This window comes from Rhinolophus hipposideros (assembly GCF_964194185.1).
Source record: "Rhinolophus hipposideros genome assembly, chromosome: 12".
Lineage (NCBI taxonomy): Eukaryota > Metazoa > Chordata > Mammalia > Chiroptera > Rhinolophidae > Rhinolophus > Rhinolophus hipposideros.
Window position 1 is genome coordinate 27,264,636 of NC_138058.1, and position 206,577 is coordinate 27,471,212.

General features: G+C 39.4%; 4 protein-coding genes across 9 annotated transcripts; all 4 read right to left on the reverse strand.

The window, feature by feature from the left end:
• Positions 1-16,652: 16,652 nt before the first annotated feature.
• On the reverse strand, positions 16,653-40,053 carry MXD1 (MAX dimerization protein 1). Of its 2 annotated transcripts, XR_013994592.1 has the most exons (7): positions 39,739-40,049; positions 38,905-39,004; positions 34,303-34,332; positions 21,443-21,557; positions 19,466-19,625; positions 18,961-19,206; positions 18,019-18,100 (listed from the first exon to the last, which is right to left on the reverse strand). XR_013994592.1 is itself a non-coding variant. In XM_081068063.1 (6 exons), exons 1-6 carry the CDS (start codon positions 39,809-39,811, stop codon positions 19,019-19,021), a joined length of 666 nt encoding a protein of 221 aa, XP_080924189.1. In that variant the 5' UTR covers positions 39,812-40,053; the 3' UTR covers positions 16,653-19,018. The 2 variants fall into 2 exon arrangements, 1 of the variants encoding a protein (XP_080924189.1); XM_081068063.1 differs by having other exon boundaries at positions 16,653-19,206; positions 39,739-40,053.
• A 564-nt stretch (positions 40,054-40,617) lies between these two features.
• Positions 40,618-56,017, reverse strand: SNRNP27 (small nuclear ribonucleoprotein U4/U6.U5 subunit 27). 3 transcript variants are annotated; one of them, XR_013994593.1, is made up of 7 exons: positions 55,783-55,880; positions 54,655-54,778; positions 53,846-53,958; positions 52,719-52,798; positions 49,138-49,202; positions 47,957-48,127; positions 40,618-40,844 (listed from the first exon to the last, which is right to left on the reverse strand). XR_013994593.1 is itself a non-coding variant. In XM_081068064.1 (6 exons), the coding sequence occupies exons 1-6, from the start codon at positions 55,814-55,816 to the stop codon at positions 48,073-48,075; spliced, it is 471 nt and encodes a 156-aa protein (XP_080924190.1). In that variant the 5' UTR covers positions 55,817-56,017; the 3' UTR covers positions 47,077-48,072. The 3 variants fall into 3 exon arrangements, 1 of the variants encoding a protein (XP_080924190.1); XR_013994594.1 differs by lacking the exon at positions 40,618-40,844 and adding an exon at positions 47,077-47,869; XM_081068064.1 differs by lacking the exon at positions 40,618-40,844 and having other exon boundaries at positions 47,077-48,127; positions 55,783-56,017.
• A 3,468-nt stretch (positions 56,018-59,485) lies between these two features.
• GMCL1 (germ cell-less 1, spermatogenesis associated) lies at positions 59,486-98,881 on the reverse strand. The gene is made up of 14 exons (XM_081069283.1): positions 98,365-98,881; positions 92,788-92,911; positions 90,622-90,718; positions 89,443-89,540; positions 87,194-87,306; positions 86,506-86,571; positions 84,477-84,561; positions 82,211-82,301; positions 77,835-77,972; positions 74,208-74,277; positions 72,788-72,863; positions 68,765-68,910; positions 66,727-66,814; positions 59,486-61,589 (listed from the first exon to the last, which is right to left on the reverse strand). The coding sequence occupies exons 1-14, from the start codon at positions 98,622-98,624 to the stop codon at positions 61,461-61,463; spliced, it is 1,581 nt and encodes a 526-aa protein (XP_080925409.1). The 5' UTR covers positions 98,625-98,881; the 3' UTR covers positions 59,486-61,460.
• A 2,169-nt stretch (positions 98,882-101,050) lies between these two features.
• Positions 101,051-156,920, reverse strand: ANXA4 (annexin A4). 3 transcript variants are annotated; one of them, XM_081068409.1, is made up of 13 exons: positions 156,551-156,920; positions 130,966-131,019; positions 125,580-125,667; positions 121,988-122,082; positions 119,764-119,877; positions 118,812-118,902; positions 117,188-117,267; positions 115,274-115,330; positions 112,047-112,140; positions 108,660-108,755; positions 108,037-108,095; positions 106,747-106,869; positions 101,051-102,795 (listed from the first exon to the last, which is right to left on the reverse strand). In XM_081068409.1, the coding sequence occupies exons 2-13, from the start codon at positions 130,972-130,974 to the stop codon at positions 102,736-102,738; spliced, it is 966 nt and encodes a 321-aa protein (XP_080924535.1). In that variant the 5' UTR covers positions 130,975-131,019; positions 156,551-156,920; the 3' UTR covers positions 101,051-102,735. The 3 variants fall into 3 exon arrangements, with proteins under 3 accessions (XP_080924535.1, XP_080924536.1, XP_080924537.1); XM_081068410.1 differs by having other exon boundaries at positions 101,383-102,795; positions 130,966-131,016; positions 156,551-156,614; XM_081068411.1 differs by lacking the exon at positions 130,966-131,019 and having other exon boundaries at positions 101,383-102,795; positions 156,551-156,889.
• Positions 156,921-206,577: the final 49,657 nt, after the last annotated feature.

Below are 206,577 nucleotides of genomic sequence, written 5' to 3' on the forward strand. Positions count from 1 at the left end.
TTTCCCGGAGGTTTCTACCTGGACATCCCTGAGAGAGAAACGAACAACCTGTCCGGGAGCCAGAGGTAGGCATGAGGCTTCTTCCTAAGAAGCCTCTGGATCTCTCAGAGCTGATCTGAGCTGAGAACTGCTGCTCCTCCCTCAAATTCCAGCTGTGATTTCCCTGGGAACTGAGACACCTGTTCTGCCCCTTGGCCTCCTAATTACTGAAGCCCCAGCCCTGGGCAGCCAAACATCTTCACAGGAATTAGCTCATCAAGCCTCAAGAAACTTTGCGTGATGGGAGGAAATCTTTTCCCAAGAAAGTGTGGCCTGGAGAAGGGGTGGGCCCCTCATGATGCCTCGAAGTGGAGGTAGGGGAACCAGGGAAAGAGGTGGTCTCCTCTTGTCCCCCAAGTCCTGCATCCCTCTTCTCAAATTTAGGTTCCAACCTCTAACAAAAGCTGCTTCTTTCCTAGGTCAATCCCTCCCCTGAGGGGAAAATCCAGGTGGCACCTCCCTTTGACCTATTTCCTTCAGCACATAGGCCCAAGCTGGGCTGAAGCAGGTAGGGTGAGAAGTGGGTGGGTGGGGAGGAGGGTGGGGGAATGGGGGATCGCTGGGGCAGCACCCACGTTGTTCCCTCCCTGCCCTTCTCCAAGCGTGGCCAGCTGGTGAACAAGAATGGGTGACCAGCATCTCGGCTGCAGTTTTTTCCTCTGTGTTCTGAGGGAGGAGAGCCTCTCTGAGCCACCAGGCTCTCGGCCAGCTCTCTCTCCTGGAGGAAAGTGAGCACCCAGGGTGGGCCCTGTGATAGGAGGGGCCTGTGACATTTGCAGTACAGGCCCCCATGGAGGAAGGAACTAAGCGGTGGTTCTTACCTGGAGCACCTTAAATCTTTCTTTAAGTCTCACTGACTGATAGGTACTAGTGTGCAACCGGGTGAAACCGGGGCTGCAGGGTGGTGCACGCTGCTCTCCTGGGAGCCCCATATCAAGGGGGTGCCCTGGAGAGCAGCCAGGGAGTGGGCTGGCCCACCGCAGAGGGCTTGATGCCTGGGGAGGAGCTTGTGCTTGACTTGCATGCAAGTGTTTGAACAGCTGAGGGCCTGAATGGTTAGTCTGGCTTTTAGGTGTAGGGTGCAGTAAAGCAGCACAAAAAATCCAGCTTGGAAGCCACGGCTTAGGGTTGAGTTTCAGATGATGGAAAGGAGACAGGTAGGCGCCCATGTAAAGGTCGAATCCTGGATGCGCATTGGAATCACCTGGGAAGATCAATTAAAGCTGGTTCTTCCAGTGGCCCTAAGGAGCAGCCAGGCTGAGAACCCCTGGTGTAAATCCCAGCTGCACCTACCCCTTTGTGACCTCAAAGGTGATCCCCCGACCAGCAGAAGGGCAGCGTGAGCATTAGCTGGGAGCAGTAGTGCAGAATCTCATTCCCACCCGGACCGGTACTGGGACCTGCAGGTGATTCTTATGCACACGAATGTTTGAAAAACCCTGGCCTAGAACATTCTGATGGCTCTAGTTAACGGGCTACTCATGGCCCCCTTGAGACCCCTCTTCTCTAATAATGACACTACACAGCGAGGGCCTACCAATTCCCCTGACAGTGCTAGATAAATTCTCATGCATTTATCCAGCAAACATTTATTTTTAAACTTTTGTTTTGAAATCATTTCAGACTTACAGAAAAGTTGCAAGAATAGTGCAAAAAATTTCCATATGCTTTACCTAGTTTCCCCAAATATTAACATTTTACCAATTCATGTTATCATTTAATCTCACTCATTCTCTTTCTCTGTATCTATGTGTCTATGAACTGTTTGAAAATTGCAAATGTAATATAAATTTACTCCTCAATACTTTAGTGTTTATTTCCTAAAAACCAAGGAATTCTCTTATGTAAGCAAGCACAATACAATGATCAAAATCAGGAAATTAACATTAGAATACTATTATTATTATCTAGTCTGCAGACCGTATTACATTTTTCCAATTATCCCATTAATGATCTTTATAGCAAAAGAAAACAATTGTCTTCTGGTCCAGGATCCAATCCAGCTACTCATTGCCTTTAGTTATGTCTCTTTAGTCTCCTTTGATCTGAACAAATCCTCAGTCTGTCTTTGTCTTTCATGACCTTGACATTTATGAAGAGACCTGGCCACTGATTGTATAGAATGTGAATCTACATTTGGGTAACTCTGATGTTTCCTCATGATCAGACTCAGGTTATGCATTTTGGGCAGGAATGTCCAGAAATGATGTGTTCTCAGTGCATCGTATCAGGAAGCCCGGGATGCCTGTGGGTCCATGACTGGTGAGCTTTAATCAGTTGGTCAAACTGGTGTCTGCCAGGTATCTCCACTGTAAACTATTTTTCCCTGTGTAATTAATGAGTGTCTTCTGGGTTGATACTATAAAAAATATAGTATATATTCCATATGATATATAAATGACCTGTTTCTCATCAGAGTGTCACCCACGAGATTCTTGCCTGCAAAGGTGATCTTCTAATCCTACCTCTCTATGTTTATTAGCCGGCGCTCAACTCTAAAGAAACATCCCTTCCTGTTTATTTCTTTATTATTTCCTTATATCATTGTAGACTCAGACTCTTATTTTAGTCAATCAGTTATATACTTTGATGCTTAAATTGTTTTAGATTTGGTCTCAGGATCCTCTTCAAACTGGCTCCTGTCTTCTTGGGACAGGTCCCCATTATAATCTGAGCCCTTCCTTATTTTCTGTCACAAGATGTTCCAGGATCATCTCATATCTTCCTTGCACCAGCCCTGGAATCAGTCGTTTCTCCAAGGAGCCCTGGTTCCTTCTAGTGGAGTCTGGTACGCAGGACCCAGCAGCTGGGTGTTAGACGTGCTCATTGTGACCAGGGGGGTCATGACTTCTAGGTCCTCTTAGTGATCAGAGCTAAGGCAAAAACATACAGTACATCTGTATATATTTTTATATCCATTGCTCTCTATATTAAAATTTTGAGTTCACATTGATCCCTCCAATTCCAACCCAGCATCCTAGGGTTTATTCTAACCTTTCTTTTTTCCATATTCGTAACTTTTTTTCTTCAACAATGAGAAACCTGGCTCCAGGATACTCATTTGCTCAATCCTAGAATACCCAGAAAGTAATTTCAGAATTGCTAACCCATATATATATATGAAAAACAAACCTAGAAGCAACCAGTCATTAATTACCTACTCGGTGCCAAGCCTGGGTGGTTCTTGACAACAAATAAGAAAGACAAATTATGACATCAGACTGTAGTCATCTTAAGAAGAACTAAGGCTTTCCGTGCCAGTTTGAAGGTATTACTTTATCTTGAGGAAATAATGTGTCCCTCAGGAGGGCGGCTGGAGTCAGAGTCCTCTCGTGGTGAGGACTGGCCACGAGGGAGTGGCCACCTCCGTGCCCCAGAGAGGTGACCTGGCCTGCCCACCTGGTCCTCAGCCACTGAAGACACTGAGGCAGCTGTCAGAACTTACACTGTCACACATTCCAGTCCCATTAGTCACTGTCCTATCCAGAATCCCCTGTTGCCAAGCAACCCTGGGTAATAAATGCGGCTTCCCTGTCTGGGCTGCAAGAAGGGCAAATTCTGGTCAGGCCACTCTGACAGAACTCCACCCCGTGGAGTTCCTCATTGTGGGGTCATAAATTGGTTCTCCAGTTCTGCCTGCTCAGATGTTGTCAGCCAGCCTTGCCCAAGCCTGGACTGGGGTGAGTTCTCCAAGGCTCACATTGCCTATAGGACTCGCCTGGGGCCAGCCTTGCCCTGCTGGGCGTCTCTGAGCTCCTGTTAGAGTATTTTCCTGCTTGTGAAGTGGGCCCTGCCCTCTAGGGATTTACAGTCAGAAGAGGGAGGCAGCCAGGCCTGGGGCTGTGTCCTTTCCCATCTGTACAAGGGCACAGGGAAGGTCAGGTGGTGGGTCAGTAAGGGCTCCACAGAGAGTTTTAAGCTGAGCCTTGACAGACAAGTGGCCATTTCCCAAAAGAGGTGGGAGAGAGGAAGGAAAGGGGTGGGGGTTTGGGAGACAGAGGGCCAGGTGTGGAGGATTCTGTATGATCTTTGAGGACACTCCAGAAGGCTAGGAATAGCTGATGCTGCATTTCTTCAGCTCTAATATGCTCTCAATTAAAACGTACATTACACGTTTAATATTATTTTTTGCAGAAAGTAAAACCCTGTAATATAAATGTATGTACCAATGGTATATCCTGATTTAAGAAGCATTAAAACGTGTGTGTGGGGTTGGTAGTGGATGTGGGTCCTAAAGTAGAGAAAAATACATGACTTCAGTTCAAGTACCAAGTCAGATCCATGTAGCTGCCTGGGGGGTGGTGCTGTGAAGGATTCAGGGACTGTGTTCAGAAACAGCCAGAAAGACGCCCTGATTGATGAACGATGTCTGTCCTGGAAGCAAGTGTGGAGAGTGAGCGCCTGCTGTGTGTAACCAGGGCCTCCATCCTTAAGTAATGAGGAGCCTGGAAGGGTTATAGGCAGGGAAGTGACATGGTGACATCTGCATTTTTAATACATCGGAGCCTCAGTTCACAAACTCAAAGAGATGTGAGAAATATCATTTTAAAATATTTTTTCTGAAATTAAAGCTAATTATGTCCAACTCTGAGCCGGCATTCAGCCAGCCTGTTGAGACAGTCAGTCACTCTGTCACTTTGGAGGCACTCCCTGTTCTGGATTAGAGAAAGGTCCCAGAATCACATGCAGCATTGAAGCAGGGGGGTGGGGGGGTTGGGGGGGTGTGTGAGTCACGGATGCCCAGGGCACTGTCACACGGGGACACCCATCTCCCTGTCCACAGGATCCCTTTAGACCACGTGGCTGTACTGCTTTTGGTGTGGGAAGCATTAGAAGACTGGATGTCAGGTCCTGCTTTCCTAGGGACACCAGGAAGCCCCTCCCTTGATGTCTTGCCGCTGGCGCAGGGTGCGGCCAGTGAGTGATATGTGGGTGCCTGTTCCCCGCAGGACTGACTACCATCCATCCCATCCAGCAGATCGGTCCTCCTCGTCTCCGCTTACACATCCCAAGGCCACCCCACACCTCCCTGTCCAGGTCACTCGAACAGATTCTCATCCATGGGGCAAGGCAGGTACAAAAGATGGGGAAGAAAGGTGTCGTGTTTTATAGGCGATACTGGCTTTTGGCCCGGTAATATAAGATAGCCCTAAAAGGCCAGGCTACTTACTGAGATGGAAGAATTGGGAGCAAAAGCACACATTAGTTTTGCCCTGTCCCACAGTCCAGGGACGGGGAACAGGGAATCAGACTGGATGGAGGGAGGTTGTCTGGTGGGGATTCTGCGCTGGTCCAGGTGCAGGCTGAAGTGGCTCCATGGGGAAGAGGGATTGACTCCCAAGATAACTGGAAGGGGAACCAACAGGGCCTGGGGGTATTGTTATGAGATGTGGGAGCCCAGTCTAAGGCAGTGGTTCTCACGGGGGGCAGCTTTGCCTTCTGGGCACATTTGGTGATGTCTGGAGAGATTTGTGGTTGTTACACTTGTGGGGGGTGCAGTACGACTCATCTAGAGCTGACCCTCCCAAAATGCACAGGATGTCCCCCCACCACAGAATTCTCCAGCCCCAAATAGCAATCGTGCTGAGGCTGAGAACTTGGCCCGAGGTGACTCACAGGCTGCTGATTTGGCAATTTCTTTTTAAGTCTCACAAAACCCCTGCAGTGTTGGTTTTATCTCCATTTAACAGATGAGGAAACTGAAACTGGGGGCAGGTTTGTCTGCCCAACGGTCAATGGCTCAAAAGTTCAATGCAGAACTGAGGTTGGAGTTTAAGCTGGCCTGACTTAGGCTGTTCACTTTAGTCCGCTGGAACAGTCTGGACAAAGATTTGATCAAAATGAATTTAGGTTATTTTCATCTATTATAAACAGAGTAAGGCAAGACAAAGTAAGTGGAAGTGAATTTGAAAGGCTGAAGTGTCCAACAAATAGGTCTTGGTTAACTAAGTTGTGTAAAGTATTTGCAAAGCTCATGAACATGGATACATTCATTGTTGTTGTTGTTTTTGTAATCAATGTAAAATAAAAAAATTCATAAAAATCGCCAAACAAGTAGAGGAGACATAATTGGCTGAAAATAAACTGGGAGAAACTCCCCCCTACCAAAAAAAAAAAAAAACCCGCCAACTTCCTCAAAATTCCAGATCCTTTTCTTTGATTGTTACTTATTATTGCTTGGTTAAGTTTTTAAACATTTAAATTCCTTTTAGTATTTTTTCATTTTGTTTTTTTCTACAGAAGCAATGAATGCTCATAGGAAAATCAGAAAATGACGTCAATCCAAAAATATATAAAGAAATATCATGAAGAACCTTGTACCCACTCACCCTCCTTAGGTCACACATGTCATATTTTTCCAGACTTTTCTTTTTAGACATTCATATGGATGTATTTTCCTTCCTTCTTTCTTTCTTTCTTTCTCTTTCTCTCATTCTCATTTTTTCTTTCTTCCTTTTTAGCAAACATAGGATTATATAGTACTTTGTTTTGTAAACACCCATACTTGATTGAACCAATCCCCTATTTTTGGACATTCAGATTGTTCCCACCATTTGCTTTTAGAAACCTCACAGCACAATAATAAAAAAGGAGTGTTCTGCAGCCACGTATAGCATACACAAATCTCACAGCTGTGTTGAGTGAAAGTAGCCAGACACAGACATGCACAGTGTGGTTCCATTTATATAATATTCTAAAACAGACACGCAAAACGAAACTACAGTGCGTAGAAACGCAAGCTCAGGAGACAAAATTATAAAGGCAAGAAGGGGTGTGATTATGGCAGAAGCCAGGCCAGGCAGCTGAGGTGAATATCAGGAAGGACATTTGGGGACACCTGGGGACCAGCAGTGTCTTCATTCTCGACTGGTGTTTATGGGGGTGTTTACGTTATAATTCACCAAGTAGTATATTAACGTTTTGTGCACTTTTATCTATATGCATAATGTTTCACAATAAATTTTAAGAAATGAACAGAATTAAAATTGTTGGCTGAAATATTAAACTAGAAATTTAAAGCAAACGGTAAAACTATTTTGAAATTTAATCAAAATACTTGAAAAGACACAAAAAAGATGTAGTTCACCTCCATACTACATCAAAATCCCAATTTTTGAAAAATAATGTAAAGTATGCTTTTAGACCAAATTGTCCTTCGGGCTGAATTGTTTGCCTCCCAACTTGTTCTTTCCAGATTGTTTCCCATCAAATTTCTTTTGTTTATGCTAAAGCCCAGTCATTTTATGTGGCCCTCACCATGCTGCCTTTGTACATCGCTGATGGTGATGAAGTTCTTAATTTGCAATAAAAACCTCCCTCCCTGTGTCTCACCGTCTGCCCTTGGGGTGTGTGACATTAGAGACTATTGTCAGGCCTCAGTTCTGAGCCTGAAGTTTGTCTTTCATGTATCCACCCATCCATCCATCTACCCACACACCCATCCACCCCCCCATCCACGCATCCACCCATCCACCCATCCACCCATCCACCCATCCATCCATCCATCCATCCATCCATCCATCCATCCATCCATCCATCCATCCATATATGTCACTGAGCACCCACTGTATACCAGGCAATGTTCTATGTGCTGGGACAGAGCCGAAAAGGAGAGTTTAGTCTCTGAGCTGGCACAGCCCCATTTTTGCATCAGACAGACAAAAAACATGTCATATGGTGGTAATGAGGTAGGAATATTTCTCTGTGAGTCCCCAGACGATGTAGGGGACTTTTGAGTGAGTGCCAGGATTGTGTCTCTGAGACTGAAGAATGGAAACACGGACCCAGGAGAAGCAAAGAGTTTTAAAAAGAGGATAGTTTATTGAAAGCAAAGAGTCAGAGCTCCCGAGTGTGGGGGGGACCCGAATGGGGGTGCCCCGTGACTGAGGCAAAAACTCTAACTTTTATACCTTCCCTTTGCCTATTTGGGGAAAGGGAGCTATTTGAAGAAGGGAACTGGCACCTTCTAATGAAATTTGTCTACCAGGTTTGTTCTGCTTGCCCATCCTGACTGAATTAGCAAAATAACCCACTCTTATCTATCAGATCTGTTCAGTACGTCAGGCCAAAAGGAATTTTATGATTAACTTCAAGGCTTTGTTACATTTTGTCCTGGAGCAAAGGAGTGATTTCGAAACCTGGAGTTTTAGGATATGGCTGTCTTTGTTTATTCCACCAGGGACCTCCCTGTCTACCTAACGACATGCTAAGTAACCTGTCTCAGTAAGAAGAAATGAATCAGGACAAGGTGGGTAGTGGATAGAAAGTGATGAGGGAGTTGTGGGGGCCTCGTGGATAAGGTGACATTTGTGCAGAGACCCAAGTGAAGTGAGAGAACAAGCCGTGAAGGTGTCAAGGTGTCGGAAAGGGCATTCCGTGTGGAAGGAGTAACAAGTGCAAAGACGCTGGGTGTTCCAAGAACAGCCCACAGGCCAGAGTGGGTGGGGAGAGTGCGTGAGGGGTAGGTGATTGGACAGGACATCACAGAGGGTGGCCAGGGCCGGATCAGGTGTGGACTCGCCACTGAAGACACTTGGAAGTCCAGCCGAGTGGGATGGAGTTCCAGAGGACGGTTTTGCATCCAGGGAGCCTGGGACCTGATGTCTGTTTTGAAAAGATCTTGGAGGCTGTGGGGACAGCCTTGGGAGTGGGGAGCAGAGCCGGGAGGAAGCCGCGACACCAGCTCAGGCCTTGCTAAGGCCTGGTGCTGCCCTGTCTCCTCTGGCGGCCCCTCCTTCCTTCTGGTTTGCCCTTTGGCCTCTTCATGTGACTGAGGGCCTTCACTCTGTGTTGGTCCCTTCACTCTGCAGACTGGGCACTGAGGCCCCTTTTCCCTTTGATCCGCTGGCGGTAAACGGCACTCACCTCCTTGACTGGCACATTCATGGCCAAGTACAGGAGCTCGCACTTCTCTCTTAAAATGCATTTTGTCCAAGACACCCTCTCACTTCAGCCCGTCAAACACAGTTTGGGTCCTGATTCTGTCAGGCGACCTGGGTGCTACAGTGCTACCTCGAGGTCACTCCAGATGTGGGGAATGTACCATCCATAACTGACTCCAAATTATTGTATTCAGGTTGAATGAGACAGGCTGGGGACAGGGTTCCATTCACGACATTGGACACCTTTTTGCAGGTCAAACTGCGTCTGCTAATTTAATTGTGGTGGGGCCGCGAGTAATTTGTTAATAAAATGAATGTGAAAGTCATTTTCTTTTTAAAAATATGCAACAGTGCAGAGTCCAGGCCACTCCTGCAAAAAAGATTATTGTCATCTATTTGCAATCCAGTGAACTTTTTTAGTTGGGGAGAAAAGGTGGTGTTCTTTCCACTTCTGACAGGTGACTCAGAGCCAGGTCAACTCTGCCGCTGCCTCTGGCATCTGTGGAAAACCCCAGAGAGCCCTGGTTCCCCTAGATCAGTCAGCATTACCTTCAGCTCTGAGGCAGCTCCCTTCTATTCTTTGATGTTTGTTTCCAGTACTTAAGGAAAATCCCACACTCACTTTCCCACTCAACATTCTCAATTCCAATAACCTTATTCTTGTTTAGTCAACCTCACTATCTTTTGCTTGCAAAAAAAAAGACCAGATCATTTTTTATTGTACACATATAAAACCACGTGGCTCTTATACAACCATGTCTTCTTTGTTCTCTACAAAGGTGGATTTGTAATTGACTTCCAAAATTACATGTAAAATAGGAAAAATTTTAAATAAATATCAAGGTCAGAGAAAAGACTAAGGAAAGTTTAGGACACAAATATAAAAGTCACATAATTAGTAAAGGTGAGGTGTGAATTTGGCTCTGAGCTTCCTGGAAGCCAAAGCAAGAAGAGAAAGATGATCCATTTAATGATTCACTGAGGAAACACACACCCATTCTTCAGGGAAAGCAATGGGATTCCTGGACTGAGTTCTGAAAGGTTGTTTTGCCCAAGATTAGAGGATCTAAGTGTGGTGGAGAGAAAGCAGGACCCAAGTGCTGTCCTGATGCCTCTTCTGGACCCCATGCTGTTCCACGTCTTGTTGGTCTTCACTTGGCTGGCAGCTGCTTTGACCAAAGCTTTTAACTGCAAAGTTGCAGAGACTTGTCAAAACCTCTGTAGTTACTCAGAATTTACACTTGAAGTGTGGTGTCTTTGTTGATTGTGTCACTAGAGCTCTAGGTGCTATTGCTCTGAATTTCCTTTCTGTTGGAAAGAAGCATACAAATTATGGGACATTAGGCATCTCCCACACTTCTGATGAGATTCTTGCAAAATGTAGGCATTTTAGCAAGGGCCTCTCTCTCTCTCTCTCTCTGAACCACCCCCTCACTGCCTTGTTTCTCTTTGAGAGTCTCTGAGCTGCCCTGCAGGGCTGGAGGGGTTTTAGGGTTTGACTTTCTGAACAGCACCTAGATGACATACCACCTGAAAAACACCCCATCCCCGCTGTTGGCCACATTCTGTCCCTGAGTCACCCTGTTCTCTGCACCCCCCTTTCAGTTTAACCACTTCCTGCCTACTATTTGTTGTCTAAATAGCACAGTCAGAATGACATATTTGAACACTCCCCTATGATCTAATGGAGTTTTCCCTTCCAAACTGATTACTTTTCTCAATGTCAAAAATTTGTTTTCTGAAAATCTAAGTTACATTCCTGACAGTGCTCCAGCTTTTCTCCTTATTAGCAAAATAATCATAATTGCTCATATGTATTGACTGCTTCCTGAATGTCAGGCACTGGGCTAGGCTCTTTTTAATACCCTATCTCACTTAACCCCACCCCAAAGGCCCAAGAAGTAAGCATAGTTAGCTGTCCGATCCATGGGTTTTATACCTGTGAATTTAACCAACCGATATAAGAAAAGTCTAAAAGCAAAATCCCACAAAGTTCTAAAAAACAAAATTAAACTTGCCACACGCTAAGCATTACACTGAATCCACACGAAGGAAGTAATGTGTAGGCATATCCTGTTGTAGTCTATATGCAAAGATAGGTTATATGCAAATACTACTCATTTTGTATAAAGGACTTGAGCATTCTTGGATTTTGGTATCAGAGTGGGGAGTGTCCTGGAACCAACCCCCCTCAGGTACTGAGGGACCACTGTGCTCTCCTCATTTTACAGACTGGGAAAATAGAGCCCGAGATCCTTGACCAGGTCACCCAGAGTGTAAAGGGTGGAGTTGGCATTGGTCCTTGGACCCATCTGACCCGAGTCTGTGAGCTTCATCTCCACCCAGACCCCCCTCCCTGGTATGTGACGGGCATGGCAGCCATGCTGTCTTCACCCCATTCTTCTTGGGCAGCTTGTTCATCTCTGCAGATCAGCATTAGCTCCAGTGGTTTATGATAATAGCATCTGCTACCTTCGGAGTGATGGGAATGTCAGCAAGACGAGTTTGTCAGACACTGTTTTTAACTAACTGAACTTTCTAGCAGATGGATGTTGGGTCTCCCGTCCCCAAGGATTGGTCAGGCTGACATGTTTCTCCCTTTCCTCTGTCCCCTAGGCCCTCCCAGGTGTCTTCTCACCCAGGCACATGGGTTCCTTGAAAATGGATATATTCCTGACCCAGAGCTCCCTACCTTGCCCGTCATTGCTCACCTCTGCCCCCAGGCACGGCCAAGAACAGCCTATAAAAGTCTCCTCCCTCTTCAGCCCCCAGACACCCTGCTCTGTCTTGGCCATGGGGCCATATCCTTTGCTTCTGCGCTGGCTCTTGCCTCAGTGGTCCCACTATCTTCACCGGAGATGCTGCCTTGTGCACATTGAGGGAGGGCTCAGAAGCTCCCGTCTGGCAGAGCCTGCCCTTCCGTCACTATTTCCCACCATGTAGCTTCCTTTTCCTCGGGACAGTATGCTTGCCCCTCGTCAGCAGGCAGCAGCCCCATCCACCTTGTGAGTCCTCCACAAACATGCGCTGAGAATTCCACACAGGACAGGGTGGGCAGGGAGCTCCCTCCCAATCAGCGCTGAGCCCAGAACAATGTGGAGTCCCTGCCTGTGGGGCCCTCGGCCACTGGGAGCCGACTGTTCCTAATGGATGGGAAGGCCTAAGAGAGTCATGGGAGCAAGGAGTTGTTCCAGAGTCTCTTGGCAGAGAGCCGTGGCATGTCCTTCCTTGTGTGGGCAAGTCCTTCCTTACAGTGACATCGAAGTGGTAAACCAAAGTGGTTTAGTTGATAATGGGAACTCCAAGGCCTCGGAGGAAGTCGTATAGTAAATCCTGGTGGAATAAGTAAAGTAATGCCACGGGGTCCACAACCAAAAAGATGTGGTGTAGAAGTAATGTCTTCTTCACCTCCCGCACAGGAGGTCTTCCTCCAGGAGCACACTGGGTGATTGCCACAAGCCCCCCAGGATGTTCAGGAGTCTCGGCTATTCCTCACAGTAGGCCGAGAGGGAAGTAAAGATGGAGGGCAGCGCCATGACTTAGTAATGACAGCCCACAGTTGTCTTGTGTGTTCCCAATTTCTGCCCCAGTAACTGGAATCTAAGACCCCTCCACAGCAAATGGGCAGCTGCATTCAAAGGCTTCAAAGAAAAAAGTTGCTCTACCTGGACAGATTGATTATAGTCGGACACAGCTCTTGCAAACATGGAGGCAGAGCTCACTAGCTCTGTGGGCTTTGAGCAAAATGCCTCCCCTCTCTCTTCCTACTTCCTCATCTGTGAAGTAAGGATCATGCAGACACCCACCCCCCAGGGCTGAGGGCTGATGTGAGAGGTCGTGGAGGCAACTTTGCAGCCGGGTACTCAAAGGTCACTGAGTACATGTGAGTTGACCGTAATTGTGACAAGGACCCGTACAGCATAACGAAGGACACTTTCCATCAGGCTACTGTGGACAAAGTCAGGAAACCTTGGAAATACGTTTTGTCATCTTGTGGGGGAGATTATCTTTATGTGAGTGCTGTCTTCGTAACTATCTGTGGTTCAAAGCTTCCTCCCTCAGCCACAGTAAGCGGAGACCCTGACGCCGCAGTTGGATGTCACTTCATTGTTGCTGACAATTCGCTCTCTGGGAGGTTTTGTTTGGAGCCTGTCCACAGAGCTGGATCGGAGAATCACAAATTCTAGACAGGCCTAGCATCCTGCCCCCTGCTTTTTGGAGAAAGCTGATGAGCTAGGCCACTTCTCCCAAGTGGAAGTTCCAGAAAGATCCTTTTTTTTAAGACCTGCAGCCTGCGTGCCATCATAGTTAGCATTGAGGGCACCATGAAAACCTTTTATAAAATTTTAGGCAGTTTTTAGAATAAGAAGTCACTGATCAAGGTGAAAAAAACCCTTTCGCTTCCTCTTGACTCTGAACAAATGCTGTCTGCGGGGAGAGAGTGTCAGGTCAGGATGGCGTGTTTGGCTCAGCGAACTTGCCAGGCCCAGGACTGGTGCTCCAAAGGCAGTCACACTAGAAAGGCAGCTCCAGAGGGCAGGGTTTTGTGCGTTTTGTTCATTGGTGTGTCTTCAGCTCTATGACACAGCCTGACACAGAGCAGGTGCTCAATCCCTGTTTGTTAAATGAATAAATGTCAATTAACCAAAGGGGTTAATATGTAGAAGCACCAACCTCATACACCAGGTGCCTTTCCTCCTCTGTGACTTGTGCAATACACGAGGTCTTTCACAACGCGGTGTCCTCTGGAACATGTGCCTCACCTGCCACGTGCTCCTGGCCTCCGGGCCATATCCGAGCCCACGGAGCTGGTCCCTTCCCCGCACCTGCCTCACTGCACCGGATGCCCTCTTTCCCTGCAGTTGCTCCTTTCTTAGCAAACACCACTCTTTTTTCAGCGCCCAGCTTAAATGCCACTACCTCTGTGATTTCTCATAGCACATCCGTGTACAACTTTATTCCACAACTAATTACAGTGGTGTTATCTTTCCCACCAGACCATGGCTGCTGCAAAGACGGGAAGTCTTTTGTTGTGCAGCCCCCGCACGCCAGAGATGTCGCAGTAAAGAGGGAGCCAAGAGCCAGTGCACAAGTGGGTGAAATGGGTAAGTGGACCTGCCGGTGCTGCTATGAATTCTGACAAACAAACGGGCTAAACTGGAGCCACATGATCAAAACTCTTGTCACAGGCTCCAAGGACTGAAAACTTTTGGCTAGTAAAAATTTCCACGAAATTAAAAGAAAAAAGGAATCCGGTTAACTCAGTTCTGTAAGTAAAAACCATGAGAGGTTCAACTGGGGTATAAAACATCAATTAAGACCAAGATTTCTTTAATAATGAAATAATTTATTATTTGTTAAACGGTTGAACAATACAGAAGTTTACATGTACACAGCAAAGATTCTCTAAAACATGTGGTTGTTCTAAAAATGCATGTGCTAACTGTAGTAAAAAGCACCATTCTCTATGTCTTGACACAGGGTTTACATTGGCGTCGTATTTACATAAAGAAACATCTGGAAACAGAATTGCATACTCTCTCATCTGCTGCTCCCTGTGTAGGCTGTTTACCAGTAGGATGAGGGTCCCCAACACTGATGGTTAACGCAACATTCCCAGAGCACCAGTTCTAGAGACGGGGTAAAGGCAAGTCTGGTTCTCAGGGAAAAGCTAAAATGAAGAATGCCCCCTCACCCCTCCTGCCCAGACCCCCCAAATGAGAATAAGAAATTAAAATTTAAAAATCTGGATAAGTCTTGGAATTGCCTTACTAATTCTCATTTTATGATTTTTTGAGAGAAGACAAAGATACTCAATTTCTTCAGCCATTCAATAGCTGACTCTAGCAGTGCCAGACAATTCTTTCTTCTTTCAGAAGAATATAGTATAAGAAAATCACCCATGTAAAATTAATGAAAGTCATGATAAATCACATATTGCACTCCCTCCTCTCATCCCCAGGCATCTTCAAAACAAAGAGATCTGATCATGTAGAATGAGAAATAATATCACCTCATCTACAGGCTCTTTGGGTCATCTTCTCCCAGGAAGGATTTTTAAAATCAGTAGTAGCCAGCTACCGAAACGTAACACCTCCTTAGACATAGAAAAACAAGAGATTGCCATGCAGGAAACTGCCTTGCAGCCTTTGGCTTCCTGGTTCTCTACACACAGAGCCAGTAAAGGGGGAAGACAAAGAAACTTGGGGAAACAAAGACCGAGATGCAGGGAAATAGATTAGAAAGCACAATGAAAGTGGTATTCTTGCTAATACAGTACAGTATAAAAACCTAAATAATAATGTGTATGTATAGACTTTGCAAAAATAAGTTTTCTCTTTTAAGGATGGGGGAGAGGCAAGCAAAAGCCCACAAAATCCTTTAGCAAGCCCCCAAGATATTGCTAGACAATTCTTTTGAGCATCACAATTCTACCTAGTTTATACTAGTTTTTTTTCACACCCTAGGATTTGCTCTTGGCTACTTCAGGGATGGACAAGTGAGGCCCCATTGGGAACCCAGGTAAGGTCTCCTGTTTCTTTGGAAACAAGTAAAGGTTAAAGGAAAATGCCCATCTTAAAGAAACCCAAACCACTCCAGGGGCCCGTGGCAGGGTCGGGGCCTACTTACTGCCCTTGTTTTAGTCGTGGGCTGACAGAAGAATCGACATCCTGCTCAAAGATGTGATGCTCTTTGAATCACTAACTAGCATTCGATGTCTGTGACTAGAGAAAGGTAGCAGCAGCAGTCGCTATCAGCACCTTGATGAATTCACGATCTCTGTTTTGCAAGGGAAAACCCAAACGAAAACTTGGGTGCTCAGTCTGCCGTTCTAAGCCAACAGCAACAGCTATGTTTTCTGGGATGTTACCAGAAGCACACATATACCGTATTTCCCCGAAAATAAGACCGGGTCTTATGTTAATTTTTGCTCCCAAAGACGCATTAGGGCCTATTTTCAGGGGATGTCCTATTTTTTCATGTACAACCATCTACATTTATTCAAGTACAGTCATGCCATCTTCTTCTGGAACATCGTCATAACGTACTATATGTGTCCGTCTGGCTGACGATCTTAACTGGGGCTTATTTTCAGGGTAGGTCTTATTTTCGGGGAAACACGGTATATTTTCTCACTGCATACAGTTAAATTAAACTACATACTCTTATTTTTCCATTTGCATTGCAATGGTATCAATAAGAGTGTAGTTTAGATTACTTTTTAGTTCTTTAAAATCAATTTTCACATAAAAATATGCATGTGCCTATATTTATACACATCTCTCTATTTACGTACAATTGTCAAAGTCTTAAAGGCTGGGGTTTATCTTTGCCCATCCCCTCCCCCCAACAACCCTAATAGAAAGGTTTTTCATCTTGCTTTAAAAAAACAAAACAAACAAAAAACAAACCCAAAACAACCAAAAAAGACTGTATAGCTCATAAGTCAGGCTGGTGGCTCAGTGAATGAAAGGACAGATTGGCGAATCAGGGCTGCTGATTAGTCAGCCGCGTGGGGAGGTGGGATTAGCTGCCTTGGGCTGAGTTTGCTGGTCCTAAAGATTACAGTTTTGGTCAGAGAGAGGCCCATCTAGCATGCTGATTCAGTTTACCTTGAACTTTGAAAGTAATGTCTAACCCTGGTGTCAGTTTATCACAAGCGCATTAAAAATATAGCGATCTATCAAGTTCCACATTTCTATGCAAATTGAAAAGGACCAGACAAACAGTGCAAAGGTCAAATAATTACTGTTTTATATTGGGACAGTACATTTCATATTTCAACCAAAAGACAAAAATGCAGTTTAACTCAAAGGCACAACAATTAAAACACAGAAAATGGCAGCACCTCTCAGATGCCTTATTTCTAAATTAAACAAACAAATACACAGATTTTGTTCCCTTCCCTCCCCCAATGCAAGCCCACAAGCTTTTTCCCAAAGTCTTGAGTTCGATGCCATCCAGCATCTAGCATCATGAACTTGTGAGGCGCTTGAACGTAGCAATTAAACAAAATGCTCGAGAGGTCTAGAGAATGGCATTCGAAAGGGACCTCAAAGTGCAGATTTATCTTTTTCAAAAATGTTACAGGCTGAGCTGGCTCTTTGAACACTATCACTCTGCTTAAATTCAGGAAGCAGGCTTTAAAAATGCAAAAGGCATACAAGTTGTATTTCAGTGCAAATCTTCAGCTGGTAATTGGAAAAGATTCCAACAATAAAAAAATCCTTTGTGTCACCTGCCCCTCTCCCCGACCCAAAGCTGAAATGAAGGAAAAAATAAAAAACAGGACAAAACAAAAACAGAAGAATTATACCATATGACTCTGGGATCATTTAGTAATCCACTACTTCCAATTAAAATTTTTTTTTAATGCATTAAAGAATCATGAAAAAGAGAAACACACAAAAGCAATCTTGCTTTGTTTACACTGCTCCTCACATCTAGGATGAGCTTCCGTGTAGAGTGCATTTGAACATCTGGTTGTGTGGAAGGTGGGGTGTTGGAGGCGTGGTGAGGCCGTGGGGTGCTAGAGACCTCAGGCCAGAGGGGAGCACAGGGAGGCCGCCCGCTACTGGTTCAGCCGTTGAGCCCTTAGGTTGCAGTGCGTCTGTGGGTTTTAGGAATGTTCTCATCACTCTGTGACATACACTGTTTCAGCGTCACAGACTTTACAAATGGTTCAAATGCAATGAAAAAGATTTGCCAGAGGCTGAAGACACCAAGACCTCAAAAATATTAAGGGGAATGAACCAATTTGGTAGATACCTACATACAAAGTTTCTAGAACATCTATAAAAGCACAAAGTCATAAGAATTTGTTTTCCATTACATTAGTTTATATAAAATGAATAAATAGTATTTATAGATTTAATGTGTCTTATGTACATATACATGTGCTCTGTTTTAGCTTAAATAAAAATGCTACAAAGTGGGAGACCACTTAAGGGAGAAATCATAACCCAAAAGAAACATCAGCCTTTCACACTATCTACTATCTACCCAAAAGCCTCCATAAAGAAGTTTCTGGGTGTGTCCAAAAATAATCAGTAAGGAGAGGAATTCTAGTAACACTGTACCATCCCCTCCTGTTCACCTGCAACACAGAGTAGAAATGTGGACTTTTCCTTTCACTGGTGATGGACACTAGCTCAACTAGTGCCAAAGCTCAGTTATTGCTGAAAGTTCAATAGGAAAATAGATTAGAATTGGACCAAATGTCACTTATTCCGGGGGGGGGGGGGGAAGAGGCATAATCACTTTGTGTTAAGTGGGAAATGGAGATCTCATTTATCTCTGAGGTAGGAAAAAAAAAATGTTCCAGAGACAAGTAGCATAACAAACTTTGAGGGGCAATGGCCTTGGGGGTAGCCGTACACAGCGTGGTCCCAAGCACGTCGCACAAAAATAGATTGTACCGTTTTGTTTGTAAGAACAAACAATATTGGAACTTTTATCAGCTGTGCAACCCCAAAGACCTGCTCTCCAGGTGTCCATTTTAGAGTGAGAAATACTGCTCCCATCCACACGCAGGGAGGGGAAGGAGCTGGGGTGTGTGTTTGCTGGAGGTATTCTCGACTCCTCACGGGGGTGAGGTCCACGGTTAAGTGCTCTTAAATGCCGCTTTCAAGGCTTACTTTGGAGTTCTGAGACCGGGATCTCAGCTTTAGAAGTTTGTTTCCTTCAGTTTCCTAAGCACAAGACACACTCGTACATTTCTGCTAGGTGAGGAACACAGTAAGCCAGAGAACTTTAAGAAAGGTTTGGTAGGCTACATGGGGACAGTAAATAAGGGGGGGAAATTGCTGAGATGTGAAAGTTGCTTATTCGGTCTAAGAATTCTTGGGTGTTTCAAATTGATCGGAATGTACAGTCTCTCAGAGACAAATTTTTATGGAGAGAAAGAGAAACTAGTGGATGCAATCAGAAACCCACAATCCTAAGCACTTCCTTGAAAACGTTTACAAAGCTGATTTTGGTTAAGGTGGTACACTGAAGTTTACGTGCAAGGGAATTGTGGGCAGGTCCAATACACTACCTAATCAGATCCGACAGGGAGAACCATCCGGGGGGGCAGCCGAAGTGACCACTCTCTCTTATAGACCAAGACACGTCTTGTGATTGTCCTGGAGCTTGATTCTCTTGATGCTGGCGCTGGAGTAGCCCTCGTCACTGCCGAGGCTCTGCGTGCTACCCCGCTCGTCAGAATCACTCACGCTGCTGCTGCTCCAGTCCAACTCACCCGTGAGATAGTCTGTGCTTTCAACGTCCACATCGATTTCTTCTGTGGGAAGACAAGAGAGACGGTGGTGAAGGCACGCTTTAGAAAACTCAGGCTGAAAATCAAGGCCATTCCCGTGAAGCCCTGCTTTGGTGGCGGCTGCCTAACGGCTACCAGGAAAGAGAGCCTCGTTCCTGGAGGTCACACGACTCGACTTCTCTAAATCACAAGCAGGTTCTTAGTTCCCTCTCTGCTCTGCCGCTGGCAGGTGGGAGAGCAAAAGGGACGGGGCGGGTGGGGAAGGCGCAGGGAGAGGGCTCACCCCTGTCGGAGTCTGAGCGCTCGGAGGACACCGTGGAGCCGATGCTGTCCATCCGTATCCTCTCAATGCCCAGTTTCTCCAGCTGCCGCTTCAGGTGTCGCTGTTCTCGCTGAAGCTGGTCTATTTGGTGAATGGCTTTTCTGTCACAGTCTTCAAGTTTCTGCAAGTCAAAGGGGCAGTTAGTTGTTGGAGCTCACAGGCAGATTTCAAAATTGACAATGACCCGGCATCTTCCTCTCTAGCAGGGAAATGGGCCACTTTTCCTTAGAAGCCATCTGGGGTGTCACTTGTCTAGCTTCTCGCAGAGACAGGAAGCTGACTGGCCAGTGACTCCTGTCTTCGTCTAACGTTTTCAGCAGCCACAGGCTGTAAGTAGATGGACTGTCACAGGAATTCTAGGGTGAGCTGACACGCCAGCATCCTAGTACCCCTCAACTTTGATACTGAAAAGACTGCAGGCAGGAAGCCCCAACCTGGTCTCCTCGTCTGCAGTGATACCTGAATACCTGATCTCTGAAGTAGAGCGTGGCATGTGATGGGAGCTTAAGGAACAGACGTCCATTAGAGGCGTGCTGATTCACGTCCATGTCCCAATTACATAGGCACTTTTTTGTGTCATGCCAAATGTCAATTAACTTCTGTTTGTTAGCAGGAAATAACAATCCCTTTTGACGTCTGGATTCCAAATTGTTCAACATAAGAGCTTAGAAGACACATTTCCATAGATCACTTGATTTTACAAATCTGTCCTCTAGCTTCTCATATTCTTCAAATCATTAAGAAGTTTAATTTTGATTGTTTTGCTCTACACAGAGGTTTCTTCCCCTCCCCCCCGAGTTGTCATGTATTCAGGCTACTAACCATAATTAAAGTGACATTTGTCCAGTCATGACTATAAAAACATGCTGCACAGTGACTGGGGCCGTGGTTCTGAGGAGTCTGAATGTAACTCACTCACCCTCTGCCACCCCAGCTTTGTACTGACGCCAACTCTCTACCAGACCCTTGGAGGGGAGAGGCTGGAGACACAGGTGCGTACAAAAACCTGGTCCCCTCCCTCCCGGAGTCTACATTGTAAGAATGGAGACAACCAAGTAATCACATAAACCACTGTCAGATGTCAATTGTGACAAGTGGGGACAGGTGGGTAGAGAGGGAGGGAGGGGGAGAGAGAGAGAGATGGACCGACCCAGTAATAGCACCATCTGCAGCAGGAAGGAGGTCCCCAGGTCATGGCAGGTTTCCCTGAGCTAGTGACATCTGTGCTGAGCTCTGTAGGCTGGCAAGCAGTTAAGTAGGTGAAGAAAGGAGGGGAAAGCAGACCAACCAGCGGGAACACCATGTACAAAGGCCTGTGGTCAGAGAGCACAACTAGTGCTAGCGACGGTAAAAAGGGCTGGGGCAGAGAAGGCGGTGTAACAGCCCGAGGTGACGCTGTACACAGCTGAGGGCCAGGTCAGGCGGAGCCTGGGGCAGGCCTGGTGACAGGGAATGTCCTGCGCCTGAGCCACAGAGGAGTTCTAAGTAGGGTGCCACGTTGATTTGAGCTTTGGAGTGTTCTTGGGAAGCATGGCAATCAGCTCAGAGGCAGGCCTTGAGGAGTTTGTTATAGTAAATGATGGGGTGAAAATGGAAGGAGACAAGGCTGTGAAATATTTTGAAATATTTATGTCTCGGAGACGACTTAGACGTAGATGGCTGAGGAGCAAGAGCGAGCAAGGACAAGCCTTGTAACAAGAATGAGTTTCTGGCTTACACAGTCAGATGGACAGTTGGATGGAACACTTAACTTCTGGTGCCCGGGGGTAAGAGATACCCAGCTGGGGCTGGACGTGCTGGCTTTGGGACGCCCGTGATTCAGGACGGAGAGCTCAGAGGGAGGAGCATGCTGCAGATACACATTTGCTGTCGTCATAGCAGCAAACAAACCCGTACTGGACGAATAAAGATAAAAAGGCAGCGCAAGGGTACACTTACCTTTATGTGCAATTTGGCTTTTGTTAATAAACTCAGTGTAGTGTGTCGATTTGATTCGGGACCAAGTGGCACGAGCCCCTTCAACTTCTCCAGGCACAAGCGAAGATGGGCCCGTCTACAGAAACAAAATCACAGCAGCATTTGAGAATTTTACAGTGGGCCAGAGGGCACCCCTAAAGAACAAGTTCTAAAAGAGTTTGAAATTCTCCAGGTCCAGTGATGGCAGATGCCACCAATGACCTCTTGCCAAATAAACATCTTTTGAAACCAGACAACACTGATGAAAACCAAGCAGAAGCAAAATCCAGGATTCTCTACAGTTAAGTCTATTTATAAAACAGGTGTCAGGGTAGGGACTAATATCTGCTATTATTGGGCACATTTCTCAGGTTATCTCCAGGTTTCTGGGGAACGATGCAACCAAAGAGAACACATCCAAATTCAGAAAATAACCACATGCCGGGGGGAGGATCCGTTGAACACCACACTTCTCTTTCCCCATTCAGGACCACTAAATCACTATGACTGTTTCATTACTATAGATAGTATTTACACATATGAGTGACGTATGGGTATGGTTATTCATTACAGCTTTATTTGAAATAGCAAAAACTGAAATAACCCAACTGACCATCAGTAGGGAACTGGTTGAATAAATTGTGGTACCTCCATACAGTGGAGCACTGTGCAGCTATGAAAAGGAAATGAGAATGTGCTATGACGGAAGAACTCTCAGATACATTAAGTGGAGAAAAGCAAGATATCAAACTGTGCATATAACATGCTCTCTTTGGGTAAAACATGGAGGAAAAATTACCTGTATGCGTGTTTTTTGTATGGACATGACATGCAGAATGATACATAAGAAACTAGTCAGAATGCCTGGGTAGAGAGAAGTCTGGGAATAGTCTGCCTGGGACAAGGAAAGAGGGATAATTTTTACTAAATAATTTGTGATACTTTTTGGTTTTTCAACCATGTAAACTATTGCTATTCAAAAAGTTAAATGTATTTTTTTTAATTATGAAAAAGTACATCCTTGGTATTGCTACACTAACGAGCATGCTGAACAGCTGGAGATGATCCCACGCATGTTTAGAGGGCGGCAGAATGGCATGGTGGAAGGGAGAGTGGAGAGGGGCAAGGCTAGATGGGGCAGAAGCCACAGTGACCCACTGGAGAGACAGCCATTCATCACAGACTGACCAGAAGCACAAGAGGTCCTAATATTTTGGAAATTGAATAACACTGAAACCTTGGCTTTACTCCAGAACCTGGCAGATTCTATGAATGTGAGAAACAGCCAAGACTCCATGTGCTTGTTCCAGCCTACCACCTCCCGAAAGCCTCCACGGGCCATTCCAGCCGTGCTGACTCCTCCACGTTCTGAGGACTTGTCTGTCTACACTGTTCACCCGGAAGTTCACTGTTCGGCCCGAATCGTTGGGCAGTGTTACTCAGCCACTCACTGCAAACTCCTTAGCAGGCTGGGACTGCAGCTTCATCATTGCCGCGCTGCCAGAGCCTTCCCCTCCCACGTGCTTCACGCGCGCTGAATGGATGATGCCGTCTGGTCAACTAGACTTTAAGCTCCTCAAGGACAGAGTCCATCTCTACCATCTTTGCACCTTCAGCAGTACGCGGGGCCCTGCGCTTTTAGACACCCGGCCACCACCCACACACAATGACCTGGTGCACAGCTCCTGAAAGCCTGGGAGGCTACTGACGGCTGAACTGGGAGAAAACCTTACAGCTCAGTTTGTCCTTTTCCTCCCTGTTAAAAATTTTACTGTATTAACAAAAGTTGGGAACGCATACCAAAAGAAGAAAACTGCTTCCAGAAGCTTGAAGACAGGCCAATGTGTGTGGTACTGACCAAGGAAGTCAATTCACACCCTTCATATCAAGACTTCGGGGACGCTCTCCCCAAGGTGCATCTGACATGACACCCTCTGAGCTCCTGCCTCATCTGCTGCTGGGCCTCCTTTCTGGTCTGGGTCTTGACGGAGCTGCCTCCAAGGGCCCTTTAAATCCTGACAAGCTTGAGAGCAGCATTCAGTCCTGACCCAGGAAGATGTAATGGTACAAATGCCTTTCTATTTTATAAGACTTCACTCGCTCTGAAAACCTGTCCATGTGTTACGGTCACAGGCAAAGACTCGCATTAAAGGTTTGTTCCTCCCACTACTGCATGGCGGGGGTGGCGCGGGGTGGGGAGAAAAGGAGAGCTTGTGTGTAAGGTGTACTTGTTCACCTTGGATGATGATAATCTTCAAAGACAGTGATGGAAACAGGTCATGTTACTAAGCACACCATCAGAAAATACACCCAGTCACTTGTACAGTTATCCAACTTATTCCTTACTACAAAGTTTAGACTAGTTGTCAAGTTAGAAAACAAGCTCAGAAATTAAAATAAGATTTAGACATTTTTCAGCCTACTTATTATTTGCAAAGACGGCATGATTCAGAACAGTGTCCTATTAGTCTTTTTACTATGTGGGTTTATCTACAGATATGAGTATGTACATTTTTTAGGAAGTTTGTCTACTGGTAAAAATATAATAATAAAGTCATCTTTCCACGTATCGTCATTTCTAGTGACACAGGGAGTCCACCCCAGAAAGTATGATTTTCACTACCCAAATGTGGGTTTCCAAAGAACACTCCCAGTTGTGAAACTAGAAATAACCAATTTGACTACTAATATAACCAATAAATACTAAATAACTACTAAATGACTACTAATTCGATCTGAGGATAATACATGTTCCTTCAGTATTTTCTGGCCCCGTTCTATGAAAACAGGACTGAAGCTCTTTCTGGATTTCTGTAGCTTCCAGAGCCGCCTCTGTCCTTGGCAGTGCTTGCCTGACCTCCTCCAGCCTGATGGCTGCCCTGCCCACCTGCGCCCACCTGTCACCCGCCTGCAGACACCCCCGGGGCGGTGCCTGGGCCAACCACAGGGAGGGATGAGGTATATGGAGCAGGCTCAGTTCCATCACATAGTAGTGAAATTCAATTTCTGAACAGGATAACAAAGCAAACAGACCTCTATAGCGGCTCCCACTGAGGCCCGTCCCCCTGACACACACACACTTTCTGCCCCTGGCATCTGGGCTCCTCCAGCCAGGCCCGAGCACCCATGGCTCCCAGACCCCAAACAAGCACTTGTCTCAGTTCTCTCTCCTCAGTCCTGACCAGCCTCTTGCCACTGGCTCTGGTCTTCTAGGAGGGGCTGAGTGTCCCATTTTGAACCAGGTCTAGCTCCCCTTTGGGGAACTAGCAGGGCTTTGCCACAGATCTTCAACAGGAAGCCACTCAATACCTCCACCTGACGTCTCTGTGGGTCTCCTCCCCTTCCTATCGTCTTCAGACAGTCCCCCTGCCGCTGCCAAGAGCTGCCTTCCAGCTCCCCACCCCCAGAAAAGAGTTGTGCCAAATCCTGGCTCCCTCCTGCCCCCAACTGCCTCTTCTTTTTGCCCTGATCCAACTGCTTTGTACCTAGCTCATGAACTTTGACAATCTTCACCTGCTGACTCTTCAGAAATATCATTCATTATTCTGAATGGACTGATATACCTTTGGTCTACAGTAGCATAAAGAAACCAATCTTTGATCTGAGCTATAATCACTAATGCTCAGAATCAAGTGTGGCTGTAACTAAATTAGATAAACTATAGCTTCTCTTCAGTAAGTTTCTTTTTTAGTATCTCAAATTTTATTTTTGTTTTTCATACTTTTTCATTCTGAACCTGTCAATCACTATCCAACCAAATATTAGTATAGTGATTACTGACTAAGAGTAAAGGTTTAGGTTCCTGGCTTTGCCACTTACTCCCTGTGTGACCTTGAGCAAAATTTCTTTACTCCATGTAGTATCCATTTCCTCAGCAGCAGGAGGAGGGTGACAATACCTGGCTGAGAGGGCCACTGTGAGTATGAACTAAAACAAGGGAGGGAAGCCCCTGGGCCGGGTGAAGGCTCCATATATGGTAGCAGCTTTTCTGTTAGGCCTCGCTTCCTCTATAGAAGGATAATTACTGGGAGCAAACAGAGAACTATGGCACTGTAATATTCCTTTTAAATCAGTAGGGAACTCTGAGTGCCTCACTAGGTAAATAGAGGTTGTCTGAGAAAATCTAATTCACTAAACTCTTCCTTTAAAAACACACAAAACACTAGGTGTCTTTTGTCATTAAAAAAATTTCATGGAGAAATCCCACCTGAGGACAGAAGCTTCAACTCCTGCCCAGGAATTCCAGCCTGCCCTACGGATTTCAGATATGTCCAGCCATTCCTCAGTTATGTAAGCAAATTTCTTATAATAAATCTCTTTATATATATAAAAATTTTCATGGAAAATCTAATCCATATTCTATGGAGATACAGATCTTGCTTGTGCTAAAGGTACTATTTTTTACAATAAAAAATTAGCAAGGATTTTATAAAGTTATTGCATGCAAAAGGAGAGACTCCATGGCCATCCATATATGAGTACACAAGAGGGGACGAAGGGACTTCAGGGTTGGGAGTGTCTGAAATGCTCTGGGCCTTCCTTCTACATCTCTACTGCGATGGCCAAAGGAAAATAAAAACGGGCAGAAAGTATTGATCTTGGAAACCCAAGCTCATCTCTAGATGTCTATCCATATCCAGAGACCCTAAAATATCTCACGTTCAATAGTAAGAAAAAAGGATAGCACACTTACGAACAAACCTAAAACAGTTTGGGAAGGCTCTCTGAGAAGAAAATTACAAAATTACGCTGAGAGACGTACGAAAATTTGAGTAAACGGAAACAAAGCACTTTCCTAGATATGAACTCTCAAAGTAAAGATGTCAATGTTACCAAGCTTGTCTACACATTTAACATAATTCCAAGGGGGGAAAAAAATCCCAACAACTAATTTTAATGCTGGCAAATTAGCCTGAACTTCATCTAGAAGAATACATGTGTGAGAGACTGCCACATGTTTTTGAAAAAGAAGAATGAGGAGGAATGTGCTGTATTAGATATTAAATATGTTATAAAGATTCAATAATTAAAAACAGTATATATTAATAATAGCAATAGACAGACAAATCAAGTGGACAGAATAAAAAAACTCCCAGGAATTTAGCATATAAGGGAGATAACTGCAAATTCTTGGGGAAAAGAATGGATTACTCAGACAATGGCAGGGAAGTGGGGAGATTAACATTAAAAGAAATTCTAAATATAATAAAGATTGAAATATAGAATATATTTGGATGCCACGCAGTTCTGTTGTTACTTTTCCTTAACTCTAGTCAGCCACGAAGCGCAGAAAACTAAACATGCGAGTGAAGGAAGCCAGGAATGAAGAGGCTCGGGGCTGTGTGAGGCGCTGCCTGCCAGGGCTCTGGCACCGACGGGAGGCACCCAGGCCAACCGGCGTGTTCTCAGACAATTCCGAATGCTGCTCTTTCCATTTCTGCCTCCAGACTCAAGCTTCCTTGAATCTATCCATGTCTCTCAGGCCAGCAGGTTTATAGGTTGCGGAACAGATGCAATGCAGAGTAAGACGGTAGGTAGGCTGTACTATCTGCAGACAGTGCCCCTGAATTTACTGTGTTGCCCTTTAAGTTCTTCCTGACTTCGGTGTAGTCAAGACCGGGAAGGGTATCAAATCAGGTGTGCGCATGTGTGTGTCTGTGTTGTGAGGGAGGCATTGTTAACAGAGATTACCCTTCTTTATTGAAGGGGTGACCGAATGCTCTCCTCAGATTTTCCAAGTGAAAAAAAGACACAAAAAAGAATTACCAGATCAGGGCAGAGTGAACAGGATGGCAGCCAGTGAAGAGGGTAGATAAGTAATTAGGTTCACAGGTGGAAATCTTGAAACATATACTTGGCTCATTCATTTATTCCGCTAACATCTCTCAAAGGATTACTATGCACTGCTACCTTCCTACCTACGTGCAGGGGATGTAATGTTGAGTAAGACCAAGTCCCTGCCTTGGGGGTACTTAACATCCAGTTGGAGTAATCAAACATGTAAGCAAATTATTGCAGAATTATTTATCTGAGCGATCTTCAGACCATTACAAATATCAACTCCCACCGAAAGTTCCAGAATGAGCTCCCCTTTGCCCTCTAACAAACATATTCCTTCATTTCCCTCACCCACATCTTGTTTGACTTACCTTCTCCATAAAGGCTGTCAAGCTTTCATAGTCGCTCATAAGCTTTTTTCTTTTTCAAATAGATCACATTTATGTATTCATGCATTCGTGTGCTGCAATTCTCCTATGTACCTAATTGTTCTGTTTCTTTCATTACCAAATAATAGAAGACACCAAGTCTTCTATTTTATGTTAACCCATTAGCCTAAAAACAATAATGCATCTGCAGATGCTGACCTAGGAATAGAATCTGGTATCTTTTGTAATTTATTCCTTCTCTTTGAGGAAAACCCTACTTAACGAACATGACACACTGGACCTCACCGTGTACTAGTTTTCTTTAAAATTGGGACTAAGATTATTAACCAAAGAAGAATCTATCTTTGTGTGGACACAGACTTAGCCAATTATATAGCTTCATAAATCCTATAGCATAACTGGAGGTGAATAAAAATAATTTCAGATATGGGTTTGTGTGAAATGTATAGTGAGAAAAAGAAGTTATTTAGTACAAAGTTAAGAAGAAACAAATCTTAAGGGGTCAAAAATTACTTCCTAAAAGTGATTATAGGTCACAAGAGAGTCTAACCTTCTCTAGATTTTGGGTTGAGGACAAAGCCTTACTGGGTTAAACAAAAAATCCAGATGAGGGCTACAAGTCATGCTTTGGGTGGAAAAAGTACTCTCCTCCTTTTTGTAAAATGACCCCTCTATAAAAAATTGTCAAATGCATTATTATTACCAACTTAATTAAAATTTGGGGAGGTTTTAAGGAGTTCTCAAAATTGTGATTAGTAATCTCTGTAAAAAACATGAAGGTCGTTCCATACTCGTATGCTAGCTGCATGGGAATATGGCCGTCAGTGAACAAGGCAGCAATTCCTTGTGGCTACCTTTTGAAGTTATAAAATCACTTCTCTATTAAAAGGATGAAATATATATCTCACTAAGATTTTCCTTCTAGAGTCCCATTTAAAAAAATACAAAATATATATGATAATTAGTACTTGCTAGCTCTGTCTCACCCTTAGACTATTACTGTTATGACAAAAAATCAGGGAGTGCTCCCAATGCTCCAGGTGGGGGATTGGGAATTGGTCGAATAACCAGCATAATCTTTTCTCCAAGTTTTTCCAAGGGCAAATGCCATCTACCCAAGAGGTATATAGTTTAGGAAAGCTGGATTCTAGTGGTGCAAGTCGAGTGCTGCTCTACCCCATGAAGACAGACCAGATTTGCACACTGATACTTGTGTCCTTCCTTTGTAATACCCAGCCCTCATGTGGCAACAAAGCCATGTGGGTTTGTTACAACATCCTACAGTGAAATCTGAATGTGGTCAAGGGAGTTCAGAAGCAGTAAGTGTGGTGCAATGCATAGCACAACAGGCTCTATGCAAAAGTCAGGCCCCTACCCCTTTGATATAAGGAGCTTGGCCATTTGAAAAGCCAAAAACCCAAAAGAGAGAACTATAGGAACCTGCAACAAATTAGAATATCCTGCCAGAAGAGAGATCTGACTAAAATGGTTTCACGTGCCGGACCAGATGCCACCGAAATACTGTGTCATATCCTCAGAGGGGAGTCCTGATGAACACCAATTATTCAGAATCTCTAAAGTGCCACCAAATGAAAATAACAGCTTAGATCAGGGGGCTGAGACCTCCTCACAAAGCCCACACAAAAATCTTTTGTCATGGTGTTCAGAAGACTCTGGCAGAGGTCATCTCTCTAGACCAGCTGTCTAATTCCAGGAAGACCTGCACATAAGCCATTTCAGAAAAATGAGTGGCTGCTATTAAAGGAGATACTAGAGCCTTCTTTTGAAAGAAGAGTCCATTCTAGCACCTGACCCCTGACGCACTGGCTGCAGTTTCTACGCATCCACTCATCTCCATTTGCTGAAGGGCTTATTGAAAGGCATTCAAACCAGAGGAATTCCATCTAAGAGAAGGCAACAGAATTATCACCAATAAAGGGCATACAACAAAAACAAAAGATTTCCTATGTTCCAATAATAATAACTTAGTAATTAACAATGAGAAACCAGTGGTAATTAAAAATATATAAACCCAAGAATACCTTTTACAATAAATGTGCAAGATCTACATGGAAACACTACAAGACAGAAAGAGCTGAATGAAGACACACACCAAATCCTGGATGGAAAGATCTAATATATAAATAGAAACTTTTTAAGGTTAATTTATATTGGAATTATTTAATTTTGATTTTGAAAATCCCCAAAAAACTTTGGGGATGGGGAATTGGATTGATTACAAAAATCATCAGGAAACATAAATTGATGAAAGTAGCTAAGACCATGGTAAAATGAGAAAAGTAGGGTGGAAGAGTAGAGATTTGCTTTACTAGATCCTGAAGTGCATGATAAAACGTAACTGATTAAAAGAGGAAGACTAGATGGATTGGCGAAAAAGAACAAGTCTAGAAACAGACTCAGCCATAAACAAGAATTTAGTATACAATAGATGCAGCATCTTCAGTGAGAGAAGACTGATTCTGTAAAGATAAATGATAAATTTAACAAGTTATGTGATACACAAAGGGTCAATCTCTTTCCTATACTATATCCTTTGTATTATAGAATCTTTTCAAAAGAAAGAAAAAGATAGTAGAAAACTGGGCAAAGTTTTAACAGGCAACTGTCTCTCACACACACCAAGATATGAAAATTGTTAAACTGTACTAGTAAGAAATACAAATCAAAACAAGTTGTCTCTGTGTTTTTGTTTTTTACTTATCGAATTCATAAAAGTCTTAAATTATAAACTTGTGAAGGTACAAGGAAAATATAGCCTATAACCTGCCTTGTGGGTCAATATCAAAACCCAAAACAAGGTGTATACCATTAATTCCACAACTATAAATTTACCTTAAAGAAATAATTATGATGTTGGACAGAGATTTATCTCCAAGGTAGATTAAGTTCATATTAGCGAAATACTGGGGAGAACCTAAAACAGGGTATTGGTTGTATGAGTTATGGCACATCCCTATGATGTAATACTGGCCATTCACTAACAGTAATGTTAGAAAAGGAGATTTAATGATACTGGAAAACATTCATAATGTAGCTTAAAAAGAAGATGCAAATTATTTACTATATGATCCCATATTGATTTTTAAAAAGTCTTCACAAAAGTCTAGGTGGCTATAGAACTTAGGACTGTTAGCAGTTGTTCCTGCTGCAAGGTCTTTTACAGGTGATTTTTATATTCCTTGTGCTTTTCTGAACTTTCCAATTTTCTACACTAAACTATATTTTTAAAGTTGTTTTCCAAAAATAATTGGAAAGAGACAATTCAAAATTCCATTGGCTTCCTCTGGCTGCTAAAATTATGGATGATTTATTTTTTGTATGATTTTCTGTATTTCTCAAAATTTTCTACAAGATTAGTTTTTTAAAAAAGAAATACACCACACACACACCAAGGGTGTTTCCATAGGAGGCTAGACCCATAAAATTAGTTAAAATGCAGAGAAGCCTAGGCCAATGGCTGACTCTGATATCGACGGTGATACTACACCCAGCCACCCCAGGGGCCAGGTCATTATTGGGCTCTGTACTACCAGCACCCACTACATGCATCGTGGGTGGTCACGGAGACCAAGTCTACTAAATGGAAAATACCACTGCCGCCACCAGCACCTCCCACTTCCACCATTCTCGAAGTCTTTTCTCTTCCCACCAATGCCAAGATTATTTAAACGGTGGAGTCCCATGAACATCAATTATTCAGAATCTCTAAAATGCCACAGAAGAGGTTTCTGTGTAAAAAAAGTATAATCAACTTCGCAATATCAAAGAGAAAAAAAAATTCCCACTGTTAGAACTTCTTTTCCTAAGTTGCTACTTTTTGTTTTTTTTTTGAGAGCCATGCCAATCTTTTTTACGTGATGTTAAGGTGAAAAATGGCTAAGATGGAGTAGCATTTAGCAAAGCAGTATTGTTTTATGGCATTCAGGTCCTAAAACCAGGGAGACTACAAGAGCAGCTGTTCAACTGACCTCAAAACCCTAAAATCTTAAGTACCCACACTAATAATGGAGAAGAACCTGACAACTTTAATTTCCTCCCCTGAATGGTAGCAACCAATGCTTTGTTAAATGAAGTAAATTTGAGTCCTTACTTCCTTCTCTTCTGTTCACATGCTGTAGACTAGAGAAAGAATTATCAAGACCTTAGAAGACCAAATTCCAAACAACAAAGGACAATAAGGAAACTAGATAAGTTAACCCTTCAACAAGCAAAACTTGACTAGTCATACAGAAGCAGTCGGAGTTATAAGCAGCTTGCCCAGTGGCGACTTCAAGTCCAGTTTTCTACAATCGTGGCCTCCAGAGCCCCTGTGCCTCCCACAGTCTCAGAGGTTAGTATGTTCACTGAAACTGTCTCTGTGCCTTTCTCACTAGACAAACTGTATTTCTCTAAGATGGGCTCCACGCTGATTGGATACCCCAGTGTGAACTCATTGAATACCTAGTGCTGAGCCAAGGTCTCAGGACACTGTGGGAAGAAAATAAACATCTTTGAACTGCTCCAATAAATGATAAAATCGACATTCTGCGGCATTCCCTCAGAGGTGAAAGGCACAAACCTGTGGTAAGCCTAAGAGCCCTCACCTGAAAGGACGACATTTTAATAATGAAAATAAACGCCTAAGTCAATGTTAGAGGGGAGAAGGAGAACTAGAAGACTTTTCAGCAGAAAAATTCCCAGTGTACCCAGTTTACCCCAAACGCAGGAAGATGGGAGAGGGTCTAAACATGAAAAAGAGAAGCCACATCTTGCTCCCTTTCCACCGTAAGGAGAGATACTTCTGAGTTTCCAGTTCATGATATATACATTCCTAAAGCATACTGGAAGCTCCGACTTCACACAGACAGTCACCATCACAGAGAAATTAAAAGGGAAGAGGAGATGGGGAGAAGCACGCGTGCAGGGAGGCACACTCACTGTCTCACTGTCTCTGTCTCTGTCTCTCATTCAATCAATTCCACGGTGGAGGAATGCTGCCTGGTCACCTACTTCTAAGATTCACCTTCCTAGGAAGGGTCTGGTCTGCCCTTTCACTGACAGGTCCTGCAGATCGTGACTCGCAGAGGAGGGCTTGCATGGTACAACCACATATATTTACAGGGCCATATTACACATCATCTTCTCGTTCATGCAGGGCACCAAGAAAGCCATTCAATCTGGATGGCAGCCCGTATTTCAAACTGAAGGGAGTTCAGAGACCAGAATGAGGCTTGTTCAGTAGCTTTCAGCCCTGGCTGCACGTGAGACTCACCTGGGGAGATTTAAAAAAAAAAGGGGGGGGCCAGCCCGGTGGATCAGGCGGTTGGAGCTCTGTGCTCCTAACACTGAAGGCTTCTGGTTCGATTCCCACATGGGTGAGTGGGCTCTCAACCACAAGGTTGCTGGTTCGACTCCCACAAGGGATGGTGGGCTGCGCCCCCTACAACTAATAATGGCAACTGGAGCTGAGCTGCGCCCTACATAACTAAGATTGAAAGGACAACACTATAAAGTCCTGTTCCCCTTCCCCAATAAGATCTTTAAAATAAAAAAATTAAATAAAAAATTAAAAAAATTCTAGGGCAGAATCTCAACCCAAACCAATTAGATCAGAATTGCTAGGGGTGAGGTGCGGGTATTGTGTGTGTGTGTGTGTGTGTGTGTGTGTGTGTGTGTGTGTGTTTAATGCTCCACAAAGAATTATCATTATTTTTGTTTTCAGCATGGTAAAAGCAAGTGGTTATGTTTTTTGGGGGGTACAAAGTCTTTACTAGAGATAGATTTGCTTTAAAATATTCCATGGAGCGAGGTGGTTTTAATTATAATTATACAAGATTGGCAAATGTTGATAATCGTTGAAGCTGGGTGATGGATACATAGGATATGATTACATTATTCACTCTACTTTTGTATATTTGAAAAAATTCTATAATAAAAAGTTATTTTATAAAATCAGCAGAAATAAAATTTGTTCTCTTCTTCCTGAATGTATTAATGTATACATATAATGTATTTACCGTTAAAAATATTTTTAAATAACATTACAATAAAAACTTTGCAAGTAATTCTAATGTGCAACCAGAGTTGAGAACCACCACAGGCTACATCATTGAAGGTGGGGCAAACTTGATTTGGAAAATAAAACTTTAAATAAGCAGCAAGAGGCAATCCAGGTGAGAGAAGTCAGCCAGCTCAGGCTTGCAACAAGATGGAGCCCAGTGAGGATGGCAGGCCCATTTCTGCTATGCATATATTTGCCTGAATTTTGAGAATCTTTATTCACAAGTAAATTGTAAACATACACACAGGTATGTGTATGTCTATATATCTGTGTACGTACGTGATTTAAGACAGCACTGCCAATTATATTCAGTAGCATGTAATTTTTTTAAAACACCATTTGTGGAAACACTAGCTAGGCCCTTATATGCTCTGGCTTGTGGAATGGTCACACTGAAAGGGATTCCCTCAGGCTACAGGGGTGAGGCTGGGGGAGTGGTCTTTGGAACTGGTCAGCCCCTCATCTACCTAAGTGATTTCCGCTTAGAGGGCCCAGAGTGAACTCTTAAATCAGGTGCTACTTGTGGGAGGAATCAAGAGGAACAAAAGTCTCATCTTAAAGAATAGAAAATGTATCAAAGCTCCCCCATTACAGCCCCCAAATCCCCAACTCACCTATTCTTCTCCATTTCATTGTGAGTTGATCTGAAAGAGGGAACAATATGAAAAAAGATTATTTTCATTTTTGTCTTAAAGGACTACTTCAACATCAACAAAATTATTTTAACTTCTTTATTTCCAAAGTTGGTAGGAGAGAAGACAGAGAAAGAGAAAAAAAAAAAAACCTCAGTGGGCTCTACTAAAGAAATTAGTCCCTTTAGGGAGTTACATAAATGTAAATATCTAAAATAGAGTTCAAGGAGAAGTGACAAACTCAGAGGCATGCATTCCCTAGTGGAAAATCCATTTTAAGAAAGGAAGTAAAAGGGGTCTATTTATACAAAGAGAAAAACAGCTGCACAGTGCGATGTGAATTTGGGTTATATAATTCCACAAAGCTTTCTTTAGGCTGAGGGTACAACAATGCAGGTGGCACCCCCACCCCAGCTCTGCAGCTTTTTCTAGGTGCAGTAGCCACCTAAATTGTATGCTAAGTTGTTTGACTACAGGATTCTTTTAAATGGATGAAAATAACCCCTCAATCTTTCTACTCCCTGAAGTAACAAATTTATCATGTACAACCTCCTGAAAGATGCTACTATTGAATAGCTACCCAACGATTTTAGGAAGGGGCTTCAAAACTCAGCTTAGCATAAAGATGATAGACTGGTTAAAGCAGCAGTTACGGTGAAATTGAAGTCCAGCTTTGCCAGCTGGAGTCCAGCTGGTACTGTGGAAGAAATAAAATTTTGTACCATCCTGTCCTTGGTTAACCCCTCTGTAAAATGGGAATAAAACTTATTGCCAATTATCTTCTCAACAAGCGTGGATCAATGAGGTGATCAATGAGGTAGCAACTGTAAAAGTGATTAGAGAGCCTTGGATGAAAGCTGTGGTGGACGTGAAATCATATTAGTGTGTTTATAGCTGTCCTTGAATATAAAGTCTGGTCTCAGAATTTATGAACAGGTTTCCACAAAAGTCACAAGAAGTCAGTTAATGTGGCCACGTCAGTGTCTTCCTCACATAATACTTCCCTGACTAGTTATAAACTTGAGGACCCCCTAGTGTCCCCAATGTTATAAAGAAACTGAATCTTGACCTTATGGAGATTCTCTGCAGTCTAACCAGTTCAGGAGATTTTGCCCATTCAGGCTATGAATTCTGTGGGGCCGTAATCAGAATCTACTGGGCCCTGGAGATAAACGGAGGATCAGTACTTCCATGAATGCTCAGCCACTCAGTTTCATCTGAGGGGCAACCACCAAGTTCACTCACACCAGAGATTAGAGGCGGGTGAGTGAGATTTCCCACTCTGGCACTAAAACTACTCTTCCCCGAGGCTCTTGGGATACCAAGTTTTATTCATGAGGAAAAACAAGAAAATAATAACAATATTTTCAGTTTTAGAATATTTGTTTCCTAGATGAAGGATATGTGAACCTTCAAATAGGTTAACTTAAAAGCTTTAAGTTGATTCACTTGCTTATCCCTCAGCATTCTCCAGTCATGTTTTTCTGAAGGTTTACTTCCTTCAGTGGCTAGCAGGATATCACAGGTAACAAGATTCTGGTCTGCAAGTGCAAACCTTTGGCTTTAAAGCACGTGGCATTTCAGTTTTAACAGGGAATAACAAGTTCAAAGTCTGACAGATTTTTTAAATGGATGAAAGTATACGACAACAGCTGGTCACGATTTCCCTGTAGACAAGGACCATCCTCAGAAGGTGGAGGAGGAGAGGAGGGTGGATATTTGAAAAGAACATGGTCGCTGATTAGAGAAAATAACAGCACACAGGGCACTCTTACCAAAAATTTTTGCATTCTTTGAAAATACATGTAAAAAATTTCTGAGTCTTCAAGATAAACTTTTAAACAAATTCCATAGGAAGCACAACTCCTTCCTAGCTTTGAACAGAATTCTAGAAACTTCAGATCTTATTTGATTACTTAAGGGTATTGAACACATGGTGATTTTTACAAGGGGACTTGTAACTAATGGCTTGGGCATTACCGAGGTGCATTTGGTTTACTGAAACTGAGTTTGTGTTTAATAAAAAGCAGACCTTTCAAAAGCAGACTGATCATTTCGAAAAACGATCAGTTCAGAGACTTCCTGCCAACTCTGTTGATGGGTCAACATTTATATTTTTAATTAAAGCATTACAAAAATCCATAGATACCTTTTGTCAAAATTATTTTCCATGTGACTACTGAAAAGATTTGATAATTCTGCAATCACTAATGAAGGTCAAATGTCACAATTTAAAATATATATTCTAACTAAAAGATAACAAGCCAAACTGCAGAGTATCTGAGAATGGGTTCAAAAAGACTCCCCATGTCAGGTCACCTATATAGCCACTGTCTCAGAAAAGAAATGGGTGGCAAGTCCTGAACTTCCTCTTTCACATGAGTGCCAAAGCCTGCTTTAACAAGCTAACGGAACATAATTTTTAAAACTCTGGATTTTAATTCTAAATATTTAGTAACTGATTTCAAAAATCAGTAGGAAAGAGAAAAAAAGATTCCATCTCCTTGTATTCCAGTTGTTCTGTGGATGATTCCAAACCAACCAATGTTCACAATTTCATTTGTTTTTGTTGTTTTTTTTAAACAAGCAACTAGAAAAATTTAAGACCTGCATTTCCAGTTCCAAGGAAGTTTGATATTATGGCTAAACTTTATTTTTTATTGTCCAAGGAAAAGTACCCTCCGGACTCTATATGCAAAGAGAACAGCATTTCCACCTGAATTAACAAGAATAAACTGTTATCCAATGGTTACGTAAACCAGCAGCAATCCTGACCATACATAGCCTTAGACATAAGTCTAATTCAAATCAAGGGATCTTACTGCATTCCCTGGGGAGATGTCTCATTGCTCAGGTAGGGGTCATTCCAAACAGGTCATAAAGGATGTGATCACATTTAAACAAAACAACCGGTTCTTGCTTCAAATGATTGCTTGGTGCCAACTCCAGGTTTAATCATGGTCTCTTAAGAAAATGGTCTGACTGAAAATATTATACTAATTCATTATTAGTCAAGAATATGGACAACTGTGACAGCCTCTTGTTTCAAACCATGGAAAGCACACCAAACCCATTAACAGAATAGAGCTTTTCAAAAAAACAGGAGATGCAGCCATTTTTTTTCAGGAATAATGCTTCGTATTAAACAGAAGAGAAAGAATATGTTTCTTGGCTTATAATTCTCAACTACCATTATTTTTCTTTCTTAATCACCTTCTGAGACCAAGCCACTCACTTCTCTTCAACAACATCCTCTTTTTTTCCTTTCCCTACCACTGAACACCTCCGAACAACTTTCCTGTGAAACTTAGGAAAAAACAAAGTGCTAAGGATTAAGCCTGGTCTATTAATGAGGACAATTCCTCTCAAATCATGAGTGAACAAGAATAAAAGCAATAAATGGACTACACTTTTTCAGAAAAATAAACCAAAAGGCTTCAAAGTTCTTCCAAACAAAATTTTAAAAATTAATTCTGAAACAAAATGCAACACAGCTAAATTGTTTTATACTATTGCATAATCCAAGTCAGTATAAACATCATTCTTAAAGGCTCATAGTACCAATGCACAGGTCTATTGGAACCACCTCAGGTAATGCTAAAGATGGGAGGGAATGGAAAAACCACCAGGAAATTAATTACCAGGTTCATTCTTCAGGTGCCTTCCTATTCAAGAGCTCAGCACATGTGTGCTCCTTACATCCTGTGGTTCTAACAACACTAAGGACAACAGAGTGAATCAAAGAAGAGGCAGCAAGAACAAGTGAGTGGTAGGTTTAAGTAGTAGCCTTCTGGTTTTTAGTGGTCTGTATTACACCCCAGAGACTAACCAAATGCAGTTACTTGCAGGCTGTTATTCATAAGGATGGGAAAGGGATAAGGATTCTAAGTCAGTGATGAAAATGTCAATAATTTTTATTGGAATGAAAGGTATAATTGAATGGATCTAATAAAACAGATTTCCTAGCTAACTTACATTTTAAGAGAAAAGAGGGGGAAAAAGGGCAACGGCATTAATGGAGGAGTCATATGTACCAGGAACTATGTTCAGGGCGTTAATATATGATTTCACTGACCATTAACCAAATAAAACCTGTGAACCTTACCAGGAAGTAAGAACTGTAAGGTTAACATAAAAGAGTTGTGACATATTAATATTTTAATATTACATGTTCCTCCATCACCAAAAGGGCAGATTTTAACCTGGCTCATTCCTCTTTGCCATTATAAATAGATATGACAAATTAGATGATCAAACCACTATATTTAATTTACATGTCAAATATGAAATCCTACCACCTATGCCAAGTCAAATACTTTAACATGTTTATACAATTTTCACTATGAAAAGTAAAAGAAATGGATATTATCCATTTCTGGATAATATCCATTTCTCTTCTTTTCAATCTCCTTAACCAAATCAGAAGGGCTGCCTCCTCCAGTGGCTTAGAACCTTGTGTGCATTACTGAATCATGATCGCTCCTTAATTTACTGGGTTATAATCACAACAGGTAACTCTCATTCTGCAGTTTGTGTCATCTGCAGTATAATCAAAAAGGGAAAGAGAAATGTTTACCAAATTACCTGCTACTGCTGTTATTCTTCTTGGATTTGTTCCTCCGTTTTAAGGCACCTCTGTCCTTGTTGTTGTATGGTAACATGGAGGCATAACCATGTTCAGCTTCTAGAAAACCGGAGGATCCAGTTAATGAATGAGCCTAGGACATCCAATACTCTCTCCCCTCCACAGTATTTCCTTTTAAAAATTTACTTATTTTTCATTAAAAGACTATTGTGGAAATAATTAAATGGAGCAAGGTGGAATTCTTAGAACAATAATTGTTTTTTAAATTGTGTGAACACCCTCAGTTCGGAGCAGGTGGAAGGAGCATTCCAGCTGCTCATTGTTGAGAAACACCCAGCAAGTGGCTCAGCGCAAGGAGCCTGGGTTTCCCATTGGCAACGTCCAGCAGGTGTGTTAAGTGGGAGCAGCCTCAGGCCAAGATGCGGGGCAAACACCGTGAGCGGGGGGTGGGAGGACAGGGAGGCGCTGCTCCTCTGGCTGGGAGACCGGGCGCCAGGCCCACCTGGGGGCCGGATGGGACCAGCCCGGTGAGGTAAACCAGGGGCCTGGTTGAGGGGGCCCCGGGCACCCCTCTCGACGCATTGGGGTGGGGGCGACACTCGGGACCCCGGGGTGCAGCGGCCCCCTTTCTACCTCCATTCATTGCCTTTGGGGCAGCGGGCGGCCTCCCTTCGGACCCCGCGTGGGGAGAGCTGGAGGGGTTGGGAGCGCTCGCGGTCCCGCTCTCCGCGCCTCCAACCACCCCCGGAGCGGCCGGGAGATCGGACCCGCAGCGGGGCCCCTGAGAGACCCCCGGCCCCTGCTCGGGTCGGACTCCTCCCGTCCCCGTGCACCTCTCTCCCGCCGCTCCAGGTAGTCGGCCGCCTCCAGCAGCATCTGGATGTTCATCCGAACCGCCGCCGCCATTCTGCACCGGGGGCCGGAGCCACGGGACCAACCCCCACTGCCCACGGGCTCGCCGCCGCCGCCGGACACCCGCGCCCCGCTGTGGACCCGGCAGAACAGGGTTGAGACAGCTTCTCTGGCGATCACGCTCGCAGGAAGGGGGAGGGGGCTGGTGAGCTGGGCACCGTCAACACCGTGACAGAACCCAGAGAAGAGCAGCAGCCACCACCGCCGCGGAGTGTTTATCCCGACTCACCATCCCCCCGCCCCCAGTCCCTTCTCTTGACAGGCCCGTTTCGGCTGCGTTCCTCATTGGACACCCCAAAGACTGCCCCGCCCCTGGCCTTGTCCGATTGGGGAGGGCATTACGGCCCCGCCCCCTGGAGTCCGCTCCTCTCGCTGGTAGGTCGAGCTTGACAAGGCCCAGGCTCCACCTCCCCTTTCCAATTGGTGACAGAATTCGCAACTCCGCCTCGTGCTCCTTCCCTGTTTTCCATTGGTTCTATACCGACAACCGGGCCCCCTTTTGCTTTGTTAGTATTGGCCAAGAGCTACAGAAAGCAAGCCACTTCGCCAGTCTCCCATTGGTGAAGCATTCCGAAACCTCCCAGCTACGATGACATCACCCTTCTCCAGGCCCAGCGATCTCTGAGTGGCTGGTGGTCAGCAGCCAGGCTACTCCTCCCGGGAGCTGGCTTCAGCTGGCAGGGCGACCCCGGCGCCCGGCTGCGCTGATTCACCGGCCGTCGCGGAGCTCGACTCCACCCGGCCCCTCCCCGCCTCGGACCTGTTGCCGGGACCTGTCCCCCGGGAAAAGTTCCGGGTACCTGCCGGGCGTCCCTCGAGTGTAAGGCTGAAACCGCGCCTCGCCTATGCAGTCTGCCCCGCTTGGGTTCGGGGCCGGAGATCTGGATCTGGCGGCCGCGGCTCCGGAGGTTCCAAAGCCTCCCGGGATCCAGGCGGCTGAGGGCCCCGCAGCGAATCCCTCTGAAGGGAGAGCGATGCAACCCGGCAAGTGACCGGTGGGCTCCTGGCTCAGGCATGCGCCACGTGGCTGTAGGGTTTGAGGGAAAAAGCCTGGCTTTTAATCATGTTAAATGCTCGCTTCCCAGCGTTGCGTTTTTTCTTCTCTCAGAAAACGCTAGAATCGGGCTGTATACTGCCCTGAGCTCCTCTTCAAATACACTCCTAATTACCATCACGCGAGTGGGTTTTAAAAGCTGAGAAACTTCCTATACCTACAGAATGACGTTGAATCCTGAGCTTCTTTGATCCGAATCTGTTTTAGGGTCTTTCCTTTCAATTCTAGATGAAAACATTCAAAAGAATACTCCCTTTTCAAGACGGCTATAAATGGCGTGTTTATGTGTGTGTTTGTGGGGGTGGGGGTGGTACCAATGTAAATGTGTATAGAACTAAAAAGTTTATTTAAGGATTGTTCCCCAAGGCTGTCAAGATTTCTGAGATAAAAGGTATCTCGAGACTCAAGTTCCACTGTTAATATACTTGTATCTCCATTTTAAAAAGTAGAAATAAACTTGGTTTAAGTTGAGAGTCCTGAATACAGAAATGAATAAAGCATGAACACATCTGGGGTGCCAAAAATGTATACACATGACTTATATTCATCTTTGGTTATCAGTATATACTGAGTATTACAATTTTAATACAGTCTTTTCCTTTCTTAAAATGTGTATACACATTTTGTTGGCACCTTCTATTTCACAAAGGTTTTAAAAAGCTTATTGTTGCAAATATATGAAAATAGCTTACTTTTGTAATTTACATACATTATCTCTATTCCTCAATATAACCCCAGTAGGTAGGTTAATTATCTACATTTTGCACATAAGGAAACTGAGGCCCACAGATGGAAGTGAACCTAGATCTGTTTCACCTACAGCCTATGCTACCAATGCTCCCATTGGCAGTTTTAAAAGACAAGATAGTTAAGAAATAGATTTCTAAACTGCGTCATAAACACGGGAAAAAGAAAATAATTTAAAGGTAATTGTGCTTGGAAATTTTAAAAGGGTCTTTTTAATGGATGACAAACCCATTAAAATTAAATAAACTCGACAGAATTGATAAGTAGAATAAACACAGTAAATCATACCTGACATATAGGAAACACTTTCTGGTTTTAATGATTAATTGGATGTAAAAGCTGATTCTTTGAAAACATTAGTAAATATACTAAAGGTAAGGTTTTCAAGAAAGCACAAAAAATTAGAAATGAGAATGGGGATATAACAATTTTAAGGAATGTTTTTAAACTGCAAGTTATTTGTAAAACATTTGAAAATCATAATGAAATGAATATCATTCTACTAAAGTATCAAAACTGAATAGTGAAAATGCTTTGATTTCATTATCTTAATTTTGGATTTTGTATACTTTCATTATTTTCTCTTTGATTTTATTATGAACACACAACGTATCTCTTTATTCTTTCTCTCTTACCCTCAACTCTTTTTTTTGAAACCCAGTCTTATTTCAATCTCATGATTCTCCCCCTAGGATCATACTGAGTGAAAAATCACACTTATAAAAAATTAAAAAAGGAGAAAAGGTTGAAATCTGAGTCAGAAATAGCAAATTAATAATTTAAACAGGTATATCTTAAACTCCAAACAAAAACACAAAGTTATATAACAATCAGAGAATTAGACCAAAGAATGGACCCTTACTGTTCCCTGGTGGTGGTGGAAGAAATGATCCATTAGCTAGCAACACCAACTAGGAATTCGTATCATGAAGATGTATTATTAAAGGGTATTTGGTGCCATCTACTGGAAATCAAGCAGTAAGTATGAATAAAAGGTTTTGTCTTTTTCTAGATATTATTTTACACAATGTATACGACAAGTAAAATAAGATCATCTGAACTTACAGGTTTTGAAGAAAGAATTGAAAATCCTAAAACAAAGTAGAAGTGGTGACCCTCAGCACCTTGCCCCTCAAAGACATTATATAAACATCGACTGACAGGAACAACCCCAAAAATAAAAACTGGGAATTCCAGAATGTTTGAACCTGAATTTTACATAAAGAGCTATCTATAATAGGATTAACATGGGATGACAATAGTTTATATATATCCAAGCAAGCATCAAGATAACCTAATAGAATTGGGAAAGAAAATGTTGAAAATGGGAAAGCAAAAAGACATAAGTAAGGTATTGTATCAGTCAGATAATCTTTACTACATCTTTTAGAAAGCTAAGATTCAGTCTGCTGCCTTCAAGGGGCTTATACTCCGGGTAGGTATAATGTAGTATGTAAATGCCAATGCTGAGTGAGCAGCAGGTTCATTAAATGCTACGGAGGTTCTGATGGACGTTCTGACAGATGCCTCTTCAGTACTTTAGAGTGTCACGGCAAAGGTGTATTATAATCCTTAAATTTCTAAAGAGTTCCCAAACTGGAATTAAAAAACCTTATTTATAACTGATTTTGACATCTCTTAACCATTATGACATTAAAATGAATTTTGTTTTATTAAGTTCTTGAGGAAATGACTTTGTTCTTTGAAGTGGAAAAATCAGGACTGGAATTTTCTGCTTCAATAATATCAATCCCCTTCTTTGTAGCTACTTTGGACACTCCAATATCATGATATCCAATATCATATTAAGTTTTAAAAACACTGCTCTGCAAAAATTAGTTACTCCACAAATATTTGTGATTGTAAAAACAGCAATAAACAAATAGTGGAATAAACAAATAGACAGCAATAAACAATAGATAAAACAACAGCAATAAACAAATAGACTGTAAAAACAGCTAAACAAATAGTGGTATATATATTACACAAAACGCTATGTATCGGTTTAAAAAAAGGGAGAGGTACATATACTGGTATGGAAAGATATCAAAGGCAGTGTTGAGTAAATAATTAGTTGTAAAATGATCCCTACATTATCCAGAGAAATCTAAGACGCTAATTTGAAAAAATATATGCATCCCTATGTTTACTGCAGCGCTATTCACAATAGCCAAGACAGAAACAACCGAAATGCCCATCAGTAGACGACTGGATTAAGAAACTGTGGTACATTTGTACAATGGAGTATTACTCAGCTGTAAAGGAGAATGAAATCTTACCATTTGCAACAATATGGATGGACCTAGAGAACATTATGCTAAGTGAAATAAGTCAGTCTGAGAAAGACAAATACCTACCATATAATCTCACTTATATGTGGAATCTAAAGAACTGAATAAATAAGCCAAGTAAACAGAAATAGTCTCAGAGATATAGAGAAAAAAACTGAGGGTTGCTAGAAGGGAGGGGATGGGGATGAGGGAGAAGGGGAAGGGATTAGACAGCATAAATTGGTTACTACAATATTGCCACGGGGAAATGAAAGACAGTTTGGGGAATATAATCAATAATGTTGTAAAGATTTTGTAGGAAGACCATTTCATGGTTGGTATAGATGCTTGACCACTGCACTGTACACCTAAAGGTGAAGCTGAATAATATTGTCTATCAACTATAATATACATATATAGTCATGGGATATGGAGTACAGCATAGGGAATAGTCAATGGAATTGTAATAGATATATACGATGTCAGAGGGGCAACAGATTGGGGGAAGGGGGTTATCATTTTGTGAGGAGTGAAATGGGCTAACTATTGCAGTTTTGTACACCTGAGACTAATTTAAAAAAAAAAAATCACTACAGCATATTGTGTAAAAAAAAAGCCCAAAGTATTCTCATTTCCAACTCTTACATGCATGCATAGACAAAAGTTTGGAAGGATACAGTGCGAAGCATTCTCAGTGAAGAAGGGACAATAGGACCAGGATTATGGGGTACTTTTCAAAAGGGCTTTGTCATAATGTTTTAAAATTTTTACAGGAAAAAAATGTGTCCGACTATTACTTGGATAACTAAAGGTTAACATAAAAATCAAGGGGGGGTTATCACTGTGTGAGGGATATAAATGATAAATGTTTAACTATTACATTGTTTTGTACACCTGAAACTATTAAAAAAAAAAACCTGCCAAAAAAAAATATATCAAGGAAAGCAGCTAAGTGAAAAAAGCTCACTGAACTGTATTTACAAATTCAACAGATATTTATTGAGTGCTTTACTCTGTGCCAGAAGCTCCGTTTCTTCCTTTCTAGTGGAAAAACCAGAAAGTAATAAATGAATATAGAGTGTATCAGGCAGTGATAAGCTATAGGAGAAAGGAAACTGCAGAGAAGGTGGAAAAACTGGAACCCTCAAACATTGCTGATGGGAATGTAAAACAGTGCAGCTGCTTTGGAAAACAGTTTGACAGTATTTCAAAAAGTTGAAGACAAAGCTACTATATGACCCTGGAATTCCACTCCTAGTTATATACCCAAGAGAATTAAAAACATGTTCATACAAAAACTTGTATTCGAATGTTCATACCAGAATTATTCATAATAGCCAAAAAGTGGAATACCCCAAATGTCCATCAACTGATGAATTACAAATAAAAACATCCATATCTATAGAATAGAAAGAATATAATTCAGGCCATAAGAAAGAATGAAGTACTGATATATATTACAATATGGATGAACCTTGAAAACATTATGCTAAGTGCAACAAGCCAGACACAAAAGCCCACACCTATGTATGATTCCACTTATATGAAATGTTCATTTATATGAAATTGTCCAGAATAGACACAGTTTTAGAGACAAAGTACATTACTGGTTTCTGAGGAGTGATTGTAAAGGGGTAAAGAGTTTTGTTTTGGGATGATGAAAATGTTTTGGAATTAGATAGTGGTGATGGGTGCTAGCGTCCAGACTGTTGAAACTTGTGGACCACAGTAACGACAGGACTTCATTCTAAATAACAGAAAACCACCACAGCCAGGAACAAGGTGACCTGATGCACATTTTAAAAGATTGACTTCTGCTGCTGGATGGAGAATAAATAGGCAGCAAGAGAAGGAAAGAGACCTATTAGGAGGCCACTGCAGTAGTCCAGGCAAGAGCAATTATATAGTGATAGGTTAGAATAAGTGGTGAAAGTGGTCAGATTCAACATATATTAAATCACTATGATGTACACTTGAAATATCTTACAATTTTATGTCAATTATACTTCAATAAATCTGTACAACAAAAAAAGTGGATTCAAAATATACTATCAGATTAGAGCCAAAAGAATTTGCTATTGAGTATGAATCAGATATTGGGCATGGGAGAAAGAGAGGAGTCAAGGATGACCCTAATGATTTTGGTTTGAGCAAAGGAGTAAGTGGAGGGGCCATTTACTGAGATGGGGAAGCCTCAAGAAGAAGATGGGGCAGGGAAATGATTAAATGAACCAAGGTGCTCTGTACCCTGTATTACACAATGCAGTCATACTACTATTATTTTCTTTATCGGGAATAACTTGCCAGGAAAGCTTTTAAAGAACTATAAAATAGGTGGTCAAATTTCAGATGCAATAAAGGATTTAAGACACTTATAAAATGATGTATATACAAGGATAGTGATTATAGAATTTTTAAAAATAATAAAAGATTAAAAATAACTTCAATGTCCATCAATAGGGGATCAGTTAAAAATAAATCATAGTCTATCCTATAATGGACTATAATTGCTGCTCTTAGGGAAAAAAAAGAGGCAATATTACATGTACTGATAAGAAACAACCTTAAGATGTACAAGTGAAAAAAAGGATAGGTGCAAAATAGTGTGTAAAGTTTGATTACATTAGAACAATAAAATAAGATATATATGTTTGTGTACATATGGAATATCTCTGAAAGGATACATTGTATACCCTTTGTGCTATATGAATTGTGTTCCATGTGTTTGTATTAGTTACTTAAAAAACAAACAAACCCCCATTTAAAAATCTAACCACAGAGCGTCAAATATCAGTGAGAAGTGAAACAGAATGGGTAATGGTTATTATCTTCAATATAAAAAAAGCTTCCTTCAAATAAGGAAAAGCTTACAAAAAGACAACAAATGGATCTAAGATTTGGAATTAGCATTTCACAAAAGAAATAAATACATATGGCTAACACGTTTTTTAAATGTTCATCCTTCCTAGAAATTAAATAAATTAAAACAAAATACCATTATTTTACCCATTAGATTGGAAGCTTTAAAAAATGATGACACCAAAATATTGGTGCATGTGTATGAAATGGGAATGCTGGTGAGAGTCAGTGGTTACCTTTCTAGCCATATACATATACATATACACATACACATATACATACATACATACATACATATATATATATATATATATATATTTTTTTTTTTTCCTATCTCAAAAGCCTTCAAACATGCACACACAGCCCTTTATCTCACCCAGCAATGCCACATCTAAGAACTGAACCTGAGGAAACAATGCTACTAAAAAGATAAATGTAACGGGGGTACTACTCACAGCAAGTCAAAGCCAATGTTCACCAATAAAGGATGCTAATAAATTATGGTGCAACCAAGTACCTACTAAAAGCTGTTTCCAAAGAATATTAAAAATATATTCACAGCACATGGGAAAAAAAGGATTAGCAAAAAAGAACAGCATATATATTCTGATTTCATGGGTGGGAGTGAGAAATAGATACCCATAGGAACCTTGAAAGACATATGCCGAAATATTAACATTAATTATTTCTGGGGGTAGACTGCAAGTGATTTTAGCTTTTCTTTTCCTTTTTGGTTTCTCTCAAGTTTTTTTGTTTTTTTTAATAATAAGCATGTATTGTTTTTAAAATGGGAAGAAAGTCATAAGTTGTATTGAAAAAAAAAACCCACCAGAATATATAAAAAACCAGTTAAACTTTTTCATTCTAATTTTTAAACTAAGAGTCACGATATCTAAATCTATGTATGAAAAAAGAAAATGTGTAGGGAGATACTTTATACAGTAATAAAATATTTACCAAATACAAAGGGGTAGAAATATTGCTTTATTTGAGAAACTCACATCCAAATTACTTTTATGTGTTTTAAAAAGTCTTAATGAGCATCCAAGAAGAAAACACCTACAGCTTCCACAGGAATAAAGACAAAAAAATGGGGTTGATGATTGCCCCAAATGATATTTCCTAAAAGAAAAAAATGTAACATTTAACCTTTTTTTCTTTTGAGGAAAGGTAAGTGAACTGCACGTATCATAAATAAAATTTTCTTACTTTACAAGGAGGAAGGACTGTGATCCTGTTTTTGATGCATATGAAATACAAAATACAAAATCCACTCTTCTGACTAAGATGAGGGAAAAGAACATCATTCTTCAACATTTCAATTCTCATGCAATGAAATCCAAAGGTCTGTTGAATCCCCCTTTTCGATTCATGTACTGCCTATGATAAGAATAAAAAATTCAATGTTTATTAAGAATAAATTCCATATTCATAAAAATATAATTACATGCTTTAGAGATTAAATCTATAAATCACCATTAAAATGGCAAAGTCTAGGGTAAGAAGTATTCAAGGTTATTTAACCTTGAATTAAAAGAGATTATTTCACTTTCAAGATAATCTAAAATCTTTTAGGTTTCTTTAAAATCCAAACAGAAGTATAGAAATATACTTTTAAAATGATTTGGGACGATTCTACACACTTAAAAAAAAAAATCAACATAACATCCATTTTTATTTTAGGTAACACTAAACACATAGTTTAAGAAAACAGAGAAGAGTTCCAAAATAGATACCCATCAAGTAAATCTGATTGCACACTGTACTAAGTTTCCCCCATAAAACCTTATTTGATGGTAATCTTATAAAGGACTGTCAATGATTCTGGTTCTTTAACTCACAGGATTCTCAAATCACATTATTCATATTCTAAATTAATTGGAATATTAGTCTTTTATCAGTGATAACGGGAGAAAAAGGCAATGTTTGAAGATGTCTTGACTTTTCTGTTCATTAGGAATTCAGTGAGATTTCATGTATGAATTGGTTTGTCCTGTGGTATTAATAAAATATGCCTATAATTAACAGAAGAATATATTTACAGTAGAAATCCTTACATAATCTAGGTAAGTCATTCAGGAGGGATCTATTTTAAAATTATAATTATACTGAAATTAAAGTCTAAAGAAAATTGTTTTGAAGAAAGAACTATCTATACAGTCCTAAAACATTTAAGCCAACTAACTACCCTTCTCTATAACAGTTATTAGTTCGCAGATAAATTGGAAATTGTTTTAACATACCAGAATATAGGCAAGGAAGATTAAAACAAGGGACTGCAACGGACAACTGCTACATTTCCTACAAACATGATTATCCCATAAAAAATTCTTTCCCAAGCATATAATTTATATCATTGGTTCAAATGTAATAATGGGGGTTATGCATACCTGTACTTCCTCTTCTGAGACACATTTATGGCATAAGCATTTACAGAGCCATCCACCTTTTTCCCCTGGAGAAAAGCAATAAACAAATATAAAAAACAGGAAGGATACATGCATGTGGGAACAGGGAAGGTATCGGTGAAGAAAGCATTTATCAAAGAGCTGAATCCTACAGACAAACATAAATGGCAAGACCCATATAAGAATGCCGTAGCCCAATGAAAGAAAGAAATTTCAGATCCTGATGATAGTCCATGAACTCCCAAGTATTACCACTTTCTGTTCACACATAGCAGTTAATACAATACTCAAACCAACAAACATACATGGTTTATATATTATGTACAAGACATGCAGGGAAACGGTAGCAGATCCTAACTTTTCTTGGTCAAAGAATTTCTTGAAACCACAAACAATTTATGAATATTTTATTCAGAAAAATTCACATTCACACAAAATTTAACTTATGACCTTAGCTCACAGTATTCTCAAATCATGACTGGAACAGTTGCCATCCATATAAATCCCATTTCTTGCACAGGCCTTGCAATTTTGATTTTTAAATCAAGAATCAGAACACAGAACACAGATGCTAATATTAAGTGTCACTTATATCTTGGCCTTTCTTAGGCGGCATCTAACCTCTTTATCATTAATTGCTTTATGGGTCTTTTGATTCAGCCAAGTTAACTCACCACTTACTATTCCTTATGCCTCAATTGCCTTCCCAACTCCCATCCCATCTTCAACTATTTGGTTCTTATCTCTCATCCAAGGCCCAATTTAAATGATCCAGCTCGCAGGAAGCGCCCTCTTCTCTAACTCCCATAGAATGTTAACTGTGTTTTCCTCACAATACCCTCCATGTTCCAACCTGCATTATTATGATGTATATACTTGATGTTATTTCCCCTATGAGACTGCAAGCTTCTTGATGGAGAGATATGACTGAGTCATCTTTGCATTTTCACATCCTAGACCTCTGCACTTCAGGTGCTCAGAAAATGACTGTTAAATGTATGAACATTACCCATTAATGTCATTATCTCTCTCTCATTCTCTCTCTCTCTCTCTCTCTCTCTCTCTCTCTCTCTCTCACACACACACACACACACACACACACACACACACACACAACACATGACCCTCAACCTCCCCCCAATTATTACTCATGGGAGTGTTCTCTGTGTAGCGTACTTATTAGATATTCGAGTTGGGGGAAAAAAAAGGATTCTTATTCTCTGGTCTAAAGGCATGTACAGGTGAGGTACATATTTAAAGAGGAGCTAAAACAAATGTGTTTGGTCTTACATTTCTATCGCTGTTTGACTACATTTTGGGTGAGGGGAGAATACTGGGTAAATTACTTGAGTTGTATGATTCTGACCTCTCAAGAATAAAAGGTAGGCATGACTTGGAAAGACTGGCTTGGAAAAAAAGTAAATAATGCTAACCTTTTTACTAAGTTCAATTCCTAAAGGCTTATCGATTTTTGAAAACTATTTACAGAGTTGTATATTATTAGCCCTATTTTCATTTACATGCTGGACTAGAAAACTATCCATTAATAAACATAACTACACTTTGAATTTTTTTAAATGTAAAAATGGAAGGGAAAAATAAGTGACTATATTGGCATATGAAAAGGTCCTATCGTAGATCAATGATCAAATATCACAAGACACACTTGATGGAAAAACACAAGTGAGCTGAGAGACTATAACTGATAGTCATGAAGTTAACTGCCTACAAACTAAATTAATACCCTTGTAGAGGCCATAAAAAAAAACACACATTATTTATTCTAGTGGTACTCCACAATTTTTATGGGATCTATGAATTCTCACCTAATTTTTCCTTTATAAACATCATCTTCATACAGACTACATTTAAAAGCAAAGTGAGACTTCATCTTTATATTTGACTCTCAGGAAATTTCAAACATAACATTGGGCAACAGTAACCCCACTCCCCCCAAAAGAAAATTCTCGTAAGTTCCCTCTCTATTCTTCTAAAAACAGTAAAATTGTAGTTGCTTTACTTTGGAGATATTTTTATTCACCCTAAATATACATTAATAAATCATTTCACTTATAAACTACTCTTTGGACAACAAAGATTTGGTATATTCAAGGAAAAAAGCTGACTCAAAAATTGCATTAAATTTCAAAATGGGGTTCACATAACCATTTGTGAGAATAAGAGCTCATCTTAATTTTCTCACCTCAAAACAGTCATGCTGCAGTACTTAGTTTACACATTGTCATTAAACAAAAAAAACCAAAAAAACCCACAAAAAAGTGAACCCTATACAGTCACATCAGTTACAAACTTTTAACAGAATCTTAAATTTCTCCACTCCATTCACAACAAGATTAGGGGAAGTGGATTATTTTTTCTCAAAAATCTTAATTTCCATGTACAAAAACTAAATGGATTTAAAATTCCAGAAAAGAAAGTGTTTAAAATATATTCTTTCTCCACACACTCTCCGTGTCTTTCCTTACTAGCTCCCTCCATCCCCCTCTTTTCATTTCCTCTCTCCAACTCCCCTCTCTCCTATTTCTCTTCCTTCTTCCCTCTCCTTCCCTATAATCCCTGCCTTCATCTCTCCCTCCAAACTCCCTCCCAACTTCTGACTTCTTTATTTTCTCCAGTATTATGATCAAGGCTAGACAGCATTCATTTTCCAACCCACACCTCTTTTGAGCTGTGAGATATACTATGCATGTAGCTACTCAGTGTCATCTGTATCTGGCAGCTGAATTTCTTTCTTCTGTTTCACAGCACTTCCCCTTCCCAAAACCCTTTCTTGGTTAACTCTACCACCCAGTCTTTCAGCCTGTCCCCTCAGAGTCATCACTGAGTAGTCATCACTCTGAGTAGAGTCATCACTCTACTCATTCCCACTCCCACCATCACCAGCACTAACTCTGACAGCTACATGGTTCTCAATATTCCTCTCAGTTCAGGCCTTCATCAGCTTTCACTTGCATGACTCAGCAGTTCTCTCTGCCTCTAATCCAACCTGCCTTCCACCTGCTCTGGGTCATCTTCCTAAAACACACATATAATCCTGTCATTCTTTTTCTTAAAAATTGTAGCTTCCTCTCCTCAACACCTAAAGAATCAACTTTAGATTCCTTAGCATGGCTAAGGATATTAAAAGCCCTCTGTGACTTCCCTCCTACCTCTATTTCTAGTCATCAGCATCTTTTTACGTTACTGAAATTTGAAATTCGCACAATACACTATGCTCCTTCATGCCTCCATGGCACTTTCCTGAGCTCTTCACTCCACTTCAAATGATCTTCCTCTTCTTCTTTGTCTGATCACCTCTACTGGCCCTTCAAGATCTAACTCAAACATCACCCTAGGCAAACACTCCCTGGATTCCAATGGCACCTCAGTGCTTCCTTCTCTGTGCTCGCAAAGCCCTTCACACAGATAGTTATTGTCTTCTAATGGAATAAGCTTGTATTAACGGAAGAAATTGCACCAGTGATAGTAAAAGAATATGAAAATGGGAGTCATAATGGATTAATTCAAACTAGAATGCTTAACTGGCTATGTGCTTTACTTACTTTTGTGGAGTCAAAGGAAGCAAATCCCATTAACTTCATCATTTCTATTTCTTCCTCTGTTTTGCCCTCTAAGTCTTCCTCTACAAAAATAAGTGATAATATTTAAACTCTATCAGTATATATATACATATATATGTATACATATAGATATATAAAGAGGTGCCAATAAATTAAGTCAGCAGAGAACATACAAAACAATTAGCTAAAGACTTGAGTCTAACGAAAAAAATTCATGTTCAATTGGACAGAATGTAACTTAAGGTGCAAGAAAGGAATGTGCTCTCCACCCTCCATTGGAAGAGACTGCTTAAAAGGACATGCTTGGAGCTTTTAGGCTAGACCACCTTCAACCTTTCTGCTCTGACATTCGTCTATAGTCGAGTGATATTTCCATGCCTCTGACCTGTGGTGTTTAACTTGACCCCATGAGCTCAGTGTTCCAGAAAGGAAGTTTAGGAAAGCAGATATACATTTTTCTATATTTTTGTGTTTTTCAAGAATGAATAACAATAGGAAATTTTTATACTTTAATCAACTATTTTAATAAAATGTGGCACCTTAACTCTATTTACTTAAAAATACAAATTCTGTAAGTACTTTCTGTGGGTTTTGACATATTTTGGAGAACAAACTTGAAATTAATTAACGCAGTGAACTAATACAGTTAGTATCAGACATCATGATACTAGTTTTTAAGGTACTTCATAGGCGGCCAGATGCTCAGTTGGTTAGAGCGCGAGCTCTCAACAAGGTTGCGGGTTCAATTCCCGCATGGGATGCGGGGCCCTCCACAACTAGATTGAAGGACAACGATGACTTGGAGCAGACAGGCCCTGGAGAAACACACTGTTCCCCAATATTCCCCAATAAAATTTGAAAAAAAAAGGTACTTTCAAAACAGAATATGCTCATGTTTTTAACTGTCCTCCCTATATCAGGAGCACCAGAGAGAACCAGGAACTCATAAAGGTACAATTAAAACAAAAATCTCAAAACCATATGCAATGAACACTGTAAAAAACAATGCATTTCAATGTTCAAAAATTATACTTTTATAATCTTATCATGAATGAAATTATCTAAACAAGGCTGTACTTTTCCTAGAGTTATTTATCTGACAACATTACCAGTAATCTGACGCTCTTTGCTCTTCGTTTCTTTTGCTTCTTTCTTTTCCTCATCTCTTCTCTCTTTCAGTCGAGAAGGGGAAGGAGATGTGGATCTGTGTCGTCTTGGGGATCTAATATTTAATAAGTAAGATGTCAGGAGAGACATACCCGGCTACTGTGTTGATCAGCAAGGATATATATAAGTGCCTGAAACGTAAAGGCTGAACAAGAGCCAGGCTCCAGAGAACCAAGAGTCCATTCCCTCTAGAAGAATGAGTTAGAAGGTTCTGCCTAAGCCCTAATGTAACACAAAAACAAAAAACACAGTTTACTGCTTAAGCATCAGTCTCACTCAGTATAGCTAGGGCTAAAAAAAATTTTTTAAGGCAAAAAAATATAACCAGCTTTTAACAATTACAAACACAAAAAGTTGACTTAAACAGTGGATACTTATTCAGAATCAAGAGTCCCTTCGAAACTTCCAAGATCTTATATTCTTGATTATATACTTGAATAAACTGTTATCACCAAAAAATTAATGAAAAACAAAGCAATAATACAGGACGTATTTCTTCTTCTTGCCAAGCACCATGTTAAGTGCTTTTCATGTATTATTTCTCATTTACTCCTTAGGGCAACTCTCGGAATAGAAGCTATTATTAACCTTATTTACCAATGGAAATGTTAAGTTTAGAATAAGGTGGACTTAAGTTCCCCTTATTTAATGCAATCGTAAATCCCCTTATAAGTGACAAGAACAAAGTTAAGGGTAACGACTAGTTTCTTTGGGACTTGTGGTAAAACCTGTGCTTATTCTCTGCACTCACCTGGAGCGTCTTCTGTGAGGGGATCGCGAGCGGCTCCTTCTCCGATCTCTCTCGCGGGACCGGGGGGACCTTTCCCGGCGCCTGCGTTCTCTCTCCCGGGAAGCGGACCGGGACCGCCGACGCTCTAATGCAACAAACACACAGAATTGCAAAGCCGAAAATTACCTCCAACGTCTAGAGCTGCGCCGTCCCACAGAAATATAATGAGGGTCATGGTTAGTCGTGACATTAAGAAAGTCAAAAGAAACCGGTGTAATTACTTTTAACAGCATATGTTATTTGGCCCAATATATGTCCAAACTATTATCATTTAGACAGGACGTCAATATAAAAAATTACTGAGATTTTTACTTTTTCCCCCCGGACTAAATCAAGGAAATCCGGTGTGTATTCTACAGTTAAACAAAACGTCTTAATGGACTGAGCACTTCTTAAGTGCTCAGTAGCCACGGGTGGATTGCAGCCTCATTTAACTTTTAAGACAATCAAGCCCTGACTAGTTGAAGGTCGTAAAAACTACTACCTAAGGGGCATAACCGAGGGTCTGTGGTAGATGTTTTTTCACATCGCACCGCCTCACTGATGGGCGCGGGGGCCAGAAGACGTTACGAGGTGCGCGTCCTGGACGCAAGATTCTAAATATCGATTTCCCTATTGTACACTCGGGAGGAAACTAATATTGAACATTTCAGGATCAGTCAGTGCCGCATGCTGAGGGTTATGGAACGTGACAGTACTTCTCCTATCAGTGTTTAAAGGTAGGTGATGCTACCCCCCATTCAGACCCAGAGAGGTCGGACGACTCGCGCATGGTCCCCCAGATAATAAGCGAGGGAACCGTCGTCTGATTCTAAATGTCACAGCCACAAGGATAACGAAAGTTACTGTGGGAGGCTGACAAAGAGAGAAACCCTAATTTAGAAGATTAAAAACCAACAACAACAAAAACTGCCTTCAAACCGGAGGCCCCGGTCTGCGTCCCCCATCCACTCCCGCCCCCCGCCCCCCTCGCTCTTGTGCTCAGGAGTAAATGGCCCGCCTCTCCGCCCCCCTCGTACTGGAAACACAACAACAAAAAGACGCGCCTCGCACGGAACCCCGAACTCTCGGAAATGCTTCTGGACTCACCCCTCCGTGGGGAGCGGCTGCGGCTGCGACCCATTCGGGGTGCTCCTCCACCTCACACCGCCCCGGAAGCGACTCTGCAACAACTTCTGGGACGGCCGGGAACTGACTGAGCTTATACCGCCGACTGGGAAACGTCGAAACGACTCATGAGGGTTCCGGCATCTAAAGAAGTGAAGTTGCGCTAAGCCAGCCCCGAGTCACCCAGCCCGGTGCTGACGCCGCCACTTCTGAGCCCAGAGATTCGGGTGAGAACCAAGTTGTGATCTCCGCAATTCCAGTCCCCGCCCCTCCCCGTTTTTTGCGTTGGTTTCCCCGTCGTTTGTGTCCATCGTGGGCATTAAAGTGTGCTACTTGATGTTATTATAGAAATCTGAAAAAATCCGTACCACCCTAACACAGTTCTCATTTTCACCATTTTTCTTTCCAGTGCTTGTCCACATGCACAAAATATTTCATATCAAACCAATGCTAAAGACAGCATTTGCAAGCAGTTTAAGTCCACACGAGGAAGCACCAGGGTGGGTCGGGAGGCAGAGGGAGCGAGGGGAAAGCATTGGTAAGAGACCTCATCTTGGTTTTTGGAGGAGGGAAGAGCAGAGGCAGAGTCAGGTTTAAGATTGGCGAATTTGAATAATTTCAGCGGGTTTGGGGATGCAGAGATTGTTCAGAGTTGTTTGGTACCTGGTCAGAGTCATTAGGGCAGAGGAATATTGCCTGGCTTGTGAAAGTTTGGTAAAGAAAGTAGTGGAGAGTATAGGCTGGTTGTGCATGTAACAGGCTGGTGTGCATGTAAAGGCCAAACATTTGCTATCTGTAGGAATTAGCTAGCCCTGGGAAAGGCAGTCACAGCAATGCCGCGGGTGTCAAAACATGAAAATAAAGAGGCATGATTAGTACAATTATGCACACAAACATTTATCACACACCCACGGTATGTACCAGAGGATTAATCAGTGAAAAAAGACATACCTGCTCTTGAATAGATTGCTGGCCACTGAAGGGTACACAGTATGAAAGTGCATCCATAGGGGAAGAACATTATGAGGGCACATAAGACTGGTACCTAACTGGTTTTGAGGGCAAAGGTTGTCAAGAAAAGTTTCCAGGAGGAAATGATGTCCAAACTGGACCTGAAAGATGAGTAGAAATTAGGTGAAATGGGGCTTGTTGTGGGGAGAGGTGGGAAGAGATTGTTGAGGCTGAGGAGGCTGCATGTGCAAGGGTAAGAGGCAAGGGAGAAGATAGGCTTTGTAGAGAACTAAACGTGTGGCGGCTATTCCGGGAGCAAAGAGTGGAAATGTAAAGACAAGGCTAGAATAGACTTGGAAGCTACGCAAGAGTTGTCCTGAGGCAAAGGCAATAGGGAGCCTTTGAAGGGTTTAAGGATGGGAGGGAATCGTATTTGGGTTTATTCAGAGAACACTTTGGGTAATGAGTCTTGACTAGAGAGGGAATATAATAGGAGGCTGATACAATAATTTAGATTGGAAATTATGGTGGCTCGTAGGATGGTATCAGTAGGTATTGTGGAAAGTGCTTGAATTGGAGAAGTAGTTGGTGAAACTGGAAAAACTTAGTGATTTTTTGATACAGCGGATTCAAGGATGACATCCACGTTTCCGGTCTGTGAAACTAAGTGGATGGTAGCATTATTTGCTAAAATAGGGCATATAAAAGAAGATATGTTCAGATTTGGGCATGCTAATTTGAGGTGCCATGTTTAACACTCAAGAGGAGATGCCAACTAGATGTGTATCTGGAGCTCGGAAGAGAGAGGGCTAGACTGGAACTGCAGAATAAATCATCATCAGAATACAGATGTTCACTTGACGCCATTAGAGTGCATGAAATCAGCTGGTGCAGGCTCAGGCCAGAAAAGTGCCAGGAGACAGCCAGAAGAACCCCAACAGGAGGTGAAGGAGTGTCCAGAGAAACAGAAGGAAAACTGGGTGAGTTGGACATCAGAGAAGTTTGAGAAAAGGCTGCTTTTTAAGAACAAGGTAGTTAATTTATAATGTTAGTTAAAAGGAATGAAAAAAAAAAAAAACAAAACACCTGGAACCTATTGGATTGAGCAACAAAGTGCTGACTCAGGAAGTTTTAGTGTAGTTATGAATGGCTTTTGAAGTAGAGGAAGAATTTGGAGAACCTTTGCAGTTTGGCTGAGGCAGGGCAAAATATGGCACTGGATGGAGGTAAATGTGAAAAGATGGGAGAAACTTAAGCCCATTTAAATACTGGTGTGAATGAATCAGTATAGAGAAACAAAGTAAAGATCCAGAATAAAAGGGGGAAAAAAACAAAGGATTAATTTCCTTAAAGATACATCAACTTTAGCCAGGAGAAGAAATGGTGTCTCCAAATGTCTCCTCCCCTTTAACATGTGCAATAAAAATTGGTTGTGCTAGGGCTTTGTTATTTACTTGCTGTTCAAGTTGCTCTCTCTCAGGATGTAGATTATCCCGGACCATATATCTTCAGCATTGCATCTGGAAGAAAATCCTGTTTCCAATACATTCTAAGTTGAAGTTCTCTCATTCTAAAGGCCATTTAGATAGAATTTGAGTGGAGAGGGTGGAGTAAGGTCAACACTTGTGATTACATTTGCTTATGTTTCTTCCCCAACCAGTTATTTTCAATAAAAGCAAACTGTATTTAAAGTATGTGTGTATTTTATGTAATAATCAACATTAACCATCAGTGATTCTCTGCAAATGTTCTATCTCTAGCTTGGTTAAATTTCGTTTTAACTTTGCTAGTCCTATTTCATATAAAATCACCAGCCTTTACAAAAGTATCCTATTTTATCATTATATATGGATGCATGCTATTGACTCAGTAATTTCCCCCCCCCCCCAGTTAGATGTAATCTGACCACTAGTTAACAGTGAGTGATGTTTGAGGCTTTTTGCTTTTACACCCCTGTAAGTTGGATCTTGGGAAGAATTTCAGACTTTTGTTTTGTAATGCAGTCAAGCGATTAGATCCACACTGCTTCATATTGTGAGTCAACATATCATTTCAGGTGACTGACAAGTTATCACTTGCACTCTTGGCTCTCTTATTTTTTCTGTTCTTTACGCAGTTTAATCTTAAAGGGAATACAATTTTTGACATAGTTTCAACATTGATAGTCCAATACTCTAGACCAAATCTATTTGATAGTGCTTTCTGCAATGATGGAAATATTCCATATATGCACTAATATGGTAGCCACTAGTTACATGTAATTACTAGGCACTTACAATGTGCCAACTGTCTCTGAGGAAGTAAATGTTAAGTTGTATTTAATTTTAATTAACTTAAATTTAGATAGCCACAGTGACTCTTTACAACCCTCTTTTTGCATGTGATATTGAAAATTGTTCATTAATGATGGTAATACTATTCAAAGCCTTGAAATGTGATAAAATGTTGGCTGCTAAACACATGGTAAAAAAGCTAGTGACTACCACTGTTCATTTAACTTTGCCTTGTTAAGTTTCAAGCCAAATACATACATGTGTATTTTAAAAGGAAAGGTACATTCATCTCTCCTTAGTAATTTAGCATGAGACTCGGGAACATTTTCTCTTAGGGATCTCTTCTTTACTGATAGCCAAGCTAACATAATTATTGCTGGGTATTGTTTTCTAGCCCCAGCAGCTTAAGAAAAAGAGTTGGCAAAGGCTATAAGGCAAAAGTTGACAAACACGAAAGCTTTCATATATAGTACTTTATATGCCAGCTGACACTATTAATACTTTATTGAAAATATGTCTATTGAAAAAGTTAAAAGTATTTAGTAAGAAAACAAAAGCAGATCTTTGCTATTAGTGTGAAGTATTAGCAGACAATTATCAATTTCTTAAATGACAACAAATCCTACTTGTGACTGAAGAAATTATGGTTTTGTTTGTGGATGACACAAGCAATTTGGCCAGGAAAGAACCAATGGAGAAGAAACATATATAATTCCAATTTGGTTAGTTTATATAAGTGAAATGAAATAATTTTACTCACTAATATACTCAAAATTTTATCTTTACTCCCAAGATTTGTAAAAATTCAACTATTAAAATAACTCAAGATTGGTATTTATATTTTTTAATATATAAAAGGCAAGGAAGCCCTGATGCTATAAGATAAAATAAAAGCCTCTTACGAGATATAATTATAGCCAAATATAAAAATAAGAAATGTAGCCTCTTGATGCAGCCAAATTATTGTATTAGAAACATTTAAACTACAATTCTGGGGGCAGAGATGGGGAGAGGCATTTAAAAGCTTCCTTTAATCAGGAGGATGTATTTGAAAGGACAGAAGCCATTTATAAATGTATGGACATATTACTGGGGAAGAAACACTATCAATAAATCCCAAAAGTTAAATCTAATTAGAAAATATCTAACTTGAGAGAAAAAAAATTCTGGTTTCAACTAATTATTTTTTTGGTCCATTTTATGTAAGAGCTTATTTATTCTTTTTCCAAATGGGTATTCATTGTTTGTACAGATACAGATAAAAGTGATTCCCATTTTTTAAAACATACTAAAAAATATACATTAACCACAAAAAGTATTCACTCTGAATGGAAAGACAATGAGCATGGCTATTTTCAAAATAGCAGTAAACACAAGAAGCCAACATATATAAATCATGACAAGTGTACATCTCATTTTTGACAAAAATAATTTCTATTTTTACATTAATGCTTTATTACCAGCTTCTATATGACATTCTCCGACCTTATTTACATTTACTATGAAATTTCTATTAGCATGTGTAACTCAAAGGCACTCAATTCAGAGGTTATAAAGTCCTGAGCTTAAGTAGGAAATAGGATTCCCAACTAAAATTTGAACATAAATAATTCTAAAGAGCAGAGAATATGAAAATGTTTAAAGTGTAATATTTGGTACATAAGTAATCTTATGACCTAATAAAGTTGTACAGAATGTCAAAGAAAAGACCATGTAAGGCAAAGGAATATACTCAGAATCAAACTCATTTTCTCCCCCCATTCAAGTTCTTTTGGAAGTCTAAAGCTGAATTTTTTGTTGTTAAAATCTTAGGAAAGCTAAATTAAAAGCAAAATAAAATAGCATAAGAATGCTTAAGTTAATAAACTTTCCTCAGCTTAGTCTCCAAAGCCACAAAAAAAGTATTTAATGATAAAAAAACAACTACATATTGGAAGGATATTAGGAGGAGGAATCATAAAGAGCAGTTGAAAAAAATTAAAGAACAGCCTTAAATGCACCAATTGAAAGAGCATTTATAAATGGCCTTTCAAATTACTCTTTCAGCATTCTTTTAGACAAATAAATTTACAGATCAATAATGAAGATTCATTAACATTAGGCAGGACCAAAGTTTAAGCTAAAAATTAAATCTATATTTGGTTGCAGAGAAATGTGAAATTTACCTACAGCGAGTTTCTACTGATGCTAAATTCAAAGCATGAATTGACATCTTTCTAACAGAGATGGTTTGACAGATATTTTCTTGGCTTCAAAATTTGTTTCCATATATGCATAGAAATGTGATGAGGATAAGAATAGTCTTCTGAATTATCTGTACAGTTCATAAGGCCTTTGTCATTGTTAGTCACCTTAGATGTGAACACCACAGGGCCATTAAATTAAAGCTGGCCAAAAAAGTTTTCAAAGTGCTAATGTTTCCAACTGATGAGATCCTCAGTTTTCTGGATTTTCTGGATGACGATTATTTTCAGTTCTTTTTTCTGGTGATATATACAGGAAATTACAGCAGATATATAAAGGGAAGATCAGAAGCCTGCTGTCCAAGTTCATCACTACTTGTTCCTGTAAACAAATTGGTTGCTTTAATGAGAAGTAGATAGTAATATTAAAAAAACAAACAGAAAACCAAACTGTTGAACTGAATGAACTGAAGGAGAGGGTATAGTGGTTAAAAGCTTGCATCTGGAGTCTGAGAGTTACTGCTCAAACCTCAAAACTCCCACCCACTAGCTGTGTGACCTTGGGCAAGTCATTGACCTTGTCAGCTGCAGCTTCCTCACTGTAAAATGGGGACAAGAATACCTATATCATAGGATTACACGAGACGATGCACATAGAGGGCTCAGCAAAGCCAGACATATATGAAGTACTCAATTATGGTAGTTATTTTCATTACTGAAAAATTTCTTATCAAGTACCTACATATTTTATGAATAGATAGAGTCCAGAAATATGTAGAGTTTTCATTTGGCTTCAATTTCTGATGGCTCTTATGTATAGCAAATAATTGGGATGAAGGTTGGGGGTCAGTATTATTACCAACAAACATGGTTCCCACTCTTGTCTAAGATTTCCCACTGCCTCTAATACAGACATGTTATTTGCCTGTTGGAACATAAAGTATCATGTGAAATCAATTTCAGGTTCAGTTCCCTTGATACACGTGACAATGCCTTGAAATCCCACAGAGACAGGAGATGATACTACATCAGAGAGCCACAAATCACTCATGCTACAGACCTGTTTGGAACCCTTTACTAGCAGCATTTGGTAAACAAAATACATCATCAGAGTAAAAGCAGCAGTATTGAAATGATAACTTCTACTTTTTGAATATATGGATACAGTCTCTGCAATAATATGCATTAGTTTCACCTTATTTTATACATTTTAGAGAAAATAATACTAAACACTGTTTAAATTTAGAGTTTTTAATTTTTTACTGAGGCATGTGCTCCTAATATGAAGAGGGAATAAAACTGGAACATTTGCATGACTGATGTAGGCTCAACTGGACATAGCTTCTGTGTTGGAGGAGCAATAAGATAAATTTGGATAAAGAAGGTAGGGAATACAAATGTCCCTCATATACACACGTTATTTCTATGTATAAATAATAATCTCTCTCTCCCTCTCTCCCTCCCTCCGTCCCTCCCTCCGTCCCTTCTTCCCTCCCTCCCTCCCTCCCTCCCTCCCTCCCTCCCTCCCTCCCTCCCTCCCTCTTTCTCTCTCTCTCTCTATATATATATTATAAATAAACATTCTCCAAAACAGGAAATGTGAATAAGATGGGTAAGATGAAGTGTCAGGTGAGGCAATCACCTGAGCCGCTGGTGCTAATAGGGTTAGCAGAGATGAATGATATCAAAGTATAGGTGGCCTTTAGATGCTTGAGTCACCCTGGCCTAGTCAAAGTTTGTAGCAATAACCTGGGTGAAGGCATATTTATTAACTTGACTCCCCATCCTAGCTCCTGAATGTCTCACCAGGTGACTTTTTTTGTCCACCCTATAAATACCAGTGTTTCCTAGGTTTCCATCCTATCATATTCTCTACACATTTCCTGTAGTTTATGTCATCCAATCATTATTTCTAACTCAGGCCTTGCTTGTAACTTCCAGACCCATTTACCCACTAGCCTATCAAATTTTCACCTTAATGCCCTCAAATTAAATATGCCTTAAACCGAATTCCTCGTGTCCTCATCTTTAAGTCATGTTCATTTTCCTTCCTATAATTCAAATCTCAGGAAAAACTACTATTATAAATCAAAATCAAGTTGCCCAACTCAGAAAATCAGGAACTATCTTTGACTACTTTCTTTCTCATCCTTGCACACAATTATTTCTAGAATCCATCAATATTTCTTTCTTTTTTAAAAAAATTTATTTATTGGGGTGACAATTGTTAATGAAATTACATTATTTCAGGTGTACAATTCTGTATTACATCATCTATAAATCCCATTGTGTGTTCACCACCCAGAGTCAGTTCTCCTTCCATCACCATATATTTGATCCCCCTTCCCCTCATCTCCCTCCCGATATTTCTTTATTTCTAGAACCTGTCAAATTTCTTCATCCCCATTGCTACCTTCCTTAAATTAAAGTATTAAGGTTCTCATCATTTCTTATATGTTATCAAAAATTATTAGAAAAAAAGAGATTCATTTCATATTAGCAATTAAAATATAAAATACTAAGCATTGTATTTCCAGGAAATATACAGGAGTAACATAGGGGAAAATGATAAATTCTAGCGACATAAGAGAAAACCTAGATAAATGTAGAAAATACCATATTCTAGAGGAAGATATCAATTTTCCACAAATTATATGTTTAACAAATGTAAATCAAAAGTCTTCATAGGAATTTTTCAAAGGAAACTTGACAAAATGATTCTATACCCCATGCAGAAGAATAATTATACATAAAGAACCCAGAGATTTTTGAAAAGAGAACAATGAAGGTGGGTTTGTATTACTAGAATTAGAATTAATTTTAGTTAGTCTAGTTAAAACAATATATTGTTGCTTCCACAACAAAGACATCAATAAAACATAACATAAAGTTTAGAAATGAAACCAAGTATATAAGGATTTAGTACATGACAAAAATGGCATTTCAAATATAATGATACATCTGATACACTTCAGATATATCATAAAAATATTCCAATGTAAAAAATAAAGAGTAGAAAAAAGTACAGTGACTATTTATATAATCCTAATAATTAGGACTAAGCATCACACCAAAAGAAATCATTCAAGGGATAGACTACATGAAGTTTGAGAGACAAATAACAAAAACATTTGTTACTTATAGGGAAAGTAACTTGTTATAGGGAATTTGTATAATTTGTTATAGGGAAATTTGTTATAGGGAAAACTACAGCATATCACAAAATGTTACTTTTAATATATAAAAGCTGTTAGAAATTAAGAAAACAAACCTTAAAAATTTAAACATAATACAAACTGTCAATTTACACAATATATACAATAAGCATACAAAAAAAAAACAACTATACCAGTAATCAAGGGAATGAAAATTAAAACAAATATAATTTGTTTCTACTTTTTATATTGGGGAAAAGATTAGAAAGAATAATAATATACTATGTTGGGTATACTCTCCTATACTGCTGGAGGGAATATAATTTGGATAGTATTTCTGGAGGGCAATTTGCCTATTAGAAAATGTATACACTATCTGATAACAATTCTACTTCTTGGAATTTGTCCTTTAAAAAAAAAATCACAAAAATATATGAAGATATACGTAAATTTATTACAATAGTGAAAAAACCCAAGAAAAACCAAAAAGGAAGAATTATGGTATATTCAAAGTAACTAATATCATGTAGTATGTAATAAAAATGATGTTGTGGATGTGTATTTATTGACAGGAAAAGCTATGTACAACAAAGTGGGGAAAAAGCAGGTTACAAAATACAGAGGGTGCCAAAAAAACGTGTACACATTTTAAGAAAGGAAAAAACTATATTAAACTTGTAATGCTCAATTTTTTCGGTAACAAAAGATGAATACAAGTCACGTTTGACTTCTGTAATTACAAGAGGTGCTCAAAGTGGTTACCTTCAGCGTAATTTTAATAGTTTGTTCCTTGCTTAAAATGTGTATACATGTTTTTGGCACCCTCTGTAGTTAACAGTAAGATCTAATTTTGGTATCATCTCTAAGTGGGATATGTATGATTTTTATTTCCACTTATTTATATTTTCTATTTTTTTCACATCTATAACCTATGTGAAACACACACATATACAACTCCCCGACTAAAATCCTTCCGTAACTCTACAGATCTCAGGAAGAAGTCTAAACTCCATCCACAACCTATCACGCCTTAGCAATAGTCCTACCGAACTCTTCCAAACCTTTTAGCTCCTTGAACGACACACATGCTTCCCTCCCTCCATCTTACTCATCATTTGAGGCTTAGTTCAGGTGTCCATTCACTTTCCAACTTTTCCAAGAGAGGAGGTTTTCCTCGAGCTGTCTTCTGTTCTCCTTCTCCCCCAATAACCACACCAGCCCCCAACCCCCTAGTAAGAGTTAAAGACTTCTCCCTCTGTCACACAATACTCTGAGCTCTAGCATGTGGTAGGGACACAAATGTTTGCTGAATGAACAAATCAAGGAATACTTGGAATATAACTATTATGCTGGCCTAGTGCTTTTTAAGTCTCTGGCTGCTTTGAGCCACGACAGTATTTTCATATGAAGTTCCAGGAAGAAGGTAAAGATACCCATTTTCTATGCAGCTCCAAAGGGCACAAGAGCGACCAATAGAGAATTCCAACAGAGGCAGATCTGAACTTTCATATTATATACCTACCTCCTCAAATCCTACCTACCGCATTGTTACCAGAGTTCCAACAATGGGTGGAGGACACTCTGGAAGAATGCAGTTCAAGGAGTTCTCTCAGAGTATGTGAGGCTAGAACGATTACTTCCAGGTTTCCTTGCAATGCTAAATTCAGATGTTCTATGACAGTCTCTTCAGTCTGAAGAAACTTGCTAATTTCTAATAATTTATGTGAACTATAGGCTCTGAACTTTAATAAAACAGTATGTACTTTGGCATGGTGGTTAGTTTTAATAGAAATACGTAAAATTCATCAATATTTTATACTTTTTGGAAATGGTTTACTTTCTCATCATGACATTTTGAAACTTCTACATGCATGTGAAATATGAAGAAACAAGTATCTTTAGAGAGAATATAGGAACATTATAGATGTCTGTCATTTTAGAAACTTATTGTGCTAGAGGATAACATTCTCTTAATATGCAGCAGCTATGGAGAATACTAGATTGTCTTCAAGGTGCTGCTATTAATGTATAAATAATTGCATTTATGAACACAATGGATAAAACAATTAAAATTCATTACTTTTTGAAATGATATTTAGGATAAACAATCATTTCCTTATTATAAGCTTTTCTCTGCCCTTTAAATCAAATTGTGTGTGTTTTTGTCTTAGTTTTACACTTAGAGTTGAATGAGGTAAATTATGCAGAAGTGAACAGGTGCTTCCATCTTCACCTTTAAAATATCTTTCAAACCAATCTTTAAATCAAATGTTAATTCTACTTAAGAATTTTAATTCTAATTAAGAAAAGAGGATTCAAAAGACAAATACTATAATGAAACAACAGAAAAGCAAATAAACATACCTGGTCCTTTTCAAGTGTAAGTATCTGATAGCCAGTTGTTCTACTACATATTAGCTTCCCACTACTATCAAAAGAGGCCAAACGTAATCTAGGATACAAAAACCACAAATAAAAAAACAAAGGATTTTTTAAAACTACAGATTAAACAAGCCCCCTCTCATTTTAATATTAATTTTTCTTTCATAGTTTCTGTTAAGTCTTTTATGTTTGATGAAAGACTTTAAAGTCTTTTCAAACTATAAACTGATTCCATTTAGATTTACAAGCTTGTGCTGTTATACACATGAGATATTAAAATAATTTATAAATGTCTTTTTATTGTGGTACTATATACATAAAATTTACCATTTTAACCATTTTTAAGTGTACAGTTCTTGGCATTAAATATATTCACATTGTTCTGTAATTATTATCACCATCCATCTCCAGAACTTTTTCATCTGCCCCACCTGACACTCTACTCAGTAAACACGAATTCTCCATTTCCCCCGAGCTCAACCACTGACACCACCATCCGACTTTCTTGTCTACTCTGGGTACCTCGTGTACAAATCATATAGTATTTGTACTTTTGTGACTGGCTTATTTCACTTATCATAATGTCCTCAAGGTTCATGTTGTAGTATTTGTCAAGATCTCCTTCCACTTTAATGCTGAATAATATTCCATTGTAGACAGATACCACATTTTGCTTATCCATTCCACCTTTTGGCTATTGTGCATAACGCTGTTATAAAAATGAGTGTACAAAATATCTATCTGTTCAAGTTCCTGCTTTCAAATCTTTTGGGTAAATAACCAGAAGAGGAATTGCTGGATCATATGTTTAATTTTTGAGGAAATGCCATATTATTTTCCACAAGAGATGCCTCATTTTACATTCCCACCAGCAATGCTCAAAGGTCCAGTTTCTCCACATCCTCACAAACACTTGTCTTGTTTTTGATAGTAGCCATCATAATGGATGTGAGGTGGTATCTCCTTGTGTTTCTGACTTGCATTCCCTGATGATTAGTGATATTGAGCATCTTCTCATGTGCTTATTGACCTTTTGTATATCTTCTGTGGAGAAATGTTTAAGACCTTCGCCCACTTTTTAATCTGGTGGGGTGTTTTTGTTGGTGGTGTTGTTCGTGGAGTTTTAGGAAATTTCTATATATTTTGGGTATTAATTCCTTATCAGATATATGGTTAGCATATATTTTTTCCCGTTCTGTGGGTTGCTTTTTTGTTGATAATGTCCTTTGATGAAGAGTTTTTAATTTTGATGAAATCCAATTTATCTTTTTCTTTTTCTGCCTGTGCTCTGGTGTCATATTTTAGAAATCACTGCCAAATCCAATGTCAAGAAGCTTTCCCCATATATGTTTTCTTCCAACAGTTATTTTATAGTTTTAGTTCTTATGTTTAGGTCTTTGGTCTATTTTGTATTAATTTTTGTATGCAGTATAAAGTATAAATATGACTTTAAAAAACATGTTTTATTAGGTTTTCCAATTTGTCAGCACCCTTTCCGGAAAAATACTGCCAGCTCAACTATTAGGCAAAGTTAGACATAAATTCTACAGAAAGTGAAGGATAATAAATACCAGACGTGTTTTCCTGGAAATGTACCTCGCTGTATTTCCAGTTTGGACCTTTGACTTGCTAAGAATAACAGCAAGACAACAGCTTCAAGCCCAGTATCAATCCTGCATCACTCACATTCCAGCCTATTCTTTCTCCCTGACAGAACTACATCTAGATCTTATGGTTTTCATTAACACATTCCATGAGAATGGAGCCCTATCATTTCCTTGCAAGACCATATATACATATGGTCTTGATATATATATATATATGTGTATCTATATATATATATATATACACACACACACATACATACACACACACACATATATACACATACATACATACATATATACATACGTATATGTATATGGTATCTTAACAAAGTTCTATTGTTGATGTAAATTATCCAGGGTTTTATTTCACTTCTTCTGGAGTGAGTGGAATGGGATGGGGAAACTCAACCTACCTAAATGCTATGCTCCTTCGAGGTTGTAAACTGACAGATCCACTACATGGCTGATTCAGTGTATTGCGTTTGAAAATGATGTATCGATTGGTGTAAGTTACAAGCAGGTCAAAGCCAAAGTTAAAACCTGTCCATCTCCAGCAGTACTAAGAAATACAAAAGAGAAAGATTTACTTCAGTTTATTATGCTAACAAATCAAAGATCAAACAAATGTCTTTTTTCCCTTTAACTCATTCCATATATTTCTCTCACATGAGTCCCTACTTTTTGTCAGTGCTTTTCCCTTAAAGCTTACCACACAGAACATCTGTGAATATATATACATAAAGGTTTACCACACAGGAATAGTATACATCAAAGCCAGAATAGCAGCCTTTATGATCATTATTCCTTAAGATACTTTCCTACTATTGCCTCTTTATGATCTGTTTCATTATATATTCACACTGTACTTCTATAATAAGTAATATGGCTTTTCACTGCCACTCTAAGTAGGTATATCTTAGGGAATTAGGAGACTAGATGGAGGTAATTAAGAACCCATTAAAAATATACCTTGCTTCAAAAAGACTCTAAAATATCTTAAGTAACTAACCAACAGATACACAACTGAGGTATTTTAAGTACCATCACGAGGTTCACAAGTTTGTTGATTCTATCACCTAATAGTGAGAGACTATTAGATGGTGTGGTACAGTGAAGTCAAGTTAGGGCTTCAAGTGTTTGGTTGGCACTCTGAATTACAACGCTAATTCAGTAGTTCATTGATATGTATTGAGCACATATTAAGTGCCAGATACGCTCTAGGCATTGAAAAAATAGCAGTAATTAAGTTTCTGCCCTAGGAGATTGTGTATTTTAATATGTGTACATGTTTGTGTGAAAAGGAGATGAATAATACACATGGAATGGACTGAAAGAGCAGGGAACAGAACAGAACTCCAAGAGAGGGGGAACAGGGTAGAGCAGTGGCGGCTAGCAGGGGGGGAGCCTGCTTGTTCAGACAGGTGGTCAGGGAAAGTCTAAGGAGATGCTAGGGGAGTGGAGTCCTGAGTCAACTAAGGAGTGGACCGGGTGGCTATCTGGGGAAGAGTGACTTAGACCAAGAGAACAGCAAGTTCAAGGCTCTGGAGGTAAAAACACGCTTAACATACCTGAGGAACAGAAAGAAGGGCTACGTGGCTAGGGCAATAACTGAGGGGGACAGAAGCTGGAGATGAGCTCAGAGAATCAGGGCACAGAAAATGCAGGGCCTAGTAGTCCATAGTAAGGAAAAGTCTGGATTTCTTCTAAGTGTGGGATGAGGTTAATGGGAACGTTTAGTGAAGGAAGTGACATGATCTAACTAGTGTTTTAAAAAGATGACTTTGGCTGTTGTGCAGAAAATAGAATGTAAAGGAGCAAGAATGAAAATCGGGGGAGCAGTTATGAGGCTACTACAAAAGCCCAAGCAAGAGGTAATGGTGGCTTGGACTTGGGTGTTAGTGGTAGACATGTGAAGAATATATTTTGAAGGTAGTGCCTGGAGGAATTTCTTGTGGATACCAGGTACAGTATGAAAGAAAGAAGAATCCAAAGTTTGGAACTCACGCAATGGATGAACAGAGGAGCCATTTATGGGTTGGAGAATATTTGGGAAGGAGGAAGTTCGAGGATGAAAAATCAGAGTTCAGCTTGGGACTTTTATATTTGAGATACTATTAGGATCCTAAGAAAGATGTCAAGACTGTAGGTAGATATATGAATCTGGAGTTAGGAGTCATTAGTGTAAAGTTATGGGACTACGTGAGATCACTTAGCAGTGAGCATACAGAGGGAAGAAGTCCAAGTACTGAGCCCTTAGTCACACCAACATTTGTCAAGAAAGGGGAGAAGGATCTAGCAAAGATTTAGAAGGAACAGCCAATGAAGTAGGAAGAAAATTAGCACAGTATGCTGTCCTGGAAGTCAAAAGGAAAATATCTCCAAGGAGTGAGTGAACAGATATGTCATGTTGCCAAGAGCTTTCTGAAGACTAAAGACTACTTGCTTTGGCAATGTGGAAATCACTGGTGACAGTGGCACAGCAGTTTCGCTGGAATTTGCTGGGGTTAAATGAACTGGAGTGGATTCAAGAAAGCATCAGAAAACAGGATGTATAGACAACAAATACAGGCAACTTTTTCAGTAAGTTTTACTTCAAAGGGGTGCAGAGAAATGGAATGGTAGTTAGAGAGGAATGTGGGGTCAGGGAATAGTTTAAGATGGATGATGCGTGCTGTATCATGTTATACGCTAAATAAGAATGATCTATTAGAGGAGAAAAACTGAGGACGCAGGAGAGAGAGGGGATAACTGTAGGAACCAAGCTTTTGAACAGGTGAGAAGGGATGGAGTCCACAAGGGGATGGACTGGGATAGAAGCAGACAATTCATCCATTCCAGTAAGAGGAAAAGCACAGCACACAGTTCCACATGCAGAGAGATTGGCAGAAGTGTTGATGGAAGGATGTACAGATTCCCTTCCTATTGCTTTTATTTTCCAAATGAAGAAAGAAGCAAGACCATCATATAAGAATGAGGGTGGTAGCATTGCCCTTTTGAGAAGGTATGAGAGTTACTCAAAGAGTGAGAAGATACATTCACTAGGGAAATGTAGGAGGATCGCCATGCAACACTAAAGACCTGCTTACAGTTAACAGTTACGAATACGACGAAATCATCTTGGGTATGGTGTTTTCTTTAGTCACATTCATCTGTTTGGAAACAGGCATGGAGTGCCTGGAAAGTTGGGATTTAACAAGAATTGGGATTTAACCAGGTAAGTTTGACAAGAGTGAAAAAAGGAGAAAGGGAAGTTAAGAGTGTAAGCCAGAGTCCAATTTTAAGATGGAACACAGAATACGTCAAGTAAAGAAAGGAGTAGGGATATAGTAAGAGGGTGATGGGGAAAAAAGTAATATGAACAATGTACTATACATTCCAGTGGAGTTAATAAGCTTTTGGAGCCAGGAGAGTGCTAGAAAGATAATAGGAGGTAAAGTCTGAAAATGGTATGCTTGAATGGAGATTTTGAAAGGGGTGTATTAATGTGATGCAAAAATTGAGGATATACTCATAAGAAATGGGTGCCTGAGGGTAGAGCATGAGATCAAAAGGGAAGAAAGGTCAGGGAACAGAGATACTGAAATCACCAAGACGATAACAAGAGTAGTGATGAGACAGTGAGTTCAGTGAACGACAGCCACAGTGAGGGTAGTGAGTGGTGTCATAGAAGTATGTGCTTCACAAGAGCTGCGGGTCAGTTACGCTCGGGGGAGGGACAAGGTATGGGAGCAGCAACAAGGAGGAAGAACATCTGTCATAATGATGAAAGCAAACATAAAATAATTAACTTTTAAAAATTAAAAATTTGAAATGAGGGAAAATTTGGGAGAAAAATAACTAAATGGTTATCTACATTAGGCCTAATTTTTTTTAAAGATGATAAGTATAATTAGTTAGGGTGGAGTTTTTAAAAATGTAGTTCATGTTCTATTAGTGGTTTGTGAAATCAATTTAATGAGTCACAATCAGCTTTTTAAAAAAATTAAATAGAAAATAGAATCTTTGGACACAGCAGCAGTATTGATTATAATACTTTTGTTTCACATTTATATTGGGTGGTAATGAAAAAACAATTCTTAATATGGGTAGCAATCAAAGGGTTTCAATGTCTTTGACTTAGGGTAATTGTAAAATAGAAAAAATTACTTTTAAGATTATGCAATAGCTCCTATATAACTTATCTTAATTTCAGGATTGCTGAGGGGATACCCTTCTCATATCACTTAAAGGGACCCAAAAAGTTCACCACTTTAATGCAAGGCTGAATAATCAATCAACACTGAGCATGTAACTCCTTGTCCAGGAGATCATGGTACAGTAACTGTATCAAAAAAGCTCTTCTGAGGTAGGACAGGTGTCATGATTGTAACTGCAAGTGTATTTTGCACCAATAGTACAATTGTATGAGAATATTAAGCGTCACAAGCCATACTTACTTCACCATCTTTGGCAAGCTTTCTACCACACCTCATGCTATTTCCCTCTACTTCTTCTTTATTGATTTCCTGAGGCCTAGAAATATACATAAAACATGAAATCTCATAGAAAATAGGAAACTATTAATTGAAAAAGAATTGAGTTAAAAAGAACAGAAAGACATGCTACTAGATTTAAAACTAAACTTTTTGTGGTATAGATAAAAATAAGATCACATTGATTAAATACAGACCTCACTTTAGTAGCCCTGCAGGAGTGAGCAGTTGTTTACTAACTATGGATAGGGCATTTCAGTAGGGGTAATATGATTACATACTACTGAAAACAAGAAAACCACGTATTCTAACTCAGTCTCTTAGGTGAGACTCTATATTAAACTCAATAAGGATACAGATGAGAATTAAAAAATGAAGAACATCCAACATTTAAAAACTGAATATACACAAGAAGTAGGATGACTAATAAAATGCATTATACACTACAAAATGCTTCAAATATGAATTCCGTTAATTAACTTTCATTTTTAAGTTTTTGATTTATTATTTCTGTTTCAACCATCTTACTGTATTTCTACACAGTAAGTATGCTGTGAATGTATTTAGAAAAAGATGGGATATACATTATAAATAAAGTGAAACTAAGAACCCTGGATAATTTCATAATCATTATCATGAGTTTTCAGCATTTTCCTACAATCACTGGAATAAACACAACTAGGCAGTTTTTTAGGGAGTTGTTTGGTATATGAAAATGGTTAAAAGAGATCAGGGGCAATAAAATTAAACTTCTTAAGGTCTCTTCTATATCTCAGATGGATTACCTCTAAATGCTGCCTATACCAAGGAGCTAGCATCAAGATAAAATAATAAATGTGGAAGTATTTCTACAAGAAAGAACAGATCATTTTCTTTCCCTTAAAATGAAGGAGGTACATAAATATATTACAGGGCTTCCATATGCTTTTGGGGACGGCATCTGTAACCAGATGCTGTTAATTCATTTTAGACTCAAAAGTCTTCAAAAAAACCTATTAATCAGAATTTGACACTACTACCACAAATAAGAAAATTAGTTTTACCTATACATAAAATGGAAATCATACTTTATGAAAGCATTATTCCAAGTAATATTTTAATACATTAAAAGAAAATCCTAACACTAGGTGAAACAATATGCATTACTCAATTTCACTAATATAGCAAATGACAATTCAAACATGCCATTATAATTATACCAATTGATCAGAAAAATAAATATCTACAAGATTGATAATGTTATAGAAATATAAAAATTAAGGCTGATCACACGATCTTCTCTACTTCAACAGCTTTTGATTTTTCAATATAATGGATGCATTTAAAAAATTCATACCAAAGGTTTCTTTTTTTCCTAATGAACAATATGATGTAACATACTTACCCCATCTCACTGTCTTGTTCTGCCCGGAGCATAGCAAGCCACTGCTGTTTATACACGGAAAACAGCCATTCTAAAATGTAAAAATAAATATAATAAGAATAATCATAAGAAACACGGAATATAAAGGATTTCAAATTTTTAAGATGATATGATAAAATTGTTACTATTTCTAAATTCAAGTTTAAAATAGCAATAAAGCCAGTAGTTTATATTTTACAAATATACTGTAACAATATAGCTTAATGATTTTCAAAATGGTAAATATCATCTTGCTTTGCCTTAAGATAGATTCTACTTAGATTATATACATTTAAATTAGAATTTAAATCTTTAGTTAAAAGTATATTCTTGCACTAATAGTTTCCCTTTCATAATTCACATTAATTTTCATTTGTGAGAAACATACCTAAATATTTCAGTTTTTACAAAAACTTTAACAGAAAACTGACTAATAGATTATTCCTTTATTAAATCATCTAAAAATAACTAATTAATGGGAAATAAACCATCTCTAAATTGTCAGATGAATTATGCACACTCATTTTGGCATACTGGATTAAGATGATTATTATTAAAGAGAAAAGAATTTAATTTAAATTATTCTAAATGGAATAAAAATTATAATTATACATATTTTCCTTTAATAATAAGCATAATTTTTCCACAAAACAAGTCTGTGTAAGCTGAAATTTTAATTATTTTAGATAAAAACATATATATAAAAAATATAAGCAGAATCGGCTTAGTGCCGTATTTCTTTTCCTGTTCTGATTCCCAACCAAAATGATAGTTTTTCCAGTTTTTAAGTGATCAATCTTTACCTAAAGGAAGGGGGAAACCCTCGTGTAATTAAAATCTGGTTTTCACTTCATAAGTCTCTATGTAATAAAGGTATACAGATGACTTGCACCGACTTATTGGTATCTTTCCTCAAAACCTATAAATACATCTTGACTGTTCCTTTCCTCCAACATAATATTCTTGCTATTATAAGGAATAACTGCCAAATATATTTGTCTTCAGTAGGTAAAAACTAGTAGCAAAGTTTATGTGACTCAGTTGACATACTACATATTGTGTCTCTTATTTGCAAATCATTCAGATTTTTTAAATTCTGTTTTATTATATGTATATATACTTTTAAAAAGCGGATCCATTTCATTAAAACTATTTCTCAATTCACTAATGGTTACGCTTGCAGTTTGAAATTCACTGAGCTAGATAGAATATCGCTTTTCACGATTCATTTATAAAATTGGAATGAAAGGTTTACACACATATATTCTCAAATATCATCTATGATAATATCCCATGAAAATGATTTAAAATTTAAGTTCCAAAACTGAATAATCTCCTTTAAAACCAAAAGTATTTTAACAAGTTAAAAACATGGGTACATATTTTTGTCCCTCTTTTCCTGCCTTAATCTAAAAGAGTAAAAAGTTATACTACAAATCTTTCTGGTCACTGGTAGTTCAGTCAGTAGCAGCAGCCCAAAAATAAGTCAACAGAACACTAGTTCAAAAGCAATGTTGATGCTGACAGCTAATACATAGGGGGGGAAAAAGATCCTACTCCTATACTGGGCAGGGTGTTTTAACTGATGAAAAGCTCTCTAGAGAGAGAAAAAAAATAGTATCTTCTAGGCGAGCTAAATAAATGGAAGGAAGAAATGAAGTTATGAGAGTTTGCTGACCCTGGTTCCCGAGCACATACAGAAAAGTGTGGGAGGAATGGGACAAGACAGGTCAGAGGTTATCAAGGGGGAGGGAAGTATAACTGAGAGTATGGAATAAAGTAGACTTAATGATCTGACCTAAGAGAACTCTAATTCCTTGACATAATGGAGTGCAACTGTGCTTAACACAACTGAATCCTAAAATAGAATGTTTCTATACAAAGTCCTGATTTAACTTGGAATTAAACATATTTCTAAAATTTTTGACATCAAAATGGATGTACTAAAACTCCCCAGAATGCATAACTTTGAATAATGTTTATATATGACTGGCACTATTTCTAAAAAAAATGATCATTGTATTTTAGCTAAGTAATCAAAATTATTTTAATTTATTTCAAATTTAGGATACATTGCTATTGAGAGCACACACCAATCTATCTTGATCATGAGTTATGTGGCCACTTTTTGCCACCCTCCCAAACAGCCTGGGAAATAATTTTAATTTATATTCTGCTTTTGAAACTATAACTTTTACTTGGATATATAGCAAAACCTATTTATCCATTTATATGTGTAACATGGGATATACTAACATAAAAAAAAGCCGTCTCTGTAATTTTAAGTTAGAAAAAAAAACAGCTGAAATCTGGTCAGCTATAGGATCTAAATTCTTTTCAATTTTATACTGAATACTAAAATGTTTCAGACTAAAAATGCTTCTATCCATCTCTCATTACAAAAATACAAAAGCTTATCCACTTGAATCACAGACACACCTAAAGTACTTCAGAATAGACTTTTTTAAACCTCTTTCAAAATTCATTTCTAAAGAGTCTTAAAAAGTATGATTAGAATGTAATTGGCCTTGGCACCTAATATCACACCATTGCTAGGGCCTGGTGTATAACACATACTAAAACTACTGTAGAACTGCTATATTATAGGGAATATAATCCTCAGAGAAATTGTGTCTTTAAAAAATAAACTCACAACCATGCAAATATAATACAAATCCTCTCATCTTGGCTCTCTAAAATTAATAGTATAAAAATGATTTATATAAAATTAACAGAAAAATAGTGCCTATAAACCTGCTAAAGTGATTTTGTAAAAATGCGTTACTTTCAAATATACCAGAAATGTTAATTCTAGGTTTGCTTTCAATTCAATACCTTTCTAAATAAGTACACAGATTACAAGAACAATTTAAATCTATAAACACACAACTATATTAAAAATTGAGGTATCAAAATAATTACAACTTTTCAGATAAATCGATAACTCTAATTACTATTTACAAATTTACAAATAAATCTTCAAACAGAATTCTATTTTATATTTCTTATAAGCATATATAGTACTAAACTGAATCTTATACAAGCACTAGAAATTTAACTTAGAAAAATTAAATTAGTAATTATTTAAAAAATTTTAAATTATAACTAGCGAAGATATTACATTTGCTTTGACATGGGGTTTAAGAGTAGAGTAAGAAAAAAGAAAAGTAAATTTAAGGAGTATTAATTGAAAAAGCAGCTATAACCTTTAAATAATACTATAAAAGTCATTTTTAAAAGTCTGGTCCAAAATAGTGTACTGGTTAATCAAATTAAAGAACACCCATATTACAGAAAACTACATAGCTATTTAAATATAGAGAATATTTAATGATATGGGCAAATGCCCAAAATATATAATGTGAACACAGAAAATTACCTATACAGTATGACTTATTAGGTTGGTGCAAAAGTAATTGTGGTTTTTGTAATTATTTTTGACCTTTTAAACTGCAATTACTTTTGCACCAACCTAATATCTTTGGTATAGAAATGTATACCTTCTTGGGATTAAGGATAATTTCTATTTATTAATCTTTTCTATGATGTATATTCTATGATAATCAGAAAGATATTACTTAAAATCATAATCTCATCATGTTCTCTTACCTGAAGGTACTAGAGAATCTTGTTCAATAATTCTTGCAGAGGCCAAATCACTGATAATATACTGTAACCTTAAATGTCTGAATACCGACACAAATGGTTTTCCTTGCTCAGTTTCAAGGAAGGTCACACCTTCAAAATCTGTAAAAAATAGTTTAAATTAAATAGCCATTCTTTTCAAATCTATTAATTTATTTTATTCTTAAATGTTTTTATGGGCAGGGATACACACACATACACACACACCCCTATTAGAATACAAATAAGCTAATTTCAAAGTTTTCAAGGATTTTATCAACCTTAGTTGTGTTAGTTGTGTGGATAAAAACTTGGGGAGATTTAGAAAAAAGCCCTAGGAGATTAACTTTGGAGCTTACAGTGCAGCAAGGTGGGAAAGGAATGCTTGAGGAGGATAGTTAGGATTATGGTGTCTCTCCAGAATCCCCTCTCCAAGGCAATGAATGAACACTCCAGTGGAACTCAAGAGCCCAAATGCCTCACTCAAGGGTCTTTGCAAGACACACAGGTCATAGAATGTCTCTTGGGATTCTTCGAACTTATGTTTCAGTTACATGTGATGAACACTTGCCAATTCATTAATTCTCTATTAAAATACTTTAAAGACATTGTAGCCATGGATTTGCAACACATAGGTAGTATTTATTATTAAAATAATTCACGTTTAAGAAGTATATAAATTTTTTCTTTTAGGGAGAATTTAAGGTTATTTCTATAGATACTTACTCCCAGTTGCATTCCAGTGTGCCTTCATGAGTGGGAGGGAAAGGTCTAGAGTTAACTGCTGTCAAACAGGGCCTCATGCATAAGCCCTAGTCTGTTTCTATTAAACCAGACCCATCCATGGGAGTGTACTAAGCCCTGTTGCAATTAAGGACTGGGAGAAACAAGCTGTGCGTTGCGATGGAAGACTATCGTGTCTCAAACTATGCTATGGAACACAGGTTTGCTGTGAACCAGAAAGGAGGTGTTCCCCACTAAAATAATTTTTTCTTGAAAACTGCAAAAAGACAGTCAAGTTAATGACAAGAATTTTCACAATTTTCAAATTTTTATCCCAAACATTTTTTGTATTCCTTTGGCACCTGCCGGCAAACAAAGGAAGAAAGTAGTAAACTCATTTTAAAAATTAATAATTAACTTTGTTTACTTATATAACAGGCATGGAACTGTGGATTTACATGTCTTACCGTTTTTTGTTTTTTTTTTTTTAGTGATAACGTTAGTTCTACTTCATATGTTGAATTAAATGTGCCAACTTCATGGGGATGTACTAGGAATACCATTATGTTCTTATCATAGGTGCTTAGGTGCTTATCTTAGGTACTCCATCACATGAACTCAAGTTATAAAAATCTAATTCTAGATTGTCTCATAGAAATCTGGAAATTATCCCATGAAGCCTTTTTTTCAAGGGCATAGAAGAGATTGATTAATTTACTTTGGTAAGGATTCATGGAATTTTAAAAAATGCATTTTAAAGATTCTAGCTGACCAAAATGTGGCCATACTAATTGCACTGGCCAAATTCAATAGCAATCTATACATAAGATTGCAAAAAAATGTCTAAATTTCTATTTTTTCTTGTAGTCCTGATCCATATATATCTGAAAAGTCTAATAATTAAGAAAACCTAAGAGAAATAAACCAAAATATAATGGATGAGGGGACCATAAGTGATTTTTCTGTCCTATTTCTTGAGTATGCATTATCTTTATAATTTTAAAGCTATGGGAAATGACCTCAAAAGAAGAGCATTAGACATATATTTTGCTTTCTGCAATAAATGTCTCCCTGAAAAGTTATCTTAAACTGTATACTTTTACACTAATAAGGCCGGGGAAGAGAGCCTACAATGAGAAAACCAGAAGTGGACCAACAGCTTCTTCTCTGTTTCTGCCACTTAGGCTACAGAATCATTTCTCTCTTGATGGATTCCTGTGGTACGCATCACTCTGGAGCTCAAAAAAGCATAAGTTAATGTCAACGTTTACCTAACATCTACTGTTTCTGTTGAGTCCCTTTGTCTTTTTAGCTTCTCCACCTACCTTTATCTCTTTCAGATTTTATCTCTCTCCTTCTGCTTGTTTAAATTTTCTTCTCTGATCCCTAATTTCTCTGACCCCTCTTTAATTACCATAATGTAACACTAAAACATAATTTAAAACATAAGTTTAGTATTTTGTTCCTTTAGTAAATCAAGTTAGATTTATTGATATGGTCCTTTACATGTTTTTGATTCATGAACTTGATAGAAAAATAATTTATCTGGCTCTAAGCTAAGAAATCTCATTACATAAAATAATTCTACAAAATTTATTTAAACAAGACACAAAGAGCACACTAAATTTAAAATATATATTCATTAAAAGACACCTTTAAGGGGCCGGCCCGGTGGCTCAGGCGGTTAGAGCTCAATGCTCCTAACTCCAAAGGCTGCGGGTTCGATTCCCACATGGGCCAGTGGGCTCTCAACCACAAGGTTGCCCATTCAACTCCTCGAGTCCCGCAAGGGATGGTGGGCAGCGCCCCGTGCAACTAAGATTGAGCAGGGCACCTTGAGCTGAGCTGCCTCCCGGATGGCTCAATTGGTTGGAGCACCAGCTCTCAACCACAAGGTTGCCCATTCAACAACTTGAGTCCCGCAAGGGATGGTGGGCAGCGCCCTCTGCAACTAAGATTGAACATGGCACCTTGAGCTGAGCTGCCGCTGAGCTCCCAGATGGCTCAGTTGGTTGGAGCGCATCCTCTCAACCACAAGGTTGCGGGTTCAACTCCCCCAAGGGATGGTGGGCTGCGCCCCCTGCAACTAGCAACGACAATAGCAACTGGACCTGGAGCTGAGCTGCGCCCTCCACAACTAAGACTGAAAGGACAATAAATTGACTTGGAAAAAACGCCTGGAAGTATACACTGTTCCCCAATAAGGTACTGTTCCCCTTAAACAAAAGAGACACTTTTAAGAAAGTAAAAAAAGATAACGTACAAACTGAAGATAAGTGCCACACATTTATGACAAAGGATTGGTTCTCAAGAATATATAAAGAATGCCTACAAATCACTAAGAAAAGACAAATACACTATTAAAATAGGAAAATGATCTGAACAGACATTTCACAGAAGAGGAACTATATGGCCAATAAACATAAAGAGCTGTTCAATCATTTTTATCTTAAGGAAATGAAAATCAAGACCACAATATGAAATACTTCAATAACAATTAAAGCAAAATGATACACTCTCCAGGGGTGTGCTGAAGCTGGCTAGAACTGGTTCACAGGAGTTAATGGTATGTTTTCTTCCCAACTCTGCATTTAGTGATATCATCTTGGTAGCTTGAAATCAGCCATGTTGGGAGAATTTGTAAAATGGAAATTTAAAAAAATGCTACAAACCAGGGATTATTTTTTCAGAGATCCAGTTTACCAGCACACCCCTTACATTAAGGGGTATGTCAAGACATACAAGCACAATGCAATAACATTATTTTTTTTAAAACAAGGAAATAATAAATTCAAAATTCAAGACAGTGGTTGGAGAAAGAAGGACACAAAAGAAAAGAAGCACACGAGTAGACTGAAGTTATTAATGATCTAGTACTTGAAGATTAATTTCTGGAGGTTCAATGTATTATTAAAAATAAACAAAAAAGGTAGCCAAGCATGGACCAAAAATGACAGTTAACTAGGAAAATCATGAACTAAGGATTGTGATTTATCTACTTCCTTGCACTTGAGGGGCATTAAAACTTTTTTCTGTATCTGTTTTAGCAAAGTAAAAACATAAATATATTGCATGCTCCACCTTTGTCTAGTAAGAAAGATCTATGGCAGTTGATCTTAACCAATTTTAGATCAGACTTTCCTGGGAATCTCATGAAAGGTATGGAAGCTCCCTCCTAGTACCCTCAAATGCAACACACACAGACACAAAATTTTGCATACACTTTTAGGGGTTAGTGACACACCAAAGCCTGTTCATAGCTCCCCCAAACCCCCATGTTAAGAACTGCTGCCTGAAACACAGGGTTTAATTTGTTGGAGGAAAATTCAGTGTTGTCTAACAAAAGACAAATGCTATCACTAAGATCTGTCAGATAAAAATGGGAAAAATAGTAATTTGGGGGATCAATATATAGTGTTCGTTCAAGGAATAATAATTCAGTAAATACTAAGCAAGGCATTTTTCTTATCTAGCCTCAATTTTCTTAGTGTAAATGAGGAGCTGAATTAGATAATTTCTAAGGTACTCTCCAGCTCTAAAATTCTCTAGGTCTATAAATAAGTCAGGGCCTGATTTTAATAAATTTCAATTAAAAAAAAAACAAATGAACAAGTTCTCAATAAAATTTTCAGGCATACCTTTTCTCTTCTTAGAAAACCAAACATCTGTTTCAGTCAAAAGCTGTTTTAAAGATCCATTCCAAGAAGGCACAAGTTGAAGGAACATCCACTAGGTTAAAAAGTAAATAAGGAAAAAAACACACCAAGATTATATCTTATTATGATTTTACATTTTCAAACTGCTGCCACCTTAAAACAAAATACCTAAATAACTTAATTTTCATTACAAGCAATTGAAAGAAGTAGAACTATTAAATGACATGCTTACAAGATTTAAATTAATCATGGCATTAATTGTTGTTCAATGATAAAAACTAGGTGACCATGTGATAAGGAATAAACTAATCCTTGAAAGTATTTATGGTCTCAAACACACTGTAGTTACACTATTAAAAGGTAAAGGTTTAATATGTATACATAGCAATTTTATACTAATTTATTCTACTCACCAGTGAACTCAATTTCACTATACACTATGTGAGATTATAAAAGGAAGAAATTAAATAAGGGAAAAAGGAGTTCCTTACTGTCTTATTGCTGTTGAGCCAGTATAGAGAGAAGTATAGAGAGCCAGTATAGATAAGAAGAAGAGCACGGACTTTTAAATCCTGACCCTGCTACTTAATAGCTAGGCAAATTACCTGATTTCTCTGGGCCTTAATTTCGTCCTTTGTTTAAGGAGCATGATAATGTCTACCTCATATGGTAGGAGTAAAACAATATGTGTAATGTACTTTGAATAGTGCTTGGCACACACTAAGCATTTATCATTGCTGGCATAAAAGCAGTTCCAACAATAGAAAACAATGAATGCTACCAGTGGCTCAGAGCTAGTAATGAGCTGCCTACTACTCCTTTAATGATCAGATAAGCCAGTTACTAAACTTCCTTGAAGAAAAATAGTACGAGAATCACATCTTACCATAAAAACAAACAACTACAATGATACACTAGAAGGTGTCTCAATCTCAGGTTTCACTACTGTGTTAAATGCAGACTCCATGCTGGGTAGAAAAAGTTAAAGGCAAAATTATGAAGTGGGAAAAGCAAGAGATTAGGACTGATAATACCTGGGTTGTGCCCAAGTCTGCCACTTAGTAACTGTAAGAATGTTAAGTCTTAGTATCTATAGAATAATAATAATTACTATTATTAAAAAGTTAAAAATGACAAAAAAAGAGTAGTAGTCATTTTGTCTCTTCAGAGAGTTGTTAAAATTACATTTAAAATGTTGAAACCTTTTAAAAGGATGACATAAAACATATGCCTGAAGTGCACATAAAGTTTTTAAAAGAAGAATTTCAACGTTTTCTAGAAAAAGTACATGTGAAAATTTCCTCCGATAGCCATGAATTCAACTAAAGTTCAACTTTGAAAAACATTTATTTATTTTTCAATAACAGTTGACATTCAATGTTATTTTATATTAATTAGTTTCAGGTGTACAGCGTAGTGGTTACATTGATATAATTAATAAAGTGATACCTGTCCCTCAATTAGTCTAGTACCCACTTGGCACTATACAGTTACTACAATATTACTGACTATATTCCCTATGCTGTACTTTACATCCCCATGACTATTTTGTAACTACCAATTTGTATTTCTTAATCCCTTCTCCCTTTTCACCCTGAAAACATTTCTGAAAACCATATATTACTGACCCTTGAACAACATGGGTTTGAACTGTGCAGTTCTACTTATACATGGACTTCTTTCAGTAAGTATTGTAAATGTTATTTTTTCTTCCTTATGATTTTCTTCACATTTTTTCTCTAGATTACTTCACTATAAGAATACAGAATTCACGTAACATACAACATGCGTGTTAATTGACTGCATGTTATCAGTCAGGTGTCTGGTCAACAGTAGGCTATTAGTAGTTACTAGGAGTTAAGTTTTTATGGAGTCCAATTTTTAACTGAGGGGGTGGTTTCTGTGCCTCTAACCCCTGAGTTGTTCAAGAGTCAACTGTAAAACATTTAACATTTCTGATTATGTAAATAACATAACATGTTTGTTGTTGAAAACAAATCTGGGGAAAAACAGAAATGTATTCCTAGGAAAGAACAATATTAAAGAATAATATTAAAATCACTCATGATACCAAATGACTAAATGTAAAGACTACTTAACATTTTGGCATATTTCCTTTTACTTTTCTTATATTTATAATCATTCCCTTATCACTGGACACTAGCTCTTTCCAGTTTTTCACTATTGTAATCAATACTGAGGTGATATCCTTACACACATGTTATGTCATGTTATGTTATGTCAATACCTTTTTAAGAGCTGTGTATACATCCATCTCCACTTGCATCACAAATAAGTTAGATGAACCAATGAGCTGTTTCATAACATTTATACTAGAAAAAATAAAATAGAGGTAGTGAGTTTATCTTCATGCACAGGCTAAAAGAGTCTGGTGGAACTGAAAACTGTATCTTTCTTATCCAAAGAAATGTGGAATTAAAAATTACATCAGTCTTTTTGCCCAAGACAAAGAATCTTAGAATACAACTTATTTGAACACATGGATCATTTAGATAGTGTGTTATGAAAGGTCTTTTTTTGTACTGATAGGAAAACGAAGAGCTTCGACCTGCTAATTAATCAAGTTAAAGCAAGGTCCCCAAATAAGATAACGTTTAGTATTCTCTGATAAAATGGCAGCCTTCCCTTTTCCTTCCTCCTCATTCAATGTTTAAAAAAAAAAAAACTTGTCAAAATTCATTGAAATAGCTGTATATTCAAAGTAACCTTTCAACTCTAGACTTAAGAGAACTGCTTAGTCATAAAATGTGTTTTTATTATTATTAAAGAGAGTAAGATCAAGAAATACGTGTTAGGTTAAATTTGGAGTAAAAATGTACCAACAGTTGTTTTCCTCCCCGCCTCCCTTTTTCTTTCTTTCCTTTAAGTCAAAAAAAGCCAGAAGAGCATCTGCATTTTAAAGATGACCAGTATGATCTATCTTCCTTTTGAAAAAGCTCAATGAAAAATTATAAAAGAAAAAAATTAAAGTGTTTCTAATGATTTTCAAACCACATATACTGCAGAGCTTTGTTTATGCTATGACATCACTAAGTAATGATTTTTTTGGTAGAATAATGCCTCTCAAACTTTCCTACCAAAGAACCTCTTAAGGGCAGAGAAAAGGAAAGATCCAGGAATCCAGGAGGTGGTCCAGCCATAAAAATAACATTTATATTAATTCTTGTATGTTATTTTGAAAGGTCAAAAAAATTTGAAATTTCTCTATTCCATAATGTATTTAAACGTACATGTGTTTAACTCTCTCAGTTCCCATGCCACCCTATCTCCCGAACCCCAATCAGTAAAAATTGACATCCCCGGAAGCTATGCAACATAAACTCTTTGGCTTTGTACATTTCCATTGGAATGTCACTTACTACTAGGGACATTTGTACCCTTGTCTCAGAAGCACCACTGTCAAGGAAATGCAAGTCTGAAAATGACTGTAAAGCTTACTGGCCTCTGAAAGATCATCCAACCCTGAATTTCTCAGACTCCCCCATTACTACAAATAAGCTCCTTGAGGGCAGATACCATGACATAATCATCTCTGAATCCTTCATGGTCCCTATCAGAGAACCTTTATATATAGTGGACATTCTGGAAGGATTTACAGAAGGAAGGAAGGAATAATAAGCAGACTTAATTCAAAAGGCCAACCTAATTGTGAATTTAATTTCATTAGGCTTTTCAAAAAGTTTACAACATTGGGACAGCCAGTTAGCTCAGTTAGAACACGGTGCTCTTAACAACAAGGTTGCCGGTTCGATCCCCACATGGGCCACTGTGAGCTGCGCCCTCCACAACTAGACTGAAACAACTACTTCTTGGAGCTGACGGATCCTGAAAAAAACACACTTGAAACAAATAAAAGTAAAAAAAAAATTCCATCCATTAAAAAAAAAAGTTTACAACAGTTTCCTCAAACTTCTCAATTGTAAAGATGGTTTTTAAATTAAACTTTTAGATTCTCTAAGAGCCCAACAAAAGTGAGGTAGCACTTGAGACTTTTCTAAAAGTTTATAGCAGCACTGAATTTTTCTATTAAAATTGGGTAAAACAGTTGACATAATATATATTATATCATTTACAACGAAGAAATTTGAGTAGCATTTCTTCAGTTCATGGATGCAGTCAAGATATCTTTCATTAAATTGTTCACTTTTTCATAAGCAATATATTTTTGTTTTACACAAATATATCTTGCATACTCTGATAAATGAAAAACAGTATTTTAGAATGATTAACTATAAAGTTATTTAAAATTCAAATACCTGAGTTCTTTAAAAAGTTCAACATTCTGGTGGGTCATCAAATTGTTTAGAAGCCATTCAAGGCACCTGAAATTGAAACATGGAATTACATTATATACCATATATTTATGATTTATTAAGTAGGACTTACAGTTAAAATAAAAACATAACATTAGTCTTGCTAGGACATGCTCAAATTTTTAAACTTGACAATTTAAAATTTAGTATTACTTTTGTCAGCAGTCATTATGGGAATATTCCCTTTATATTAAATAAGAGCATTTCTAATTGAGAAAACCTCATTTCAAGTTTGTGTTAAATGCTTTATGAAGGGGTTTACATATTTCCATGACCGTCTTTATTATTCGAAAACGGGTACTGCAATTCTCAAGAGTTAAAAACATTGTCAATAGTTGCTGATATGACGTCTATTATACTTACTACTTGAAAGAATCTGATAGAAAAATCTACTGGAAAGAGTGACCATAGTTTTTCTAAGCATGTATAACCCGCCCGTGATCACATACAAAGACAACACTTTTGAGGAATTTACTAATTAGTCCAAATGTAAAAGAGGACTTTTTAATAACTAAATTCCATTCACCTATCTTTTTTTCTTTCTTTCTTATAGCTATATATTCTCTTAAGAAACCAAAGCAGCCAAATTCCCAAAAGTGGGATGGAAGAAAAGACAAAAAGGGCAACTCACTTTTTCTTTACAGAATCTAATCCATAGGTCCCTGCTGATGTGTAATAGCCACATACAGTTTTCACATTTATTGTTTCCTTCATTGTTTCACCACACTGCTGTATTAAACCATCCTGTAAATATAAATAAGCACTGGAAAGGCCCATTTCATGTGGGAAAAAATTAGGTCTGAATATGTGCTTTCATATATTTAAAAGTGAAAAAAAAAGAAAAAGAAAAAGCAAGAAAAGAAAGTAAAGCTCATTAAGTGTAGCAAGCCTAAGTTTTTTATAAGTCCAGGAAAAATACTGGAAAAATTGAGCAAGTATTCAAATACTTGGAATTGAAAATGGAAGAGAGGGGGTAAAAGCAGTAAGGTAGAGATGAATATTGCTATTCTCTTTTTTTTTTATTCTTCCCCTCCCTGAGACCTTTGCAAATTTAAATGTTATTCTGTCTGTTTTGCCAGTTCCTTTAGAATTAAGACCTCTTTACATAGTCAATTACTGGTAGCTGACTATGTGATTGATGGGCTAGGCAAGTAAACTATTAATCATCAGAAAGTGTTTATTAAAGTTTAAAACACCTATCAACAAGTAAGAGATGCACCTAAATCAAATATATTATTGTTTTAAATTTACACTGAAATTTAATCTAAAACGTTTATACAGAAGATCTCAAATGAACTAACATTATTCAATATATGGAAAGAATACTGCCACTTTTTACTCAAATTTCTGAAATATATTCATGCAAGTATATTATTAAGTTAAATAGGTAAGTCATAAAGATAATGAAGGAAGTGGATTTAGAACAAAACCAAAACAGAACTAAAGTTAGAAAATAAAGTATACTTAGTAGAAATAAGTATTGAAAGGATCAAAACATTTTAAAAATAAAATGACTTCAACCAAGTATATTTAACAAACTATTAACTAATGCTTCAAATAAATCAGTATACAAATGCCACATAAAAGGGAACTTAAGTTTTTTAAAGATCAAAATAAAACATTGACTCCATTAGGATTTTAAACTTACCTGGAAGTCATTCCAGACTCCTCCCCTTTCCTATTAATATCTCATCTGTCACCAGGTAAAGCTGGATTATCCCTGCTTAACCTCTCTGGTATTCAAGTTTCCTCTCCATTCTTAGTGCAATAGCTTATTTAGCTGACCTTACTGTAGAACCTTAATTTAGGCCCTCACTGGGATTATTGAAATAGGATTTGTACTCTTCTTTCCTTCAATCCATCCTTCACATTGCGCCTGGAGCATTCTTTCTGAAACATAACTTTGTCTTTCCACTGATTAAAATCTTCCAAAAGTACTTACATATAAAGTCTAAACTTCTTAAAAGGTACAGAGAGGACTTTCATGATCTGGCCTCTGCCTCTCTCTCCCCAATCCTTCTTATATTCTATGCTGGAGCCATGTTCCACTCAGACTCTCCAATCCTCCGTTTGCATATCTCTAGGTCTTAGTTTAATATCTGAAATGCTCTTCCTTTCCCTTTTTTTCTTACTTTGCAAAAGAAATATATTTTCAGTTTTCAAGACAAAACCTCAAACACAACTTCCTCTTTTGACACCACCTGGTTGAACTAACTGCTTTGTGCATCCACTAAACCCTACAGGATGTTTATTATCGTACTATAATATTGGACAGCTCTTCCTTTACTTGGGTCTGGCCTCCTCCCCGACTTCACACTCATCATATTGTGAACTTTTTGAAGGTGGAGACTATATCTGAATTTACCTTTGGATCTTTATACCTAGTTTGGCACATTGCTCAATACAATTCTGTTGAATGAACAAATCTGTCATTCTACCAACAGATTACATACATTTATGTAGTTTACACATAATTATTTCATAATTAAGAAAAAGTTTACATAGTAATCACTGGATTTTTTTCAAACCCATGAGCTAAATAAATTAGTAACTATAAGCTATCTGTTTCATAACAGTCAAGATAAGTCATTAATGAATAGAAATCTGTAAATAGACTTAGACAAGTAAATTTTGTCTACATTACAATCATTCTTACATATCTACACAGAAATAGCTTGCATTCATCTTACATAGACAGACATCATGACCCTTTCAGTCATAATAAATTGCTTTGGGTTAAGTATTTTAAGTGACATCACAAATGGCATATTTATACATTTCATTTTTAATATAAAAATTGTAAAAATTTTTGTTTTTGGAATAGATACTTCAAACAAAGATACAACTGTGATCCTTTGTTTGAATAATGTGCATACTTACCAACTGTAGCATACATGCTGCTGCCAAAATAGCAATAACTCGACTAGGCTTTATTAAGACATCATCTCGATACAGTGACCCAAATGCAACCTGCAGGGCTGAAAGCAAAAGCACACATGTAGAATGAAATAATAATCTATATATGAGTATTATAAAAATAACAACAACTGTCTGCACACACTAGGACATATGTCTAAATCTAGTATGTACTTAAAAGGATAAGAGAAGTATCACTAATTAAAATGCTAGTAATGGTTACTGACTGATGATGCTAATTTAATAGTTATGCTATAAATTTCCATTTATTTTACCAAATCGAGTTGGATTCTTCTACATCTAATCTTGACCTTAGTGGTCGGAAACAGTTTTATAAAGAAACCCTGAGGAGACCAATCATTAAGTACAGCACACAGACACAAAGATAACCTCACCCTTGGTGTTTTCAGTGCTTCCCCACTGGGTAGTGTGGAATAGCTGATGGTTCCGTCCACGTCACAGTCTCACCCAGCCACCACAGCTAGCTAAGCCTGCTCATCCTTCTCTCCATTGCTCCTCACATCTATGTCCCACGTGATTTGCTTTATTAACATTCTTAACTTTTCTCTTTGCCTATGTAGTTGAGTACTAGGTACTTCCACTTGGGCTATCAAAGAGGGAGCAAAAGGAGCACTAGAATATCAATTAGGAGAACTACAGTCTGATCTAGGTTCACTAAACTGCTCTGAGACCTAAAATAAGTCCCTTAAATCTTCTAGGCCTCAGGTTCCTCACCTAAGAACAGCTCTAAATCAATACTGATTATAAAATTTGTACCCTATTGTTCCCAGAAAAGGTCTTCATATATAGGGAATAATAAATATTATTTACCAGCTTTTTTATATAAATAAATGGTCATACTTTTCCTTCCTTCACTCTACACCCTCCATATCCCAGGCAGATATTATTTATAAACATAAGTAAACAGATTGATTTGGCCCACATGACTAAAAAGATTAGGGACAGGCAGAACAGAACTGATAAACTATGGAGTAAATCAATATAATGTTGTCGCCTTGGGGTATTAAATGGAGCTTTTTCTAGCTTACAAGGTTAGAAGAAAATATTTACTTTCTACCAAAAGAATAAAAAGGTTGTGTTTTTATGATTTTGCATAGTGGTAATAATTATGGTGGTGGTTACCTTCTACATCAATATTCTGGTCAGGAATCTCCAGTTCAATAATATTCATGCTGGATTCTTTCCAAGAACCACTGAACATACTAGAAAAGTAGCCAGACTTAAAAGAAAGAAAAAAATCAACAATTATCCAGTACTTTCTGTCTTCCAAATTATTTCCCCATTTCTAATTTTAAGACAACTGTTTTATGGAAACTAATCCATTCTATTATTTCAGAAGAAAAAGAATTGCCAAATCTCTATAGGAGAAAAGAAATTGAAATAAGCACACTTTTAGGTATATCAAAATATTTTCAGTTTAGTACTAATTTAATGAAAACTAAACCAAATTCTCATATCACTATCTGAATTCCTATACTATTATTTGAACCTCATTAAGTTTTTACTTAGTTAAAACAATTTTTGAGTATATTACATGTATATGTTTTCCTTCTCAATATTATAACTTTCAAACTTATAAATTTAAGTATCTCATAAACATATGACAACACACAAGGTTGAATATATAAAAATGTACTGAGGAAAACAATAGACTAAAAGCTCTCAAACTGTTAAATCCTTTCTGCACCTCAGTGGCTGTAAAGGTTCCAGACCAGCCCCAAGCTGACATTAACAGGATCACCAAGAAATTAGGGAAAATCCAAAGTTTAGTTTTATCTAATCAAAAAATTCGAGAATGGGCCTGAATTCTTGGAAAGGTAGCAGAATAGATGAAGTCTTTAGTTACTTTCTAGATGGCACCTTGCATATTAGATTTTGGAATGGATCAAGTACTAGCTAATTTATTTTAAAAATTTTACTGAGTCCTTAGCATATATAAGGCACTGTAAATAAAGTATAAATAAAACATTACTTTTGTCCTTGGGAGCTTCTATATTAGCATGTGGCTTGCACTATAATCAATCTATTTCTCTTGAGAGGGAAAGCCTTAGCAGAGGCATTCTCATCCTTAAATTCACAAACTGCTTTGAGATTCAAAAGAAAGTACAGTGGACCATATCCTCAAGTTGAGACCAATATTCTGATACAGTCTCCAGGCTATCTATACACATTAAGGAGAAGTAAAACTGTTCAAAAAATTAATAAAAAACATTACGATGAAAACATCAGAAAAAAACTCCTTTCAAATATTTCTACTGAAGAATCTTAAACTATACTGTTTTACTGGTAATTATTGTCAAACGATGAAAAAGAGAAGGAAAATATAAGCTCCACAGGATAAGAACTGAATTGTTCAGTTATATTCCCAGTGCCTAGAACAATGATTTGAAGAAAGAATAGACAGATTTGATTTAAAAATAAGTGAATAAAATATTTGAGCCATTAGAGCAACATTTTTTCTTTTGAAAGCTTTAAATCTCTATAATGATAGTTAATATTTTCAGAACAGAAATCAAAAAGGTGTATAAACTAAATGACTTAGGCTATGTACTTTTTTGGTGTTATCTTCAATTTAACTGCATTTTCCAGAAGAGAAGGAAGAGTAAGTGTCAATAACTTTCCATTCACATTTAATCTTGACTACAAAGCAACATTTCAGCTGAATTTACCCAAGTAAAAAAAATCACATACAAAATAAACAAATTCAGCAATTTTAACTTGAAACGTTTTTCTCTGTAACTTTTTCCCTTTTGTCAACAGAAGGCACTAAAATAAGCACCTTAATGAAATGGTGATTATTATTATAAAATAAAAAGGTATTGCTAAGCTGGTATGACAAATTCAAAACCTGTTTTCTAGACCAAACTAAATTTTCACTAACAATGTTAGCCATATTTCTAAGAAAACAAGGCTTTTTTAAATCAAAAGACAGGACTTACCCACTGTTCACGCAAAAGATTACTGTGAAATGCAATAAGAACATGACTTAAGAGAGTTTGAGTTCTTTTTTACTCAATGACACAGACAAACTGGTGGTTACCAGAGGGGAAGGGGGATGGGGGGAGGTAGAAGAGGGTAAAGGGGGTCAATTATATGGTGATGGAAGGAGACTAAACTGGGTGATGAGTGCACAATGCAATATACAAATGACATATTATAATATTGTACATTTAAAACTCATATAATATTATTAACCAATGTCACCCCATTAAATTTAATTTAAAAAAAGAGTTTGAGTTTTTTTTAATGACTACCTTGGTTACTCAAATAGAAAAATAAAATACTTACTTGACATAAATATATTTTGTGTAAGCTCCATTCTTCTCCTAGAGCACAAATTTTAATGTCACTATTTTCACCATTCAAAAATAATGTTTGATAAATATATTTGGATGTACTCTTTAATTTTTTCCTGTTAAAAGAAATGCAAATGTTATATATGTGTAAAACTGAATGTTTTACTCATTTTGTACATAACTCAAAATACTTTTGTTCAACTCTATTAAATAGAGCCAACTTGTATAAAAGGACAGAGGGATATTTATTATATATTTAAATCTGTTCATGTATGAAAGAGTACATAAGAAACTAACAATAGTGGTTATCCCTGGGATACTCTATTCCCAAAAAAGGTAATAGTGGATAGATGGAGCAGCATGAGAGGGAGACCTTTCACTGTACATCTTTTTGCAATTTTTGATTTTTGAATTAAGTGAATTACGCATTCAATAAATTAGGATAAGTCAGAGTCATTTTTACTTATTTCCTTATTTAGAAATCAGCACTATGGAGGATCTCAATACAACTGACCGCTACACAACTACAAAATGGAGAACATGAGCAAAAATTTCATCCATTCAATTAAAAATAATTTACATTTTATCTTATTTTGGTACCAAAGTATTCTAAAACCTAGTTAAAATGCCCTCGCCCCTCCACCATTGGACAACTGATTTGCAGCCTTAGACCAAAGGTTTTCAAAACTACGCTCAATGGAAAAGTGTCTTAGCGGCCACAAGGGACAGCCAAAAAGTGAATGCTGGGCTTCCCAACCTAAGTTCAATCAGGGCAACATTACATATTTTATCTGTAAACATCTTTTATCTGTAAACATCTTCTGTGTAAGATTTCATTTACACGAAGAATTTTTTTTTTTTTTTTAAGTTTGATAATCATTCCTTGAGATGGTCCAGTAAGTAAGAAAAGCCCTAGGTAGAGGCTGATTTCTGGCCAATCTTGACAGCTTTCCTAGTAGTTAAAAAAATTAATCTTTTTAAAAATGACGTAATTGTTTTGGATGGTGTCTTGAACCAGTGTATTTAGCATCTCTTTCCAATAGTCAGTAAAACTAGCACATGCTTTGGTGGTGGAGAGACTTGGATTTGGGTCCCAGCTTCACCCGCAGCGCAGTTACCCCAGATGTAAAGATATAGTAGCATCCACTTCATGGGGTTACCGTGAGAAATAAATGAGACAATGGAGTTTCCGGTTCCGGATAGCACTCTCCCCAACTTACAGTAAAAGAATAAAAGTACAGAAAGGAATAAGCCCACAATAGTAAAAAGGTGAGGGTGGGCTTATCACCCGATGAGAGAATTCTATGGATCTGGAAGTTAGAAAATAAACTGGAATGGAAAGAGCACTGAAACCCACAGTCCTAAAAATATCACGAAGGTCTAGAATGAAGGCTGAAGCCCATCTGCCTTTCAGAACGTGCGTGTGCGTGTGCATTTGTGTGTGTGTTGGGAGAATGATGTTTCAGGGGAAATAAAAGGCAAAAGTTGGAAGTGAGGCAGAAAATGGGGCAACTTGTCCCCTTAATGGCCTTCTCCATTCTCTATGATCACAGAGTATAAATAACTCAGGCATGAAGATTCCAAGGTTTTTCTAGAGAGAAATAGAACAAATCTATCAAGAAGATCTAAGACTTTATAGTATTGGTGTTGGTGCCCAGACGACACAATCCTCATTCTAGCTTATGGGAAATGCCTAGTAGCTCCCAACCTATTCACCCTAAATCACGGTCCCCAAACTGTGTGTCAAAGCACCTGGAACACCATGGCAAACTCAGGTAAGCATGTGGAGTATTTTAAATGTGAAGGAAACACAGCAACATCGTTCAGATACCCTGCAATCCACTACTATCAAGTTGTTTGGACCTAACTATATGGTATTTCTTTAGAACCAGAGGCACTACGAAAAAAATTACTGAGGCACTAAGGGTATTGTAAACAAAAGTTTGGGAATCTTTGCTCTAAAACAAAGCATGCCCCATCCATATCTAACTTAGTAGTCAGTCGTCTTACTCAAAGGAGAGGTTTAATAGAAATGGATCTAATTACTCAAAACAAAACACACCACACACCTCCACCCCCTCACCCCCCACCCCCCCGACACAAACACACACCTCAGTTGCTCATTCTTAAATGTAAGCAGACAACCAAGGACCACCAAACCTGAGGAAAATTAAGACTACTAAAGATGATTAAAAGAAACTGGCCCCAGAGGAAACATAATTCAGGGAAAAGAGAACTTAAAAACAAACAAAAACACTCTTAATTAAAACATCTAGAGAGCTGAGAATATTACATTTATAAAATAGCAGGATGCTAATACAGGATTACTCAGAACAAGAAAAAAAAAAGAGTTCTTAGACACTAAAAACATGGTTACTGAAATTAAAAAGCCAAAAGTGAGGCTGAATGACAAAGTTAAGGAAATTTCTCAAACATAAAGCAAAAAAGACCTAGAAAGGAAAAAAGAAAAGAGAAAGAAGTACAACCCAAGAAATCCAAAATTCAGTTAAGAGGGGTCCAATAAAGAGAAAACAAAGATAACAGGATAAAGGAAATTATGGAAGAGAATAATGGAACAAAGTTTCTTCCAACCAAAGTAGTCTCTAGATTGTAAGTCTTCACCAAGTACCAAGACCACTAAAAGACCCACACTTAGTACATTACAGTTAAATCCCAAAATATCAAAAAGAGAGAGAGAGAGAGAAAAAGGTCACCTAAAAAGAAAAGAGAATTAGACCAGGATCATATTTCTCATCAACACTGTGTGCTAGAAGACAATTCAGTAATATCATCAAAGATATGAAAAGTTATTTTAAATTAGATTTCCATACCCAGTCAAAGAATGAATACAGTGAGAGACTAAATTTACATTTAGATAAGCACAAATTACCTCTTTTTGCACCCTTTCTTAAGAAAATACTTGAGCATGTGGTTCCCTAAAATGAGTGAGAAAGAAAAAGATATAGGCTACAAAAAACGGTGAGTCCCAGGATAAGTTCAGACCTAGAGAGCAATGGATCCGGATTGGAAAAGCAGGGTGGAGGGCCCCAGGAGGGAGGCCTTGGGTTTAGAAGAGGAGTCCATACAGGTGTGTTTGGAAAAATAAAAAAACCCTGAAGATATGATGAAGGAAAATTATTCTTTTGTCAACAAAGAGGGTGTGGGGAGAGGCAGTCAGAAACTCTAGGAAAATAAAAAAGCAATAAAAAAAGGCATGCATTATATCAATAAGATAACAGGGCCAGGGAACAGGGCTGACTTAATGCACTTGACAGAATGTTAGAAAATTTCTTCAAGAGAAAAACAGAGTTGTGACATTGGGCCTATTAAGTATGATTTACACCGTAGTCCTAGCACACTACTTGATTCTGCAGTGAACACTTTTTATAGTTATTTTAACAGATACTGTTTGCTAGATTTCATGTTTTACAGACAATCTACGGATAAAACACTCATGACCTGGTTGCAGAACAGTTGAGTTTTAAGTCTTGTTAACATATAACAAAACGTGCAGTTGACAAAAGGTATGAGGTGGAAGGTAGGCCTGGAAGCCAAAGCTTTTCATGGAGTAGCTGGCTGAAGTGGGGTAGCACACCAGACAACCTCAGGAAGCACATCAGTGCCAAAATTCTAGGTCTTCGTATTTGCTTGCACACTTCATTCACACTGGGCTAAATAAGCCACGCATCTTCAACTGATATACTAAATTCCGATGTGCATTTTCTAATAAAGGTTTGCTTTAAAGACTTTCCACTCCAGTCCACTCATGTAGTCCAGGGGTTGGCAAACTTTTTCTATAAAGATCTAGACAGTAAATATTTTCAGCTTTGTAAGCCAGACAGGCTCCAAGCAAGTTCTGTCGGCATGCTAGCGAGCAATTTCCTGCTTGCCAGCCTCAGCCTACCACATCTGAGCAAATTTCTCCTCCATCTGATGGACAACAGCCGTATCTCATCCAACTTCTGAATCTCAGCTTGGAAAAGGCGACCCTATTCTAAATATGTTCCTTCCTTGGGAATTGTGTCTCAGCCCTAGTAGTAACCGCTCCCTATATTTTCTATTCCTGTATTTTTTAGAGATCTCTTTACCTTAGTGGTTTACCTTCAGTAGTTATTTCTGGTTACTTGCTAAAAATGGTTATATTAAATTTTCCCTGTTCAAATTACTGTGTGATTACTTTCTTTTAAATAGGCCCTAGCACATATATTTCAATAATGTCATTAAATATAAATGGCCTAAATAATAATTAAAATGCAGAGATTATCCTATTGGATGTAAAAAAAAAAAGACCCAATTTATGCTATCAACAAGATACTTACTTTAAATATAAAGACACAGGTAAAAAGGGAAAGGATGGAAAAAAATACACCTTTTAAACACTTATCAAAAGAAAATGGTAGGGACTATATCACCAGGGATAAAGAGAGGCATTTTGTAAGGATAAGGGGAGTCAAATCATCAAGGAGACATAATATTTATTGAGTACTTCTGTACCAGGCACTGTGCATTGTATGCACTCTAATATTCGTCAAACCCTACAAATATTAGGCAAGTATTAGTGTCTCCACTTTACTTATGAGGAAATAAGGCTATTACGTGCAGAGTACAGACTAGAACTCAGAATCTGAGCTGTTAGAACTACACTACGTTGACTCTGCAAAAAGGTAACCGAACAATTTGACAGTGTGGATCCATTTTTGTAAATAAATTCAAGCCTTCTTACATAAAACTGTATGAAAGATTTTACAAATCAAACTATTAACATAAGTTATCTACAAGGCTTTTATTTTACAATACAGAGGTTTGTGTCGCAAAAATTTTGGAATTAAAAACAAAAAATTCATTTAAAAAAATTACATGTGACCCCCCTGATGACCTTTAAAAACAAACAGAACCACCGGATTATGTGACAACACATTCTACTTATAAACTGCCTTCTAGCTCACAGGTAAATATCCTGGTTTTCAAATCTTCGAAAAAAAAGTTAAGCAAGCTGCAGCACAGCCTTACACACACGCACGGTCACTGCTCGAGTACTAGAGACCCTGCACGACTGTTTCTAGGAAGGAGCATACACGTACACTATTGACAAACTTCCCCTTCACGGTTAAGGAGAGCTGTGTGGGATCATTTCCCCGTCCACTGAGTGGACGCCCACAGGAGTGCCCATCTCGCGGACTAAATTTACGTGTCTGTACTGTTTCAGGCAACCAGATGCAAAACAACTTACTCGGCGAGGACAAAGGTGTATTACGGAAGGCCAACCAGCCGGCCGTGTCTGAGGTTTAACGAGGCGCAAGCCTCGGCTTGGCGTTTCTCAGTCTCATCTGGGGTCTATAACATCTCCCCGGCAGCGTCTGTGGTTTACAACCCAGGGCACCAGGCGTCTCCCAAGACGCTCCCCACCCGCCCCGCCTCAGGCCGGCTCCCCCGTGTACCCTGCCCAGGACGCGTCCGTTCCCGAGAGGCGGAGAGCGCGCCGGAGCCCCGAGCACACCGGGCGCCCGGCTCTTCCCCGGGCCGGGCCGCAGCAGCCGCCCAACAGGTGCGGGCGCACCCCACCACGTACCTCCGCGGGGTGTTGAGGAGGCGCTGCTGCTCGTCCCCTTCCTCCTCATCCTCGTCTGTCTCGGAGTCGGGGTGACAGTAGCAGAGGGCCCCGCTGCTCCGCTTGCGTTTGCGGCTGCCCGGGCAATAATAGAAGCCGTGGCCGGCGGCTTCGCCGCCAGTCTCCAGCCTCCGGGCCGAGCCCCCCACCCCAGAACCCGGCTCCTGCTGGGCTCGGGCTCGCCCCTGGTGGCGCAGCACTCGGCTGCTCAACAAGCCCATGGGCCACAGCTCCCTGGGATTTCAGGGAGCGCACCTCAGGGAGCCCAGCGGACCCGGTCTCCCGCCATGGCCCGGCTGCTGCCTCGGATCTGCACCCAGCCCGGGTGCCTACACTGCCACCTTCTCACGCGCAGCCCCAACCGTCGCAGCGGACACTACCGCCTCCATCCTCCGCCCCGCCCGCCGCGTCTCTCCGCGCGGCGCGTAAGGACCGCAGGACCTTAGCCCCTCCGCTTTCGCAACAAAGCGCGGACCGCAGCGTGCATGCGCGCGACGAGCCTCCGGAAGGGGCGGGGAAAGGTGGGTGTGCGTGGCGGCGGGAGCCTGCGCAGAACCGGCCGACACGGGGCCAGGCGCGCGGGGTCTGGCCGGCGTTTGCTCAGTGCGGTCTTCCTGGCTCTCGTTCCAGCCTGATTTTGGGGGCCCATCTAACTTTGAACATTACTTCACACACCCCTCTGTGTTAGCTAGACTGGGAATTGCAGCTCATTCAGTGTTGTTGCAAAGGTTTTTCTGAGTTCCAGATGTCCACCGTGCCCTGTGCTGTGCTAGGGGCCAAAAGATAGAGTGCTATTTGAGCTCTTCCTTGAAAGAGTCACGACGTGCTGGAGTCACGCCCTGCAGAAATGGGGCATGGCTTTCCGAGGGAAGAAGACCTAGAAGGTGGAGCTTTGCTAGGTGTTTGGGTTTCCTAAACGTCAAGTCTCCGCTCTCCTAGACGGGTTATGTGGCAAACGTGCCCTGTACTCCTTTCCACCCGGCGACAGTGAGACGTCTGAATAGGGTCTGTACCGGGATTGTTAGGGCTTAAAGTGCTTGTGGAGGCCCGAACAAAACTTACCCAAATATCTGAGCACATTCTAAAGGTGTCTGCCTAGAGTACGCAGCCCTTGCTATGGACTCTGGACGGCCAGGTTTCACTTCCTGACCCCCTCCCGAAATAATGAAATTATTTCTAATGCAATATTTTAAGTGAAATATTTATAATGAATTACTCAGAGTAATATGATATGGACCCACCACAACTATGATAAATTTTAATAAACAAATTATACTTGCTTTGATTCATTCTTTTAAATAGAACAGATAGGTGGAAGCTCCATCTCCATCTGTCTCTCTTCCTCCCCTATAGTGACCACTAACCTGAGAAGGGTGTATATTATTCCCATGCTTGTTCTTATACCTATACCTGTTAGCAATATATTTTCTTTTTCATGCTTAGACATGTAATTAAATGGAATTATACTATACCTATCATTCTGCACCTTTAGCCTCTCCAAATTATACTTTTGAGACTTATCCAATAGACAAATCTCTTGATAATTTTCACTGCTCATTGTGTGACTAACCCACCATTTGTTTATCCTTCCTCTTACTGAGGAATTAGGTTGTTTCTACTTTAATGCTCTTATAGAGTAGCAATGAACACCATGTGCAAGAGATTCATCAAGTGGATTCCCAGAAGTGAAATTTTGGGGGAACTTTCAACTTTAACTGTTGTCAAATTGCTCTCTGAAATGACTGGACCAATTTATACTCCCATCAGCAGTATAGGTAGTTTGGGTGCCCCAGTGGACTGGTGTTTGACACCCTGAGAAATCTGAAGCAAAAGGCTCACTGAGGCAGTTTAGGGGAAGGGATAGGAGAAGAGCAGAGAATGACTGCTGCAAGAGGATCAGTCTGCATGCCCAGAATTTGTCGGCACAAAGGATGTGCAAGTGTTTACCACAAAACAAGTGTGGGCACCATAAGACATCCAGCTGAGGATCACCTAAGAGCTGTGCGAGAGGCCCGGGTGGAAGGACAGACTTCAGCACAGACAACCTGAAGGTATCATCTAATGCCTAAGGGCTGTAAAAGGAGAACTGCATTTGCCTTGCCAGAGGAACCGAATATGAGTTCTTCCCTGGTGGATTGATAAAAGAAATCGGAAGAGTGCTCACAAGAATCGGCTTTAGACATCTGCCAACGTCACACAGCGCTGATCATCTACAACCACAGCACTGACAGTCAGGTAAGAACTTTCCAGTTCCTCTTTACTGTCCTCCCCCCTCCTCCTGCAACCCTGTCTAGGTTGGGGGGTCAGAGGGGTGGAGGGTAGGGTATGGAAGGAAGCCTGGGTGGAGAAAGAAGAGAAACCCACCATAACCCCGTCCCCAAAAGCCAGCTTCCTGTTGGCAGTAGGCCAGAGCTGAATGAGAGAGAAGCCTCAACGATAAATCAAGTTTGGAATTTTGACTGGACATATTAATTACCGAAATGACACTGTTTTATGACCTTAAGAGACTGTACAGTAGGACCTTTTATAATCTAAGAGTGACCAGAAAAGTCATGACTCTATCCTCTATCTGAATTTTCATCTAAAGACAGAAGAACTAGGCCCAATGAATAAATAGAAATGGACAGTAGGAGAGAAACACAAAGTTGCTTCATAATTGTATTCCAACGTGATGCTTGTTCAATATTAACAAACATTCCCTTAGGGTGGCTTTATCCTCCCCTCTAGAAAGCTTCCAGTCAATAAATGCAATTTGTTTTAAAATTTTGGCTAAGCCATATATAATTTAAAGAGAAAGCTACCAAAAACTTTGTGATGCTTCCAAAGCCAAATGAAGTTGATTTGGAAATTCAATACTATTCTGAGTAGGTATCGAAGCAACCGTACTATTTCCTGTAATTAACTGGAATGACTAAGTATTCACAGTAATAGCTTTCACCAATAGCTCAAGCACTTATAATAGGCAAGTAGAAACAAACCGAAAAAGAAATCCTTATATTTCACCCACCAAAGTATGATAGGTATTACAGAATGAACAGAAAGGACAAATATTTAATATAAATGTTCTACTTAGTAGAATGGAGAGCATCACTCATTTTCGGAGAATAAATTATATACATTATTTTATATCATTAAGTAGTAATATCATTTGGTATATGTGAACATTAGTCTTACAGCAGCAGGTGCACATAAGACTAAATATGTTATTTTTTCTTAATATTGTAGTTCCTAATAGAAACTGAGTAACACAAGTCCTGCAAAAATACCTCCTTTCAGGGTCTAGGATGAAAAAACTCACAAATGAAAAAGTCAGAGAAAGAATATACCTCATTTTAAAGACACCAAGTTTTATTAAAATTATTTTTCCATGTTGTATACAAACTGAACTTTGGAATTAAATCGAGATATACTTTCAGAATAATTCTAGGGTTAAAAGGCACAGTGCAAATGTAAATTACTGCAAATCAGCAAAATCCAAAATAACTTAAAAAATTATTTTTAGCACAAAAAATTTCCTTGAAGTAAAATTCAGAGCATCGCAACATCACCAGAATACCTAGTTTGACACTTGATTTTTTTCCATTCATCTTCAAGCTGGATTAAGACATTAACCATAATATTGTGGAATGTTCAGCATTTATGTTTGGTGACCACACATATATGATCTGTATAACCAGTTAGAATTTCATTTATTCAGACAAGTTGGTGATTTTGGGATACTCCAACCTGGAGAGAGTAAGTGATCTTAACATAAAATGTGACAGAGGAAGTAACTCACACCAAATTTAGTAAAGATTAACTAACGTTATCGACAAACCTAAACAAAGGACATTTGTGGATGCTTTCAAACTATATGAAATAGCAAATTGGATAAATATTCTTACTAACTAGATGCTCACAATTTCAAATCAAGAAATTACTAGCCACTCTAAAAACAGAATTAGGGAAGAAGAGTGATTTTAGAACAGACTTCCAGTCTTCCATTTCAATAGTTTTTCACCAAGAAAACATGAGGTAATTTAATATACTCACATTTCTGTGAAACACAAATGAGGAAGAGGTCTGTTAAAAACATGGAGTACATTATTGTTTCTAATTTTAAATCTCCTCTTAGGTTTTATAAGCTTTGAAATGCCAAGTCCAGCTTTAAAACATCATGATGAGTAATTATAGATGAATAATAATACAGAAAGTGTACATCCTAGGAGGCATCTGTAGGCGTTTTAATTTGGAAATAAGCATTCTGAGATAATGCTAATAGCGGTGTAGAGAAAAAAAAGTTTAAAAAAATTCAGAGTTTTGGGAATCCTCTTATCTTTCCTGGATTTCGTTTTAATCATCTCCACCACAGAGAATAAGCAGCACTTTCCTGTAGTCTCCAGATGTGTCACCCTAGAGGACAAAGAAATCGAGGTTACAGTCAGATAAATGGGTTTTATTTATTTACTTATTTTTCATTAAATTTTATTGGGGTGACAATTTTAGTAAAGTGACATAGATTTCAAGTGTACGATTCTGTATTACATCATCCATATGTATCACAGTGTGTGTTCACCACCCAAAGTCAGTTCTCCTTCCATCACCGGGTATTCAATCCCCTTTACCCTCATCTACCACCCTCCTCCCTGATAAATGAGTTTTCAAATGGAATACACAGCTCAAAGTCATCTAGGTTTACTTTTTTAAGCTTGTCTACATTTTTCTGAGATTTTTTTAATCACGTGTTATTTTTATTACAAAAGTAATTCTTGTTTAATGGAGAAAATAAAGACATAAAAGAACATAAAAATCATCCATAATTCCACCAGCTAGAGATTACTATTCTTAACATCTTGGTTTATGTATATCCTTCTAGACATTTTGCTATGCATGTAGATTCCTATGTGATGGGACTGCAGTATTCTTCTGTATTCTGTTTTACTTAATATAGCCCGAAGATTTCTCTATGTTAATTCATTAAATGTTCTTCTACAGCATCATTCTTTAATGATTACCAATTATCCACTGCACACAGGTAAAATAATTTATTGGATCACTCCCCCATTGTTGGATACTTATGTTGTTTCTAATTTTGCACTCTTATAAATACTGCTGCAATAAACATAGTTAAATTTTTGTGCATTTTCTTGATGATTTACTCAGGATAAATTTTCACAAAATGGCAATTACTGGATAAATGATCATGCATTTTCTTAATCCTTTTGATGTGGGTTGGTTGCAAAATAGCCTTCCAGAAGGTGCTATGATGTCTACAAAGAAATTTTTATGGCTGAATTAACAGATCAATTTTTGTTAGTGCTTCATGGGCACTAGAAAAGATGGAATCTGTTTATAGGGTTCAAAGTTTAATATTTATCTATTAAAATAAACCTTAATATATCTTTGTTTATACTTTGCCTCACTGATCTGCCAAAGAATAAGAATATGTTAGTCTCCCTAGCGTAGTATTTCTACCAGTGTCTTCTGTCGGAGCATCAAGTTTTTTATTTATATATTTGAATACATACAATTTGGCACCTAAAGTTTCATGAGAATTTACTCTGTTGTAAATTGCTGCCTTTATGAATACAAAGTGATCCACTTTCTCTTATTTAATGCTTTTTCTCTTTAAATTCTTCTTTTTTTTTCTTATAGTGTAATCCCTGCTTTCTTTTTTGAATTTGTCAAATGTTTTCTTCACTTGTTTCTTATAAACAGCATGGAGTTGGATTTTATATTTTTACCTTATCTGAGAGTTTACTTATTTTTATTGTAACTTACATTTTTACCTTCTGTCATTTTTTTTCTATTACTTACATACTTTATATTTCTTTTATGATCCTTTTGACAATTGTTATTGAATGGGCAATGCATTCCTTATTTTCAGTTTTTCCACTGTTGTGTGAATGTGTGTATGTGCATATGTTTACATACTTACATGTATATTAATATTGTAATATAAATTTACTTATAGTGATGTTTCCCCAGGCCAATAAATATTTTTGTACCCCATCATTTTAGTGTCTATATAGTATTACATTGCATGGATTTTCCATAATTTATTTAAATCATCCCCTATTGGTTAATAAAAGTAATTATAATAAATTATGCACTATAAAAGTATGTCATATTATTTATTCAAATATAAATAATGTAAACCAATGTAAATAACAAATAATGCTACAGTGAAAATATAATATTTACTGTACTTTTCACATTTCATAAAGCAATTTTATTCAGATTCTTTCATAGATTTCTAAAAATTGTGGTAAAATATATATTATATAATAAAATTTGCCTTTTTAGCCATTTTTGAGTGTATAATTCCATGGCACTAATTACATTCACAATGTTGTGCAACCCTCATCACTATTTCCAAAACCCTTATTTACATCACCCCAAACAGAAACTGTGTTACCAGGAAGCAGTAATTCCCCATTTCTCCCTCAACCCTTGTCCCTGATAACCAAAATCTATTAATACTTTCTGTCTCTATAAACTTACCTATTCTATATATTTTATGTAAGTGAAATCATACAGTATTTGTCCTTTTGTGTCTGGTTTATTTCACTTAGCATGTTTTTCAAGGTTCACCCATGTTTCAGAAACTTCATTCTTTTGATGTATGTATATACTACATTTTGTTTATCTGTTGATGGATAAACAAAGGTTGTTTCCACCTTTGGCCATTGTGAATACTGTTTACATTGGTGGACAAGTATCTGTTTGAGTCCCTGCTTACATTTCTTTTGAGTATATACCTGGGAGTGGAACTGCTGGGCCATATGGTAATTCTATGTTTAACTTTTTGAGGAGCACCATTTTACATTACCACCAGAAATACATGAGGTTCCAGTTTCTCTATATTCTCACCAATATTTTTCTTTTTTTTAAAAAAATTATACTCATCCTAGTATGGTATTTCATTGTGGTTTTTATTTGCATTTCCTAATAATTAATGATTTTGAGCATCTTTTCATGTGCTTATTCCCCATTTGTATATCTTCCTTGGAGAAATGTCTATTCAAATCCTTTCTTGTTTTTAAATTGGGTTGCTTATCTTTTTGTTATTGAGTTATAGGAGTTCTTTATAAATTCTGGATAGTAAGCCATTATCAGATATGATTTGTAAATAGTTTCTCCCATTCTGTGGGTTAATTTTATTTTCTCTAAAGAAATTCCTAAACATATAATGGCTAAGTAAGAGGTAGAGTTCATTTTTTAAATATTTATTGCCATGTACTCTCCAGAAAAGTTAGACCAGTTAATAGTCCTTTCATAAGAGATGATGTTCCCAACGCTGGTTATGAACTCCATAAATTTTGTGACAGTATTAGGTGAAAAGTGATGACTTGTTTTTATTCACAATTCATTGAATATTAGTGAGATTGAACATTTTTTATAAATTGAATATTTGTTTCATCTTTTATGAAGTGCATATTTAATATCCTTTGCCCAGTTTTCTCTTTGGGTTTTTCTCTTTTTTCTTCGTGATTTGTAGAAGCTCTTAATATAGGGATATTAACTCTATATGTTACAAATATATTTTCCCATAACTTCATTAGGGTCATCTTTGAATCTTTAAAGTTTTTTACTTGCAGTTAGCCATACTTTAGCTCTGCAAAATAAAGTTACCTCATAGGCTGTACGGAAATGGAAACAAGTTCCTGAATAAATAATGCTACCATGAAAATCTGCAGCTCAAATCACCTAGTAGTTGTACCTCTCCAAGCTCTCAGTGGGATTCAGAGTATTTAATTCACAGATCAAACCCTGATTTGAATTTTGTTGTGTAGACATCACCAGCTTCTAGGGAAATGGGTCCTGGCTTCATGAGACACTTCTGGCTTCCTGGGAAGCAAAATCCCAGTAATGAAGGGTTTTCAGGAATGTGAATCATTCGTCATCACTCCCATGCCATGTTAGGATGCCTACAAGTCTGGTACCAGGTAAAGAACAGCCATCCAGGATAACTCACATGCTTTCCCATATTTTCAACATACCTCAGCTGGCCCTGGATAGGGTTCTGGATGACTGATTCAGTTTGCTTATTTTTCATTGTAAGCAGGTAGACAAAGAAACTGTACTCTTAAACATATTCATTAAGATATAATCTTTCTGTCTGGGGTCAACCAGAAATAATTACTATGTTTACAAGGCACACATTGCCAGGTTCTAACCTGGCAGAGATTTAAATATCTGTGTGAAGGGAGAAAGACTGGAAATACTGAATTAGAGTACCATCTTTAAAAGGTATGCTATCATCCAAGGAGAGGATAAGAAGTGTCTAAGTACCCAGGTCAGAACCCCAGCCTTTCATCAGAGCTTTCCCCTGGGCAAGGCTCGGTTCCTCCCGTGACGTACCTTGATGAAGGAGTATAGAGACTTTCCATAAAGCCTCTTAAAGTTTGCGCGGATGTCCAACATATCAATTTCCGCCCGAGAAACCATTACTCTGATAAGGGTGTCATCATCAGTGCCCAAACCCTAAGGAAGAAAACAAGATGCCCACATATAAGACTAGCTGGTTTCCAAACAGTGCAGTTCTTTAGTCTGTCGAGACAAGATGACGACGACTCTCCTGGTTACCATCCTTTGTACCTCAACAATAGGGACCTGTGGAATATCACTTCTCACGATGGTGTTCAAGGCTTGCAGCAGCTTACCTTTCCAACACTCCATGTTTTGACCAGAGGAGACCACTCTGTGTCATTCTAGAGACATACCCTGTATTCTCCAGCCTGTCTGTAAGAGGCATACCCTGTATTTTCCAGCCTGTCTGTAAGAGACATACCCTGTATTCTCTTACCTGCAATGATTCTTTCCTCCTATGTCATCCTTCCCTCCCCAACCTTACCAAAATCCTCTGAGATAAAACTTCCTTTAAGGTCCTGCTCAAACATAATAACTTTTATTCCTTTCTGATCCTCACTGAGTTTCTGCTAATAACACTAGATATAACTATATAAAAGAATATAAAAACTATATAAAAGAATATATTCTTTTCTGATCCTCACCCCCTAGACAAACAAATGTTGGGGGAAAAATATCCTTTCCCCTGTGTTCCTACAATATTTGGATCCTCAACTATTGTCTTACATTCTATTTTGTTCTTGTTGGTGTTTTGCACAGACCTGCTCCCCTTCAAAGCTAGAAGTTCTTTGAGAGCAAGGACTACATTTTGACCTTTCCTGCACCTCCCATAGTTCCCATTAAGGGTGCCCTCACAGAGTGCTGTGCATGCTGAGGAGCTTGGGCTCTGAAGCCAGATTGCCAGTGTTGCATCCCTGCTCCTCTACTTCTTCACTGAGGACCGTGGGCAAATTCCATTATCTTCTTTATGCCTCAGTTTTCTCATCTGTAAAATGGGGGTTGATAACAATATTTGCCCCATAAAGCTGTGGTGGGGATAAAATTAATCTGTATATATAAAGCATTAGGAACAATAATCATACATTATAAGTACTCAGTAAATATTATCTAGTGTTATTATTGGCAGACACTCAGTGAAGTATTTAATAAACTGAACTATTTCAGACTGATTTTGGCCAACCTGGGGGATATTTTGGCCAACCTGGGGGATATAAGTAAGCTTATGAAGGTGGACACAAGATATATCAGAGACATTCAGATGCTAAAAATTAGGCTATTTACCTTCATAGATTTATAAAGCCTTTCCGCAAAATAGGCAGATTTGTTCCTCATGCACTTTACTGTCAAGAGATAAAAAACAGAAATGAAAAGATTGCAGATAAAATCTCTAAGAAAAAAGTGACAGTTCCCTGTTTCCATAAGGTATGAAGTAGTGTCTGTCGATGCTTTATCAGAAACATTTTAGCCAAACAATGTTTTATGAACATAGGCTATATTGAAAGCATTTTCACAGATGGGAAGTACCCTCAGTTTATTGTCAACTTCCTGGAGAAATGATTAATAAAGGCCATTAAAGCCAAAGGCAGCATATGGTTTCAAAATGATTACCATCTCTACCATTTGTCCTAACCAGACTTGCAAGATACAGCTCGTATGGATTATCTTTCCCATGTCCTGAGATATAAAGGCACAGAGGCTATAAAATATATAAAGCCACATGGTATAACAACGATCAGGTTATAGATAATATTTCTTGTTTAAAATTTTGGATCATATCGTGAGTGCTTTAAACAATTTTTTTAATCCCTGAAAAAAAAAATCTACATCCCATGACAACAAACTGGTGACAAGGAAGAAAATCTGTAAGCGCTTGTTTCTCTACTCTCCACCCCTTAACAGCTTACCTATGGCCAGTAGGGCGTCTTCAAAGCTACCAGATGTTTCAGATTTAATACTTTGTTCAATATCCTTCTGTGATATCCTTTTGTACTCATCAAACACTACAAACAAGAACAGAATGGAATTACAAATAATAAAAAAAAAGAATAGAGGAAACTGAAATTTATGGACAGAATGAACATCTTTTAACTAGAACACACTATGTATTCTTCAGCATATTTCAAGAGGAAACTAATTAGCAATGTGGGTGAGAACCCGGAGGTGTATGGCAAGTGGAAAAGGCCCGAGGAGAGGAGGACATCAGGCAAGTCCTTTCCCTTATCGGAGACCCTGTTTTCTCACACAAAATGGAAATAACCTCTGGAGAGATTTGCTTTTCTCATTGTTTCCTTAATAAGCTGAATGTGTCTTTTTGTAAGTTTTGGCTTTGGCAATCACCTATGTTTTCATCTTCCTTTTGGCTCATCAAAACTAGAGCAATTCAACTTCTTCAAAACTGCGTCACATTTGAGAACAGCTGGTTGCATCTTTTAGTAGACTTTAACATAATTACATTTCTTTTTTTTTTTGCCAAGTATTTTTTAATGTGATGAACATATTTTCCCCTCTTGCTGTTTCCTGGAGCCTTCTTAGAATGGATATGTTTTACTTATCTTCTTAACATCACCTTCTTTGGGGTGCTGCCACCCCCAACAGTATGATTCTCACAGGGCTGTCAATCCAGGAACAACCCTGCCCCACAACACACACCATAAGCTCTACCAAATGAGGGAGCAGTTCACCCATCCAGGACCAATCAGTCTTACCCTCCTAGGAATTTTTTAATCGAGTAGATCATGGGGATGGCCAAAAACACTAAGTCATCTTTAACTTCAGAAAACATAATAATATGGGAAACCTGTTAAACTTCACGGGTGTCCTCTCAGAGGTTCTAAGTCAGCCAGCCAGTCTGAAGTAGGGGTTCATGAATTGGCATTTTTCACGGAGACCAGACTTAGGGAAACTCTGCCTTAGAAATAAAATCCATGACTCCTACTGAGATCCCAGAACTGCTTTGATTTCTGTTCTTTCTAGAGTTGTTTAGCTCTCCCTTCAATACAATGAGCCACCAGTGTTTTTCATTTTCCCTCTTGTCCAATTCTATATTTCCCTTTTTGAAAAAAAACTTAAGTTGGAGTCAGTGTATGAGTGAATGTTTAAATTTAAAAAAATTATTACAGTAAAAGATACATTGCCATTAATCCCACTGAAAATATTTTCCTTTCTTTCGAACACACTTATCCCATCATTCTTGCCACTTTCTGAAGCAAGTTCTAGAAGTCCTCTTTCGTGAGTGTCTTTAATTGCACTGTCATGGCTGCCCTGATGTCCTGAATTGATTCAAAACGTTTACCTTTCACGGTCATTTTAACTTTGAGGAAGAGCCAGAAGTCTCACAGTGCCAGATCTGTTGAATAAGGTGGATGAGGACACACCGTAATGTTTTTATTTGACAGAAATTGCTTTACCAGAAATGATGTGTGACATGGAGCTTTTCAATTGTGATCACAAAATACAGTGAATGCTGCTGCCGAGTGCCATCCAATGGAAAGGCAGGGATCTTCAATTCGGGAAGCGCCACGTCAAACTTTAGTAACAGTGTGTGACAAGTTTCAACTTGTTCAGTGCAGTCAGTCGGGTGTGAGCTATGGTTGAGAGAAGGTATGTTTTAAAGTGTGCTGTAAATTATCCTCCATCATGACAACACTCCATGTCACACATCGCTTCTGGTACAGCAATTTCTGTCAAATAAAACCATTACAGTGTGTCCTCATCCACCTTATTCACCGGCTCTGACACCGTGTGACTTCTGGCTCTTCCCCAAAGTCAAAATGGTTTAGGACATTGAGGCGGCCAGGACAGCTCAACTGAAGACACTCACGAAAGAGGACTTCCACAACTACTTCAGAAAGTGGCAAGAACGATGGGTTAAGTGTGTTCGAAGTGAGGGGGAGTATTTTGAGGGGGATTAATGGCAATGTGTCTTTTACCGTAATAATTTTTTTTAAATTTAAACATTTACCATATTGTTTGATCACACCTCGTATATTGCTTGGAATAAAAAAAATCTAATTGACACATTTTCTAAACCTCAGTCTTTTCCACTGTAAAAGGGGGGAAATGATAGCTGCTCCACTGGAATATTGCAACAAACAATGTTTACAGTATGCTTAGCACTGCACCTAGAAGATAAGAGTATTAACAAAACCTCAGTTATTATGAATCGCCACTATTATTGTTGGTTGGTAAGAAACTCATGAAGTTTTCTTCATCCAAAGAGTGCTTAAAAGACTATCTTCCAGTGACTTACAAGCAGATAGTGTTTTATCACTGCCTAACTACTGACTTGCTCCTGGACGTGAAAGTTGACAATGTATTTGCATGAAATCGGCTTCTGAGGACCTGCAGTTCTCAGAAAGTACCACTAGGGGGAGACTTGTGTTATTAGTAATTAGGCCAGGGAAGGCAAATTAGGAGCTGAGTCAGAAAGTGCATCAGATAGTGGCCCATGACATTTATTAACAGGAGTAATCACCTATTTCTTGTCACTGTGGAATATCTGAAATAATTGCAGCTTCCAATGTGTTGCAATTTTCAACTACTTTATGTTTTCAATTTAGAAAACTCATTCTTCTCAAATTTCCTACGTGTTTTGTAAATTGTGTGTGATTATAAGGGCACAGTGGTTCTATAAAATTATGACATAGCATAAAGACTTAAAGAGCTTATAAAAAAGATGAAAGATATTATTAAACCTTTATTGCTGTTTACAAGAAGAAAATAAACCTGACAATGAATATTGTACAATTGTTTATCTTTTCCCCAAAGAAGTTAAAGGCACTTTATGAAGACTAGCATTATCAGAAGCAAATTAGAAACATTCCACATAGGAAATAAAACTTTAAATTATCCACTATTCGTCTGATGCAACATATCCCCTAAAGAAATCACTTCTACTAGTTTTACAACTTGAATGTTAAACAGGAATGAATGTCAACCAACATTTTTATTTTCCTGCTTGCTGATGTACTGAAAATATTTTCTTATGTAATTAAATTTAAATTGAGCTGCTTTAGAAAAAGGACTATGAAGATCAGTTTCCTATAAATAGGAATGCCAAACTTCTATGAATACATTGTGTATCTGCTAATTATTCATGATTAACCTTTCAGAAATTGGCCCTCATGCACGTCGTTGCACTCATATATATCCGAGGTAAGATATGTAAGACAATTCAGGACAATCAGTTCCTTGTACCACGTACAGGGGAAAAGGTTATCAATTAACTATGGGCAATATAGTCTTCAGTTCCTTTTAAACAGTTTCTTTGGAAGATGAGGCAAGTGCCTTACCGTGCAACAGATGATTTCGATTCCGGGAACAGAGAACAGTTAGAAATTTCACCTCATCTGTCCCCCATTTCTTCTCTCCAGCCTCATAAAGGTCCTGAAGCCAAACAAAGCACAAATTTAAAACACCATAGAGAAGGTGCCAGGACATATCCAAATATTTCCAGAATTTCAAAGAGTTGAGCTGGCTTAGTTTTATGTTGTTGGTGATGGAGCTGGAAGTGGTATTGGCAGTGCGTGGTAATGACTCAGGATTTTTCCTTAGGTATAAGGCTAATGGTACCCTATAATATCTCTTTGAGAGTCAGGACAAACACCAGCCGCTCTGTACATACAGAGTACATGGTTCTATCTTAGGAGTTAAAAGGAATGTTAAAGAGTTAAAAAGACTTGGGCTTTTTTTAATTAAGTAAAAAATGAAATTCAACTTTTCAGTCATACTAGCCACATTTCAAGTGCTCAGTGGCCGTATGTGGCTAGTGGTTACCATCCTGGACAGGGCAGATGTAGCACATTTTCTACATCACAAAGTTCTATTGGACAACACTGCTCTTGAATAATCTGTGATTTGTTTGGGGCTGCAGAAGGTCTCACAGTAGAACCAGGACCCATCAATAATCGCTACTATTCCAACCAGGTAGGAATACAAGAATTTGATTCTGGTCACTTTAACTTCATTATTTATAAATCAAAACTACTGTACCTATCATCTCACACCCATTAGGATGGATGGTATTAAAAAGAAACAGAAAATATCAGGTGTTGATGAGGTTGTGGAGGAACTGGAATCCTTATGCAACGTGGGTGAGAATGTACAATGATCCAGCCTCTATAGAAAAAAGTATGGTTATTCCTCAAAAAGTTAAAAATAGAATTACCACATGACCCAGAAATATTATTTCTGTATATCCAAAAGAATTGAAAGCAGAATCTTAAGAAGATTTCTGCAAACCCATGTCCATAGCAGCATTATTAACAACAGTCAAAAGGTGGAAGCAACCCCAGTGGCCATCCACACATGAATGGGTCAACAAAATGTGACCTATACATACAATGGAATATGACGTAGCCTTAAAAAAGAAAAGAAATTCTTACATGTGCTACAACATGGATGAACCTTGAGGATATTATGCTAAGTGAAATAAGCCAGACACAAAAAGATAAATATTGTATGATTTCAGTTATAAGAAGTATCTAGAGTAGTCAAACTCATAGAAATAGAAAGTAGAATAGTGGTTGCCAGTGGCTGGGGAGAAGGGAACATGAGAAGTTGTTAAATGGGGTTAAGAGTTGCAGTTTTGCAAGATGAAAAAATTCTGCAGATTGTGTTGCACAATGTGCATACAGTTAACTACCAAACTACTGTGAACTACTGAACTGTACCTATTATTTCCTTTAGGGTAAGCTTCATCCCAAGAACAGATAAAAATGGACTGGTTAAATAATAGCCTCTCTATATTTAAAATTTTCTACCCTTTATAAGTACCTGCTCTGATCATTCTCATCTCAAACTCATTTATTTTCTTCTGTCAAAATCCAGTTATAATACCCAAAGTCTGCAAATGATATCCTTGCTGCTGATGCAAATTAAAGAGCAAAGATGGACAAGGTTTCCTACTGTCTTATCCTGGAAGAGCTGAAAGCTTGGCTGGAGTTGTTCTTAAATTCCTTGTCTCTTGCTAAGACTTAGAAGATCCAGAAAAACCCTATTCTGAGTTCTATGCCCTCTGTCCTACTTCCCCAGCCTAAACTTGTTTAAAAGCATTTTTTCACCAGGTCACCTCCAAGAACTATGCTCCTTGAAGAGCTGAAAAATATTTGTTTGCTGAATTGCATGGTTTTAAAAAAATCAGGCATACCTGGATTCAAAGAGCCCAATTCCACCAGCTTTGTGATCTTGGACAAGTTATTTAAATCTGTCCATCAATTTCCTAATCTTTAAAACAGAAGTAATAATATCTACTTCCCAGATTTGTCGTAAGGAAAAAAATGTAAAGTAGTCAACACAATGCCTGGCTCCTAGTAAACCCACAAAACATTGATAGTGAATATCATGTTTCAGGAATAAGTTACTCACTACCTCTTCGTTTAAGATTCACCTAGGCTATGGAGTCTCCTTCCACCATGCCCAGAATGCTCTCCCTGAGGTAGCTGAAATTCACATAAGCATCCAAGAGTTCCAGTGTCTTCAATGCCTTCTCCCTCCTCAAAGCTTCTGGATTGAAGGCAATTTCCTACGTCTCCTGTAAGGGATGGGCCTCCGAGTCCTCAGAACTCTTATGACACACATACCCCTCTCCCTTCTAGCGAAAGCAACAGAATCCGTAGAGGTTCATACCTCACATACTGAATGGGACCAGTCCCTCTCTACGGCTGTATACGCATGACGAGTACAGGGTCTAGGTCCAAATTGCCTAGGTTCATATCCCAGTTCTGCCATTTATTATCTGTCTGAACTTGAGCAAGGAACTTGACTTCTCTGAGCCTCAATTTCCTTGTCCATAAGATGGAGATAGCAATACTTACATCATAGGGTTATTGCAAGGATTCAGTGATATACTTCATATCAGGAGCTAGCACAGTGTGTGGTACCTAATAAAGATTCCCTTTTTATTAGCTATTATTAGTGTTATTTGGCCACATAAATAGACCAGGGGTTGGTACCAAGGAAGCAACTGCTTCTTGGGGTTAGTATTAATTTTACCCAACAGGGTACACAGGTCCTATCAAATGTTCTTTTTGGGGAAGTACAAATGTAACGTAAATCAAGCAAAGGCAGGTCTCTTCATCTCCGAGTGATTTAGAAGACACTCCATGGTTCTCTGGGGTAAGCCACCCCACGGTCCCAATGTGAAGAAATCTAGAATCCAGAGGTACATATACAATGATGCCTTGTGCCACCCTAAGCCCCAGATGCATTCCAGGCAGAATGAATGCTAGGAACACGCAAGGAGGCAGAAAACACTTGGTGTGATCAGGGAACCACTGGATGAGCAGTTGGATTTAATTTAATCCTAAATTAAATAAAGAATTTAGTGAGCAATTTATTCCTGGTACATTATATTCACTATCAGTTTTTTTGCAAGCAACCTCTGCTATTAAAGGTCATCTGTGGGAATCTTTTTAATAACATATCCCAGCTGGCCAATAGACACTGAAATAGGAGGGGGGTTTCATCAACTGAGGCCCATCTTACTGTCAAAAGAGAAAGAAGCTTCAGTTCTACTCACCTGGGCATCCTGTCTCATGAGAGCGTCATCCAGATGATTTCCTTCATCCCTGCCACCCTGGGGATGAGAAAAACAAACCAAAGAGAATGAGAGAGTAGCCATGAAGATGCGGGCAAGCCAGAATGTCCGGGAACCGAAGGACATGGTAATTAGACAGAATGCCACAAGGGGTCACACTTCCAGCCTAGGGAGAGAGGACCGATGTCCCCTGAGCATGCTTGCATTATTCCTGTGGCTCTGATCTGAGCCTAGAGAACATTACCAACCAGAGGGCGAGCCCTTATTGTATGGGTGTCTCTGCAACATAAGAAAGGGAAGGAGAACGAATGCTGCCTGTTGACTGCTCCCTCAAATACTGTCTCCTCCCCTTCCTCACCTCCCCCTAATCCTCCCAGCTGACTCATTGACCTACATTGATCAATTCTGCCAAATAGGGGTTGGGAACAGAGAAGAATAGAGTCTGGGACCTAGACGGGGCTTGAGGAGCACAGGAAAGCGCCCCATCCCTCACCAACACCAACGCCCTGGGAGGGCAGAGTCCACATCTTAGATGAATGCTAAAGAGCAGCAAAACAAGCTACTTTCCTTTGGTTTGTTACACAGTTTTTATTGCTATTCTGTCTCGATAGTCTATGGCCGAGGCATGTCTCAGCAAAATGGCAAATCTGGGAGGAAAAGAAAAAACGGGCAGGAAATAAGAAAAGCAGGCTGCATTATTAAGTAAATACCAGAGAAAGAACGAGATGGGAGTTGGAGATGATTTCCAGGGATTTGCTTTGAACAGCAACCACATTAATAGAAAAAGACAAGTCAGGAAGAAGAGCTGGTTTGGAGGGAAAATGAGTTCAGGGTTAGTGTAGGAGGACTGATTTGAGGTGATGGCAGAATATCCAAAAGGAAACATCTAAAAAGCAGTGAGAAATGAGTCTCACACTCAGGAAGGAGGTCAGGGATAAAGCTACAATTGGGAAGTCATGTGAAATAGCTCTGTATCCATCTGCTTGTTTCTGGCACCCCTGCTCCCACACTGGCCCGGTCCTTCTTTATTTCTCACATAGAATACGGAGGTAACTGCCTACTGGGTCTCCCAGCCTCCAATTCCTTGTCATTACAATTAATCTTACACCCGACTATTACATTACTCTTCTAAAAATACATTTCCAATCGCATCATTCTACTGCTCCAATACCTTTAGTGGCTCCCTACTGCTCTCCAATGAAAGTATAAACTCTTCCCAACATAGAATCCCAGTTCATCCTTTCACCTTGTTCCTAGAATTACCAACCTGACTGCTCAGCCAGTTATTCCCTGATCACACCAGGTGTTTCCTGCCTTCTTGACTGTTCTTACTGTTCTTCCTGCCTGAATACACCCACCCACACCTCTGCTTCTTGAAGTACTACCAACCCTCCAAGTCCTCTCTGAACCTGATCTCTGCCTTTTCTTTATTTCTGCAACCAAAATTCTCCTGGAACTTTCCTTTTACTCTGTGCCTCTCCTTGGCCACTTACTTTTCAAGCCTTTACTTGTGTACCTGAGGTACAGGGAGAGCAACTTGTGTACCTGATATAGTCCCTTATGACAACAGAAACTTCTAAAGCCCAGGAACTGCCTCTTAATCATCCTCATTAACTCTCAATGCACTGAGTAATAAGGGTACCAGACATGTATTAGGTGCATATATATATATATATATATATATATATATATATATATATATGAATGAACAAATGGGCACACATGACTAGCCAGAGTCTCTCAAGGAGAGAAAACACCAGAGAGGCCCAAGAAAAACATCTGAGGAATATTCACATTTGGAAGGTTGAAAGGAGGAGAAAGCCTGGAAAAGGAGACAGTGAGCATGCCAACAAAACCCAACCCCCATCAGACGCAAGACACGGAGGGGCCACTCACCGCAGACAGAGACACCAGCACTCTTTGGAACATGAACGACGTGTCAGAGCGAATGTCATCTTCAAGGCTCCGCCCGTATTCTAGCAAGAAAGCAAAATTGGCTACATGAGGAGAGAGTCCTACCCAACACTGTGACACAGTCCAGAGCCTTCTGTTCTCTCTGAGACCGGCCTGTGTACTGAAGCAGCTCCTCACGAGGCTTCCCACCTCATATACCGTAGTTTTTCAAAAACTGAACTCTGGTAAAATGGTCAAGATATGTTTAGCTTGTCGTTATAATGGAAACGAGATGTTCCTGTTCTCTAAAATGAGAGGTGAAGAAGGCTGGGGCTGCAGTCCTCACTCTTCCTACTGTCCAGGGGTCTGTTCTGAATGTCGTTTTCAGTGACACAGAGAACAGTAACCGTTGAAAAGCAAATAGAGTGGAGTTTCAGAACCCGTGTTTGGGGACAAGCAGGGAACTGTCAAGCCCAAATTCTAGCATGTGCCTTCTCTGCCCCATCACTTGCTCAAGAGCTTCCCCAAGATAAGGTCCAAACAGTCAGAGCTGGTAGGGGGAGACTTCCTGCATTCAGCAGACGTGGGGATCCGGTGCTAGAACCAAACTCCCAAGTTTAGACTATGCTGCTCTGAACACAACCAAAAAACTATTATTTGTTTTGTTTTCTTTCTACCAAAGTAGTACATGTTTACTAAAGAAAATTTAGGAAAAAATAAAGAAGCAAAACAAAGGGGTGGGGGAAATAAACAAACAACAATAAAAAAAAAAACACCACACGTCACCATAATCTAATCACCCAGAAATAATCATTGATAACATTTTGGTGAATATCCTTTCTCATTTCCCTCATATACAGGTATTGTCTTTTTTTCTTTAAAAATATGGGATGGTAGCATACTATTTTGTGAGTTGTCTTTTTCACTTATCCATATACCATACCCTTTAATGTGATTTAATTATATCCTTTAATACACAGTTTGATGGCTACATAATAGTCCATTGTGTGGGTATACCATGTTTTGCTTAGCCAATCTGCTAAATTGTTGGACATTTTTAGCTAAGATAACCAATACCAAATAAACACTGTGGGATTTAAACCTTTGTGCATTTTTTATCATACTCTTAGGGCAAAAAGGCATGCATCTTAGAAAGGCTCTTCATCTAAATCATTCTGTGGAAATTTTTAAGAGGGGAGTAAATGGCTATCATTCTGACATGGCTGGAGGACACACACTCCAGCCTGAAGGTAAGTGGGGTGAGACAGCCCCTCCAAGCCATCTCCTGGAATGCTAAGATTCACCGGTGTCCCCACTTTTCAACAAGCACGTTTGATTCTCTGCTTGGTAACAAGGAACAGCTGCTTAGCTTTCAGGGTAATAAAACACTGCCCTGGGTAGCCTACGTAGAGTGACATGTTCTCCTGAGAAGTCTTGAGACTCCAACAATCACTTGCCTAGACAGAGGTTGGCCTGAAAGCAGAGCTTGGAAGGGAGGATCCCTCATGGTCAGTTTGATCAATGGGTAACCCCCAACCCCTCCCGCCCCTCTGCCCCCCTAAATCTGCTAGTCTAGTTCTCAGGTCACAGTGACACCTCAGCCAGGGCTACTGAGGATGCTACGTACGCTGCTGGTAGGTCTGGCTTATGCGGTGGATCTCCTCGGGCGTCCGGGAGGCCAGGATCTCAATCAGACAGCCCTCATCCGTGCCAGCTCCCTAAATGGGAAACCCAGAGGAGAGGACTTTATGAGTCAGTTTATAAAACCAGGTCCCGGACAGAGAAGGAATACAACCAAGAATCTGCAGAGAACAAAGACAACCAATAGGGTTCTAACTACAGGATTGGCTCACTTTTAATTGTCCTGCTCAAATTCCAATGTGTTTACTATAGTCAGTTATAATAAACATTTACGGCTGTTTCTATGTATTGGTTATTGTGCTAGGTTAGGGACAGTTTTTGCCCGCTGGGGGCTTAATCTTTCCTTGATCTCCTCTTGTACTTTTCCTTTGAAGGACAGAATCTTCTGGCAAAGGCTGTTACCTCTTTGTTTTCCCAGAGCCTAGCACAGAACCTTCCACAAGACTGAGTATTTATTGATACAGTTGAGGACAGTACTTGTTTTTGAATTTCATACTTGCTCATTAAAAATAGGCAGACCCTGAGCTAAGACACCGTGGATCTGGTATGTAGGGAGACTGAGAACCCCCCGCCCCCTTTTTTATCCCAGTTCTGAGTCTACAGCAGACCCAGAGACCCCCAAGGTGTCAGGTGTAAAGTTTCATATCTCAAAAGTAGCTAACATAGCAAGGGAAGTTTCTGGAGCTGCACCAAACGCACTACAATCACTTCCCACAGAGCCGCAGGAAAGAGTGAATGATTCCATAACTTTCTGGAAAACAACTTTTCAGTTACAATTGCTATCATGTAGTGTCATGTTTTCAAGACGTCATAAATGCAGGAGAACCTTTCTCCTATCCCTCATCCATCCCATTCTCACAGGGCGTTCATCACAGTTTCTTGAGAAAGCTCGTCAGCGTTTGCACTAACAGCGCAAAGAACATGAGGGGAGCACACACCTTCATGGCCCTTCGCAGCTCCTGCACATCGTAGAGCACGGTCGGTGTCATCATCCCCACAATCACGTGCTCGAAGTTGCCACTCAGTTCTGACTTCAAGTCATCTATCAGGTCCTGCAATGTGAGAGAGCAGCTTGCTTAATTGCTACAGTAACTTAAACTAGCCACTCTCAAAGAAATGGGGTCTCTGAGAACTTTTCAGGGGACCTTCAAGGTCAAAACTGTCTTCTAATAACACTAAGACATTATTTGCCTTTTCACCGTCATTCTCTCACAATTGTCTCGTGGAGTTGTCCAAAGGCAACTTGACATTATCTACAATCATGTTAGAAGGATATTAAAATACGCCTCCCTTTTCTAACTACACATCTGTGCAAGACCAGATATTCTTCACATACGTCAACCAAAACCACATACTGCAAACAAACTGGATGCAGAGGCAGATATGAGAAGCTAGCTGTCGTCCAGTAAGCCAGACATCAAAGAGATTTGAAAAATGTAAAACAATGCCAATCGTCTCGCTGAAAAATTCTTGTTTTGGAATATGTAGCTGTTTTTCATAAAAATGCTATTTATGTTAACCTGTGAAGGGTTTACTGATTTCTTAAAAAGTAAACAAATACATATTTTACAGTTTTAATTTCTAATACAGTAAATAGCAATAGCTATCACCCACAGAAAACAAAAAGTCCTCAATGATTTAAGAGTGTAAAAGGAGTCCCGAGATCAAAAAGTTGGTCAACTCTGACTTAAGCGTATTAGTCCACTTAACAATATACCCTGAATGTATTTCCAAGTCAATATTCACCTATGACGTTTTTAACAGCTGCAGAAATTCCTACATTTAGATGCAATATAATGTCTTTAACCAGTCCCCTGTTTCTATTTTTCTACTGTTACATACACAGTTGTAGCTTTTGAATCATTCATGATTATTTTTTAAGGCTTAATTTCGAGTAAGAAATGTAATTATTTGGACAAAGGACCAAATTCTAAAGACATTTTTCTACGTTTTCTACTAAGACAGGTCAGAGAGTTTACGATCCTGCTTAATAAGATCAACCAACCAATAAAGAGCAAGTCCAGATCTCTGACCCTCACCACCCTGATTCCAAACCACAGTATTTCAATCGATTGTGCATATTTTTATGTTACAGCCACACATCGAATGAATGAACAAAGAAATTAGTGCTTCATCCACTAATGTTGGTCATCTTACCAAACTGCCATGAGATTAGCTTAGTTTTGAAGTAGCGTAATCAACCCCAAATATGTGTGGCAACAGGCTTTCGGTCTCTAGTTCACACATCACGTGCACATTCGTGTCTATTTGTGCTCCTTAAATTTCTTTGGGGATGAAGAGGAGTTTAAAATGCCCAGAAGATAGTCCGAGCTATGAATAACCCCATTCCCTACTGGGGTGCCTAGCCAAGGGTCACCTTGCAGATGCTCTGGGTAACAGCTGAGCCGGCCTTGTCCCCCAGCAATTTAGTGCCTGTTTTTCAGAAGCACCCACAGTCTGTTTGGCTGGAGAGTATCTCAAGGATAGAAATACTTAATCATAGTTCCTGTACTCTGAGGCTGGAGACCTCACTGATGTTTCCTCAATAAAAAGATTCTTGCTAATCACAGAGATAGGTTTTCAGTGATGTGGAATGACTGGGTGTAATGATGCTGGTTAAGTGTGTCACTGAAATGGAAACAGAGAGAGGATTCCTGAGGGGTGTGGGATTCAAACTGGAAGGGGAAAACATGGTGAGGGAACCACCTCTGAAAGCCGAAGCTCATCAATTACGCACATATACACAAACATGTAAGTCCCATTGTAGAATTTGATGAGGAACTAAAGATCGTTTAAAAGAAACTGGATTTAAATATTTTCGTCAGGTTGGAGGGTCTTCATCCACAGTGGCCTAAACGAAGCCTCGTCAGGGTCAGGGAAGCAATGCTGGGAGCTCAGCCCTGTCTGCTGCTCAAAAGGATGCTGGCTGAGTTCATTCAACAGCCGAGTACCTGCGAGGACCTGGGTGAAAAGAGACCAAGCTTGGCCTTGAGCTCTGTGAGTCAAGAGCTCCCTGAAATCCCTTCTTGCTAAGAACAACTGAGGGAATATGTTGCAACCATTTTTTCCCCCCAAGAACATCTTTAAACAAGGCAACAAATCCGTCTTTTAAAAACACAGGGCCACTGCAAACTCTATGATAGATCAGAGACTGAGGCCTACCCTGCCGATGGTGGTTTTGTAGGCCGTCCTGATTTCCTGGCGCTGGGCCGTGCTGCGGTAGGCGAGGACATTGATAATGGCATCTTCGTCGGTGCCTGGCGGTGGGGGAGCACAGACCGTGAGTGAGGGTCATCCCAGAGAGGAAGGAGAAAATGGGTTCCTTTGCACAAACCGGGGTCACCCAAACACATGCAGTGTGAGCTTTCTAAGAAAAGAGGTTTGGTCAGAGGGTTTGTCTATTTTGGGGGGGAAACAGACACTAAATTTGAGTCTTAGCTTGTCTTTTTCATTAGCTGTTAACCACTGAACAAAACTGTTAACTTCTCTGCGCTTCAGGATGCTCATCTATAAATGTGAGTGATCACGATCAGAGAGCTTCTGCAAGTGTGAAACAGAACAATGAAGTTAATTACTGAGCACAATGCCCAACGCCTACTAAATAAATGTTGACTGGGATCATGCTTTCCCCCTCTTCTGGAATTCTTACGCTGTCCTTTGGAACTTCTGTATCTATTTCCATGTTCTTGCCTTGTCTCTCATTTTTAATCTCTTTATCATTTTCTCTGAGTTTTGAAACACTTCAAATTTCACTTTTAATTCACGCACTGGGCACTTTGCAGGGTCTAAATTGGCTGCTCATGGCATTCACTGCGTTTTAATATCTGTAGTTGTGTTTTTCATTTCCAAACTGCCTTTCCTGATCTCAGATGGCTCCTTTTTTATAACTGCCAATGAATTCCCATGCTGCAATATCCTACCAAAACTTTACGATGTGAATTACAAATTAGAAACGTCCTAAGTTTTGTTTGCCTGTTTCTTGCAGCAAAGCAGCGTTTACAGGAGGCGCTTTATTCTGGTTTTGCAAATTGGTCCCTTGTCTTAGTAACAGCCGGATGTTCATGTGTGTTTGGTGAGTTTTCCGTTTCCTCACTGTTTATACTGTGTGGGAGTTGTGATGGGTTACAGAAGAGATTCTATTGAAATAGAATCTCTACTTTTCATTTTTCATTTTTCATTTCAGGGAGAAATGAAAAAATACAGATTCCTCACTGTTTCCTCACTGTTTATACTGTGTGAGAAATGGGGAGAAATGAAAAAATACAGATTCCTCACTGTTTCCTCACTGTTTATACTGTGTGGGAGTTGTGATGGGTTACAGAAGAGATTCTATTGAAATAGAATCTCTATTTTTCATTTTTCATTTCAGGGAGAAATGAAAAAATACAGATTCACCACAGTTATTGTTTGCAAGATTAGAGATCCAGAAAAATGTGAGATGTAGGGAAGAAGCTATAGAACTTAAGTGTACATACCCTAGGGACCTACTTTCTGTTCTGTTAAAAAAAAAAAAAAAAAGAGGGTAATAGACACAACCATTCTTTTTTCCTTCAGAAATCTCAGCTGGGGAGAGAAAGTTCATCACCTTTTGCTTACCTGCTTTCTGGGAAAGGTACCATCCTTATTCCAGTCAGTCAGGTTTGAACCCATAAAATAGCTTTGGGTTTGTTTTTGTTTTAACCCTTTCTTCCTCCACATTCAAATTTCCTGCCAAGTCATGCAAAATCTAGCTCTGTGATCTTTTTTGCATCTGTCCCCTCTTTTTAATTCCTACTACCACCAACACCCATTCAGGATCTTATGGTTTCTTCTTAAACAACTGCAAAAGTCTGCTAACTAGTATTCTTACTATCTAATAGTGTTTCCAAAGTTTTGCAGGATTCATTTTCCTATGAAGAAAAACTCACTGTGTCCCTTCCCTGTCCAGGAACACACAATGGCTCCCTACTGTCTGCTGGATTTACTACACCCACTGTAATCTGGCATTTGAGACTCTCTACCACATCCCATTCAGTACTGCACATATCCACATAAAAGAAGACCAGGCAGCCAAATCCATACACTTAGCTCTTGCATCACTGTACTTGACCCAACTGTACTGCGCTCCATTTTCCTGACCTCCTTCACTACCAGTCTATCGGTTTGTGCTTCCCTAAGCCCCTCCATTTAGCATCGTGATTCTGGCATTGGTTGCTTCTTGGCCAATGCCTCTGGGCCATCCCCCCACTCCATGTCTGTGATTCTATAGGTGGCCTTCTCAATAGCACCTCCACGACTTCCCTTTGGTACCTGCCCAACAGCCAACTCTGGCTTTGCAAGCCTCTTGCTATAAGCCACCTTTCCGTGTATTCACTGTGATGCCCTTAGGCCTTAGCTAACCTGGAAAATGGGACAATGCTCACACTCATCCCATGTCTTTGCTCATGCTAGTCCATTCTCCTGAAGCACTTTCTCTCTTCTCTCTGTTTATTGAGACTCATCTCCCAAGGCCCACCTCAAATTCTACATTCTCCAAAATGTCTTGCCTTGAAATGTGGGAATTCAGATCTTCTCTCTGAACCCTAAAGGGATCTTATTTGTGTCCCTCCTATAGCTATCATAGTATGAACTGGTCATAGTTTTCTTCTGTATATGCCTTAGCCACCTAGCATCCATGGACGAGTTGACCACAAGGACTAGGCTTTGCAAAATTGATCTCCTCCAACTATCCACCTTGCACCGGCCCCCACACAGCAGGCACTGAAAAGCACTGGCGGAGTCAAATGTCTCCTGACTCTGATTTTGAGAATTCTGAAAGCCATGTGGACCACATTCTGAATTATGGTGCTCTTGACCTATACCAAACAATTTAGATAGACCTGAAAAGAAAAGAGTGGGCCCAGTACATTTTCCATTTTATTTATGAAAAAGGGAAAATAAGGAGCTAGATACATAGATTTAGAACAGTGCTCTATTTGGAGGTGGGCAGCACAATAGCCCTGTGGGTCAAATGCCAGCCTGGAGTCTGACTACCTGGAAATGCCTAGAATCCAGGTAGCTCATTGTGCACTCTGCACGGCTGTGCATGAGGCCTTTGCCCTCGGGAAGCTAACTGAAGGATCACACACTGAAGACAAGCCCTTGTGGTTGTGTACACACAGCCTTCTCACATAAAACCCCACACACTGCATGTTGGGACTGCAGACGTGCCCATTACAGCAACAGGTAGAGGGACTCAAGGGAAAGAACGTGGACTTAGAGTGGGCAAGTCCGACCTTGGCAGTGGGCTCTGCTGAGTGTGACTCATGGCTAAGGTCTACTTACTATGTGACTTACTATGTTACTTCACTTCTCTGGGTCTCACATGCATAAAATGGGGCAAAAGTAACATTAGCAATAGCTGCTTTCATTAAATCACAAGGTCGTTGTATATGTCCATTGAGATAATATTTGTGAAAGTGCTTTGTAAACCTTATGGCACTATACACACCCTGCACTAATTGAAAAACAAATACATTTCTAAACTTTTAGATATAGATTCATAATGTGATGCAAAACATATTTCAACAATTGGGAAAATACAGAATGAGTACATGAAGTTAAAAATTCTGTAGTAAAAGTGAGTAATGAATGCCCTTCCATCTAATTTGTCCTGGAAAGCCAACTTGTTCCCACTGTGTTTTCTTAGAGTGAGACCTACTCCTAATTGCCAGCGGACACAGCACCTTCTGAGTGACTCTGTGACACACGACACATGACAGAGTGGGACACTTACCGAGCCCTTTCATGGCCTTCCTCAGGGTCTGGGCATCTTCGGTGGCATTGAATCCTGAAGCGGCTTTGACGGTGCCTCCTTTGGTTGCCTGAGCAGAGAAAGACACGAGTGAGAAGCAGCAACTTACTGACACAGAGGCATCTCATTCAGCAAACATTTGCTGAGCACCTACCATGGGCCAGACACTATTCTAGGTGCTGGGTTTACAGCAGGGACCATGACAGATGAGGCTCTTGCTCCCATAGAGCTGACTGTTCTAGTTCAGAGGGGAGGGGAGGCAGGGACAGAAAGTAAACAAGCCAACAAATATGTATTCCACCACGTGCCAGATGGTGAGAAGTGCTATGGAACAGAGAGAGAGGTCCTGGAGGGCTCCTCTGAGGAGTCACATTTAGGCTGAGATCCCAATGACATGAAGCAGATGACCATGTAAAAATCATGGGGAAAAGTGTTACAGGCCGAGGAAACAGCTAAGGGAAAGGCCCTGAGGCTGGAACTAGCTTTCACGGGAGCAGCAGGACAGAGGCCAGTGTGGCTCACATTGGTGGGCAAAGGAGAGTGGTAAGATCAAGTTACACGACAGTCTATGCGTCATCTTGTCATACCCCCACACACAAAAAGGGGGGAAAATCAAACCTGAATCCGATCAAGTCTCTAGAGACAACTTACAGCATACAGAAGAGGGATGAAAATGTTCACCCAGGCCACAGGGTTGAGAACAAACACATTTCAAGGGGAATTAGAAAAGAGAGAGATGGAGGGGAACTATAGCTAAAAAGAGATTTAAAAAGCATCTCAATAATCACAATGGGTGAACTTTATTTGGATCCTGAATCAAACAAACAGTAAAAAACAATATGATATTTATGGTACAATTGGAAATTTAAACATTGACTTGATATTGATGACATTAAGAAATCAGTGCTAACATTTTTAGGTATGATAATGGTATTGGGATTCTGTTGTTTTTTTTTAAGCGTTTTCATCTTATACGTAGTGAAATAGTTTACAGATGAGATAATATGGAATTTGCTTCCAAATAACACAGGTGGGGGGAAGTAAATGAAGAGAAAAAGAAATAACACTGACCATGAGTTAATAATTGTTGATGGGTACGAAGGGGCTATTTTTAATATTCGGTCTACTTTTGTATGTGTTTAAACTTTTGCATAATAAAATGTGTTTTCAAAGAAAGAAGGAAAGAAGAAGGGTGCGAAGGAGGGAGGGGGGAAGAGTGAGAGTGAGAGAGAGAGAGAGAGAGAGAAGGGAAGGGAAGGGAAGAGAAGGGAAAGGAAGGGAAGGGAAGGGAAGGGAAGGAAAGGAAAAGAAAAGAAAAGAAAAGGAGAAAGAGAGAAAGGAATAAAGAAAGAGAAAAAGGAAAAAAGAAAGAGTAGAGAGGTGTGATGGAGCCAGAACAAAGCAACCTTCACAAGCCCGGTGAAGAGTTTATGTTTTATTCTAAATACAGTGGGAAGTCCCTGACAGGTTTTAAGCAAGGGGATGGGGGAGATGATCAGATACATGTTTAATAGATCATTCAGGCTGCTGTAGGGTAATGCAGACACCAGTTGAGAATCTGGGCCAAGATCCATGGATATGATGTGAAACAAGGATGAAACAGTAAAGATTAAATCGAATGATTTAATTTGCTCCAAGGACGTACTATGGGCCATCTAAAGGAATGGATGATTTTTATACCCGTAGACAATTCTCCAGCAAGTCAGACTTGAGCTCTATGAGCTAGTCCACTTTGGCCTGGACCTCTCAGGCCCTCTCTGGCCCACATCAAGCCCATCCGAAGGCCTTGGGTACCAGAGAGGGTGGGCCTCATCTGCTGAAAAACCAGGCTTTCAGCTCTGAGACACGGTCAGCACCCAGTAGTTAGTTATCACACTGGTACATCTATGAGAGGAATGTAGAAATCTATGATGTTAATTTCTATAGGCATTGATGGGTTGAATTGTACCTCCCCCCACCAAAAAAAAAAAAAAAAGATATGTTGAAGTCCTAAGGCCCAGTACCTCAGAATGTGATCTTATTTGGAAAGAGTCAGTGTAGATATAATTAATCAAATTAAGATGAAGTCATACTATAGTAGATTGAGTCCTTAATCCAATGTGAGTGGTGCTCTGATCAGAAAACAGCATGTGAAGACAGAGACACACAGGGAGGACACCACATAACAGCGAAGGCAGAGAAATAGGAGTTAAGCAGCTGCAAGCCAAGGAAAACCTAAGATTTCCGGTAAACCACGAGAAGCTAGAAAGAGGCAGAAGGAATCTCCTACAAGTTTCAGAGGGGTCATGGATGTGCCAATCCTTGATTTTGGATTTCTAGCCTCCAGAACTGGGAGACAACAAGTTTCTACTATTTTAAGCCACCCAGTTTGTGGTACGTCTCTATGGCAGCCCTAAGAAATTAACACAGGCACTTTACTTCTTTTCTTCTGCTATATACCGGCAGTAATAAGCAAATCAGAGATTTTCTGCCAAAATTCCAACATGGCCTAAGTCGGCCCTTGGCCCCACCATGAGACAGCTTTCTGAGCCAAATGTTTCACAAGGTTCTTTTAGAACTCCAGTATTGAAAACATTTTGAATGGTACTCAAACGCTGCTGCATTCAACTTTAAAGCAAACTGCATTGCTGAGGGATACTATCATGGGATTAAAATTAATATCTAACAAGATGAATCAATACAGGGATTTGCAAACATGGTTCAGCTTATCAATTAGCATTCTTAGAGACTCTTTTTTCCAGGAAAAAAGATAAGCTTGGGAAATTTGTTCCTGTTTGCTCTAAAGTATCCATATCGATTAAATTCCAGGGCATAATGTACCATTATCCATTCTGGGAAGGCAGGGGATTCTACCCCAGAAAGGCTTCTTGTGGCAGCAGGCAAAGAAAACAGGGAGGATATGGGAAAGAATGACAAAAACGAATCGTAGAAATAGGTGTATTACACAATTAATGAAATATTCAGTTATTAAAATAATGAAAATGATAAAAGTCAAAAAGATTAGAACACAATGTAATGGAATACTAATCAACAATAAAAAAGAATGGAGGAACAAATGGCTGATACGTATAGCAACATGGATGGATTGCAAAAAATATAATGCTCAGCAATAAAAGCCACACACAAAGAGTCCATGCTCTCTGATTCCATTTATAGGATGTTCTAAAACAGGCAAAACAATCACTATCTATGGTGACAACCATCGGAACAGTGGTTGCATTTCTGAGTCATGAAGGAACTTCTTAGAGTGATGAAATGTTCTATCTTGATAGAGGAGTAAGTTACATGGTACATATATTCATCAAAACTCATCTACCAGTAACCTTAAAAGCTATACATTTCACTATATGTAAATGAAATCTCTATAAAAAATTTAAAAAATACTTGAATACAGTATCTATTAAAACATGTTTTCTTTTTAGAAATGTATCATATAGTCATTGCAGTGATTTGAAATTTTTTTAATTTAAGAAGAAAATTAAAAATTCATATTTCTATCATGTAAATAATTTTTATAAGCTACGTTACCATAGAGAAGATTAAATACATACTTAACTGTTATTTATGCTCTTATTACTACTGTTTAAAAACCATTATATACATGAATAGGGTTTAAAGTAAAATGATGGAAAATGATTGGGAATTACAATACTGTGACTTACGTGTGTTTTTCCCTTCCTTTAAAAATATCCTTTATCTGTCCAATAAATAATCATCATTATGGGAAAGATGAGAGCAACTGAGGTAATTTTCCTCGAGCGGAAAGTACATTAAAGGGTCACTTGGTTACAATCATCACATGTAGGAAGGCTGTGAGCTTGTAGAGGACAGGAAGAGTGTCCCATTAATTTTAAGTCTCCAGAGCCAAGTACCATATCTGGCACAAAATAGGGGCACTGTAAACATTTCTGAATAAATGTTTGCCATGTCCAGGGAGACTCAGTTAAGAAGAAATGGATTTTATTTTATTTTATTTTATTTTATTTTATTTATTTATTTTTTTTTAAAGATTTTATTGGGGAAGGGGAACAGGACTTTATTGGGAACAGTGTGTACTTCCAGGATGTTTTTCCAAGTCAAGTTGTTGTCCTTTCAATCTTAGTTGTGGAGGGTGCTATTCAGCTTCAATTTGTTGTCCTTTCAGTCTTAGTTGTGGAGGGCGCAGCTCAGCTCCAGGTCCAGTTGCTGTTGCTAGTTGCAGGGGGCGCAGCCCACCGGCAACCTTGTGGTTGAGAGGACTCGACCAACTGAGCCATCCGGGAGCTCAGCGGCAGCTCAGCTCAAGGTGCTGTGTTCAATCTTAGTTGCAGGGGGCGGAGCCCACCATCCCTCACGGGACTCAGAGGAGTTGAGCCGGCAACCTTGTGGTTGAGAGCCCACTGGCCCATGTGGGAATCGAACCAGCAGCCTTCGGAGTTAGGAGCACCGAGCTCCAACAGCCTGAGCCACCGGGCCGGCCCCAGAAATGGATTTTAAATTAAAGTCTACGAGATTTGGGATAGACATGAGTGTACCTTTGATGGCAGGAATGATGAAGAAAATTCTAAAATGCCTAATTTTAAAAAATTAAGAGTACATTACTATTTGTTCAGGATAGTTTACACATCTACCTTCCTAAAAGAAGGCACCTAGAACTGGTGGGATCTCTCGTTCCTCTCCAGGTATAAGACTCTATTTCTATTATTCCCTCTTAAAAGAGTGAGGATCAGAATCACCTGCCTATTCAGAAACCTTGTTTGGGTGGGAGAAGGAGAGCAGATGGCCAGCTTCAGGTAGAGCCATGTTTGCAGTTAACAGGCTCAGCTTCCACCTCAGCATTGAACTTTACGGAGCTCTCTAAGGGATCTGATTCCCTGCCTGTCTCAAAGATCAGATAACCAAGCTCCCAGGAGTCTGGTCACAGCCCAAAGCAGACGGCAGATGACAAGCTCCCATGACTAGATACACCCTTCTTGATGAGCCTGTAATGGTGGGGTTGCACCAAAATTTGGACGGCACTCATCTCCTGGTTGTAGAATCTACAGGATTTTCAGTGTTTCCTTTCTTTGCCTCCATTTTCCATAATGAACATGCAGTGCTTCTGGAGAGAGAAAACTATAACTTGTTTTTGTATCTCAGGATGTTAGAAGCATTCAAAAGATTCTCTTTGAATTAATTTTCAGGGTCAAGTTACTCACCACCCCGGAAAGAAATTAAAATGGTGTTGTTAAAAAAAAAAAAGAAAGAAAGAAACTGCCTTTTCATTTCCTCCTCCCCACCTCTGTTGAGCAAACAATTCTTTACATAAGCCAACAGTCCCTGAGGAAGCACCCTGTACCTGTCTGCGGCTGGGCTGGCACCAGGTCGGGTGAGGCACTCCCCAACTTACCATGGCCATGACTCTGCGTCAAGGTCAGAGTTCAGTCACACAAGGGAAGGTCTTCTGTGATAAAACAGAGGGGAAATAACTGTGAGGAGGGAAGTGTCATTAAAATCATTAATCTGGATAACTTACAGTTCGCATGAAGTTAAACCACAGGGAAATAACACCCAATTTCATCAAAAGGCCAGCTGTTTGATTAGCCAAAGATTCAAGGGCCAGGCTAATAATTTAGAAAGAAACTGTTTGAACAGGTAAGTCTATTACATCAGCAAAATACTTTCCTATCTGCTTTTCTGGGAGATACACATTACAGAAATGATTCCTTGAAGTACATTACTTGTACTCAAGACAAGCCTGGATTCTAAACAAGTAGATCAGAAGAGGTGCCTCCCTAGAGAGAAGAGGTAATCCAGCTGCATCAGGAAAAGTACCGCACTCCAGCCTACACTGTGAGTGTGTGTGTGTGTGTGTGTGTGTGTGTGTGTATGAGAGAGAGAGAGAGAGAGAGAGAGAGAGAGAGAGAGAGAGAGAGAGAGAGAGGACTGGCCAGCAGCCCAAGCAACATTAGACTCTTCATTTCCTAATAACCACTTTCACTGCCACCATCTCAAGACTTACAGGTGCTTCTTCCCTTTAAGCTGCAGCCTTACACACTCCTTAGTTCTCTTTAGCAACCGCTCCTTCATCAAGAAGATTTGAATCATCAGATGTTTATTCAGTCATTCAGAATGTAAGAAACGTCTTACTGTCGGCTGGGACTCTTGGGGGGCTCTCATGATATATAGACAGTCCTCTCCAGGGCAGGCCAATTGACTTCCTGTTTCCATATCTAAGTCCAGTGGAAAAGGCTCCTTTCCTAAGCATTTAGTTAGATCCTTGATACTCCAAGAATCAACCTAGAGTCAGAAGCATGGGCATCACCTGGGAGTTTGTTAAAAATGTAAGATCTCAGGCCCTACCTCAGACCCACTGTCAAAATATGCATTTTTACAAGATTCCCCAAATATTTGTCTGCACATCAGTTTGAAAAGCGCTGGCCCAGACAACCCTACCAAGCAGCACTTTTCAATTATTCCTCTAAAATAACTAAATCCTACTTAATCCACTTTGTTACCAATTAATTCACGTTTGGCCACATTCACTTTTCACCTTCCTGCTTTCCTCAGGTTCAGCTCCCTTCTTCCTGTTTCCTATCATTCACTGCAGACTTACCTCTGGTTACACAAGGGAATGCCTTCCTGAGGCAAAATGCCAACAGGTTCTGGGGCACCACCTGAACAAAGGTGGAAATGAGCAGTGGCTTCAGGGACAGTGAAGAGACGAGGCTGCTGGAGCAGAGGGCTCATTCCAGGGAAGGCTCAGAAATGAGGTTGGAATTGCAGGCAGGGAACTGATTAGTAAGAGCCCAACTGAGGAGCTGGACTTTATACGGTAGGCAATGGGAAAATTGTGAAAAGGTTTTGGCTTTTGAAGAGAAATGATACAACAAAAGACAGACGTTAGCAAGGTACTATGCTGCAGGGTAGCCTGGAACGAGAGACAAAGGGTCAGGAAGGCTTGAGATATGACTACAGGGACAGACAGAGGCGAAGATGTGGGTAGGGTGTGTGTGACACACATGAGAGAGATGTGGCAGAATTCTTTGTTGGGACTTAGTGGCGCATGGGTTATACGGATTTATTCATTCAATCACCAAATATTCATGAAGCACCTCCACATTCCAGGCACTGCTGTATTTGATGGAAACAATAAGACAAAGAACGTGCCTTCAGTCTGTCAGGAGAGACAGACAACAAATAAACAAATGAGTAAATAAGATAATTGCAGATACCAGCAAGATGGAAATACAACAGATATGGAGCAGGGGTTAGCACACTGGCTCATGGGCCAAATCCTGTTTCTGTACACTCTGCAAGGTAAGAATGGTCTTTACATTTTCAACGACTGACAAAACCATCAAAAGAACAATATTTCATGAAATGTGAAATTATATGCAATTCAAATTTCAGTGTTCATAAATATAGACTTATTAGAGCACAGTCACTCTCTCTCGTTTATGTCTTATCTATGGTGGCTTTCATGTTACAACAGCAGAATTGAGTAGTTGTGACAGAGACTGTGTGTCTCAGAAAGCTCAACGTATTTACTATCTGGTCCTTCACAGAAAAAGTTTGCTGAACCCTGGTTTGGAAGATGATGTAATCAGGTTACTGGAAAGGAGCTGGCCTGGACAGGGCAATCAGGGCAGCCATCTCCAAAGAGATGACATTCAAGCCAAGATCTGAATGAGACGGGGCTCACCATTCAAAGGAGAAGTTTCAGGCAGAGGGAGCAGTTGGTGCAATGGCCCTGAAGCAGGAATAAACTTACCGTGTTTGAGGGATGGACAAAAGCTTCAAGAACAAGGGCCAGAGTAGCATGAGATGGGGATGGAGTAGGGCCAGGACCAACTATGGGGACTGGAACAGGTGCGTCTTTCTCATTTGCCCAGAATGTACTAGGGTAAGCCGTGAATGGGACTTTTTGGGACTTTAATGGGCCTTAGCCACTCCTTTGTCTGGAGGCCTGTTTCATATCATATAAATTATCAAAATACTCCCATATCCATCATTAATATAAGTAATATGTGAGTTGGCTTGAACTGCTGCTGATTGGTTGACAACCTGGCAGATGCAGCTTTTAGAACCCTCCCTTTGCTTCCATGCATTTTTGGACTAAATGACAAGGAGTGAGAAGGAAGGGAATGGAATGAGCAGGCAGGGAATGGGGACACCTCCCACAAAAGTCAGACTATAATACAAACACTCCTGGTCCTTTTGACCACATCAAGAAGTAGAAAGACTGTTTGAGCAGAGCCTTCTGGAAATACTGAGTGTTAATATTCAACGAGCTAGAAATATTTTACTAAAGGAAAAAAACGTATCATACTTGAATACAGGGTGCTTTTAGCCAGACAATTTATTTTGAAACTTGGACAGCACACAGTGTAAGCCAATTTATATAGAGACAGCTACTGTGTATTTTTTATTTACTAGTACCGAATAAATTTCTAAATAAGAGAAATGAATGCAGTAAATGGTACTCCTTGATTCTTTCATTAGATATCAGATAATCCATGTAAAGTGAATCCACACAAATGCTTACTAGCACAAATGTCTGGCACCCAGTTCAAGTCTTAGCAACTCTTGGCAAGGATGGGGGAGGAACAGAAAGGAGAGCAAGGAACCCCTCAAATCCCTCCCCCAAATACAAAATTGCTGTAGGCCCCTTCTTAACTGCACACATGGTCAGCTCCCAGGGGACAAAAGGCCCTTCTCCCTGAAGCTCCACCTGTAAGTCCTCTCACCTTTCCCACCACCCTGCAGAACCAAGGATTCTTGACAGAAATCCTTTTCTGCCTCAGCTTCCTTGATTCATTCGTTTCTTCTCTCTGAAGGCTGGCCTACGATTCCATAAACTGAACAATATGACCAAGTTCACAATGGCTCAGATTTTGTGTTGGGGTTTGAAAAGCTCCTTGGCTGCTCATGGGTGGGGCAAAATAATTAGAAACTGTGGCTCAGCTTTGACCCCTGTAAAATGCAAACACACTCAAGATCGGGTGTGGTTCAAATGACCCTAAAAGCAGGAGGACTCTTCCAGTTGGAAAGATGAAGAATGAAGGGACCATATGTTTGTAACATCTAAAAAAAAATCTAAGGGTTAGGCAGTATGTGGGTGGGAAACTGCAACTTCTTTATAATATCAGAACTCTAAAACCAGGGCTCATGGAAGGGCTCCTGAAGCTTTTCAGACACAGTTTTAGAGCAACTGAAAAGAAACCTGGGAACTAAATGAAAGAGACCTATCCCAATAGAAGTTATGTAAGGATATACTAAGTTGTAAATAAGTTCAACCTATACCAGGTAAGATTACAAAAATTTGCAGGAATAATTTCTTATGATGGATTTGTAAAGAAAAATTAGGTATGTCGAGAACACATCCACGTTGTTTTCCAGTTGAATGTCTAGAAGGATAATTACGACACCATCCCACAAATTGCCCTACTGTACCACTGCCAGAAATGGACAAGCCAGCTACTGACTCACGTATAAAGTTCCTTATGTCCCTGTGGCATACTGCAGGTATATGGAACGACGACCTTTGATTTCAAGTAATATTTCAGTACGCCACACATGGAGGTATCTGTGTGGTACATTCCTCCCCACACACCCAGAATTTGGAAAGCAGACAAATTAGATTGTTCCCTGAGCATTAGACTAGTAAAATCAGCAAATAACCATCAAAACAAAGATATACAAATTCATTTCAAGGAGAAAAAATGGCTCCTGAGCTAAAGCCAACTTGCTGAAAGGTATTAGCATATTTAAAGAAAAAGTGTGTCCACTGGTAATGCAAGCTCCACACAAAGTCCTCAGAGAGGCTTCCTCTGACATAGTCATCAAAGCCATGTCCTAAGGAAAGAGTGGCTTGGCTGCAGGATCCAACAGTCCAGGGTCAGATATGTGAAGATGAATTTATCCACCTAAAACCTTTGTTCTGCTTCTATGATTGCCAAACAACCTCTGGACTAGACTTTGGCTTCCCATATAGCCCTGTCTACAAAGTACTGGAGCATGAGGATTTTTGTCTAAGTAACAATTCTATTTCTATTTATTGCTAATAAATTAGCAGTGTGTGTATTTGCGTGTGAGTACGTGTGTGTGGTAAGCCCATAAATATGAACCTGTCCCTAAGAGTTGAATCCCTTCTTGATATGCCAATGAATACAATTTCTCTGGGTCTGCTGGATGTGGCACCGTAATAAAATCACCCTGGTACTAGATGCTGTTCTTGAGATCCCAACTTAATTTGGGGCTTCCATTCAGATTCGTAACATTGACCCACATCCCAGGACTGGCAACCAGAACGTTCATTATGAAGGGATTTGCTGTCCTTGTGGAACATTCTTACTGAATCTCTCGCTTCCTCAGAAGATCACATGTGAGTGAGTCATTCACCATTTTTCTTTGGTACATGGTTTCATTTTACATCCCACAGGAAGACAAATTTAAACTTCTAGTCTGCGGATTTGTGGAAGGTGTGACTGAGCACTAAGGCTTTCAAAACTGTCTACGAAATAGGAAAATGAAAGCAACTCTTTTTCCTTGGAACTTGGATCCTTCTAAAGGTAAAGTAAGTTTGTTTTTTGTGGGTTTTTTTTTTTTTTGCAGTGATGGAGTTTGAGTCCAGAGAAATAAACATTTTCAAAGGCCAAGTGTGTAAGCTAAATGAATGCAGACAAATTTGGAAGCCTGCCTCCTAAGTAACCTTAGAAAAGAATCTATTCCAACTCAGCACCTGGCAAATAACTTACTGACAGACTTGTTCAGATTTTAGCTACTTATTCACAGCATTGTGGGGGACAATAGTAATAAAAATTTTGATCCACAAATAATTTTAAAACACATATGTTACATATAATTGACAATATCCCCACTCCTTCTCTAGCATTCCCGTATCAAGCCAGTCTATTAAAGTTTTCACTCTATTCCACTGATTCCTTTGTTTACTCTTCCAATGATTCCTTTGGCAGGTGGAAGGAGGAAAGGAACATTATTAAATAGTCCTCTACATTATCTTAATTAGTTTACTCAATAACCTTTGGAGTCATGGCGATTAGAAAAATAAAAAGAGCACTGAGATGGCCGAAATGATTGTCAGGAGAGCTGGCTGGGTCCGGCACTCTGTACAATGCTTGACTTGCTAAGTGTCTTTCTACTTCACTTAATACCTGGGTTTCCTCAGGCACAATTCGGATAGGGCACAACTCAAAGCATATTCTAATAAACTATATGTACCTACCCTAACTTTGGCTCTCTGGGTACTGTATTCAGTTTGCATAGTAGAGTGCTTCAGACTTTCCTAAGTGATATTCTTTTCTTATCTGAGGGACTCTTGGTACCACCTGAGAACTGGAGACCTCTGGAACTCTGGCTGGCAGGTTTTCTGTTGGTGGTAGTGTTTTTGAACTATTCTGCCTTTTCATTGTAGATAAACCAGATTCCCCTCCTCTCAGGCCAGTGACCATAGGAACAGGCTGCTGCTTGCTTGTAACACTGATTATTGCTCACAGTCACGAGACTGATAGAATAGTTTCACTGATGTTTCACGGTCATTCATTCAACAAACATTATCTGAATGCCTGCCCTATGCCTGGTACTGCTCTAGGCACTAAAAGGCACACTTTAATTTCTACTTATACACCCTATGTAATAACAGAAAATTATCCTCTATGCCTTGTCTGTTCAAGAATAGCCTATCGTTAAAAATATCCTAAAGGCTGTTGATGACTCCGTTGAACTTCCTTCTCAGTACAAGTCTTCTTTACAGTCTTTGTGAATGGTCATCTCACAACCTTTAGTCATCCTTCCTCTGGTCATAGGACTCATTCCTTCATGGGGCAGCTCGGCCACTGCTAAGTGGCTCAGTATCAGGAAAGCTGGCCTTGTACTCTTTGTTCTGTGCTCTGGAGCTAGTATCAAAGGAGATTAGAAATAGTGACCCTATTTGATTATGTTTATACTAGTACTAACCATATTAATATAATAAAAATATTATCCAGTATGCACCAGTAGGGAGAGAAAGAAGGAATGCCAGAAATAGCTCCTCTAGCTTTTGCTATGATCCAAAAACATTATGGGCTTTCGTTTAAAGCTCTGGCTTTGGCACAGCCCTGGCATGTTCTCTCAAGCCTTAGATGGCAGTTACTTACGCTGTTAGAGGCAGCGCCCCTCCAGACCTAAACCACAACTATTCTGTTGCTCTTCCAGAATTGATTTTAACCCTTTTCTAGATCAAAATGTTAAGCTAACCACAGGTGAGAGCAATTCCAAGGCTGAAATGTATGTACATAAAGAAAGCAGGAATAGAAATGGGGGGAGAGAGGATGTTTGCCCCCCTGAGAGCTCATTTCTGCTGGATTATCAGGGCAAAGAAGACTTTAGAGCATGCCGATCCCATCCCTTCATTTTGTAGCTAGGAAACAGCCCTGTCTACAGCTACGTGGTGGGTAATGTGTGTGGTAATAACGTGTTAGGTTTGCTCGTCTGTCTGAGATCTGGCAGGTGCTGGCATTGTGTGTAGTACAGGTTTCCACTAGGAAGAGAGAATCCTTCTGATGAGAAACAGCAGCGGGTAGCTCCAAATCTGAGGTCGGTGCAGCCAACTTCACAGCCTGGTTGCTAATTTTACACGATGGCCATTCCGCAGGGGCAGGATGTCCTCCTTCTAAGACCACACCACCCTGCCTTCACAACAAAGTGGCTGGGGCTCAGAGCCCCAACACTTGGGTTCATGAACCTCTTATACACACTTCCTAGCTGTATGGTTTGAGGCAAGTTATCATTTCTCTGTATTTCCATTTCCTCATTGGTAACATGGAATTAATAACAATAATTACTTTATAGGGTTGTAGTAAAGAGTAATCAAGCTATTTATCACGTCAAGTACTTCGAAAGGTACACACAATACGTACTCAACAAATGTTAGCTATTCTTTTTATTCCTCTTTCCTCCAAGGATCCCCCGCACCTTCACATTCTAGCAGCACCTGTTTAGTGAGCTGTTTAAGGTGTGGATTACCAACTCCACTCACGTTGAAAACAGCTGCGGCGTACAGAGTTCAGGCTTTCATATCTACCAACATAATCAAACCAGGATTCCCTTGTGGTTCTTGTGGCCACCAAGTCAATGAGGTCCTCTGTGTGGGTCTGTCCTCTAACAAAATCATTGCCCTCGCAGTGGTGTAAATTCTAAGACATCAACTTCCCTGGTACTCACCATATTCCCATCCTGGGCCCCCACTTTCCTGCTTCTAATTCTTAACAGTGACTTGCACCCAGTGTGCCTACAAGAAATGCCTACTGACTTTAATGAAACTAGCTGCTCCTGCAGCCAGAGGAACGCTATTAATTGCCTTGGGCTCCTTGGGCTTCCTTGGAGGCCTGCTCTCCCTCGTGGCCCTTCCCAGGCTTCCCCAGTCTCCTCTCACTTGTGTCTGAGCCCCGTGGTATTCTCTAAAGTAACCTTAGCATAGCTTTGATTACTCCAGTCACACTGAGGTTTATCTTCCATCCACATAGGAGAATGTATTCTCTATCTTGAGGTAGGCAGGGATTTCTTAGCACACACAAAGTACTAGCCATAAAAGACAATATTGATAAAAAAACATTATTCTGAGTGAATGAAGCCAAAGTATTTATATGAAATTCTAAAACAAGCAAAGCTAATGTATACTGCTAGAAGGAACACAGGTGGCTGCCTGGGGTAAGGGATTGGGGGGGAAGTGATGAAGCAGAGGGTTCAGAGGAGCACGAAATGGAATGTTAGGGGGTAATCAAAATGTTCCTCATCTTGATTGGGGCAGTGGTACCCAGATGTATACATTTGTCAAAACTCACTGAACTCACCTCATACCCATTCTAATGGCTACTATAAAGCAAAACAGAAAATAACAAGTGTTGGTGAAGATGTAGAAAAACTGGAACACTTGTATACTGCTGCTGGGAGTGTAAAATGGTACCACCACTATGGAAAATAGCATGCTGAATCCTCAAAAAGTTAAAAAATAGAATGATTACTATATGACCCAGCAATTCCACTTCTGGGTATATATTCTGGGTACATGTACTTCTGAATATATATATATATATATATATATATATATATATATATATATATATATATATATATATATATATATATATATATATATATGGTGCCAGAGTGTATACACATTTTAAGAAAGAAAAACTGTTAAAATTGTAATACTCAATATATACCAATGACAAAAGATGAATACAAGTCACGTTTGACTTCTGCAGTTACAAGTGGTGCTCAAAGTGGTGCAGATACTTCTGATTACGGCGAACTACTGCTTGAGCAAAGTTGACCAAAGTGTTCACTTGCATACATTTTTTGGCACCCCCAGTGTGTGTGTGTGTGTGTGTGTGTGTGTGTGTGTGTATTTTTTTCTCTCAAAAGAATTGAAAGCAGAGACTCAGTGATATATCTGCACACCCATGTTCACAGCCGTGTTATTCGCAATAGCCAAAACATGGAAGCAACCTATGTGTCAAATGACAAATGAATGGATAAAAAAATGTGGTACATACATACAATGAAATATTAGTAGGCCATAAAAAGGAAAGAAATTTGTCACATGCTACAGCATGGATAAACCTTAAGGACATGATACTAAGTGAAATAAGCCAGACACAAAGGGATAAATACTGTATGATTCCACTTAAATTAGGTACTTAGAATAGCCAAATTCGTAAGACAGAAAGTAGAATGGTAGTGACGGCGGGGGGGAGAAGGGGCAAATAAGGAGTTATAGTTTAGCTGGTACAGAATTTCACTTTTGTAGATGAAAAGAGTGCTGTGGATGGATGGTGTTGATGGTTGCAAAACAATGTAAATGTATTTTAAAATAATAAACTGAGACTGGTGCAGCCGCTATGGAAGGCAGTGTGGAGGTTCCTCAAGGAATTACGAATAGAATTACCATATGACCCAGCAATCGCTCTCCTGGGTATCTACCCCAAAAATATAAAAGCATTTCTCTATAGAGACACGTGTACGCCAATGTTCATTGCAGCTTTGTTTACGGTGGCCAAGACATGGAAACAACCAAAATGTCCTTCGATAGATGAATGGATAAAGAAGTTGTGGTACATATACACAATGGAATACTATTCGGCGTTAAGGAAAGATGATATAGGAGCATTTGTGACAACATGGATGGATCTCGAGAGAATAATGCTATGTGAAATAAGTCAGACAGAAAAAGCAGAGAACCCTATGATTTCACTGATATGTGGTATATAAACCAAAAAGAACAAGACAAACAAATGAGAAACAAAAACTCATAGACACAGACAATAATTTAGTGGTTACCAGAGGGTAAGGGGGTGGGGGGTGGGTGATGAGGGTAAAGGGGATCAAATATATGGTGATGGAAGGAGAACTGACTCTGGGTGGTGAACACACAATGGGATTTATAGACGATGTAATACAGAATTGTACACCTGAAATCTATGTAAATTTACTAACAATTGTCACCCCAATAAAATTAATTAAAATAATAATAATAATAATAAACTGTATACTTAACAAGAACTGTACACTTAAAAATAGTTAAGACGGTAAATTTTATTTTCTGTATTTTTTACCACAAATTTTTTTTTAAAAATGTGAACTCCTTAAAAAACCCTCATTGAACTAACCACTTAAAATCTGTGCATTTTATTGTATCTTAATTATAGTTAAATAAAATTATATATATATATATATAACCTAAGAGGCTATGGCCTCAGTTTTATAGGCTGGCAGTGGCCTCTCAGGGAAAGCATGCAGCTGTTACCCTTCGCTTAGCAATATCCACTCTAAGGCAAGCTACAACTCAGTGGAATCCAAAAATCCATATAGGTTTTGCACAGCATACAGTATCATGGGTAAAATCATGTCTCCTCAGGTAAAACAATTATTCAAAGAAAAAAAATCTGTCCAGCACAGTTAGGCTTTGGCACAGGTTATATCATGTTTCCTGATCCATTTTCAGAGTTCTGTTAGAGTCAAATATCCTCAAGGAAACATGAAAGGTAACTTAATTCCGTGTTCCTCCTTCAGAAACACCACAGGTAAACTATCCCAGGCAAGTAAGAATCTAAAGCGGGAACCCCAACTAGTTGATCACAAGATACAGGCATTATCTCCAGTTCTTGTCTGTTCTATTACCAGGAAGTCTCATATGTCCATCTGCACTTGAGTCACCTCTGGCCTCTCCTTATGAATCACAAACTACAGGCCATCATATCCTGAGACCTAAGTTCCAAGGTCAACCAGTACTCTTGATAGCTTTTGCCTCAGCAGTCAGAAGTCTTAGCAATATAACAAGAGAAGCACCTCATCAGAAAAAAAGAACCTTGAATCTAGTATCTAGTCTTTCTCATATAATCTTTCCCAGAGACTCTAAAATCCACTCCATCTTTCTTTACAAAATCCTTGTGATACAGAAAGGGAATAGACAGACTGAACCCGAATAAGAAACTAAAATACAGTAAGTAGTCTCTTCTTATCCACGGTTTTGCTTCCTGTGGTTTCAGTTACCCACGGTCATCCACAGTCCAAAAACACTAAATTTAAAGTTCCAGAAATGAACAATTCATAAGTTTTAAATTGTGTGTAGTTCTGAACAGCGTGATGAAATCTCGCACCAACCTACTCTGTCCCGCCTACGATGTGACTCATCCTTTGTCCAGTGTATCCACGCTGTACACACTACCTGCCTGTTAGTCACTTAGTAGCTATCTCGGTTATCAGAGAGAGAGGGAGAGAGACCACATTCACATAACTTTTATTACAGTATATTGTTATAATTGTTCTATTTTATTATTAGTCATTGTTGTTCACCTCTTACTGTGTCTAATTTACAAATTAAACTTCATCATAGGTACGTATGTATAGGAAAAAACAGTATATATCAGATTCAATATTATCCACAGTTTCAAGGATCCACTAGGGGTCTTGAACTGTGTCCCCCGCAGAGAAGGGGGGGGGGGGGACTACCGTACAAGGAGGGAAGGGATTTGCAGTGAGTCCCGGGAGAAAGCCAAACATGCAGCCAGGCTTCCTGCTGTCCTAAGTCTTATTTGCCTGTAGGTAGGAAAACAGGTATTATGCAGCCCAGTCCTTTCTTCACCAACATGACCACTTCTATTTACCATAAGGGATGAAACCTCTTCCCAGACGAACAGGAAAAACAGCTGAGTTTTCCTTTGTAGATTTACACTGGCTCAACCATGGAGATCTGGAAGTGAGCTGAGAATAAACACTGCTTTCAAGTGTTCCATTTTATTCTGATGCCTCCCATGCCATGCAAATATTCTAGCTTTGTGGGCAACTCCCCCTCCCCCTGGATCAGCCACTCCTTCAGTGGGTGAGGACAGGGTTCTATTCACAAATTTTTCCAGAATTCAAGCTGACTCTGGCAGAAAAATACAAAAACAGAACTGTTAAAAGGCTTCCACAGGGGATTTCTGATTCACATAGGGAACTTGTTATTTCTGATGCAGCCTTTCTCAATTTTTCATTAAAAACCTCATGAAACCATGGGGAGGCAAAGGAAGAAAGTCATGACAAAACCAAAAAGACTAGGACTGACATTATCTCAAGTCAGAAGCTGAGAAGAACTGAAACTAAGTTAAGGCAGATGGTGGGGAGGGGTGGGAAGGAGAAGGGGAAGGAGGGGGTTGGGGAGAGGAGATGGGTTATACCTCTCCACCAGCTCCGTCTGATGTGGGGAATCCATCTAGAAAACCCCACCCCAGCCTACCACCTGAGTTGAGCTGTGAGGTGGACCTATTACTGACCCTAGTCATGCCCAAACCAGCCAAGAGATGTTGGGAGTGGACACCATGGTGGCAGAGTAATGACCAATGAGAAGAAACCTAGCAGAAACACATGCTGGGAAGTACTACACGTATATATTAAGTTATTGCTATTTTGAGCTCAGAGGACCAGGCATTGGGGGTAGGAAAAGATGCTGCCTCAGAGGCAGAGAGGAACAAAGAGAAAACCAGCTTAAAACTGGGAATTGGACAAAACACCATACAAACAACTTTCTCTCCTGCTTAAAGCTGATGTCAACACAAAACAGTGCACAGGGTGGGACTCAGACGTTCTGCTCACCCTGTCTTTTGACAGATACAGTTCCTATAGCTGCCCTGTCCGAGGTACACAGCCACGTGGGTTAGTGAGCAACTCAAATGTGGCCAGTGCGACTGAGAAACCAAATCTTTAATTTTGTTCAATTTTAATTAAATTTAAATTTTAAAATGGAAGCAGTATAACATATTTTTCCGTAACACACAACTTTAATGTTTTGGTTGGGCTATATTTCACTTTAACCACTGCCCTGTGCAGTGCACATGTCAGGCCTGGCGCATCTTTTTTAAGTATTACATCTAATCATATCACCAATTTAGTTGGTGTCAACAGATTTATTCACTTTACACTGATGCAACACTTTTAATGTGTTTATTTGTATGTTTTTACATACAAATTTTTTTTACATAAAAAAACATGTTTTTACAGATGTAACAAGTGAACAGTGATCACCTATGTAAATTATTTGTAATTGAATTTAGATACTTATTATTTTAAGTATCACAAATTATTTTCTACTTTAAAAAACAAGTATGGACATATTTTAAAATTTAAAACCAAGGCATGTCACTGATGTGGAATAAGAGAGACTGAATTGGAATAAGACTTAGTAAACTAGCTTAGATGCAGTTTTAAAAGTGTTATGCTTTTAGCTTCAAAGTCACATTAATTCTAAAAAAAAGATGAACCAATGTTTTCAACGTGGTTGCAAATATTTAAGGAAAATTATTTTTTGGTACTCAATCCAGATATTGGAAAACTTTTAAGTATGTTTGAAATAATTTGGGTATGTTAAACTATGTGAAAACTAAATTTTATAAAATCTAAATATCATATTTCTGATAAAAATTTAGTATTCGAATTCAGATGTTCTCTCAGTGTAAATTACACATCAGGCTGTTAGGCTCTTAAGACCTAGTGTGAAAAGTATAAAATATCTCATTAATAATTTTTATATTGACTACATGTTGAAATGATACTTTGGATCCATTGGGTAACATAATCCCTATTATTAAAGTTAATTTCACTTGTCTCTTTTTACTTTTTAAAATGTAACTAGATAATCCAAACTTACATTTGTAGCTCACTTTATATTTCTATTGCATAGCACTGCTCTAGACATATCTCACTTTATTTAATAATTATTGCAGCTATTATTTTATTATGTATCAGATACTGTTCTAAACACTACATGAATGTTCAGATTATCACTTTAAGTCTCACAACAAACAAATGTTTATCTTCTTAGTGCCTTCATTTCCCTATTTATTAAAAAAAGGAAAGTAAAACACACGGTGACAAAATGCTAGAGAACAAGGAAAAAGGAGTAAAGCCATAGAATATTTAAAAGAAATCATATCTAAATAGCATTCTTTTGACTACTGTTTGGTTTCAACTAAACTATTTTTCCCCATAAAAATATAATCCTCCAGCATGAATCCTTCTAAAAGAAATAGAGGCTATCTGCAGAAATCATAGAAAATTTAATATTAACACCTCAAGAAATCACAGAAAAGATGAAACAGAAAATGCTGGTTAGCTTTTAAAAAATAACCTTTATTTATTTATTTTTAATATTAAGGATAATAAATGTACATGGCAGAAAATATATTGTCTCCTTTAATTTGTTTTAGCAACCTCGGGATTTTATGATGGCAACAATTAAGTATGTACCCTGGACAGGTGGTGCTAATTTTACTTGTGACTATTAACTTCTTCTTTCCAGCTGTTATTTAAGTTGCCTGGATGATCTGACAAACTTATTTCCCAACCCGCAGAACGAACGTGGGTAGAGACAGACTGCTCCACTGCAATGCTGAAAATTATGGATCTGTCTACTGTCTACGAATGGAAAAGATTAACTTTCATGGAATTTTAGAGACTATAAGGCCTTTAGCAATCATCTTTCATTTCATTTTGTAAATTATTAAATCAACTCTAAGCACTGAAAAAGACATTTTAAAACAATGTAAACTTACCATCTACTTTCATTTTCTGTTTGTTCCAATCTTTTAACAGTTGTGATCACAGTATGTAGATAATTTTGTGTTCTACTCTCTCCTCTTAATTGTCCACATTCCACACACATTTATCATTTTAGTAATTTTATGTTCTTCGATCATATTGATATATTATAATTTATTCAATATCCATACCATTAGTTGATGTTTTTTATACCATGACAACAACCTTTATAGTAATTACCTTTGTAGATATTTTATTCTTTTTTTACCTATTCCTTGTGATATATGATGATTACGAATATTTCCAGTTGTCCTCCAGATTTATAAAAATATTCAAAGCCAGCAGCCATAAGCATATTTGCTTTATTTATTCATTCATAATTTAATATTTAGGTGTAATATTGAACCCTATTATTGGTTTAACTTGCTTTCTAAAATTAGTAGTAGTAACATTGAATCTTTCTCTTTTTTTTCTGTTTGTATCCTTTTTTATGAATTACCTATTTGCAGTTTTTTGCCCATATTTAAGATCTTGGTGCTTTACTAACATTTATAGAAATGATGCATATATTATAAATTTCAGTATTTTATATCTAAAATTTATTAAGTATTTTCATAATTTAATATTCTCTTTTTAATATAGTAAAAATTTGGAAGAAAAATTTTAAATCACTCTTATCCATCTTTTCCTTTGCACTCCTCCCTTTTATTACTTCAGTGATTAGAAAAATCTCTTCTGGTGAAATGTTCATAACTGTTGAGCTGGGTAATGAATACTGTGGGATTCATTTTGTTATTCTCTACTTGGTTATATGTTGGAAAAATATCCATAATAAAAACTTTTTAAAAAAGTATCTGTTTTCCATTGCTAGAATAGTGAATTTCATTTCTACAAGTTTTTCTCCCACCCCTTTAATGTTCCCAGTTGAGGAAACTCTTGCCCAGGAGGATAACGCAACTCTCTTACTGACTCATCTTGTTTCCCACCCACTAAACTTGGCCACAGCCACTTCTTCTTCAGGCACAGCAAAAACACCCAAAGGCAGGGCTATTTAGAAAAGGCTAGAATTCAATTTAAAAAGTTTCGCTAGAAGATCCTAACTAGCTGGGGCTTTATTCCCACAAAATTACTCCCACCCTCCCCGATTGGTAAGATAGGATCAGACGAAGGATGTACTGATAAATTTACCAGCTTTCCTTTTCTCTAAGGAAAGAACCCCCTGATTCATAGGCATTTCTTCGGTGTAAATATTTCCAGCATGACTGCTTTCAAGGTACCAATGTGTTGTCACTGACCTTAGAGATTGGAATAGACAGGCAGTAGTGCACCACTGTGTAGTATTTCCACTGCACAGACATGACAGACGTAAATAACCTCAAGAGCATATATAATAGCAAATGGTAGTGAAATAGGAAGTGATGAATTGTTTTTAAATATAATATGTATAAATGTTTATATTTTAATATAATCTATTTACTCCTAAGTTCATATAATTTACTTTTTAATCATGGCTATATTTAACAATCGGCTCACCAAACCCCTGAAATTTTAACCATCAGCTCTATTCGGCTGACACAAGGAGGCAAAGGACGCTCCAGCATACCCCTGGGAGACAGAACAGTCAGGAAAGCACAGTGTGTTTTCAACTGTAGTAAAATACACGTAACAAAATTTACTATTGTAAGTGTACAATTTGGTGGCATTCACTGCATTCACAATGTTGCACAACCATCACCGCCATCCATTCCCAGAACTTCTCCATCATCCCAAACAGAAACTCTGCGTCCATTAAACACTAACTCCCCAATACCCCCTCACCCTAACCCCTGATAACCATCATTCTACATCCTGTCTCTACGAATTTGACCATTCTAGGTACCTCATATCAGTGCACTCATATATTTGTCCTCTTGTGTCTGGATTATTTCACTTAGAATAATGTTCTCAAGGTTCATCCATGTTTGAGCATGTATCAGAATTTCATTCCTTTTAAGTTGAAAGAAGGATTTTAAGACCAACATTTAGGGCCACCTTTGGTGTCCAGACAAGCATGCTTGGCCTGGAGGGAGGGTGTGTAGGGTGTCCCTCCACCTTCTCACTTCCAAGGAATACGCCTAGCCCAGATTCAAGGAAGTGTCCACTCAAAGCATAGCACTGATGGGAAGGCCCCAGGGCACTTTTAATAGGGAGCACAAAGAACCTGGAAAGGGTAGACAGTGCCATGTGCAGATTGACTTCTCATTATGTTTACCTTTCAATAAATCCACATCAGTATTTCAACCTAAAAGAAGTTCACACAACTCAATGGTTGTGAAAGCGGTTCTCTGACCAACAGCATCACCACCAACTGGGAACTTGTTAAAAGCGCAGATTCTCCAGCTCAAACCCAGACCTACAATATCCAAAACTCTGGGGGTCGGGCCCAGCAATTTGGTTAAGAAGCCCACCAGGTGATTCTGACACATTCTTAAACTTGAGAACCACTGCTCTGGAGTAATGATTCTAGATCCCAACTACTGATTGGAATCTACCTAAAAAGGTTCCCAAACCATCCAATGGGTATTTCATAAGTGTAGATTCCCATTCATGATCTTCTATCATGTCTGAGGGAATAGGAAAAAACAACAACAACAACAAACAGGAGGAATTACAATAATGGGGGGAGGTTATAACATTAACATTAATACCTGCATAAATATGTTTCGGGAAATGTGTTTGCCAAAGATTAAACAGTAGAGTTCTCAAAACCATTCACTGCAAACATGCACCACTCCTGGTAGGCCCGATCTATTATTTCACAATATCTGTGAACTCCAAATTCAATTCTCTTCCCACATGCGAGTGCTGACTGTTCAGCCTGGAGGTGGCAGGCTGGGAATCCAAAACTAAGGGCAGAGTTCCAGTCCCTGCTTTGCCCTCCACGTTTAACTCCACCTATGAGGGCTACTTTATTCTAGCATAAAGCTCAGAGAGTAACGACTACAGAGCCAGGTTTCTGCAACAACATTCAACCCCCATTCTACACTCCTTCCTCTTTAAGAGAACCTTCATGACTTTAGGGACTAGGCTTGGAAAAGGAAGAAGTAGGTACTCGCTGCAGGAGGAAATAATGATTGTTCCAAAGCAAACCTCTTCCAACTGCCACGTAGTATGGTTTATGAATGGCCATGTGACCCACTTCTGGCCAATGAGAAATAAAGGCAAACCTGCCAAAAGGCTTCGAGAAAGAAATTTCCCCCAGGTAAAAAGACAACCAGCCTGCTAACTCCTCCCTTTCTTCTGTCTTTGGGTGTTGTCAGGACATTGTATCTGAAGCTGTGGCTTCAAAAGGATCCTGATTAATACAGACTGTAAATGCCTACCATGGTACTTGGGGAAAGTTCTCAAACTTCATTGTGCACAAAAATCACCTGGGAGCATTCAGAAATACTACAGAGTTTTGGGATACTAAACGGTACAACTTGAGTAAATCTTGGGTGGGGCCCACAGGCCTTATTTAATCAGGTTTCAGTAAGAACCCCCATGATTCTCCCACACCCTGTTCCAGGCCCTGACTGCCACGCAGGTGGTCCCTGCATGAGACCCCATTTCCAAAACTGCAGCTCATCGTGTGTGCAGGCACTCAGAATCCTTACCTAAATATTTATTTTGTCCCCATCAGGTACTAAACATTGTGGGAGGAAACAACGGAAGAGACATGATCTCGTTCTCACGGAGCATGGAAGTTAGTAAGAGAAACAAAACAGGTGTATAACTAATCCAATGGCAAAGCAGCATGCAGTTAACTATTACCAGATTTGCACAGTGGGGGCCATACAACAAAGTCATCCCCCCCCCCCAGAGATCCAAAGAGTTCTCAGTTGACTAAGGCTTAGAAGGACAATAAGAATTCAATAGGGAAAGAGTTTTGCAGGCAAAGTAGAGTCAAAATAAAGCCTTAGCTATGATTATGAATGGTAAGACTTACTTGGAAAAGAGTACTTAGTTTGGAGTTGGGATGAAGATTAAGGATATTAAGAGGACAGTGGGAAACAAAGGCCAGGAAAGGAATTTTCAAAACTGGGTCATTTTTGTAGCAGGATGGGCTTGAAGGTTAAACTAAATTTTCCATCCATGGGAAATGGTACATTCATTCAGCACATCTTTGGTGAGCGCCCAGTATATGTCAGGCCAGAGGGGGCTATGTGGTCCCCGTCCTCAGAGGAGCTCAAAGCCGAGTGGAGAACACAGGCCTGTAATCAGACACAATGAGGTGGGATCATAAAGTAAGACTGGGTCTCATATTAATTTTTGCTCCAAAAGACGCATTAGAGCTGATTGTCCAGCTAGGTCTTATTTTCGGGGAAACAGGGTATGTCCAAGCTGAACCTTGAACAGTCAGTCATGTGTAGGACAGGGAAGCAAAGAGCCTTGTTTCTCCAAAGCTGAATGTCAGCCTTGATTTCCTTCTTGGCAACCAGCATGTTTTAGTCAAAAACATTCATTACATACCTGTGTTAAGCACTGGAGCAGATGCAAAATAAAAGGATTTACAATCCAGGCCAGCAGTTCTTAAGATGGGGTCCTTGAACTCTCTAGGACCTGTCCCCCAATTCTAATTGGTCCTGTCTTCCACAAGCCTACAGAATGACCTTGATTTCTGAGGGCCATCCCGCTCTGCCGTCTGGGACCAGCCCTGCTCTGATTACGTGACATGCTACCCCTCTAGTGTGCCATGGTCTTGCTTTCTCATCCCCATGCCTGTGCATAAGCCCTCCTTTTCCCATCTACCCTCAATATAAAGGTTTCCTCTCTAGGAAGCCTTCTCTGACCATCCATGATGGAGTCAGGTGCACCTCCCCTTTGCGCTAGGGCAGCCTGTGCATAATGTATCAAATCATTTATTATGCAGTCCTACAATTTTTGGTTTGTTGATTTGCCAGTTTATCTCCTCAAGGACAGGGACTGTGTGTTCTATCCTTGAATTTCTAGTGCCTTTCATATTATATAATAAATAAATGAACCTTTGTCTATTTGGCAGGGGCCACTGACATCCTGCCTAGCTCCTGAAGACCCATCCCCAAGGTGCTGTGAGCTGCCTCTCTGCCTTAGATGCTGCCCCAAGTCTTACAGCAGACAACAGGGATGGACTACCAGAATCATGAGCACATTGTCCTGGTTCGACATCTGCTCTCCACTTTTCACCTATCAGCTGGGATCTCCTGGATACTTAGAATGACCCAGGTCAACATAAAGTTCATCTTGGACAAGTAGTGTGGACATAGACCCTACTCTTCCGAAAGAGTCCAGCTCCATAGTTAATCTCCCAGCCCTGCCTTTTCTGGCTGATTCTGTACTTTTAGCTCATTATATATTATAATAAAGTGGCACAAGATACAGAATCAGACTGTCAAGTTCGAATCCTGGCTCTCCCACTTGCTAGTAAATGACTTTGAGCAAATTACTCAACCAATCCCTTTGTGCCTCAGTCTCCTCATCGGTACAGTGGGGATGATTTTCACCTAAAGTGGATGAAAAATTAATAAAATAACATTGCAGGAGTTTGGCACAAGGTCCGGTTCATAGAAACACTTGGTGAACCTTAGCTCCTAATACCTGCAGCACGGAGGTTCCAGCATGCAGAGGCAGAGACCTCACAGACTAAGGCACAGTCTAGCTGTGGGGGCGGGGGGGGGGGGGTCCAGGCTCTGAGCTAAGGCCAGGCCCTTCACTGCCCCGTGACCTGATACCAATGGTAGGATTTTCTCTGACAAAGGGCCCTGCCCTAGCAGGTCGATCTACTCTACAGGCTGTGACTTATCCCATCTACCTCCTCTATCTGCTTCTGCAGCTAAAGACATGTGGAACTGATTAGATCATTTCAATACACAGCATTCCCCACCATGCAATTCACGGCATCTTACGTTCTTTTTGGAACCAGCTAAGGTATAGCCAAATGAATAAATAATCAAATTGAAATGTATGACAAGAATGAGTGATTGCTATTCCATCTCATGGAAACTGAAGCATAACTGCATGTTAGCTCTTTGTATTCAAATAAGAAAGTGTATGATCATATATTAATTTTGAGGGTGGAAAATTCGATAACTTACATTCTTCATCTGTTTCATTCTTCCTCTTCATAATGTTCGAATGGGCAGGTGATATCTGTAACTCTCTATTTTTTAAAAACTGATACTACATGATTAAAATGTTCAAACAGTACAAAAAGGTCTATAGCGAGAAGTCTGTAAGAACGTCACCCCCAGCCCTGTGGCAACTACTGTTATAATTTTCCTGTGTATCTTCTCAGAAGGATTTAGTGCATTAACATGCATATAAAAATATAGATAACCTCCATTATTCTTATATAAATGGTAGCATACCATGCAAACCTATATTTTGCTTTTTTTTAAATAAAAATGTATCTTCAATATCATCCTATATCTATTTCTACCAACCAGCATCACTTTTGTTTGTTTTTTAAGGAGGGCGCAGCTCACAGTGGCCCATGCAGGGATTGAACCGGCAACCTTGGTGCTCCCAGCACCACATTCTAACCAACTGAGCTAACCGGCCACCCCCTGCATCACTTTTTAAGAGCTGCGTAATATCACACTCCATGGCTATTCCGTAATTTAATCAGCCCTTTACTGACAGATATTTAGGTCATTTATAACCCTTTGCTGCAACAAACAAGGCTGCAATGTACATAACCTTGTACATATGCCTCTACGCACATGGGATAAATTCCTAGAATTCAAATTGCTGGAACAAAGGTAAATGCATTTTTTTTTATCTGACAAGCATTGCTCAATTTCAGGGCCATACTTAACATGATGCTTCATACCTGCTAGGTGTCCACAATTGGGTTTAGAAGGGGGTTCGTAAGCCCCCTGATACTGTATGAAAAATGTCAAATGTGTGTTCAGTTTTCTCAAGACAGGATTCATGGCTTTAATCAGATTCTAACAAGGATGAGAACCACTGAGTCCATAAGTCCTCATACAGTATCAATAAACAACAGTAGCAGAAGCTGATGCTAAGCAGGACCCAGAAAATGCCTTCCTGAGTCCCCTGGAGAGGAGTAACAGGAAGGATGCTGAGGGATGATTATAGCACTGGGCTTATATTTACACAGGATCTCCTCCAGGGGAGATGGCTCAATCACACAGAACTCAGGGACCTCGCTCCCACTCACCACAAGGTCCCTCTACATTAGTTTCTGATTATGACTTACTGTTACCTCTTGGAAGGTCGGGGGAGGTGAGCGCCTTAAACCAGAGTTTTGAATTCATAGTGATTCCCTGGCCATTCGTGGGACCTCCTGCTCTGTTACAAGTCAGGCTGCTCACGTTGCATTATATCTAGGCCTTAAAGGGTTAATGGTGTTGAGGGGGAAAGTTAAAGGTCTTTTCCAGAGTAATTTACAGTCAAGCCTTTAGCTGGAATTGATCTCTGCTGCTGATTATGAATAAAACATCACTCTGTTGTTGTTTTTTTGCCTAGCAGTCCAGACCAAGAAGCAGTATGGCAATTTACTGACCTCAAACATCTTGAACTTTTAAAAAGAATTCTTCTGAGGTGGTGGTTCAGGTTCCCATAGCAAAAGCTCTCAGTCCAGTTCAAACATAACTGAATACTAACAAGTTACTCTCATAAAACCAACAACAGGCCTTAATTAAAAATCCTAAATTCCTAGGGAAATTAAACTTTATTTTTATTTGATTTACATATATTGTGAAATGATTGCCACAATGGGTTCTGCTAACATCCACCATCTCATAGATATAATGAAAAGAAAAGAAAGGAGAAAAAATGTTTTTCTCCTTGTGAAAAGAACTCTTAGGCTTTACTCTGTTAACATCTTTCCTATATATCATACAGCTGTGTTAGCTATAGTCATATTGTACATTACATCCCTGGTACTTATTAATCTTAGGGAAATTAATCTAAATATAGTGAGCCACCTTGGTTTCAATTAAGTATAAAAACAAACAAAAAATATTTTGTTGGAGCTCCATATTGGTCTAGAGGGGTTAAGCACTGCAAAATTATAGGGTAAATTTGATGGGATAAGTATAATAAAGAGCTTGAGAATGGGACAGTTTCAGTATTTACCATATTACCTAGAATTTATAGTATAATGACAGGCCTAAATTCACATAAGTCCTATGTTTTTGCTAATGCTTTATCAGGCATGCACATAGTCATAGAAGTGTTTCCAACGCTTAGTTTGTCAAAGCAAGGTCCAAGAAACACCTGAATTATAATCATCCAGGAGGCTTATTAAATAGGCAGATTTCTGGGCCCAACTCTGTCATTCTAGATATAAAATTTGGGGAGTTGGGCAAAAATCTGCATGTTGTGCAGGCTTCCTGGAGATGTACCTGAACTTTGGAAACTATGGCTTTAGAAGTCTTCTTAGTTTAGCCTTCTACCCTTCACAGCTCCATCAGAAAGGGGATGTGGACCCCCTGCCTAGATACCTCTGGTGAGAGAGCTCCCGCCAACTCCAAGCCCACCCAGCCTACGGGTTTCAAAAGTCACCTCCTTAAATTCAAGCAGAAGCTCCCATCCAAAAAACTCCTACCCAGCTCTGCCCAGTGCCACAAAGAAGGAGTTGATTCCCTCACCCACAAGCCAAGCCCTTCAAGCATTTAGGGCCATTAAAATATGTCCCCACACCCACCTCAATCTACCCTCTCTAGTTGAAACAGCTGCAGCTCTTTCAACCATATCTCGTATGTCAGCATGACAAGAAGAAAGTTAAAGAGGAAGAGAAAAATATTTGGTCAAGATTTAGTCAATAAGCCAGGAAGCCACAAACCCAAACCTCACCTCACTATGAAGTGAGCACTGATGGAGCCACAGTAGGGCAGAGAGACTACATTGTTTATAAGTGGTCTGACCTTGACCAAGGACCACAACTTGGAACCTTGGGATGATCATCTGTAAAACAGGGTTAATAACCCCACTTCAGTTTGAAATAAAGATTAAAGGAGTAACCTAAGATGACTGTTATACAAAGTCCCTCCAGGGAGGTCACTGGAGCGCCTATCAAACTGCTTCCAGAAGTAGCCCTAATTGCAGTGAAAGCAAACCCTCAAGGATGAGATTTGGGCCAAATCACAGCTGAAGGCCCATGGGATTTTTCTTTTTCTTTCTTTCTTTTTTTTTTTTTGACGTTTCTTGTTTCATATTAAAAAGGTATCTAAACTTTGAATTCTACTCCAGAATGTATCTATGATTGTATAAAAAAGCGTTTTTAGGGGCTGGCCCGGTGGCTCAGGCAGTTGGAGCTCCGTGCTCCTAACTCCGAAGGCTGCCGGTTCGATTCCCACGTGGGCCAGTGGGCTCTCAACCACAAGGCTGCCAGTTCAACTCCCCGAATCCCTAAATAGATGGTGGGCAGGGCCCCCTGCAACTAAGATTGAACGCGGCACCTTGAGCTGAGCTGAGCTGCAGCTGAGCTCCCAGATGGCTCAGTTAGTTGGAGCACATCCTCTCAACCACAAGGTTGCCAGGTTCGACACCCACAAGTGATGGTGGGCTGCACCCCCTGCAACTAGAAAACGGCAACTGGACCTGGAGCTGAGCTGCGCCCTCCACAACTAAGACTGGAAGGACAACAACTTGACTTGGAAAAAAGGCCTGGAAGTACACATTGTTCCCCAATAAAGTCCTGTTCCCCTTCCCCAATAAAATCTTTATAAAAAAAAAAGTGTTTTTATCCTCAAATATTTCGGTAAATTTGACACCCAAGGAAAATCCCCTCCTGTCTTATTTATTCTGAAGCTTCAGGTACTCCCTGGCCACCGCCTACCATTTGCAGTGCCTGCCACTCACCTCCATCTCCCTTTGAGAAGAGCAGGCTTAGTCTACAAACAAGAGGAGCAAGATGGGGAAAACAAATGAGAAATAAGCAAAGAAACAGGCCATAAGACATGAGTCTGGGGAGGACCAGGAAGCTCAGCCTTCAGCTACCGAGGGCTGATGTGCTGGGTGACTGTGCATGTTACGCTATAAATTACATCCGGAGAAAAATGATCCCTAAGAAATGCAAGAACGTCTAGGAAGGAAATGCATAGATACCCTTGATTCAGTAGTTCTGTGTTTGCGCATGACCGTGTGTGTGTGTGTGTCCCCAAAGCAATAGAAATCTGACCTAAGCTGAATGTAGGGGCGCTGGCCTTGGCTAGATAAGGCTCTGGGAAGTAAATAGGTCTTGGGTGGCAATGGTTACCCGTTTCTGATTCCTGTCCCCTTTCTCTTCTGCTTGCTCCAAACAACTCACAGAACACTTGCATCAACTTAGGAGCACTTAAAGTTGGGCAAATTGTTGAAAAGCAATCACCTCGTTGGTCCCAAAGTCTTTTGTCATGTACAAGCCATGACAAAATAATGAAACTGAGAAACCGGTGGACTCAAGTCTTGGATCTCATTAAATAATAACAGAGCCCCATGTGTCCGGCATTGTGCTGATGGCATTAGATATTCCAGAAGCAGAGAAAAAGTAAGAAATTAGGAGAAAGGAGTCAAGTTCGTAAAAGGAGCAAGGAAAGAATTAAAAAGTAATATTTGGGTGTTGGACGGAGTAAATTCCAGGGAATATTAACTCAGTCCTTTGTTTCTAACGACCAAACCCAGCATAGTGCTTGGCACATGAACCCAATAAATAACAGCTGTGGCCCCTGATGGGCATCCTGAGCTGTATAAACCGCTGTGGAGGTCCTTCTGGACGAAGGCCGTGTTTGCCTCCCTCTTGCCCACAGGGAGCAAGTCCCGGCCCGCCCGCGGCCCCCCCTCCCCCCAGTGCCGCCCAAGTCACGCTCGCAGGCGGGCGGCGAGAACCCCTCGGCGGCGCGGCGCAGGCCGGGCAGTCCCCGCGAGGCGCTCCGCTCCCCGCGCCCACGACCCCGCGCCCGGGGCCCCCTCACCTCTCTTGCCGAGAAGGGGCGGCAGTTGTTCTCAGTGGCCACGGAGGTCACACCCTCGTCCCGGCCAGGCAGCGGGTCTTATCCCCGGCGGACCCGCCCCACTTCGGGGTGGAGACTGAGCCTGAGTTCCTGGTTGTCCCTCTGCCCACGAGACCGGAAAATCCTCGGGAGCGGAGCGCACCTGGAGCCGGGGCCCCGGACCGCCGCGCCCGCAGGCCGGGGGCTGCACAGGGCACGTGCCTGCCCCCTAGGCGGCGGCCGATCGCGCACCGCGCAGCCCGCTCCGGCCCCGCGGAGTCCGAGCCCCTGCACTGTCCACTTCTCGAGGGCCTGGGCGCCCCAACCCCCGTACCGCAGGTCCCAGCCCCCCGGCCTCTCCGGCCCCGCCCCGCGCCCGCCGTGCCCAGCGCCGCGCCGGAGTCCGGAGTCCCGCGGCGAGTCAAACCTTCCTCCTGGGGAAACGGCACCTACTCGGCGAACATCGGGGTTCACGCCTAAACCGGCCCGAAAAGTGCAAAGTCAAATCAGAGTGGCTCATTTCGTTTCCCTCTTGCGCGGTAAAACATGCATTCCAAAAAGTTCCTAATAGTTCCACATCTCCCTAGAGGAAAACCGAGTTCCCTTTCCTTGGGGAAACCTTTGGGGATAGGAGTTAGCAGGAACCCCGGATCTTTCTGCCTTCACCTGTTAAATTACCAGGGTTTGGTAAGCAGCTACTGGGTTCGACCTCCGCGCAGCACTCGCCCTTTCTAATACAGTTTAACGTGTTCGTATCTGTCTCCCCGACACAAGCCTCTTGAAGGCACCAACTGAGTCTGGGTGGTCTTTGCACCCGTGCCCAGTACTGTTTCTCGCACATAGTAGGTGCTCAGTGAATGCTTGCAGAATGAATCCGTGGAATCCACAGACAAATTCCGATTTTATTTAACAAAGGGTAGGTAGCTTTGGGAAGTGTGTTTGCTATCCAACAGACCAAAATCCAAGTGGTTATTCGCACCTTTAAAGCAGGAGAGAGAGGTAGCAGTAAGTGATTTCATTCAGATGTAGCTAAAGGAGGTGGGATGACATAGTTAAAAGCAAGGATCAAACTGATGTGGATTCTAGACCTGGTTTTCTCTTGCTTGAAAACTTAGTTTCTGCACTTCAGTGTATGAACTAAGGAGAAAGCAAAACTAACAAGACAAACAGAAAAAAGAGTGAAATACAGACAATTCATCTTCTCAGAGAGATCAGAGAGACTATTGCATCCCTTTAAAAATAACAAATTGGCTACCTTAAAAAAAAAAAAAAGGTGAGGAATGGAGCAAATGCTGTTAGCACCTTGACAAGGTTGGGAAGCCACAGTCAGAAGCTAACATTAATGGGGTACAAAAGGCCAAAGATAAACTTGTGATGCCCTTCATATTCCAGAGCTCCCACTGGCTTACAGTGAGGCTAAATCTCAGCAGAAACCACATCTTTGCTCTACTTCCTCCTGTACGCTACCTTACTTCTCTCATTTACTTACAGGTTTCTCCTGAGAATATTCTCTTGCTAAGGTACTTACACAAGAATCCCTATCTCAGGCTCTGCTTCAAGGAACCGGATCTAAGACCGGGTGTTTTAAAAATTAATATAACTGTTGAAATGAAAGACACAAAGGAGGCCTTAAATTAAAGACAACAGAATTAACACATGTATTTGCTTCAGCTCCCTCAGGAGATCCCCCTAAAACAATAGTAGTTTTGTTTTGTTTTCTTTTTAATTTCATAAGGACAAAGGGAAAAGAGAGGAAAAAAATAAACCTTTGGAAACGGGAAAGTAGTTAGATAGGTGATAATGGACTTCGCAGACTTGAGAAAACTGACTCCTAAGACAGGAGTAGGGAAAGGTGAGAAGTAACACGATATTGTAGAATATCTCAGGATACCCAGGAATTTGCTACACCAGGTACTTCTGAAAGTGGGTATATAGTAAAAACAGGAGGATTTTTTTGTAAGTCTGTACAGGAAGCCATCAGACTCCTCCACCCCTTCCCACAGTGCACAGCTGGCACTGCTCCTCCCCAACTTGGGCAGAAGATTGGAAACATTCTCTGGAGGGAATAAAGCAGAGGATCTCTGGCATGGGACATTCCAGGTGTGGCTAAGATGTTCTGGTTATCGAAGTCTGCCTAACAAACTATCCCAAAACTTGGTGACTTAAAACAATGACCATTTTATTATGTCTCATGATTTTGAGGCTCTGAATTTGGACAGGGCTTGCCTCAGCAATTGTTCTGTTCCATGTAGTATCAACAAAGGTCACTTGGTGGTATTCAGCTGGCAGAGAGGCCTGTCTGGAGGATTCACTCACATGTCCAGCATGTGATATCCTGGCAAGGATAGTTGGAAGGCTGGTCTCAGCAGGCACTGTCCACCAGAGCACCTACGAAGTCAGACAATTAAGTTCGCGAATTCATCCTAAAAAAAGTGCTGCACACCTCACTGCTGAATATCACTGCGGTCACCTTCGAAGCAACTCCCTTGAGAAGCGATGCACTGACACCAGCGCCTAGTCCACCCTTCAGAGCAATTTTGGAACTCTTTTTCTGGAATGGCCATAAGAGCTGTCATTGTATTACCCTTGATGTCCTGAATGTCATCAAAATGTCTTCCTTTCAGTATTTCCTTTATCTTCGGGGAAAGAAAGAAGTTACTGGGGGCCAGATCAGGTGAGTGGGGAGGGTGTTCCAACATAGTTATTTGCTTACTGGCTAAAAACTCCCTCACAGACAGTGCCGTGTGAGCTGGTGCATTGTTGTGATGCAAGAGCCATGAATTGTTGGCGAAAAGTTCAGGTCCTCTAACTTTTTCACGCAGCCTTTTCAGCACTTCCAAATAGTAAACTTGATTAACTGTTTGTCCAGTTGGTAAAAATTCAGATGGAATAATCTCTCTGATATCAAAAAAGGTTAGCAACAGTGTTGCAACAAGTTCACAAACTTAATTGTCAGACCTCCTATGCGTCTTCCCTCCACATGACACTCTCCACATAGTCAGATTTCCTACATGGAGGTGCAGGGATTGCACGAAGGATACTCCAAGAGATCCAGGGACAAGTTACTGATTTTCTTATTATCTAGGCTTAGAAGCCCCTGAATGTTATTTCTATTGCATCCTATAGGTCATGCAAATTATTAGGTTGGTGCAAAAGCAATTACAATTTAAAAGGTTAAAAATAGTTGCAAAAACCGCAATTACTTTTACACCAACCTAATACTAAGGCCAGTCTAGGTTCAAGGGAAGGACAATTAGGCTCTGTTCCTGACTGGGGGGGACTCACAAAGAAAATTGCCACCACCTTTAATCTACCACATGAGGCTAGGGGAACTATACTGAAATTGAAGATCTATATGAAACTTAATATGATAAATATTGAGCAGCTCAGTTTTCTTCACTTGGCTCCTAGAATACTGGCAGCTAAGATGGGGAGTTTGGAATATTGTACTCTTCTTTGGGGAGGAGTAAGGATCTAAAGAGACTATCATCTTACTCAATGAAACTGGAGCAACCCTTTAGTGAACTCACTTTAGTCAAGCACCACCCACATATACACACATACAAAGTTTGCAGGCAGCATTTTAGGTCTCTCTTAGGGTTGTAAAGTAAAATATAGGGCACTTCATTAAATTAAAATTTCAGATAAACAAAAAATAACTTTTTACTAAGGTATGAAATACTTATATATTATAACTATGTCCTAAATATTGCATGGGACACATTTATACTAAAATTATTTATCTAAAATTTAAATCTAACTAAGTATTTCATTGTTTTATTTTGTTTTGCTAAACCTGGTACTCTTAAATAAGAGCGGACAGCTGAAGGACATTAGAATTTAAAGGAAGCATATGACATGAAACGTAGAACAGAAAAAAAAAAGAAACTTGAGGGAAAGAGACCATATATGGAGAGGGAAAAAAAAACTTTGAACAATCTGTTACTGATCTCCTTTGAGAAATAAAACAGAATAAAAATAGAACAGATTCTCCAAAAAAACGAACACTCAGAAAACCAAACAGAGCTCTTTTAAACTAAAAATGTGATAGCAAAAAATGAAACACTCAGTAGAGTAGTAGGAAGACAAAGTTGAGGAGATGTCCTAGAATATGTAGACAAAATGCAAAAAGAAGAGAAAGAGGCATGAAAGGATAAGAAAATTAAAAATCCAGTCCAGAACTTTTGGGAAACAGAGGAGAAGAAATCAACGACATAATTCAATTATATATTTTTAGAACTCAAGGGCATGTGTTTCCACATTGAAAGTGCTTGCTGAGCCCAGCACAATGGACAAAAACAGAACCAGGACCATCATGATAAAATTTCGGAAGACTGAAGACATAGAGATGCTCTTACAAGCGCCCGGAGAGAAAGAGGAGATTTCATATAAAGGATCGAGAACCAGAATGGCATCAGATCTCTCCGTAGCAACACATGAAACTGGGAGACAATGGAATAATGCCTTTACAATTCTGAGGGAAAATTATTTCCAACATAAAGTTTCAGACCAATCCAAACTATTGGTCAAATGTAGGAGCAAATAAAGATATATTCAGACAAGCAAGATTTAAAAAATTTTATCTTCCATTTACCTTTTCTTAAGAAGCTTTCGAATGGTGTATTTCATCAAAATGAGGTAAACCAAGAAGGTTAAAAAAAGAAAAAAAGAATAGCAGAATGGACAACTGAAATTTGAGTAGCAAGGAAGGGTGATTAATTAACAATACAGTTATTGATTTCTAATTTTCCTTAACTGTAGACTATAGCTAACATTTGTATAAGCACTTACAATGTGCCAGTCGGTATTCTAAGTGCCTTAGATATACAATTTTAATCAGTTAATCCTCAAAACAGCTCTATGAGGTAGATACTTACATAGAGTAGGTATCGATTGGTATTACTCTTGATGGTATACAATCATTTATTAATTCAACAAAATTGTATTAAACTTCCTGTGGCACATTGTAGTTTTCAAAATTGGTTGCAGCAGTATATTCAGTCTCACATGCTCTTTTAAAAACCCTGCCCCCTAGCCTAGGTCAAGAGATGGCATCTCTGTCCCCTCTCTTTGAATCTGAGTGGGCTTCTTGGGTGGGCTTCTGTGACTGCACAACAAAAGTAAACCTATATGACTTTCAAGGCTGGGTCTTAAAAAGTGATACAGCTTCCATCTAGTTCTCTGACTCAGAACATAGGCCTCTGGCACCCTGAGCAGCCATGTAATAATAAATTCAGCTGCCCGAAAACAGCTTGCTGCAGAGACCACATGTAGGCCACCTGAAGATAGAGTCAGAGAAGCCCCAGCTGTTTTAGCCCCAGACGTTTGAACTTTCCAGTGCCACTGACAGACATGTAAATGCGGAAGCCTTTGAGATAATTCCAGCATCGTCCCTGTCTCACAGCAGTCAGGTGAGAGATCCTGAGAACCACCAAGCTGAGCCAAGTCAATCACCAGAATGATGACAGATAATAATAACATGTGACTACCTCAGAATGGGGGTGTTATTTTATGGAGCAATAGCTAACCAAGAACACTTTCAGTTAAAAGTGGGTGGTTAGCCCAGACTTCTGAATCTTCCTTCTCAATACCCATTGAAATGACCCATGGCACGTAAAGAAGGGGAATTTTTACCCTGATTTACAAGCTCCTTTCTGATATTGAGGATGTCAAACATCCAGTCTGGCCGCTGGCTGTGAAGCACATGAGAACAAAGGCCAGATAACCTTCGGCCACTTGGGACAGTGGCTTCGTAAAACATTGAGAAGAAATCTTGCAGGGGTAACATTCCTTGCCAGTTGGCTCCCTCCACAATCCTTTTAGGCTGCTGGAAGGTAACCAATCCTGCAGCCTAAGATATGAGAAGAAGATCCTAATAGCATTCAAATAGACAAGCTGGGAGCCAAGAAGAATGAGCTCATCCTGTTTGGGAACAAATGCAAAGTGTGGATAAAACTTTAACATTCAAAGATGAGTAAGCATAAAAAAGTACGTAGAAGTATGAAAAAATTCTGGAACATAAGAAAGAAATATAGCATCTAAGAGGTAAAAGAAGAAACTATTCTTTTAAGTTTTATAAAATAAAGCAGAAATAAATTTTAAACAGCCTCTGCTATATCTTTCATAGATGAAACAAACCAAAAAACAGAAGTAATCTGAATAACATTATTCAGGAGGTAGAATTAATAGAATTACGGACTGGACTCAATATTCTTCAGAGAAAGCACCTTGTTTTCAATCATCTACTAAACATTTACAAAAACTGACAAAATATTTATTAGCAAAGAAAACCTCATTAAATTTCAAAATGAAAATAGGGTTTGAATCCCAGCTCTACCATTTGTTGGCTGGTGACCTTAAGAATGCCACTTATCTTTTCTGTGCCTCAGTTTTCTCACCTGTTGTATGGGGACAATGATACTTACCTCATAGGTGATATAAGGATTAAATGATTTAATATATATAAAATTTTTGAAGACTTCTTGGCTCATCATAAGCTCTACCTTAGTGTTGGCTATTTTTCTGATCACAGTCAAATAAAATTAAAATTCAATAATAAAAGTTCTAACCAATCACTCCCTTCCTTAATCAATAGTATTTGCTATCACCTAATTATATAAATGCCATGTCTATGGGTTCTAAAGGAAATTAACTTTGACACCCTCCTTCAAGATATTTCTCCATTGTCTCCTAGAATCCACTGGTAACAGAGAAAACTCTGATGTCAAACTGATTCTTGTTCCTTTGTAGGTAATCTAGTTTTTTTCACCAGAAAAATTTAAGATTTCTTCTTTCCCTTAAAGAATGTGTTTAGGAGTGGGACCTGTTTCACTAGTCCTGCCTTGCACTCTTAGGTCTGTTCACTCTGAAGGCTTGAATCTTTTCCAAACTCAGAAACGTTCTTCTGTGATTTTATCTTTCTTCCATTTTCTCCATTCTTTTGTTCTGGAATTTCTATTTGATGCTGTAAGAACATTTGACTTTATTCTCCATGTCAGTTAACCTTTTATTACTGATTTTTTGTTTTAGTTCTTTGGCTGAGTTTGAGAGAATCTTTAGAGTTAATCTTATAAGTTCATTAATTCTGTTTTCAGTTGTGTCCCTTCTATTCAGCCCATCTTCGAAATTTTTGAAAATATATTAATAGCTTTTATTTTTATCAAAGTTACAAATATACATAGTTTTAAGAGGCAATAGTTCTACAAGATTTGTTGTAAAAAGAACATCAGTTTTCTATCTCTTCTTTCTCTCCATCTTTCTGTCAGGAAATTAGTGCTGCTTTAGACACAAACCGATTTGGGGACTGTTAGAATCCAATGATTTCTGAGGTTATATAATAGGGCATCACAATCACAAGTCACAGCAGTGTATTAGGTTTGCTGGAAAAAAAATTAAAAAAATACGAAAGATTTGCAAGAGGGTGTTAACAAAAAATACATAGGCTATAATAAAAATTAAAAAGCATTTATTTGAGCAAAGAGGGATTGCAATCCAGGACACAGATTCAGGTAGCAACCTAAATTGTGCTCCTAAGGCAACAAAGAAAGGCAGGGTTTATAAAGGGGAAAACCATACAGGCTGTTCTCGTTAAGGTCCTCCTAATAAGTGAAGCATACGGCTAAGTCAGTTAGGATTGGTTAGACCTAGTATGTAAATGAGGGTGCTGGCTGTTGAAATGGATTTGTTCCTTTTACAGAGAAGAGTGCAGATGGGCTGGTCACCATGATGAGGAGGAAGTAAAGTCCATATATATCCTTGTAGCAATCATTGATCCAGGATGTTTGTGTTTGGCTGTGAGCTGTGTTTAGCAACAGTCCAGGAACTTAACAATAGTTCCAAGAGCTGAGACATGAGACGTACATAAGTCCCACTTCTTCAATGGCCTCTTGACTCCATTTTCAAGTGACTCTCTTAGCAATGCTTGTTGCATTTTATTTTCTCCACGATAAGGGATTATCTTGAAGAAAACCTGTTTTTCCAATCTGCTAAATTGAGAGTGAGGGAAAAAACAGTGAGAAAAAGATAGATAGGAAGACAGGTCTGTTTTGGGACAGCCCCTTCCTGGGCCCAATGGTAGCGATAGAACTACCTTTATTAGCACTTGATTTCCCCTCTCCCTATCTCCTCAAACCTGAGCCAGCAGATAACTGTCTCCATGGAGAAGGTCGCAACACAGCTTGTTTCACTTCCGACCTAGGATGCTAAGGAATTTAAGGCGCAGTATGGCTGCAGATGAGTCACATGCCTGAGATTAGCACAACCTTTGGATACTGTAATAATCTTCGTTCAGTGAACTTCACTGGTGTTCAGAAAGAGCTACTGTCCACTGTATCTCACTTCTAGATAGTAAAATCTCAGAACTCTATGTTGGCCTAACAGACAGACATAGTGAGCAAAGGCCATTCCCCAACAGGAGGTAGTCTAATATTCTACAGGAACTATAGCGAAGAAAAAGCAGCTGCATTTGCTATTTTCCCTTTTCTATGCTTCAAAAGGGGAACATCTTTTCTTTCTTCTCCAAAACCTGCTTTGGTAACCGTGTGCTGCTCTAGCTCAACCAGAAGAACAACCTGATGTGACCACAGGGCGGTCAATAATTTGCATGATACCAGTATAAGCTTCAGCATAGTTTGGCAGTCAAATGACAACGCATTTGCAGATCACTCCCTCCAGATGTCGTGCCCCACCTTTACCCCTCATCTGACTCAGAAGCATGGTCGCTGCCGAGAAAGGTATTTTTCCTTCAAGATTTTTTTAAACATTTGCTCTTCTAGCTTGTACATTTCCTGTTGCTGTCTTGAAGCTCATTATACGTGCCTTGTGAAGTTGAACCATCATTATGAGAATTAGCTCGGATTATAGGAATCCACATGGCCTCACTTGTTTTCACAAAGACTCCAGATCTGAAGTGGCTATAGTTAAGTTAGTAATCACAAAATCATAGCAGCTGCAAATAGTACAGGGTGAGAGTTACCATGGTAGCCCATCTCCTACTGTATTTTTGTGTAGGGGCTTTTAGCTTGAACTGAGGCTGTGGCCCCTGCTAGTTTCAGGCAAGTCTGGGTAGCTCTGGAAAGTTGGTGGGAATGGTCCACCAGAGGTCTGAGAAATCTCATGCAAGGAGGAAAGGAGCCAGGCATGCCGAACCTCATTAAGTAACAAAGATCCAGTCATTGCAGGGGACCCAGGACCCCAAGAGCAGAACTGGGACCCAGCCTCCAGGAAATAAGTTTCAAATATTGAGTGGGATCAAACTAAGCCTTGTACCGTTCCTTCGGCAGCCTGGTAGACCCAGGTAGGCCTTTGATCAGAGTACAACTAAGTTGTGAATTTGAAGATAGACAGTGGCATGGTGGCTGTTGGCTCCTCTGCGTGTCTCAGGCCAGCCCCTCAAACCCATCTACCTAAAGGGCAGGTCTTTGGAATCTTTGATTGAGACACAATTTTGCCGTATCTAAACTACATCATCACTAGAGAAAACACACCTATGACATTAGTGGTGCGTCTTCCCCTTCCTACATTGGAGATCGGCCTTGCTAATGGGTCACTGTCAAACAATCACTAAGCAGCAGAGATTACTGCTGCTACTAGATCATCTTAACACACTTCTATAGCTTCAGCCGGTAAGGAGACAACAAGCCCAAATAGACTTAGACAGTTTGTTACTCACAGTACAGTGGGCAACCTAGGTTCCCTTTAGCCTCCAAGCCCCATGGGGGCAGTGTAGGGGCAGGTTCAGGTGGATACTGGGGACACAGTGATCTGTGTCATAGCTGAGGAACAGTGAACCTAGTAATCTCCTAATCTTATAAGGAGACCGCTAACAACACTGCCCTTCCATCCAGAGAAAGGTTTTATCTTTTCTACCCTGAAATGTAAGCAAGTCTTCTCCAGGGAGATAAGGCCAAGGTCTCCAGCTTTGCTACCTTGGAATACCTCTAGGGAGAGACATCTCCAAATTCTCTACAGGGAGTCTCTGTCCTTATCTTTCCAAAGCTGCCTGTTATTCAAACATCCTTGAACAAAACTGTCAATGCTGTTTGCTCGGAAGATGTACAGAAACACAAAACCCATGGAGAATTATCTCCCAATAGTTATAACCTCCTTTTTATGAACTTCTGAAAATGTCAAGTTTTATTCACACCCCAATAGTAAAGAATAACTTTAATATGATAAAAATGTCACTGTAGATCACTATGCCACAGGAAATACAAAAATCCATAAAATACGTATATAATGTATTATTGACATTTTGGGCTGGGTAATTCCTTATTGTGGGAGATTTCTGGGCATTGTAGGATGTTTAGCAGCATCACTGGCTTTTACCCACTAGATGTCAGTAGCCCCATCCCCAGTGTGACAACCAAAAAACTGTCGCCAAACATGCCAAAGGTGTCCTGGGAGCAAAATTACCTCCCACTAAGAATCACTGCTTTTCTCATGTAGTCATAGTTTAGAAATAAATTGTGAAACATCAGTACTTAGGAACAAATCAATGAAAGCTATGCAAGACCACTACATTGAAAACGATAAAAATATTACTGACAGTAATAAAGGTCTAATTAAATGGAGAGAAGAAATATGTTCATAATTGGAATTCAATATTGTAAATATGTAATACTCCCAAATTGATCTACAGATTCAACACAATCCAAATCAAGGGCTTATGATCTGCATATGGAAGTTGAAAAATTGATTCTAAAATTTAGACTGAAATGCAAAGGGCCAAATATAGCCAAGTTTATCTTGAAGGAGAGGATCAAAGCCAGAAAAGTAAGGATGTCAAGACTTAATAATATGGAACTTAAATCAGCATGGTATTGACACAAAGATAGACTTAAAAACAAATGGAACAGAAGAGAGAAGGCGGAAACACATCTTCACCCATACAGTCACCTGATTTATGACAAAGGTGGCAGTGCAGTGGGGAAAGGAAGGACTTTTTCATAAATGGTGCTGGGTCAATTTGATGGGAAAAAATATTGAAGTTCATGACATATGTAAATCAAACCATCCAGCGCTTTGCCGTAATCTTATACAGTGATGCTTGCATGTCAACTATTTCTCAATAAAACTGGAAAAAAATGAATCTCAGTGCTTACTTAAAGAGAGTTGATTGCAAATGGATTGTGAATCCACCATGAAAGGAAAACCAATAAAGTTTTTTGAAGAAGACATAAGCGAATGTCATCATGACCTTGGGGTAGGGAGAGCTTTTTCTTTTCTTTTTTGTCAAACAACAAATGTTTATTGAATGTTCACTAAGTCAGAAATATTATAAGTACTGTGTTTTCATGTTTACATGACTTTTGAACTGCCTCATTATATTTTTCTTTGATTGCCCTTTTGGTTGAATACTTCCTGACATCTCATTAGTAAGCTCTTCCTTCACTAAAAAGTCTAAGTTACCTCTGGGGTAGAGCACTGACCAGCTTAATCTAATTCCCAGCATGTAAACTTTTATTAGTTTCTATCTCAGTGGCTGAAACCGCTTGGCATCTCACTCTCCATTTTGTAACCTACTGATCACAGAAAAATTTCATAGTGTAGTATCCTTTCTCTCCTACAAAATATCCAGAGAACTGATTTCTGAGGAAAAGGTAAAAATTTCTTAAACAGGACACAAATCATGGTAACCATGAAGGAAAACAATGATAAATTTATTATATTAACCTTAAGAACTTCTGTTCATCAAGACATGAAGAGAGTGAAAAAGCAAGCCTTTAGAGTGGGCTAAGACAAACTTACAATACATTTATCCAAAAGGGAAGTAATAAGACTATACATTAAAAACATTATAGAACAAAAGAACAACAAGAAACAGATATTTACATACTGCCGTAAAAGATATTTACTAACTACAAAGGGAAAAACAGTAACTTCACAGTGGAGACACCTGGCAGACCTTGCATTACCTAAGTGATCAAGGTTAGCATAACCACTAATAAGACATATTGACATCAGGTTTCTCCTGCTATCACTTGCTTAGAAGGATATAACATCATCACTCCGTCAAAGATGCATAATCTTGAGGGAGCATTAAACAAACACAAATTGAGGGTATTTGACAAAGTAACCAGCCCAGTCTCTTTGAAGGTCATCAAAGAGAGGTCATTAAGAGACCTCTCTCATTAAGAGAGAAGGTCATTAAGGTCATTAAAGACAAAGACTGAAGAAGTATCTCAGATTAATGGAAACTAAGGAGACATAAGAACTAAAGGCACTGTGTGAATCTGGGTTGAATCCTGGTCCAGGAAAAGATTTGAGACAACTGATGAAGTTTTAATAAGGTCTGTAGGTGAGTACCAATGTTAATTTCTTGACTTCAATATTGGACTATAGTTAGGTAAGATCAAGATACAAAACAGGCTGAAAGGAATATGGGATTTTGGGGGTACTATTTTTGCAAAAGTCCGAAATTATTTCAAAGTGAAAAGTTAAAAAGGAGTAAAAAGTTAAAAAGTCTTGTAAAGTACCTGTTCAAGTATTTTGCAGAAAATTGGCAAAAGGCCTGAACAATCACTTTACAAAAGAGGATATCCAAATAGCCAATACAGCATGTGAAAAAGTGTTCGAGTTTATTAGTCATCAGAGAAATGCAAATTAAAGTCCTGGTGAGATACCACTGAACACACCAGAATGTCTAAAATGAAAAAGATTAGTTATATAAAATACTGTCAAATTGGAGCAAGTACTACTTTCATACACTGCTGGTGGGAGTATAATTAGTACAACCACACAGGGAAACAGTTTGGCAGCATCAATTTAAGTGAACAAATGTGGTCCTACGACCCATCAATGTGCAGGTGATGTGCATCAAAAGATATTTTCAAAAATTTTTATAGCAGCATTAGTTTTCCAATAATTGGAAACAATTTACATGTGAAATAATATAGATGGTGCCAAAAATATATACACACATTTTAAGAAAGGAAAAACTATATTAAAATAATGCCGATGGTAACCACTTTGAGCACCCCTTGTAACTGCAGAAGTCAAACGTGACTTGCATTCATCTTTTGTTATCGGTATATATTGCCTATTACAATTTTAATTCAGTGTTTTCCTTTCTTAAAATGCGCATACATTTTTTGGCACCCTCTGTAGATAGTGAGCCAGATAAATAATTGTGGTATGGTCACACCAAGGAATACTATAGAGCAAAAGAAAGAAAAAATTACAACATGAATGTCTTTCTCAAATAAAACACTTGAGTGATGAAAGCCAAGCACAAAACAGCACCTAGTATGTGATTCTATTTATGGAAAGTTCTGAAGCAGGTAAAATTCATCTACGCTTTTAGAAGTCAGGGTAATGGTTACCTTTGGGGTGAGTAGAAGGGCTTCTGGGGTTTTGGGGATCTGTTACTTAATCTGGGTGCTGATTCCATGGGTGTGCTCACTTTGTGCAAATTCACTGAGCTGTGCCTGTTTCTGTATGCATGTTATTCTTCCTAAAAAAGTTTACAATAAAGAAATCATCTCTCAGTAGAAATCATCTCATTTCTGTAGCACAGTAACAAAATCACAGCTAGTGCAGGCTGACAAGTGACTTCAACTCCTGAGCCAAAGAATACCCAGAAAAAATTATTTTCAAAACAAATTGGTGGTCTTCACTGAACAACTTTGATCATTTTTCTCAGCTGAAGCCTAACAACTGCAGAGTAAAAGAACTTCACAAGAACCAAATTATGAAGCAATGACTAAACATATTTTAGAGAATTTTATGTATTAATATTTACATAGCTGGAAGAAAATTATATTATTAAAATGCTGGATAAAACAAGCAGGTTCTGAAAAGCCATTTCTTTCTTAAAAATAAGTTGTTGCTTTACCAGGAAAACACAAAAATATATGGCAGTGAATAACTAAGAGCTGTATTTAGCATCTTACAAGGCACGTTATCCTCAAGGCCAGGTACTCCCTGCTCAACTCACTTTTGCACTCCTCTGGGCCTGAGTCCTCTTCAGGTCATGGCATTGACTTTGAAGGTAGACAAGAGAACTTTACCAGCATGATGGAACTGCTCCATGTCCTAACTGGGGTTCTGGTTGCACTGGTGTATATATTTATTAACAATTCACTGAACTGTACACTTCAAATTTGTGCCTTTAAGGATAGGTAAATTATGACCCAACTTTTTAAAACAAAGAATACAACATGATTAATATCTTTGGCTGCCTGGAGACAGAATTTATTAAATCAATACCCTATTATGTTATCAATAAGGTTTCTTAGCATATCTCAGAAATACCAGATGTCAGAAAGATGAGTTCTCTGTGGCTTGACCTGTGTCCCCATGGATAGGATTTGAACATCTGCAGATTTAGCAAGAAGAGGGTCTGTATGAGTTTGATGAGTGCTATGAAACTGTTACTCCTTTTAATAACAGTGTATGATAGGATGATAAGGCATTGCCAAATCAGGTAATTAAAAAAAAAAGAAAAAAGAAAGGCTTGGATCAAATGAAAGTCCTTTTACACCAGCAGCCCCTGCATTCAGGCTTCCTGTTTCCTCAGTTCAGCCCTCAGGAGAGTCAGTTTCTGGTACCTGGGCGAGGATGCCATCTAGTGGCAGGAGAAGCAATCATAGAGCCAAAAGCAGTCTGGGGAAAATGAGTTTATCTTTGCTTTTCTACAGAACTCTGAAGGTCTCCTGGCAGAAGATAACTCTCCATCTGTGGATTGTCAGTGGTGGATTAGTCATCCATCAAAGGGCTTGAAAAGATCCTCTGAATAGAAGCTGTGACGCTGAAGAGAATAGAGGAGGCTCTTTTAAGGAGATAGACAGGAGACTCTCAGGCACGGACTCTCTTGCAGCCAGGGCAGCAACAGTGATGACAGCCAAGGACATGGGGCTGCAATTGGCTCATATTCATTGATGCATTTCTGCCAAGTTGAAAAAGGCTTTTTTAATTTGGGTGGACAAAGTCCAGGGTGCATAGCTTGGTAAGAGGACTATAGGCTGTATTTTAGCCTTCTTCCCCACCTCTTCCATGAGTCCTTGTGCAGTGGACAACCCGCACAACCATGCGGAGCAGACCCGACGAAGCAACAGTATTTTCTCTTGGCATCTCAAATGCCCACAGCAATCACCGATTTCTAAAAGCTGGGGCACAAGATGGACACATCCCACTCTCATATGTATCCTTAAGGTACCTGTGAATTTCAGTTTTCTTTTCAACAGGCACTATTAATTTTGGTTTCTATTTAGGCCTAGGTGTTGAAGGCCTCGTTTTAGGTGAAATGGAGAAAAGGCTGGGAACTTCTAATGTGGTGTCTTTAGAAAAATCGCAGCATACTGCTTTGTTATGAAAGACTAGTATGGAATTCAAATTCAAAAGTTATAGGTAAAGGGTTTAGGAAATTTTACACCTTAAAATCCATGGACAGACAAAAGACACATTGTAGAACTGAGACAGTGAAGATGTTTATTCCTTTAGCAAGCATTTCTTTTTTTGTTTTTTTCAATTAAAGTTTATTGGGATGACAGTTGTTAGTAAAGTTACATAGATTTCAGGTGTACAATTCTGTATTATATCATCTATAAATCACATTGTGTGTTCACCACCCAGAGTCAGTTCTCCTTCCATCACCATATATTTGATCCCCCTTACCCTCCTCTCCCACCCCCCTTCCCCCTTACTCTCTGGTAACCACTAAACTATTGTCTGTGTCTATGAGTTTTTGTTTCTCATTTGTTTGTCTTGTTCTTTTGTTGTTTTTGGTTTATATACCACACATCAGTGAAATCATATGGTTCTCTGCTTTTTCAGTCTGACTTATTTCACTTAGTATCATAATCTCAAGATCCACCCATGTTGTCACAAATGGTCCTATTTCATCTTTTCTTACCGCCGAATAGTATTCCATTGTGTTTATACATCACACCTTCTTTATCCATTCATCTATCGAAGGACATTTTGGTTGTTTCCATGTCTTGGCCACTGTAAATAAAGCTAGCAAGCATTTCTTAAAGGCCCTGGTTTGAGACACTGGGCTAGGAAGGGCATAAAGTGGTGACTAGAACGAGAATCCCTGTGCCTGGTGCACACACCCCCCCCACACACACACCCATGGCTCTGTGCCCTAGAAAACTCCTACTCTCCTCTCCCAAGTTCACAGTTCAAAAAGCATGTCTTTTGTGAAGCCTTCTCCTGCTTTCTCTACAGTTCAGAGTTTCTTCATAGCACTTTATGAATGCATCTCTTTAATACAAGTACTTATCATATTTTGTTATAATTACATCTTTTTTATTTATTTTAGTATCTCCCTTCCTGAATCATCTTTTGATTTGTTGACTTTCTCTATTGTTTCTTTGCTTTTTAGTTCATTAATTTTTGCTTTTACTTTTATTATTTTTTTCCTCATACATTCTTTAGGTTTACTCTGTTCTGTTTCTGATGTGTTTATTTGAACTTTAATATATTTATTTATTTTTCCTTTTTTATAGTAAAAATATATATCATAAAACTTGCCATTTTATCTATTTTAAAGTGTACAATTCAGTGGCATAATTAAAGACGCAGTGTTGTGCAACCATCACCACTGTTTCCAAAATTTTTTACCATCTTAAACAGAAACACTGTACCCATTAACAATAACTCCCCAGTTCCACCCTCACCTCCAGCCCCTCATGACCTCTAATCTACTTTCTGTCTCTATGAATGTGCCTGTTCTAAATATTTCACATGAGTAGAATCATACAATATTTGTCCTTTTGTGTCCGGTTTATTTCACTCAGCACAGTGTTTTCAAGGTTTATCTGTATATCAGAACTCCGTTCCTTTTCCTAGCAGAGTAATATTCCATTGTATGTACATTCCACTTTTTGATTATCCATTCATCTGTTGAAGGACATTTGGGTGGTTTCCACCTTTGGGCTCTTGAGAATAATGCTGCTATGAACACTGGCATGCAAGTATGTGTTTGAGTCTCTGCTTTTAATTCTTTTGGGTGTATACCTATGGTTACCTCTTTACACCACTGGTATTTCCAGTAAACTATAGGGCTTGTCTCATGCAGTTTTATAATCCCAAGCCTAGTACAGGCCAAACACAGCAGGAACGGGTTTGAGTTTGATAAATGAATGAATAATAATAATTCTTTACATGTGTGAATCAACTTGCAGTTTATAGTGCATTTATTACACATTTTTTATTTGATCGTCACAATGACCCTATGAAGCATGTAGGAGAATTTGATGTTCTTATTTCCATTTTACAGAGGAGGACAGCAATGGCAAGGCGTCGTGTGAACGTCCCTTAGAATTCAAATCCAGATCTTTCACCTTCTAGTTCAATTTTATTTTCATCCTATCTTATTTTGCCCATTACTTCTGATAAATAATTGGTGAAAAGTATCCCATCTTACTAAAAATGTATTAAAAGAGTGTAATAAAGTTTCTTTCTGTGAAAGGGGGAAGCTGAGGAGTCTTGATTTGTCTTCATTACCTAGTAAAACAGTTCCTGTGCTTGGAATCTAAACAGTCCGGACTGATCTTTAACATCACAGATTTGATCGTGTTATTGCTCTGTGTAAAACCTTCCAATGGCTTTGCACTGCTCCTAGGGTAGAAAACAAAATCCTTAACGGGGCTACCCACCCTGCAGAGTCTAGCTCTTGAGTTCCAAACTCTAATCCCAATAGGGGTTAAGCCATTAACTTAAATGAGTGACCTGGCTGGGTGTGAGATGAAAAACAGCAACTGATTGACACTTGGCTGCGTTGGTGGGAATTGACAGAGAGGGGTGGGGACCGTGATGGCCAGGGGAAGGCACGCTACATCTCAAGTGGGCAGCTGGTACTCCATGGAGGCATGCAAACCCAGTGTGGCCAGATCTTCCAACTTTCTCAGAGAACAGAAATGTGGATATTCTTGTGAATTTTATATATTTTTTAATGTTGGCAATTAAATCACAAATTTTAATAAAGTATTTTTTTAGCGCAGTTTTGGGTTGCACAGCAAAATTGAGCAGAAGATACACAGATTTCTTATATACTTCCTGTCCCCACTCATGTATAACCTCCCTCATTAGCAACATTCCCACCAATGGTACATTCGTTACAGTTGATAAAACCACACTGACACTTCATTGTCACCCAAAGTCCGGAGTTTACCTTAGGGCTCACACTTGGTCTTGTGCATTCTGTGGGTTTGGGTAAATGTATAATGACATGTATGCACCATTATAGTATCATACAGAGTAGTTTCACTGCCCTAAAACCCTCTGTGCAGCGAATTCAAATTTTAAAAATCAGTTGGGACAACATTAGTGCGAATTTGAGAAAATAGAACCGCTGGACACTATCCACAGGACATGGGGACTGCAGCGCCCTACTTGCGTGCTTCTCCTGCTTTACCCCATGTCCCTCTACACTCCAGCTATACTGAACGTCTTACTCTAACACAGTGGCTGCACAGGAGAATTTGGGGAACTAGAAGAAAAAAAAAGATATCTGAGTCCCACCTCTAGACAGTTCTTTTAGGCTCCCCAGGTGATTTTCATGTGCAGTCAGATTCAGAACATGTAAATTGCCAACTGGACTTACTGCTTCCCTCTTTGGCCTCCTCTGGTCAATTTTCCATGCCAATGATAATTCCGGGAAGAGTCTTTCGAAAAATAATAAATCTGATGAAGTCACTCCCCTACTCAAAACCCTCCCATGGTTGCTCTTTGCTATCAGGATATTTTGCAGGATTGGAAGGTCCTTCAAGATCTGGCCCCTGCTGAGCCTTCCATCACTGCCTCTGCTCCTCCCCACCGTGAATGCAGTGTTTCAGCTACTCTGAACCTCTCGAAGTTCCATGGATGTACCGTACTCTTTTACCCATGAGCCTTTGGACATGTGCAGTTGGATGAGCCTGCATGAAGGTGGTCATGAGACCTCTGCTGGAGTCGGAGGAGGGAGGGTTGAGAGGATCTGAGGTGGTGTGGGGAGGTGACCAACACTAGGACCACCCTCAAAAAAATGGGAAGCTCCTTGAAGACAGAGTTTACAAGTAATATTGCTAGTTTCCCTACGCCCTATCCCCCAGGGCCAACCTTGAGCATATGGAGCAAATTATGGATTGAATTAAATTATATTCTCGGAAATATTCTCTAGTCTGCTTGGTTATTTGGGAAGGGGGCTCCTTCTTAACCAGATTGAGAGAGCACAATAGTAGCACTAACAATCCATTTATTCATTTAACTACATCAATATTTATTGGTCACTTACTGTGTGCCTGGCACACAGGGACTATAATGACAATTAGGGAGCTTATTGCCAATTGGTAAAGATTGGAAAAATCAGTCAGTTATTAGACAACTGTAAAAAGGGGGTGGGGGGGAAGCTAGCTAGCTCAGACTTGGGATATCAGTAAAAGCTTTACAAAAGAGATGATGCCTAACTTGAGTCCTGAAGGATAAGCAGAAGCCACTCAGTTCTCTCTCTTTTCACCATTAAAACAACTAATTTAAATTTCAGCTTTCTTCCTAGAGGAGTACTACTATAAAATCCTAGAGGGAAGGGATCACATATTGTACAAGCTTCTCTCTCTCTCTCTCTCCCTCACTCCCTCTCTCTCTCCCTCACTCCCTCTCTCTCTCCCTCCCTCTCCCTCTCCTTCTCTCTGTCCCTGTTTATTGGATAGGACTGGTGAGTGAGAGAGGAGGGAATTCCAGGCAAAGGAGCAGCAGATTTAAAGTTTTAGAGTTAAAAGAAGTGGCAGGTTCTGGAAAGGCAAGTAAGTCAAGTCATTCATTCAAGTCTGAACTTGAATGACCCTATGACCTCTTCCAGCGAGCTCAAGTTCTGACTTAGCATCTCAAGTACTGGCTGAACATAGCTAAAATAGCATCTAGTTAAGTGTTAAATATAATTTAGTTTCTGGCTAGTGAATTATATCTCCAAAGAATCTCTTAAGAGATTAAGAGACTGTAAGAAAGAGAAGGAAGGGTGAAATGACAAACATCCAGGAGATGGGGGTGACATTTATATTGCAATTTATCTTCCAATAGTAGCCTTCTTTGGGAGCTCTAACCATCAGGGAGGGCCTTTGCCAACAGTTCAAGCTTTTATCCAGCAAATGTGTAGTCCTCGTTTCTGTGATGCAGATGGCAAGCAAGGTTCTCCTGGGGTCACACAGCAGGAGCTTGACATTTGGGGAATGTGATTGATGAGTTCTGTGTTCCCACAGAGGAGCCCCGTGGTGAGAGAGGATTCCAGAAGCCAAGGGACTCTTCCAAACCAAACATCTGCAGTAAGATGCAGAAGTGGTGAGCTCTGCCAGACCTAGCTAGACACACAGCCCTGTAGTTACCATGAGAACATTTCCCCAGCCAGATTTTTCACCATTAAAACAACTAATTTACATTTCAGCTTTCTTCCTAGAGGAGTACTATTATAAAATCCTAGAGGGAAGGGATCACATATTGTACACACTTCTCAGCTTGCCTGTCACCTGGTAGAAAGCCAAGCCCCAAGGGTGTACACTGTAGGGATCTAGGCAGATTCAGAGTTTAGGCATCACCTGAGACGAATAGATTGGATGAGGTACCAATACAGGGCATTATGAGGGCCCAGGGCACCCGATGCTGAAGCAACGCTTTGATGGGGCAGTGATGGAGGCGGGGCATAGGGAACAAGATAGTCCAAATAAGAGAAGACAGAGGGTGGGTGAGGTCCTTAAAGGCACCTAGTCGACTTCACAGTTTTTTCTAAGATGGTCCAATACCTCAGAGTCATTATCAAATCCATTATCTTTATCTCTTCCCTCTCTCTTCTTAGGACTCTATAGAAAAAATATTAATCGCTGTAGGTCCTTTACATTATCAGTGAATAGTTTAAAGTTCTTTGAGAATCCCACAATTCTCTAAATTGGTAGTTATGAAGGCTGGATAGAAGGCTGGGCCCAGGGCCCTAGTGAAGTGATAGGTCTTTGATAATGGCAAGAAAAGACATGACAGATTTCAATTTGTGCTGGGATCTTCACAGATTCCTTCTCATTTAGACCTCGTATGAACTTGTGAAATGAGTATTATTTTCTGTTTTCAAAATTACTAACTATCATAGTTTGGGGGAATTACCCTTGAATGGTAGAGATTGGATACTATAAGTCCAAATGTCATGGGCCTACTCTGGTCTGAATGCTGTACTTTACTTTATTAAAACCTAGGGTAAAATATCATTAGGTGGCAACAGAAATGAGGGCTTACATCCGCTCAAAACATATGCTTTTATTTGTGATGTCAAAAACTAGAAACAACCCAATGTCCATCAAAAGTAGGTTGTGACATAACCACAAAATGGAATATAACGCAGCAATGAAAAAGAGGGAACTACTGGTACCATGTAACAACATGGATGAATCTCACAGACAAGATGTTGAATGAAAGAAGTCAAAGCACACACTATCTAGATACACATATGAAGTTCAAAAACAGGCAAAATTGGGGCCGGCCCGGTGGCTCAGGTGGGTGGAGCTCCATGCCCCTAACTCCGAAGGCTGCCGGTTCGATTCCCAAATAGGCCAGTGGGCTCTCAACAACAAGGTTGCCGGTTCAACAACTCGAGTCCTGCAAGGGATGGTGGGCTGTGCCCCCTGCAACTAGCAATGACAACTGGACCTGGAGCTGAGCTGCGCCCTCCACAACTAAGATCGAAAGGACAACAACTTGACTTGGGAAAAAAGTCCTGGAAGTACACACTGTTCCCCAATAAAGTCCTGTTCCCTTTCCCCAATAAAATCTTAAAATAAAAAAAACAGGCAAAATTAATCAATGGTGATAGAGTCAGGATGTAATAGTTGGTGGATCTTGGTATTTGGCTATACTTGGTGGGGATCTACTGACCGAGAGGGACACAGAGGAACCTCTAGAGTGTTGAAAATCTTCTCAGTCTTCATCGAGATAGTGGTTCTCCAGGTGTATATAGGTGCACAAATTCACTTAGCTGTGCATGTGTGATTTGTTCACTTCACTATATGGAGGCTTATTGCAATTAAAAAAAACAACTTTGTGTGAGAATCATCCCCCTATCCTGTTATATCATAGGATTCAGAACATGTTAAGAGTCAGTAAGTATAGAAATAAACCAAAGAATGTGGTATGATAACCTCCTAAATGAAGGCTAAACATACACCATGGGTGGAAAATGATGTTAATTTACAAATAGAATGAGTGATCTTGGCTGCTTATTATAGGGCCAGTAGGCATCAGCAAAACACTAACCTTCACCCTGATTTTTCTTTCATCAATGAATTACTTAGACTGTCTGAATTGTTAATTTTTAATTTCATTTTTATTAAAGTATGACATGTATGCAGTAAAATAAATAAGTTTGACATATATATACATATATATGCACAAGTTATCATCATGTGAACACACTCAAGTAACCACTCACCACCCAGGCCAAGAAAAAAAAGATTACCTTTACTCCAAGGCTTCCTTGGGTCCATTTTCTTGTTTGTTTTTGTTAATACTTCATTGCCTTTAAGTAAGCTTTTACAATCATACAACCATCACCACAATGCAATTTTAGAACACTTATATCATCCCAGAAGGTTCCCTCCTGTCCACTGTAGTCAGTTCCTTTTGCCATCAGCTCCAGGCAACCACTGATCAGCTTTCTGTCTCTATGGTTCTGCCTTTTCTAGAAGTTTCATGTAAGGGAATCATACAATATGTAGTTTTCTTAGCATAATGTTTTTGAAGTTAATCCATTTTGTTGCATGCATAAGTAATCCATTCCTTTTTATTGCTAAGAAATATTATAATATATAGATACACCATCACTGTCTAGTCACTAGTTGATAAACATTTGGATTGTTTCCAATTTTTGAGTATTATGAATAATGCCACTGTGAATAAATACTTCTGAGTATTTGTGTAGACATATATTTTCATTTCTCATAGATACATACATAAGCATGGAATTGCTAGGTTGTCACTATACTTAGCTTAAGAAGCTGCCAAATTTTTCCAAAGTAATTCTAATTTTATATTCTGACCAGAAATTATTAAAGAAGGCAATTTAGAAAAATGGGTACAGGATCTGAACAGACATTTCTCTAAAGAGGAAATACAGATGGCCAATACATATGAAAAGATGGTCAACGTCACTAATCATCAGAGAAATGCAAATAAAAACCACAATGAGATACCACCTCACACCTGTCAGAATTACTATCATCAGTAAGTCAACAAACAACAAGTGTTTGCAAGGATGTAGAGAAAAGGAAACCCTCATGCACTGTTGGTGGGATTGCAAAATGGTGTAGCCACTATGGAAAACAGTATGGAGTTTTCCCCAAAAAATTAAAAATAGAACTATCTTATGACCCAGCAATTCCATTTCTGGGTATTTATCTGAAGAAATCGAAAACACTAACCGGAAAAGATATACACACCTCTATGTTCATTGTAACATTATTTACAATAGCCAAGGTACAGAAGCAACATAGTGCCCATCAATAGATGACTGGATAAAAAAGAAGAAGTACATATATATAGTGGAATATTACTTGGCCATAAAAAAGAATGAAATCTTACCATTTGTGACAATATGGATGGACCTAGAAGGTATTATGCTAAGTGAAATGAGTCAGACAGAGAAAGACAAATGCCATATGATTTCACTTACATGTGGAATCTAAAGTACAAAATAAATGAACAAAGAAAACAGAAACGGACTCATACATACAGATAACAAACTGATAGATGACAGATAGAAGGTGGGTTGGGGGGTGCTGCGTGGAAAAGGTGAAGGGATTAAGAAGTACAAATTGGTACTTATAAAATAGTCATGGGGATGTAAAATACAGCATAAGAAATCTAGTCAGTACTATTTTAATAACTATGTATTGTGCCAGGTGAGTACTACACTTATCGGGGGATCACTTCATAAATTATTTAAATGTCTAACCACTATGCTATACACCTGAAACTTCATCTAGTGAGGAACTGAGGGAGGCCTCCAGCCAAAAGCCAGCAAGGAACTGCGGCCTGCCAACCGCCCCCTGAGTAAGCTTGGAAGCATACCCTCTCCTAGATGGGTCTTCAGATACAACTGCAGACCTGGCCAGCAAGCTTTGCTACAAGCAGATGAGAGACCTTGAGTCAGAGGCACCCAGCTAAACTACTTCTGGATTCCTGATGCACAGAAACTGTGAGATGATAACTGTCTATTGTTTTAAGCGACTACATTTTGGAGTAATTTGTTACACAGTGATAGATAACTGATACAACTGTAGACTCCCACTGTTTATATCCAAAGGTCTAGCAATTTTTCAAGAATAAACATTTCTCAATTTATTTTCTACCTGTGGTCAATTTCCAGAGCCTTGAGACTTTATTTTTTATTTGTACAGCTTTGTCCAGTTTTATATTTGCTTTTTGCCAAGAGGATTCACCAACCTCTTCACCCAGCCATAGCCAGAAGTCCCTAAAGCTGCCTGATTTTTATCTTCCTATGTATAAACTCAGTTCAAACTAATCTCATGCCAATCTTCTTTAGTTTGTATAAAGGTTTTCTCAAGAAGGATATGTTTTTTATTACACTGACCAGGCTTCCAAGGGAATGATGATTCCGTCACTGTACCAAACAGTCAGCCCCTTCAGGTGACAAAGTGAACTTTTCCCAGCGTTTGAGAAAACCATTCATTTTCCATTAAAAAAAAAAGTATGCTACTCACGAAACCCTTACCTGGGCAACCTGAAAATACAGAATTCACCTTCATTACTTCGTGAAGTTTGGACCATCAGATGAAGGCCCCTGACAAAGGAAACAACTTGTAATGTATGGTTTTGAATTTTATGTAGAACTTCAGTTGAAAGAGTATCCTGGAAAGAAACACAGGTTGGCTTCAGTGGTAGGTCTGGAAGGAAGTGAGATAAAGTAACATCAACTTAGTTTAGGGTCCTTGAAGAAAAACTAAGTTTTTAGTCAGATGCATGGAGTTAAAGAGGAAACAGCTGTAATAGAAGGAAGCAGCAACTGGTACTTCCAGAAAAATAAGACCAGACATCAGGTATTTCTGGTTCAACTTAAAGTAAGAGCCCTTGACTCACAAAATAGTTTTGGCTGATGCCCTATAAACAGATGCCTTTGTTGTCCTTATTTATGATGTAGGGATAATGATCAAATGCCACCTCCTTACGTCAATGAGCCAGTCCTGACCATAAAAGAGTGAATGCCAGGATGGGCCTTGGGAAGGTGGGACAAAAGGTGCTGGATAAGAACAAAGAAGTGTTGGGGGGGGGGAGTTTCCTGAGCACTGGCCTCAGTTGTCTGCTCTGAAGCCTCTTGCCATCTCGTGGCCAGCCTTGAGGGCAAAGCCAGGCAAAGAAGGCAACTTTACAGAATGGATGAATGTTTTTCATGCATGTGTTCATATTTGCATGCATTTGAGAATATTCATCTTGTGGCTGCCTCCGCCGCACTCAGGGCTTCAGCTCTTCCTACCAGTGGACCACTGAAAATGCTGGACCCCCACCCCCCCACCCCCAGTTCTTCTCTATCACATGACACTGCTTTATTATCTATCAGGCACTTACCTTGTTTCTTTTTATTTATTTGTTTACTTGTTTGTTATCTGTTTTGTCTTCACCAGATGTAATGGGGGGCAGAGGGCAGAGCAGGGGCTTGATTGTATTCTTCTCAGTACAGTGGTTGGCCAGTAGTAGGCATGCAGTAAACAGCTGAATTAATGACTGAAAAAAACTTAAAAAAACAAATCTTCAATTCAAGCATCTCTTTTAATATACCTACTGGACCATTCCACTCAAATGTTAACTTCACAGTGACGAAAATGCAATCCTTTGTGTCCCCGCCCTGCCCCCAGCCAATAGTTAAACCAAGAACTTGGGGGGCATTTCACCCTGATCTCTCACTTGGATCCCTGTAGCAGTCTCCTCAGACTCATCTCCTTATGACCTTCTGAAACACAAATTTGATTATGTCCCACCACTGCTATAAACTCTTGGGGGGCTTCCCATTGACCTCATATAAAGACCAAATGTCTTAGCAGGGCACTAAGGCCTTCGCTGAGGGCAAAGCCAGGCAAAGATGGCTCTTGCCCATCTCTCCAGCCCTCCACTCATCTCAGCTCTAGCCATACTGATCTACCGGCAGTTCCTCAAGTGTAGCTGCTGTTACATACCTCAGCCTCTGTATCTCTTCTCTTCTTGTCTGTCTGGCGAATCCCTTCTTTCCCGGGGCACCTCATCTGTGAAGATTTTTTGACCGATATTGTATTTCTCAGGACTCCTCATTTCAAGAGACAGAAATGCAACACAAACTAGCTTCGATTAAAAGGGGATGTATTAACTCACGTAAGACTAGATGGTGTCGGCATCAGGAATGGCTGGATCCAGACACTCAAATGATACCATTATCTCTCTCTCTCTCTCTCTCTCTCTCTCTCTCTCTCTCTTTCTCTCTACACACACACACACACACACACACACACACACACACACACACACACACTTTGGCTTCTTCTTATGAGCTGATCTCATTCTCTCTTGCTAAGGGAAAATGTGATCATAAGAATTCATGGCTTACATACAATTTGGTCATCTCAGGGGACAGTGAAGGCTTCTTTCTCTGGGGTTTAGCTTATAAAAACTTTGGGAAAATCTAAGATTAGATTTAGCTTGGCTGTAGGCATGCACCCAGTCATTGACCCGGGGCTGGAGGAATAAAGTTATGATTGGCCAGAACTTGGACCGTCCCTCTTGACCTGGGGAGGGAGAATGGGTACTTCCTTTGTTGGGGAGCTGTTCAATAAAAGAGAGGGTGCTGTTATCAGGAAAAAAGAGCCGACCACCGATGCCTAGTACAACCATCTTCTAACCCTTTCCCCTATTCCCCTTATTTTCCTGTTGCCCTCTGTATAGAGGCAGAGGAACCAACAGGGAAGAGATTTTTGAGTTAGATAGACATAAATTCAATTATTGGCTTTATAATAACTACTGTGTTTCCCCCAAAATAAGACCTAACCGGACAATGAGCTCTAATGCGTCTTTTGGAGCAAAAATTAATATGAGACCCAGTATTATATTATATTATATTATATTACATTATATTACATTATATTATATTATAGACCCAGTCTTATATGATATTATATAAGACCTGGTCTTATATTATAGCAAAATAAGACTGAGTCTTATATTAACTTTTGCTCCAAAAGACGCATTAGAGCTGATTGTCCGGCTAGGTCTTATTTTTGCGGAAACACGGTGTGTGACCCTGAGAAAGTTTTACGCCTCTTTGTGCCTTTACTTTCTTATCTGTAACAATATTTTAGGATTGTTATGAGGATTAAAGAGAACCTAAGCAAAGTGTCTGGCACATAATAGGTACCATTATTAATAACACTCATAACACTCGTCTGTATTTGCTTATCTCCTCTTTCTAGTCCATGAATTACGTGAGGCCGGGCCTTGTTTTAGGTACAATAAAACTTGGTTATAATAGCTGAGCTAAATATATCATAGACTGATGTATCAGTTTGCTAGAGCTGCCACAAAAATAGCTGGCTTAAACAGCAGAGCTTTATTTTCTTATAGTTCCGAAGTCTAGAAGTCTGAGATCAAGCTGTCAACAAGGTTGTTTCCTTCAGAGGCCCCGCTCTTTGGCTTGAAGAGGCTTCTGCTTGTGTCTTCACATGATCTTCCCTTTGTGTGTCTCCGTGCCCTACGTTCCTCTTATAAGGACACCAGTTATATTGAATTAGAGCCCACCCTAATCTCATTGTAACTTGATTACCACTTTAATGGGGACACTTCAGCCCATTACAATTAATTTCTGCCCACTAAAACAATTCATTACCGAAAAGTTTTGCATGCGAAGGCAAATTTTGAGGATAAGGGAGGCATTTAGTTCTGTCCTCTTCAATCTTGGCTTTAGAATAACAGTCAATTGCATGTATGAGTATACCGTCTTCCTTTTTCTGCTATCCAAAGCATCTTCACATCTATTACTTGACTTCACTGTGTCACCACTGAGGGCCCTGAATTAGGTTACATGAACAGCATTGACCGGGGATCCAGAAATGATCAGTAGTGGGCGCTAGGAACACACACAGAGAAATCCAAGGAGAAAACATGGGTGGTTCTGATCCAGACCAGGAGTAGGCTCAGTGTCTTACCAATTGACTGGGGCACATCTGGACGTGGGTGCCTGGCTACTGCTGGTCGGGCTCAGGCTGAATCATGGTTGCCTCCTAGGGTATCACCACAAATTAAGGCCCAGCCCAGGGATCTGGCCCAATGTAAACACTCACCCATCTATAGGAGCTGAGCAGACAACACTACGAGGTCAGTGAGAGCCCAGCCAACCTTTCAACCCTGCCTGGGTCCCAGGAAACAAAGTGCTGATGTTTGATAAAGACTGCGGTGTTTGATTAAAGACTGCGGTGGGCCCAGAAGTGGACACACTGTGGACAGCAGGCTGGCTGACTTAGGTTCACACCCTGATGCTGGCACTAGAGAAGGCTTGAATGTTATGGCAGGTCTCAGTCACATTCCATCACTGAAGCCCCAGTATCCAATCTTATGCTTCTCCCTGCTTTGATTGTCAGGAGTAGGTGACTGTGTTTATCACCTCGCTTATATCTGAAGTCCTATGGTGGGTGGCTTGGGTCCTCACAGCATCCTTCCTCCCTTCTGGAAACTATGCTCGCCTCATTTGGAGAAAGTCAGTTCCCCATTCCATGGGATTTCGATGGGGCTGCCATGCTCCCACATATTCACCTTGAACCCCAGCCCAGAGCCCAGCCTCGATAGGCGGGAAAGAGACAGGGCTTGTAGGAAGGTGACCTGGAAGAAGAAGAGCCTCCAAAAGAGTGAAGTCAGAAATGTGCTCAGAATCTAGGCTCAGATATCTTCAAAACCTTGGAGAGATGTCACCCACCAGGCACTGCTGTCATTGGGCACTCATTTGGAAAGATTTGTAGACCTAAGACTGTCTATGCCCCACTCTCTTGTGGTGGACTGAGCAACAGAAAGTACATTTCTTTGAAGTTGGGTTTTGTTCATTCTATATTAGGATTTTCCTTTATCCTATTCCAGGCAGGTAGCCAGCCCTTTCTGCTCATTCCTAAGGTGAAGTGTGTGCTGTAGGGTAGAAAGCAAAAGCCGCTGAAACACATTTCCTTCTTTTTTTTCTTTCACTTTTTTATTTATTTATTTATTTATTTTATTTTTACATCCCTCACACCATGAACCCCTTTCCCCCACATTTCCTTCTTTCCTTTCCTTTCCTTTCCTTTCCTTTCCTTTCCTTTCCTTTCCTTTCCTTTCCTTTCCTTTCCTTTCCTTTCCTTTCTTTTCCTTTCCTGTCGTTTTGTTCCTCTCTTTTCTTCTTCCCTTCTTTCTTTTCTCCCCTCTCTCTCTGCCTGTCTCCCTTCTTCCCTCCCTCCTTCTCATGTTCCTTCTCTCTTTTTCTCTCTCTTTTTGGTGTGTGTGTGAAAGGCTAAACTCTTCAAAAATCTAAACTCCTTAAAAAGTTAGGTGCTCCAGGAGAAGAGGGGAAACAGCTGATGCCTTTAAGGAGGAAATGGGGAACAATGGAGGGATAGAGGAGCAACCCCCACAATGGGCCAGAGATCAGGGGTTTGTAAATAGCAAGGAGCTGAGCTGTGTGTGTATTGATGTTCTGGAGTCAGCACATAATGGCTTATGAGAGCGGGAAGTTACATTTTCAGGAATTTTGCAAACTGGTTGACCTTACTCTGCTAGCTTGAAATCAGCCATGGTGGGGTGTTTTCACCATGGAAACGAGCACATGCCACAAGTCAGATCTCCTCCCCTTGCCCCAGAGCTGGATGCTACACATTTAGCAACACATAACTGCACATAGAGTGACTTTTCTCCCAATCCTATCATTCTGGTAAATGGCCTCTTCCTTGGGGAGAATGAGTGACTGGGATGGGAGAGAACTCTAATAGTGCTTCCCCGCCAAAAAGCAGACTGGAAGGGTCTTCATGGAAACATATGGAAATAGAAATAGAGGGCGTTCCCCTACCCTCTTTCCTTCCTTTCTTTTTCCCTTTTTACCTCTTGTAGGCACATCTAAAAACAAAATGCCAAAATGGAGATCCTGCGCCTAACATCTGTCCTTTGGTCTTTCATTGTGAGGGACTGGGTAGGTCCCATGGCTTTTCTGAATTTTAATTTCCTTATCCATAGGATGGAAGTAAAAATACAGCCTCATTGCCTTTGGTGGACACAGAATAAAAGGCCCAGAACCATTGCACATTTGTTATTGAAGGTTCTAGAGTTTCTCAGTTGGGTTGAGTTCAGATCGTGACTAGTTTGGTTGCCCCCAGGCTGAAGGAAAAATGCCACCAATAACCTTTAACTATTCACAACAAACCCAAAGGAAAAGACTTTGGCCTAGGTCCTAATGGAGCTTTTAATGCTATTTTCCTATTCTGCTGTTTAAACTCGGGACAAACAACCTAGTACTTTTCTGCTGTTACTCACCTTAAAATGTAGAGGACCAAGAGTGAATCCTCCCTGCTATGCACTTTGGGGCACTTGCTGAACTTCTTTACCTTCTTGTTTTCTTGGTTTACTTTTCCCCCTATTCTTATTTGGTTGGATTGTGTGTGTGTGTGTGTGTGTAGGAATACATGTGTATAGTCTACTTAGAGGGAGACTTTGGAAGCATAGAGTGGTCACACACAGTATGTGAGACCCCCCCCCCAACCCTTGCCCCAGGAAAAAGAAATACTAAGAGAAAAAGGTGGAAGCAAAATGAAAATAAATTGAGACAAAAATAGCCTATGAACAAAAGCCAAGTCTTGCCTTTTCTTAATTCCATGCTTTTTTCCTTTTTAACTGCACTACAGTTATTTTTTTCTTCTTGTTTTGATGTTTCTTTTTGTTCTCTGTGCCTTCATTATCTCAACCTCATTAACACTTCCAAAAACAAGTCATTATCCTGACACCATCTCCCTCACCCCTCAAAGTACTACTTCTCTTGTTGAATTCCCTTTTGTTCTCAGGTTCTACTTCAGGTCAGCTGTTCAAGCACAAAACAAACAAACAAAATATGCAACTCAGAATCATTCCTTATTTTTAAAATCTGCCTTATTGAGATATAATTTACACACAACAAAAATTCACCCATTTTAAATGTTTTAACAAATGTATGCAGTCATGTAACCACCAGCACAATCAAGACATAAGACATTTCCATAATTCCCCAAGTTTCCTTTCTAGCCCTCTAGTTTTGCATTTTCCAGAATGTCATTTAAATTAAGTTATATAGTAGGTAGTCTTTTGTGTCTGGCCTCCTTTCTTAGCATATTGTTTCAAGATTTATCTTTGTTGTTGCATGTATTAGTAACTCATTCATTTTTATTCCTGGGAAATGTTGTATTGTATAAGCATTGTATTTGTTTATCCATTCACCAGTTAATGGACATTTGCACTGTTTTCAGTTTTGGGTTATTATGAACTAAGTACTATGAATACGCACATACAGGTGCGTGGACATATATTTTCCCTTCTCTTGGGAGTTGAATTTCATTTCATTTCTGGGAAGAGAATTGCTGGGTTGTATGGTAAGTGTAGCTTTACTTTGAAAACACTGATAAACTGTTTTCCAAAGGCTGCATCATTTGCATTCCCACCAGCAATATATGACAATCCCAGTTGCTCCTTATCATTGTCAACACTTTGTATTGTCAGTTTTAAAATTTTAGCCCTTCAAGTAGATGTGTAGTATTACCTCATTGTCCTTTTAATTTATGTTTCCCAAACCACTGATGTTGTTGAGTATATTTTCATGTGCTTATTTGCCTTAAGTATATCTTCTGTGGTAAATTGTCCACATTCTTTGACCATTTAAAAATTGGGTTGTTTATTATTATTATTAATTTGTAAGAATTCTTTAAATAATCTGGATAAAAGTCCTTTATAAGATCATATTTTGCCTATGGAAATAATTCAAAATACAAAGAGACATGTATATAGTTTTTCAGATCAGTGTTATTGTGGTGAAATTGGAAATAAGTTACAATCTAATAAAAAGGAAACTGTTCACTTCTTTATGAATATTCTTATGAATATTCAAAAGAATATTTTTACAGTCATTTAATGATATTAAAAATGTAAAGACATGGAAACCTGCTTTTGATGTACAGTAGTCCCCCCTTATCTACGGTTTTCCTTTCCATGGTTTCAGTTACCCATGGTCAAGTGCAGTTCGAAAATATTAAATGGAAAATTCCAGGAATAAACAATTCATAAGTTTTGAATTGTACACCGTTCTGAGTAGCATGATGAAATCTCTCGTCATTCTGCTCCATTCCACCCGGGACGTGAATCACCCAATGTGTCCACGCTGTATATGCTCCCCACTTATTATCACTTAGTAGCCATCTCAGTTATCAGATTGATTTTTGCGGTTCATCACAGAAGGAGAGTGAGTACAGTACAATAAGTTCTAATTCAAAGTCTGACAGATCTCAATAATAAGATACTTTGAGAACAGCCGCATTCACATAACTTTTATTATAGTATTTTGCACTATTTTGTTATTAATTATTGTTGCTAATCTCTTACTGTGCCTAATTTATAAATTAAACTTTATCATAGGTATGAACACATAGGATAAAACATAGCATATGCAGGTTTCGTACAATCTATCGTTTAATGCATCCATTGGTGTCTTGGAACATATCCACCGTAGACAAAGGGAGACTACTATAATTTTAAGCAGAAAATAAAATTATGTGTAATATTAGTATAATATCAGCTATGCATTAAAAAAGCCTGGAACTATATGCCAACACAATAAGAGTGATAATGTCTAACTGGTAAGATTATGACCAGTGTTTAAATTCTTTATATTTTTCAAGATGTGCAGAGAAAGCATGCCTTAGTTAAAAAGCAAAAAAAATCTCATAAAGAAGTGAATGGTTAGGGGCTGGCCCAGTGGCTCAGGCGGTTACAGCTTCGTGCTCCTAACTCCAAAGGCTGCCGGTTCAATTCCCACATGGGCCAGTGGGCTCTCAACCACAAGGTTGACAGTTCAATTCCTGGAGTCCCACAATGGATGGTGGGCAGCGCCCTGCAACTAAGATTGAACACAGCACCTTGAGCTGAGCTGCCGCTGAGCTCCCAGATGGCTCAGTTGGTTGGAGTGTGTCCTCTCAACAACAAAGTTGCTGGTTCAATTCCCACAAGGGATGGTGGGCTGCGTCCCCTGCATCTAGAAACGGCAACTGGACCGGGAGCTGAGCTGCGCCCTCCACAACTAAGACTGAAAGGACAACAACTTGACTTGGTAAAAGGCCCTGGAAGTGCACACTGTTCCCCAATAAAGTCCTATTCCCCTTCCCCAATAAAATCTTTTTTTTAAAAAAGAGTTGTTAACATTAAAAAAAAAAAAGTGAATGGTTAAAGCAGTGGTTGGTGCTTCCTTTATAAGGTCACCTGAACCACCACAGAGTGATTTGTGATACTATTAGTAACAAAGCGAGGTAGTTAATTGCAAAATGGACCACCTAAAAGCTTTGAATTATCATTCCAGCTCTGCCCTTGAACTCTGGACAGTTTTTCCCTCCTGTTTAAAATGGGAGTCAGAACTGTGAAGTACCTAGCTAAATCACCATGTAGATTTCTGGGAAACTGCTTCCCAGGTATATACTCTAAAATATCCAAAATCTCCCAAGCTTATATGTTCAATGACTTGGGAAGATGATCTTAAGAACTTAGGCAAGTTAAAAAGAGACCAGGTAAAACACAGACTGAGAGAGCTGGAGGTAAAGCAATGTGGGCAGATAAAGAGAAAAGCGTTGGTTTGAAGAAAATATTAAAGCTAAGAGAAGAAAGACAGGAGTGGAAAGAGGAAATGCAGGAAGGAATTGAGCCTAAGCAAACAGGTCTCTGGTCTAAGTAAGATCTGTCAGATTTTGAATAAGAACCTTGTGGGTACATTTTGTACCTGGAAAGTCTTACCCTGTAAATAATTTGTATCCTTTTACTGATTTTCATTTCCAGTTCTAAAGTTATTTCTGTTATCCTCTGAAGACTAGAAAGAGACTATAATTACTACTGGTTTTATTGAGAGGAAGGAATTTATGATGCTCCTTAGAGATTGCTTATATAAGGAGGTAATTTCCGAAGGCAACATATTTTGTGAAGGTCAATTATTCAGCTCATAGCAGAGTTATTTTTGAACCTGGTCAGTTACTTTACCTAAGAAAGGCACACTATATATGTTTGCTGATGAGTGACCCATGAAACAAAGAAATAATATTCAAATGATTATTCAGAAGAGCCAGTAGTTTTTTTTTTAATTTGGCAGCCAACAAAATCCAACCAAGGTTTTTATCTTTGAAACTTGATAAGCCAGAAATGCAAAGGGCCAAGAATAACCCACACAATCTTGAAGAAGAACAAAGTGGGAGGACTTCTCCTTCTGTATATTTACATGTATTAAAAATAATTTTGGCATCAGGATAGACATACTGACCAATGGAATATGTATAAATCCAGAAAGAGATTCATGCATATATGAAATTTTATTTATGACAAAAGAGGCACTGCAAAGCAATAAAGAGAAGATGATCTTTTTAATAAATGCTGCTGGGACAATTGGATGAGTATAGGGGGACATTTGACTCCTACGTTACACCATAGATAAAAATTCATTCTAGATGTATCATAGACTTAAGCATAAAAGGCAAAAAAATAAAGCTTCTAGAGGGCAGTATAGAAGAGCTTCATGACTTAAAGGTGGAGAAAGGTTGCTTAATAAGTACTAACCATAAAGAAAAAGATCAATACATTTGAGTACATTAAAATTTAAAACCTCATTAAAGGTAAGGAAAGACTTTAAAAATAGAAGACCAGCATAGGGAATATAGTTAATGGCATTGTAACAGCTATATACAATGTCAGAGAGGTAGTAGACTTGGGGATGTTATCACTTTGTGAAGGTGTACATGTCTAATAATGATGATGTTTTATACACCTGAAACTAATATAAAAATTAAATTAAATTAAAAAATAGAAGACCAAAAGAACTAATCATAAGAAAAAGATTGATAGATTTGACATTAATTTAACATTTAAATTTTACGTTAGTGTTAAGAATGTCTATTCCTTAAAATATAGAGAATATGGAGAAGATATGTGGCACACTTACAACTTACACAGAGTTCATGTATGGAATAATACATAAAGAAATCGTACAAACCAATAAGAAAATCAGAGCCAACACAAAGGAAAAATGGGCAAAAGACTTGAACAGATGCTTCTGGGGGAAAAAAGATATTCTATGGACAATAAACATATGAAAAGATACTTAACATCACTAATAATCAGGGAAATGCAAATCGAAACTGTAAGCAGACACCATTATATACCCACTAGAATGGCTAAAATTAAAAGATCAACACTACCAAATGCTGGTGAGGATGTGGACAGCAGATATTCTTACATGCTGGAGACGTGTAGACTGGTACGACACTTTGGGAAAAAATTTTGATAACATTCAATAAATTTGAAATTACATACCATGTTTCCCCCCAAAATAAGACCTAACCGGAAAACAAGCCCTCACATGATTTTTCAGGATGACATCCCCTGAACATAAGCCCTAATGCATCTTTTGGAGCAAAACTTAATATAAGACCCGATATTATTTTCAGGGAAACACGGTATAACGTACGACCCAACAATGCCACTTTTAGGAATATACCCAACAAAAATATGTACACATATTCTCTAAGAGACATACACAAAAATGTTCAAAATAGCTCTATTTGCTATCACCTCAAACTAGAAACTGCCTCAAAGTCCATCAACATAAGAATGAATAAACAAATACATAGTGGTATATTATTATTCAGCAAAGTAAAAACAAAATAACAACTACACATAAGAGGCCAGATCCACAAGAATACATAGTACATAATTCCATTTTTATAAAGTTTAAATACAGGTAAAACCAAATTATACTATTTAGGGTTTCATGCTTAGGAGGTAAAACTATAAAGAAAAGCAAGGAAATAATTATCACAAAAGTTAAGGCAATAATTATCTTCGAAAAGAAAAGGAGTAGTGATTGGGAGGAACCATATTTGGGATTTCTGTAGTATGGGCAATTTTGTATTTCTTGACCTGGTGTTGCTTTGTGAAATGTCATCAAGCTGTTTTGTAAACTTTACTATTTGTGTGTTAGAGTAGCCCAGAAAGAAATTTAAAAATTGAATAAACCAATATCCATTGAAGAAACTGAAATGGTGGTCAAAGATCTACTTCCTAAAAAAGAAAAAAACACCCAGATCTGTGAATCTATGATTAGATTCTACCAAACTTTCCAGGAGCCAATATTTTCTATGTTATACAACAGCTACTGGGCTAGCACAACTCTTATACCAGAATTAAATAAGAAAAGCAGAAGAAATTTAAAATACAAGTTAAGCTCATTTATGAAAAGATACCAACATTCGAAATAAAATACTAGCAAATTGAATCTTTCAATTCATTTAAAGAATAATGATCATTAGCAAGTAAGATTTATGCAAGAATGAAAGGATTTATTAACACCAGAATATCTGGAATGCAATTCACTAGAAAAGCAAATGAAGGAGGAGGACGTCAGCATCGTTGGTAGATGCCATAAAAGCACCTACTGTGTATAGTATATACCTGCAATGGGACATCATTCAGTCATAAAAGGGAATGATGTATTGATATGTGATAGAACATGGAGGAACCTTGAAAACATGCAAAGTGAAAGGAGCCAGACACAAAAGGCCACATATTGTATAATTCCATTTATATGAAATGTCTAGAATAGGCAGATCCATAGAGACATAATTTTTCTATACCAGATGTAGAAAAACACACTTCAACCAAATGAGGCTCATGCCAGAAATCCAAGTATGATACGTTATTAGGAATTTGTATCAATGTGCTACTATATTAATAAAGGAGAAAAACAATCATCTCAGTAGATACTGAAATGCCATTTAGCAAAATTGAACATCCATTCTTGATTAAACAAACAAAACAAAATGAAAAAGGCATAAAGTCTTAGTATCTTAGGAGTAGCTAGATTTTATTATTTGCCGTTATAAAGATCCAGCACCATACTTTAATTCCCGTTAAAGAAGATATTATCCTTTAATAATGTTCTGGAAATCCTAACCAGTATAATTAGTCAGAAAAGAATTTAAGAGTTTAAAGTACTTTTTAAGATAAGAAAGTTTTATTATTTGTAATGATATCCAAGAATAACTAGACACCTGAAGAGGATAGGCCAAAAAAACTGTTAGAAAGTTGTGGGAAATTGCAAAAATGACTACAGTATGTTGGAGCTCTTCTCAGAAGTGGAGTATATTTCTTCACACTTTGAATCTGAGTTGGACAATGTGACTTTCTTTAGAACAATGGGGCATTATCAAACATGGTGCAAACAGAAGCTTGAAAAGGGCTTGTGTATGGGAACTTGCTCTCTTAACCATTTTAAGGAACTTTGAGGCAGCTACTCTGTGTGTTGAGCCTAAATTAGCCTGCTGGATGGTGAGAGACCCGTGGCTAAGTCATCCCCATTGCCCCAGCTGACACAGAACCAACTACCAGACATATGAGTGAGGCATCCCAGACAATCTAGGTCAGCTGAGGTGCCAACTGATGGCAGAGATAAACTGAGCTGGCCCAGACTAGAAGAACCACCAGCTGACTCATAGAGTCATGAGAAATAACACACACTTGTTGTTTTAAGACACTAAGTTTTGGGGTGGTTTGTTGTGCAGCAACAAATAAATAGCAAGAAAAATCTATGTACAAATTAAAAATATAAATAAACTGGGAACAAATATTTGCAGCATCAGTATTAAAAGTACTAAATTCCTAATTCAGAGGTGCTCATACAAATCGCTAAGAAAAAGACACCACCACCCCCACCCAAAGATATCAACAAGCCAAACAACGTAAAGGAAACCAAGTAACTAATAAACTTGTGAAAAGATGATCAGCCTTACTCATACACGCAATAGAAAGCAATAAGGAGATGCCATTTCCCACCTAGCAAACTGGCAAACATGAAGAGATTTATAATCAAAAAACGCATCGGGGTGTGTGTGTGTGTGTGTGAAACAGTTGGATCTACACACTGAGGTGGGAGTATAGGTTGGTACCACCCTTTGACAATTTCAGGATATCTGTCAGTATGTTAAAAATACATACTCCTATACATACAGTAGAATATTATTCAGCATTAAAATGGAAGGAAATTCTGATATATGCAAAAACATGGATGAACCCTGAAGCCGTTATGCTAAGTGAAAGCAGCTAGACACAAAAGGACAAATACTATATGATTCCACTTACAGGAGGTACCTAGAATAATCAAAATCGCAGAAACAGAAAGTAGAATGGTGATTGTCAGGGTCTGAGGGGAGGAGATCATGGAGAGTTACAGTTAAATGGGTATCGAGTTTCAGTTTTTCAAGATGAAGAGTTCTGTAAATAGATGAGGGTGATAGTTGCACAACAATACAAATGTATTTGATACCACTGAACTGTATGTACACTTAATAATGGTTAAGACAGTAAATTCTATGCTATGTGTATTTTATCATAATAAAAAATTGGATAAAATTACATACTTCTTGACTCAGCAATTCCACTTCCAAACATTTACCTTAGGTTACACAAGCAAAAATATATTCATTCAAATATATATTCAATATACTATATACACAAGCCAAGTATATTCATTCCCATTGCAACAGCAAAAATTTCAGACAAGTTAAATGCTCAACAACAGTAAACTAGTTAAATAAATTATGATTAAATGATACAATATCTCTGCAGAGATTTTGAAAAAGTAGATGGAATTCTGAGATACTATTACTAGGTAATCGAGGTAATAGAGTTCTACAGAGTGTGTACCCATGTATATACATTTTTAAAAGTGCGTGCACTGTGTGTGTATGATACATACTTACAATTTTTATATAATCATAACATACTTTTCTAGAGTTATAAATAAATTGTTAAAAGTAGGGAGAGGAGTAGTGATAGTAAGACTTAATTTTAAACCTTTTTGTAGTTCTTGGATTTCTTTCCCCCATTTATAATTTTCCCCCCATTTTTAATTTTTCAAAGTTTAAAGGAAATGTAACATTTTTTACTCAGATGTTATGAGTTTACAAGATGTATCTGCATTTAGATATTGTATCTAACCATCCTTTTTAATAGGTCAAATTTCAAAATCATAACCTTAAACATTATTTTGCCTTTCTGCAACTTTTTTTCATTTTTCCCTTTCTTCCTTCAAATCCCCCTGGGTGCTCACTTACCTATCTAAATTCAAAACCACCTATAACCATACACTGCACTGGGATGTCTTTGGAAGTTTTGCCTTCCTGCTGCTGGGGAAGGTCGCCATCTTCTAACTTTTGGCAGCTCTCCTTGTTCCTGGTACACACACAGCACGTACTAAAAGTTCAGTACCTATTGGAAAAATAAATTTTCATAATGAAAGTTCAACACGTATTTGAAAATATATTTATCTTGGTTGTGATTGATGCTCTCGCTTTGACAGCGGTAGTTCTGAATCCTTCGTTCCCAGCACCTCAACCCTGCACCTCTTTTCACTCAGGGACCCTCAGTTTTTAGGGGTGTCTTGTTCGCTGTAAGTGGTAAGCTTAAACCTCTTACTATATGTGTATCCTCCTACTTTTCCATGTCTTTGGTCCTTTAGCTCCCTTCTCAGGGTGGGCAAAGTAGAGGAAATTTGGTCCTTTAGTTCCCTTATCAGGGTGGACCCGTAAGCCAGGAGACCAAATTTTAGCCCCAGCTTGGCCACCAACTTACTGTGTGACTCTAGCCCAATGTCCTCATCTACAAAATGAAGATGAACTCTAGACCCCCAACTCCACAACCCCCCAGTTCTCACCGCCAGTTCTAGTGTTCAGCAAAGAACATCACACTCTCCTCTTCACTCACGATGTGTTATCTTAGTTGTTCCCATCCCAGAATCTTTCTTTCAATCCATTAGCTCTTTAAGACATTAGCATAGTATATTTTCCAGTCTTTGTTGTTTAACTTTCCTTCCTCTTTTTCTCTTATCCTCTTCTTTCCTTCTGAAGGATGCTGACTCCTTCAATCAATATTCCAAATCATAAAAATAGTTTCTACTTCTTTCCCTCTTAATTGGAATTATAACTCAAAACCACCCCCTTGCAGAGCATTTATAGTTTATATCACAGTCTTGAGAAACAGGGGAAAGGCTTGATATGATAGAAAGGACCTGAGTCTTAGAAGAACAAGGACTGGAATTGACTCCTAGGACCACCACTTATGTGTATTCTCTAAATCTCTCTGAGCCTCAGTTCTTCCATCTGTATAATGGAGGCAATAGTAGCTCATTCTTGCCCATCTCCCAGTCCCGCGCTGTCCCACCTGGTCAGAGACTACAACTGAGTTTGTCCATCCTCTCTGTAGGTGACACTCCCTTGTCCCAAGCTCTCTGGTAATCATTCTCTGCTTCCATAGTCTCCTTCTAAGTGCACCTCAGGGCTTATCCCACTCAGGTCTGTCTTTAGTGAACCAGAGGTCTCTGTAGAGAGACATGGAGAGAGACAGGCAGAAGGGGACCACAAAGGACGGGGAGGGAGTTAAAGGACAATTCTTCAGCTCCATAAAAGTTAATGTCAAGGAGCTCCCTGGGGTCTGGTTCTGATTCCCCCATGTATTCACTGTTTCCCCAAATTTAAAATGATCTCAGAGGTAGGACTGCTGTTCGGATGGAGATCAATCTTATAGGGTGAGGTAACTCATGCTTTCATTCCCCCGATTGGGAGGCCAATGTCCTCTCACAAGGGGATGCCAGCTCTTCCCAATGGTTTCTCCTTCACTTAGTTGCTTCCATCCACTCACCAACAAGAGTAAGTGGGTGTTGTTTTATTTCACACTCCTGGTGTGCTGTTCTGCTGTTTGTTACAGCACTTTCTACAACTTTCTTTTTCTCCCCCATCTCCAAAAATAGAAAATGACATTGCTTGCCTGGATTTTCCACCGGAGTTTGTTTTTCATTTTGAGGGAACTCAGCATGAGTGCTGAGTGCTGCCTCAGCACCAACTAAATACGGGTATTTAACCCCAGGACACAGTCAAAGGTTATACATGTCTGTTGTGCAGCTGCAAATCTGTCTTTATTCTTGGTGTGAAAAGAAAGGATGTTGTATGTGATGTGAGACCTATATATGGGAAGAGCTTGAATGTGTCTGTGTGTTCACATTAAATATGTTCCTGAAATTTAATGTATCCATAGATTTATCTTACAGCAAAGTTAGGCTTACCCAGAATGACTTGTAAACACGGTTTCCATGATAACTGAGTATCTTGAGAGGGGAACTACCTTGTAGGTAACACACGTGTAACCTGGTTTCTCCAGGCCGCAGTAGCCAGAGGATTCACAGGGGGTCTTAGGATTAGTGATAATTCTGAGCAGGGCTAGCTTCATGGGCGTGCAACTCATGCAGATGCACAAGGCTCCGCAACTTGCCCTGTGCTTGTAATGAATGTGCTGCTGTCACTGTCATGAAATTCTTAATTTTCAAACAAGGGACCTACATTTTCATTTTGCTCTGGGTCTTGCAAATTATGTAGCCAAGCCTGTCCCCTGGCTCTCATTCCGTCTACTTTTGTTCCCCCATTGCTACAGCCCCTTGTTAAATTCAAGGTCAATTCTGTCCAGGAGCCTTATGGGGGTGGGTTTCACAGATGTGGATGAAACCACCTGGTTACTTGCTTTGTACCTGCTTCTTTTCCTTCCTCTCCTGCTCCTCCAGTCACGGTGGACAGGATGTGTGGCAGCCCACTGGGAGCTGTAGGCAGAGGGCTATGTTCTCTGGAGTCCCCAGAGGGTAGATGCTGCATGGTCCCACAGAGTGTTTTCTGTTCTCTTTGTGATACATTTTATCTCTTGCCCTAAAACCCATCTTTTTTTTTTCTCAAATGCCTCAAACAGCTTATCAAGAAAACACTCCTCAAATGTCTGCTTGTGACCCCTCTTCTTCTCTCAGACCCTAGACAATGATCTGCTACCTCCCCAGTCTCCCCACTATGGCCTCTCCTCCAAATCTTCCCTTCTTCTGCTCCAGCTACCTCCCTCCCCCCGGGGCTTCATCACTGGCCCTTTGACATGCCCTGTTTTCCTTTGAAGTCCTCCTTAAACATGGATGTGCACTTTTCAAAGAACAACAGCATTTGCAACCCTCCTGGAGTTTCTCAGAATACCATCTGGTAGTATGTCCATAAGTGTAACAAAAAATAGGGGGTTAAAGATTTCCACTCAAGATAGCAGAGTAGGTAAATGCTGTGCTCATCTCCTCTCACAACGTTAAAAAAAATTACAACTAAGCTACAGAACAACCATCACTGAGAATCACCTGAAGTCTAGCTGAACTGAAGCCTACAACTAAAGACATACAGAAGAAACCACCTTGAGACTGAGAGGAAGAGAAGAGACACAGAAAGAGCTGGTCCCACACCTGCATGTGACTATCAAAAATCAGGAGACAGGAGCAATATCTTGGCTGCGGAGGCCTCTGCCTCCCTGAGGAGCGAGGGGTACCAGCCCCACACCAGGCTCCCCAGCCCAGGGTCTCAGTGCTGGGGAGAGAAGTCCCCACAGCTTCTGGTTGTAAAAACCAGCAGAGATTGTACTTGAGTGAGACAGAGGGCAGCTGCAGTCCTAGGCATTTCTCTTAAAGCTCCCGCACACAGACTTAATTCACTGATGAACTCACTCACTCTGAGATCCAGCACTGGGGCAGCAGCTTGAAAGATGCCAGGAACTTACCGGGAGGAACTGGATTGTCTGGCCTCAGAGTGAGGGCTGGAGGGGAAGCTAGCTCCTGGACAGAGGAGCTGGCAGAAGCCATTGTTTCTTTGTTGAGCACTCCCCCTCCCAGCGTATAACCTATGCAGGTGGGAGCCATATCAGAATCTTCATCAATCTAGTTAACACCTTTCATTTGCCCTGCCCTGACAATTCTGAGACTCTGCCCCACCCAACTTTTGGGCTCACCAAAGACATGTCCAATGCCTTTTCCATACAAATGGCCTGCCTTGGCTCATGCTACAGACTTTCCTAAAATCTCTCAAAGGTTCACAACACCCAAACAAGCAGCATCTTGCTTGAGCATGTTCTGTAGCTCTAGCTGAGTAGCCCTAAGCCTGGCACTAGTAACAGCTGGCCTTGGTTTGTGGCTTGGCCTCTAGAGACACCTCCAAGCCCAGTGTGGGTGGCGGCCATTTGCAGATTGTTTTGTGGCTCATTCCAGGTGGCCCCAGGCAGGGCACACGCTGTGGCTGAACTTGGCCTGTGGTGGGTCTTCTCCCAGGAGACCCTGGGGCTGGCACGCCCAGTAGTTAGCTTTGGACTGAGCCAGAGCATCACCTGGCTGCCTCCAAGGATGACACACCCAAAAGGCAGACTGGGCAGTCACCAAAGCCCAGCTAAAATGAATCCTGCTCTGGAGGGTCAGCCCCTGCACAACAGCTCCTCCTCTGTAGTCAGAGCCAGTCCTCACAACCTATCAGCCTGAGGGTCAATCTCTCCAATTGATATGCAAACAGCAACCAAGGCTCAACTACAACAGGAAGGCAAACACAACCCACACAAGGGACACACCTGGAGCACCTGGCTCTAGTGCTCCAGGTGTGTCCCTTGTGTGGGTTGTGTTTGCCTTCCAGGGAGACTGTGCCACTGGACCCCACAGCACACCTACTACATAAGGCCACTCTACTAAGACTAGGAGATGTATCAGCCCTACCTAATGCATAGAAACAAACACAGGGAGGCAGCCAAATGGGGAGACAAAGAAACATGTCCAAAAATAAAAAAGCAGAACAAAGCTCCAGAAAAAGAACTGAACAAAACAGAGACAAACAATCTAGCAGATGCAGATTTCAAAACACTGGTTATAAGGATGCTTAATGGTCTCAGGAGAACTTCCACAAAGAGACAGGAAACATAAAAATAGAGATGGAAAACATTTAAAAAGTCATAAATAAAGAATACAATAACTGAAATGAAGAATACATTAGGAGAGAATCAAGAGTAGATTAGATGAAGCAGAGAACCAAATCAGCGATTTAGAAGATGAGGTAGCAGAAAACACCCAAACAGAACAAAAAAAAGAAAACAGAATTCAAAAGAATGAGGACAATTTCAGGGGCTTCTGGGACAACCCCAAGCACACCAACATTTACATCATAGGAGTACCAGAAGGAGAAGAGACAGACCGAGGAATTGAAGACCTATATAAAGAAATAATGACAGAAAACTTTCCTAACCTGGTGAAGGAAATGGATATTCAAGCCCAGGAAGTGCAGAAAATCTCAAACAAGATGAACCCAGAGAAGCCTACACCAAGACACATCACAATTAAAATGCCAAAAGTTAAAGACAAAGAGAGAATCTTCAAAGCAGCAAGAGAAAAGAAGTTAGTTACCTACAAGAGAGCTCCTGTAAGACTGTCAGCTGATTTCTCAACAGAAACTTTGCAGGCCAGAGGGTGTTGGCATGAAATATTGAAAGTGTTGAAAAGAAAGGATCTACAACCAAGACTACTGTACCCAAGAAGGCTATCGTTTAAAATCCAAGAATGGTTAAAGAGCTTCCCAAACAAACAAACAAAAAATTAAAGGAGTTCATCACCACGAAACCAGTATTCCAGTATTACAAGGAATGTTAGAGAGACTTTTTATGATGGGGAAAAAGGATAAAAAAATATGAATAATAAAATGGCAATAACTACATATCTATCAACAATTACTTTAAATGTAAATGGATTAAATTCTCCAATCAAAAGATAGGGTGGCTGAATGGATAAGAAAACAATACCCTTATATATGTTGTCTACTAGAATCTTACTTCAGGTCAAAAGACACATACAGACTGAAAGTAGAGGGATGAAAAAAGATATTTCATGAAAATGGAAAAAAACAAACAAAAAGAGTTGTGGTAGCAGTACTTACACCTGGCAAAATAGACCTTAGAACAAAGGCTATAACAAGAGACAAAGAAGGACCCAGTAATCCCACTTCTGAGTTTTTATCCAAAGAAACCCAAAACACTATTTTGAAGGGCTATGTGCATCCTTTTGTTCATTGCAGCATTATTTACAATGGCCAAGATATGGAGGCAACCTGGATGTCCATCAATGGATGAATGAATAAAGAAGAAGTGGTACATAGATATAATGGAATATTACTCAGCTATAAAAAAGAATGAAATCCTGCCATCTGTAACAACATGGATGGACCTGGAGTGTATTGTGCTAAATGTAGTAAGTAAGACAGAGAAAGACAAATGTCATATGATTTCACTTATATGTGGAATCTAAAGAACAAAATGAAGAAACAAAATAAACAAAAACAAACTGATAGATACAGAGAACATTTTGATGGTTGTTAGATGGAAGGAGGTTTGGAGGTGGGTGAAAAGGGGAGGGTATCAAGAAGTACAAATTGATTGTTGCACAGTAGTCATGGGGATGTAGATTATAGCATAAGAAATATACTCGATAATATTGTAAAAGCTAGGTATGGTGTCAGGTGGGTGCTAGATTTATCAGAGTGATAGATGGGAGGGGGATTGGAGGCAAGATGAAAACGGTGAAGGGATTAAAAAATACAAATTGATAGCTACAAAATAGTCATAGGGATGTAAAGCACAGTGAATATGTTAATAGTAGATAATATGGTAATAACTATGTAGAGTGCCAGGTGGGTACTAGACTAGTCAGGGGGATCACTTCTTAAATTCTATAAATGTCTAATCACTATGCTGTACACCTGAAATTAATATAAAATTATATTGAATGTCAACTGTTTAATTTTTTAATTTAAAAAAGGGGGAAAAAGTGAAGGGGAATAAGAGGTTCAGATTTCCAGGTAGAAAACAAATAAGTCATGGGGATGTCATGTACAGCATGGGGAATATAGTCAATGATACTGTGATAGCGTGGTACAATGTCGGACGGTTGCTGGATTTATGGTGATCACTTCTTTAGGTGCATAAATGTTGAGTAACTATTGTATACACCTGAAACTAATATAATATTGTATGTTAGCTCTATTTTAATAAAAATCTTAAAAAATAAAAATAAATTTAAAAAGAGGGGGTTCACTAGACAATGAATTTGGGAAACACTGCATATTAGATGTTCTTCTTGGAGATTTAATTAATCACTATTAAGTATGCTGAGAGTTCAGGGAATGAACTAACTTAATTTAATTCAGTGTTTCCTAAATTAAATCGAGCATTCAAGAACACTTCCACTTCCTGAACACACACACACACACACACACACACACACACACACACACACAAGTTAGCATTCCACAGACAGTATTCTTGGGTGACGCTCACTTAGAATATAATAAAATTAATTGATGTAAACCCACTCTGAACATAATTTCATCTTTCTTTAAGGATTCATAAGATTCTGGCATTTATCTTTTGATCTCTGGATAAAAGGAAATTAAGCATACTCTGAATTACATTTAAAATACACTAAAGACATTTAGCCTTACACAGAAGAACAAGACACAGAGCAGAGACTAAGCATACTTGTTGCATTATGGAGTTTAAAGAAACTCTTTGGGTCTCAGTTTCTTATATTAGTTGGGTGGGATTAAGTGGTTTTTGAAGTAAACATAGAGTCTTTTATGCCAGGCATCAGGCCAGGCAACTGAGGTAGGAAGAATCGGCTTCTCCTCCAAAGGAACTCACAGTTTAGTAGAAAACAACAATAAACAAATAATTAAAATATCATATGATCTTGTTACAAGAGATATATGCTAAGTGTTATGGGAGCATAGATAGGTAGTAACACTGAGTTGTGTCTTAAAGAGTGAGCAGGAGTGTGTTAGAATGAGAAGATATGGAGAAAGGGATTTCTAAGCTAAGTGTACAGTACATGCATACAGGCCTAAAGCGCTACATTCTTCAGAGACACTTCCAGGACTAAATTCCCTGACTTTATCAATGTAATAAATTGCATAATGCAAATCATCGTGTCCAAATTTATATTTTTAAATTTAGAGTTTTATGTATTAAATCTCCATAAAGTAGTCCCATCTGAGTTAATATTCTGGGCTTTCTTAAGAAAGGTAAGTTATTGGATAGTAACTAATCCCACTTCCACTCAAGGTCTACATATGCCAGGAAGACCAGCTACTGTGGCCAAACAGCTCTGGTTCTGTTAGCTGTTCCTATTCTGCAAACTTCTGCCCTTAAAGTATGACATCTGGACAGCTCAGGAAGGTCACTCCAAACGCTTATGTCCCAGGCCTTTTCAAATTGTGCTCCACAGCTCTCTGGGTTTCAGTGGCAGCTTCTAGGTTTCTGTGGCTTATAGGCATGTGTGTAGGCGTGTGCGTGTGCTTGTGCACACGTGTGTGTGTGTGTGTGTGTGTGTGTGTGAAATTACTGAGGTTTCTCATATCTGAACGTTGAGCCTATAATTTTGAATCCGGTTCCTTTTATTATTCTGCCTCTAAACTCCCGTCCTTATCCTGTGGGGTTCATCTGTTTTTCAGTGCAAAGACTGTACAAGGAAGATGAAGGTACAGGTGGTGGTTCTCCTGGACACAGTATTTGTACAATTTGTATTTTGTTACTAATATAAAGAATGGTAAAAGGAATATTATAGTAGAAAACATATCATGAAAATGCAGTCAGAAAAATCTATTAGAAAAACTTGCTAAAACTCCATCCCCAGCACACATATGTAATATGATTTACCACCACTACTATTTGTCAGTTATTTCAGGATGTTTCTTCCCAATGAGGTCCCAGGATATATTTTGATTATGAGCTGCTTTGTTTGTTTTATAAACAATGCTAAAGCACTATCAACAAAAACATGATGCTTAATAAAGCAACCAGAGATGCCTTGATATACGAGGTCTGACAATTACATCGTGAACTCATCCTAGAAAAAGTGCTACGTAGCTCATTGCTGAATATCATGACGGTCACCTTCAAAGTCCTCCCCTTGGGAAGCCATGCACTGACACCAGGGCCTAGCCCACCCTTCAAAGCAATTTTGGAACTCTTTTTCTGGAATGGCCATCAGAGCTGTCGTCATATTACCCTTGATGTCCTGAATGTCATCAAAATGTCTTCCTTTCAATATTTCCTTTATCTTTGGGTAAAGAAAGAAGTCATTGGGGGCCAGATCAGGTGAGTAGGGAGGGTGTTCCAATACAATGATTTGTTTACTGGCTAAAAACTCTCTCACAGACAGTGCCGTGTGAGCTGGTGCATTGTCGTGATGCAAGACCATGAATTGTTGGCGAAAAGTTCAGATCATCTAACTTGTTCATGCAGCCTTTTCAGTATTTCCAAATAGTAAACTTGGTTAACTGTTTGTCCAGTTGCTACAAATTCATGATAAATAATCCCTCTGATAGCAGAAAAGGCTAGCAACAGTGTTGCAACAAGTTCGCGAACTTAATTGTCAGACCTTGTATGTACATTTAAAGTCAGTGCCTTATATCACCCAGGAGAGGTGACTCATTAGGTGGGTAAAGCTTGTACAGGAGTTATTTTTAAATAAATTGCTCAGTATGTATTGTCACCTAAGAAAGAGTAGGGTTTTAAGGAATGGACTAATTTTAAGGAAAGGGATAATTTAGATGTCTGAGAGAATTGTTTGAAAAATATAGGACATTTGCTTAGCCCAAGGGATCAGGCTATAGGAACTGGACAAACAAGCAGGGCCACTCTACAGGTGGGAGAGAGGAACCGAGGGCAAATTTTGAGAGATGCCTAAATTTTATCTCAGTTGATCATGCTAAACATTGTAATAAATTAAAGTATTATAAAATTATGATACTTTAAATTCTTATTTTGATTAGATATGTCTAACATCACAATAACAGTATGTCCAATCCACAAAATGGAGGACTATATAACCTGTGTAAAAATCACAGGGCACCGTATGGTGTTATCCTGAAAATACATGGTGAGTGAACACAAAGAAAGGCAGGCAAAAAAAAGTGACTGTAGTATGCTACTGTTTTATCTAAGAAGGGAGAATTTGATATGTGAGAATATTTGCTTTTCCTTTTTAAATGAAAGAATAAATCACGAAACTTTGGTTCTTAAAAAAGATGATGTGGGAGAGAGGAAACAAGGTGGAAACAAGGACAGGAGTGGAAGCCACACTCTTCTGAACACACCTGGTGTTGTGGATTTCACTCCGGAAGCATGTAAACATTTTACATAATTTTATAATTTTTTTAAATGGAGAAGCAATCTCTAAAAACCAAAATCAAAATGAAACAAATGAACTGAAATGTATATTTTGAGTTGATGGAATAACCACGTAGAAGGGAATTAATTACTTCCAGTGACTTTAATTTGATTTTCATTATTATAATATATCCTAAAAGCAAAAATAAATACATAACAATGTAAAATGGATTTCAGTAATCATATTACTGGTGATAGTATTGAAACACTAATTTTAGGACAGTTGCATGTTTATTCTGAAAAAAGTAGATAAAAAATTGTGTTAATGTCTTTGAGAATTGGGATTTTTGATAAAGGAGAACAAAAACATAAACGTAACATTGATGAAGTTAAGAAAACATCTTGTAGTCCTGTTTGAAAATGTCATATGAACTCATGATATAGTCTCTCTAGAAGAAGAGTATTTCCAAACTTTTTCTACTGAAATGGCTCAGAAATCATGATCAACCCAGTTGCCTGACTACCCTAGAGCCCAGAGTATTGTCTCTAAATCTCATTTCCCGTTATAAGGAATCAGGGCCCTTTGGAGAAATGGATAATTCCATATTTGAGACAGAAAATACATGAATATAAGGAATCTTGTCATAGAAATCAATGCAATTACTAGGATCATGTTTAAAAAATCTTGGGAGCCAACCTGAATAAACTCCCACTGGCCAAAGATGGCACAAGTTGAATATTAAGAAGAAGAATAATGGCAATGTTGA

What these genes read in the sequence shown, in the direction of transcription:
- MXD1 (XM_081068063.1), bottom strand. Translation starts at nt 39,811, where the DNA reads ATGGCGGCGGCGGTTCGGATGAACATCCAGATGCTGCTGGAGGCGGCC. An exon ending in AAGAATAACAGCAGTAGCAG is followed by an intron (nt 34,333 to 38,904) that starts GTAATTTGGTAA and finishes TCCCTCTTTCAG; the next exon opens with ATCAACTCACAATGAAATGG. An exon ending in AAGCCAAATTGCACATAAAG is followed by an intron (nt 19,626 to 21,442) that starts GTAAGTGTACCC and finishes TTTGACTTGCAG; the next exon opens with AAACTTGAAGACTGTGACAG.
- SNRNP27 (XM_081068064.1), bottom strand. Translation starts at nt 55,816, where the DNA reads ATGGGTCGCAGCCGCAGCCGCTCCCCACGGAGGG. An exon ending in CCTCACAGAAGACGCTCCAG is followed by an intron (nt 53,959 to 54,654) that starts GTGAGTGCAGAG and finishes ATTAAATATTAG; the next exon opens with ATCCCCAAGACGACACAGAT. An exon ending in TCTCAGAAGAGGAAGTACAG is followed by an intron (nt 48,128 to 49,137) that starts GTATGCATAACC and finishes TTCTTATCATAG; the next exon opens with GCAGTACATGAATCGAAAAG.
- GMCL1 (XM_081069283.1), bottom strand. Translation starts at nt 98,624, where the DNA reads ATGGGCTTGTTGAGCAGCCGAGTGCTGCGCCACCAGGGGCGAGCCCGA. An exon ending in AGATTCTCTAGTACCTTCAG is followed by an intron (nt 74,278 to 77,834) that starts GTAAGAGAACAT and finishes TTTACATTTTAG; the next exon opens with AATGGCTGTTTTCCGTGTAT. An exon ending in CGAAGGAGCATAGCATTTAG is followed by an intron (nt 66,815 to 68,764) that starts GTAGGTTGAGTT and finishes TTTGTATCCTAG; the next exon opens with ATTACGTTTGGCCTCTTTTG.
- ANXA4 (XM_081068409.1), bottom strand. An exon ending in AGCTGCGAAGGGCCATGAAG is followed by an intron (nt 118,903 to 119,763) that starts GTGTGTGCTCCC and finishes TTTCCCATTTAG; the next exon opens with GGAGCTGGCACGGATGAGGG. An exon ending in TCGAAATCATCTGTTGCACG is followed by an intron (nt 108,756 to 112,046) that starts GTAAGGCACTTG and finishes TCTTGTTTGTAG; the next exon opens with TGTTTGATGAGTACAAAAGG.